This window comes from Lethenteron reissneri, chromosome 34 (assembly GCF_015708825.2).
Source record: "Lethenteron reissneri isolate LAM-NWPU_2019-01 chromosome 34, ASM1570882v1, whole genome shotgun sequence".
Lineage (NCBI taxonomy): Eukaryota > Metazoa > Chordata > Hyperoartia > Petromyzontiformes > Petromyzontidae > Lethenteron > Lethenteron reissneri.
Genome location: NC_083812.1, coordinates 10688279 through 10956776, shown reverse-complemented (window position 1 = coordinate 10956776; position 268498 = coordinate 10688279). Strand labels below are relative to the sequence as shown.

Sequence of the window (268498 nt, the reverse complement as noted above, 5' to 3'; positions counted from 1 at the left end):
CTCGCTGTCCCAGGGCACGGGATTTTTAAATCCTTTATATTAAGTTTGCTTGCTTGCGTGCTTGCGTGCTTGCTTGCTTGCTTACGACCGTGCAAATCTTTCGGTCGTTTTTTAACCCACTTCCCGTGATCCAATCGAGCTGACATTTTGCACACAGACTCGTTGTGCGTGACAATTAATTTTCGTGAAAATAAATTTCCAAAATTTTACACTGTTTAGGGAATTTTTTAAAATATTTAATTACCAATTGCTTAATGGTGGCAGACAATCATCTGACCCATAGATGGCAGCCATCTCAAGCCAGAGGACGGGAGGACTCGAGCCGCCACGCATATAAAGGATTTATAGTGAAAAACTTTGTTTTTACGGGTAAATTTTTTTTATTGAAGTTTGCCAGCTCCTGGATCAGGGGGCTGGCAGCCTTGCGGCTCTGGAACCGCCATGCCGCTTTTTAAGGACTGCAGTGCGGCTCTTGACGTTGGAAAAGAATGGCTCTTATCTTGGTTGACAATCCCTGACCATGGAAGAGTCCAGTTGCGACTAGAGCTTGCATGCACTCATTAATGACCGCTTCGTGACGTGATTTATTAAGGACCACCGTCTCGTAGTCACATTGCATTACAGCGATTGAAATATAGTTTTTTTTTATTTTCCGAATTCGAAACAATGTCTCATCTTATTGTGTTGGTTGCCGACGCCTCTTCTAGATCGACTCCCTTTCCATGTCCCCACCATGACCCAGTCGCATTGACCCTGGTGCGTGGATGCCACGGTGTGTTGGGCCTGTGCACCGCACCTCAAGGGCCCAGATTTACTCTGAGATCCCTTGCAGGTTAAGCGAAAGTTGTTGGATTATGCATTCGTTTACACCTTTTAGCATCCAGACAGGTATAGGCTACAATCTTGATTTGAAGCTTTCGTGACTGCAGGAATTTCTACTCTTTGGTTCTTTCAGTCAAGTCGAGTTTAAAACCATCATGTGAATTGTGCTCAATGCGTAGTTTTGTACGTATTTTTTTTATAATCAACTCGTGACACCTGAGAACCTAATTCAATCAGATGTGGCTGGTGCCGAGATTCTAACCCAGTTTGTCAGTGATTCAAGGTACTATGCGAGTCATTGAGCTCACCGAGGGCACCCATGCTGAACAGAGGCAGAACACACAAACTCCACACCCATGCGCCCGAGTCGGGGATCGAGCCCTAAATCTTTATTGCTGTGAGACGCGAGTGTTGCTACTGCGCCAACCGACGTCCACTGCATCCACAATGAATACAGCGTGCCAGAGGTCGCAACCGGGTACCCGATACCCGTACCCTACCCGATACCCGGCTACCCGTACCCGGCCAGGTACGGGTACCCGTTTGCGACCCTGGTGCGGCTGGGTACGGGTAGGCCGTGAGTCACTGGTGAGTCACCGTTTGTCACTCATTTCGGGTAGGGTACGGGTACGGGTAGGGAACGGGTACCCATTTGCGACCCTGGTGCGGCCGGGTACGGGTAAGGAATCAAAACCCATTTGCGACCTCTGCAGCGTGCCCCGCATACAACCCCCATGGACCCGCATGGCATGGAGGCCCTCAATTAGCAGTGGATTGACACAAAATGACCGCTCATGTACACGTGCGTAGTCCATCACGCCAACAATCTCGCAAGATTTCTTTGCACGGGTTTCCGATATTGACCGCCGATGTAATATGAGCCTCTTGAAGTGAGCGCTTGAGTCCACATCTGTCAGGTCAAGCCCGTGTTTCCCCCCCCCACTCAAGTCGACACGGCGGCGGTCGTGTCGGCAAAGCCTTTTTTTTGTTTCGACAGAGGAAGTTGTGTCGCCACGCTTGCGTCGACATAACATATAATAAACGTTTTTGGGTTTAGATCGCGTTATTTATAAATGTGTCGTAATCCTCCACCACCCGACACGGCCAATCAGTAAAAAAGTGTCACGTTGACAAAAGACAAATAGTTCACTGCTTTAGCCCACCGGTGTATTGAAGCGTGAAACCACAACATTTACAATTTGAGTACGACGTTTCGCTGGTAATTGCATCCAGCATCATCGGGCAATTCTGGCGATTCTGGCGAATTGCCCGATGATGCTGGATGCAATTACCAGAGAAACGTCGTACAACTCAAATTGTTAATGTTGTGGTTTCACGCTTACACACACCGGTGGGCTAAAGCAGTAAACTATTTGTCTTTTGTCAACGTGATACTTTTTTACTGATTGGCCGTGTCGGGTGGTGGAGGGTTACGACACATTTATAAATAACGCGATCTAAACCCAAAAACGTTTATTATGAATGATATTGGTCGCGAAAGCCTACGTGTTAAACCGACATAAAACGGTTGCGCGCGTGCAAAGCCCCCGACGACTCCACGGTTGGCCTTGTACGTTGCTGCTTGGGATGTGTGGCCAGTTTTGAGGTTTTCTCGTTGGGCGGGGGGGAAGGGTCTTGAGGGTGTCTGCCGAGACATCGTTGGGTCAATGTTTCTGCTCAAGAGCAATTGCCGCTTCCTGTGGTTTTGCGCGACATGGGTGCGTGTGCCTCTGTTTGCAATTATGATAACACAGCGTGCCTGGAGAACACCCATACTCGTGGGGTAAACCACTCAAAGCTCCATTTTCTCAGGTGGCTTTCTCTCGACCTGCTTGCTGGACTGCCACATACAGGCACTATTTTAGTGTCCCATCAGGCAGGTAGGTACATTGTGAACATGATAGTACTGGTAGGAACCACCTGGTTCCACCAGCCCACAGGGGATTATTGTGTCCGTCCGTCGTGCATCCAAAAATGGGAGGGGTGGGGGGCTGGCTGTAGAGGGGAGGGTGGGGAGGGGCTGGGTGGGGGTGGGAGGGGTGGGGCTGGGTGGGGAGGGGCTGGTCACCCCGTGGTGCCCTTATAAAACTCAACGTTTAACCTACTCACGCCGGCTTGTGCCCGCCCTCACAGTCGGGCATATTTGCGGAATACACCACGCTGCCGTTGACCCTGGCCATTGACCGAGCAACCCAACGTTCCTACCAGCTCCCTCCGCAGGAGGAATGTGTTTAAATGTGTGTGTAATCCACCTTCATCGCCGCGTTCGGATTGCAAGCGTGCATAGTTTACACCACACCCAATCGAAGCTTTAAAAAAAAACATTTTATTTTGTCAACGCCAGTTTAATATGCATATTTCTTAGCGTGATCCAGCAACCCCTGCCTCCCGTTGGCTCTGGATCACAAGCTTGCTCTGACAACAGAAACTACATTTCCTCGTGTTTATTAATTAAACTTAATCGCGTCTGTTTGACTCGAACGCTCCTCGTGGAGGGGAATGCGTGCGGAGGGTCCCGAGTTATGAAGATGGATTCAATTAAGACTCATTGTGATTTAATAACCCCTTGAACAAAGGCAACACCTGCTTACCTTCTAATTAAGAAGCATGCCGGTCATTTGCCTTCGATAAGGACGCATGCAGGGTTTTAAGTAGCAGTTGGCATCTACCAAGTGAGCACTCAGCTCGTTCTAATTCATGGGTCACGTGCTTAATTTTAAAAGCGCGTATATTCTCAACTCTGATTTCTCAGCAGTTGAACATTTTGTCTCTTTTTTTTTCTTCATATTAAGATTTGTCAAGGTAGAATTTTTTTGAAATTGTAACATTTGCGGCCGTTGATTTGTGGCGGGGGTGTGGGAGGGTAGCAGACTTGATCCCTGCTTAACTTTCCGATGTGCTGCGACATCATAATGTAAGTTGAGTCATTAACCCCCCCCCCCCCCCCCCACTTTGCGCAAGAGCGCAGAAGCATGGTCACCACATCTACGCCTCGATATAACGAACGAAACAGGAAGACTTCTCCACAAATCTGGCTGTCGCCTGATGAAGCTAGTTGTAATTACTGGCGAAACGTCGTACTCGGATTGTAAATGTTGTGGCTTGGCTCTCCAACACACCGGTGTGCTGTACCAGTATACTCCACTATACACTACACTACACACTAGTGCTGTAATAGTGACGAATTGGCCACGTTCTGTTTACGTGACAACCCTTACTAGTTGGCTGTGTCGGGTGCTGGCGGGTTTTAACGACACATATATTTACGCGATGAAACCCAAAAAACCTCTATTATGAACATCAGTCGCATGCATTTTTGGAGCGTGTTCGTCTTCTCTCCCCAGTGGTCGCGTGGATTTTTAAATCCTTTATATTAAGTTCGCTTGCTTGCTTGCGTGCTTGCTTGCTTGCTTGCGTGCTTGCTTGCGACCGTGCAAATCTTTCGGTCGTTTTTTAACCCACTTCCCGTGATCCAATCGAGCTGACATTTTCCACACAGACTCGTTGTGTGAGACAATTAATGTTCGTGAAAAAAAATTCCCCAAATTTTACACTATTTAGGGAAAACAAATTAAATATTTAATTACAAATTGCTTAATACTGGCAGACAATCATCTGACCCATAGGTGGCAGCCATCTCAAGCCAGAGGACGAGAGGACTTTAGCTGCCACGCATATAAAGGATTTATAGTGAAAAACTTTGTTTTTACGGGTTTACTTGTTCCCGGGTCCTTTATTCCCTCCACGCGTGTAGCAAACGCGCGTTCACAGTATTTGGCGCCTGTAAATGTCTCACTTCGTTGAGCTTTCAATTGTGGGCCAGGTCGCTTCTGAACGAGAGCCATACAGCTCAGCGGACCTAACCTGGTAAAATAGAACGTGTTTAGTTTATTCTTATGTGTGCTGCGTTTTTACCATTTGCTGTATTCATCTTTTGATTTAAAGCTTTCGTGACTACAGGGATTCATATTCTTGGTTCTTTCGGTTAAAGTCACGTAGAAGGGAAATAAAATAATATAAATCCACATCTGATGATGATTGCTTGTGTTGCAGTCGAAACGTCGTGAGAATTTTTATTGTTTTATATTTATATTATTTTATTATTTCCCTTCTACGTGTATTCATCTTCTCCAAAAAAGAAACAACAACGTAATTTATTTCCCTCCTCCCATGTCAACGAATGTTCGTATCACATTAACAGGTGCGTGGACGTGGCTGGGAAACAAGTATAACCCATAAAAACAAAGTTTTTCACTCTAAATCCTTTATATGCGTGGCGGCTAGAGTCCTCTCGTCCTCTGGCTTGAGATGGCTGCCACCTATGGGTCAGATGATTGTCTGCCAGTATTAAGAAATTGGTAATTAAATATTTAATTTGTTTTCCCTAAACAGTGTAAAATTTTGGAAAAAATTTTTCACGAACATTAATTGTCTTGCACAACGAGTCTGTGTGCAAAATGTCAGCTCGATTGGATCACGGGAAGTGGGTTAAAAAACGACCGAAAGATTTGCACGGTCGTAAGCAAGCAAGCACGCAAGCAAGCAAGCGAACTTAATATAAAGGATTTAAAAAGGAGCATTACTCTCGAAACCTTGCGGGGGGTGGGGGGGGGGGCAAAGCTGCCTTGGGCGCCTGCCCCACCACCACCAAATCTCCTCGTGGGGAAGAGCGTTGTGTGGGGCTGTGTGCGCCCGTGTGCTCGGAACGTTGACACGGGCCGCAAGGGTGAGACTCCCCCTCCCGTCGGCTTCATTCGGTCCCCAACGTGGCCGTGTTCACAGGGGCCGCCTTCCGCGTTGCAGTCACCCCCCCCCCCCCCCCTCGTGCGTCGATGGAAAACTTTGTTGAGAAGTTTTCCCACCCGTGACGGTGCACGAGTCGCGTACCATCGTTCGAATTAAGGGCCGTCCATAAATGACGTCACGCGATTTTGGACGATTTTTGACCCCCCCCCCCCTCGTCACACGGCGTCACAAAAAGTCAGACCCCCCCCCTCAAATATGACGTCACAAAGCTCTGCCCCCCGCCCCTCCCCCAAATAAAACATGCTTCAAATCGCTTTAAACTATTGTCATTGTAGTGCGTATTTAATGTGGCGCTGCACTGATGTCGTAGGAAAAAACATTTATTATAAAGTATATTTAATTAAGTGGAACGTGTTGTCTATATTTAAATTTGCGCATTTTGATGTGACGTCACATTTCTCAAACCCCCCTCGTCACATCGTCAAAGGTCTGACCCCCCCCCCCCAAATACGTGACGTCATTTATGGACGGCCCCTTATCGGCTCCCACTGTTGGGCCACCCGAGTTCGATCCCCAGCCGCGGCACGTGCGCCAGTGACGACTCAAAATGCGAACCGACATCAATATGCGAAGAACAAACAAATTCGGGAGAAATTAATTGGGGGGGGGGGGGGGGGGGTCACAAGACATCTGGACGAACCTGTACAGTGGTGTACTGCGATGATCTCACGTCTGCGCCTCGCGTGCACAACCCTCACTGACCAGCGTGGTGAAGTATCGTCAAGTAACCCTCGCAGGTTTTTTCGGTAAAGTCCCGTAGGTAAAAAATTAAAATTAATAAAAGTAAAATAAAATTTAAAAAATCACGACGTTTCGGAGGCAACACAAGCTTCCGTCTTCAGGTGGAACCGTCAAAGCACGATAGCTGTAAGTGACTCACTTGATACAGCTATCGTGCTGTGACGGTTCCACCTGAAGACGGAAGCTTGTGTTGCCTCCGAAACGTCGTGATTTTTAATTTTATTTTACTTTTATTAATTTTCATTTTTTACCTACGTGACTTTACCGAAAAAACCTAAGAATATGAATTCTTGCAGTCACGAAAGCTTCAAATCTAGAAATAACCCTCACAGCGCACGCGGCGTCCAGCAGTGGACTGACGCGTCCACACGATGCAGAGTGCCCGCTTCGCCAAACGTCAACAGCGGTTTCCACGCGAATGTCCTGGCTCCCGCCATAGGAATGCGGACAGTTCCACCGAATGCCTCGGCGTGGGGGCAGACCTTCATGCAGCCGCGGTTTAACTTACGAAGAAAAGAGCTGTACATCGCTAATCATTGTTACAGGAAGACGCGAAAGGCGGCGGCGCCCTGAGCACGCGCGGCACCCTGAGCACGTGCGCCGTTTAAAGCGCTTTTCGAGGCAACGTCGCCACCTGGTGGCGCGGTCGTGACAACGCGGGAGGGGGGGGGGGGTAAACCCGAGCCCGACAGGGGGGGGGGGTGTAAACCCGAGCCCACTGGGGGGGGGGTAAACCCGAGCACACTAGAGAGGGGGGGTAAACCCGAGCCCAACAGGGAGGGGGGGGGAAACCCGAGCCCGACAGAGGGGGGGTGTAAACCCGAGCCCACTGGGGGGGGGGGGGGTAAACCCGAGCCCACTAGAGAGGAGGGGGGGGTAAACCCGAGCCCAACAGGGGGGGGGGGTAAACCCGAGCCCAACAGGGGGGGGGGGGAAACCCGAGCCCACTAGAGAGGGGGGGGGGGTAAACCCGAGCCCAACAGGGGGGGGGGGTGTAAACCCGAGCCCACTGGGGGGGGGGGTAAACCCGAGCACACTAGAGAGGGGGGGTAAACCCGAGCCCAACAGGGAGGGGGGGGTAAACCCGAGCCCGACAGAGGGGGGGTGTAAACCCGAGCCCACTGGGGGGGGTAAACCCGAGCCCACTAGAGAGGAGGGGGGGGTAAACCCGAGCCCAACAGGGGGGGGGGGGGAAACCCGAGCCCAACAGGGGGGGGGGGTAAACCCGAGCCCACTAGAGAGGGGGGGGGGGGAAACCCGAGCCCAACAGGGGGGGGGGGGCAAACCCGAGCCCACTAGAGAGGGGGGGGGGGTAAACCCGAGCCCAACAGGGAGGGGAGGGGTAAACCCGAGCCCAACAGGGGGGGGGGGGGTAAACCCGAGCCCACTAGAAAGGGGGGGGGGGTAAACCCGATCCCAACAGGGGGGGGGGTAAACCCGAGCCCAACAGGGGGGGGGGGGTAAACCCGAGCCCACTAGAGAGGGGGGGGGGTAAACCCGAGCCCAACAGGGGGGGGGGGGTAAACCCGAGCCCACTAGAGAGGGGGGGGGGTAAACCCGAGCCCAACAGGGGGGGGGGGTAAACCCGAGCCCAACAGGGGGGGGGGTAAACCCGAGCCCAACAGGGAGGGGGGGGGGGTAAACCCGAGCCCAACAGGGAGGGGGGGGTAAACCCGAGCCCACTAGAGAGGGGGGGGGGGTGTAAACCCGAGCCCAACAGGGGGGGGGGGGGGTAAACCCGAGCCCAACAGGGAGGGGGGGGTAAACCCGAGCCCACTAGAGAGGGGGGGGGGGTGTAAACCCGAGCCCAACAGGGGGGGGGGGGTGGTAAACCCGAGCCCAACAGGGAGGGGGGGGTAAACCCGAGCCCAACAGGGGGGGGGGTAAACCCGAGCCCAACAGGGGGGGGGGGGGGGGAAACCCGAGCCCAACAGGGGGGGGGGTGTAAACCCGAGCCCAACAGGGGGGGGGGGTAAACCCGAGCCCACTAGAGAGGGGGGGGGGGGTAAACCCGAGCCCTACCTGATGATGGTTGCTTGTGTTGCAATCTAAACGTCGTACTATATTATTTAATTTATTTTCTTTCTACGCGACTTTACCGAAAGAACCAAAGAGTGACCCCTAATTATTTTCGTTCTTTGCAGATTTTTTTTCACACCCATTGGTATACAAACAATATTTAAAATAAGAATATGCATTTATACCGTAGGAACCTGATGAGCTATAAAGCTCTTTTTCGCAGCTGTCGAGTTATTGCGTTAAATGAGGGGGGGGGGGGGGGGTCACAAGACATCTGGACCACCTTGTATTATAATGGGGGTTGCTCCTATGCCCCCTGTTGACTACCGCATGGCACTGCTTTGTGAAGCTGGCACGCGGTGGTGGTCTGCCTCGTGGTGGCCGACAGGTGATGAGACTTCGTCTCCACCATCGGAACAAATTTACTTTCTACCAGCGACTGGCGAACCACGAGCAGGAGGTAGAAGCTACATTTAGCATTCACTGGCTTTTGATTTAAAGCTTTCGTGACTGCAGGGATTCATATTCTTGGTTCTTTCAGTAAAGCCACGTAGAAGGGAAATAAAAAAATAAAAGATAAATATATTTGATATTTTTATTCTTTTATTATTAAAATAATAAAAATATAACTTTTATATTTTATTCCATTATTAAAATAATAATAAAAAGTATTATTTTATTATTTACCTTCTACGTGACTTTACCGAAAGAACCAAGAATATTCACTGGCTTGTTCACCTTCGTAAGAGGAACCGATCTTTCATGTAGGTACAGCCTTATAGAATTCTCAGCGGACGAGACAGCCATCAGAAAACATCCAACTCACCTGCAATGCACCTCTTCAGTGCTCGTTAATGGGATTGGCAGCTGGGCACAGTGGCACATTCTGAAGGAACTTGCAGAGGTTTGGATGGTGGCTCACAGAAGACACATCGTGTGCCCAAGGCTCCCAAACCAACTGGGCTGTCAGCTGTCTTGTAGATGGCAGTCAAGCCAATTGGCTTATGAGCTATGGAGTGCAGTGTTTTTATTACGCACTTTTATTTAACTCACTCCGTCTGTTGTCTTATCCTCCAAAAATATTGTAACTCAATTTTTACACACTTCCCAATGTGCTATCGACTGCAAACTTGGTATACTTATGTCATATACTGATGACAAGACTATATTATATAATACAAAAATTAAATAATTTTTTTAACATTTTACACGCTTTTATTTAACTCTGTTGTATCCTCAAATATTGTAACTCAATTTAAACCGTCTTCCCAATGTCGTATCGACTGCAAACTTGGTATAGGTATGTCATACTGATGACAATACTATATTCTATCATTAAAAATGTTAAATATATTTTTTAAACAATCTTTTTTACGGGTATAATTGTCCACGCTCAACTGACGTTGGCTGTAAATCACCACGGTCCCTTACGTCACAGCAAGCCTCGGGGCCACTTTCTGGAGTCGTGGAGTTCTGCCATTACTCGTACGGTACATTTCATGAAAGAGTGTTTAAAAAAAAGTTTCAATATTTTTTCCCTCGTGTGTGGGATTTCTCGGGTCACACCAGTTTCTTCTCAGATTCAACAGCAATCACAAACCTGTAGACATTTCAAGCAGGCCTCGACAAAGTCTGCACTCAGAGTTATGGCATACCTGGGTAAACAGATGTTATTCTTACGAGTAAATATATGCATTAAGCCAGTTTTTCTTCATAGTACAAGTTGACACTCATTTTATGCTGTGTATATACAACATACATGTTGTTATTTGAGGCACTTTGTTATTGTTCAAATTCTGCCAAATTACTGCCACTAACTAGTGTCTGAAAAAAGTGCAACTTTTATTTTTTTTATTTTTTATAATGTAAAGCCACTATTCTGGGGTCCAATGCATGCTGGTTAAAACACAAAACAACATCTAAAAGTATGAACCTGTGCAATATATATATTTGGTTCATTACCTTATTTAGCCTTTTATATTGCAATAATATCTCCGGACATCCTTAAAAGGACTGCTTCGTGGAGTAATCACTCACGAGCAATGTGCCCTGCAGGCTGTGGCTCCACAAACACATAGTCGTTATACCAACACTCTTTCAACCAGAGCACATTATATCTTGGTAAAATGAGACACAAATCACTGTGTCCATTAAAAACACACATCGAATGCAGGTGGTGGCTCAGAAGGCAATGCCCTCTTGCAAAACTGAGCCTCTAACACCGGAAAACCTGGGTTCGAGTCCTCCGCTACGAAGATGAAACCAGATTATGAAGTACAGCAAGTTCGATATTCTCAACCCAGTGACCAAGTGGGCTATGCAAAATGACATTATACAAGTTACATTTCTACGATTGGGCTAGCGATACATTTTCGCAAGTATATTTTACAACAGATGTGAAGTGAACCGATGGTGGGCGATACAGCTGCTAAACACCAGTAGTCCTGCAGCACCGACTTACCAGCACCATCCCCCTGTGATACGGAAGACTGTCCTGATTTCTTTAGTCTTGATGTCAAGAACATAACTGGGATAGAACAGGTGAAAATAGCAGCCATGTAGCACCACAACAACAGCGAGGCTAACCACACCATTGCAGGTTACACGTTTAAATCCCGTTCCAAATGTTGGCTGAGCCCATCACCCCTCTGGGGTTGTTAAAATGAGTACCACTTTGTGGCAAGTGAACAATAGTTGTCCTATAACGCGAACAACCATACAAATGTGGTGTTTCCCCCACTGGTCCAGGACTGCCAACAGAGATTGGCATTGCCCAGTGCATAAGGGAGACACTTTGACTAAAAGAGTCACGTATGAAGAAACACGTGACAGGCATCACCAGCTTGTGTTACACCCTCCAGAACAGGATTCCACAAAATCCAGTCTTCGCGGCCTACCAGTGCACCATTCCACATCTACCAATCTTGTCCATTAAAACAGTCGTTACATATCACACACCTGATGATTGGTAAACATAACTCGCATAACATAAACGGCACCGACTCAAATTAAGACAGACGTACGTACACAAAACGCATTTGCTCGTAACTGTATCAGAGCTGAACTATATAAAAAAAAGATTTATAAAATCATGAATTCTTAGTGCAGTCTCTGGTGTTGGCACCGAGATGATTAAAACTCGCTACACTCAACGGCTCGGTCACATCACGAGGTGGGCCGACAAACAAGATGCCAACCCGAGCCAGCCACCCGCCGGCGTTGGCTCTGGCGCTCGCGACACGGCGAGTCTCCGCAGCCATCCGAGCTCAGATCTGCAGGTTGATGTACGGCAGGAGGTATCCGGCGGCGAGCAGGTCACCCAGCAGGATGACGGCGTGCTGCGGGGGCGACTCGATGTCGATGGCGACGCCGCGGCCGCGCAGGCGCGCCAGGCCGGGCTCCGTCACATTCTGACAGCCGCTCACGGACAGGGAGCGCAGCGCCGGGCAGTACTCCGCCACCGTCCTGCGCGCACAGTGATACGCCCGTGCGGTCTTTAACTATGGCTTACTGCTGATATATAAAGTATCAACTTTTTAATTATATCTAGATTTGAAGTTTTCGTCACTGCAGGGATCCATACTCTTTGGTTCTTTCGGCAAAGTCACGTAGGTATAAAATAAAATAAAATCACGACGTTTCGGGCGCAACACAAGTGTCCGTCATCAGGTGGGACAACCACAGCAAGAAACAATTGCTGAAGTGGGCAAAAGGGCTGCTGTATCAAGAGGCTTTTAGGTAAGAGAGGTGGGGAGGAGCCAGGGAGGAGAGATAGAGAGGGGGTGTGGGGTAGGAGGTAAAGCCCACTGAGCTAGAAAGATCTTTTTCAGAAGTGACCTGGCCACGAATGATAGCTCAACTGGAGTGGCTTATCATGTGGAGATTTATAGCAGATAAATACTCTTTTGTATTTAGACGTGTGTATGCTGCGCTCAAACACACAAATGCATACATACTAAGAACAAGAGCCATGGCATTCAGGCAATTTTCAATAGCAACTCATTAATTAGGCGCAACTGTGGAAGCTTTGTATGGCAGTGGCTTAAAGTGACCGAGTTGTTGAGCCAATATAAACGGGGTTTTAAATTGTTTACTGAACACCTGCTTGTTGTGTTTAGTTCGTTGTCCTTCACCCGCACCTATGATTAGCAGAGTTGGCTACATACGGTGCGAAAGAAGTTCAACTTACATACATATGACCTGTGTGATTTGACTGGGAAATTCCATTACAGTTGTCCACTGATCACATTTGATACTGGACATCTGTGAAAAAGAGCTTCATAGCTCATCGGATTCCTCCAGGATAAATACAGATTCTGATATTTGTATAGATAACAGCAACAAACTTTAATAGAAAATATTGTGACAACTATCGCTGGTGCTTATTGCTGGAAACAATAACCCTGACATTCCCCTAATGTAGCAAGGCCTCAAGATTGTTGGTTAAGAAGTATAGACTAGGGGCAAGCGCTATTAGCAAGAGCATATTAGGACTGACACATTGGTGATGTTCACATGCTCATTAAAGTGGAGTCGACATAAGAGAGGCCCAGGACAGGTGGTTGACGTTACAACCTGCTGCTGCTGTTATTCACGGGAGGTACATACACCCGAGTCACCCGGTTCGTAGTGCAGCGTGCTAATCGCTTCACTACTGTTCTCCACACTCGGACAGACACACGCGCGCGCGTGTGCGGACGGCGAGCGAGCGAGTGGCACTGACCGCACGGCAGCGTTGGTGACGCGGAAGCAACCCGAGATGTCGAGGTGCTGCAGTCGGGGGCAGCCCTTGGCCACGGCCTCCACGCCGCGGTCCGTGAGGCTGCAGTCGAGCGCCACGCCCAGCGACACGAGGCCTGGGCAGCCGGCCGCCAGGCGTGCGAGGCACTCGTCCGTCACGCTCAGGCACTCGCTCACGTCGCACGACTGCACACCGCGCACAGGCGCACATGCGCACAATGACACCGGTTTGCGATTTTCCAGCCACTCCATAGTCTCTTGTCCTTTACCCACACCTATGAGCACGGTTGGCAATGTACGGTGCGAAAGAAGTTCAACATATGTACCAACAATTCTCAATATGAAGGTGTTTTGGTAATATGTTCCAACAATGGGGAAAACCGCCAAGGTGATGTGTTTCGGTTCCGTAAAGATGTGAATCCGGTCCATAGTCTCACACTACTCAAAGAAGCGCTGAGCAATGGTGGACATCTGTGAACTACTGGACATCTGTGAACTACAAGACATCTATATTCTTGGTTCTTTCAAAGCTTATCGGATTAATCCAGGGTAAATATTCTGTTAAAATATTCATCTGCCATCTTCATTGACAGCCCTGAACTGTGATAACCGACCACAAGGGGGCACTCATTTTATTGGCACGAGAGAGATCACGACGAAACCTTAAATTTCAAGTCGCATGCCCGAGCTGCAGTACAATCCAGTTGTGGTCATTGTAAGTTTGCTAGTAAATCCCAGTTATGGGTCGACTCAGTTCATAACCCCCCTGAGGTGGACAGTGAGAAACACTCTGTGGGAAGTAAAAGCCCGGCGTTCCATTTGTCCATAAACAAAATTTTAAGAGCCTTTCAGAAGGCCTGAATTAAAAAGTTATAGAAATGGACCCCCCCCCCCCCCAGATGTGGGGGTAAAAAGTTGATCCAACAGGTTTACAAAAATTGTTGACCCCCCCCCCCCCAAGTCATTCATATCTACAGACATGGGGGTACTAGAGAAGATGATATCAGTGGCGACGACGGACGAGGCACAAAGTGCTGAGAAGCCCTCCGCTGGAGCTTGAATAAAGCCGTCGTCGGCCGCAAAAAGTTTGGAACGACTAAATTTGTCGTTGCCGAAAACAAAATAGAATTTCTACCACTGGCTCGGTAAAACGCGTTTGGCAACTGTACCACTACCGTGGTTACAGCTCTCAGGAGACTTGTGTGTTGTGATTTCGCTGCTGATTTATAGGGCGCAGTCTAAATCTTAAACCCCTGCCTCAGTGCAGGATATATTTATCCTACTCTTCACTTCATTTCACAACTCACTCGAGTCCTTATGACAAGCAGATTGCTAAGCGACAGCAGGAGAACATTTGAATGACACCCACCATATGCTACAGTTTTTTTCAGTCTTCACAAAATATTCAGAAAGTTATTATAAAAGGTCAAATCAGGAAGAGGCATTAGATCCTGTCTTGTATGGAACAGTAAACATATGTAAATGTATACTATTTACATCGTTCATAAGATATATTTCATTCATGAAAACCTGAGGCAGAAAATGCAGAAGGGATTAGAATGTTTGGCCAATTCGGTTTCGCTGGGATGCTTCGCATGTGAGAAGACACAGGAGTATCTTCAGAAAAACCAGCACGCATATCTAGTAATAACTCCCAAAAGCATCCAAACGGGACCACAAACCCGCCTGCTGTACTATCTCAGCCCAGCGGATTTGACAGGATGACAAATCTCAATACGATCCATCAACCATTGCCTCCAAAGCTCTGAATCAAAGGTGTGTATCATCATGCCCAGCTGTATTATTAGGCACCACGGTGGCGAGATGATAACTCCCTCGCCTGGTATCGATGAGGTCGTGGCTTAAATTCCGACCCTGACACCTGTATATTTGGAGTTCACATGTTCTCCCCGTGGTAGCGTGGAATTTTCTCCGGGTCCTCCGGTTTTTCCCTCCACATTTTGAGCGACGTAATGTGCCCAGGTCACTTCTAAAAAAGAGCTATATAACTCAGTGGAACTTACCTGGTAAAATAAAACGTTTATTGTGATTAACGAGTCTCAGAGCACCTAGCAGTTTCTGCCAGACACCACCAACTACCCCCATGAAAGTCAAGGCGTCACACTTCACTGCAATCGCCGCCGCCGCCGCCACTACCTCCAGCTGCGGGCAGCGCTCGGCGAGGCCGTGCAAGCACAGCGGCTCCAGCCACTTGCAGCCGCGCAGGCCGACGCGCCGCAGGCCCGGGCAACTGGAGGTGAGCGCGTGCAGGCCGGCCGGCGAGAGGTGCGAACAGCGCGCCAGCTCGGCGCGTCGCAGGCGGAGGTTGCGCCGCACGAGGGGCACGAGCTCGGCGTCGGTGAGCCAGGAGGAGCAGCCCGTGAGCACGAGCTCGCGCAGCGCGCTGCTGTGCTGGAACAGCTCGGAGAAGCACGTGCGTGGGAACGTCGACGCCACCTGCGGCTCGACGGGAACAGCACAACGCGAAGGCGGGCAGGCGATTGTGTATGCGTAATCAACAGCTTGATATCTCTCAGATGTTTCAATTCGATGGGAATCCGACTCTTTACTGTGACAGAATTTGTTCGCAATATATCAAGCATTGGCTTGATATATAGGGATGTACATTTTAGATTATTTCTAATAAGCGGTCGTGCAAGTGTATGGATGTTAAACTGCCGTCGCACCGTATGTTGGCAACCGTGCTAATCGGAGGTGCGGGGGAAGGACAACAAACTCAACACATGAAAGCGATTCTAAAGAAACGCGTTTTCAATCTCGATTTAAACGAGTTCACGTCAAGTCCATGCCACAGATTCTCCTCATTACCTCCATATATAATTGAGTTTTTTTTTCTCTCTGACAATTATGAGGTGAGTGCAGGGTTGCCATACACTTTCTGGAGGCCCGGGGAGAAATTCCAAATGAGGCCCCCTCAGGCTTTGCTGAACAAACTTTTCCACCTGCCTCCCCCCCCTTTTTCTCTGCTATAAATTTCCACACGATAATCCAAATTTGTTGTGCTATTATTTGTGGTCAGGTCGCTTCTGAAAAACAAGTTAATAGCTCAGTGGGCTTTACCTGGTAAAGCCCAAAAAATGTTTAGTTTTATTAGTTTTTCAAGTGATTTTTTGCCTCTCCAATACTTTGCACTCCCATCGTGTTTTTGCATCGTCCGCCGTTGCAACGTTCTGACCGGGCCCTGCTGGACATCTCTGAAAAAGAGCTTTTACAGCTCATCTTTCTTGGTTCTTTCGGTAAAGTCACGTAGAATGGAAATACAAAAATAATAAAAATAAATAAATAATATGCCCATACATTTTTTCCTTATTTTATTATGTTTTATTTTTATTTTTTTATTTCCATTCTACGTGACTTTACCGAAAGAACCAAGAAGATGAATCCCTGCAGTCACGAAAGCTTTAAATCGAAACTTTTACAGCTCATCGAATTCCTAAGCGGCCGTGGGCGAACGGGCCACGCCGTCCGGCTCACCTGGCTGAGGTCGAGCGAGTGGGCCGCGCTCAGATGGAGGCGCACCAGCTCGCGGAAGCGGCGGCACACGCACTGCAGCTGCAGCAGCTGCGCCAGGGGCAGGCGGGACAGCACGTGGGGGATGAGCACGTCCTCCCACGGCAGCTCCAGCAGCGAGCGCCTAGGGAGGGAGAGGGCACGGGCGGCAGGGATGGCACGTGTTGTTACAATGTGACAACGCGATTTTTTTTTATTACATTTTATTAACTTTTATTTTTCTATATTTTTTCGATCTACGTGACTTTACCGAAAGAACCAAGAATACAAAATAATAAATATTTATATTTGATTCATTTCACGACGTTGAGAATATAATAAGTATAACCCGTAAAAACAAAGTTTTTCACTATAAATCCTTTATATGCGTGGCGGCTAGAGTCCTCTCGTCCTCTGGCTTGAGATGGCTGCCACCTATGGGTCAGATGATTGTCTGCCAGTATTAAGCAATTGGTAATTAAATATTTAATTTGTTTTCCCTAAACAATGTAAAATTTTGGAATTTTTTTTCACAAACATTAATTGTCTCGCACAACGAGTCTGTGTGCAAAATGTCAGCTCGATTGGATCACGGGAAGTGAGTTAAAAAACGACCGAAATATTTGCACGGTCGTAAGCAAGCAAGCAAGCACGCAAGCACGCAAACTTAATATAAAGGATTTTAAAAAGGTTCACTTCGTGCTAAGGAATCAGAATATTTCAGAATTAGAATGCATATTTAGACTGGAAGAATCCGATGAGCTACGAAGCTCTTTTCACATTTGTCCAGGTCACAGATGTTCCAGTAGGTCGGTCATCTCAGAATGGCCAGCTGAGATGACAACGCTTCTCCCATGAGCCACTCGGCCTTCTGTGAGTGCATCTCATCAGCACAATTGGTCTCAGTACAAGCAACGCCCAGGACCGGTTTCGACATTCAGTGCCTCGTCAGCAGCCAATGCTGGTGACCTGTCCGACGTTTCGGCACAGACCTCTCTCTCTGTTCGACAACGCGGGGGGGGGGAGGGCATTCAAAAACCGAGACGCACGAATCGACCCACTAATCGAGTACAATCGCCACCGACTCGACTCCCCGTACACAGATCACACAGGAATCGAACAAAGCAAGAAATCGTCACCGACGATTCGACGCGTTTCAATTGCCGCAAGAATCGTTAAAAAACAAAACGTCCCGGCGACTCCGGAATCGATTCAGGCTCATAAATAAATGTGTGTGTGTGACAAGCTCGTGAACAACAACAACAAGAGGCACGGGGGGAGCACCTGCGGGAAACCTGCGCCTCCATGGAGCCCGGGCGGTCGCTTGTGCCTCGGGCCGCTGCAGCATGCGACGGCTGCCGATGTGAATCGCTCAGAGGGGAAAGCGGCGGTGGCGGCCCGGCTATCAACAGCCGCGAAGGGGGGAGGGCGCCCTTTGACCCCAGCCCGCGGTGACGTCACTCCCTCTCTCCCATTGGACGAGATATCGATCCAGGGGTGATTCCGAATAAGGCTGTATCGATTATCGCTCGCCTCGCGATTAATCAAGTTTCATTTTCATGTATTAGGTATAGCCCTGTGAGCCATTCAGCTCTTGAATCGGGTGCAACGGCAACAAACAAAAAACATGAACATAAAACATCTTAAAGTGAATATGTGACTAAGTGCAAACAGAAAATTCAAGAAAAGACAGCAAAAATATTGCAGAAAAAGCACCGTACACCAACGCTGTGTGCAAAAATCTCAGTGGGATGCAAGTCAAACAACAACCACAAGACAACTTAGATTAAGGCCATCAGTCTAACTCTGTACTACAACAAACAAACATGGGTAAACCAATACACTTTTCGAAATCACCAAAATAAAGCCATGAAAGCAATGAAAAAGCCATCATAGGAACTGTGACGGAATTTTCACAATAAATGGCATAAACAACATGTACTACCAAAACCCTGTCGCCCCCCCCAAAATAAAATCTCACGCGTGCGTGCGTGCGTGCGACTCGCTCGCGCGTGGCGGATTGAAGGATTTGTCGAACACGTGGACGACTTGCGGCTCTGTGTGTAGGGTGTGTCTTGTGTGTGGGGTGGGGGGAAGGAATCGATTCCGGAATCGATTAGTAAGCCTTCGAATCGTGATCGCTTGATTCGGTCTCATTTATTGCGCTTGTTGTGATGGGGGCTACGTTCAACTTCTTTCGCACCGTACGTAGCCGCCCGTGCTAAATCCCATGGCTTAAAAAAAAAATTTGTCTTTACGATCAGAGGAAACAAGAAGATCAACCCCATACGGTTTACCCGTTATTCCTGTCCAGGGAAATTGAGTTTCAATTCGGGCAATTTTTTCTAGATTTGAAGCTTTCGTGACTGCAAGGATTCATATTCTTAGGTTTTTTCGGTAAAGTCACGTAGGTAAAACATAAAAATTAATAAAAATAAAATAAAGATCACGACGTTTCGGAGGCAACACACCTGATGACGGAGACTTGTGTTGCCTCCGAAACGTCGTGATCTTTATTTTATTTTTTATTAATTTTGATGTTTTACCTACGTGACTTTACCGAAAAAACCTAAGAATATCGGGCAATTTTCTGTTGTGTATTTGTGTTTCTACCTTGTGATGAGATCTTCCAGGATGAACGTTGAGATTTATAAGGGCACGGGGCGACCAATAAGGTCTGAAATGGTCTGTAGTGAGGTAGGCACTGATAATCGGAGGTGCATGGGGAAGGACAACAAACTAAACACAACAACAATCATTTATAAAGAGTCTTCAATCTGGACGATTTAAAAAAAAGTGAAAAGCTCCCAGTGGATTCCTAATATCGGAAGAACGTTCCAGACGGCCGCAGGAGCAGCGCCATCTAAAAACGCGAGATGGGGATAGGGCTTCATTGAGGATCAAGGATTTTGTTTTTTTATTCTCAAGAGGGTCCTGCCAAATCTTTGTCGATGTTGCTGCTTCTGCTGAGTGTGATCCCAGTGGTGGTACATGTTGTTTGTCGTTTATTGTGAAAATTCGGTCACACTTCCTATGATCACTGTTACATTGCTTTGATGGCTTTATTTTGGTGATTTCGATAAAAGTTTTCTGGTTTGGCCATGTTTGTTTGTTGTAGTACGGAGTTAGACTGATGGCCTTAATCTAAGTTGTCTTGTGGTTGTTGTTGTTTTGGCTCAGTCCGGTGCTTTTTCTCAAATTTTTAGCTGTCTTTTCTTGGATTTTTTGTTTGCACATAGTCACTTTAAGATGTTTTCTTGTTCATGTTTTTGTTTGTTGCGGTTGCACCCGATTAAAGAGCCGAATGGCTCACAGGGCTATACCAAATACATGAAACTGAAAGGATGTCTGTGTGTCCCGCGTGTGACGTCACTCCACGTCGGCCAGCCCCCCTCATTAATAATCATGAGCAGGTGACCTCTTCCAAATGGACAACCCCCCCCCCCCCACTTAATATTAATTAGCAGGTGACGTCACTACACATGGGGGGGGGGGGCAAGGCGCCTCCTCCCCCCTCCTCGGCGTCAACTTACAACCCTCACTACAAAGGCAGAACCCTCGTCATGATGAACAAGGGATAATGACCTTTAAATTAAATAGGTCTGTGTCACCGCGCCCGTACAAATTGCACACGAATTGATGCAATGAATATCACGTCGCGGTCTGCTTTTCTCGAGCAAGTTTCAGATTTACTGAAATACACCCGTCCTTGGACGGGCAAAAGGCGAGTTTGCAGAGATTTCAACATTGGGATGGTTGCATACCTATCAACCCCTTGTCAGTATCTACCTTATTACAGACCAATTCAGACCTTATTGGTCACCCCGTGCCCTTATAAATAGCAACGTTCATCCTACAGAGTCCCATCACAAGGGAGAAACACACAAAGATATTTTTAAAATGTTGTTGCCTGCATTGATATGGACCTAAAAACTAAACTCCCGGTACCCCGATGAACCGTATGGGTTGACAGGTATGTGGTTGGCTCATAGCCGTTAATATTGCGTGAAAAATAACTCGCATTCATGAGTTACACTGAGACCTTTTTTTAAAAAAAGGCAACGTTTCGGGCAGTGGCCCTTCAAAAGCACACGTTACATTGTTATAGCGCCAGTATACACAACTTCCTGGAGACACACAAACGAGGCTCAGGTTCTGCAAGTGTGTTGTATTTGCCCATACATCGCCCTGTCCCTAGACTTTGCAAATCAGAATCAGTAGATTGGGGAATCCGAAGAGCTACTGAGCTCTTTGTCACACATGTCCAGTAGGGGCGGGTCAGAAAGTTACAACAACAACAATACAACATCCATGACAGGAGTGCAAAGTATAGGAAAAGTAAAGCAAGTCACTCAAATGTGGCCCGGTCATGGGTGGAAAAAACCCGATTTTTCCAGCTGCAGGCATCGGGTTTTCTTTTATTAGAACCAGTTAAACCGAATTTCTCCCAATCTCAGATGATCGGGTTTAATATGAAAGACAATTAAACCCGATTGTAAAAAAAAACCCGACTGTGCCACCCTTGGCTCGGTCCCACTCCGCATCCAACTCGCAGAAACTGGATGAACTTGTCGACAGCTTTGTGCTCGAGGCCTGTGATGTGCAATCCAGTCGTCTACCACAGGGGTCGGGAACCTTTTTGACTGGGAGAGCCGTAAAAGCCAAATATTTCTAAATATATTTAAATGAGAGCCATATAGTATTTTTTACGTATAATAAATTAAATGTCTTACTTTTAATGCGACTTCTGGTCACGGGACCCGTGACCCGAGAAATTTTATCTTTAAAACTAATTTCTGTTTACTTTAAAATGACACAGTATTATTAAGCAATATCACAAGTATTTTAAAATCAGTTCCAAACATGATTTTTTTATTTTTTTATTCTTTTTTTCAACTCAAAATTGTCTGGGAGCCATATGCCGTCACCGGAAGAGCCATATATGGCTCGCGAGCCATAGGTTCCCGACCGCTGGTCTACCGTATACACGGGATCACTGGCGCATGCGATGGAAATGTCAGCGTTATGTTTGTTTCTTATGCACTCCCCAGGTGTCAACAGCGCAAGAGGCTTCCCCCCACACACGGAGGGGCATTGAAAGTTGCGACGTTCACATCACGCGTGGTTATTTTCACAGTGTTCGTTTCAAGCCAAATCTGCCAAAACTTTTGACGTGTCCATTTGCTGCCTGTGCGTTGGTTCGCTCGTGCTTGCCCACTTAAATGCGCTTACAATGAGCCCTTTAGCGAACAAGGTGAGCCTGCTGGCTCTTAATGTAATGATAGCTCTAGCCACCCAGTGGCATCGCTCAGAATCCGCTCAATTAAAGAGTGCGCGTAGAACAAATAGAACACGTCAAGGTGCAGCCCCTGGAACGTCATGCTCTTGGCATTGCTGGCGGAACAGCCTCGAGTGAGAGAGAGCTCACGAGAGGCTCACTGGAGGGTATTTGGCCTATCCTTCCACGCTGGCCAGATGACGTCTGGAAGGGGAGTGTGTGGCCGCCGCACTAACCCTGCTGCTGATCGGCTGCGATCTGTTTCGTTCCACCGCTAAATGGAATCTTAAATCATGCCGCAAGTTTGTGTGCGTGCGGACGACCTGGCCCTGGTGACACAAGGCCACAGTTTTGGTGAGGTGGAGGCCACTCTCTCAGCATCACCGAGGCTGTGGGTGCTTTGTGTAGGAGGCCACTCTCAACTCTTGACCTCCACATCATCGTGGAGTACTTTCAAAAGTGGTGAATACAAGGAAATTATCTTCCGCGGGACACGATGGGCACCGGCAACCTTAGATAGATCGTTTATTGTCATTGTCACCAGTACAACGAAATTTACAATGCTCACCAGTCAGGGCATCATTCATAAATTTAAATTAAATAAAACCTCATCGTGTCCGCACAAACTATGGAAGGTGGGATACTTATCTACGTGACTTTACCGAAAACACCTAAGAGTATGAATCCTTGCAGTCACGAAAGCTTCAAATCTAGAGTCCATCTCTTCTCCTCCGGCCCGTGTAAACTGCTCGGGCATGCGGATTAGGCGACCCAGCCAACGCAGCCTGCCAGGAGCTCACCACCGATGGGACTGCGTCCAGATCTTTCAAGAATTTGTGAGCTCCTCGCACAAATTCTAGATTTGAAGCTTTCGTGACTGCAAGGATTCATACTCTCAGGTTTTTTCGGTAAAGTCACGTAGGTAAAATTGTTTTATCAATAAAGGTAATAATATAAATAAAATAATAAATCACGACGTTTCGGAGGCAACACAAGTCTCCGTCATCAGGTGGGACCGTCACAGCCAGATTTACTGTATCAAGTGAGGCAAAAATTCCAAGATACAAGCTCTTAAATACAAGTTGAGGGGGGGGGGGAGGGGCTTATCTGAATGTGGTAGCCAATGAATGGAACGTATTAAACCCAGGATGGATCTCGGGCATGCCAGCCTGAATGTTTCTAACCGGCGAAGATGTTCCATTAGACGGGAATGGGAGTGGAGGGGGGGGTCCACGTGTCAAAAGCATTGAGAAGGGAGGGCATGGCCGTGGCCGTGAATCTCTCGAAGCTTCGTGCGGAGCGAATGACACCAGGTTCACTTCCACACAGCCGACTAAAAACATAAACACCGCCCGGCTGACTCGGGGGAGTGAGACCTCTGCTGTCAAACCGGAGCTGGTCCATTAAAGCCATGCACGGCAATACATCGGGAGAGCCGCAACACGACCCGACCCAACAACCATCAATCCGATCACGGGTCAATGAAATGGAATCGTTACACAAATCGATTTCATAGCAGAGTGCGGAATCGAGAGAGGGAGCGGAAGGTGAATGAATGTGGGGGGGGGGCATCGAATCGTTACGATTCGATTCTCCGAGTCGATTAGCCGGATCGCGCGCGTCGTCAAGGCACGCACGACGCTTGGCCCGCGTTGATTGGCTGACGCCGAGTACAACATTCCGACTCGGGCCTCAAATACCGCCAGCCCCGCCCCGATTGGTTCGTTTCGCTTCACGTGACTGTCACCTCGAGTCGCACGCGCACTCACGCGATTGGGCGAGCCATAACACGCCCCCCCCCCCATCACCCTGGCGCGTCACGTGATGACGTTGAGGCCCAATCGCGCCTCACGGGGTGCGAGCCGCGGGTCACGTGCTGCACTGCGGGAGCCGCGCCGCCATGTTGGGTAGGGGAGAGGGGCCGCGTGACGTCACCCACCACGACGCGTCTGCACGTTGTGTACAGTGCACATTTGGTGGGCAGAGCGGCGCTAAAGCGCAACAGCAACAACCAACAAGACACACAACACGGTCGCCCATAACGCCGTGACCTTACACAGGAAGCGAGAGGTGACGTTTCGGGTAATGGGTCAGTTTAATGGGTGTTACCCCTTGATGGTGCATTGAAGGGCCATTGTCCGAAACGTCGCAAAAATATTTGTTTTTTTGTGTTCTCCCTTCATGGAAACGAAGCTATTAGTGCACATTTTCAGCTTTCCCCTCCGACACCCTCCCGCCCCCCATTGTAATGATCGGAGGCAGCTGCACCCCCACCCCTTACCAACATGGCGTCTCTGGGCTCAGCGGGCGTGGTGGGGTGGGGAGTCGTGAGGGCGGGGGGTGACGAGGGTGGGGGCGGGGGGGACGAGGGTGGGGGCGGGGGGGACGAGGGTGGGGGCGGGGGGGACGAGGGTGGGGGCGGGAGAGACGAGGGTGGGGGCGGGGGGAGCGAGGGTGGGGGCGGGGGGGGACGAGGGTGGGGGCGGGGGGGACGAGGGTGGGGGCGGGGGACGAGGGTGGGGGCGGGGGGGACGAGGGTGGGGGCGGGGGGACGAGGGTGGGGGCGGGGGACGAGGGTGGGGGCGGGGGACGAGGGTGGGGGCGGGGGGACGAGGGTGGGGGCGGGGGGGGGGTGACGTGGCCGCGCCGCCGCCATATTGCGGATGCAGCAGCGAGCGGGAGCGAGGACGCGGGCGGTGCAGCGATTTAGCATCAGAGAGCAGCGTCCTCGGCGATAGTAATTACAGCAGCAGCAGTAGCAACAACAGTAGCAGCTATTAGCGATCCGAGCGGCAACTACCCGCTTCGCTCGGCGTGAGAGTGAGAGTAGCCGCCCCCCCTGCAATCGTTGACGGCCGCGAGGAGCGCGCCATGAGGACGTCGCCCCCCCTCGCGCCGGCGCTGGCGCTGCTGCTGCTGCCGCTGCTGTGCGGCCTCGGAGAGGCGGACGAGCACGACCACGAGGCGAGATGGGGGGCCAGGGGGGCGAGAGAGGGTGGTTGATGATGAGGAGAGGGGGGGGCAGCGTGGGGCACTCTTCTGTGTGACAGGGGGGTAGTGAGAGTGGCCCCGTGTCTCTCTCGCAGACGGCAGCTTGCAGCTCGTGGGGAGTGTCTCGCCATGGCTCTCTGTGTGTCTCTCTGTGTCTCTCATCTCGGCCCTCTGTGTGTGTCTCTCATCTCGGGCCTCTGTGTGTCTCATCGTGTCTCTCTGTGTGTCTCTCATCTCGGCCCTCTGTGTGTCTCTCTGTGTCTCTGTGTGTCTCTCATCTCGGCCCTCTGTGTGTCTCATCGTGTCTCTCTGTGTGTGTCTCATCTCGGCCCTCTGTGTGTCTCTCTGTGTCTCTCATCTCGGCCCTCTGTGTGTCTCATCGTGTCTCTCTGTGTGTCTCTCATCTCGGCCCTCTGTGTGTCTCATCGTGTCTCTCTGTGTGTCTCTCATCTCGGCCCTCTGTGTGTGTCTCTCTCTCTGTGTCTCTCATCTCGGCCCTCTGTGTGTCTCATCGTGTCTCTCTGTGTCTCTCTCATCGTGTCGGCCCTCTCTGTCTTTCTCATCGTGTGTCACATTTACGACAGCACGTACGCGTCTCAATGCGAGCTCACTTTCACTGTGTCGCCAGCCCCTGGCGTCCTCTCTCGGTGTGTCGATGTCTTTCTCGTCGACCGATTCTCCTGGATCCCCCAGGATCTGAAGCAATGTGTCTCGTCGTGCTTGTCTCCGTGCGTCGCAGTGTCTCCGAAGGAACTGTCTTCACTGGCTCGTACCTTCTCGCGTTGTTCTTATAGCTGTATGCTTTTGTTTCAACTGCGTTCTATCTGTTTTAACTTGTGTCGTCTCTACCCGCCTGACTACACCCGCCTGTGTCTCGTGTCTCCCTGCGACATGTACTACTTGCCTGGTCTCTCGCCCCGAGCCGTGTCCCGTATCTTCTCCACGTGTCTCTCTGCCATTGTCCCCTCCTCTTGCTTCCTGTGTCACTCACTCACTGCCCCTGGCTCTGTGTGGTTCTCCCTGTGCGTGCCTCATTGTCCCCTTCTCACCTCTTTGCTCGTGTGGCTCTGTTTATTCCCTCTCTCATTTGGTCAACTATCCAACCGGGAGGGTGGATTAAGTGCATTAACCTTACCATGTCGATAAAGTAAATAACAGTGGCGGCACAGTCAACAGCGGATGTCCTTTGGGAAGATTAGACACCGCCATGGGAATGTGGAATGTGTGTACACCCAAGGTCTCAGGGCCACCAACGGAGAAGAGGAACATTCCCACGTTAACTTTCATTCGAGTTATTGGTGGAGGGGAGGCTTGGGGGGGGGGGACGAGTTTGCTGTGTACTCTTAGCTCGTCCGTGCACGTGTGCAGCAGGTACAGGTGTGCGATCCGCCAGAGAGAACTCCACGTTGTCACAAGCGGTTTGTGGTGTTGGTGAGGGGTTAGTCGAGGGCTGATTCAGACATCGCACTTGTATAGCTGACCGCGAATCGAATTCATAAAACTTTGTGTGCATACAGTGCTGCATGTGTGTAACGTACACGCCGGTGCAATCGTCTGCATGCAGTGCACGTGTGTTTAGAATGTATTTAAATTTCAGCAATACAGTATATACAAAATGCATATGGCACGTTTGATTAGAATTAACAGCATCGGTGAAGTCTTGTCACAGCATATGTATTGCATGTGCCATAGTTAATCGTCAGCATTTGTACATTAATACTGCTTGTGTGTGTGTGTTAGAGAGAGAGAACCTGTGTAAACCGGGCCTGGTGGTCTGTGCCTTGCCAAGCAGTCCCTGCAAACACGTCCTGTAGTAGAACGCCCGTGGCGGGTGCCGTTCGAACGACCACTCCTTTCAACTCCCGACTGAAACGTGTAACAAAGCACAGGTCATGTGGCTTGGTGTGCTTTCAGCTTGGCCCTGCCCTGCATTCATAGACGCTGGCCCACATCACTCGCCTTGGGGTTAGAGGGAGGTTCCTGTACGCACTCACGTTACTGTACAGTGTGGGCAGTGCAATAATAATGTGCAATATATAAATGCATAAATTATTTATGCGAATTGACATTTGTGTTTGGGCTGTGTTTGTGTATCGGCATGCATTGCTTAATGGGATGCAACTGCAAGTTCTGCAGGAATTACTACTCGGGTGACTACTATTATACAGATCTCCATTTTATTAATAAAATAAACATTTGGGGCTTATTTGTACGTGTGTCGTGTAAGCGTGTGTGTGCTGAGAGTGCGAATAGGTGTTTTTTTCTCGAGTATATTTGTTATAATTTATATTTACTACATTGTTATACTTGGTTTAAAATGTTATGGCGTTGGCATTTTGCTTATTTAGGTCACTTGCAATAGAGACTATCCTTATCTCCTTTTGAGTTCCCACTTGGTAAAAAAATTGGGGGTGTTTAGCAAAACTAAATTGTACTATTTTGAATGTTGCCTGTATGGCATCCGATGTATACAGCTTGTAATAAAAACATGTCGTGGTTACTGGACTGCAAATAGATCATGGCTCCTCCTTTGCAAAATGGAGTAAGGACATTGGTCTTATGAAGTCCTTTTTTCGCACTTGTAAGTAGCAATAATTTGCTCCGAGTCATTGTGTGTACATATTGGCTGGCAACGACCATTGGTTGAAGTTTGGGCTTGTCGTTGAAAACCATTGATACATGCCACACATTCTTTAAAACTATAAAAAAAACTATGCTATTTTTATTTTCCCACGTAAGGCCCATTGAGATATATATAGTTCTTTTAGAAGCGACCTAGCCATAAATGATAGCTCAATTAAAGTGGCTTATCACGTGGACATTTATAGCAGGAGCCAAATACTCTTAAACGGATAGTTCAGGCTGCCCATGTGAATATTAACACTTGTCACCAGCTCGAGTAACACTAACGATTGTGACATTGGGTGCAATTTGTACGCTTGGTCACGAGGAGTCTGGTTTCTGGCAGATCATTGCTCCATAATAGAGTTTTTTTGGGTTTGCTCTTAGTGTTTCAGTTTTTTTTGCTCAGCACACCTGTCGTAACCACGCCAAGTTTGGAGCAGTGGTGTGGGATTGTTAATGATTGAAACACAGTTGAACAAGCAAGACCAAGGTTATCTGGGCAGTTTGATGGGTGTCTGTGTGAGTAATTTGGAATGTGAAACAATCTATTCGGGTACAGAAGTAAAAGAGTCGAGCCACACATACATCCCTCGTTCAGTTTTCACTGTTTAAGACTCACTCGCCCTATAATTACTTCGTAGTGTTTATGCACACAAATCTCCTGTCATCACCACAAGGTAACAGTGCTTCTCATGGAAATGCAAGCCGACTTTTGCCAACATGGGCCAGCCATTCACATAATGGCAAGCCGGGAGCTAATGTGGGTAGGCAACGATGTCACAAATGAGACGAGCAGTGTGCACGCCAACTCGCAAATATTTAGTTTCCGATTAAGGGATCTCAGACCATTGCACAATTCCGTAAGTGGGTGTGTATGTCGAGATCTTTTTAGACGTCATTGTCTTCCTGTGCAAGTGTTGGGTAGTACTCAACTTTGTTACCAGCTGGTGGTACTAGTGGTGGAAATTCTGCATTCTCAGTCCTGTGGATTTTCCCACAAACTGGGTTCTTTTTTATGGACTGTCTCAGGTCGATTTGAATAGTTGACCACCATCAACGCTTTGATATGCAACCTTCTGATCGTTGGTCGAGTGGCACCTGCCAAACTTTACCTCCCAAACTGTTGATGTCACCGTGATAAAATATTGAGTGGATAGGTATACATACTGAAACACTGATGAATGCTTGCGTATGTTAAGCATGCCCGCGAATATATGAATTGCACTTCTTTTGTAACATGGTGAGGTGTAATCTTTCAGGCTTAGCAGGCCTCTGTAAATAGACTGTGTAATTGATCTCCGTGTGCGTTGTTTGCTTTACTTGGGGCTAGATAGAACTGCTTTGTGTTTTATATGCATCAGTGTTGCACACATGTTCGGCATAATTGTTTTAGATTTTTTAATTTTCTTACAAGAAATCACTTGCCAACTTGCATTGCAGCTCAAGGGCTCTGCTCACAATCAGAAGGCTGTAAGTTCAACTCCCAGTTGGGACCAACTCAGTCCATCGTCTGTCCCATGCTCAATATAATGAATTTCACTTCGTGCAAAGCCAAAATTGTGACCTTCCTATAAGAAATTGACCCCCCTATGAGAGATGAACCCCTACCATGGAAATTGGCATTTTTCAATGCCATAGTGGAGAATGTACGAATGCAGCACTGCCTTGGGTAGCTGCTCACAGGTGTTTGGACACAATCCTTAGTCCCGGGCGTTTTTAACATATGTACAAGCCAATGTCATTTCCCACCACTCTCCATGCTCTAACCTTTAATCCTGAAAGTGCATTTAGTGAATTGGCAACTTGGAGCCGTTCCCAAATTCCATCGGTTAAATCCTGAGTATTACATGCAGACATTTGTTCTGTCGGTGGTAGTTCAGTTTTTTTTATCTTTCCAGACACTACAATGCACTGGAACTCTGTTGGGCACATTTGACCAGAAGTTAAAGTGTCTCCCTGCATTAATGAGCATGGGGTGGTGCTCATTTCCATTGATGGTCCAGAGCTAGTTCTGAAAATTAATATTGTGCTATGGAGACACTGGTAGGAGTCGGTGTCTCGAGAGGACAAACACTTGACTTTCACCAAGTGGTGAACATTTTATTTGACCATCGATGGGATTATTGGCTTTGTCAACCCCACACCACCGGGGATTTGACCTCAAGACCTTCCAATTGTGGATTTAACGTTCTGCCACAGTGCCACATGGCGGTATATAACCACATGCAGCACGTTTCAGCTTCTGAAAATGTATTGTTTGAGGGCAAGCATATTTACCTTTCATAGCATTAAAAATATTTACAAATAAGAACATGGCACGCTTCAATGAAGGAATATGACTCCCAGAATAATTCATGTATTTTATAATGGTCATGAGCTAGAAAGGGTGGTTGCTCATAATTTGACTGAACAGACCTCTTGGGTGGTCACTGCTAATTGTAGTCATGCCAACCTGAAGATTTGTGGCAGCATTATTTTCAAAATTTTACTCAACTTATGATACCTCGACAAAGCATGAAAGGTGCCTCCCTTCCTCATGCACCTGGAATCTGAAACATTTTGTCAATTTTTAGTAATTCAGTAAAAAAATGTTGTTACTATTGAGTTATTAAAAGTGCAGATTTGCAGATATGCTGCTTTACCTTGGCAAATAAAGAATTCTGGAGCATTGCTCATGATGGATAGTAGGAATGTCACAGCGAGATAAAGTAATCGACGAAGAAGTTCAGAATAGAATATGGCAGATCTTGGCTGCATATTCATGAGATATTGGATAACCTCGTGATCAGTGCTTTAACCGTCAGTGCCAAGTGAAATAGTTTTATTGGGTCAAATCATGTGGTTACGCTCTACGGCATTGTCAATGCCCACCACCCGCTTTCAATTTGATGTTAAGATCCTGTGGCTGTATTTGCAAGAGTATGACCTACTGTGTTGTGTAAATTTTAATTTAGTCGATTTTGTTAAGATGTTGCTTAATGGAGGACGGGTCTGTTGTTGGCATACCCACAGCAACAATACGATGTTGATGACAATTGAGGGAAAAAATAAGCATGTTTTAATTTTAAAGCACTTGCAGTCATCACTCGTATATAATGCTGGTGTCTTTTGGCATGCCGTAGATATGACAAATGCTGGAGGGAGCTTTCTCTAACAAGGACCAAACGTTTCACCATTTCAGTGATGAGAACATGAATTTCAGAATTTACTGTATATGTTCAGTAAAATTTTAAGACGTAGCTCATTCGGTAATGGGACCTGCCCTGTCATGGTAATGACAAATGAGCCAGCACTGTTGAGGTCCTTGGTTTGAGTCCCAGATTCCCACCCGAGAGTAACTTTGAATTCTATTATATCCGGCCACAGCTGAATCTTAGGATTATCCAAAGTTATTCACCTTGCCTTCACTTTCATTTGAAGGTTGCATCCCAGGTGGGGTACAGTTTGGTCAATTATCCCTTAAGGATCACTTAATGGGAAGTCAGCATTTTTTGTCCTACAAAGACACTGGTTTCCACCATAGGAATGTGGAATTTCACCACTGGCTCAAGACTTGTCTCATGCTGGTTTGAGTAGAAGATGCTTTGGTTTGCATCATCTATGGCTTGAATGGTGTACTTTGTTTAGTCACTTTACTGCAAGATATGTATGCTTGTTTGACCGATTAGGCACAAAGAGAATCACTCATTTGTACAGCTGCAAAAAAGGGAGTTTGGAGGTTGTGTGTAGAATAGACTTTTGAAGGACATCAGACGAAGGCTTGTGCCATCATTACCAGGTGGCTCTGCCATGTAACATGTGGTTCTGCTGCTGAAGGGGTGTGTGATGGGGGGAATGCTTCACTGCTAGCCTGGTTGCCTGTGGCACAATGATGACAGTCATTTTTTTAAATGCAAGCAAAAAAACGAGCAGAAGAAGAAAAGTCAAGAGGGCTGGGAGTAATCTGTGTGAACCAGTTGGAATGTGGTTGGAGGTTTAATGTGACTGACAATTGGAGGTGGAATGTGGCTACCAGAGAGATTTTGTTTTAAAGCTACATGCCTTTGTGTGTCACCTCCACTATAGAGAACTTTGTATATTTGTGTATAAACCATTGAGACGTATGTCAATATTGGTCTTCAGGAGTGGGAGTAATTAACATATAAATGCACGTCTGGGGGACTTGACTCAAAGCATCAATGTAACTATACAAACTGCTTCGTGTCTACTTCTGTACATAAATGCTCTTATACAATTTTATTGTATGAGACAGAAAGCAACTTGTAAGTTCAAACTTGAACATGGTATACAGTATCTGGTGTAATCAAGAAGAGGTTATAGTAGATGGGAAACCTACAGAATGGAGCAGGTTACTGAGAGGCATTTTAGTCAACACGCAGAGTTTGGCTTCCAAGAGAAGTCTGATGGTGAGATATTGTAAGTGGACCTCGAAAGGCGTGTTCACTTTCTGCAAATAAAAAACCTGAAAACACATGGTGGGATCCTGTAAAAGTTGAACCTGGAGGGTAGGTCTCAACAGTAAAACACTTACAGAATGTATCAGGGAAGGAACCAATGGCAAGAAGCTGTCATATCAATAGCAGTGACAAGATGCTTTTGTCTCAGCCACTTTTTTCTTTGTATGCGAGCTGGTTTGGGAGCAGTTGGTTTGCCCCTAGTCTTCGCTCACATGTCCTGCCCTGTGCCGCTCACTTTGCAGTACAAGGATGGCGATGAGGTGGTGCTGTGGATGAACACCGTGGGGCCGTACCACAACCGGCAGGAGACCTACAAGTACTTCTCCCTGCCGTTCTGCGTCGGCAACAAGAAGAGCATAAGCCACTACCATGAAACACTCGGAGAGGCCCTGCAGGGCACGGAGCTCGAGTTCAGTGGTCTCGACATCAAGTTCAAAGGTGAGCTATCACCTGCCTTGGTTGTCACAAACGGGCCACCGCAATGTAGTAACAATAGCATCAATGCAACATAACCAGTCAATTCAACCCCACTTGTGTGATAAACCTCAATTTCGATACATATATAACACGTTTACCGCATTTACCATACGTGTAAGTAGATATTCCTCATACGCGATGAGTGCCTTTTCCCCCCCAAAGCACACATCCTCTGGTGCATGCCTTTCATTCAGCTCTTTGGAGGCCAGATCTGGTCATGCACACAGATGTGAATAACCCATTGGCTGCAAGGTGGCCAGGGGATGGCAGTAAAGTAAAACTGTTTGTGAATCACTCTTGGTGGAGCTTTGATTGTTTACGCGTTTTCTCCAGGTACTCTAGTTTCCTCCCATATGCTAAATACTCGATGCTGTACTTGGCCAAACATTGCAATGCAGGACCCTCCTGAAAACATCTTGAAGTGCAGTAAAGCTTTACTAGATACAAGGAATGATGAAAGTTCTTAATATTATGTTGGATTTTTTTCCCATCGTACGTAGCTAACTGTGCTTATCGGTTTGCTACATACGTTGCACATTTGCTTGAGGTACTCGGCCACGTGAACGTACAGCGAGGAGATGGAGCGATTATACCTGCTCGTGTGCAGGTGCTCAGGTGGATTACTACGCCACAGGATTGTGAGCAATATTCATGGCTTGGGGAGGCCTCAATCCAGCAGTGTATTGACCATAGCGAATGATGATGAATAAGAAAACAGTTTTAATTTTGACCCGCCTGATTACTTTATCAGAGTACCTTGAGAGAACCCATATATAAATAAATTGACTTTCTGCACGGCCCAATGCATGATGATAGATGCATGGTCCACCCACCCTGCTTGCAGAGAGCACAGTAAGATGTTAGCCATCTTTTCTAACACACTGCAAAAACGTTACACACTCTGGCCCATATTCATGTGCTTTGTTAAATGGCTTTCCTGACAACTTTGTTGGATGAACGGCCAAATCGGCAATAAAGAGTGATTTGGCAGTTTTATTTTGGGAATTATTTGTGTAAAGTAAAGTTGCTGGCAAGTATTCAAACATCACATGAAATGAGTCCAAGTTGGGAATAAAGAAAAAGCTATTTTGTTGATACAGAACCATAAAAGTAAAATATAGACTAACAAACACATCTTTCTGGCCACATTCTCAGTACTACATATATATTTTTATTGAACTCGATGAAATATGCCTCGCTTCAAGAGACATGTTTTCCTAAGCAAATTTGTAGACCATCCAAAAGTGCCTATCTATTAAAATAAGCATTGGCTTTTCCTCATCCCCTCTGATAGCCTTGAGCCTAATAGTAGAAATTAAATTTTCACCTGCATATGCGCAGGGTAGAAAGTAAATGTAAGTTGTTGTAGTAGCCTTGTAAGCAGCATGCCTGCCACTGATACACTTAATAAATCCATGGTTTGGATTGCCACAGCAGATAATTCCCACAAAGCGTTGCTACCCTGCGCGTGCCTGCTCCTGTGAAGTGGGCCGTAAAGACTTGGTGATATTCTCAAGAGCGGACTGTTGTGTGTTAATCTCGAAATAATAATTTATCTGCAGCCACTGATTTTTTTTACTCTTTGTTAGACCAAACTCATTTGGAAGGTCTGAAATTCAAATCCACTCAACCCAACATCCCTATGGGGTGAAGAAAATGAATACCTCTGGGAAATGTTAGTTGTTTACCTATGGAGAGATTGGTCTCTTGCATAACAAGGTGTGAGGGCACATTCCTGCATCTCGGATTAGCACGGTTGGCTACATATGGTGCGAAAGAAGTGAAACCTACTACTGTCTCATCTGCTGATGGAGATGAGCATGCACGATTGCTTTATGCTAATTTGAGCACAAATACTCTTGGATTTTTGATGGAACTAAAGGCATCTGGGGCTTCCTTGAAAAATAGATTATGCATCACCAAGTGTCCTGACCAAGTACAGTAAAATCAATTGTATACAAAACTCATTCGACAAGTTTGATCTAGCACGATACATTGATTGTATTGGTACATATTTTCCCAATCTCAAATTCATAAGTCATCCCCAGACTCATGAAAGTAAGCCTGGCTTTTATTCTGTTTGCATAAATTGACTACATTCAAAGTGCAGTTATCTTATATTTATATAGTGCTTTTCCAAGGATTTTTACAATGGTTATGAGTGGTACAATTAGGGTAACTAAAAGTGATATGGTGAAAATGGATGGGGTATAGGGAGGGCGGTTAGTGGGTACTGTAATTACAGAGGTGCCTTCTGAATGCAGGGAAGGGATGGGCCAGGGAAAAGAGATGTGGGTCTTGAGGGAGGAGTGGAAACTAGACGGGGGGAGCGTGCTCTCTTAATGTGGAGGGGAAGTTTGTTCCAGTGCAAGGGGGCAAGTAGGGAAAAGGAGTTGAAACGGGATTATGCACAAGGAGAGGGGGGAACAATTAGGAGTATGAGAGATTGAGAGCGGAGCTGGCGGGAGGGGACATAAAACGAGACGAGGGGAGCGAGGTAAGATGGAGCAAGGCCATGCAGAGATTTAAATACCAGTTCAAGGAGCTTGAATAGATACCGGTAGTAGATGAGGAGCCAGTGCATTTCTATAAGAAGGGCGGAGGGGCAGCAGCAGTGTGGTAGGTTGTCAATGAAACGTGCAGATGCATTTTGGTTCTGTTGTAGTGGAATTAATGCATTTGCTGGGAGACCGAGTAGGAGAGAGTTACAGTAGTCTAACCCGAGGGAAGATTAGTGAGTATTAGTACTTTGGCGGTGGACTGAGTGAGGAGAGTGTGTAATTTGCTAACACTGACAAGGTGGAAACGACATGTGCGGGTGATGGCGGAGATGTGAGAGGCGAGGGAAGAGGAGGAGAAAGAGGACACCAAGGTTGTGGGCAGAGGAGGGGACAGGGGTGAGAAGGGTGGGAAGGTTGGGGGTGGGTGGAGCGGAAAGAGCAGCGGGGAAAAAGAAAACCTGGATTTTAGAGCGGTTGATAGCAAGGAAGTGAAGTGACATCCAAGACTGGAGAGCCGTTCGGCAGGCTGAAATGCGAGAAGAGAGGTGCGGAGTGAAAGTAGAGAAAGAGAAGAATATTTGGATGTCGTCGGCGAAGAAGTGGTGGGAGACGTTAAAGGAGAAGATAAGTGTTTTTCGAGATGGGAGATGTAGAGAGAGAAGAGAAGGGGGGGGGGGCTCAGGACAGAGCCTTGGGGAACACCTGCTGTGACGGGTGAAGGAGGGGTACAGGAGTGATTGAAGGAGACCGAAGATGAGCGTGAAGAGATGTATAACTGGAGCCAGGATAAAGTGGTGCCGGAAATGCCCAGATTAGAGAGAGTAGAGAGAAGAGTGGGATCATCGACATTGTCAAAAGCCGGGGAAAGGTCGAGGAGAATGAGGACTGAGGAGAGACGTGCTTTGGGCGAGTTTGGTCAGGTGGTTCTGGATGGTCATGAGTGCAGTTTCTGTGGAGTGACATTTGAACTCCACATGGTGTCGTGTAGGTTTTTGCAATTGCGGGATTTGGGCAAGTGCTCTTTCTTATAAAGAAAATCTAGGTACACTAATTCCCAAATACATTGTCACTTTATTAACACCACGACCTGATTTGCAACGCATCAGTCCATACTTACATCGCTGACAGCGTCCATCCTTTATCGTACCCGTCACCTCCGCCTCCCCTGTAAATTGCTTTGATTTACATGGTTTCAACATTCGTCGCACATTTCAGGAATGGGCTATTACTGTACAAGTATAACCCCAGGTGAAAACGTTGTGGATTGGCTCTGCACAGTCAGCGAATCTGTCTCAGAAAGTATCTCCTTTTAGTTTGATGCAATGTTTAAAATCACCGCGTATCAGGTGAGCAATTTTAAAAGTGAATTCTCGTGTCCGAAGGTGATGATGCTTGTTTGGCAGCTGTCTTTTAATAACGGTTTGCATTGCTGAACATTTTAACATCCTAATTTTTTTTATCTTACCTTTTCCACTGAGTGGCACATGTGCATATGTGAACATGTCTTGTGCTTCACTTATTTCTGCTCTCCCTGAGATGGGTAGCTGTTGTGCAGTGGAGTGGTGTACATCAGCACAGGGGAGACAAAGCCAACTGGGTGTACATGGTTTTGTCTACCTCTTCATGTACCTTTGCCAGCCTTTATAGGTACTCGCTGATACTTTCTAGAGCAGACTACTCAGGCTGAAATGGAGCGCCTGGTGTGTGTTTGTGTTTTAACCTTATGCTGTCTTACCCCAGTTGCCACCACGTGTAATCATGGAAAGCATGGGTTAATGTTGACAAAGGTACTTTAAAACACGGCTACCATGTGAGTAGATTGCGTACTGGCGACTACTAATATGACCGATAAAAGGTCTACCCTATAGCCTGCTGGGTGGCTCAGAGCAGTGGGGGCATGTGCAAGATGCACTACCGAGTGTGGACAAAAGACAATTGAAGATGCTTCAGAAGTATTTCAGAGGCCACTCCAACGTGGTGTGATGTTGTACTGCATTCCGTAATAGCTCTGGATATAAGTTTTTCATTTGACACTGCCGATAGCACAATTGTAATGTATTTGGAAAGTGAACAGAGAAGGATGTTAAAGAATAACTCACAGGTTATCTCCATTTGTAATTCCCTGCTGCTTGCTAAGAGAAGCATGCACGCATTTAATTCATTACGGACAATATAGTATCCAATATGCATCATACCGGCAGCTCTGGTATGACCACCACTGCGTTCAGTTGTTTATGATATTGCTCTTCACTTCTGAAATATTATTGCCTTGGGATTGCATTTATCACCAGGCATTGCTCAATATGGGAAGCACATTATTGAGAGGGGTCATGATTTAGTGTTGTCCCACAGCACTGTGGCGATGGAATGATGGCAGATTCAACTCTTGGTTGGGTGTTGACCCACCCGACCATCCAAAGTCGATAAATTGAGTATCACTATGGGAATTCTAGTGGTTGTTTTGCGTATGGGACTGGCCCCTGACACATCGACCTCGGGCTGCTCTTGGAGCTGGGTGCCACCACATGTAAATTTGAGCAAGGAGTTACTTTGACTTGACATTGAGTAATTGTAATCCAGGTGTATTATCACCTCTTTTCAATGGGTGATGTAGACAATAACCACTATACAGAAAACCCTCTCGATCCGCAAGGGCTACGTTCTTGAAAACGCTCGCGAATGCAGAATTCGCGAATGCAGAAACCTTGTTTCAATGGGAAAATGTGGGTATGTTCCTGGTACGAGTGAACATAGCGGGGAAATGGTAAATATTTTAAAACAATGACTACAATAAATTAATTAAGAAGAACTACATGTTTTTTAATGACATTTTGCTGATGATGATTTGATGGTGCTGAGGAATCCAGGAGGGGATGACTCATCGGGAGATGCAGGTGTTTGATAACGCACAGTTATTTTATCACTCTGGGGAGCACTTGCAGCAACACTTTCCCTGATTGCATTCGCGGTGGTCTTTTTAATGGACCTCACAGTCGACACGTTTCTACCAAAATGTATAAATGAGTCCAACCGTATGTACGTACAGTAAACCCTTGTTAATTCGACACATATAGGATTGGCCTTGCCGAATGATCCAATATTCTGAATTATGTACAATGTTACTCCCCAGTGCCTCCTGCCCCAAATTTGGTTTCCAAAAAAAGTTCTACTTACCATCAGTAACTAGCACTGGAGGTGAAGGAGGATGTGGTAGGTTCCATGTGGTCAGTGACAGAGATTGTGGGGGGGGGGGCTTAATGCACTTTGTTTAACACGTAGGCTTTCGCGACCAATATTATTCATAATAAAGGTTTTTGGGTTAGATCGCGTTATTTATAAATGTGTTGTAACTCTCCACCACCCGACACGGCCAAAGAGTAAAAAATGTGTCCGTTTACAAAGGACAAAATAATTCACTTCTTTAGACCACCGGTGTGTTGAAGAGTGAATTATTTTAAAATGTGAGTAAGACGTTTTGCTGGTAATTACATCCAGCTTCATCAGGCAATTTTCCAGAATGGTGAGGCTCTTCTCTTGCTCCCGCTCTTAAATAGAGCAGCAGCAGGGTGACGTCATCATTTAGTATGCACTTAAACTCCAAGGCATGCTTCCTAATCTTCTGGCCATTCTTGATGTCGTGAACGGTGCTTGATTTTACGTCAAACTCTTCACACACCATATGCATTGACACACACCTGCATCAATTCTATCCAAAACTTTGGATTTGTCTCGCAGACTAAGGGATTTATACTTCAGTCCCTTTCTATTACTTGCACAGTGCATTAACAAGGTAAAGTCCAAAGCAACAGGTCTGCACTCACGCTCACCATGCGTGCCGCCACTCGACTGAGTTGTTGTTTTAGTTGTGTTCCTCGCACTTTCCGTTTATAGGTGGCGTGTGTCGCCACTTCGGAAGGGTTAAGCCAGAGATCAATCGATTTAATTTTTGGTCCACGTTTTGGGCAACTGAGAAAATGGGAGACATCTTCTGGCGTTGCTTGGCTCAAAGGGCAGCAGTTTGGGGCGTTTGGGTCGATTCGATTTTGGTAATCGGCTAGCATGGAGCAGTAACCTGAACGGAGTTGAGCGAGTTTTGTGCGAGATGCCCGGGTCAGGGATTTTTCGTTGTCTGCTATGGGTGGGGGCCAACTCCCGAGCACGACATTGGGCTTGTAGGCCTTTCAGGCAGTGCATGGTGGCAGCGGTGTGCAAATGGTTCAAAATTTATTTGGTGGTGCGATTTGGTGGAAGAGTGTTTAAAGTAGATTGCGCGTTGGCAGAGCTGAAGGAAAGCAAGGTGGATTTCATTTTCTTAGCAGGTGCAGGGGCTTTGAGTAGCTTTGTGCAAGGATGCGTTGTCGAGTGGCATGAAGCCAGATATTGATCAGTGAGAAGCTTGTAGTGTTCTTGAATCGGAAGAACTTTGGTTTCTTGGTGGAGATGGTCAATGGGCGCCATGAGGTGGTATCCTGTGGTTAGGCGAAGTTCTTGGTTTTGGGCAGTTTGGAGCTTTTGGTAACCTGTAGAGGAGAGGTTTGGACACTTAATGGGGCTGGCATAATTGATGATCGGACGTCAAATGGCTTTGTAGGTTAGGAGTAAAGTCTCCTTTTGTTGACTCCAAGATGTGCCGGCTAAAGCTCGTAAGATGTTTTTTCCTTTGTTAGCTTTTGCATGGACGTTTTTGCCATGTTGAGCGAAGCTGAACATGGTGTCAAAGGTTACACCTAGAATTTTGGGGTTTTTTTGCTAGCGGGAGGCCTTGGTTGTTTATTATGATATTGGGATGTAAGTTGGCTTGATGAGGATCAGGTGTGAAAAGGGTGACTTGATTTGGATGTTGAGAATTGAAGCGATCTATTGGCTAGGAAAGTGCTGAGCCGATTTAGATAGGAGTTGGAGTTTTCCATTTTGGGTTTATTTTGATTAGAAGTGTAAATTGTGGTGTCGTCGGCATACCTGTGTTCCTTTTGGAGGAGTTTGTAGATCGTGGAGGTAGGCGTTGAACAGCACTGGGGATATTATGGAACCTTGTGGTACTCCTGCATGAATGTTTCATGAGGATTGAATATCACGAAAGAGAGTGCGTGATTGGCGGCCCCTTCAGTAATTTGTAAGCCAGCAAACAAGACTTGATGGTAGCGTAGAACCCTGGATGATGTCGATGAGTGTGAGGTGGTTAACGGTGTCGAAAGCATTTTTAAGGTCAAGGGAAGCGACGTTAGTGCAGGATGGGGGCTTTTTCTCATTGAAACTGTTTGCAATTTGGGTGGTTAGGTTGAGAAGAGCTGTTGAGTGTGCAGGGCGAAAGCCATGTTGGTCAAATGATGGAGGTAAGTTGGTGGTGATGATTGGAAGGATGAGGGCCTCTAAAATTTTGATTGATGGGCAAAGTAGGAGAATCGGCCTGTAGGATGTTGCTTGATTTAGGTCTTTGTCGGGTTTTGGAAGTGGGATGATTGTCGATGATTTCCAGATGGCCGGAATGAGGTTACACTGGAGTGAGGCGTTAATGGTGGAGGCGAGAAACTTTATGCCAAGGGGGCCGAGGTGTTTGAGGTGGGGCATAGCTATGCCATCGGGGCCCATTGCGGAATAATTTTTGGCTTTTTTGATGGCTAGTTTCACCAGTTGAAAGGGTAAAAACCTACTACTATATTTTGCCACTGGTAAAGGAGGTCTCATAGTGTAAATGTTTACCCCGAGCTCTCAATACTCTGATAGTGCGCTGTCTTTGAGTTGTACGCCTTTTGGCGTCATCTAGTCCAACACCAATGGAGACTAGGCTCTAAGAAATGCTGTCTCGAGTGTGGACTAATCAACTTCAAGGACAGTGCATATCATTATCATCATAGTTGTTTCTTTTTGTTTGCATTTTGACTGCTTGTGTTGTGGTTATTGCAAACATGATGCCTTGTATAAAGGTGTCCGTTTTTTTACCAGTTGAAAGGGTAAAAACCTATCACTACTAGTTTCACCTCTTCATGGCTAAATTGATTTGATGGATTTTTTGACGGGTGGATTTATTGGAAGAGTGTGGGATGACTGATGAAAAAAGTTTGACGTTGTTGGCGATGTTATTGTTGTTTGACGGATTTGTTGTTGAAAGTGATTGCACAATTGGGTGGTGGTTTGGAGTGTCCGTCTAAGGCTTTGGTCTTCCAAAGTTTTGATGAGTTTTGGCGGTGGTCAAAAGATTCAGCAAACTCGTGCCAGTGTTCTATTTTAGCTTGATTGATTAGCTTTGTGATTTCAATATTGAAGGCTGGCATTTGTGTAATGAACGAAACTAATAGTGTTTTGTTGGTTTATTAGCGTTGAGGCTTCTTTAGGGAGGCAGGGAAGGTGTTGCTTGTAGCAACCCGCCGGGATGGTGTGCTTGGTGGTAGTCGCGATGTTTCTGAAAATCTTTTCACAGTTGTGCCGATATGTGGATATGGTTGATGTTGTCGGCGAATAATGCTTTTCGTGTATAAAGTGGCCAGTTGGCTTTTTAAAAGTTGTAATACAAGTGGTTTTTTAGAGTTTGTGAAGGCATGGCGCCATTGAGGGTCAACACAATAGGTAGGTGGTCAGATCCAAGGGCCGTAAAGACTTGCCAGTCGATTGATGAAAGGAGGTTTCCTGACGCTATTGAGATATCTGGTGAGGATGAAGGGCCAGATGACAACTCTGGTTTGATTATTTTCATTGAGTACCCCATAGGGGGAGCCGTTCAAGATATAGACAATGAGGTCGCCACGTGCATCTGAAAGGGAAGAGTGCAAAAGTTTGTTTTTGGCGTTGAAATCTCCAATAACAATTGAGTCGTTGTTTGGTAAAAGTCGATTTATATTAAACTGATGGTTGTGAGGGCAAGAACTGGTCGGTGGGATGTAGACGTTGATTATAGTGAGTAGTGGGCCGAGATGGGATTGGATACGGACGCTTAAGACTTATGTGGTGATATCAGAAGGAGGCATTGGGATTTTAATTTATTCAAATTGAATGTTATAGATGAGGAAAGCTAAACCGCCACCAGCTGTTGGTCGGTCTCGACGGGGGAGAGTTTAATTTTGAAAGTTCGGCGGGCGAGAAGTGGGTTTAAATTTAGTTTTCTTGAATGGCGGCTATATTAATGGAGTTTTGTTGTAAGAAGGTGCTGAGTTCAAGAGATTTGTTGTTGATGCCATTGATGTTTAGTTGAAGTATTTTAGGTCGTTTTTGTTGTGGTTGTCACGGTGGTTGCGATGGATGAAGTGGTGGTGCTAGTGTGGTTGTGCAAGGTGGAGTTGTTGGAGTGGATGATGACTAATATTTGCAGAAGCAGCTGGAATTTGAACTGGGGATGTGGGCTAAAGTAGTGCAGCGTTTGTGGTACCAAGCTTTACAACCGTTGCATTGGATAGAATTTGCATCGACGTTCTTGCCGCAGCCGCCACAAGGGAAAAACGGGCCTGGATTCGTTTCGACGTCCCCAGCAATAATGAGAAGCCAGTTCCAGTATGCCGGGAGGCCTGGGCTGGCTGGCGAAAAACAGGAAAGTGCGAGGGATGATGTTGCCATTTGCAAGTGCCTTAGTAGTACTTGGTCTCTCCACTTCGAACAAGCGGCAACACTGGAGAGTCGTCGTTTTAATCGTGGCACGCGGTGTCGAAATTGGATCAGTCGGTACGGCAATTCGGCTAATGGCGAATTACTAATACTGTATACATGCCGAAAGCGCAGCCGTGTCGAATTATCCCCAATTACGAATGCTAAAATACCAAAATATCGAGGTTTTGCTGTATAAAGTAAAAAGGCACAAGAGAGGCGGTTTCGGAGCGGGATTGCCGCGAGACCGAGGACTACGCGGGCAGCTGAGGGAGGGAGCGTGGCCTAATCTCCGCAGATAGCTTCAAATGTAAAATTCCGCACGCACCTCCCCCGTGTCGGTGGTCTGGCACTACGCACTCTCGCGCATACTGTAGTCTGGCGAATAGGGAATTGTTATACATTTAACATTTTGTAACTCGCGAATATGGAATACTCGCGAATTCAAAACTCGCGCTTAGCAAGGGTTTACTGTACATGTACTTCTTTAGGGATGGACTGCATCAGTGTAACAATGGATATTGTGGTATGCATAATAATGCAGTAATGACATCCTTTATATTGCTTGCCTGTCATCGCTTAATCTAATAGCTGGTGGAGAATTATGAAATTTTCTACTTTAAGGTTTGTATATATAAAATGTTTCATTATCTTTCCTTTGCTTCCAGAGGATGTTTTTCAAACGACCTACTGCAACATTGAACTGGACAAGGAGAAACATAAATCCTTTGTGTACGCTGTGAAGAATCACTACTGGTACCAAATGTACATCGATGATCTTCCTATCTGGGGTAAGTGGATGTATGGCGTTTGTGTAAGACATTCAACCAGTGGAATTTTCCGTTCAATTATTTGATTAATTGTACAACTTTAATCTAACTCAATGGTTTAAATGTGCACATTCATTTGTATATTTTTGTTACTTTTTAATTGCCTATAAATGAAGAAATGCAAGCACTGTTTGGCAGATATAATTGATTTTAGCACGATGCTCATGGTAGTTGTGAACCACTGTAGGATAGATACTGACACTTCCGATTAGCACGGTTGGCTATGTATGGTGCGAAAGAAGTTCAACATGCATGACAACGTTCATTACTATAAATGGATATGTACACGAAGACTTCTTGACTAAGCCTGCTGGCCTTTTCTTGCATCTATCTCACCGTTTCATTGTGTTCCCTGTAGACATATTAGAAATCAAAGACATTTTAGTAAAAAAAACTGACCAAAAGCCCGTGTTGCTGACATTTTACATTTAAAACCACCAAATGGTGAGAGTCTCCTCCGTTCGTTCCACCTATTTAACCCTTGGCCAGGAACGTGAATGGCAGAGGTCACAAACGGGTTTTGATTCCTTACCCGTACCTGGCCGCACCAGGGTCGCAAATGGGTACCCGATACCCGTACCCGGCCGGGTACAGGTAGCCGTATCCTACCCGTACCCTACCCGAAATGAGTGACAAACGGTTACTCACCAGTGACTCACGGCCTACCCGTACCCGTACCCGGCCGCACCAGGGTCGCAAACGGCTACCCGTACCCGGCCGGGTACGGGTAGCCGGGTATCGGGTAGGGTACGGGTACCCGATTGCGACCTCTGGTGAATGGGCGATTTGCGATGGCTTTGTAGGCAGCCAGGTTGCACAGGGAGTGACTGTGCCGCCCCCCCCCCCCCCCCGTCGTCTCCTGTGCGTGCAGGCATCGTCGGCGAGGCGGACGAGAACGCGGAGAGCCAGTACTTGTGGACGTACAAGAAGCTGGAAATTGGCTACAAAGACAACAAGATAGTGGATGTGAACTTGACGAGCGAGTCCAAGGTCAAGCTGGTGCCCAACACCAAGATCCCGCTATCTTACTCCGTAAGGATGCTCTCGGTCTATTGGGCTCACTCTGCGCTCACTGTTTTTATTCCTGTGTTTTGGGAAAACGGTGATGCACGTGATGTTCGGTACGTGGTGTCAGGTAACAGAGTCATTGTTGAATTCCTTCGTTTTAATCCTGAGGTTCCACACAATGCTAAACCAGATTTTCAGGTATGGCAAGTTTGGCAATATCTGACTTATCATCGCCCTTCCCCCTGGGTAACTGGAGTTCTCACGTCTATAACTCCTGTTCGATGGGGTAACTACAAATGAGCAGTTGCCAAGATAACTGTAAGAGCGATCCATGTTCCACCAACCACGGATATCTGAATCCCCAGATAACCAGACCACAGATAACTAGAGTTCTGTTATTTTTTCATTTAACATTTTATATGCTATTTGAATTACATTGGTGTGTTATACCCTTGCTAAAAGTGCATTTACCATGTGTTTATTTTCCAGGTGAAATGGAAGAAATCTGAAGTGAAATTTGAGAGTCGATTTGATAAGTACCTGGACCCTTCCTTCTTCCAACATCGGGTACGGCTTTCTAAGAACACAGGCACAGGAGGTGTCAGCTACTGAATTTACACGGCACCATGTTCAAAACCCACAAGGCTGTGCAGGCCTAGAGGATGTGTGTGTGCGCGCGCGCACAGCATCATTATTATTATTCTTGTTCACCAATCTCACAATGTTGAAAATGTGCCCTGGCTACGAAAGAAACACTGGCAACTGCATTATGGTAAATTGTTATTAGGAATCATGAGTGCAATATAGGACTGGTATACAACTACTACAGTGAGTATTTTTTTTTATTACATTGGTCATCTTCATTATGTAGCACTTGCAAAACATTTACCCAGTTTAAAACGTAGGCTTTCGCGACCAATATTATTCATAATCAACGTTTTTGGGTTTAGATCGCGTTATTTATAAATGTGTGGTAACCCTCCACCACCCGACACGGCCAATCAGTAAAAAAGTGTCACGTTGACAAAAGACAGATAGTTCACTGCTTTAGCCCACCGGTGTGTTGAAGCGTGAAACCACAATATTTATAATTTGAGTGCGACGTTTCACTGGTAATTGCATCCAGCATCATCGGGCAATTCGCCAGAACCGATGGGCTAAAGCAGTGAACTATTTGTCTTTTGTCAACGTGACACTTTTTTACCGATTGGCAGTGTCGGGTGGTGGAGGGTTACGACACATTTATAAATAACGCGATCTAAACCCAAAAACGTTGATTATGAATAATATTGGTCACGAAAGCCTACGTGTTAAATCTGAAGTTTGCTGGGAAGGAGGTGGCATTCCCATCGGACAACAAGAATTCCTATCGGCTGGAAAACATGTGCGCATATGCTGAGACGAATGCCAAGCATTACGCGATGCAAGCACTCCTTGCCTTTGCTTCCATGGTGCGGTGGTTAGAGACCGACAGGACACAGCGGTTAAATCCTCTCCATGTTTGTGAATGTCATTGACCTACTGGAGGCTCACATGTCTTTGGTAGTTTTAAGTAGTATACATTGATGACAATATATTTTGCACGCAACATAATGGAAATATGCCACAGTACTTTTGTTTAATGACCCGACCTTGGCCCATAGAGACCAAGATCCTCTTTTCATGGTTTGTGCCTTTGCTTTATAGCTTATTAGAGTGTTTTATTTCAGATTGCAAAGTGCACATTGAGTGAAGAGTTTTTAAAATATATATCCTTGGTCGATTCTCACACAAGGCTTTCACTGCATAATTTACACAGCTTGGACAATCCACATTAATCTTAACCATCATAGCTACTATAATGCTTCTTGTAGACTTTGCCTTGTTACTTGGCTTTGTGTCAACTAAGATGAGCTCTATGCAAAGCATTACAATTAGGTTTCATGCGAAGATATCTCAGGGGTAGTCTTGGCAATGGTGCACAAGCATACATCAAAACGTACCACGTTAATCCTGCCAAGTTAACAGTGCCTTATGAACATAATAACATGTATAGTAGGCTAACACTTTGAATGGCCACTATTCAGACTAGTTAGATTTATTTGTTGGAAATCCCACTGTGCTTTAAGTATCATCTTCAAAAATAAGTTAATCTCTGCACCATTTTGACTATTAGAAGGGCTGTTTCCTAAAATTATTGCTTGTGAAATGTATGTTTTTGTTATAATACAGTGTTTGTGATTTAATGTGGTAAATGCTGAACACAGTTGGGGTATGACAAGTCAAAATTCACACATCTTCAGAGTTCTGGCCATTCATTGAACTGACATTTCTGGGTTCATCGTGTAGTGTGCTACAACTGGACCACCGCACCCCTGTATATTTATGTATAATTAATATTTTCCCTTAATTAACAGATCCGGCAGTAAAATCACAGTTTTGACTCTGCAACTCTTAGCTGCCAGAGGGGAAAACTGGTGTGCCTTTTGATTTAAAGCTTTCGTGACTGCAGGGATTCATCTTCTTGGTTCTTTCGGTAAAGTCACGTAGAATGGAAATAATAAAAAAAAATAAAACATGTTTATTGGCTTTGCTTCCGTAGAGCCCTTATCACAGTGTGGATGCCCTTAGGCTTGTACATACTTGTGATAATACCTGCTGACCCCTTAATACAACTCCTGTTCTGCACTCTTGCATATTCAACACATTTGCATTGACACACGATTAATCATACAGATTTAAAAATGCTTTGCAGTACTTTATAACGGACACTTTCTAGGATGAGATGGAGCGAGCAAGTGAGCGAGCTGGAAGTCAGACCTGTCATTTAATGTATGCTGGCGTTGCCTTCCGAGAAGGTTTTAAATAATCCTCTTGAATTGTGGATGAATTAATCAAATGAGTAGTGCTGTGGTTCGAATACGTCGTCCATAATCACAAGGTTATGAGTTCACATCCTGGTCAAGTGAGTTGACTTGATAATTTATATTTGAGCCATAAAATTAGTACCATTTGGCTAGAAATCAATAGTACCGTAAGAGAGACTGTCCTCTGCCATAGACATGTGTAATTTCCACCGCTATCTCCATCACGTCTGCCGGTGAAGATGAGTGTGACCCTAATGCGCATTTGAACAGGGTAACCTTTTTATTACTTGAAATAAATAACATTTCATAAGAGTGCCCTTTCCAATTTTAATGACAAAATAATTTCATGCTAATAGTCCTTGCTATTACGTGTATAATAAATAACATTTACGCCAATTAAATCCCAGTTGCCATCAGCGTCAAGGCCGAGTGAAGTTGTCATTCATCACGGTAATCCCCTGTAGACAGTGTGGTGCATCACGTCTCATTGGGATTCAACTCGAAAGAGATGACAGACAATTGCTTACAGTATCTCATCAAAATCCATTCTCGACTTGACCACAAAATGGCACTCCGTAAGCTGTCCGTGGGGGTGATTTTTTTTGTATTATCACGTCGGCTTCAGCACCTGCATTGTAACGATGCAAATTTCCCCCAAGGCTGTATTCAGTGTTACCTGATTCGATCTATAAATACATATTTAACAGTTCCTCAGCTGGAAATAAATAAAAATAACACATCCAGTACAAAAGCAAATGTAGTTGAGATGTTGAACAAATTTTGTAATGATATTAATTCTGATGACCTGATTTCAACCATAAATATTAAGCTCTTTCACCTTAGTTGGCTCCCATTTGTTCCAGCTCAATGTTCTGAAATAAGTGTCGGCCCTAACCAGGAGGCACTTCATTATGGGCTCATGTGGACACCATCCACTGTTATTTTTTGGGAGCGGTCTATAATCATTGCCCTTAATCTCCGTTTTGAGACTTGGCTGTGAGATGCCTTTTAGGGATCAGCAGTGTTTGTATATGGCACTATCATTATTTGTAGCTCGTTATACTTTCAGAGAGGAATGCAGTATCGGTGTTTTTAATTGTTTTTTATAACAATACATATTTGATTTTCGATTTAAAGCTTTCGTGACTGCAGGGATTCATATTTTTGGATCTTTCGGTAAAGTCACGTATAAGGGAAATAAAAACATTTAAAAAATTAAACATTTTATTGTCCCTTCTATGTGACTTTACCGAAAGATCCAAGAATATGAATACATATTTGCATGGCAAAATGTTTCTTCAAGCAATGAAGATTGAAATATCCAGTTGGGTGTCTCCTTGGTTTAGAACACTCAGCTCGTCATTGCGTGGATAAAATAGGTACCACTTTGTGTGAAGTCAGCAGTGGTTCATATTCTTGGTTCTTTCGGTAAAGTCATGTAGAAGGGAAATAATTAAATAATCCGAATATTAAACAATAAAAATTCTCACGACGTTTCGACTGCAACACAAGCAATCATCACACCTGATGATGATTGATCAGACCTGATGATGATTGATGATTGCTTGTGTTGCAGTCGAAACGTCGTGATAATTTTTATTGTTTTATATTTGTATTTTATTATTTCCCTTCCAGATGACTTTACCGAAATAACCAAGAATATTAATCCCTGCAGTCACAAAAGCTTTATATCAAAATTCAGCAGTGGTTGCTCAATGGGAATACTTGTCCTCAACATAGGAACGTATCATTTCGCACCAATTGTTCAGTGCTTCCAACATACATGAGCACCATCCTGGGCCCATTTGAGCATGGATACACTTTTTGAGCTTGGTAATCGTGTCGGCTTATATCATCGTCCATCCAATGCATCATTCACGTATTAAATGTTAGAAATACTGAACACTTAAAAAATATTGCTTAATGTAGGCACTGCAGGGGTTTAGAAACCCTTAATTACAAATGGTTGAATACATTAACTTTATCCGTACGCTCTCCCAATGTTGTCAAGGAACACACAGCTATGTATTGCTGAAAGATTTGTTTTCTCTGATCATTTCCCGTTTCTCATTTTAATATCATCGGAGGTGCACTCTGTCAGTAAAAACAAACCCAAATCTAGCAGAGTACCACATTCATTAAGCATAAGGTTAATGCATATTTATACTACAAACTGACTTCACTATGGGCCGTCCTGTATACATTAACTATTGGAGCCCAATTATTACAATTATATACGGCTTCTAAAACTCTTAAGATATGTAAATAATATTCATGCAAAACGAGGATTGTTTTATGAATGCTACTTTATCAGGGCATTGCGCTTCTGTAATTGTTTTACCCTTCAGGGTTGTTTTGTTGTTTATCCTTGAGTTGGATTTGAACATTGCAACCTTATGATTGAGATTCAAGCACTCTTATCACAGTGCCAACCTGCCAGATTAAATGTTCTAATTAGCTTCAGTAGGCTAATGGACATGTTAACCTTGGATGATGGAGATGTGACAAATCATTCCATACAAAACATGAAATAGTCCTCTCTTGGGGTCACGGAAGGAGGATCCATTGAAGGGACATGGTGAAGGTAGATCTGCAGAGTCGCATGTTTACTGAATCTATTGAGGTGCATTTATGAACACTTTTTATCCTATCCTGACTCCACAGCATTGCTAATAAGATATGCATGTTTCACGTATTTGTACAGCATTTTAAAGTGCAGTCACAATTTAACGTTGTATAACTTCAAGTTCGATTGTAAATTAGACAAATCTAATAAAATCAACGTGGTCCTTTCATCACCACCGCAATCAATGCTGGAAGATGACCTCTTATCCAATCGCCATCACTTACGGTCCGACAATGGCTCAATCTACATCACTCCTGCACATGAACTGAACTCGTAGCATAATTTCACATGTATGCACGCAAACATGTACACACAAAGACAGATCCTTCCCCTCGCCATACAGACTGTTGGGGTGAGTACTGTTAGTGGGCACTTAAGAAGACCGGCATGGCACGAGAGTGGTGTGTGGCCAGAACCATGCCTGGTGGCCTTGAACTCCCCTGTGCTGATGCCTATTTAAAGCGGTCATCACTCCATCCTCATAGTGGCCATCTTGGGTGCATTATATCCTTGGGCTGCCATCCTGTCACTTCTTGTCCATCGATTCGCTTGCATTCGAACGACGCGTGTCCTGATCAAGCCCACTTGTCTTAACATTAAATATCACATTAGGTTGTATTTGCTACCTTACCCATACTATTATGTTACTAGTATAATAAAGTAATTTTATTATTTCCTTAACCATGTTCAGTTTAAGCCTGAGCGTTAAATTATCCTTCTATTTTAAACGTTTGAGCTTTTATTCCATTATTTCAGTGCCCCTATGACAATTACGCACGTTGTACAATCTTCCATATGCCAAATAAAAATTGCTTCATTTTAATTCGGACTTCATTCATGAAAACATCACAACTATGTATTTCCTTTACATATGTGCTGCTTTATATGAAAATGTTCAGAATATTGAATGCTACATCGAGGTGTAGAACCTACAGTGGTAGTGCACATGCAGATGTCGGCACCATTGTTGTTAACACTGCCTTTAATGGAACATTGAAGCGGAAAATGGCCATCGCCCTATGGTGAGTTTTAGATTTCCATGCCTAACCTTAATTTTTATTTAAATCTGAATTTGACTGCAGCTGCAGATGGTAAGGATAAATAATTATACAGATGGCCTTACTCTTCCTAGAACCAGCCTGCATGGCCTTCATTAAAAATGTTGACAGTGCAACTTGTACACTTGCGGTTTATAAAAGCCTTCAAACGACTTTTTTCAAACGGCACAAAGACCCAATTTAGTAACATGCAAAGTAGCAGATTTGTATTTATCCCCCTGAGAACTTGCACTTGAGTTTGACCTTTTTATTTTGTTGTTTGGTGGGGTTAACACAGCATGCACAGTGCAGTGGTAGATTGAGCAGCACCTCATCTAATGTGGTGTAAAACAAATGTGTGCTTTCTCCAACTGTGACAATCTTCCAATTTAATAGAGCAGGCAAGATTTAAACGTCGTAGTTCATTACCGCTCGAGCTCTGTAAGGTAACGGAGTGAGAGCCTTTTACAGACTCCCGTCGTCGTACCAGAGCTTGAGTTTTATTGCCGTCAAGATATTATCTTCTAATAATGTTATATGGATTTCTTGAATCTTCTCAATTCACCTCGGCTATAATGAGTCAAGCGAGGCAATGGATATGGTGGTTTTTAACGCTCGGCCAAACCTAACGGTGTGAAATTGTAGGCAGTGGGTCACTTCGGCTGTCGATACTTGCGACAAAACTAATAACCCTGGGAGCTAACATACATCACTCACCGATTACACAATAAAGAGACGAAACTTAAAATAGGCATGCCTGATTTATATGAATCGCCTTGGGACAATTAGAAAGCAAATCGATGCAGAGACTCGCGACGTGCACAGCATACCGCCACGTGCGCTCGTCCTGATTACTGCACTGCCCAATGCAACCATCGGTCATTAAATGTCCAATAGGTGTCTGGGGCTTGGCTGGAAAAATGTAACCAGCAGTGCCCTTCGTGCATTGAACCACTTGTGTAAGATTTTGCTTTTGTTGCTGTTGGTTAGTATTGTATATGTTGGGGTTCATATCACTTCTGCATTGGCAAGAGACACTCCAATTCAGTAAAAAAATGGTATCCATTCCTGATTGAATAACGACCCTGAATCAAAACAAGTCACTGGAGGGTGAACCATTCCACTCCGAGTATAAAGTGGATTGGTAGGCGAGTGGGTAGGGGGGTAGAATACATAGTAGGTAGTAGGTGTGTTCCTGATTTTGGATCAATCTAAAACATTCCAAAGATATCAGTTCTCGATACAAAATTCCGGACGATCTATTAAAAATATTTGTTTCGGACTGATGCTAAATTATGACGTAACAAAAAAATACGTAATTCGTCACTTTATGATTTGTGAAAGGAGTTTACCCAGAACAAGTTTAGAAAACATCGATTCCCCGGTGATGTTAACTCTGGCCAGGAATCAAACTCAGGAGGATCACATTCATATTGCAGAATACTAACCACCGTGCCCACCGCTGCACCCCCTGACTTATCATTACTGATGTATTTAGCAGTGGAGGTGAGCCATTCCGCATCGTATCCTTTGAGGATTTTAACCGTGCCAGTTTCTTCACAAGGAAGCCCGTACGTAGGTTGTAGCACTAATCTTTGGCTCGTGGCCGTGTCCGAAATCGCCTCCCATGCTCGCGCGCGGTGTGAGAGACCGTGTGCATGCAAATGCTGTGTCGCACACTTCACGTAACGCCATCTTCAGTGTGCACATCGTGAACTGTTTGCTTGAAAAACGCGTGTCCCGCAGCGAAGCGCTATTAAGCGTGTGATGATTGTAAAGGGATTTGTGCACTTTGGTTCCAAACTGTTAATTCTATTTCCATTTTGTAATGCCTTTATGAACGCTTCACGTATAATTGAATTCTATACGTTATGTAATGGGTGTAGCATTGTATTGTTATTGATTCTTGTGGTATTTCGAATGCTGCTGCATATTACTCTCCATCTGTAATTTCAGTCTTTTAAATTGTCAATTAATTTTCCCTTGCTATTGTCAGCTCTAGCAATCTTAATTGCAAAGACACTATCCCGTGCGGTCAAGGCTTGTGATTCACAGAAACCACCTTTAATGAGCTACAAGATCTTTCCAGTTTAATACGTCATCTTAACCCGTTGCTCACCCCCCCCCCCCCCCCCCTTCGCTTGTGCCCCTTGTCCTTTCACAGATTCACTGGTTTTCCATCTTCAACTCGTTCATGATGGTGATTTTCCTGGTGGGGCTGGTGTCCATGATCCTCATGCGCACGCTCAGGAAAGACTATGCTCGCTACAGCAAAGAGGAGGAGATTGACGACATGGTGAGGATCATTCCGCTCTCTGGACTGGTTAAGAAAATTATTATTGCTGGGCATTGGGTTATAAGTACTGCTTTGTCGGCAAGAGTTAACGGATCATACAGACTTAACTCTATACTCCGCACGGCTGAGGGGTGGCCAGGAGGTGGTGTTACTGGAGTGGGTTCATGCACCCACTATTGCAGACCATTGACTCATCCTCTCAGACATGTTTGTCTTTAGGTATGCAGTATCCTTTACTCCCAGTCTCAAAATACGCCTTGAAATGAGTTCACATTTTCATAAATGTTCAATGCAGACCCACCAAAAAAAGTGTTTGAGTCTCAGTGAAGCTTTCCATACAAATGGGCACACAAATTGAGTCGCTTAAAGATATAACCATGTTACTATTAATTCCATATCGGTTTAACACGTAGGCTTTCGTGACCAATATCCATAAGAGGTTTTCGGGTTATATTGTGGAAATATAAATATGTCGTTAAAACTGTCACCATCCGTCACAGCCATTTAGTAAGGTTTGTCACATAAGTAAAACATTCCAATTCCTTACTCGTTCATGATGCTAGTTCAGCACACCGGTGTGCTGAACTAGCATCATGATGCATCATGATGATGCTATTTGTAGTTACTGGCAAAACATTGTACTCAAATTGTAAATATTGTGGGTTTACTCTCCAACACACCGGTGTGCTGAACTAGTAACGAATTGGCATGTTTCGTTTACTTGACAAACCTTACTCATTGGTTGTGTCAGGTGGTGGCGGGTTTAACAACGCTCATATATATGCGATCTAACCCGATTACCTCTATGGATAATTCTAAATATATGCTGTCCTCCGTAAACGATGCCATTGTTTATACCAACTGATAGTGATGCACACAACATGCTTAACAATTTGCTCTTCTAAGACAATGATTGTACAGCATGTGTTGACATGTTGTATGTTTGCACAAGGGTGACGTTTATATATTGGTTACCAATGGTAGTGCAGCCGACCTGACTGAAACATGATACTCGGCGGGCATTAAGAACAAATCCTAATAATTGTCAAGTTGCCCTTCATCCACCCGTCTTAAATTTGTTAAAATGTAACCATGTTAACGTTCGTGCATTAGTTGGCCGAATGCATGAACATTAACTCCCAAGAATGTTAAATGTGCTTTGTAGAATTTTATAAATGGTCAATGCACTTTCACACTTGAATGAGCCCTGAGCCAGTTACAGAAACTTCACATTACTTTGAGATGTGCAAGTTAATATCCTTAAGAAAAGAACTTGCCTTCCCACAACGTGATACTCAATCAACCTTGGAGAGATGGTCTTGGTCTACCCTTCGACCAGTGTTTTAACTGGCAGCTTTCTAAATGTTACCCACTTGCTCTAAACCACAGAATCACTCGCCCGTCTACGTATTAGAAATAATAGATAAAGTACATCCATCGCTATGTCAAGCCAATTGTTGCTATATTGGTAACAAATTATCTCGCACAGTAAAGAAATTGAGCTGGGTTCCCATCGAACCGAAACGTCTGAGAGATCATGTTGATTGGCATTCATGGTAGACATCGCCATATCTTTGCAAAAAAAATTCGACTAATGGGAACACTCACAATCACATGATTCGGCCTCATTGACCATTTATTCTCGGCTCGCTCTGTTATTATTTGGTGCATGTGCTCCAAGGCTCCTGTTAGAGGTAATGGAATTAATTGTATTGCTGTGTGTACGGCGATTGTGCAGTTAGGCACACTCTTGTGTATGTATGTTGTACGTTATTGAACTTCTTTCGCACCATGCTTATAAACATACCGGAGGTATCCTTTTAGGTTTTTTTCGCTTATTAGATTGGCACTTGTGTGAACCATTGCCATTTTACATGCAAATTTTATCAATTTAGTTGTAGTTGATGAGCATTTCTTATTCCCATTGGCAGCTTTTTCTTTATCAGTCGTTTTCCACAATTATTTTTGTGAACAGCAGCGTTGCTCAAGTTCCCTCTGCGGTGGTGATGCTCCATGCTTGTTGGTTATAATGCACGCTGTGTCACGCGTATAATGCGCGTGACACAACATTGGAAAGGGATGTAATTCTTACCTGCATGCGCTTCGGCAGTGTCACCCAGGCACGTGGAAGGGCTCGTGTTTCTCCAGTGAGGCTCGAACTGCTGAGACTGCCGGTCTTATTGTGGTGTTACCTCTATGAGCAATGCCCTCTAGTGTACAGGTAACGTAACTGTTGCTGCAGTGCTTTTATCTGGCTCCCAATGTATGTGCACCTTGGCCAGGAATTGATTTTAAAGCAGCGCTAAACATGATTGTCTGTGGGATCACAGAGTTGATGGTGCAGCATTTACCCAGAGGCGTCAACGATAAATGTTGTACCTCCATTTAAAGGGTGACATTTGCCCGGCTTTTCTGATGAAACAGCATTTTAATGATGTGTGAAAAAAAGCATTTTTTAAGAATGCAGCGATGTTGCGCAAAAGCTGGTTAGACCACATTTCTGAATTTCGTTGTTTGGCCTAAAGGCAATGATTCTGGTTGACTTACTTCGTCCAATTGTGCTGTGCTCGCAACAAATGGTGTTGAATTTTAAAATAATTAATGCAGAGCCAGTGTTTCTCTCCTTGTTAGACCACAGCTGCACAAAGTACAGAACTGTGCACGGTGGATTTAAGGAGATGTGTTGCATTAACCCTCTTGGGAGCAAATGTAAATATTCTGCAAATGAAATGCGACATTAAGCTGAAACTGCATAATGTATTTGTCCGTGCAGCTGGCTTTGTGCAAAAAAAACACATAAAGAGCTCCTCGAAAGCCAATATTGATCGAATGAACTTCAATTGGCGTAACACTGTTTATCCATCGCAGAGCAAAGAATGGCATCTCCATGCCCTCTGAATTAACGAGAGGAGAGTGGTGGCCCTGAGGGGCCTTCTTTTGTAGCAACACATGCCTCTGCACCAAGCCGTTTTGAGGAACGGTTGGCAGCTCGTGTGGAGATCAGGTGCATGATAACCACCCCACACGACTATGTGGTGGTACAGCAATTAGGCTGCTTGCCTCTGCAGATGTTGCAAATAATACATTGGTATGCAAATAGTGAAATGTATTGGTGAGACATTCTGAGCATGTCCCTGCTGAGACAGAGTCTCACGACTCGGTGAAGGCTTATTTGAATAAAAGGTTGTATAATAAGTACTGTGATAATAAGTGCAAAGCAATGCTATTTCATTAGTAACCTGGCTGACACGGTAAAATAATAAAAAAAAACTCATTTGCTATGAAGAAGGGCCAATGCCCACAACATCACTCATTATATATTTTATTTTCCTTTTTGAGGCAGTGTAAATGATGAATGTGCGGAGTTTTTGCTTTAATCTCAGGTGGCTGCAGTAACTTAGAATTGTGGGGGGTCCTTCAATGATTTTTTTGTGCACGCGCTTCAAATGTTCATTTTCCCCAGCACAGATACATATATAACCTTAACAATCTTTCAGCCCATTAGGGATTTTATGAAGCATTTAGTGATTTTTTTTAAGGTCATCCAACCAATTGAATAGTCTTAAGACATTTTAGGCAGTCGTATCGGTTATAATGAGACCACATTTGAAGATATGAAGTCATTTATGTGTACGTTACTGCAGACAGCTACGCAATGCATGAAGATTTGAGCTCTCTATCGGAAGGTCGTGAGTTCAAATCTTGTTTGGGAGTTGATTTTGCCCTTAATCCCTTTTTGGGGTCATTAAAATCTAAAATTAACGTGAGAAATTCTGCAGTGGCGCTCTGGATATACTCGCCCCCTGCCGTAAATAGTACATGTGCACTGCCTCAATGGCCATTTGGGTAGGAAATCGCTTCGACTGAGAGTTTATGCTGGGAGTTAAACTTACATCACAAATTATTGCGTGTTAAACCATTATTACATTTGGGTTTTCACTGAATTTTTTAACAAAAAGATCTCTTGAGAATAAAAAATAATAATTCATAACTGGTCTGACTGCCATGCATGTGGGAGTGTGCCCCTAGTGTGGATATATTTTCTCTCGAAGTGATCTCTGAATTATCTTCGTAATAACCCATCTTGGGTCATTCTCTAATTCTGGATATTTCACTGTTCTATGATAGTTCCTATGGGATATATCTTCAACTCACGATGTGGCATCGAAACAACAATTTGAGTAACATTGTGAATTACATTATGGAGAAAAATGCTTTAAACATTAAATAAGGAGAACATTTAAAGCCTTGGGCATGAATGTCAGCAGGCCCCTTGAGGACAGCCACTCGCCTTCGAAGAAAAGTCCCACGGCACTAAACCAGACCATTGGCTGCCGCTTTCAGTGTTGCTTATTTATTGCAAACGACTGTAAAACACAGGCACACTTTTTTTAACGCGATTGTTTATAGGATGGGATGCAGTATATATTGTATTGTGATATTAAAGCTGCCGCCAGGTTTTATGAACGACTGCAGGGATCATCTATTGCCTGGGCTTTTCAATAACAGTCTCTTACCACCAGAGGGCAATTAATTAAAGCTGTCCAAGGAAAAGCAGTGGCAATGGTCTTGGGAGTTTGACTGTCGCAGGCAGCCAATGATCGTTTGATTTAACCATTGCATTGAACTCTTGAACGCAGGCAGATCAAAGCCATTTCCACTCAGTTGTTTATTTGGGACGGTGCTCATCTCCTTTGGTGCCTTTTTGCCCTCCTGGTTGAAATCCACCGTTCCCATGGCAGGGACCATTTCCCTCATTGGATGGTCACTGTTGACTTATCACAGTGTTGTACTAATGAAGGGAAGATGCAGTGATTGGATGCTTTCCCAAGATTTAAATGTGGCAACCTTCCAATTGTGAGTTGGTTAGCGTTACAAAAGTATCAACTGGCTGTCTTGAATGCATTCGATGTGAATGCAGCCATGTGTGTGCTTTGTGTTCCACTGAATGATCACACTGTGCAGCAGTGATTTGATCACATGACGGCTGAACTGCTGTTCGTTAAGAGACACTCTTGAGTGACAGTAACGGGATGGTGTGTGCAGTCGAGTTGTTGCCGTTAGTGTCACGAAGGGGAGGAATTCATGGCGTTCGACATTAATAACGAATGGTCAATGAAGCAGATTCATGCATGCTTCATTTGAGTTTTGAATTATTGACTGGTGCTCAGAGGGCAAGAACATAGCACTCCTTTTCATCATTTATCAGGTGCTGAGGTAAAGTGTCTGACTCATCCAGTCACGGGCATGCATCTGTTTGAATGCATTGATCTACAAAGCCCTCTTTTCAGTGGTTTAAAGAAAGGCAAACCCAATAAAACTAATAGAGAAAAAAACTTTGTCATCCGGCACTTTACCATCCAGAATGCTCTTAGCTGTCTTCTGCCATCGGCAGCAATACAAATCTTCCATTGCGTATCTGGAAAATTTTCACCAGCCATCCGGCATCCGGATACTGCCAAGTGGTGGCGCTGGCCGAAGTCTGTTCATACGGTACTGTACGACTGTATACCGTACTCGAAATGGCCCCACTGCTTCTCTACAATTAACTTCGATTTCTCTAACACCTACTGGTGAGTACTTCTGTAAAAGAGTACGTTTCTCATTTTAGCTCGAACATAGGCTTAGTTTATTTATTGAAAAGTTTTATGAACTTCGAAAATTTGGTGAACTATAAGTGTGTGTGTATATATCTGACTAACCGGCACTCTGCTCTCCCAATGGATGCCAGATAACAGCTTTTTGCTGTGATGGTTTTTCATTAGTGCTATGTTTTCCAAACTGCCTGACATGAGTTTGACGCTGATACTTGCGTGACCTCACTCCTGTGGTTTTTCATTTCATGTCAATGCAGTGAGATCAATGGAGATTAATTTAAAAGTCTACTTTTCTCATCAGCGATTCTTCATACTTAGACTCTCAGCCCAAGACAACTCATGTAATATCCGTCTCATACAATAGAAGAGCGGAGAATAATTCAGCTTTGAATTCGGGGAAAACTGCACAAATGTGCAGCTAGTCAGGGAATGTCACGGCCTATTATCTTAATAGCCGTCCTCAGGTGCCTGCAGGGTGTGCTTTTTTATAATACCAGTGGCACTCGGTACGCCGAGTAGGATACAACCTGCATAGGTAGTGTGCACCACAACCGTGGCAGTCGAAACTTGTTGGGAACAACTTTGAATGTTGGAGGTAGACTCCTTCTGCTTCTCTTTGTACTAGGCAGTCTTTGGTAAGTGAGCCAAAACGAAAATACGTTAGATTTGGGCATAGTAACCACGTCCAGGATTGCAGTCGTGCTGGCTGTAATGTTGCACTCGGTGCCCCTGACAGAGCCGCCTTACCACTCGATGTAACGCCCACGCTGCTGCTGTTGCTACGTTAAGTAACGTGGGGACCCGTGCGTGCGCATTTGCGTACTTGTGACCCACTGCGTGGCAGGAGCGGGACCTGGGCGACGAGTACGGATGGAAGCAGGTGCACGGAGACGTGTTCCGCCCTGCCACCAACCCCGTCATGTTCACGGCACTCATCGGCTCCGGCTCGCAAGTCTTCTTCGTCTCCCTCATAGTCATCGTCGTGGCTATCTTCGGAGACCTCTACACCGAGTGAGTGCTTGCAGATCACGGCCGAGGGCTCATTGACGATGACCAAATCACTCGCCCAGTGCACCTGATATCGTCAAGGTTTCGGGAGATTGAGCAGGCCTGAGCCTTAATGTTTGGATGGGGAGAATCACTGCAATGCATACACCTGGTGTTGTAGGCTGCTGCAGGGCTATGTTGTGGGCAGTGAATAGAATTAATCACTGTGCTCGACTATGGTTTGTTTATGCTCCTCACATCTTCACCTTCATGCATTGACCATTGGTGAAATATGGTTGAATTACTCCCACAACCCACATCGTGTAGGGAGGGCCTCTATCATCATTGGGTTGAAGCATGGGCTGTACATGTTCAGTGATTGATGTCCTTGGTGAAAGCCAACCAAAAAAGCAAAGAAAACCCTGAACTTGTAAATGTTAGCAAGGCTATGTTGGCATCTGTCCACATGCGTTTGAAGCTTTCTTATAAAAAATAATTAGTTCACATCGCTCCCCAACTTCGACCTCCCTTCGACTTGGCTTAGATTCTTACACAGTGTAGGGGCATCCTATTAGAATAAAACTTCGGGTGTAGGTGGCACGCATATAGTAGGGGTGGAGTGGGGCTGGCAGAGATGATGGGATCCAAGCAGACACAACTCAGCCTGGCTCTACTTAATTTTGGCTCAAGCCCCAGCATGCGTCTGGTGAGCATGCAACTGCTCTTGTAACCATGGGGAAAAGCAACCTTCACCTTCCCCCTACTTTCTCTCACTTGGCCATTACTTGGCCATCTGTATCCGTAGAGGCCACTATTAGTTTAGACTCGCAAGCCATCGAACGTGGGATGGTGGTCCTGTTCATTGGCAGCCCTAAGGCCAGTTGTGGAAAGTTCACAGTTTTGTCGTGGCCCATTTCTCCCATGGAACATTCATTTTGGTCTTCTCAAAAAGTGCTACGTATTTTAATAACCCTGGAGGATGTTGCACTGAGTTGACTGCCTGCTAGGATTTTAACGCACGACCTTTCAAATGTCAGGCGCTCTTAAGTGCTGCTCTGCCCAACCAGATTGCCATCTCGTTGGTGTTGCTGTTTTGCTGCACTATGAGCTTTAGGCTTGGCCTTTTGAGCATCCCAGCCACCTCCCTTTCAAAGAATCTAGCCACTGGCATAGATCCTTTGTTTCCACTGTCTCTTGCAAGACAAATTGTAATCTATTTATCTGAATGATAATTTTTTTAAACTTAACATTATAGTTCAGTCACTCACTCAACAGAGCCATTATTAACACTGCCACATCACATGTGACATAGAAATAAAAAAATGTCCATTCTTACACGTGCAATTTGATACATGCACCTTGAGCTTGCGTCACACCCATCGTGTCCATGTATAATTGCTTTAGCGCGCGGTGTGATTCGTGCTGCTGAGGGTGACTTTTTTTTTGTTCGGCAGGCGAGGCTCCATGCTCAGCACGGCCATCTTTGTTTATGCCGCCACCTCCCCCGTGAACGGATACTTTGGAGGGAGCCTCTACTCAAGGCAGGGAGGTAAACGCACTTCAATAAGCACGTGTTTAGAGTCTTTTTGGCTGCTATACATTTCCACATAAGCCACTCTTGTTGAACTCTATCATTTGTTCCCAGGTCGCTTCTGAAAAAGAGCCGTATGTTGCTCAGTGGGCCTTACCTGGTAAAATAATGTTATAGCGTGTGTTAATTCTAGATTTGAAGCTTTCGTGACTGCAAGGATTCGTACTCTTAGGTTTTTTCGGTAAAGTCACGTAGGTAAAAATAAAAGTAAATAATAAAAACGGTACAAATGATAATAGAAAATAATAAAAATGATGATAGAAAAATATTTATTTCTATTATAATTTTTATCATTTATTTTTACCTACGTGACTTTACCGACAAAACCTAAGAGTATATAGTGTGTTTTTAAGCGCAAGACATGGTGCTTTGGTGCCAAGTTGATCCAAACACATAATACTGCCCAAGCAGAAAAGTATAACGGGTGACATTTGGCAATAGCTGTTGCTCACAGCACATAGAGAAGACATTTCTCATGGCAATTACCTGTTCTATACTTTTCCTTTTGGAACAGTGACATCGGTGGATGCGTGTTTTTGGTTGTTCACAGTACATAGAGAAGACGTTTCTCATGGCATTACCTGTTCTATACTTTTCCTTTTGGAACAGTGACATCGGTGGATGCGTGTTTTTGGTTGTTTATGAATGTGCACCACTGTCAGCATAGAATCACTTTGATTTTTGTTAAACAGGCGACGTGAATATAACAGCTCAAGTAGATAAAGAATTTAATCAGGAGGGCAGCGGCACTTATGAAATAAAATGCTGTCATTGACTTGAATCTCGAATCGAGGCGACCTGAGTTTCAGTAAAATTGAGGCATGGGTACTGTGTTTCCTCTGTATGAGGCAGAGCTGAAGTTTCAGCTTTTAAATAGTTGTGTGCGCTGTGTTAAGTGCATATAGATCTGTAAATGCATAGTGATCGCAAATTCAGTCCGTGTTCTGGAGATGTATTGTTTTTTGTGACTAGATAACTTTTGTCATTGAAATTATATTAAAAAAAATCCTTATTTAAAATTAATGTGTTTAAGTGTGACGGCTTGATATATTTGTTTTACTTAAAAGGCAAATCGCATTTACAAGTGTCTTGTTACTTTTTAACTAGTCTTTGCGTAAACGGTCCATTGAAGTTGGCTCTGTGTCCCGTTGTGTAAAATGGGAAGAGCATCGCCAGCACAGCAGTAATCTTCAAGTTGAACCCCACTCAACAATCGCAGAGAACAAAAACAATCCATGATTCGGAATCTCTCAATATTGTTATCGGCCCTTACATTTGCATCCTCGCCATTCAGCAGAGCTTTAATGAAAGCTAATTTCAGTCTCTTATTTCCACTGCTACATAACCTTTCACTCCGCATTTAAAGGACAAGATGATTGTATTCCCAAGACCCCCATAATTTCCAGAACCGCTACAGAGCCCGTTGCATCTGACGCCTCGCGTGTGAGGTTCTCTAACAATGGACGTGGATCTGAGCCGGAGATAGGATTGTCCAGGGCGGAATAGGGCGTGTGGGAATTGTGCGGGCTGACGATAACAGAGTACGGATGCACTCAGGTCATTTAAAGAATATCGGGAAAAAAAAATCCAGAATTCAAATCCCAACGTCTGTATGCAAATGTTATTTAAATGTTTCCAGTGGTTAAAACATGCAATAGCATTTGTATATTGTTTATTATTGGATATTTTCTTTTATCGCTCGAGCTGATATTAAGAATGTGTATTTAAATACACCAGAAACTTATTTTTCTTGGTCAATGCATTGATGCAAAGTCCGTGGTTTATTTTTTCCTATGAATTGACTGCAAAATACAGAGGCAGTGTATTTGACCGAAACAATTCAATGCTTCAGTTTAACCACTCGATCCAGTGGTTGTACTATTTATTTTATTTGCAATTTCGTGTAATATATATTTTTAATGTTTTATGCCTGGTGTAAGCCCACCAGGGACACCTTGTGCTTGGAACACTTAACTGGCATTCGAAGGCCTGTGAGGTCATCCAGTTGATAGTCATCTCATTCCATCAACCTGCAGAGCAAATACAATTATTGGTAATACAGGTTTTTGGGTTCAATCTCATATAAGTATAAATGTATATCGCGTAAGTATAAATGTATACGTACGTGATCTAACCCAAAAACCTGTATTATGAATAACTTCGGTCGCGAAACTTTTCGTGTTAGATAAAATTAGTAACTTTCACCACTGGCTCAAGGCTGCCAATAGAGATGAGCGTTGCCACGATGTTCCCCACCTCGCACCACTGATTATCACGGTTGACTACGTACGGTGCGAAAGAAATTTAGCATTCATACGTTGAGCAGTGAGGCATGTTCTTCGATAACAATTGCACTATTTGTGTAGACACGAAGTGAAGTTTCTTCTTCTTTAATTCTCCATTAAAAAACCCAAGGATATTTTATTTTATTTTAGTGCCTTCATTAGCTGTCATTTTGTCAACACTACAATGAAGGTATGCCTTCATGCTGTGGGGTTTCTTATCACGCAATATTCATGTTTGTATTTTACACCAATTTAGGCCTCGTCTGGGTTAGGATATATTACATGTTGAAAAAACTAATTTATACCGCAGGGATTTTTGTGCAGTCATTGGTGAGTGTCTTGACAAACTTCCATACTTATAAATGTGTGACAAGTTGATTTGCTTTATTTAATTGTACCGCTTAAAATGATATACTTGCCGGTATCTACACATTCAAATGGGTGTAGGATGGTGGTTAATCTCTATTGGTGGTCCTGATTCGGTTATAATAGATTTTAAATTTTCGCAGCAGCAAGCAATATATTCATACGACCACATTATTCTAGATGGGACAACGGCTGTAAACTTCACAGCAAGCATTTGCTGTTATGGTCCTTGAGTTAACATTCCTGGAATTGCTCTGATGCCGATTTGATCTTGGCTGGAATTTAAATAATAATGTAATTGATTTAGCAAAGTCTAACTGAGCATAAACACATTTTAAGACGTTCTAAATTGGAATACCTGACCTTTTTTTAAAAAGTATTTTACACCTGGGGAAAAGTAACTGGACTGCCTGGATGAAACTGACACATAAGAGAGCAGATTGTACACAGAGATGGGTCCAGCTGGTTTGAAAGAATGGTGTATCTGCTTAACCTGAGGACCTCATTTTGGGTGCTCTCCAAGCTGAATTCTGTTGTGGACATTTAAATTAATATTCATGGGAAATGTCACTTCGCGTCGTTTCATATAGCCTTATACCAGCTTTAATCTTGGTTGTGTGCCCAGGAGTCTTATCCAGGATCTCAGCATTGCTGGCTCTATGCAGTGGTGTGAACATGGGAGGATTGTTTCCAGGCCGATGAATACATCTAACACGCTCCCATCCTTGTGATGTTGCAGGACGCAAGTGGATAAAGCAGATGTTTGTCAGCGCGTTCCTCATCCCGGCCATGGTGTGCGGAACCGCCTTCTTCATCAACTTCATTGCCATCTACTACCATGCGTCTCGAGCGATACCATTCGGCACCATGGTGAGCTTCGAGATGGCGGAGGGGCACAACGCGTAATGATTTTTGCAAGCGGGTTGACTTCAAGGCAATATCACTTTTTAAGTTGAGGAGTAGTTGCATTCTCCAATGTTGAGTTGCAAGCAACCTGATTGTGACTCTACGAGGCGTTGGCAACAAGTTGACAGGGCTTTAGCAGTGTTGAACTTTATTGTCAACTTCTTGAGCGAAATGGTAGGACTTATATCGATGCAGCCTGACAGTCAATCGGTTCACCGTTCAGGTTAACGGCGCTGGAGGTACACAGAACTGCCGTTGTACCTTATGATGTGGGCAGTGGATAAGAGTTTCCCTTCTGCCCATAACTGATGATTGGTGGGAGAAGTTTTCTTTATTGCAGCCAATGACACATTCCACAGCATCTTGAGATGCGGTCACATTTAAATGCTATATAAATCCAAATCGTGCTGTATTCCTCATGCTTGGACTCAACAGAAAAATAAGCAGCTGAATGCTCTGTAGCATTAGTGCTGTTAGCGAGCATCTATGAAGGCCTCCACAGCACACGAGGGGGTGGGTGGCCAGCACCACTCCCGGCCGCCTTTGTCTCCCTAGTGGTGATGTTTATACATCACACCAGGTATTAATTTTAGGCAGAGTCGACCAAGAGGAGACCCAGGACCGGTTCGGATAATCGTCACTGATGGTGGCCGTAGGTGGGAAGCAAACTCTGGTTCGTAGCGCAGCGCCCCAACCGCTACCGCTCCCTGCACCCAGATACACCAATCCTACACTGACACACCCCAAACTCTGACGCCTTACTTGGACCTACACGCAGCACAGATGTACACACCATACACTGACACACATCTACTGCATCATACACGCCACCATGACTCGCACACAGTGTTTTTGGCTATGCCCTTGCATATTAAACTATTGTAGTTTTCATTTTGCAGTGCAATCTATCATAATGTAACCTGCATGAACTGCTGTCAGGCTGTTACTTTGTTCGCCAGGCAATCGATGTTCAAAATCCGATTAATTGTTCTTTGTGGAGGCTTGTGGCGTGTGTGTCACTGCATTTTTTTTACCGAGCCCCCTCTGTTATTCCCACCATATTTATCCCGTAATTAAGTTAACGTGTAGACATGCTTTGAATAAAACCTATCCGCACACTTAAAGCTATTGTGTACATATTCAGTGATGTTAATTTCACGAGTTGGTCATTGGGTAATTTGTCATGGCCATATTTTCCCAACCTTCTGCCCATATTTGACTGGGCTCCTCCACTAGAGGGGGTGGAAGGCCTTCCTAGTGCACCCTGGTTATAACTTATGTTAAGAAAACCCTTTGAGACTTTCCATCCCCTATGTAAATGGGATATCCATGACTTTTGGGGGCGCCACGGTGGCGAGATATAAACTACCTCGCCTGGTATGCAGGAGGTCGTGGGTTCGATCCTGACCCTGACACCTGTATACTGTATTTGGAGTGTGCATGGTTCTCCCTATGGTCGCGTGGATTTTTCTCCAGGTCCCCCGGTTATTGCCTCCACATTGAGTATTTGGCGGCTACTAATTTCCACATAAGCCACTTCGTTGAGCTATCATTTGTGGCCAAGTCGCTTCTGAAATGGAGCTATGTAGCTCAGTGGATATAAGCTCACATGAACTTCTCCCAAGGGGGTGTACAACTATCCAACTTCAACTGCGATGCTATCTAGTGAGGTGGCATTTTCGCAGTCTGTGGTATTCGCTGCATGAATACAAACGGCATTAGTTATAGATTTTAAATGTTTGCGCAAGTGCACTCCGTCAGTGGGATGTTTGTGTGTTTACTTGTGAATGCTAGTGCCCTGCGCTCATTGCACTAGCCTTGTTGTGACAAGTATTGTTTCCCACTCGTCAGTGGGCATTTAGACTCGATCCCCTTTGCAACATAAACGTTTAGTAATTCTACATGGACACGTGGGGATTAAGGGGAGGATTGAACTTGAAGTGTGGCCCAGAGGTAAGTGTCTTTACTACAGGGATCCCAAGGCGCCCATGAACACTGATGGATTTATCGATTTGCGTGACGGGTTTGTTGATTGGTTGATTGTGAATTGACATGCTATTGTTTTCCTGGCTGGCAGGTGGCGGTGGCGTGCATATGCTTCTTTGTGATCTTGCCTCTGAACCTGGTGGGGACCATCTTGGGCAGGAACCTCTCGGGGCAGCCCAACTTCCCGTGCCGTGTGAACGCGGTGCCAAGGCCCATCCCTGAGAAGAAGTGGTAAGTTGAGAGAGTGGGTAAACAACAGTGTGAGTGAGCAGTGGTGTTGGTGAAGTGATTAACAGTGTGGTTGAATAAATATGTGAGCAAGTGAGGTAAGCCGGAGAATGTGTGTGGTGGGCGGGAAAGTGATGCCTGCGGGGTTTTGCTTACTGCACTACGATCCAATGGATCTCTACGGTGGCAAGACGTTGACTACCTCGCTTGGTATGCAGGAGGTCGTGGATTCAATCCCGACCCTGACGCCTGTATATTTGGACTTTGCATGTTCTTCCTGTGGTCATGTGGATTTTTCTCCGGGTCCTGGCGGTATTTCACTCCACATTTAGAAACATACATTTCGAGTATTTGGCTGCGAAATATTTGCACACGCTAAGCCACTTAATTGAGCTATCATTTGTGGCTACGGTGCTTCTGAAAAAGAGCTGTATCGCTCCATGGCCTTACCCAGTATAATAAGATTTGTTTAGTTTTAATAGTTTTTATCTGGGTTTGATTCTTGGACATTCATATTATCAGGTGTACGCTACCTTAAATTACCACCTGGTGCCATGTAAATATATTATCAACAGCAAAAATGAGAATTTGCTACATTGCGCTGGCCGCATCTCCCCATTTGTGTAACGTGGTGGACTTTATAGTGTTCACCAAAAGCACTTGCCCATGTAGTCTATGGCTTAATGAGGTGGGTCTTTTTTCATGTACGTCTGAGTGTGAGTGAATGACAGATGTTTAGTAGGTTGAGTGAAATGCAAGCTAAGTGATTTAGTGTCAGTGAGTGAACGTAAGTTCGAGGCTGTAAGGGTAATATTAGTGTGAGAGGATATGAATGAGTAACTGCAAATAAGCATTGATTCACGGTGTTAAAATTCCCCATGCGTGGAGAATAATATTGTGATACCACATTTATTCAGCGAATATTTCAGATACTCATTTGTAACAGTAGGTTCTCGTGTGCAGTCACAGCCCAAATCCATTATAAGGACATGACCACATTTAATTGGACAGAATACATTGCATAGTTATGATAATGTCTCATGCCTCCTTTTCAAAGACAATTTCATTGGATTCTCTTCTTGGGAAATAAAAAGAAATTGTCAATTTATCTTGGGAGGATTACTTAACTGATAGATTCATTGTGTATTCATGCCACATAGCAACAGCATTACATTTGGTTTAGGAACCTTGGCATAGGTTCTGAGTTTTGGAAACAATGTGCAATTAATTTTTTGCGAAGCCGGGCCCTCTAATCTTCCAAAACAAGCATGCGTGGAATTGCAGATTGAGCTTGTTGAGAGGGAAATGGGATAGCTCTGAACACGAAGCCAATGTCTGTTTGCTTCGCCAGTAGAGGAAGTGCACAGAAATGGGGTTTTGTTCTTTCAATCCAAGGACAGTTATTGGCAGAATTTAATTAATTAACTAACTGAGAGATTGAGTGGTGGTGCAGTGGTTGGCGCACTGCACTATGAACCTGGAAACTTTGAGTTTGATACTTGGCCACAGCTAACATGAATAGTGAACGAAATCTGAACCGCCCCTGAAACCTGTTCTTTCACCCCCCGTCACCAATCACACTGAATAGTATGGTGAGGTATGGTCAAACAAACCCATATGCCCAAAAGGCACAGGGGAGGCCTTTTTCCAGCAATGGCAAGAAAAAGCAGCCACACTGATAATTCACCTTTCACTCATTCTACCAATGCAGTTTTCTTCTGTTGCTCTGACTCGTTTTATCAAAACATATTGTTGGTGATCAGTTCAAATCATCGGCTCAATTTTGGAATGAAAGTGACCTCAGTCTCTGATGCAAAATATACATCCATACAGACAAATCAAGATGCAAGTCTGTTCGGTAGATCATGTTATAGTAAATCAAAGCTCTCCTTATTATTTGATATCTTAAAAAACCTCGGTCTAGAGATTGGACAGGCAGCTTGGTCATTACCTAAGCAACACCACACGCGCGCCACAAGCCTCCACAAAACAGTCCCTAGTGCTCATTTTTATCTCTGCTGTAGAGATGAGATGAACAAATTATTTTTTCTTGCGTTACTTATTAGTATAGTTGGTTCTAGATTTTAAGCTTTCGTGACTGCAGGAATCCATACTCTTTGGTTCTTTCGGTACCTACGTGACTTTACCGAAAGAACCAATGAGCATAGTATAGTTGGTGTTTTTTGTGTGCAATGTGTGTTAAGCACAGAAGTAAAAGAGCCTCGCATTAAAACATCTGCCCAATAGGACACTAGAAACTCATGCTTTGTGCATATTATCTTGTCTGGAATTTCCTCAATGTCTTTGCGGATAAGTTCTGATATAATTAGTGAATGAATGCAAATTGAATCACGGAGAAAACGTAGTGATATTGAGTAACAGCGTAATGAGAGCATATACTGAACTGACGGCCAGAATTTCTCACACGCTCAACTCGCTCACACGGACAGTAAAAATGCGCCCGTGTTTTGCCTCGTAAGCGATGAGGAATTCCTGCTCCGGAGTGCACAGGAAAAGGAAAGTGGCTGGAAACCAGGCAGGATGCACTCATGTGCGATCATGTGATGTGCATCAAATTTGAGGAAACTCATTTATGAAAACGGAGGTTCACGGCCCAGGTATGCGAGGACCAGTGTGAGCAGCGGTTTGTTGCGAAACATGAACTTTAGCATTGTTATTTGCCGTCTTTTTTTCTGTGTTCTTGGGGACAGAGGCATTGTTTGATGTGATTGTGGCTGAGAAAAAGTAATATTAATAGGATTCCAATACACTTTTAATTCAAATAACGTGTTGTTCATTACAATTTTAAAAGTCAATAAAATAGATTCAATATATAAAGTGTTAGGAACTTTAATAAAGAGGTTGGATTTTAGTGGGTTTTAATCAGGTTAAAAAGGTAAATTAATCTGCAAAAATAACTCGTAAAGGGCTAATTTTTTTCGTTTACATTTTTCAGTTTAGCTTTTTAATATTTCCAATCTTCCATGGGAAGAGCACAACATTTCACTCAGCCCACACTGACCATCGTGGTTACTTAATTATGTTAGTCAGCTACTTAAATGCACTGGTCCCTGTAGGTTGGTGAATGGGGGAACCAGGACTGATTGGGGTATGACTCCCTGCTTATGTTAGTCATGGCCAGGAATAAAACACATGGTTTGGAATAAAACTCCGTTTGATTCCTGGAACGCACTGAATTGGGTTCATAGTGCAGTTCACGGTGCACTCACCACTGTGCCACTGCTCCCCCATTCAGTAGCCAGAGCTTGTTATAACCAAACATGCACAAAAAAATGTAAGTGCTGGTCATTTAATACACGAGACACAGGTCTTGTACAATGCAAATAGCGCTTGTCAAATAAATGCTTGCAGAGGAGTTTAACACAAACATGGGTTTTTTTTTTCTTCTGTGAATAAGTACATTTGAAAAGGTTATTCAAACACTGGAGTGGACTTTTTGTTCACTCTCAGACAATGTTCACTTCCTCCTGCATGAAATTGAGGCCATAACATTTTTTTTTCTCAAATCTCAGCATATTTTTTGGAATGAGTAGATTTTTTTAAATACATTTTCTCTCGATGCCACAGCCAAGAATATCCACGATTCGAGCAAAAGTGCAGCGCGAGTGAGGCCCTTTCCTGAGGTCGGCCTCCTTACCCGTCCGTGCGTCCACCAGTATTGCGGGCGAAAATAAACGAACGCTTCCTCAGCGAGGCCCATTAACCGCTTCCTATTGCCGGGTTTGAATTGTGCAGCGAGCAAGTCCTTCCGCCCTTCGCGATATCACGTTTCCAGCATCCATTTTGTCCACTGTCAGTTGCTGTCAAAACGAGTTGATAAATCTGGGTCTTGTTGCATAATGAGAGCTCGGATGGATCGGGTGGAAATTCTTTAAAAGGCAACCAAAATAATTCATGTAAACCTCCATGTTTGTTGCAGCACTGGGAAGGTTACTTCCAGCACTAAAACCGGCTGAGCCCTCTCCCTGGATTCTGACATCTGATGAGGTTGGGTTCATTCGAGGTGGTGTTGCATCGACCTAGACTTTGATCAGTTAGCCAAATGGTCATTTGAACAGGGAGACACTGACTTGTTTGGCTCTAAATTATAGGAATATACAGCATTTGTAATGGCAGGAAATTAATCTTGAAGAACTTCTGAATAAATATTGTCACTGCAGGCAAGATGCAGTATTTATTTCAACGATCGTAGCATACGGCGGATTTGTAAAACTGACTCCTGCCTTTAAAAGCGCAATGCTGTCCTGTCAACAGTTCATGTCAGGGGTGCTAAGGATCAGAGACATCATGATGACTGGCAGTGACACTAGTGTAAAAAAAAACTATAGAGCACACGAAGAAGTGTAGAAGATGAATGATCAGATTGCCTTGGGGACAAGAAGAGTCACGCAGAGAGCCAACAAGATTGACATCCCATTCACTATAAAAACAAATGAATTTTGGCAGGATATTGTCATGAGAAAGCATTATAGGTGATGGATAGCGGAAGTGATTGGATCACAGCAGCTGACAGCCAAAGCGGGCAAAGAAACGAGAGATGAGGTGCATTAATTAAATCGCAACACTCACGGGAGAAGAGAGATGGATTGCAACAATGCAGTGGTGTCAACATGAAGAGGGCTGGCAGCCAGCAAATGTTTTTTAAGTGTCCTTGCTAACATTGTTAAAACCATTAATTTCTATTACCGGTAACCAAATGAGAAGAAAAAAAATCACACGGAGAATTGTCTAAAGCGATAAATATAACATGTATAATAATTGGCAACTAAGGGAGCCACTGTGATGTAATGGTTAGCACACTGGACTTACAATCCAGAGGTCACTGGTTTAATTCGTTCTCCCGGCATGGCAGATTAATTTATGGAATATGTTTTCTTAAATCCCTCCCAGCAGTATAAATGTGTAAACCTGTTAGCAGGTGACGTGTGGTGGGGTGAAGTGTGGGTATGCTGAAAATGTCTGGTCATTGTTAAAGAGTAGAAAAAATACCCACTGGAGCCCCTTCAAGTGAAGGCTCTTCTGTGAGCAGTGGTGCACGCAAGCAATTTCAATCTTTAACCTTTTTACTCAGAAATTAAGGCAAATGGACTTGGGCTGCCATGCTGTTTTTACATTCGCACTTGCCAATCGGTGCATTAATTTACTCAATTTCCACTCAGAATGGTGACAGTTTCTCACTTTCGGAACCGGAATTCGATTCTGACAATGGTTGTCGTTTAACAACCCTTCATTCAAATGTTTCTCTTCTTTAGTGGTCTCGAACAAGGGATACAACTCCTATGAGGGGGCCAGTCTCTATGAAGGCACAACAGCTGTTCACTTCCAACAAAATGGGACTTCAGAGGGATGATTAACAGTCAACCTCTCACTTGAATTTGAATTCACAATTCTAGATTTGAAGCTTTCGTGACTGCAAGGAGTCATATTCTTAGGTTTTTTTCGGTAAAGTCACGTAGGTAAAAAATTTCAAATTACTAAAAGTAAAATGATTACTTGATACAGCTATCGTGCTGTGACGGTTCCACCTGAAGACGGAGGCTTGTGTTGCCTCCGAAACGTCGTGATTTATATTTTATTTTTATTTTACTTTTATTAATTTTAATTTTTTACCTACGTGACTTTACTGAAAAAACCTAAGAATTTGAATTCACAAGCTCATCACTGTGATGCACATGCTCTAATCACATTGAAAAATCCCATCACAGCCGGTGTATTGCTTGGTCTATACTTGTGCCGTTTAGACTTTTTAGTTGAACCTGTTTGGAGCCCAGAAGCTGGACTGTGTGCGCAGCTCCATCTGAGCAGGGAATTATGACTGTTATCTGGCTGCAGCTCGAGTTCCCGCGTTAGGTGGAAAACATACTTGGCCATATTCTGTGAGAAGACGTGGTGTACTTAGCCTTTGACTCTGCGCGTCCAAGGCTCTTGCACACACTTCCTCTTGCATATTTGTGCTGGATTTGAGTGACATTTTTTGTTTCTCACGAGCTACATATGTCCGAGTTAAAGAAGTCAATATGTGAGCACTGCAGCAGATATTAATTCCACACGAGTGTGTGTTTTACAAGTGTTTTTTTTTGTACTCCATTGGTGAACGGTAATTTTTTTTTCATGTCACATTGTCAAACCTGTAATTACAGCACAATTGTAGTGCTGTTTTTGATGTTGCTCTCTTCATCTCATGCTCTGAGTGTTGATGCCCCCTATTATGGTAGCGATGTGATTATCACCAGTGCCACGATCTGATTATAAGATATTTTCAACTACACTGATTATGTCCTCTCTCTCACTGTCAGTTATTGAACCATTTTAAGCGATCGCAATGTAACCGAGTCTGAGCAAAGTATAATAAGGCCAGACAGGTGTTCAGTCTGGCTGATGATCCATAAGCAAATATTCCACCGAGCAGCACTTGCTTTGAATACGTACGCACGTACAAACAGTATCATTGCCAGCTTGCCTAGCTTTTACATGACGCAGTGCTTCCACCCCCATCGCCTCAAATGACCCCATTATTAATTTTATGTGAAGTCTAGGCGACAATTAACCCCTTAAAACCAATAATGCAAGTTTGAAATGTTCAAATTCTAACCATGTATTTGTCATTGACATGTATGTATGTTGAGCTTCTTGCGCACCGTACATAGCATACCATGCTATTCGGAGGACGTGATAGTTGCTAGGATAGTTTTTTAAGGTGAAGGAGATGGTTGTCGGCGTTTGTGCGTCTCAACGCTGGCTATCGCTTGTGCTTTTTCTGCAACGCAGGTTCATGGAGCCCTGCCGTCATCGTGTGTCTGGGAGGCATCCTTCCCTTCGGCTCGATCTTCATTGAGATGTAAGTGTTGCCACACCTGCTTTCCTATTCCCTTTATATCAGCAGCAACCTTCGCATTTCTTATTCATGTGCGCTGCATTGTTAGTCGAGTTTCTCCAGATTATCATGTGAGGCGAGTGGGTGGCCCGACGGGCTTATGTTTTTTTTACACGGATGACACCGCTGAACTGGTGAATCTGAGATTCTGGATTGAATGTGCGTGGCAATAGTGCTCAACTTTATTGGGTATGTAGGTGAGTTCAAATTATGGTCATTGCTTGTCAAAAAGTCAAAGTGATTTCCTGCTCAAATGGACATTGAGCCGGTGCTTATGTCCTGTTTACAGCCCTGACCCAGTGGTGAAAATTCCTCATTCCTATGGTGGGGGCCAGTCTATAATCATAGGACTTCCACCGCTGACTTCCTACAAAGTGGTATTCATTTTATTTTATCATCCCCAGAGGGACGATGGGTTGAATCAACCCCCAGCCCAGGATATGAACTACCAACTTTCAAATCACGAGCCGCTTGCAAACTGCCATTGATTGACACGTATTATTCCTCGGGGACTGATAAAATAAATACTACTTCGTGCAAGCACAAACGTGGTCATCCTATGGAGATAATGGTCCCTGCCCATTGGGAATTTGGAATATCTACAACTATTATTCTTGAGTTTTTTCGGTAAAGTCACGTAGGTAAAAATTTTAAATTAATAAAAGTAAAATAAAAATAAAATAAAAATCACGACGTTTCGGAGCATCAGTTCTGTGACGGTTCCACCTGAAGACGGAAGCTTGTGTTGCCTCCGAAACGTCGTGATTTTTATTTTATTTTTATTTTGCTTTTATTAATTTTTATTTTTTACCTACGTGACTTTACCGAAGAAACCTAAGAATATGAATCCTTGCGGTCACGAAAGCTTCAAATCTAGAATTAATATCTACAACTGCCTTGGGGCTGCTTGGTTTGGGGAGGTGTGCACTGCCCCAGTATCTTTTGGAGCAGGAAGATGCCTTATATCTTGATTTAAAGCTTTCGTGACTGCAGGGATTCATATTCTGGGTTCTTTCGGTAAAGTCACGTAGAAGGGAAATAATAAAGTAATATAAATGTATTTATTATACGTGACTTTATCGGGGAAATAATAAAATAATATAGATATATTTGTATTTTGTTATTTCCCTTTTACGTGGTTTTACCAAAAGAACCAATAATATGCCTTATATCCTTTAACTTAAAGGTTTAAGGTCTCGGCCTAGTAACTAATAACCTTAGTCATACCATTCTACAATGTCTTGCTCTAAGTGCGAACACAATTTTGGAACTGGCTTTTGTAAAACGCATCTTGTGCTTCGGTATTATGCGATGGGTATGGAGGGGGGGAGAGGCCATTGACCTGTACAGCCGAGAGAAGTGCCTTGTCGTGGTTTTGACAAATGTGCCCCGTTGGAGAGACCACCAGAAGCATGTGCGGGGAGATCTCTTCCACAGCCTCTTTCAACACGAGTCTGGGTTGTGATCTTCTTGGTTCTTTCGGTAAAGTCACATAGAAGGGAAGTAATAAAATAATAAAACAAAATAAAATAATTCTCACGACGTTTCGGCCACAACGCAAGCAGCCGTCCTCAGGTGAAGAATGAAACACCACCAAGCTTGGAGCGTATATTTAAGCTGGGTTGGAGGGGGGGAGGTGGGAAGAAGAGCGCCTTGACAAAATAATTTGCATATCAAGAGGAATTTAGCATATGGAAAATGCTTTGATGCTGCTAATCCTGCATAATGCACGGGCATAATATTAATTTGAAACCCCCCCCCCCCCCACCTCCTATGCATTTTCCATATGCTAAATTCCTCTTGATATGCAAATTATTTTGTCAAGGCACTCTTCTTCCCACCTCCCCCCCTCCAACCCAGCTTAAATATACGCTCCAAGCTTGGTGGTGTTTCATTCTTCACCTGAGGACGGCTGCTTGCGTTGTGGCCGAAACGTCGTGAGAATTATTTTATTTTGTTTTATTTTTATTATTTTATTACTTCCCTTCTACGTGACTTTACCGAAAGAACCAAGAAGATGAATCCTTGCAGTCATGAAAGCTTTAAATCGAAATAAAATCTGGGTTGTGAGTTAGGCATCAAACAAGTAGAGTGCGGTAACTCCATGTCAGCAGCTGTCGGGACTTTGCTCGAAGCATCCATGGAGGAGAGTGTGCCAAGCTGCTTCTTCTCGTGTTGCTCTCCCCAGTTTGTTTTTCGCAGAAGCTGCCACAAGGTGGCGACCTATTGCACTAGAGAATTGGGGAGTTTAATAGTCGATGTGTTTTTCCTCCATCGATGGCACAGAGCCAGTGGTGGATATTGCACATGGCTATGGTGGGGTCCAGTCCACTCCGTAGGACGAGTGTTCACTTTTCACAAAGTAGTCCTCTTTTAATTGACTCGTGATGATGGTGAGATCACTTGACAGATCTGTGCTCTAAATCTTCAATTTACCGAGCTCCACAGAGCTGGTTAGATCTGCGTGCATTCATATATACAAATAATGGAGATCTTTACTTAGCCTTTTCATAGAGATACACCACTTTTGAAAGGGAATCTGGATAAATTGCGAGTTTATTTGTTTTTATTCGCCAAAAATGTACAACAGCAAATGTGCAAACGTATTCGGTGCTTTAAAAAATAAGAATAGGTTTTACCCTTTCTAGCAATAAAACGGGTGTTAAGATGTCCGAACACCAAATAGAAACCTTTTGCAAGGAATCGTGTCTGCATTAACCACGCGTGCTTGTGGTGAACATGCAAACAAATATGCTCTAATAACACTGGTCAACACACTTTTTCTAGCATAAGGTATTCCAACGGTTCTAAGGTAATTTTGGGGTGCTGATTCCAAATCTGGCATCAGTTTTTGTCTATCACATCAGTTTTTTGAGTTATCAAATATTGCGTTTTCAATAAAAACGGCAGAAGAAAAATATTAAATAAATGTGGATATCTACATAAAATGATATTATAAACACACTATCCTAAAAATACAGCACCATATTTTAACACTAAAGCAGTCACTGACTCGCAACAACTTGCAATCATAAGTGTCAGAGTTAATTTCGGGTAAAATCAATGAAAATGGGGTATGCCGATAGCATGAAATGAAATGTGATAGAGCAAATCTGAGATCAGATTTGGAATCGGCACCCTGAAATTAGTCTAAAACAGCTGCAAAAGTCCAGGCCAGAATTTTTTTTTGTTGACCAGAGTAATATATGCCTTGTTTAAAACCGATTGGCTGACCTACACCAGAGGACATCCTTCTTTGAGGCCTAGTCTCACCAGTCTCGGACCAGCGAACGCCAAAAGGCAAAACGTACAAAGACAATGTACTATCAGAGCATTTCTAGCTTGGAGTGAGCAGCTACAAAACGGGACCTTTTTTCCAGTATCGTATGAAAAAATAGTAATAGGTTTTTTTACCCTTTCTGGCATGTTCACCACAAGTACGTGTGGTTAATGCAGACTTGATTTCTTTGCAAAAGGTTTCTAAAATCTATTTTTTCATACTTTGATACTGGCATAAAAGATCCCATTTTGTATTCGGTGCTTGCATGCAAAGGCCTCTTAAAGCTCTGCAAATGGAAACACATGGTCTATGCGCTTACATTATTATACGCATCTACTGTATGTAGCCTTAGCCCCCAGAGATTGCCAGTGGCCCAATTTGGTTTGAAACCAAATATTTAAAGTGGATTTCATGCACTGTCATTGGCCACCAGGCAGACACACGATCCAATTTGCCTTCTGGGACTCTTAACTCCCCCCAACCTCACCCATCACCAGGATCGGTCCTCTAAAAATCGAATTAGCCGTTCCCGGCAGCACCTAGCCATCAATTGGCAGTTGCATTACAGGGGACACTTTAATACGGAGAGCCCGGGCCGGTCTTTGACAGGGCTCATAAAAACACATTTTCGTCTCTGTCGGCACATCGTGTAATAAAGATTTGTCAAAAGGGGGGTGGTGGGGGGGGAAAAAAAGCAAACATTTTGAAAGTAAGTCGAGGAGAGCGACTCTTCCGCTCGCCCTCCTGCCGTGGCCCTAACAAAGCACAGTGTCGTTCACACGTCTGATTGTCTTTGCGCAGGAAGGCGCCAGCTTTCCACAGGCAGTGAGGACATCTAAGGGTTTGTTGATTTGTTGCCTTCTCAGGGAAAAGCCATTGATTCTCACGAGAGCACTCTGTTACGATGTGCCTGCCCCGGGCGTCATTGTTTAACGCTGTTTGCATAACGATATTATGAGCATCTCTGTAAATGTGATCTCTGTTGTTGTTGTTTGTTTGTGAATAAGTAAATACCTTCTAAATTTCATATCCATAACAATATTCTCTTTAAAGATGTCACCGCATCCAAGTGTCAACTCATTTCAGCATTGTTGATGAATGTCTTAATGGCCCAAAACTACATCTAAATCCATTAATTCCAAAATATTATATTGCATTAGCCATTCATATATTGGCATGCATTTTAAAATGTATGCACGTGTTGTGTTTTTCAATCGCGCATCGTTGGCACCGGTCTTGAGACTCGAACTTTAGAAGTTTATGACGGGCAGTTATGCTTTTGTTTTCTATGGTTTTGGCTCGGTTCTTGGACCCTCCAGGGGTTGATGAAGTGAGTACCACTTTGTGAGAGTTTAACAGTGACTGTCTTAAGAATAGTGGCTCTTGCCATGGGGGGGCCTCTATCATTGGAGGTGAAAATTGGCCTGCATTGGTTTGAGTGGTGAAAATATCAATGTCGATTTAGATTCGACAACAATGGCGGCCGTCGGTATGCGGTGACATTTGAGTGCGAAGTGTAACGGGCAAGGGGACGCCTGGCTCATTAAAGGTGCAGCCACTGAATTCTACCGACTGTTTTATGATTTTTCTCAATGGCCTGCCACTCAAGAGAGTGAGCAAGATCTGCCATCGAGTTCAACCGGCTGTTTTATTGTGTTCTCCATTGGGTCGTATCGAGTAGATTATTCATGTTAGCTAACACGTTCCGATAGCGCGTTTGTTATTAGAAGCACGCAGTCGGTGAGGAAACACTCTGGGATGTAAAGTTTGCCAGATTAAAGCCAGCAGTGGAAAAACATGAATTATTTATGGCTTGAAAGCGTGCCCGTAGATAGTGCGTCCTGGAAACTTAACGTGCACGTTGCCGGACTTGTTTGCACATCGTGGCAAATGCTCATCCTCCCGCTGACCCCTGCCCCTCTTGCAACAACGACCCACCTTCCCGTGTCACACCGCTTTCCCCACTCGCACATGAATGAAATGTTGTTGATTCTGCTCATATGTTGATTTTTTAATATATATCTCGAGCACGAGAGTGATCTACCAGAGTATGCAAATATTTTGTGGCACTGTCGATTTGTCCGCTCACTATGATCCTTCCAATCACACCGTAAACTATCTCAAAACCATGGAGCTTCAAGTGGTGCTCTTCTCGATTGATAGACCTGAGCCAGTGGTAGACATTCCACATTTTCATAGCACAGACCTCTCTCTCTATTGGACAATCACCAATTATTTCCACAGAGTAATCCTGATATGTAATTGACCATGGAGGAATGATAGGGTCGAGTCAATGCCCGACACGCATTTGAACTTGCAAATGTTTCTTTAGATTGCGTCCTCGGATAGCGTAGTCCTCGCAGAAAATTACAAATTTTTGCTTTGTGTTGTGAATAAACTTTTTTAGGGTTTGCCAACTCTTCAGCGAATGGGTGAGTAGTCACTGATATAAAACAAATTCTAAGTTTTTACAACCAAAATGTCTGGACCACCACCTACCCAAGGACATCGTTGTGAATTCAGAGTGATGGCTGTGTGTTGTGCGTTATATGTCGAAAAGCTCATGGATCTTTATTTTTGTAGCATTGCATCCGGGTGTCAGCGAGCGGTTGTGCGTGCACCCTGTGCTGCACTGGGGTCGCTCTGGCCCACACCACTTTGCGTTCTTTCCCCGTACAGGTACTTCATCTTCACGTCGTTCTGGGCGTACAAGATCTACTACGTCTACGGCTTCATGCTGCTCGTGCTCGTCATCCTGTGCATCGTCACGGTGTGCGTCACCATCGTGTGCACCTACTTCCTACTCAACGCCGAGGACTACCGCTGGTTAGGAGCGCATGACATCGGTGATCACCATTTGACTCGGTCCTACAATCCACACCTTGTACCTCCCTTTCCGCTGTACAACCGCGCCAGGGTCGTTGTGATCGGTGGCCGGCTCGACGCAATTCGGAAGCCGCCATGTTTTTTTTTTCAACTGGAAAAGCCAAGCTGTGCCTTTAATGCAATATATGCTAAAAAAAAATGTAACCCTGGCCCTGCTTGGCTCCAAGCCAGATTGAGATGTCTTTTGAGGCCAAAATTGCACGGTTTTCTTCTGGCTTATTTTGGAAAATTGCCAGTGGAAAAGCCACCCAGACCGTTAAAGGCCCCGTGCTGGTACAGCTCGGATGTGCCAGTGGAAAAGAGGTGTTAGATATTGTCATCTGTTGGTCTTCACCTCGATGGTTTTGCACTAAGTTGCTGTATGAAGAAAGGTTGAGGCATTCCGCTGCCTTCAGAGACTGGCTGATCTGCATGTATACATAGATTTTTGTTGCATTATCTCCGCTCCTACGCTGGTATGGCAAAGGGCTGCGTAATGTGTTTTGACAATGGTTAGTAGGTATTCAAATAAGTGAAATGGATCTTCAAGTTTGATATATTTGTGTTGGTCATGTCCAAAGCACTTTTCATAACCGTAATTTAAGCGAGCATGAATGAAGTATACTCTTTGGTTCTTTCGGTAAAGTCACGTAGGTAGAAAAAATATAATAGATTACGACGTTTCGATCGCAACACAAGCAACCGTCATCAGGTGTGAAACAAACACAGCAGTGGGACTGCTGACGTAAGAGAAAGAGCTGCTGCAACAAGAGTTTATATAGGATTTTGATGGGCCTAACCCAAGGGTAAGTGGGTGGAGCTAGAGAAGGAATTTGTGTGTAAATGTGAGAGATTAGCATGTCAATGTGAGACGGCTCAGCCACCGGAGGTGTGCCAACGAGAAGATTAGCGTGTCAATGTCAGAGAGCCGGGCAACAGGAACAAAACACCCTCAGAGCAAGAGGTACACATGATGAGAGGGAGACACACAGAGAGAGAGACACAGAGTCGGAAATAACAGCTGACATAGGCAGGTAGGATGGAAACATCAGTCAGTTAAGACTTTACTTGGTGAATAACGTCCTTCCAATGATTGCTCAGTTTGTACCCATCTTCTCAGTTGAAGTTGTGTCTGTGTTTATATATCTGGATGGCTTCATGAACAAATCTCTGATGATAGCCGGTGGGTTTGCAGACTACCTTTGTCTAGGAAAAATCTATTTCGTATGAGCCCACAGCGTTAAAACAATAATCAGCAACGGCAGAGGTACGAGTCCTACCGTGTTTCAGATCTGCCTTGTGTTCGCGAACACGGTCCGAGACATGTCGTTTCGTTTCCCCAATGTAACTGCTGCTGCAGCCACAACTTAGTTTGTAGACACCAGGGTATTGCATCTCAGAAATCACATCCTTTACAGATGGGATCAAATCACGGATTTTGTGTACTGTGTTGAAACGAACCTGGATCTTGTGTTTGTTAAAAATTTAGGAATTTTTTTTTGGTAACCCCTGCTAAAGGATGTGATTTGTGACATGTTTTCTACCTACGTGACTTTACCGAAAGAACCAAAGAGTGGATTCCTGCAGTCACGAAAGCTTCAAATCAAGAATGAATGGAGTATATTATGTAGTGCATGTTTTATGGGTGATTGCATGTTTATTTTAGCAGTGCGTTTAAACATTCTATTTTTTTAAAAATTAGGAAATGTTTTACATCTCTATTCACAAACGCATATGTAGTAATAAGCCTCTGTGTGGTGGGGTTGCCTATGTGTGTAAGGAGTGGTCACGCAGCGTAGTGCTCGGTGCACGCACCAATGAGCCAGCTGTGTGCGGAGTCTAAAGAGCATGGAGATTCATCTCCAACATCTATCATCTACAGCAACTTGGGCATGAAAGTCATATTTGCATTTCGCAGCCGTTGGGTGCTGTCGTTAGGGACCAAATTTGGCCAATTTTTAAGTTGCAAGGAATAATTTACCATTGTGATTCATTTATGGGAAAAAATGTGAACGTCTGGAATATGTAACCATGTCAAAATGAGATGTTTACATCTCGGTGAATTCGCCCAATGGGAATGAGTAAAATGTGTGCCATTCAGGTGAATGAAGCTGCAGGGTGACTGAATGCTGTAGCCACAATCCCCGTTTTTTTCCCTTCCAATTATCCCTCGGCAGTGCCCTCGGTGTCGAGCAGGCACAGAGGGAAGGTGTCATCCATCATGGAATCCCCTACACACACAGCCCCTCGATGGGGAAATGACCCCGCACAGCTCACGACGACTATATCTGCTGTAGCTCTATTAATCCTCCCTGACCACAGCTACAAAGCTTTGCTTATTTAGCCGAGCGAACGTGCAGTTCACTCTATAGCCGTGAACCAATGTTGTTATTAAGACATTTGGTCTGGAATAATTTAAACAGCGAATCAAATGTATTTCTGTTATTTTGTTCGTTTATCATTGCCCAGGCTGAAGCCACCAAACTCGGCACTCCTGTGAACCCACGTTTATCTCGAGGATTCGAAGCCAGTAGCTCGACAGTGCACACTCCTCGGTGCTGTAAAACTAGCGCTAGCCCCCATGAGACAGTCATGTCTTAATGTAAGCTTGTTGTGAAAGCAGAGCTAATCATTCTGTGTGGTCAGCATTCAAACTACTGGCTCTAATATTTGTACATTTGTATTATCTGAAATATGAGCACCTAAAGCTTCTATCAGCAGATTACCTTGGAGCAGACCGCTCATCTATACAGCCAAACAAACATTACCTTGTCATTGTCATATGTTGAAAAGAGACTGTGATTCTGCGGCATCCTCCAGGGTTATTCCCCAATGCAGCACCAAACAAACCCTTCTCTCTGTAGGGGTGGGGAGCTCTCCATGATTGATTAATGCTCTTCTCTGCCTTCATGCCAATGGCACATTTGGGATTTAATGGTGAGAAAATGTAACCTGTATAATTTTAAACCTGAAATCCAAGCTTACAAATAACAGTAGTTTTAAGTGCGTAGTTGATTATGGCCCAGAGATTGGTGATATTTAGGAGCCATATTCTTAGGTTTTTTCGGTGAAGTCACGTAGGTAAAACATTAAAATTAATGAAAGTAAAATAAAATAAAAATCTCGACGTTTCGGAGGCAACACAAGCTTCCGTCTTCAGGTGGAACCGTCACAGCCACGACAGCTGTATCAAGTAAATGAGAGATTGCAGGAGCTACCACTCCGTTTATATAATGGTTGGAGAGGGCGGAAGGGCCAAGTACGGCACACTTTTTATTCATATGGTAAGGTGAGGCTTAAGAGGGTGAGCCTTTGTTATGGAGAGGTACGGGTTGTGACTCAACCTGTGACAAGGAGAAAACAACTGAACATGGTAAACCTGTAATAGTTGTCTGTCAAATAAGATTGGCCAAATAAGTGTAGTTAAATCTTTTTTGCATGGTTTTCACATCACATTGTTTGAGGTTGAATGTACGGCTTGCGGAGAGAGCAGCATCCTCATAAACTCGACGTCTCAAGGGTGAACCTCCTCGGGCATTCTCAACTCGGTCCATGAAAATGAGCACACTTTGTACTGCGCCGCAAGTCTCTTTCCATCTGTGGATCGGTGATGTACTCTGAATATAGGTTGTTGTTTGTGTGGCCCTTGCTTCTACAGGCAATGGACCAGTTTCCTGGCGGCTGCTTCCACATCTGCCTATGTGTACATGTACTCCATCTACTACTTCTTCTTTAAAACAAAGTAAGTTGTTTTCTAAATCTTCAAACTATTTTACGAGGTAAGGCCCGGCCCGCCCACCGAGCCGTGTAGCTCTTTTTGAGAAGCAACCTGGCGATAATCGAAAGCTTAACGAAGTGGCTTATCACGTGGAAATGTATCGTAGCTAAATACTCTTCAAGCATGTCTCTAAATGTGGAGGGGAAAAAATTTTGAGGACTCGGAGAAAAATCCACACGACCACGGGGAGAGAACACGCACACTGCAAATATACAGGGATCGGGATCGAACCCATGAACACGTGTATACCAGGCGAGGTAGTTAACATCTCGTCACCGTGGCATCCTATTTCTGTATTTAAGATCTTGCTTTTTCATTCCTCATAGCGAGGCGCAACATGTTTTTCGCTAACTGTACGTTTGGAGCGTTCCAAGGTTACTCTTAAATGTGTGGTGCAGCTGGAATGCCTACAGCACACCTTCTGCAAGTCCACAGTCAAGCAATGTGCCAGCACTCCGTGGGCAGCCTTGAACCAGTCGGGAAAATTAGAAATGCCTCTCTCGAGCGGCAGGCTGTGGGAAACAAACCGTAGTCATACCGTGGATAAAGTGATCTTGACTTATCGACCCCTAAGATATTTGATCTCGTATCCTTGCAATAGCGAATCAAACACTGCAACCACAGCCTCACCTGGTCGGGTGTTTTGTTACATACACAGTAAATGCATATATATTGCAGTACTATTTTGAACATTTTAAATTCATTAAGTGCAGCAGCTGTGAATGTTTTGAGTGTCATTCTACACAGGTGTGTGTGCTTTGTGTACCGTATGCGTAATGCGCAGAGTATGTGTAGTTTACTTGGTGGTTGGAGAAATTAATGGCCACTGGATGCACTACAAAGTCGTACACGGTGCGCTGTTGCATTCCTGCTACTTCCCAGTAATTTATATTTGTCGTTTAAAAAAATGTTCCATCACCTGCAAAGGGAACCAAAATTATATATATATTTTTTGACGAGAACAGGTTGTTATCTGCTGGTGTTCTAACAGAAAAATTGGAACATTACCTTCAAATACATTTCCACAGTTGCATGTAATTTGAAAGTGATATTGATTTTTAAACAATGTAAAAATACTGCTTTTTTTACATGTTTGATGTGTATATAGATACGCGTGCGTTTTATACCCGTGCATTGTACAACCGGGCATCTTGTTAATATTTAATGTTGAATGTTTCTTTTCCATTTTCCAGGATGTACGGTTTTTTTCAAACCTCGTTTTACTTTGGATACATGGCTCTGTTCAGCCTCGCTTTGGGAGTGATGTGCGGTGAGTGTTTGTGGCACCGCACCTCGGCACGTCTTTATGCGCACCCTTGCATTGTGACCAACCCCCCCCCACCCCCCCAAAAAAAACTGAATGCGATAGAGAATACAACAAGCATTTCATAAGCTTGTCGGGGCTTTTTGAGAGTTCAACCTCCAGGGAAGTGGCTCCCTGATGCTGTCTCAGCTGATAGGTTGTTGTATACAAGGGAGAGAGGATCTTGGCATTTTTCCCAAGAGAGGGGAGGAAGGAAGCCCCCCCCCTCCTCTCCCGCCTTAAGCACCCACCTCCCTCCCCCACTTCACTGAACACACAGCGTTAGTGAGAGAACAATGGGCAGGGCACGGGGAGCCACGCCGCCAGGGTCAAGCCCAGTTTATCTTGGCCCGCTCTGGGGAGGCAGTGAAAGTTTACAGTCGGGAAAAGTGTGTTGATACAACGGATGCAGGTCAGTCCGTGAGAGTTCCTGCGCAGATGTCCCCGCTCTTGACGAGCGACCGCGCACGCAAGCCCTCGGTAGAGCCAAGCCTGGCCGACGCTTTTGCCAAGTCAGGGCATTTTGCGAGTGGACATTGCAGGTCGCTATCTCTCAGAGTAGAGGAAAAATATTGAAGTTCAGAAGTTACCCAGCAGCTAGCTCGAGGCGAATACCGAGTCGGAGCACTGAGCCCAGCACCACTGAGGTCATTGGTTCCATCTGTATTTCAGCCATCCTTGAGTTAACCAGGTGTTTAGCAGTATGGCTAGTTGATGATCTTATCCCGGTTCACCAATAATTACAAATATAAATCCTTAACTATTTTTTTTCATTGAGAACTAGAAATGTACTCTGATAGTGCGCTGTTTTTGAGTTGTACGCCTTTTGGCGCCATCTGGTCCAACACCAGTGGAGGCTAGGCTCTAAGAAAAGCTGTCTCGGGTGTGGACCAATCAACTTCAATGGCAGTGCATATCATTATCAGAGTTGTTTTTTTTGTTTGCATTTTGACTGCTTGTGTTGTGGTTATTGCAAACATATGATGCCTTGTATAAAGGTGTTCGTTTTATACCAGATAAAAGGTAAAAACCTATTACTAACTAGAAATGTGTTTGTCATGTCAGTAATTTTCTGCAGGACATACACAACAGGTATGCCACCTCATGTGGGTAGGGGTCCTTTTTAAGGGACCTGAGAAATGGTATTGTCATCTTCCAGGAGTATTCTATAACACACCGTGCTGCAGTGCTCGCTGCAAGGGCTCCAAATATAAAGTAATTGATTTAAATCCTTGACATTGATAGCAAAAAATATTTGAAATATGAAAGTGTCGTCTGTTCAAGTGGGCATGGGGGGCTGTGCGCATTTCTGAGTTGCACTGAGGCAGTGGTGGAAATGAGATTCTGGTGGAAGGGGGACCAGCTTGCCTGTACGCCAAACTCTCACCACTCAAATTTCGATTTAAAGCTTTCGTGACTGCAGGGATTCATCTTGTTGGTTCTTTCGGTAAAGTCACGTAGGAAGGAAATAATAAAGTAATAAAAATAAAACATAACAAAATAATATAAAATAAAATAAGAATAATTTTTATTTATTATTATGTTTTATTTTTATTATTTCCCTTCTACGTGACTTTACCGAAAGAACCAAGAAGATTTCACCACTCAATAGACTTCCTACGAAGTTATCCTCTTTTTATCTTCTCTGGTGGCATGACGACTGCATCAATTTTCATGAAGTGAAATACTTTTTTATGTTCTACAAAAGCTATGAATAATGGAATTTGATTAATATGCATTGGTCTTTTCCATAATCTGATTGATGGGGTGTGTGTGTATAGTTAATGGTAGAGGGGGGGTGGGTGTGATCTCAATGATGTGTGGTCTGTGCACTTCACCATACTGTACCAGCAATTCTGTAAATTTCCTGGCCATACATGTTACTGACAATTGGCATCTACATCAAACTTACTCAATTAGAGATTATGGCTCTACCATTCAGTAGTTGGTGGCTAGCTGCACAAGCTTCTAATCTGGAATGTCTGAATAGGATCTCGCCAATAACAATTACACATTTTTTTTACCGGGTAAGGCTTACTGAGCTATCTAGCTCTTTCTTAGAAGAGACCTGTCCTCAGATTTTATCTCAAAAAAGTGGCTTATCATGTGGAAATGTATAGCAGACAAATACTCTAAACACAAGTTTCTAAATGTGGAGGGGAAAAACCTAAAAATATCTACACGACCACGGGAAGATCATGTAAATTCCAAAGATACAAGATGCGGCGTCAGGGTCGGCATTGAACCCATGGCCTCCTGAATACAAGGCGAGGTAGTTAACATCTCGCCACCCTGGCAAATGTAACCAGGCTCTCATGTGCGTCATAGTTGTGGGGATCGGTGGCAGAATGATTAGCACATTGATTCCCGTTGACGTTGGTTCAATCCCAGGCCACGCACAGCATAATCTACAAGTCATTTTAAACAAAATTAACAAGTGATATCTGAAACTGTCCTTGAGCTCAGCTGTTTTAAATCTGTCTTAAGTAATTGGCGCACTGTTACCATCAGTACAGAGGGTAAAAAGGTGGTTGTGAATGGTACTGTCCACTCCTTTATACAACTGAGTGGGTGTTTAGTTTGTTGGCCTTCCCCCGCACCTCCATTAACACAGTTTGTTATGTACCATGGGAAAGAAGTTCTACATATATCAAGGCCCGAATAGGTGCTCGCCAACAGTAATTGCCCCTCTATAGTTTATCAAGCAAAATGGGGGAATGCTAAATGAGGGAATATTTGCTCTGTCTTGGCGGCGTATACATGTGAATTGTGATTTATATGCATCGCATTGATGATGATGTTTTGTATGTATTTTTGAATAGGAGCCGTTGGCTACATGGGAACAAGTGCCTTCGTTCGGAAGATCTACACCAATGTGAAGATAGATTAAAATGTGGGATTGCCCACTGACGCATCTAGCACCAAAAGAATTTAAAGTCTCGGCATTGTACATCGTATTGAAAATTGTTGATGGTGTGGCGCTAAAATTGACCTCATCACAAAAATCTTGTCACTTTGCTTTTGTCCTGAGGGCTGATGCAAAAATGACCGGATGGTTCACAGAGGAACATCGTCAGTCAACCAGAAGAAAACCCCCGCATCTCTTCAGTGAAGAGTGAACCGAGTCGCAGGAACTCTGTACCTAATTATTATCATCCAGGAGAGAGAGGGAGTAATCCTAGCAAGAGTAAATATCCACCATTTTATTAGTTCATCATTTGGCATGCACTGGTCTAACTGTACAAATAAAACCATCAATTTTCCATACCTATGATGTTACTGTATGTTGTAAACATGTTTCAGTGGTTGAACTTGACATTATTCTAAACAAAGTACTTTTTTGTGCAAATATGAGGTCGGGTCAAGATTTGACTTAACCATCCTTTTTCTTTTCATGTTGTGGGCAGATTTGTTTTGGTAAAGTATATAGGTTTTTGTGATGTGGCTTTTATTGATCTCCTTCTGTTGTTCGTGTGAAGCAAAAGAAAAGAGATAAGGGTTAATGATTTAACATTACATAAGGGAGTGGGGATATATTTTAAAGGGTGCATTGAGAAATATTGTCATGTTGGCTTTGCACTGAATCTGGTTTTGTTTTGTTTTTCGTTTTTTTTATTACTTGTACGAATCTGTATTCATTTTAAAATTCACAGTTACGTCATGCGACATCAGTACGTTTTGTTAGCCGCACTTCCGTAACGCCCCTGTAAGTGGCCTGCAGTGACCACGTTTCTTGACAACGTTATTCCTCTTCCGTTATAGCTTCGCGATTGGGAACACTCGGTGTGTAGATGATAACGGAAACGCAAAAGTAAAAACATGCTATCGGGCAATGAGGCTGTGCCATAAAGTGATTACGTTTCTCCATTGCTTTATGTAAATATTTACGATATTGTAGATGTTCATCGATGTTGGTGGGTTGTTGATTAAGAGTAGATTACAATACATGCAGAATGGTCCCGTTGTGGTGTGCTGTATTTATTTCACCACGTTCGTGAGTGTAACGCAAAAAAACAACAATCTGATTTCCATTTACCCTTCATGACTTAATGTTACCAACATGTTATTGGTACATTGCACTGCTCCTTAATCATGCTGCATATGGTATCACGCATATTGGAACTCAATGGAATTAAATCTCTTCGATTCCACAATAAAAAAACAATATATCATTGATTTGGAATATGTATAGCTGCTGTTAAGATAATTAGTTGTGTGGTCATGCCATGCATGCAATGAGGGTGGTTTACGGGGTGGGTAAAGTGCAGTACTGGCTGTGGCGGTAATGTACTTGCATTTCTTACAAAGCCACGTGCTGTTGAATACCCGACCAGTGCAGAGCTAACGTGCATTTGTTCTGGCCCTACATGATAGGGAGCGCCAGTGTTTTTGACTTTGGAACAATTTGGCTCACAACCACATCTATTTCATCTCTAATGGAGCATTTGATTTAGCCTTGGTTTTACGGTGTGCGTGTCAGGAAGTGGTTATTTAAATGTTACTTTTTTAATAAGAGTTATTTTTTAAGAAATTTCACATTTCTTGTTAGGCAGTTGGGGGTGGGGTGGGTTGGTGAGGTGGTTGGCGATATTAAAATTTCAAACTTGCAGAAATGGTCAAAAGAAAACATCTACCGTTTTACAACAGTGAATTGTACACTGAACACATGCACACAGTAATGCCAAAACTCGTATTGGCTGGTGCGTGTAGAATGCTACGGCCCACGTGTACATTATTGTTAGGTTCTTGTAACTTAGACACGTAGGAGTTGGCATGCAAGTTCCCTGGAACGAAGAATTGTCTGTTTCCAATGCAACTTCACATCGTGGGGACTGCAGTATTTTCATGCAGATCCCCGTTTGAAAGGCAGCGCACGTGGAGAGTAATGGAGCGCTATGGATATGTTTCGGTTTACGTGGGCAGGGTTAATCAAACGATTAGGAGTCTTCGTGTGGTCTAACTGGGTGGGGGGCACATGTTAAATGCATTTATACAACATCGCGTGAATTCCCAGGGATTGAGTCGGCTGATGTGTTCGAATAACGCTCACCTCAACTAACCATCATTGAGTCAACAAGACCGTGCGAACAACGTGGAATGAGCAACCTCCCTTCAGAGTTGAATTGACCAGTAACTGATCTGTGTGCTGTAAATTGTATTGTGTGCGCGCGCGTGTGTGTATAAAACACCTACAACGGTAGCGTGTTCACGTTGGCTGGCATCCTATAATCGTTGCGGCCGCAGTTCATTCCCTTGCCATACCCCGAGGCAATGTGTGACGAACCTGAATTCTCCAGGCTTGCATCGGATTCCGAAGCTGCAAAACAAACTAGTACTGTATAATTCTGTATATATAGTGGAGTGTGTGTTAGGATATACGTACGTATACATGTTTAGAGATGTATGCACACACACTATTTGGCACTCGTTTGTAACATGCGACGATTGAGCTTTTTATTTCCCCATGAAGAGTTTTGTCAACTCCTCTGCCAAGACATTGAAAAAAAAAAAGTGACGCATTGGGGTCCGTCTGGATCTTTGGAGCATTGGATGTGATGATGCTATTCAGTCAGATTGTACAATGGGTCAAGGTCCTTATTAATCGAATAGAGAGGTACGGGCCAGCATGTTTGGCAGAACCTCTTAACTGGGAGTCTCATTTATTGAAGAAAAAAAGATGTTTCTGCAGATGGTGGTTATTCAGCCTTGGGAGATCAGCTTTGTATAAATGAAAAATACTGTAATAATTTAAAAATATATAATAAATTCCCATTTTGGTGTTCCATGGTGATTTTTTAAAAATATTTAATTTTTTTACTTCGCCAGTAATTTGCTAACGTGTTTCCGAGTGTATATCCCTCATCAACGTCATTGCGCCTTGGTTTCACGCGTGCAACGGCAGCATTCCAGCTGTCGCCCCCGAAATGCGTGCTCTCACTTGCTCAGAGGGGAACCCGTGTGTGCCGGTAGCATGTTTAGCGGCCACCTGGACATCGGGAATCGTCTAATACGAGCTGCTCGTCCGTGCCGCACGCGCCTTGGATTTACCGGAGGCGCCCGTTGCGTTCGTCCTGTTCGTCGCACAGGGGCCAAGGTTGATGGCAGTTGCGGTAAGTCGCTTTTGTTGAAGTGGTAGGGGGGGGGAAATGGTCAAATTTCATGCAACAATGTTCATCGTAGCGTTCATATTAACGCGCCCATCGACGCAATTCAACGTTTCGTTTGGGTTAAGAGACATTGTGTGGAGACGCGAGGCAAGATGTCCCATTACGTTGCCTTAAATATTTCCTTGGATCTGTAATTCACCAACTCCCAGGCAAAACAATGGAATTGCTATATCAGTAAAGTCGCGTAGATAGAAAATTAATAGATCACGAAGTTTCGATCGCAACACAAGCGACCTGAAGACGGTCGCTTGTAATGCGATTGAAACGTGATTTATTAATTTTCTATTTACGCGACTTTACCGAAATAACCAAAGAGTATGGATTATTGCAGTCACAAAAGCCGCAAATCAAGATTGCTAAATCACTGGCTTTCTTATTGACGTTAAATTATCCATTTATCCGTGGCTAATTTGCCACGTGCCGAGGTTTTTCCTGCCGCTAGAGATTGCAATTCACTCTTCAAAACACTTGAGGGCACCAAACTAAATAGTTTCGGATGTGATCTCGACAGGGATGCGCACCGCGTGTCATTCGATGCGCAGCGGCCAAATCGCTGCAAAGTAAATGTGGCCGCTGGTTTAGCGCAACACCTCTTGCGGTGTAACCTGTATCTCTTAGGTTTTTTCGGTAAAGTCACGTAGGTAAAAGATAAAATTAAAAGTTAATAAAAGTAATAATCAGTAAAAGTTATTAACTTTTAATTTTATTTTTACCTACGTGACTTTACCGAAAAAACCTAAGAGTATGAATCCTTGTAGTCACGAAAGCTTCAAATCTGGAAGTAACCTGGAATCGTGGTGGTCCCTGCTCAAGCGGGCTGTCGGATGGTGCTGCTCTGCCTTGTGGGGGTGATGGCGCAGTGGTTTGCTGATATACAGGAGGTCGTGAGTTCGATTCCGACCCTGACGCCTGCTGAATAATTTGGAGTTTGTGCGTGTCTCCACGCGGTTCGCGTGGATTTTCCTCCGGGTTATCCATCCACATTGAGAAGCATGCGTTTAGATTATTTGGCTGCTTTACATTTGCACGTGATACACCACTTCGTTGAGATTTCATGGCTAGGTCTCTTCTGAAAACGAGCTTTTTATCTCAATGGACCTTTCTTGGTAAAAAATAAATATAGTTTTAGAAATTCCACAGTCCCGTGTCTGTATCCATTATTTCCTTTTGAAACATTTATGAACAGTAAGATGTGCATTAAGTAGTATCAGCGATACATTTATCTGGTTTCTCGGTGCTATGTACATTTTTCCATCGCTAAAGATTGTAATGGATTGGGGAAGCCTTCATCCAGCAGTAGATTTACCTTGGCTGATGGTGTCGGAAATTGCATTCTTGCCATTGACAATAGTTGAATTCCGCCCCCCTCCCCCCTCTAATATAAACTAAAACGCAGTGTCTTGCAACAAAGATTTCAAGGACGCCGTGGAATCAGCCGCAGTGGTGGCCTTTTGTGTGTCCATGAGCTCTCCGCGTCCTGGATTCGTGTCCGATTCAACCGGCTTCTCGGTCATGTTGGGCCAGTGACTGAAAAACAAATGCCAAGTTGTACAGTTTCCACTGAAACCCCACCATTAAAGTTCGTCCAGTCTCGTGGATGCACTGAGCGACGCACACGTCCACCGTTGCAGGGATAGTAGTCTCATCAAAACAAATCATCCGCGCTGAATGAAAGCCTCCCTGAAGCTATCGCCTATTCTCACGGTCCTGTGATGTAATAATCCGCCCAGCACCTGGTCGCCTCGTGCAGTGCTCCTGACCCCCCCCTACCCCACCCCCCACTTCAACGGACTGTCGTCCTGTCGAGCGGGCTCGATCTACGCGGCACACTCCCGATGAGCACGTTTGGCTCGTACGGTGCGAAAGAAGTTCCACGTACAAATTACATCGTTTGCCCAACTGCGCATGTGCGATCGAGGCAGTGGGGGGGGGGGGGGGGCGGTGAGATGGTGGGGGGGGGTGGGGGGGGGGGTGAGAGGTGGGGTGGGTGGGGGGGGGTGAGATGGTGGGGGGTGGGGGGGGGGGGCGGTGAGATGGTGGTGGGTGGGGGGGCGGTGGATGGTGGGGGGTGGGGGGGGGGCGGTGAGATGGGGGGGGTGGGGGGCGGTGAGATGGTGGGGTGGGTGGGGGGGGGCGGTGAGATGGGGGTGGGGGGGCGGTGAGATGGGGGGTGGGGGGGGTGGGGGGGGGGGTGAGATGGTGGGGTGGGGGGGGGGGCGGTGAGATGGTGGGGTGGGTGGGGGGGGGGGTGAGATGGGGGGGTGGGGGGGCGGTGAGATGGTGGGGTGGGATGGGGGGGGGTGGGTGGTGGGGTGGGGTGGGTGGGTGGGGGGGTGAGATGGTGGGGGGTGGGGGGGGGGCGGTGAGATGGTGGGGTGGGTGGGTGGGGGGGCGGTGAGATGGGGGGTGGGGGGGGGGGGGGCGGTGAGATGGTGGGGGGGGGGGGTGGGGGGGCGGTGAGTGGTGGGTGGGGTGGGTGGGGGGGCGGTGAGATGGTGGGGTGGGGGGGGGGGGCGGTGAGATGGTGGGGTGGGTGGGGGGGGCGGTGAGATGGTGGGGTGGGTGGGGGGCGGTGAGATGGTGGAGGGGGGGTGGGGGGCGGTGAGTTGGTGGGGGGGGTGGGGGGACGGTGAGTTGGTGGGGGGGGGTGGGGGGCGGTGAGTTGGTGGGGGGGGGGGGGGGGCGCTGGATCGGCCACAGAACGGCACGGGGAGTTCGTTTGTCCAAGCTTGAGAACAGTGAGGCTTGGTCTCCTGTAATTCCGATCATAGCGCGGCACGCTGGCAGCTCGGCACTGGTCGAGTGCTCCATGCGAAAGGCGCTCAAGTAGTCTAGCAAGAAGATGTCTGCGACAAAGAGATCGACGTCGTTGGCTCGTTCCATCGCGCGCGGCTGCTCTCTAGAGACCCAGACAGCACTAACCCCCCCCCCCAGCATCACTCGCAAGGGTTTTGAGATGGCGTGGGCAGCATCGGTCGTGAACATGTCTTGATCTCAATGTGACCCTGGAACACGTGGTGGTTTTGTCTTCATAACGGAGGGCGCATCAACCCGCGCGCCGACATCGAGGGTGCAATGTAATTGGTGAAATCTAAACCAAAGCACGCGCGACGGCTGTATCCGTCTAATAATAACCGGCCGTGGGTCTCCCTTTGCGCTTGTCGCAAATTAAAAGCCTGCGAAGGCGCAGGCTTTAATAATTACATCAAAGTGCCAAGGGGTGGGCTTAATATCAAATGAAACGTACTCGCGTGGGAAACGAAAAAAGTGATTCAATCGAGTGACGAAGCAATTACCTCGTTTGCAAGGCGTCTCGTGCTCGATTAAGACACGGGGCATTTATTTCCTAATTAAAACTAGGAAGAAAAATCGTGCACGCGCGTGCATTTTCTAACGATTTATCCAATCTGCTTCTGTCATCGGAAGTAGTTTATTTGGCGATAACCCCGTTTATTTATCCGAACTGCACAACGGCCACATTGACCAAACATCATGTCCACTGTAGTGCCGCAACGCTCGTGCTAAAATTGCATTCACATGGGGGCAGCACATTACGAGAGTTATCGTGACTCAACGCTGCAGACGGACGGATAGAGAGTGCTCAGCCCTATTTGGAAAGCGTCGACAAGAGGCGCGCATCGCTGCAATACCGTGAGCAGTGGCACGCGTGGACACGCGCACAGACGCGGGGTATCGTTCCCAGCGCTACAGCTGGCGTCTGTGTGTGCGCGCCATATATGAGTACAACTGTGTTGTGTATGTGGGCATGGGTCTGTGAAATAATCATTCGAGTGACTCGCAATCCCCTAATTGCACGCGATCCTCATCCTTTCCCCAGCCAGCATCCTGGACAGACGCGCCCGTGTAAGGACCGTTAACTTGGCTCTCGCTGCCGCTGTGATTACTCAGTTACGCGATGACGAATTCATAAGCCGGGGGGGGGGGGGCGGTGGGGAGCCGTGTGTCCTTGGGTCGCGTGGTGGCAGGCGGGGATGCACCGCTGCCGATCCGCTGCCGTGCGATGTGTGGCAGCGTGAGTCACCGTGGCCGAGCCCCTGGGGGTGCGCGATGGGACTGGAGTGCGGATGCTGCTCTATGGGAACCACGTAGGGGGAGGAAGAATAAAAAAACAACAACCAGTGCTTAATTTCTCACTTGCCAGTTTCCGGAGCGCTCCTTGGCAGGATTTGAGCAGGGATCATCGGCGTAAGGCACTACGACTCGACTTAAAAGTACGCCCATCCGCAGCGAACCGATATAATTATTGCCCGCCGTATTCCTTTAATCGTATGGGGACAAAATCATAGAATGGGGCCAGAATTCGGCGAGATGGAGCTGACGTGTTACCATATTTTCTGGAACAGCTTTCCGGATCCTTCCAGCTGAATGGGCACTGGGAATGAAGTGGTTGGGGGTCGGGATCGGTGGCGTGCTCTGGAATGAAACGCGCATCTCTACACACCTGCAAATCGCCTTCGACGATCTCATTACGATCAAGACATCGTGACGAACGCTGTTCATTCCATCACTACCGCCATCACTTTCCTGTTGCCAAATCCTGCAAGTGTTGCACAGTCGACACTCGAATTCCAAGGTCTGCGATTACAGCCTCACCACCGTCGTCACCACCATCAACACCACCACGTGGCTATAGGTATTTTCTTCCCCTTGGCCGCTGCAATGCTGGTCATGGTCACCTGACCGTCTCCACGCGAGTCCCACCCATCACGACCTAGTCTCCTATTCCCAACCTCCAACTTGCTTACCCCATCCTCCTCCACCCTGCACGCGAGTTCCACTCATCACAACTTCCTCTTCATCATCACCACATCTACAACGAGTTACTGCCGTGTTCTATTCCGAACTTTCAAAGTTCCTTAGCCTTTCGTGCCAGAGAGTGCATCAGCAGCAGCCAATATCAATCTTCTATTGGACTTCTTCGCATCATCGCCATTGCTTGTGGTTCCGCGATGCCACCGCCTGGCGAATGAGCTGATCTCATCACTACATCTCTGCGGTGATCATGGGCGTATTCTCTCCTTTAGCTGACATTTGCAACACCGTGTTGTCCATCTTCTATCAATGTGTCAAAGGGGTCAATGTATTTTTAGATTTAAAGCTTTCGTGACTGCAGGGATTCATCTTCTTGCTTCTTTCTGTAAAGTCACGTAGAAGGGAAGTAATAAAATAATAAAAATAAAACATAACAAAATAATTCTCACGACGTTTCGGCCACAACGCAGAATCTGCCTTCTCGACAGACCTATTTTCCACCTGAAGACGGCTGCTTGCGTTGTGGCCGAAACGTCTTGAGAATTATTTTATGTTTTATTTTTATTATTTTATTACTCCCCTTCTACGTGACTTTACCGAAAGAACCAAGAAGGGTCAATATATGCCATCAAAAACATACCTTGCCAACGCGCGGGTCGGGAGATAAGGGGGCAGCACGGTTCAACACCGTCACTGCAGAGTCGATAAAATGAATATCAAGGTGTGGAGAGTCCACAGTGGTAGCAATGCAGATGGCATGGACCTAGCCATGGGAATGTGCATCTTTGCCCTGCCGCAATGGTGCCTACCGTCCCATTGCCCTGTGAGCAGGAGAGCTGTCACTGCTTTTACCTCTGTTTTAGCCTCCATCAATCACGGCACGACGGGGGGGGGGGGGGGGGTCGCTCCTCTTCTTCTCCCACAGTCTGAAAGGTCATGATGCTTTTCGCCGCCTATCCCCTGGATCTCGTTACAAAGACGCACGTGCATGTGCAGTTGTGAAGCCTCCACGCTGAGGGTGGATTCGTGGATACCAACACTGGCACCCGTCATGGGAACGTAGAATCACCATCGCGCTCATTTGAGTCGGGACAATGACTCGCATCTTTGATTTTTTTTATAGACGCGGCACCGTGGAAATGCTCCTTATTCTCTTGACCTTTAACCTTACTGCCCTATCGCATCTGTGTAACGCCTATCCATACCTACTTTATTCTGCCTGCTAAATTACATCACCACTCATGTATGGATCACATCCACGTACATGGTGCATTTACGTCGTAGGGCGAAAGTAAATATGACAATACCCTTCAAGCCACAAAGTTAGCACTCCACAATGTATACCCACTGCCACAGAGGGCAATGTCACAAACGCAGGTTGCTTGATCCCGTGTGTGCCGTCAGCGTCACGTCTTAAGGGGCAGTGTCCATTTGCGATCTCTCCCAGGAAAGTGGATCACAGTCCACTGAAGTGGATATCACAGACCTGCTTCTGAAATCCCCGAGTCGCCTATTTTTCCACCCGCCCTGCTCGCTGCGTGACAGCCAACCCGATCTGTTTAAGTTCTAGGCGTGGCAACGTCGCTTGAATTAAGTGCGAACTCCAATTGATTTGCGTACGCCTTTGCAGTCATTGATGTCCCGTCGGATACGATGACTTCGTCACTGGGAAATCCTCAACGGTTCACTCAGCCTTCTGACGAGCTCTGCCTTCTTTGTTGTTGTTGTTGTTGCGGCTGACCTATGCAGCGTCCGTCTGAAATCTCCTTCCACCGTGACAAGTGCCCCCCCCCCTCCCCACCTGTGCAGCTCAATCCTTCACGCGATCTCCATCAAATGCCGCGGTCTCTGCAAGCACGCATCTGCATTCGAGTCGCTCGTCGGAGGTGACGTTCTCGCTGCCGCGGCAAATCGTGATACGACACCTGCCGCAGTGTGGCGGGTTATTCTTCGCAAGTGAATGGCCATCGTGTCAATAGTTCTGATGGGTCGGCGCTCGGGTCAACATTGAAACGATATGGCGGCTTATCGCTAATTAGACCAAGGCCCTCCCAAATGAGCTATTACTCACCAAAATGGGGCCATTAGTCGCCGAGTGGAGTTGAGATGAATGCGATTAAGGTTGATATGCGGTGTGCGCGTATATGCGCATCTTACATAAGTCGGGTGCGTTGTACCGGAAGTATGCAGGCCGCTATAGACAGACTCACAAAGCGGATGCTTGCTCGTCCAAATACAGATCGCAGGTCGCTGTTGGGTCGATAAAATAAGTACCACTCTGGGAACGTCTTCAGTGGTCGTCTCGAGGATAAACTGGCCCTTGGCATGCGGAATTCCGCATGATTTGGCCACACGCGTATGCACCCCATCACAAAAGAAACCCCTCTTGATATGCAAATTATTTTGTCAAGGCGCTCTTCGCCCCTCCATCCCAGCTTAAATAGTCGCTCCAAGCCTGGGGCTTGTCATTCAAACTCTGTCTCCTCGACAGACCTGTTCTCCACCTGAGGACGGCTACTTGCGTTGTGGCCGAAACGTCGTGAGAATTATTTTATTATGTTTGATTTTTATTCTTTTATTATTTCCATTCTACGTGACTTTACCGAAAGAACCAAGAAGAAAAAAAAAGAAACCCCGTTATGGGACATCACCATACAATTCCCATTGGTTGCAATAAAGTGTACGGTAGCGTCATCCGGCAGTGGATCGACAAAGAGCTGTACGTGTGGCGTGAAATCGTGCGACTAGAACTCAGTGGTGCCGTCACAGCGCCACGAACGAACGGCGCAGGTTTGATTTCTCCGCGATCCAATCTCGCCACCCACTGAGCCCCGTGGCACAGAGGTCGCTGTTCGATTCGCACCGCGGCCTCCACGGGACTCCCTTTGGGGGGGGGGGTGTTGCGACTCGTCAAACGCGCGACGCCTGCCCGTCGTGGACGGACGTGAAAGACCCCGATGACACCGATACCCGGCGCTTAATGTAGCCACAGCTCTACGACAAACCGGACTCGATTGAATAGCCGCAGCGACGGTTGCTATGGTGACCCACGTGCGAAACAGATAACAACAACAACAAAGAAGAACAACAATGCCCTTTGTTGACACCCTCCTCGCTGAGTCTCAACGCTCCCTTTCAAGAGGGTTCTGCATTGTGATGTTTGGCCAATCCTATTAATGAGTGTCTGGAGTAGCGTTCAAAGTCCCACACAGATGGATTCAATAATCCATTGCTCGATTGCCATATCCCTATCTCCTCGCAGCCCAAGCCTCCGACTTGTTTTTTCCCCCAAGCAGCTTCCCATACAATCGTTAATCAGATTTAAAAAACAAACCTGCTTAGCCTCTGATCTGATGAGACCGGGCTGAATCGCAGGCCTCGGCTCGTGGATAACGAAGCACGCGATGAGCAATGAGTCTCAGCTGTGCTCTCCCAACCGGTTACACGAAAGACGCCGCGGTGACTTTAATTGATGCGCATGGAAGATCGGTTGGGTGGATTTCACGATGTCCACAATTCACGTGCACGTTCAACGACACGGGGCCCTTGAATGGATGTCGGGGGAAGTGTTACGCACTGGGGATGCGGATCGTCGCACGGTGTTGCTTTCTCTCGCGTATGCCGATGTCTCAGGGTCTTTAACGTCGAGTGGGAATGAGCGAGTTTAACGAATGCGTGAATGAATGGGACAGTGAGCGAGCGAACGGACCGAGTCTTGAACGTGCGGGTTAAAGAAAGATTTGAACTGGTGAATTAATAAAATTTCGATTTAAAGCTTTCGTGACTGCAGGGATTCATCTTCTTGGTTCTTTCGGTAAAGTCACGTAGAAGGGAAATAATAAATACATAAATAAAAGACTACATTTTTTATTTTATTTTATTATTTCCCTTCTACGTGACTTTACCGAAAGAACCAAGAAGATGGTGAATGAATAATGAAATAAAAGGAATTGGACTGAATTCAACTGTCAATGGATGAGTGAATGCAGTCGTGGCACGAGTGACGCTTTGTCCGAGTGCGTAAATGAGCGTAGAGCGAATGCGTCGCATCTCGTGAATGAGTTCACGAGATGCGACGTGGAGCTAATTTGACGAATTACTGAATGACGAGTGGGGACGCAACTATAGCGAATGAGTGGAAATGAACGAGGGGTCGAGTGAATGAAAGTAAATTAAAGGTTACAATTTGAGAGAGTATCACACCGCTGAATGAACCACTGACTATCGTGGAAGTGAATAAGTTAGCAAATTAATCACTGAGTAAAACTCAAATGAGATAGTCGATGAATTTGCGAATTATAACTATTTGCGAAGGAACTTTCCCGCTAGAAGCACAGGCGAATCCACACGAGAATGAGTGAATGGAGGTGCGAATGAAATACTCACGGGGAGAACACGGGTGAACTCAGAAGCGAATGGGTGAATTCACGGGCGAATAATCAATTAATTAATAACACTGGTCAACAACAAAAAATTCTGGCCTGGACTTTTGCAGCTGTTCTAGACTAATTTCAGGGTGCTGATTCCAAATCTGATCTCAGATTTGCTCTATCACATCTAATTTTATGCTATCGGCATACCCCATTTTCATTGATTTTACCCGAAATTAACTCTGTCACTTATGATTGCAAGTTGTTGCGAGTCAGTGACTGCTTTAGTGTTAAAATATGGTGCTGTATTTTTAGGATAGTGTGTTTATAATATCATTTTATGTAGATATCCACATTTATTTAATATTTTTCTTCTGCAGTTTTTATTGAAAATGCAATATTTTATATCTCAAAAACCTGATGTGATAGACAAAAACTGATGCCAGATTTGGAATCAGCACCCCAACGTTACATTACAACCGTTGGAATATATTATGCCAGAAAAAAGTGTGTTGACCAGTGTTATCGGAGGAACAGTGCATATACGGGCCAATGAATATACTGGCGAATCATTGAATCGACACACCAATGCGAATAATGGGTGAATGAACCAAGTGAGCGAAATGAGCCACCGATGAAACGCCGCTAAAGTCACGCTCTCCTACCTCCGAATGAATGCAGTCGCGGGCAAACGAATTAACCGGCGGGTAGGACGCAAACTGAACCGACTGGCGAACGAAATGAGTACATTGCACAAGGCGAGCGAAATGCGCCACTGGGTGTAACGCGCGTGAAATCGCGAATGAATAAATGAATGAAATCGGCACGCCGCGAATGAATGCCCCCACCTAGTGGCACAGAAGCGAACTCGCAGCGCGCGACACGATTTGGCGAGCGCAGAGGAGGCACGCGGTGCGTGACCCGACGCGACGCGCGGAACGAACGCAGGGGATGTCCGAACGAACCGAGTGACCCCCCCCCCCCCGCCGTACGAACCGAGCGACCCGACGAACGCAACGAACGAATGAATGAATTCACGTCGAGAAGAGACGCGAGGTGGGTGGGTGGGTGGTGGTGGTGGTGGGGGTCGCCACGTGTGGAGGAGTGGCCGCCTTGTTGACGCCCCGTAGCGTCACCCTCCCGAGGGAGATTCGCTACAGGAAGCGCCGCCTCGCTCATTCAATAAATCCGCGCTTGCGGCCGGGATGCGGGGCTGATGGTCACTGCCTCCTCCTCCTGCTGCTGCTGCTCCTCCTGCTGCTGCTGCTGCCGCTGCCTCCGGACCCGAGTGCGCATCGCGTCTATGCGCGGCGAGGGAGCAGGGAGCATCGTGAAGAGAGCCTGCAAGGGAAAGTGCCTTCTTACTCCTCCTCCTCTTCGTCCTCCTCCACCTCCTCCTCCTGCTGCTGCTCGTGGTGGCTGTGGTGGTGTCGGTGAGACGCAGCGCTCGGGTCTCTGCTGCAAGCACGGTGAGTCACCTCCCACTGCTGACACGGCTGTCACACTCACACACACACACAAAGACAAAGATGTCCCGTATAGCCTTCATTGACTTTTGGGGCAAGTGTTGTTCGCGAGCACCTATGCACGCACGTACACAGGCAAAGCTGCCCCGTCTAGCATTAACAGACTGTTGGGGCAAGTGCTGTTAGCACCTCTGAAGGTGCTCGCTAACAGCACCTTCATATGTGCGCTCTCAAATGAGTACCTGGTGCGGTGTATGAATATCGCCACTCGGGAGATAAAGGCGGCCGGGTGTGGTGCTGGCCACCGACACCTACGAAGGCTGTGGCCGCCTTCATAGGTGCTCACACACACATTCACGTACAACACACACACATTCACGTACAACACACTCACACACATACACAGACTCACGGAGTGCTGCTTGTGTGTGTGTGCGTCATCTACTGAGAGTGCTGTCACATACGTGCACGCATCGACACACATGCACACACTGACGCGCACAACACAGCATGCGCGTCTGCGTCGTGTGTGCGTGTAGAGCGGTAGTGTAGCGGTGAGCACGCCGCTCTACAATCCTGGCGACCCGAGTTCGCTATCTGGGGAGACAAAGGCGGCCGGGCGTGGTGCTGGGCCACCCACCCCCTCGTGTGCCGCGCCGGCCTTCATAGAAGCTCGCTGACACAGCGCTTGCCCCAACAGTCTGTTAGCCTTTGACGGGGGGGGAGGGGGGTCTTTGTGTTTATTTTTGTGTGGACAATGTAGGAGGCAGTGAGGTGCTCAAGGCAGCTTAGGCACACAAACCCGGAGATTAATTTCAGCCGGGACTGCTCCGGGTCGCAAACCCGGACTATGTAAATGTTCGCAGTCGGCACACCACATCCAGAGTACATCTCGCCGAGGCTGCGTCGCTTTTCTATCGCTTACTTTCCACCGATATTTCAGGCTGACGGACACCTGGGAAATATTCGGCGAGTCGATTCGACTCTGTGCGTGGATAACGGGGTGTTTGACACCACAGCCTCGCAGAATGCGAACAGCGTAGTGTATGCCCCACGTATGAGTGCATACTGTTCATAGCTCGTGTCCATAAACCTACCAATGTTACTCGAGGACGCGTACACATGTACACATGTAGCGCATGTGGGACAGCGCAAAAGGGCTTTTGCGTACTCACACGTGACACGACGGATACATAACAACACAGAATTCACAAATAACACAATGCACTGTTTATGAAACTCTAAAATCAGAGTCTACGCAGCACATCGGGAGTACACTCAAACACGTGTACATTCGTTGACATACGTGAAATACATTATTATCACAGCAGACGATAGCCACTTTGAACGTGCGGTAATATTGCAAATGCGCTCTGTCCACACGCGTACGGAGCAGCGTGTGGACATCACGACATTCCGAAGAGGCGCAATGCCCGTGGGTTGAGAGTTTGAACTTAGCCGAGTGTTGCAGGCAGACCGCCTAATTATCGCGGTCGATCGCTTTCATTTCCACGCGCATGTCGAACGCAATCGCGCTCAGCTATTGTCGAGATAATAATGTTGAACGAGTCCCCCTGCAGACGCTTTGTCAAAAGTCGTCATTGGAAACTGGCCCACTCATGTTCTTGACGACAGCTGCATACACACACACACATACAAAGGACAAAGATCCCCCGTGTAGCCTTAACCGACTGTTGGGGCAAGTGCGACTCGCGAGCAACTATGAAAGCCGGCACGGGATACGAGTGGGGGGGGGGGGGGTGGTGACCAGTACCACGCCCGGCCGCCTTTGTCTCCCGAGTGGCAATGCTCACTCATCTGATGAGGTACCGAGGGGAAGAGCGGTCCACATAATCGACACCGGTGTCCGCCGTGAGCGGGAGTCGAACTCGGGTCGCCAGGTTCGCAGCGCAGTAAGCTCGCCACTGCTCACTCGCGTGTACCCACGACGCAGACTCGCTCTCACCAACAACGCAACACTCACTCCCACATTCACACGTTCACTCACACAAAGACAAAGATCCCACCCCCTTCAGTAGCCTCCACGGGCTGTTGGGGAAAGTGTTGTTAGCGGGCGCATATTCATGCCGGCACGGCACACACGAGAGGGTGATGTGGCCGAAGTCGCGCCCGGTTATGTTGCTTTAGGGAACACCACCGCGGGCACTCACTTGAGGCTGAGTCGACCCGGGAGAGACCCGGTTCACAGATTTGGCTGTGGCCGGTAATTGAACCAAGGTCAGCCGAGTTCGTAGCGCAGTGCGCTACAGTGCACAAACCATCGAGCACACACTTACACACTCAATACACACACACACTCAATACACACACACAATACACACACACACACTCAATACACACACACGCTTACTCAAAGACAAAGATCCCCCGTATAGCCTTAACAGACTGTAGGGGCAAGTGCTGTTAGCGAGCACCCTATGAAGGCCGGGACGGTACACGAGGGAATGGGTGGCCAGCACCACGCCCGACCGCCTTTGTCTCCCCAGTGGCGATGATTAGACACAGCATCCGGTACTCACTTAAGGCTGAGTCGACCTAGGGGAGGTGCAGGACCGGTTCAGATAATCGCCACTGGTGTTGGCCGTGAGCAGGAATCGAACCCGGGTCGCCGGGTGCATAGTGCAGCGTAGCGCTAACCGCTACACTACCGCTCCCCACTTACTCACACACACACACGTATTCACACACACACATGCTCAATTCACACACACGTGCGCTTACTCACACACGAATTCACACCCACAAAGATAAAGAGACAAAGATCCGTCGTGTAGCCTGAAGCATACTTTCCGGATCACTTGCTGTTTGCGAGCACCTATTAAGGTCGGCACGACCCAGACGGAGTGGTGTGGCCAGAACCACGCTGAGCCGCTTTTGTCTCCCAGTGATCATCGCACACAACGCAACAACACACAAAGTGTTCATTTAAGAATGAGTCAAATTACGCGGGATTCCCGGAACAGGTTCTGATATCAATTGCCACTTATGAATTTTTAGCCGTGGCTCGGAATCTCACTCAGTTCCCAGGGTCCCTTAGCGCAGAGCGCTAACCACCGCGCCACGAAACGCACACACACACATCTCACACACGCATCACACACGCACAAACCTCACACACACACATCTCACACACGCATCACACACGCATCACACACGCACACACATCTCACACACGCATCACACACGCACAAAACGCACACACACATCTCACACACGCATCACACACGCACAAAACGCACGCACACATCTCACACACGCATCACACACGCACAAAATACACACACGCACATCTCACACACGCATCACGCACAAAACGCACACACACACATCTCACACACGCATCACACACGCACAAAACGCACACACACACATCTCACACACGCATCACGCACAAAACGCACACTCACACACATCTCACACACGCATCACACACGCACACACACACATCTCACACACGCATCACAAACGCACAAAACGCACACACACATCACACACGCATGTGTGTGATGCGTCACCAGTGGACATCCTGTGGCGAGGTTGCTCCCATCATAGCAATGTGGAATTCCCATGACTCGTTCAGGGGTCACCGGTACATGTGAGCGCTGGAGGATGATGACCGTTCTCATGGCAACACTAGCGCGCGCGTGTGCACGGCGCAGCGGTGGCGTGCTTTAGTTTCCCTGCAGACGACTCGCGGACCGACCACTCGACCACTCGCTGGCAGTTGTGAGTGGTCAAGGTAAAGGAGCGGCCCTGCAACTGCTTTGCTCACGGCGCTACGGGCCGCGAGGCCTCCACGGAGAGCGAACTTTGGAGCGGGCTATTCGGCCTCCTCTTCCGCGATGAGCAGATGCGTCGGAAGACCAATATCATTCATAATAGAGGTTTTATTTTGGGGTTAGATCACGTAAATATATCAATGTTTCGTTAATCCCGCCACCACCCGACAAAGCCAATTAGGATTGTCACAGAAGCAGGAGGATTTCTCCACAAATCTGGCTGTCGCCTGATGAAGCCAGTTGTAATTACTGGCGAAACGTCGTACTCAGATTGTAAATGTTGTGGCTTTGCTCTCCATCACACGGGTGTGCTGTACTAGTAACGAATTGGCACGTTCTGTTTACGTGACAAATCTTACTAGTTGGCTGTGTCGGGTGGTGGCGGGTTTAAAGACACATTTATATATTTACGCGATCTAACCCAAAATAAAACCTGCGTTATGCACACCCGACTTACCCATCGTAGACTAACTTCTGGGCGGAGAGAGGCGGTGGTAGTGGTGGGAGGCATTTGAGAAACGTGCCGTGCTGTTTGATCAACGGCTGCACCGAGAGATGGAATAGAACCGGCGACCTCTGGGTTGCGAGTGCAGCGTGCGAACGAAGCATCGTAACCACCACCACCACCAACCACCACCACCACCAACTACCACCACCAACTACCACCACCAACCACCACCACCACCAACTACCACCACCAACCACCACCAACCACCACCACCAACCACCACCAACCACCACCACCAACCACCAACTACCACCAACAACCATCACCAACCACCACCAACCACCACCACCAACCACCACCACCAACCACCACCAACCACCACAAACCACCAAACAACAACCACCAACAACCACCACCAACCACCACAGCTACACCACTGCGACAACCCCCGCTGCGAGCAGCGCTGTCATTGTGCGCACAATCGCGACCCGTGGAACGGTGGGTCGGGGCAACTCCGATGGACTCTCCCGCAAGAGGTGGCGAGCGTTGTTGGGGCTGGCACGGCGCCGCGTTTGTGGCTCTCGGCGTCGTCCCAGCCGTGGAATTGCCAAGTCTCTGGCATCACGTGTCCCGTAGCTCAATGCCTGCCCAAGTGGCTGCGGCCAAAAGCGCCGCCTACCCCATTCATCAGACCACCACCCCCTCCATCCACCACCACCACCACAGCCTCTGACAAATAAATTACCCGGGTCTAAGAAGAAAATCCTCTTGTGATGTTGCAGTGAGCATTCTTCTGCTTATTATTATTTTTATGAAGATAATGCGTTGCATAATAAAGTCGAGCAGGGTGGCGCTGAGGTCAGAGCACCACACTCATGGTCATAAGGGTGCGAGGTTGAATCTCTGGTCGGGACGGTTTACTGAGCACATCGTTTCTCCGGGGAAAGGTAAATCGAGTACTGTTTTGTGGGGTCAGTGGAGGTTGTCCCATAGAGGCGGTGCTTATCAACAGCAGCGGTACCCACGTGTTCACGTGCAAATGCAGCGAAGTCACCCTGCACCGAGCACGCGTCTGGCATATATTGAACTTCTTTTATACCATGCTAATCGGATGTGCGGTGGAGGGACATTAAACTAAACACAGCAAGCGGTTCTCAAGAAATTCGTTTTCAATCTAGATTGACAAGGGCGTAGCTCCAGTGGCTTACTAATGTCGGAAGGAAGAGCGTTCCAGACGGCCGCAGCAGCGCATCTGAAAGGGCGCGATCCAGCGACCGTCTTTGTTCCATGGCTTCGCCAAAAGCCGCTGATGGCGATCGTCACCGAACGCAGGGGAGGTCCTGAGTAATGAAGTTGAGACTCCGTCATGGAGTGACTGGTCCTTGCCATGGGAATGTGGAATTTACAACAGTGGCAGAGGTGAGCTCCGCTCAATGCTCATTTCACCTTGAACACACTTTGTGATGTTGCAGGAGGGGATTTAAATTATAAGCATATTTATTTATTCATACTGGAGAAATCCGATGAGCTATAAAGCTCTTTTTCCACAACTGTCCAGTAGGCGCGGGTCAGAATGTTACTGCATTGCTTGTTACAGGCTTGCAGGGCGATGGTGCTAATGGCAAGCCTATACCTGGTGCAACATGAAATCACACGGCGATACAAAAACAGCACGGCTTTACTCATTGACACCACATTGGTATGACGTTACAACTGTATAGGCGCAGCCATGCAATGTCTAGCTCTTGGCCACTGCTGGGGGACATGGCCTCCCCTAGCACCAGACATCGTGCTGGAGCACTGGTTCACTGCTGGTCCTCACGGCCATGGCAAGTGGTCCGTGCAGAAACCGGTGAAGATCCGACCTGATTCACTGAACGGCGGTCCACGAATGTTGTTTGAAGGTTGACATTGGTCCGCGGAGCCAGAAAGGTTTGGAACCACTGCTCTCGAAGGTTTTTCGCCTACTCTTCCAAGTTGGCCAGGCGTCTTGGAAGATGTGGGAGTAATCCCACACCTTACCCCACCACACGTGACCTGTCATTCGACTGTGCTGTTCCCATTCTCATTGCCGCGTCGGAACAATCAAACCGGTGACCTCCTGGTCGCATGTCCAGCCTGCAAAACCATTGCGCCGCGGCAGCAGCGTCCCTGCTCACTCAAAGGTTTGCACAAATAGAAAGAGCGCTTCTTCTCGCAATGCATGAATCATGCACGTTACGAATTTACCACCTTGGGGTGCACGAGTGATGCCAGCGTGGACAAGAAGCACTCGCATTTATTTTATTTAACAAATCGACGGAGCAAAGCCTCTGAGCGAAATGATTTGTGGCCACCCCGTTCAATCGAACCCTGCATTTTGGGCAATCATGCGTTCCACGGTCACACCGGCACCAGGGCAAATCGCTCCCCCACAAAGCACCCCCCCCCCCCACACACACACACCCCCGCCTCTACCAGCGACCCACGACCCGCCCCCCCCACTCCGAACACGCGGCACTTGCTCGCTCGCTGCCGCTCACCACCACTGCTCTCCGCTCCAGCCCCACTCATCATCGCCTGCTCCCTGCTGCCCCGCGCACCCCCCTCACTCCGCAGACGCAGCAGCAGCACCCCAGCGGCCAGCCCGGCGCTCTCCCCGCTCCACGAAGCCGGCCCCCCCTCCCCGCACAGCCCAGCCCGTACAGCAACACGCTAGCCTAGCCAGGACAGCATGGCCGGGCCCCGGCTGCCCGTGACGGGACTGCTGCTCCTGCTGCTGCCTCGCCTCGCCCGCACGGACTTTGCCAAGTTTCCACCGAGCAGCAGTTTCAGCAACATCGTCGGCGGCGTTGCTGAGCAGGACGCGGCGGCGGAGGAGGTGGACTACAAGGACCCCTGCAAAGCAGGTACCGTGCTCGCCCACACGCGCGTGCACTCACTCATCAAACTCACTCGCTCCCTGTCATTCACCCACGCGCTCACTGGCCCACCTACTCACCCCACGCGCTCACTGACCCACCTACTCACCGCTCACTGACCCACCTACTCACCCCACGTGCTCACTGACCCACCTACTCACCCCACGCGCTCACTGACCCACCAACTCACCCACGTGCTCACTGACCCACCAACTCACCCCACGCGCTCACTGACCCACCTACTCACCCCACGCGCTCACTGACCCACCAACTCACCCACGTGCTCACTGACCCACCAACTCAACCCACGCGCTCACTGACCCACCTACTCACCCCACGCGCTCACTGACCCACCTACTCACCCCACGCGCTCACTGACCTACCAACTCACCCCACGCGCTCACTGACCCACCAACTCACCCCACGTGCTCACTGACCCCCCAACTCACCCCACGCGCTCACTGACCCACCTACTCACCCCACGTGCTCACTGACCCCCCAACTCACCCCACGCGCTCACTGACCCACCAACTCACCCCATGCGCTCACTGACCCACCAACTCACCCCACGCGCTCACTGACCCACCAACTCACCCCACGCGCTCACTGATCCACCAACTCACCCCACGCGCTCACTGACCCACCAACTCACCCCACGTGCTCACTGACCCCCCAACTCACCCCACGAGCTCACTGACCCACCAACTCACCCCACGCGCTCACTGACCCACCAACTCACCCCACGTGCTCACTGACCCACCAACTCACCCCACGCGCTCACTGACCCACCAACTCACCCCACGTGCTCACTGACCCACCTACTCACCCCACGCGCTCACTGACCCACCAACTCACCCCACGCGCTCACTGACCCACCAACTCACCCCACGTGCTCACTGACCCACCAACTCACCCCACGCGCTCACTGACCCACCAACTCACCCCACGCGCTCACTGACCCACCTACTCACCCCACGCGCTCACTGTCCCACCTACTCACCCCACGCGCTCACTGACCCACCTACTCACCCCACGCGCTCACTGACCCACCTACTCACCCCACGCGCTCACTGACCCACCAACTCACCCCACGCGCTCACTGACCCACCAACTCACCCCACGCGCTCACTGACCAACCTACTCACCCCACGCGCTCACTGACCCACCTACTCACCCCACGCGCTCACTGACCCACCAACTCACCCCACGCGCTCACTGACCCACCAACTCACCCCACGCGCTCACTGACCCACCAACTCACCCCACGTGCTCACTGACCCACCAACTCACCCCACCCGCTCACTGACCCACCAACTCACCCCACCCGCTCACTGACCCACCAACTCACCCCACGCACTCACTGACCCACCTACTCACCCCACGTGCTCACTGACCCACCTACTCACCCCACGCGCTCACTGACCCACCTACTCACCCCACGCGCTCACTGACCCACCTACTCACCCCACGTGCTCACTGACCCACCTACTCACCCCACGCGCTCACTGACCCACCAACTCACCCCACGCGCTCACTGACCCACCTACTCACCCCACGTTCTCACTGACCCACCTACTCACCCCACGTGCTCACTGACCCACCTACTCACCCCACGTGCTCACTGACCCACCTACTCACCCCACGTGCTCACTGACCCACCTACTCACCCCACGTGCTCACTGACCCACCTACTCACCCCACGCGCTCACTGACCCACCTACTCACCCCACGTGCTCACTGACCCACCTACTCACCCCACGTGCTCACTGACCCACCTACTCACCCCACGTGCTCACTGACCCACCTACTCACCCCACGCGCTCACTGACCCACCTACTCACCCCACGTGCTCACTGACCCACCTACTCACCCCACGCGCTCACTGACCCACCAACTCACCCCACGCGCTCACTAACCCACCTACTCACCCCACGTGCTCACTGACCCACCTACTCACCCCACGTGCTCACTGACCCACCTACTCACCCCACGTGCTCATTGACCCACCTACTCACCCCACGTGCTCACTGACCCACCTACTCACCCCACGTGCTCACTGACCCACCTACTCACCCCACGCGCTCACTGACCCACCTACTCACCCCACGCGCTCACTGACCCACCTACTCACCCCACACGCTCACTGACCCACCTACTCACCCCACGTGCTCACTGACCCACCTACTCACCCCACACGCTCACTGACCCACCTACTCACCCCACGCGCTCACTGACCCACCTACTCACCCCACGCGCTCACTGACCCACCTACTCACCCCACGCGCTCACTGACCCACCTACTCACCCCACGCGCTCATTGACCCACCTACTCACCCCACGCGCTCACTGACCCACCTACTCACCCCACACGCTCACTGACCCACCTACTCACCCCACGTGCTCACTGACCCACCTACTCACCCCACGCGCTCACTGACCCACCTACTCACCCCACGCGCTCACTGACCCACCTACTCACCCCACGTGCTCACTGACCCACCTACTCACCCCACGCGCTCACTGACCCACCTACTCACCCCACGCGCTCACTGACCCACCAACTCACCCCACGTGCTCACTGACCAACCTACTCACCCCACGCGCTCACTGACCCACCTACTCACCCCACGTGCTCACTGACCCACCTACTCACCCCACGCGCTCACTGACCCACCTACTCACCCCACACGCTCACTGACCCACCTACTCACCCCACGTGCTCACTGACCCACCTACTCACCCCACGCGCTCACTGACCCACCTACTCACCCCACGCGCTCACTGACCCACCAACTCACCCCACGTGCTCACTGACCAACCTACTCACCCACGTGCTCACTGACCCACCAACTCACCCCACCCACTCACTGACCCACCAACTCACCCCACGTGCTCACTGACCCACCTACTCACCCCACGTGCTCACTGACCCACCTACTCACCCCACCCACTCACTGACCCACCAACTCACCCCACGTGCTCACTGACCCACCTACTCACCCCACGTGCTCACTGACCCACCAACTCACCCCACGTGCTCACTGACCCACCTACTCACCCGACCCACTCACTGACCCACCAACTCACCCCACGCGCTCACTGACCCACCAACTCACCCCACGTGCTCACTGACCCACCAACTCACCCCACGCGCTCACTGACCCACCAACTCACCCCACCCACTCACTGACCCACCAACTCACCCCACGCGCTCACTGACCCACCAACTCACTCCACGTGCTCACTGACCCACCTACTCACCCCACGCGCTCACTGACCCACCAACTCACCCCACGCGCTCACTGACCCACCTACTCACCCCACCCACTCACTGACCCACCTACTCACCCCACCCACTCACTGACCCACCTACTCACCCCACGCGCTCACTGACCCGCCTACTCACCCCACCCGCTCACTGACCCACCTACTCACCCACACACTCACTGACCCACCTACTCACCCCACACGCTCACTGACCCACCAACTCACCCCACGTGCTCACTCACCCACCTACTCACCCCACGCGCTCACTGACCCACCTACTCACCCCACGCGCTCACTGACCCACCAACTCACCCCACGCGCTCACTGACCCACCAACTCACCCCACGCGCTCACTGACCCACCTACTCACCCCACGCGCTCACTGACCCACCAACTCACCCCACGCGCTCACTGACCCACCTACTCACCCCACGCGCTCACTGACCCACCAACTCACCCCATGCGCTCACTGACCCACCTACTCACCCACGCACTCACTGACCCACCAACTCACCCCAAGTGCTCAATGAACCACCAACTCACCGCTCACTGACCCACCTACTCACCCCACGTGCTCACTGACCCACCAATTCACCCCATGTGCTCACTGACCCACCTACTCACCCACACACTCACTGACCCACCAACTCACCGTTCACTGACCCACCTACTCACCCCACGCACTCACTGACCCACCTACTCACCCACGCGCTCACAGACGCCGGGCTTAGGAAGAGGGACGTGGGTCGGGGTGTGGGCACTACGCTGGGTGAGTGGCCCCGCTCGCTGCTGTGGCTTGGTGAGGGTTTCTCTTCACCGCACAGGTGACAGGTGAGCGGGGAGGCCATGGCGCATTCTGCTCTCTCTCTCACCAGGCTGTCTTCCTACTTTGTGAGTGTGTTTGTGTGTTTGTCTCTGCGTACTTGCCTCCTTTGTGTTGTGTTTGTCAATGCTAGTTGCTCGCGCACGGCACTTGCCCCAGCAGTCTGACCCTGCACGTGCCATGGGCTGCAACACCACATGGAAGAGCTTTATCTCCCTGTGTTAGTGTTGGGAGCAGTGGTTCTGGCAATGGACTATAGACTCGGTAAATCCGGGATTGAATCTCAGACATTGGTAACGTCAGTGGCTCGTGCTATCTGAACCTATTATGGGCGTCCCCTAGATTGACTCGGCCTTAAATATGAATACTGTGCAAGCCGTCGATGTGTGAACATCAGCACGAGGGAGCCAGTCGTAACAATTTGCCCACCGACGGCACTTGCCACTTGGCCCGACAGTCACCGACAACTAGCCGGAGATGTTCATCAACGAGTGCCACGGGCGATCCCTGGGGTCCATGGCCCCGATTCGGGCAGCGGCGAGCGGTGAGCTGCGTTCTCGCCGTCCCCGTTTGTGTGGCGCAGATCTCCTATTGCAAAAAAACAAGTTTCATCTCAACGTGTTCTCGCCGAGTGACGACGATGATTGCGAGAATCTGACGACAGTAACACGGGTGACAACTCCGTTCCACATTCGCACACAAAAGGCAAAGATGGAGAGAGATAAAAGTCCGTCAGATTGCTTCTCCGTTTCGAGTTGACGATTCATCCAGAGCCACGCAGAGCCTCTCTTCTCCAGCAGACAGACGGAGAGGTCACCGGGGGCCGTCACTGCCCGAATGGCGCTTGGCGAGACGCACGGCAGAGGAGTGCTGCTCGGGGCCGCGCCGTGCGGTACACCTTGGTCGCACGCTCCCCTGGCCCTCCGTGCAGGATAACCGTAACGAGCATCGAGCCGCGGGATATCACGCGGATCTTCCCCCTTGTTTGAGCTAATTTTTCAAGCACCCCCCCCCCTGCCCCCAGCTGATGCCGCTCGTTTAAAGGGATTGTCTCGGGGGTTGTGCATGCGGTCAATGTGTCCGTGCGGTGAAGAGTATGACGAGGGGTGAAGGGGATGGTGAGGGTGCGCGCGCACGTGCATATGGTGGCGCGGCGTGCCGTGCCGGACTTCAGCGGTGCTCGCTGACAGCGTCTAAGTGTGAACGCATTTGGGGGGGGGGGGGGGGGTTGGCGTTGTGTATCTTAGGGCACGGGAGGGATTGATTTCGAGGTGGTGTGTGGAGGGGGAGGAGGAGGTGTGCGGTACGAATCCACGGAGATGAGGCCACAGAACGGTGATGGTTGTTTAACCGTGTGAGAATTCAAGAGATAACGGATAGTCCCGTTTGCAAGAGCGACCTGGCTGACCTGCGTATGAAAAAACGTAATGGAGAAGGGAGAGAATGTCTGCTGACCACAGCTGGTACGAGCGAGGCTGCCGAGGCAGCATATTCTCGACCATGTGTGTATGTATGTTGAACTTCTTTCGCTCCGTGTGTAGCCAGTCGTGTTAACAGGAGGCACGTGGGGGGGGGGGGGGAAGGACAACAAACCATGACGTTCAGCGGCTAGAGCGAGAACGAACACAGTTTCCATTGCGCCAAGAAACCCCTCGACCGCGTGCGACAAGCATATCTATGCCGGAGATTATTTTCACCATCGGTTTATGAGCGCAGGCATCGGCCACCAGATTGAGACAGTCAAAGTCGCTCGGGCGCGACGTGCCCTCTCGTGGGCTCCAATCCTGGGCGAGTTGCCCGGGGATTTGAACCCAGGTTGTGCCCAGCACCGCCGAATTCCCTGCTTCTCCGGTCTCGTGAAGCCACCAGACGCACCGTTCGTGCGAGCAACGTGCCGCGCGCTAGTGACTCGGTCGTTGCCCGTGCGAAGCGTGGCTTCTCGAACGGGTGAAATTAGGAAGCGCAAGAGAGAAAGCGGTGGCGAAATGGCTACGGAAATAAAACGGCGAATGAAACGCGAGAAAGCTTTCGGGGAAACGTCTGCGGACGTGGATGGGTTCTTTTTTGCGCACGCAGCGCTCGCACCGTTCGGGTAAATTCCGTTTCTGCGCGGAGGTCCCGGTGAGAATGCCGCTGACGAGTCCCGCTCGGAGTCCACGCGTCCGTTCGAGCGATTGTGCTGCTCTCCTCCGACTCGGAGACCGTTTCCGAATGTTGCCTTGCTTCAGGAGAGGTTGCGTCCGTCGGCGATGTATATACACACGTGTCTACGAAGTGTCATGTTAAACAAAGATAACTTGCCCCACGGAAACCCTGGGTTCGAATTCCAGGTTCTCGCGAGGAGCGAGCTTTGATGGCCTTGTGGCAGTCACCGGTGACTGCACGTAAATTATTGTCGTGACCGTGCGGTTTCGCATTCCATTCTCTCAGGCTCGGATCACAGCACTGTCTTACTCCGCAAGGCGTGGGCTCTCTCTGCGTGGTGGAGAATGCCCGCGCAAAAAAAATATATAACCATTGCGATGATGGAAGCAGTTTATGGCGATGCAGAACGCACCCACTGTGTAAAATGTGCTCGATGTTAAAAGCTTAGCCAAATATATTCAATTGTTTGCTGTCTCTGCGATGAACCGCAACGATAGCGAATTGCGTCATCACATTTGTCACTGCAGAGAACAGTTACAGTTTGTTATTGGTATTGAAATGATTAAACATCGACATCAGCGTATTAGTCATATGTATTACGAGTTGGTTAACACCCGCTTATGAACGTTAGTCGGTAAACCAATGTTGATAAATAAATAAAAAACATACTCGTAAGTCACTTACGTTTTAAAATACAATTAGATTAACAAGCCTATCTAATGTATAGTTCAGAGGCGTCGTGCTCGCAGTTAAAATGTGTCGCACCTCCCAGACCAGCGTTGGGTTGTGCTCTTCTCCATCGTCTGTCCTGAGCCTGTGGTGACAATTCCACACTCGCATGGCGGGAACAAGTCTCCCGAATAGAACACACAACGTTGACTTCCTACAAAGTAGTACTCATTTTATCTGCCCCCTGAGGGATGATAGGCCGAGTCGACCCCCGTGAACTCACGACTGTCAGCTTGCAAATCGCACACCCTAAACCTGCAAGCTTGCACCCAACTAGACTACTTTAATGTTCAGTTCAAACGCAGCCAGGCTCTGTCAGGGGTCCGAGCCGTGAGCCTGCACCGATGATATCCCGGGCGCCGCAGTGGCGAGATGTTAACTACCTCGCCCGGTATGCAAGGAAGTCGTGGGTTCTATCCCAACCCTGACGCCTGCTGCTGTGTATTTGGAGTTTGCGGTGTCTCTCTCTCCCCGTGGTCGCGTGGATTTTTCTCCGGGTCCTCCAGTTTTTTTCCTCCGCATTTAGAAACACGCGGTTTTGAGTATTTGGCCGCTATAAATGTCCCCACACGGTGATAAGCCACTTCGTTGAGCTATCAATTGTGGCCAGGTCGCTTCTGGAAAAAAAAGGGCCTTACCTGTTAAAATAAAAAAGTTTCGTTTCGAATCTGGGTTTGAGCGGTGCGTGTGCGATGCGGTGCAGTCGCCACGAACGCACGTTCAATGAACAAGGTTGGCTCCGTACGGCGCGAAAGAAGTTCAACATACGTACAGTACTCAAAAGTGCCGGTGGGTTTTCCACCATGCGGACGCCGGGGGTTGCGTGACAGCCGGAGCCGCCCATCGATTCGAGAGTCCCGTGAAGAGCGCGCAGGGAAATTGTGCGTGACTGTCCCTGGGATTGGCTTGAAGTGCATGTACCGCCTGGCTCGCGATTGGTGGGACCTGCACGTGTTTGACGGTGGTGGGGGGGGGGTGACTCATCTCGCAATTTGTGTGCGCTATTCAAATCGAGCAAATGATTGTCTTAAGAGCTTTGAATTTGAGCAATTAGTTAGGCAGCCAGGTGGACTGCAGCGATGTTAGGGTTGCTCTGCCATTGGCTCGGGATGATGGTCAGGGGCTGTGTCGAGAAGGAAACCTCAGAGCACAGAGAAGGCTTGGAGGCACCGACAACGTACCCGCAATGGCAGGCGAGCGAGGCTGCCAGCGGCACTAGGGACCGAAGGTGAGAGCAGTGTCGACTCAACATCACACCGAGAACTGCCAAGCTTTACTCTGCTCTTAAAAGCCGACAGCTCATAGGTCGCAACCGGGTACCCGATACCCGTACCCTACCCGATACCCGGCTACCCGTACCCGGCCGGGTACGGGTACGGGTAGCCGTTTGCGACCCTGGTGCGGCCGGGTACGGGTACGGGTAGGCCGTGAGGCACTGGTGAGTCACCGTTTGTCACTCATTTCGGGTAGGGTACGGGTACGGGTAGGGAACGGCTACCCATTTGCGACCCTGGTGCGGCCGGGTACGGGTAAGGAATCAAAACCCGTTTGCGACCTCTGCGACAGCTACACCGGGAAACCTGAAGTAACTGGGACTCCCTGCGTGGATCTCAGTGGCTGTCGGGACCAGAGTGAAGACCGAAATTGAGGTCGAGGTCACGACAGGAGTGGTGGTGGTTCAGGGCCGAGCACGGGCAGCCCAGCCGTAGGCTGGTTGCCCCCAGCGCCACCCGGTGGCAGGCAAGGCGGAACCGGTGAAAAACCTGCGTGCTCGCGAACTTGCCAAGTATAGGGGAAGCTTTTTGCTGTGGACTGGCGGAGATGGGGAGCGGGGGGGACGGGTGATGAGACATGGAGGCTGTAAACGGTGGACGTTGTGAAGCGTGCTGCCGACTGCTGTTAAGTTGCCGCGGTTGTCTTCGAGTTGATGGCTAGCGAGGTGTCGTCACGGTGGTCTGAGACGAGGGAACGGGGTCATTGTTGTTCGTTTCGAGCGACGGTAGAACAGGCGGCAAGTGTCCAGGAGGGTTCGGGATAGCCGTGGTCGGAGCTGGGGGGGGGCGACCAAACGTTTGGTGGGGCGGCGGAGAGGGGGGAGGGTCGACAAAGTGTTGAGGCATCGCATTGGGAAGACAAAGGGGGTCGGCCAGGGGCGGCACGGGGGAGGACCACGGCGAGCGAGTCGCCCCTGGAGGAGGAGTGGAGGGGGGAGGGGGCCCGATTGGTCCATGCTGATTTCCAGAACCCGGGAGTAGAACTCGCCAAGGGCTGATTCTGACGGAGAGTGGGGACTTCGCCCCCATCTCACCCGCCTCCTCCCCACCACCACCAACACCGACCACCACACATCTGGAAGGCTGTCCAGCACCGCCTTGGGGGAAGACTGAGGCAGCCTTGTTTCACAGCGAGCGCGAGTTTGGGGGTAGGTAGGTAGGGGGGGGGGGGGGGTGTGCTGGGGCGTGCGCTGGGTCTGTTGCCCCCCTCCCCCCCCCCCCGATTCCATCGCTCGCGAGGTGTTGAGGTCAATCCCACGTGTCTGCTCGCCGACGACCCTTGCTGGTGGGCTTGGCTACGAGATGAAGAGGAGACGGAGCGACAAGCCTCCAACCCTGGGGCGCTCTCGCCTGGGGAGACCGTCTCGCGCCCGTGCGACTCCAGCCGCCGATCGGTTGATCAAGTGGCACGACTGATGGATATGTAGCGAGTGAGACCGGCAACGTATCCTGAAATCACGGCATCATTTCACCGGGTTCTCAAGTAAAGTAGCGAGTTTACAGTCGAGGCGTGGTCACCGATAACGTCACGCATCATTCAAAAAAGGATCGTATTTAATGTTGGTTATCATATTCTTTGGGTCTTTCGGCAAAGTCACGTAGATATGTTCAAAGAAAATTTTCTGAATCATATTATTTTATTATTTCCCTTCTACGTGACTTTGCCGAAAGACCCAAACAATGTGAATTCCTGCAGTCGCGAAAGCTTTAAGTCAATATTTATTGGTTATCACTCGATTTTATTTATTCTTCCGAGATAATAAATGACAGAAACACAAAATTAAAATGTTGGTTTCACTCGTCGGACATGCATCGCTATGGCAGGGCGTCTGGGGGAAAGTGCAGTGCCTGCTGAGTGTGGATACCACCTCGGAAGTAGTTCCCTGAGATCTGCTTCCACTTCACTTACTTAAAACGTGTCAGTGCTGCACTGCGTTGCGAGTTCTGATTGGACATTTCTTGGCTCGTGATATGAAAGCCGTTTGCACAATTAGTGTAATATTGTGGAAAAAGGCGAATGTTGAAAATTGCTCGGCACTTAGCAGACCTTGCATGAGAAGAGGCAGAACCTTTTGCCAACAACTTTTCTTTTTTAAAGGCTCCTACGCGCGTGCGTTAGCTATCGAGAAAGCCAAGTAAAATGTTGCCACATGAACGCATTGTTCTAGCTGCCGGCTTTGTACTTCATGTTTTTTTTGCGACTTCCAATGAAGTCGAAATGCTGTGTACCATCCGCCGGTCACTTGGGTTAGAACCATCACAAATTCTGCACAAGAGCTTCTCGCTGCACGATAAACGCCGGGCTCCAACACAGACTTGAGCAGGTACAGTACTGGCTCTCCGATGTTGTTTTTTCCTGGTTGTACCGCGTGTTGTTGGTGGACGGTGAAGCTCCCAGCACGCGGCGCGAAACGTCGGACATCGCGCCGCCAAACAACACGCGGTACGCCCCGAGCACCCACTGGGCAACTGTGCAATGCGACCGTGAGAGCCTTAGCCAACTCCGACGCGGTAGCGGCCCTGGTTCTGTTGATTTAGCAGCACCTCTGATTAGCACGGTTGGCTACGTACGGTGCGAAAGAAGTTCAGCGCACACACACAGCCATACCACGTTACATTTTTGTTTGCAGGATTTGGAGAGCGCATTGTTAAAATGTGGCATGCAACATTACTGTTCCTCCCCCCCACCTCCCTCCTTCCGGCTACGTTCACAGCCACCGCGGTCATCATTGTGATACTTGCGGCGCTTGGAGCGCCCGCGACTCGCACCGACTCGCCAGCACCCAAAGTGCCCGCGTGCTGTGAAGTCCGGCGAGTGAGTGGGCACAGTGGATGACGAGAGAGAGAGAGCGAGCGATCGAGCGAGAGAGAGGAGAGCTATCTTTGTTAAATCACTTGGCGAGGACATTACTGCTCCACTGAATATGACCGAGGGAGGTGGGCTATGTGGCACGGGAGGTGTTAGTGGAGGAGGGGGGGTGGGGACCGAGGGGAGGGGTCTTATGCTCATGCCCGTGACAGAGCAGGGAGAACAGCACCCCTGAGATGCTGGATGGTTCAAGCACTTGGTGCCGAGTGCTCGACTCCAATCCGATCTCTTTGTTACGATGTCGACAGGGTCTCGGGAAACACGTGCAGCCCGTTCGTCAATTCACTGCTGGACGAGGAATTCCGCAGCGCCGTACAGGCAGTGAGGCTTATTGACCATACCTCACCACGCTGGTCAGTGTGGGTTTAGTGAAGGTAGAGGAGGATTGCAGAACATGAGTGGGTTTTGCAGGCACTGCCCTCTACTGCACCACAACGCCTACTGGACCTGAGTTCGCGTTTGGCGGTCATGCAACCGAGAACGATGGGGTCTGGGAATTGCATAAATCCGGGACAAAGCAATCGTGAATCCGCGGTGCGTCAGAATGTGTCGCACGTGGCATTGTGGGACGAGAGGCTGTGGGGGGACACGAGGGGAAGGTTTGTGATGCACACGTAGACACGTGCGGCCTGTAGGGGTTCGGTGTTGAACTTCTTTTCGCACCGTACGTAGCCAACCGTGCTAATCGAAGGTGCGGGGGAAGGACAACAAACTAAACAGAACAAATCAGTTCTAAAGAAATTAGTTTTTCAATCTCGATTTCAAAGTGCATAGCTCCAGTGGCTTCCTAATATCGGAAGGAAGAGCGTTCCAGACGGCCGCAGAAGCGCACCTGAACGCGCCGGGCGATGCGGTGACCGCCGTTTTTGTTCGATGGCCAGCAGCCAAAAGCCGCTACTGCTGCTGCTGCGAGGATGACTACCCGAGTTAGCACGATGGTTGACGCTCCTTGACGAGATCAGCGAGCGAGATGTTGTGGTTCATTTGTGGCATGTACAGTAATTAGCCGAACAAATGTAATACACACATTATGAAGGGGGGGGGGGGGGGGTGGTTGGGGTTTGGGGGGGGGGTAGAAAGGGGTTAACCGCTAATGCGCTTGTTCTGGTGCCGAGCCAGCACCGGCGAGTTTTTAAATCCCTCTCATTCACCTGAGATTAAAGCGCATTCTGCAGCGTCATGAGTCGACGGTGTCGTCCCACTCGGCAAGGGGGCCACAAAGAAGAGTCGAACCCGTGCGCGTGCCCTCGCCCAATTGAAATGACTCGCCAACGAAACGCCCGGTGGTCCCGCGGTTTCAATCGTCTTGAGCCTGACGCTGGCAATGAGGCTCCAACGGGTTGGCCTTTGGATTCATATTCTTAGGTTTTTTTCGGTAAAGTCACGTAGGTAAAACATCAAAATGAATAAAAATAAAATAAAGATCACGACGTTTCGGAGGCAACACAAGTCTCCGTCATCAGGTGGGACCGTTGACTGTGCGACAGTTGGGAGGTCCGGCAGAAGGAAGGAAGCGATGGCGAGGCGTGACGGCACCTATGGCATTGCTCGGTGATGGCACGGTTGGTTACGTACGGTGCGATGGAAGTTCTACACGCGTGTGTGGTGTATCTTTGATGAAGGGATCTAACTGTTCTGTACCGCAAGCCCCGCTAGTGCGGGAAGAGTTATTTATTAGAAGAGACGCTGCATTTATTTCCATGATCTCATCTTTCGGGGGCCCATACCCTGACGTGACTGGATGCTCTGACGGACTGTAGGAATTCTAGAAGGGGATTTTGTTGGCGTTGCGCCGTCTCGCCACGAGCAATTTCAATTCGGAATGAAAAAGAAAAAAAACTACCGAGTTAAATGTTCGTATTTTGGGCGCAAACATGGGATTCAAACCCAGATCTCTTCCGGGACAACGCACCATTACAGTTCAGCCCCTCGGGTGTGTGGGGGGGGGGGTCTATGATATATATAATGGTTGGAAGTTCTATCGAGAGACGAGTCCTTGCCATAGTTGTGTGGAATTTACATTCGCTGCTTAGGGACCACCCATGGAATGAGGAATGCTCAATTGCCCATTCGAGCAGAAAAAAACGCTTTGTGTGTGTTTTTACACTGGGCTTCCAGAGCCAGTGGACGATGTCCAACTCGGCCCATGGCAAGGGCAGCTGCGGTTGGCACGACGGAGGTTCTTTGTGAGCGAGCGTGCGTATTGCGTGTGGATTTGCGCTCAGCGGGAATGGCTGTGTGCGCATGTGTGTATTTGTGTTCACGCGTGTTTATGCTGTGTGGTGGTTAGTACAGTGGATGGCACATACCTAGAAGCCCTGTTTATTGGGGTTAATTTCCCAGCTGCGAATAAAATGTGAGGCTACTCCTAGGTAATCTCGGCCTTAAATGAGTACACGGTGCAGCGTGTCAAACAATAGCAATGGGGAGACAAATTCGTCGATTGCGTTTGCGGTGACGCCGCTCCCTTGTGCGCCATTCTGGCCTTAATAGGTGCTCGCCAACAGCTGTTGCCTCGCCACATTGCGCGGCTATGGCTGTTGGTCGGCGGGTGCGCGCGTTGCGAACGTCACGGGTCGGGGAACGCCGGGGAGCGCTCGTCTCGGGAGAGACGCTCCCTACCGACGTTTCCACAGAAGGGCCTCGACAAAAATAGACAACACCGGTGTAGTTAACGCCGGGGGAGGAACATGCGCGCTCCTTCCAGGTGAGACAGTGCGAGGCCGTTATCTTGTCGCGGGCGCGTTTAGCGCAACCGAGCGGTTCGCGGAGCTCCTTGCGCGAGGTGCAACCAGCAAAGGGTCGCCGGGTTCGGGACGGAGAGCGCCGCGCGCGCGCCGCTCGGCGCCGCGATCGATCCGAGGCTGCGCTCGTAGACGCATGTCGTTTTGTTTCTAGGAGGAGCCCGGTGTGCTTGTTTGCCACAACCCTGCAAGTTGTTGAGCGATAGGCTGACCGTCCTTAAAAAAGACCCGTTTGACCACAAACCGATTTTCAACACCGATCTTACAAACCCCACTTTATAAGGGGATTGAGAATTAAAAAAACATCTGGGAGAGATGTTAACTCCCTCGCCTGGTATGCAGGAGGTCGTGCGTTTGATCCGAACCTTGTCGCCTGTGGTCGCGTGGATTTTTCTCTGGATGTCTCCGCATTTCGAATCAAAGTCGCGCGTTTAGAGTATCTGGCTGCTATATATTATCCAAATGATAAGCCACTTCGTTGAGCTATCATTTGTGGCCAGGTTGCTTCTGAAAAAGGGCTACATAGCGCAGTGGGCCTTGCCTGTAAAATAAATAAAAAGTTTTAATAGTTTAGTTTTAGTACTATATACAGTGTGTGGGGGTGTGTTATAAGCGGCGGTGTGGATATTACTACAATCCCAGTGACTCAGGTTCAGTTGTTTACACCACCTTAGTCGGTGGTGTAAAACCCACATCCCTCTGGTGGGAGAGGGGGTCTCTTGCTGCAGGACATGCACTGGTGACCTGCCACAAAGTGGTACTCATTTTATTGACCCCGGAGAGTTGAGCTGAAAAGTGATTCGTTTTAATTTCCAGAGTTTGAAATTTGACCATGAAGTGAAAGTTAATTTTCAACATTCCTTCGCAAACGAGTTGGCTGCTGTTGAAGCGGCGTGTAGTGTGTGTGAAGCACATGACGATAAATGCAATGCTGCACTTTGTATAACCTCTCAAAAGAGTTACGTTGTAAATGATAGCAGTGGTAAATGGAAACGCACTTGGAAGTCCAATTATTTATTAAACGAGGCGACGTGTGTGGGCAGGTATTTGATGTAGGAAGGGTCCGGTAAGTCTCGCGGTTGACGTGCTGCGCTACGAACCTGGAGACACGGAGTTCGGCTCACGAGCAATACCGGTCGACTCAACCCTAAATGAGTACGTAGTGCCAAGTCTAGAGATTGCCACTGCTGTTTGCCACCCACCCCCTCGTGTGCCGTGCCGGCCTTCATATGTGCTCGCTCGCAGCACATGCGAACAACAGTTTGCTCGGGCTATACGGGGATGTTTGTCTGACGGAGGATCTGTAGGTGGAGGAGTTTGGGTTCAGATCATTCGAGCAATCGTATGATTCACCAGCCGGGATTAGACGCCCAACCGAGTTGGTTAAGTAGCAGGGATCTTGAGCATAACCACACAAGTTCAAATCCTGGCCAGGGTTACCTCGGGGGCCTCTATTCCACACTACATAAATTGTGCTTCAATTTGTGAGTTTGCATGGCTCATTTGGTTCCTGCCATAGTAATGTGGCATTTTCACCACCTCTGGCACGGGACTGATGAAGTAAATTTGTACCTGTCAGGAACATTGAGGCACAAATTATCTTTAGTCTGCTCTGACCATAATTCCGATTTAAGAGTAGTCATTGTTATCGTTATTAATCATCTGTTGAAATTTAGCTGTGGATGCATTTTTGAATGTTCGTCCGTGCTTTGGCGCAGACATGCAGTGCCCTTTTCTCGCGAGTGATGTCAGAGTGTGATGGGAGCGTTTTTGGGGATTTTTGGAGTCATCGAATCTGTGCTAAGTAGGTCTTTGTCTCGAGTGTTGCTCATGGGTCGGGTCAGGCAGTGGTTCAAACGCCTGACTCATTTGGAAGGTTGCGAGTCTAAAATATTCGTCGGTTGACGTGGTCAATCATCCTCAGAGGGATTATAAACGTGGAACCGCTTTGTTGGAAGTCAATAGTGGTCCTAGTTGGAGAGCCTGGCCCCTTCCATGATAATGTGGAATTTCCTCCAATGGCTCAGGGCTATCAATGGAGACGAGTGCTCTTCTTGAAGAAGGAGACACTGAATTTTTTTTTAAAAGTGGAAACCATAAAATAGCGCCATAATTTAAACTTCCATCCCCTCGTGATAATAGAAAAGTTACATCCAACCAATGAAACCCTGCGTGTTTACAGGTGATTAATAGTTAGGACATTCAGGGTGATAAAGATATCAGGAGTTGGTTCTTAGGACCACTTACAAATAAACAATGACCTGCAATAATATTTTTTTAAGTCACGAAAGCTTCGAATCTAGTTTTAATATAAAGTTTTTAAAAACCCTTTTCTACTTTGTGAGTTTATTTCTGAATGTAATTGTAATTGGCAATCTGTAAATAAATTAGCAACAAGAGCAGATACAATTAAATATTTAATGACATGTATTCAAAGCTTTGAAAATGGTTCCTCATAATAAACTATTGCCCGTGGACGTGTGTTTTTTTTTATTAAGTCTCTTTTCAAGATGCCTTCCAACCTTTTTGTCCTCGGGGGTTATGTTTCTCTGTGCACTCCACGGACTGGGCATCGCTCCGGTTCACATTCCTGTAAATCGTTCTTCATTTACGATTTACAAGTACGATTCACGTCCTCGTGATGGAAGCCGCTCTGACACTCCGTGTGTGGCAGCGGCGTCTGTGGCGTCTCCTCGAATTCCAGTCGCAACCTCGATTTTTGCCGGTGAGCACACGGTCGCGCAGAGACACGCGGTGGGGGGGGGGGGGGTATCACCATTACCCCTTATAGACGGGCGCTTGGGTTGGGTGGCTCCAGTGGGGAAGGCACTTGGTCTTCTGCAGTGGAGCCCAAGTAGATGTCCCACAAGTGTAGCGTCCCTGCCTGCCGTTGTGCGCGGTGAAGGTCCCGTCGAGTTTTTATTGAAGCAGGTCTGCATCGCTGCGCAGTTCGCGGCCATGGACGCCGAGCCAAGTTTGGAGACCAGAGCCTTGACAATTAAATTATCACGGCTGCCCAGTAATATTTGCGGATAATAATGAGTGAATTATAAAGACCCTTGTGACATCTTTTGCGAAAGTGGGCCGTTCCCCGCTGCTGCTGTAAACCGACGGTTCCAATTGTGAACATGTTTACAGTCAAAAGACCATCAAGGCCAATTCAACCAATGCCTCCACGTCTTGTCATCACTCCTCCCGCCGTCTTCTTTCTGACAGATCTGATTATTTTTGCACTGTTAACATCTGACCGTCAAGGTCTGTTATTACAGAGGAACCCACCATCTCCCTCCATCACTGACCTCTGGTTGGCACTCCAATGCATGTCCCCGGTGACCTGTTCGGCTCTATCAAGCACGTATGTTCCACTCGTCACAACCTCCTCTTCCTGATCACAACACTCGATCATTTATTGTTATCATGATCCCTTGTCTATCCGCTGTTGCACAACCTTCATGGTCCAACGATGCCACGATCCATTCTTGCTCTTGCGGATGAGCTCCTCTCATTGATCCGTTTAATTGGTGGCTATCCACTTTGTGAGCATGTTTCTCTCCTTTAACTCCTGTTCTATCACTCGTCTCACCCATTGACCGCCCAAACCTCCCTGCATTGCTTAACAAACACGATGTCACTAATTTGTATGTCCTCCTTGGTCCATGTGCCCCTCTCCCCATCTCTTGGTGTGATTAGAAACGCCCATCTCTCCTTGTTTCTACGTGCGCTTTTTCAGCCTTTGTTCCACTTTCTTCGGCAGTGTCCATGCTTCTGTGTTCAATGTGTTTATCATTATTCTGAGTAATTTGTGCTGATTTTATAACCTTCCTCTTAAATTATTATAGGCGTAGCCCTGCTAACACTCAATCGAATTCCAGCAGAGCAAGTTTTTTTTACATACTAATTCAGCAGAGGACATTAGTAGCGCTAGGAAATCCGTTAATTAAGTCAGTTAATCGACTCGACTGTAATCGACTGCTGTCTCAATGGTTTATCACTCTGGTCCGTTTAAAAATGGCGGCCCGTCTCGTGAAGACGGGAAATCCCCTTCAAGCTCCACCCACAGTGACGTTGGTGATGATGTCATAGAGCGCCACCAGAAAAAAAAAACCTCTCGTCCCTTCGCACACGTAGGGACAGAGGTGAGCCTTGATCTTAGTCGAGATAAGCATAAGAGCAGTTCATTACTTCGATAACAGCGACGCCGTGTTGATATATTGTCACACACTTTGGTTCCACAAACCCAGTCCAACTCCTTTCTGTGGGCCTGGGTTTGCAAACAGAAAACCGTGTTCCATAACCTTTGCTCCTAAGCATGCTTATGGGTTCCCAGAGGGGATGGGTTAACGTCACTCGCACCCGAGATCGTGGCGTGTGAGTCGGCACTGTTTTGTGTATCTCGGCACCTGTGTTCCTGGAGTGATTGAGGTGGCCACCTTTTGAAGATGGTGTTTTTGAGTGTGGCTGTTCACACCGAATGCTTTGAATCGGCTGTGCCGGTGCCTCTTATGTGCGAGGTCGTTCACGGTTCACCGGTGGTTGTTTAACCTTTTGACCCCCTGAGCTCTCTGAATAGGGAATCTTGTTTATGGTGGGCTCGTCTGCCATAGGAGGCCAACCCAGGGAACGCGCAAGAAAGCTCCCAATGTCCTCTGTGTTTGGAAAAAAAATAGACACTTTTCTTCCCATTTTGGCCATTTTAATGGTGAGCAAATCATTTGCCTTTTGTGTTTGTGTGCATATGGGCAGAGTGGTGGTGTAACGGCCTATGGCACTGTGCTACAATTTTTGAGGACTCTGCGTTGATACTTACTGAATAATAGTTGCTGATTACTCGACATTGTTAATTACTTTGCATTGGTAATTACCGATTACAGTTTTCATGAATGCGGAAAGAGTACGCGTGTAGGGGGAAGGTATTAGGAGAGTGAGAGAGAGAGCAAGCGTAGGAACTGCTTGCGGGAAGATGGACGTGTGGAGGTCATTGGGCTGTGTGACCTACGGTATCGACCCCTAAGGACTCGTTACACTGGCCTGCATCGGCATCGTCGTTGACTTTTTTCTAACGCGCCTCTCGTATTGAAACAAATCTCGCACGCAGCTAAAGTATGCGGCTATTAGTGTGCAGGTGTACAAGTGTGGGGGCTTGCAGCGAAGATGGTGCAGGGGAGATGTATGTACGTGTGTTTAACTTCTTTTTGCACCGTACGCAGCCAACCGTGCTAATTGGACGGAGATGAATGCCAATATTGTGTGCCCGTGTCACAGGACCCGAGCCAGCCACCGCTCAGACCCTGGGTTCAAATCCCAGGCACCCAGCTGAGAATAAAGCTCAACACTGGCGCACGTGCGCGTGTGTGTGCGGCGAGGTGATATCGGAATTGATTGCTGAGCCTTCTCTCTGTTAACTCTGCTTTAAGTGGGTACCTGGTGCTGTGTGTAATTATCAGCACTGGGGACACAAAGGTGGCCAAGGTATTGCTTTAATTATAAATGTATCAATTTGAGAAAGGAGTCGGCCATTAGCGAAATTCACCGACTGTGCCAAGGCCAACGATGTCTTTATTCATTGTGTGAGCCATCAATTATTCAGCAATGTAGTAAATAAAGAAATACTGTAAAGAGACTGCTTAGTTTACTGCACACCCTTCCTATGACATTAACAGGCTTTTGTCTAGTTTATGAATAATTTCACTATTTTTCACGACCATCATTGCCTGTATGAATCGCTTGGTTTGTCCTTGTGCGAACCCAGAGCTTTGTGTCCTCAGCGCTAAGCCGCCAGGTTCATATATATATATTTTTTTACATGTAATTCATGCTTGACTCTAAAGCCTGAGAAACATTAAACTGTGTTCAGGTCATTAGCCATCCATGGGACATGTCGATTTGAAAAGGAGAGGCTGATAGCAGAAGGCAGCTCTGGAGGCAATCCACACAGATCCTTTTAGCCCGCCGTGGCGAGACCCAAATGGGTCGCGTTTGGCAGCGTGTGTGGGCCACAGCTAATAGAGAGATCGCCCAACCAGATTACTGCCCCATAATCTCCACGCGACCGTGGCACAATTCAGAAAGTCAAAGCACCAGATATTCTCGCGAGGTAAAATATAATGAAGTATCTGAGTTGCAATGAGAAGTCGTCTGCTGCAATGGCGTTTCAGCCATGAAATGCAACGAAGTTTAGTTTGTTGGCCATTGGGCCTTGCAGACAAATTCTTATTATTCCCAGTATCTTATTTTTTAAACAAGGCAAACATGTTCAACCAAATGCATTCGCGTTATGGCTTTGACTCTGCTTGATGAGAGCAGAAAAAAGTTGAACCTGGTCCAGAGGTTGCCACGTTGACACGGATGCTGCTGGCCAACAACATCGGGGTTGTGATTGTTGCTGCTGCTGCTTTCCACCGTGTTTTTGGGTTGCGCCACGTGTTGTTTCGCCAACATGTCTAACGTTTCGCCCCGCGTCCTGGGAGCTTCTGCAGGAGCTTAAGCGAATGTTCCGTTTCTGGAGAACAGGCTGAAAACGCATTGCGGTGGTCGACAGCACAGCCGTGGAAAGCCACACAGGAGGACTTACATGCATGTATTTATTTATTTAGAGCGTAATGTAGACGTACTTCCTCTTGATACATTCGCGATTGTATTGCTCACAATCTGCCGGGGGCTGCACAGAGTATCTTGGACATTCTCTCGCCGTAATCTTCCCCACACGGTTTATCAGCCGTGCACTACGAGTGAACCGCCATCGCCTGTGACATCGGGACACCCGGTGGCATTTGTTTAACGGGCCACACCCTGCCGATCAGATTCAGAAAAGTCAAAAGCAGTCGGCGGGTTTCCTTGTGTAAACAAATGCAACTGGCAATTGTTGGTAGGGAACACACATTGGTCAATGGACTGAAATGTTATTTTATTTTGGAATGAAGCAGATGCTTTGGCTGGGGCTCCAAGTTATTATTTATTTTCTTGTTCTCGGTCAAGTGAGGCTCGTGCTGGCGGTGGCGGCGGCAGACGCGGCTGCACGTGGCTGTGTGGTGGGAGAGTTGGTTCCGGCGAAGTCTCACCGTGAAGGTGATGGCGCAAGGGGGAGAACATCGACATGGGTGGCCTGAGCGGTCGGCGTGCTCATAAATAACCAGTCGAAGTGAACTCCGGTTGATGATGATGATGAAGTCAACCTCGGTGAGAATTTACATTTGTATCATTATTTATGATTTGGAGACCTTCTGTTTCACGAGCCGAGCTCCATCCCATGCAGCTGTTTGAAATGTATCTGAAACCACTACACATTTAATAACCCAACTGCGTTCACCCCGGGCTGACATTTCATTGTAGCTAATGAGCCTCCCTCGGCTCTTCCGCCGCTCGAATTGGACACCATTTGGGGAGTCGCGGTGGCCGTCTCTACCGCGTCTGCGTGGCTAGCCGTGTCGCCTGCCTGCCCTGGGTGGCCGTGGAGGACCGACTCAGAGCCGGGACCACCACCTCCAGTCCAAGGCTGTTGCCGTTCACGGTGACGCGTGCGGAAAACGAGCCTCGTTTAAATTAACAACGACAACGACTGAGACAATGAAATAGGCAAGCGGCCACCGGCCCCGGAGCTGGGGTGGAGTGGTGGTGCGAGTGGCGAAGCACAGCGCTTGCACAACGGCAGCGGACGTCACCGCTTGAGTACAACAACAACGGAGCCGTGACGCGGGCCGTCTGCGTCCGGTGCCGCGGTCCGGGCCGGGCGCCGGCTCCTGCCGTCCGGGCCGCTCGGCCTCCGAGCTTTTTTCCGAACGGCACGGCGTTACTCGCACGTGCCCGTGAGCGCTCGCGCGTGTGCGTACTGCTGTGTGGGGAGGGGTGGCGCGATGGTTCGCAACGCCGTGCGGACCAACCCGGTGACCGGAGTTCGAATGCCACTCTCGGCCAGCATCGGCGGCGAAATATTTGAACCGGTTCTGGACATCATCTGGGTCCATGCGGTGTGTGCACATCAGCAGAGACAGAAGCCATTGGGTGTGGTTCTGGCAGCAACCATCTCCTCCCTTGTGTGCCGTTCTGGCTTTAACAGATCCTCACTAACAGCACGTTCCCCAACAGGCTACCTGGGGGATCTTTGTCTATAAACGCAACCCAAAATGAGTACCAGGTGCGGTGTGTGGTCAAAAGTAGTCCTTGGCAGACATCGTCCGTCGTGTGTGGCGTTGGCACCGCCTTTTGTGAGTGGCGCTGTTCTTGTTTTAATGGAGGTGCTCACGAACAGCTCGCCTGCCTAAAGCAGTGATGGTCGAAGCTGTTGCAAATAATAAAATAGGCAGTAAATTGGCATTGATAAAGAAAGTATTTTTTATTTATCAATATCAAAGTGAAAGAGACTTGCCGCTTATTTGAGCTTGTGGACGTGGTTATTATGACGCTTCAATCGCGTGGGTTGCTTGACTATACTTCAACACACGCTGGGCAGGGCTGGTGAGTGTGGAAAGAGCCGAAGACTGGTTCAGATATCGCTCGCCACTGATGTCGCCCTGTGCTTGGTGTTGAACACAGGTCGTCAGGTTCACGTTAGCATTCGGCTGCTCACTGCGCCACCTCCCAATACAAAACGTAAGAGGCCTATTAAGGTGCCGTTTCGATGATGTACATGGATGTTGAATATACACTTAATGTAGGAGATTTGAAAGAAATTATATGCTGCATGCAGTAAGCTTCAAGGCTTCTGAACACAATTACGTTCATATCTAGGTATAATGTTGAGTGCTCCAATAGCAGAGCTCTTGGAAGAACACGATGAAAATGCTTTGGCGCTTTAACGCCACCGAGTGTGCTCTGAAGTAACGGCTCGTTCCTGAATTATTTAACTCGCTTTATATTCTTCCATCGGAAGGCAGAGCGCTGCTCTGCGATGGCGCTGGTGAAGTGTTTTTCAGCCTGCTTTCATCTTCGTCGAAATCACCGCCGGGTTGACGTTGCAGGCAGTGTGATCGACTTGCAGCCGGAAGGTTTGCGAGTTCAAATCCTGTCCGTGGGTGGGGGGTCGACTCAACCAATCATCCATCTGTGGTAGATACAACGTCTACCACTGTTGGAACGCAACGGTGGATGTCTTGTGGAAAAACTGTCCCTCGCCATGGGAATTCTACTGGCTCGGTGGGTGGGGGGGGCAAGAGAGGAGGGCACCTCGATGAATATTTAATCAATGAGCCAACGTTTATGGCCAGCAAGGGTTTTCACGGTTGTGTTCTGCAACTGTCCCCCACGTGGTTTTTGTCGAGCTGCCCCGCGTTTTTTTCTGAAACTGGATCGTTCAATTCCCGAAGAAGCTCCCAGCACGCGTCGCGACACGTCGGACCTCGTGCCGAACAACACGCAGTGCGACCGGGAGACGCGTCTGGAAAGCTGAAGATGCAATTCTGACTTGAATTCGACGACTCTGAATGTGCCGCGACGCGTTTGTGGCGCGACCTCTCCCGCGCTAACCCCCAATTGACCCGGCACAGCGACGCTGGGCGTTGGCGAGTGTGCAGTGATTGGCGATTCGGTTGAGCGTTTAGCCCAGCCGCTGGAGCTCGGGCGAGAGATACTCGTTTTTGCATAAACGGCCTTACGAACAACGACCGTCGCCAAACATGCACATTTATTAACACGTGCCACTCTTCTCTTTTTGTACAGCAGCTTTCTAGGAAGACAGCACAACGTGTCACCGCTGCATGCGTTGCAGCAGCAGAAAATCGGCTCAATAAATATGCGCTCACATGAACCCATTGTTGGTAGCGCGCAACTCCCATCAAATCAACTTTAATCGGGATAGAAGTTCAATTCCCGGTTGCGGGCTGGTCTCATCTCACTGTGTCCTCTCCTGGGCTGATCCAAAATAAGTGCTCTACTTCTCGGAAAGACCACAAAAGTCATCCCATAGAGAAACTGGAATAGTTATAGGAATGCACAATGTTCACCGCTGAGTCACGACCACTGAAGGAGTTTTGCTGCCCTATGCCCGTTGTGAGCAGGAAGGCAAGCTGACGTCTCGCTGTGTGTGGTTTAGTCTGGCTGCTATTCTAGGAGCCACAGGGACAAGAAAAGCTGTTCTTTCTAATGATGATGCATTGAAGCAGTGCCATTCCCTTGTTGAATTAAGGATATTCCGTGGCACCACCACAGTGCTGTGTGTAAGGTAGAACGATGGTTTCTAACATGTTTGGACCAAACGGACCGTCGCTGCCAACCGTCGTCGCATTTTACTTGCGGACCGCCATGCATTAATAACATAGCTTTTGAACCGACTTATAAATGTCGCGGTATCTGCAAGAGTTTCTGAGGACCACTTCCCTCGCGGCCTCTCAGGGCGCTGGTGATACGCGAGACCGCGTGTTGCAACCACCGCTGAATAAGGTGCTCATGTCATGCCAGAAAACATTGAATTCTAGAGAGGTTGGAAAGTTTGTAAAAAAATTGCTCTATCTAAATTGTAAATTAGCACTGTGGCCAATGCCCCTTTGATGCCAGCGCAAACTTTCCATCGCTTCCTTCCTTCTGCCGGATTCCTCGGCTGTTATACATAACCTACAAGGCCGGCACTTGCAGAGGTGAAGGCACGTGGCATGGATGATGATGGTGAATACGCTTGCAAAGTTACCAGGGGCATCTTTGAATGCTAACATACTTAATTCACACTAGATTCGAAGCTTCCGTGACTGCAGGAATTACTCTTTGGTTCTTTCGGTAAAGTCGCGTAGAAAATCAAATCAAATAGTGAAACAATACGACGTTTCAGTTGCAACACAAGCAACCATCGTCAGGTAAGAATGAATGATAAAACACGGACACAGGAACAGCATAGGCAGACACGCATGCAGAGAGAGAGACACACAAAGACGCGCCGAGTGTGACACACACCAAGGAAACACAGACACGGAAACAACATAGGCAGACACGCATGCAGAGAGAGACACACACAAAGACACGCCGAGTGTGACACACCAAGGAAACACAGACACGGAAACAACATAGGCAGACACGCATGCAGAGAGAGACACACAAAGACACACCGAGCGAGACACACACCACTGATTGTCTTGGTGTGTGTCTCACTCGGCGTGTCTTTGTGTGTGTCTCTCTCTGCATGTGTGTCTGCCTATGCTGTTCTCGTGTCTGTGTTTTATATCATTCATTATTACCTGATTATGGTTGCTTGTGTTGCAACCGAAACGTCGTATTATATTACTATTTGATTAGATTTTCTACGTGACTTTACCGAAAGAACCAAAGAATACTTTGTTCACGCTTGTGGAAAAATATTCCCGTGTTCAATTGTTTTTTCGTTGAACCTGCAAGCTGTGACGACGAGGCATTGGCCAGGGGAAGAACGAGCCATGCCCCTCTTCGCATGCACAGGCTAACTTGATTTACAACAACAAAAACGCTGAGCTAAAACAGTGGGTTGTGAAAATGTCTCTCTTTCCTGAGCTCCAAGTTGACGTAGCCGTAATTCACGATTGTTTAATTACATTTCTACTTATTTTATGAGCGTCTTCCTGACAGCGGATTATTTATGCACTCGGGTGTCTGTGTTGTGAAACAAAGACGACTCCCATAAAGAAATGAATTCTAAAGTCCATGCAATGCAACTTACAATTGTATTACTCTTTGGTTCTTTCGGTAAAGTCACGTAGTTAGAAATGAAATAAAATAAAACAAATCACGACGTTTCGATCGCAACACAAGCGGTCGTAAGCAGGCTGTTGTTTTACAATTTCACTATTTACTGATGCAGGTCTTTATTGACATTTTATTGTACGAGTGGAAATAACATTGCAAAGTTTATGACAGTTTTTAATCATTAGCAAATCCATCCCCATTTCCCACCCTACTCTTGTCCACCGGATGTATCTATCACCCCCTCTGGTAATGGCACTTGACTCAAAATCGAAGGCTCGCGAGCTGAGGCATCGACTCAGCCCGCCATCACCTTTGAGTCACCTTTAAACAAGCATTTTTATTTATGTATTATTATGAACAGAAGTCCTTTATGGTCATTCAGCAGAGAAACTGGTGCCACTCATGGGAACGTCGAATTTCCATCACGGGCTCGGGTCTAACCAGTGGGGGGTGACCGTCGCCACATATCCTCATTCGAGCAGGGTGACACACTGATGACTTGACATTCTAAATATCCCAACGGTTCTGCTCTCAGGGCCGTGTTCCTTGGTGAATAAACAATGTTATAGTTCTCCACCAGTCACGGTGGGGGGGGGGGGGGGAGGACATCGCATGAAATCGGGGAACGCGCGGCAATTGACATCAGTTTGACGACGTGCGCGGCACGCGCTCGGCTGCTGCCGGACAGCGCGGAGAAAATGAACGTGGGCACGAAATCCGGCGGCGACTCCGAAGGCCTCCTTCGCTGTCTGCGTGTGTGCAAGGCTGCGCGTGCATTTGTGTGCGTGCCTACTTCAGCCCTGACAAGATCCAAAAATACCCCGGCGGCTCATCCTTGTTAAGAGCCTTGAGAATCCGTGGATTAGTGCGGCGATTGTCTACCCATGAGTGACGGGTACCCGGGTGTCCGCTCGCTCGCGATCTCTCCCTCTCTCTCCTGCTGCCCGTTGCAAGACCTCCGCTCGGTGAACGTGACTCTCGCTCAAGCGCCACGAGTTCCGGTCCCGGATTTCGCCACGGAGTGTGGCGTTTTGCGGGGCAGCGAATTTAACACGCGCAAGAATATATTTAAATGTAGGTGGAGGAAATTGTCGGACCATTGAGAGTGGTCGTCCTGCTAAAATATTAGGTTAATTCGACCAATCATCTCCTGCAGGCGTCACAAATTTGGGGACTTACCTTGTGACTGGCTACAACACCTCTAAAAGTGGAATTTCCACCACTGTCTCAGTGCCACTAACCGAATTGAGTGTGCAACAGGGAGACGCTGTGAGTCGAAGGTACGCCTTGTATTTAAGTTAACCAGTAAAATTACCCACATTTAAAGGCTGGCACCAAACAATTGCACTCACAAGATGCAGTGCCGGATTAAGCTAGTGCGGGGCCTGTAGCATATGTTATAAAGCGGCCCTAAAAAAACACATGAATATTAAAAAACATTTTTACTTGCATCGTAAATTAATTGTATTTTTTCACTTGCTTTTCAGCCAGATAATACGACAAATCGTTAACCTGAAATACCCAGTCGTTCATAAAAGTTGAAGGCAGTATAGTACTATAGTAGTAGAGCAAGTGCAGAATCACTGAAGCGGAATTTATAGCTTGAAAGCATTTAGTGTAGTGCGGGGCCCTGGAAAGTGCTGGGGCCTGTAGCATAGGCAACTTTTGCTACTGGGATAATCCGGCACCGATAAGGCGTATGACTCCATATGCTCAAGTGAGGACGCTTCGTTCCTCAGATGGGTTGCACTGCTGCTATTTACTAAAGACACCAAATTATCCATGCAAGGTGATGATGACGATGATGCCGCCTTTGAAAAATGTTCCCTTTGGTGAAATCATAGTCAAGCTCGTGATTTTATCCAGGAAAGTGTCTCTGAAATGTTATGGACCATTTTACAAGAGGGTCCTGCATTCGGATGTTTTGTCAAATTTCATTGACCAATCCGTGAGGCACCTCTAACAACGCCGTTGAGGTCCCAAGAGATCTCATGTTAGGTGCTTTAACCTCGATCCTACACGCGTGTTCCACCCATCTCGACCTCCTTCAATCGCCACATCTACAGCATATTCCTGCCACGTTTTACTCTGAACTTCCAAATTGCTTGGCCTGTCCTTCCGTGTGGACCTGTGATTATGGGTGGCAAGATGCTGTTCGATTTGTGTTTTTTAAAAGTCTAGCTCTGAGCCAGCAGCATCGGCATTACTTCTGCTCAAACGCCTGTCTCTTAACACTGATATTGCCGTGTCAAAACCTTGACAAGTGGTTCATGTAACCCATCAAAAGCATCTCCCTCTTGTGCAGATTACTATCCAACGACACACATTGCACAAGAAAAATTACACCTAAAGCTAGAGTTGGGAGAGACCCCATTTATAGACGGTTATAACTTATAAGTTGTGTTTATTTATACAGACCCTTCACCCCCTTAAAGGATGTTATTCCCACTCAGCGCATCCAGGCAAAACTCAGTTTTGATCGCAGAGGCAAAATTATTACATTTTAATTTTTTATTTAATATTTGTGGCTAGTTCTAGATTTGAAGCTTTCGTGACTGCAATGATTCATATTTTTATGTTTTTTCGGTAAAGTCACGTAGGTAAAAATTTTAATTAATAAAAGTAAAACAAAAATAAAAATCACGACGTTTCGGAGGCAACACAAGCTTCCGTCTTCAGGTGGAACCATCACAGCACGATTGCTGTATCAAGTAAGAGAAACGTAGTGATTTTTATTTTATTTTTATTTTACTTTTATTAATTTAATTTTTTTTACCTACGTGACTTTACCGAAAAAACCTAAGAAAATTTGTGGCTAGCCCCACCATTCCACTTTCCTCTCCTGGTCGTCCTCTTTCCTTTTGTCTTCTCCTCCTCCCATCCTGCTCCCTTGCTTTATCTTCTCTCGACTCCTCTGTCCCTAGATCACTGCCGGGGAACATCGGAGCCTTCTCCGCAAAGCGTGAGTGGAAACACATACTCCGGTTCTGCTCACTGTATGGTGTGCATGTTGAACATCTTTCGTGCCGTACGTAGCCACCCGTGCTAAATTGGAGGTGCGGCGTAAGGAGGGCAAACCTCGGCACAAAAAACAGTTCAAAAGAAATGGGGTTTTCAATCGAGATTTAAAAGCGCATAGCTCCAGGGGCTTCCGAATAATAGAAGGGAGAGGGTTCCAGACGCCGCAGAAGCGCATCTGAAAGCGCGCGATGCGGTGACCGTCTGTGTTCGATGGAGTTGGCACGATGGTTCATGCTCTTTGTGTGCAATGACTGCGACCCGTCATAACGTATTCGTTTGGCAACCGGCAGCCAATGCAGCTCAGCGAGCACGACACGGACATGGTTCGGACACGGTTGTATCAAGAGCAGGAATACATTTTTTTTTCTTTTTGGTTTTTTTCGGTAAAGTCACGTAGAAGGGAAATAATAAAGTAATAAAAAGAAAACATAATAAAACAAGTGGAGTATTTTTTATCATTTTATTATTTCCCTTCTACGTGACTTTACCGAAAGAACCAAGAAGATGAAACCCACTCCCCTCACTCACCCCCACCTCTCCACACTCACTCAACCTCACCTCCACATTCGCTGTGTTTTTTTATAGCTATTCATAAACAGTGCTGGATATGTCTTCTTGGTTCTTTCGGTAAAGTCACGTAGAATGGAAATAATAAAATAATAAAAATAAACATAATAAAATAATTCTCACGACGTTTCGGCCACAACGCAAGCAGCCGTCCTCAGGTGAAGAACAGGTCTGTCGATAAGATTATTTTGTTATGTTTTATTTTTTATTATTTTATTATTTCCCTCCCACGTGACTTTACCGAAAGAACCAAGAAGATGAATCCCTGCAGTCACGAAAGCTTTAAATCGAAATTTTATTATGTTTTATATTTTATTATTTTATTATTTCCCTCCCACGTGACTTTACCGAAAGAACCAAGAAGATGAATCCCTGCAGTCACGAAAGCTTTAAATCGAAATACGCTTTTTGTTTTGCGGTGTCATCGAAGGCACGCGCAGGTCGCAGCTGGCTCGAGAGCGCGCGGTGGCCTGGCGCGACGAAGTCTGCAGTCACCTGGCGGAACGCCGCGGAATGCTGCGGCTTCGGAGGTCGGGCGCGTGCGGAGAGAGGGGAATGCGGCCCGCGGCGGTACGGCGTGCCCGAGCCGCTCGTTGCCGTCAAATCGAAAACAACCAAAAAAAAAACCGCTCCAATTGCGTAACGCGTAAAAAGTGAAAAAAACTGCCAAATCTCCTTAAAGAAAGGTAGTCGTGTTTGCCAGCGAATGCTTTCTTTCATATTGAAGAAACGTGTGACCGTATAAAGGTATAAAGCACTCTCTTTGCTGTCACAGTTGAGCAATGCTCTCGTGATAATTTTATGTTTCTGTGCTCCATTGTTTGCAAGGGGGCTATGTTAATGGCCATGGAGAGTGTAAAGAGACACCTTGGAGCATTTATTGCTGTCAAAAAGGATAATCCATGCCTATTGAGCTCCTCGTCTTCTTGCATACCTTCACCGAGTGAGCGCATACTTATCAAGGCACGCACGCAGCCAGTTTGGTCTATTTTTGAGCAGCAAAAAGCACATTGTCTTTGCCAAGGTGTTTAACGGGAATAAATATCATGAGGAATGCATTTCAGGACGTTCCGACATCGCTTCGCGCCGTCGCGTGTGAAGACCCAAATGTTGGCTACATTTTCCGAAGGTACAGTTCAACCGATGGGCATTCATTTGGTTCTGTTCATGTTCTAAGATTGTCAAAGGATGGTCAAAGAGTGAATTTTGGAAGCAGGCCACAAACCAAACAAAAAAAACTCAAATGTACGCCCACACCAAAAATGCACAAGATCCATAAAAGGTATCGTGGGGTTCCTTCGCCAGTAATGCCGCGGTGCCGCGGGCCACCTTTGTAGAGTCGGGGCGCTTTCACAGCTGCGATTGTCACTGCGGATGTGAACGAAGCAAGGTAACATTAAGTCGTGCCGTGTCCGTGGTAATCTTGTCTATGATCAAATTCGCACTCTCCATTTTCAACATGTTACATTGGCTCACCCCTGCCCACCTGTCCATTATCAGCTCACTAATCCCCTCCATGCACTCTCCTACCTCTCCCCTCTCGTCTCGCTCTACTCCCCTCCGTGCACTCTCCTACCTCTCCCCTCTCGTCTCGCTCTACTCCCCTCCGTGCACTCTCCTACCTCTCCCCTCTCGTCTCGCTCTACTCCCCTCCGTGCACTCTCCTACCTCTCCCCTCTCATCTTAATCTACTCCCCTCCACGCACTCTCCTACCTCTCCCCTCTCGTCCCACTCTACTCCCCTCCACGGACTCTCCTACCTCTCCCCTCTCATCCCACTTTACTCCCCTCCACGCACTCTCCTACCTTTCCCCTCTCGTCTCACTCTACTCCCCTCCATGCACTCTCCTACCTCTCCCCTCTCATCTCACTCTACTCCCCTCCATGCACTCTCCTACCTTTCCCCTCTCGTCTCACTCTACTCCCCTCCACGCACTCTCCTACCTCTCCCCTCTCATCTCACTCTACTCCCCTCCACGCACTCTCCTACCTCTCCCCTCTCGTCTCACTCTACTCCCCTCCACGCACTCTCCTACCTCTCCCCTCTCATCTCACTCTACTCCCCTCCACGCGCACCTCCCGCTCCAGAAGCCCAAGGCTTCCCGCTTAAGACTCGGGGTCGACCGCCTCTCAGTCGGGAGGTCTCTTATTCTCATCTGCTGGCCCCCATGGTCTCCCTTCCCCCCAACTGCCCATGCGTTTGGCTCCTTGGCTCCCTGCCCCCTGTGCAATTCCAGGCTCAAGACTTTCCACGTTTCCCTTTTGTCAACAGTGACTCCACGATCACTTTCGAGGTATTTGGTATTCATCTCTCTTAAACTCCCCAGCCAGTGATGCAAATTTCACATTCCTGTTATGGGAAACCAGTCTATCGGACACACCATTGTTGACTTCTCACAACGAATGGGCAAAGTTTGAGATGTAAAATAATTGCTTGTTGCGGATCCATTTGTTATGATTCATTCCGTTTCAGTGACACTGGGATCTTGTGAATTGAATGCACGGTTAATTTAAAAGCTTTGGAGCCCTTAATTAAACATCGCGTATCTACACGGCTCGTTAATCACCTGGTGGTACCTATTAGAGAGCCGTGCCGTGCTGACGAGAAGCAGGCGGCTTGGCAGGACGTGCGATTTGGCTTGCTTGGCTATGATGAGTGACTTCAACGAGGCTGGCCTCGCGGTCCAAGTAAGTCGAGGCAGCTCCTTGTCAACATTTTATTCTTTCTTACGACGCGTTCCAGAGACGAGCAACCGACTCTTGAAACGGCAACAAACGCGCGAAATCGACGGCCCCGGGGTTCTTTAGGCATTCAGTGGCACTGGCTGTGAGCTGATTTAATTGCTGTAAGCGCTGCTGTTCAGGGCTCTGATGGGCAGGCAGTAGGTGACCATGAAACCCTGTTAATTTTTTGCAATAATACGTCCCAAGCATGGTTCGACTGTGTTTGTTTCCTTTCACAAGTAAAGTGCGGCTTTCTTTCCACGCTGCCCTCAATGTCTGTGGTCAGAGGGACTCGCAGTCAGGAGGGTTGCGAGTTAATATTCTGGTGACAAAGATGGTTCTTCCAGCTTGTATGGAATAAGTATCCCACCTTTTTTGTGGGAAGTCAAAACGAGGTCATTTTTTCTGGAAAGACTGCCATGTGTCATGGGAATATGGAATGTTGCACGATGGGCCAAAGTCCACCAGGAGAGTTGAGCTCCACCCCACGCTGGAGTGAGCAGCGAGGCACTTTATTGATGAGCCAATCTACTGTTTATATCGACAGCCATTGTATACATGAGCTACAGTTGTCAACATTTCAAAACGGTTGTCCAATATGTTGCTATACTTCGTGTAACACACAGACCTATTGTAAATTAATGTTATTTCATTCAAAACAATAGCATGGGGGGGGGGGGAGTCCCCCAAAATTCAAACTTGCTGCCGCTTAAATTGCTTTTGAATGGAGAGCATTTGCAAACATGGAGGTCAAAGGTCAAGCCAAAGTGTCTTCTCCCAACTGCCCTGCCCCCCCCCCCCCCCACGTTCAAGCAAAGACCCAATGGCTGGCAGCACTCAACTCCATTGCCAACCATGAGTCTGTGGCAAACATTTTCGCACGTTTCCATGGCAAGCGGCCGCTCTCGCGATCGCATGACCACGCTTGATTCTGCACATGTTGGTTCCAATTTTACCGCCCGCCGAGGGCCGATTGGGCTGAGTTTAAGCCCCTGAAGCTGGTTTTAGAACTCACTGCTGAGCACGCGAGAGGAAATACGCGCCAACCGCAGGAACACCATGAAGTTGGCGTTACTTTTATTTATAAATACTGCACAGAAATAAATATAGTAGCATACATACCAGTGTGTGTACATTTTTTTTTTAAAACATGCTATGTCAGGAATGTGTTGGTTAAATATGTACATAGAAATGATCATAAGTTTTCTTGATAACACTTTGAGCCAAGGAATTTTGAAAGCGCGCTTCAGTATTGACTTGCACGTCCTCGTCGTGGGGGGTGGGGGGGAAGGGGGGGATAGGGGGGTGGGGGGGACGGGGGGTGGGGGGGGATAGGGGGGTGGGGGGATGGGAGGTGGGGGGGATAGGGGGGTGGGGGGGATGGGAGGTGGGGGGGTCCCTTGCTGCTGCCTTCTTGCGTTGTGACCCATGGTGGGATATCCGCTCCTTTAAAAGAAACGTCTGCACTCGCTCTTTCCAACCGGCACACCAGGCTCCGCGTTTGAAATTGGTTTAGACCTTCAAATCAAGCGAACGAACGTCGAAAATAACGTGGTAAATGCAATGTTGAGCAATTATCGGTTTATTTCGGCACTGAAAATCAAGTAACTTTCAATCCACCGAATTATTTTCGCGCGTAAAAATCTACATTTCCGTCACCTGTGTCAGGATTGCATTGATGAACATGTCACGTAAGTCGTGGAGTTAATGACACATTTTAGGTTAACATTGGCCTGGGAGTGGTGGCGCACACCGCTGTGAACCCGATAAACCTCATCGTAGAATCCCAGCCATGGCTAACATTGGTGACGAGCGATGTCTGAACCAGTCCTGGGTTTCCCTTCACCAGAATGGTGAAGTATGGTCAAACAACCACCGTGACCAATGTCGATTGGGAAGGCCTTCATCCAGCAGTGGATTGACAAAGGGCTGAACACGAATTCATTAAAATGGTTTATCTAATGTAAAATGTGTTTTAATGTTCAAGTTGCATATTTTTCTACGGTATAAAATCCTTGCAGATTATTATTTATGCAAGTATCACATCGTAACGGGTCTCTGTTTATTATATTTGTATTTTACATCAAGTCTGAACAAACGTTCCGATATTAAACTGACGTCGGATTTTAGAAACTTCAAACAGAGATCGCTATCGCCTATCATATTCTGGCCCTTTGAAGACCTTTTTTGCTTTAATTTTAACGAGCAATGCTTTTGCCCTGTGGACATCTGTGACGGTCTCTCCCTCCAGCCAGCCAGCCAGTTGTTTTCCATCATAGTATGAAGCTTATTTAACAAGTTAAAATATATTATAGAGTTCAGGTGTGGTCGGTGTGTATTGCTATAGATGAGCTGCGGTGTAACGGTGAGCACACGACCTCAGATCCAGAGGTCACAAGTTCGATCTCCTGGCGTGTGGCAGTTTAAACGAAGAAGCAAGTTTCGTAAATGTTCCACTCGCACCGCCTCTCTCCAGCCCCCCCCTCACCACATCGCCCTCCCTCCCCACCGCTTCTCGCCCCAGCAGTATAAATGGGTGACACAACAGCGTGCCTATGATCGGCAGGTCACGTCCGGTGGGGTGAATCGAATACTCGCACCTCTTTGTCCAAAACCGCCTGGCCATCGTGGAAGAGTAGGCCAAATACTCTATAGATGGGGGGGGGGGGGTTCTCCAAGAGCTCCCTCTCGTGGAAGCCCTTCTGCCGTTCGTGGTGGGAGCAAGCAAGCTGTTGCAAGGCTGCAGCTTTGCATTGGTGGGCAGCAGCCAAGCGAAAGAAATCTCTCGGTGCCTCATTCATCGCGGGTCCCGTTTCATCTTCATAACGTAGAGCCTTGTTAAGACCTCTGTGCAATGCAATATCATTTTGTGGGTGACCTTGGGTTGCTCTTAAGTAGGCACTGCCATTACCGTTATTTTGTAGCCAAATTGGATCATGATACGGGGGGGGGGGGGGGTTCCCAGGGTGAACAGCATCGGAAAACGATGTCACGGCAGTTGGGACGATTTGGTAGAAAAAAAAACCTTGTGCAGTCGCGGCAAATTGAAACCGGCGCACCCCGCAATCACCGACACATGCTCCCTTTTAAAACATCCTTCACACCGGCTCGCAGCGGGAATCGGTGGCTGTGACACAGCAGGTGAATGGATTGGGCAATGGCTCTTCTCCAGAAGGGCGAAGACATTGGAGGGGTGCGCTCTCTCAACTGCGTCAGTCGGACTCAGTACCCGCTCTCGGGAGAAAGTCTGGGACGTTGGCTCGCTTTACGTGAGTGCGACATCGCGTCTCTGACCATCGCGTATCCACCCCGATCAATCGACCGCGCCTATCCGACCTTCTGCACGCTTTCGCCCGTGCCACAGTCCCCAGCGAGTCGGCGGCGTGACGGTGCAACCGCGTGTGACGGTGGTACGCTCGTCCTGGTGCGTTTGTGCATACAGCTGTCGCGTTACTTTACTTTATTGTGAAACACGTTCCCTATTTGTCACTCCTGCACCCTCCGATGAGCATGGTTGGCGACTCACGGTGCGAAATAAGTTCTGCGTGCATGCATACACTTAATTGTTGACTTTTAACGTCCGTTCTTGCTTTCTGCGATAGAATGCTGCACCTGCTGTGCTGAATTTGAGATGTCCCATTGCGTCAAAACAGCCCTAAGGCAGAAAATAAATGAAGGCTTTGAGATGATATATAATAAAAACAGAGCGTGTCGTGGAGTGACTCATTCCTCCCTCCCTCCAAGGCGAGCCACGGCGAGCCTCTCGGCTTGATCTGGAGATCACAAACAGGCTCCCATCTGCTCTGTCCTGACCTCATACCCTGATTAGTTTCGCAGGTGCAATGGCCCCAAGATGTCAGAGAGAGAGAGAGAAAAACACGGCAAGTCTCTCTGCTCCCTATACCACGCTGCGCCTCCACTTGGTTCAAAGTTCTCTCTGCCTACATAATTTAATTTACTCTGGGCGTGAATGAACTGGCGTTTTTGTTATTTCTGTGCCTTTTTCCCACTAATTTATTTGGTTCATTGGGCTTAAGCAGCACACTTTACATCTAGAAGTAACGATGGCCAATGGACGAGACTGGCGATGGAATGTAATCCAAAGGAGGGAACGTGGTCACGAGGACATCCAGGGCAGAGATAAAGCGGTGAGATCCGTTCCTTGCGCAGGAGCGAGATATTGACCGTGGCTGCTGCAGTTGCTGGTGTCTGACACCGCTCGGTGGAGCCCCATTGCTCCACCCCTTGGCACTCGATTCTGCTCCGCGCCGCCCGTCTGCGAGGAATGCCGTCTCTGGCGCGGCACCCAGCAGAGTGCGTGTGATGCATCACCTGGGCAAATTCCGTAAATCACTGCTGCGGCAAAGAACAGAGGCAACCGTACCGACCTGCGACTCCCATCAGAGGGCCTCGCCAGGCACGCGCCTGGTGGGATCATTCGCATTGCCACGGTTTATGGGCGCAAGGGATGATGATGCTACTGGGCTGCTGCTACTACTGTGGTGTCGTGGTTGGCTTGCTGGATAGATCCTTGAAGGATGTGCAACGGGCAGGGAGGGTCTCTGTGACGTTCACGTCAAATGCTTTTGTAACAACACCTGTGGCTCTGCTGTTGAGGATAGGAATTAAATATTCATTGTTGCCACTTACGGATGGGATCTGTGCAGAAATAGGGATTTGTCTGTCCGTACGGGAGACGATTGTCCATCGTAGTGGGAAGCGATTAGCGTTTCAAGTTTCAAGTTTCATTCATTAGGTATAGCCCTGTGAACCATGCGGCTCTTAAGTCGGGTGCAACCGCAACAAACAAAATATGAACGGAGAACATCTTAAAGTGACGACGCATAACAGAAACATCCTGGATAAACCAGCAAATCTTCCCAAAAAAAACCGCTGTGTGCAAAAATCCCAGTGTGATGCAAGTCAAACAATAACAACCATAATACAATTTAGATTACCCATTAGCGTGGTGCTGGCCACCCACCCTTTCGTGTACAGTAACAACCTTCATAGTTGCTGCTCGCTCACAGCACTTGACCCAACGGTCTGTTGAAGGCGACATGGAGGATCTATGTTTATGTTTGTTCATTGGCTGTATGTGATGTCATTTCTTCTCAACAGAGCTGCTCAGTACCTGCAGTTGCTCTATCACACCACCCACGAACGTTGATACCACTATCTTCAAAACCATCGCGTGTTGAAATTCTGAGAGTTCTATTAAACATAACAGCAATATTTTGGTATTGACGGGAGATTCCAGGAGTGGCATTGCTCATCATAAGCAGTGCCTTACTATTGCCCAATGCCACCACTGTTGTGGTTATATCACAGCCCTGTATCAGGTTGCCTGCATTGCCTGGCAGTGATGGATAGGTAAGGTCATCACTCAAGAGCGTGAACCAATGATACCGTCGTCGTTGTGAGTGTAAACACGTTTCGGGGAATATTTGCAAAGAAATGCAGTACATGACGCTCACGTGAGAAGCCTCGTGGAATTCCTTGGAGTTGTTTGCCGATCAAGCTCGGCAGTCGAGAGACGTGTCCACCCTCAAACTAGTGGAGGACGATTCTCACCAACATCGGCTTGTGGTGGAAATTACACATCTCTCTAGCGATGGCCAGTCTATACGTTTAAAGACAAGGGGCTTCCTATGCTTTTGTTTAAAAAAAACGTTTTTTTTATTTGAAGGAATAGGAAATGGTCTAAGTTGCTGTGCAAGTGAAGCCGGGGGTCCTTGTTACAATATTTAATTGAAAGAATGTAAAAAATGTTGATGAACTGCATCCATGGAGGCTGGAACGCTGTGTGGCCTGACTCCTGCAATCAAGGTCTTTACTGTGAATGCCCCTTTGGGAGTTGCTGTCCGTTACCTTTTTGGCTCAGAGCTGGGTTTGTTTTAGGGCCCAGGGGAGTTTCAGGGATGCTACGAGCTACTTTAAGGGTTCTCTCGTTCACCCCAGTGCCCCCTTTGACATTGTGTATTGGTAAAGGTGCAGCCCTGCATTTGCTTTCACCACGGCACTGCTGAAATAAGGGCCATCGACTTTTTTAGATTTGCTGCGCATATGGAATTCTCCAGCAGAGCTTTCTGGCTGCGAGTGAGCGGTGTTTATTGAGCTCGGTTTAAGGGCACTGGTTTCTCACAATGCGTAACCATCCGTGACTTTTTAAACGAGCCAGTAAATGTGTTTTTTTTAAACATTGTTTTTATTTCATTGCGTAATTCATGCCCCAGTCACAGAGCACGCGAATTTGTACACGTTGGGATGCCTCTTCTTTTGATGGCACATTGCCTCACTGTGAAGTGGTCCAGAAGTGGAATCATAAGCTCCTAAAGCCACAGTCGCAGACCACATTAGTCTTTGCCATATTCGCCGTTGCAGTTAAAGTAAACGCCGAGACGGCGCAATGTACTCGTACTATTGTTGGGTCAACCTTTGCGTGTCCAGCATGACACTCTTCGCAACTGGACACATGTTTGAGTTCTTCTCATTTGTGCCCGGGTACCGAACGACGATTTCAAGAGTCGAGAGGAGGCCCCAATTACATTGCCGAGCTGAATGTATGCGATTTAATCTTTGGGTGCAGTCATTAGTCATCCGGGAAATTCATTCAAAGTTTCTCTACCACTTGAGAACCTTGGATAATCTTGTGTGGCTGCCGTCACTTGCACCTAGGGGTCTGAGCGATGCTGTGCTCTATCACGGACATTATAAACTTCCTTTGCCACTCGGCCACTTACTCACTGTTGCGTATTTTTTTTATTAGTCCATCGTGGTGAAAGCCTTCAGCCCCCGTCGAATGAGTCAGTCCCGATTTTCTTGTGCGTGCAAGCAGATGTTGCCTGAGCATGGGAAACGCGTGTGGTCGGTTCGTGCGTGTGCGTCACGCACACACGCACGTGTGTGTGCCCATCGTGGTGTAGGTTTGGCCGCTTTCTCTAAACTCCCCCCACCGCCTTCTCGCGATGCCGCAGGGCAGCTTTGCTCTTTGGCAGCGAGCGGGGAGGGCCACCTCCCGTCTATTGAGAAGATCAGCCGGCTGAGGACACGTGATGTAACGATGCCGTACCACCAACTATGCTGTTGCTCTTTGTAGCTAGAGCTGACCACACTGCTGGCGGTGGCATGGCCGATGCGCGCGACCGCGGCTGCGAATTGCATTGTGCGAGAGCGGTCGTCTCTCCCACAGTGGTCGCACTTGCAGCTTGGCGTTTGCAGAAATGTGGTCGCCTGTTGAGACTCTAATTATTTCCAAAGTTGACTGTATTGTGTCCGTCTGTACCGTGCCATCTATAAGTGAGTGCCAGCGTGGCCTCTTGAGAGGCCGCCTGTTCCGTTGTTGCCTGTCCCTCCACGCGGATCACTTTGGTGTTCTTCTGTGCCGATGCACCATGGATCTCCCTTGCAATCATAGTGTGACAAATACACATTGCGGTGGATTGGATGGCATCCCATTTGATCCCACTGAATCTGTGCTGAGGTTTTTTTTTTACTTGGTATGAAAGAAGTTCTACATATATACTTGAAAAATAGTAGGATAAAAGTGCGAATCCTGGTAAAGTTCCACTGAGCCCATCGTTCTACTGGGCACGATAAAATGGATACCACTTTGTTGGAAGTACACATTGCCTGTTTTACGGGGAGACAGGTTTCCGCCATGGTAATGTGGAATTTCTGCTGCTGGCTAAGTGCCGTTAACAGACGCGAATGCTCCTAACGTGCTCATTTTGGCAGATAGACACTTGCACTTGCTTTGTACAGTTCTCTTACTTTATCTACACAGCCATAAACACTCTATTATTCATTCCAACATCACAAAATAAACGTTGAGGAGGTGCGTGAATGCTTATCAGCGGTACATACGCATAGCGTTAAGATATTAATTCATTTTTATAATGCAATACAGGACACATTTCCATTCAGTTATTGTTCAATCGGATGGAGGTAGTCGGAATGAAATGAGTGCCAATTCCACACAGAGTGGGAACAGCAGAGGTCAAGGGGTAACCTCAGCTTCCCGCAGACTGATGGCAAGTGGTCAGAGATGGCAGTGTTTGGACCATGACACTGCTTTAAGGAAGTCTTTAAATATCCACTTCTCAGCACAACGCAATCATTTGTGGAGATTGCTGGGTCTTTTCTTCGTACGGCTGCTGACGTAGACGCAGAGCAACATCTGCAATCTCACATTCAGGTGGTCAAGCCAGATAATAACCACGTCAGGAAATTTCTGGGTGGCCGTGGCAATCGAACCGTCGACTCTAGGAATTTGGTGAAGATTACGTCGTGACCTCTGCGCAACGCCCCCCCCCCCATCCCGCATGGATGTGCGTGTCTCGCCCACATCAAATTAAGGTGAAATTCACGAACAGGAATTTCAAAATATTTTGAATAATCGAAAATGTGGTTCTCGCGTGTCCCCCCTCTGCTCTCGCCCGCCGCGATGTGAAAACACTTCTCGGTAAAAACAAAACTCGGGAGAGCAGGAATGTGGTGTGGAGGTGGCAATCGGAGGAGGCTTGCCAAACACATCCACACATTTGCCATATTCAAGGCAAGTCCTACATGAGAGTGACAAAATAATCGTGCACTTGTGAGCGAATTATTTGTCCGTGTTTTTAGTAATTGGGCATGGAACGCGTTTTTGTGATCCTGTGGGATGTGGGCTTGAATTGGGGAATGCAGGTGGCCAGGTGGCTCCAGGGAATGGTGGCCCTGTCAAAGGTGCCGGTGCCAGCACTGCTGAGATCGTGGGTGAAATTTTCCATGGCGAAAACCCCTCCCACGTCTTTAACAAGATAACTGCGCTTGGACGGCTTGGGACATTTCTCCCACTGCTTTAGCCTCGCCGTTGGAACCTTTGGCATTAACAAGCATGACCTGGGCAATTTTAAGTGATGCAGAAATTGCAGTTGCTGGTTGTGAATATATGTTTTGTTTTCTTGAACTTGTTCTTATTATGATGAGTCAGGTGCTCGTGCTTTAGTAAAGAAACCAAATGTGCTGGGTTTTGCTGGTTTTGTCGCGTGCTAATCACTTCCTATGGCAAATGCTCCCCTTTTTTGCAAGGAAATATGAAGATTTATTTAGTTATTGGTTTTAGTTATTCATTTATAAAAAAAAGTGCGACTGATTTGAATTTCCATGTGTCACCGATAAATGATCAGGAACTTCCGGTCGATATGATATATATATACATATGTTTCTAGTTGTAGCTGATGTGAAGGTGAAAAAGCTGCTCGGTAAATGTGAAACATTGGGCAGATGGTTACGTTGGCCCGACGTTGTATGTTTATTGGCTAGGGAGAAATATGTATTTATGTAATCTGACCATATTAAATATGTAGATTTCTGCGGGAGAAACTAATCAAAAGCAGGTTCTCACTTACAGCAAGTAAATACTCTGAGTGTGGTCGATAATGACAAAGTTAAAAGTACTAAGAGGAATTTGTATTTTCATTAGAATTTGGCCCAATTCGGAGGGGACATTGAGCCGTAGACAGATTCCCTCCGCACTCATCCACACCGCTACACTACGGCTACCTCGTCGTAGCTGCCGGCAAGACGGACTCGAGATGTTGTCGAGAGGGAGGGGGCTGTGAGCCCAATCGGACGCCTACCGCTGGTCTGTAGAGAGTTCCTGGGTAAGTGGAAATGCACCCTGATGCCAGGTAGACCGTCTGTGAGATGGTATTTCTCGTCGTGATATAACAAACAAAAAGGCCAATAAAAATGTATACTAACTATAGCTGTTTGATGTGTCGGTGTGCTGGGGCAACATGTTGAGACCACACTCTGAATCATTCTCGGCCAAAAGATCATTCTCATAGAAAATATGTGGTTGAGTTAAGTAATGGCATTTGGAGACAATTCAGGATTAAAACAGATTCATACAAATACAGATTCTGCATTTATCCTGCTAGACTATGGAAAGGTAGAGCTGTTAGCGTCTATTAAGGCTGGTATGACGCACAAGTATGATGACTAGTACCATGCCCGGCCGCATTGGTCTCCCTAGTGCTGATGTTTACACACTGCACTAGGGGAAAACTCGGTCCGGTTCAGATATTCGTTACCGATGTTCGCCATAAGTGAGAGTGAAACTTGGGTCACCGGGTTCGTAGCGCACCGCTTTATCCCCTACACTAACGCCTCCCCCCCCCCCCTACGTATAGACGCACGCCTACACGCATGCATCGGCGTGCGCAATTATGCGTGCAGGCGAACACACGGACGCACGGGCAGAAACGCACTCGCGAGCGACGTATGGATGCGGCGTCTTGCCAGAAGACCTATTTCCTGTTCGGTCACCAGTCACTTCGGCAGAGCTGGTTTTTTTTGGCACAGAGCAACGCTTCCAGCTGTTATCCTTTTTTTTTCTTTGCCATAGCAGGGCGGTGGAAAAGGGAACGCACTGAGTCCAGTGAAATTTGGCGAAGACGTGGAGTGCTGGGGGGAGTGGGGGGGGGGGGTTTGGAGGGGGGGGGGATGCCCCCGTACGCTCGTACCCCCCCTCCCACCCTGAGGGGCCGGTCCGAGTTATGGGACGCAGCAGCAGCCGGGATGAAATTGAGCGAAAAAGTGTTCCTTCGTGTGGGGGCGGGCTTTCTGATCCGCTTGCCATCGCTGTCATCCAGGAGGGTTCACGCACGACTGCTTCTCAGACGTTACTCGCCACTGATGTTAGCCGTGGCCTGGAATGGTGTTCGGTTCGCCAGATTGACTGTAGGAGCGCCAGCCACCAGGGCTACCACTTCCACTGCTATACTCACGTGTCATACGGTGGACATCAGAAACATTTGTGCAGTTTAATTTACGGTGTCATTTTGTTGGCCATGGCTGAATTTCGATGAAAGAAAAATAAAAAAAATATCCACACCCCAAGGTCATCTGCATTATAGCCAAGTCTGCATTTGAGCATGATCAATTATGAATACACTGTCATTGCTGCCTCCAATTAAGGCAAAGATCCTCCTTGTCGACTGTACTTGGACAACAAACTCAGTTTAATTGCAGGCAGTACCGCAGACTCGCTTGGACGGTTGTTGTGGTCGCAAGTACGAAGTCGATTTATGCGTCCCTGACACTTCGCTCGAAAGACGGTGGCAGAAAGGTGTCGAACGCTTGTGAGCACGATACCCTGTTAAAAACAACAACAACAACAACGCCGCGCCCGTGAAGGAGCTCGAGAGACGCTGCACTTGCACGACCAATGTGCCCGTGACGTCGTCGCACCTACGCGACAACGATAATGTCGTCTCCGTGATGACAACGGTGTCGCGTCCGTCGACTTGGTCACTGCGACACGTGGGTCGGCGTGCCCTCTGCTCGAGCATTGGAGGAGGCCGCCTTTTGTTGTCGAGGGGAAGAGGGCGCTATCGAGGGCTTCCTACTCAAAGGAGCAAATGTGGTGGCACTCATCCTTGCTAGTATAGGTTGAATTTCTTTCACACAATACGTAGCCAACTGTGCTAATCGGCTCTGAGTCAGTAGTATACATTCCACACTCCCATGGTGGGGCTTTGTCCTCTTCGTAGGACAATCAATGTTCAGGTTTCCCCGAGACTGGTACATGTTGTATTCACTCGGAGGGGATAATGGGAGTCGTTGACTCTCCTGACTTGGATTTAAACTTGCAGCATTCAAATAGAAATTTAGGTTTCTAAGCACGGTACCATCTGGCTGCAATTTTGCTGAACGTTTGTCATGTAAATGTTGTTTATTTAATTTGCAGTGGTTAACGATGATCATGGGAGTTGGTGTTTAACGTTTGAGTAAATGGCGTTTACCCTATCTTCCCTGACAGTTAACAAGTTGCACGCTTTCAGTTAGCATAATATTTTGTTCACACGTCACTTTCGTAGTTTTGAGTTGGTAATTTCTCAGATGTTGAAAGTGGTCGCAATCTAACTTGAGCGGAACAGAGCATTCTTGCTTGGCTCGATTTTGGTTTGTACTGTTTGCTTTGACGGATACAGCTCAGCAGAGATGTAGGGCTCCTCAGCCATAATCATAGGTTCATATCCTGGTCAGGGTTAACAGCCCATCGATCATGATCTTCATCATCATCATCACTCTTCATTCCGTATGAGCACCAATTCAGTGAGTTTATGCTCCTCTGGGAGGTCAAAGTGGTTCCAATGTAGTTCGATGAGTCCCCATAGCAGGAACATGGAATTTCCACTCTTGGCTAGAACTGCCAGTAGGGATGAACATTCCTCAATAGTTGTTTGAGCATGGAGGCAATTTGATGTTTTGATCATGTGATCTGTGACAATAGTTATTATTTCACCGCACCTGGTGCGGTGCTTGGTAAGTCGTGATTTTAAGCCCTCGAAGATGAAGAGCAACTTGGGTTCATGGCTTGACATGTCGATGGCTTCGGATCGACCCAATTTTTGCAACAAAATCTGAAATCTGTTCGAATCGGCGCGACCCGGGGTTTTGAACCGAATGTGACTCTCAGTGAAAACTTACCTCTTGTATGGGAGAAAGGTTGTGTATGCTGATGAAGGGTATTAATTTGCGTTTTTGAAATTATTAAATGGGCAATAAATAAAAACTGCGTGAATGTGGGCTGTGACCCTGGCACATGAATAAGACTTGAATCATCTTGCGACATCATTTCGGACGATGTCACGAGATTTTGTACTTAAGTTCACTTTCAACAGGACCGTTCGATTCTGTCACCCGTCTATAAATTACCGAGGGTTGCCGAGCGGCGTCGCGCGCGTGTGAACCTGCCCGGTTCCAGATTTGAAGCTTTCGTGACTGCAAGTATTCATACTCTTAGTTCTTTCGGTAAAGTCACGTAGGTAAAAAATGAAATAAAAATTAATAATAATAAAACAATAAAAATCACGACGTTTCGGAGGCAACACAAGCTTCCGTCTTCAGGTGAAAAACCTGCCCGGTGGCGCCCGGGGGGGGGGGGGGGGGCCCGGCGTTCCTGCAGCCCGGCCCCGACCGCCACCACCGCTTGGCTCAACCCGACCGCCGGGCCGAGCCGCTGGGCTGCAGGGACGCCGGGACCCCCCCCCGCCCGCCCCTTCGAGATTCGTGACGCGAAGGGAATTTTCCGTGCGGCTGCGGTGTGGGTGCCCGGGCCTGCGGTGATGTCCCTGGAGGGTTGGTGGGAGGGGGTGGGGTGAAGACACCAGAAACGTTGGTGAAGGTCACGTGCATCGATTGGGCTTTTGTTCGCTCGCCTGCCCCAGGAGATTGGACCCCATTTGGACTCTCTCTCTGTTATTGATCGCAGACACTTCTCCATTGCTTTACAGCGGCTATCTTTAGGTCCGAGAATACCGGAGAAGTGATGGGGGGGGGGGGCATCGATTGAGGATTAACTTTAGACGCTCTTTTGCAGATTGTCTGGTTTTATTGAAAGGGCACATCGATGCTTGTTTCCTTCACAGTTTGTTTTACTTTGAAAACTCCTACAATGAGATGGTGGTTTCGTTGCATTACGCTTTTTATGAGTAAAGAAAATACCAAAAAAGATGAAATGTAGATTTTAAAATAATACATGTTAAATCAAAAACATACGTTGATTGCAGTTGACTTGGCAAATCATATATGTAGAAGGCAATCGAAACACTTTTAGAATTGGACACCAAAAAGTCAAGCCAGCCCAATGCCAGATCCTTCTTTTATGAAGGGTTTTCCTAAGACAGAACAATTTCACAGTCACTATGATAGCAGACTGCTTACGTTTTTTTTATTGACGTGGATGAATGTTGACAAATGTGTTTTTTTTACTGAAATCAGAATGACTGTCAACACGTTAAGGGGACTATTACATTTGTTCAGCAACCATCTCAAAATAAACTGCTGAACACTCTGAGTCATGTAATTACAGCTACATTCTTATATTTTGCTTGGAAATGTAAATGCATGTGGTGCGGCCGCAACCATCGTGGGAGCACTACCGAAGATCATAATTTTGAGATGCATTTGATGTGATTTCATTCACAAAATGCATATGAAAGATGAGTCCTTGTCAAGACGGTCTGATTTTAATGCTATGAAGTCCTAGCAGCTAGCTCTTTTCCTTTTCAATCATTCAATCGCTGCCTCTTCCGGTGCTTCACCAGCAGCATCTGAATCAGAATCTTGATTGATCCTGGGGGAATCTGATGAGCTATGAAGCTCTTTTTCACAGATGTCCAGCCGGGGTGGGTCACAAACAAGTACCGAATGAATTCATAACTCACCATGAGACTGTTAATGATGATCGCGGTACGTTGTATTTTTGTATAGTGAACATGAGGTGTGCAACATTTTAGTCATTTAAATCCACACTGCTCTATAGGTGCTCATAACAAGAGCACCATGTGAATTATATTAGAAAACAAAGAAGTTGATGACATCAGTCAACATGTTAAGAAAAGGGCGGTGGGGGCTTTAGCAGGACACGCCGCTAGTCTAAGCGATGACGGCCGATGGTCAAGGGCAATGTCGGAGTGGCAGCCAGGGAATGGAGCGCGTTTCGAGAGAGAACGTCCAACGAGGAGATGGAGCGATGAATGTGTCGTGTAAAGTCGGTGCCAGGTGGTTCATTACATCGCAGGATCGTGGGAGATGTTGACAGTTTGGAGATGTATTAATCCCGCAGGTGGCTCAATCATTTGCTGATGACAACGACGACGACGATGATGATGATGATGACAAGGGGACAGTGTCGATGAAAGACTTTCCGGTGAATTGGTGCTGAATGGCGGCTACGTGCGCCACTTGTGTGAGCCTCTGATTTCATGCCAGATCCATTTTTAGCGGAGCCCGTGGCTTTGTGCCATTCCCCTTGCGTGGCGGTGGAGATCCGAGCAGTGTCAGAGCCAGGGACTCGTCACGGGAGGCCGAATAATAATTTCATGTCCACGTGAAGATGAAACATCACCGGGCATTACCTCCAGTACATGCTTGTATTCCAATTCAGTGTGATTGTTACGTTTAATCTTTTCGCATGAACGTCAATGTCATTTTGTGAAATGTAGCTTTTTTGCATTTAGTGCTGAAGTTGTCCAGATCGCTGGCCTGATGGTGATAAAATGTGTATCTGTGTCTGTGTATGTGTGATTGTATTTATCTTACTAACATTTTGTGTGTGGCCTATTCTGTTGGGCTTGCAATGTGCATTTCGTGCTCCGACTTCCCTACTCATGACCTTCTACAGCACTTTAGACAGTTTCCCCTGAATGTGTGATGAAGATAATACTGGCAATTGTTTATGCAGAAAAGCAGCAATGAGTCTCAGAATTATATTATGGGAGGGTCCTGCATTGCAATGTTTGGCCAATGCCAGCAACGAATGTTTTTGCACGTGGGAGGCCATGAGAGTTCCCAGAGAAAACCCACGTGTGCAAAGGGGGGTGACACCTAGGAATACCACATCACGGGTCCATGCCGACAACACGTAGTAAGCCGTAGTGGTCACCCATACTGTTGGTACCGACCATACTCAGCCCTGCTGCCTTGCTTCTGAATCATGGCGAGGTCAGGCACATTTAGGGGAGATGTGGTCACAGGGTACATCTGCCGTCTCTTGTGTAGACCCGTCACCTGGTTTTGGGAAGAACGTGCTCCAAGAAGAACTTGCTGCAATGAACACATTTGCACTTTCATAAACAAAACATGCCAATTCATTACGAGTACAGCACACCGGTGTGTTGGAGAGCCAAGCCACAACATTTAAAATCTGAGTACGACGTTTGTTCTGTTTACGTGACAACCCTGACTAATTGGCTGTGTCGGGTGGTCGCGGGTTTAACAACACATTTATATATTTACGCGATCGAACTGAAAACCCTGTATTATGGATGATATTGGTCGCGAAAGCCGACGTGTTAAACTGACATTTGCACTTTGTCCATTGTTAACGAGATGACAATGTGCAAACTCAAGATTCGTCTTGGACCTTAATAGGTGGAACATAGCTGCATCCCATGGCCATCGTGATCTCTAGTTGAAGCTTAAAGCCGTGTAAATGTGGCGCCGTCCATCGTGGCAACGCAGGACCGAGTGCTGCACGCAAAGTCGACGGGCTTCATATCTCGCGCAGGGGGTTTGACTCGGCTCATCGTCCCTCCTGGTGTCAATACAACGAGAGTATCACAGTGTGGGAAGTCAAGAGTGGTTGTCGTTATGCAGAGACTGGCACCGTTTTTTATGGGAACGTAGAATGTGTACCTCCTGGCACCCCCGCAATACTCGTCTGCGCAGCCTCAAGGCCCAAAGTGTCCAGCGGCCAGCCACAAATGGCACCGTTGGATGTGTAAATAGGGGAGAGTTACCTTGAACGTTTCTTGACTTTGACCTTCACTCTGGCTCGTGGCTGTCCCCTGTCCTCAGAGACGTCGAAGCGGGAATGGCGCAGCGGTTATGTTTCTAAATGAATGCCGTGCTGCTGAGATTTTTCTATAAATCTCAAGGGCAATGCACGGATTTATAGTGCACCGACGGCTGCCGCCACAAGGTTACCTGCGCGCATTAGTGCTTGGCAATCCACTTGAAAGCAATCTGCAACTTGAGCTCTGTGCAATCCCAGTGCACGGAGGAGCTGCAGTGAACACGAAGGCACTCTCGACCCGATTGTGAAAAGCGGCTAATGAGTTTTAGTGTTTTTTTTACCTTTTCTTCTTTTCTCTTTCACCCGCTGTACTGTACGTCCGCATGATGCCATTCGAGAACGCTCGCAGAGAACTCGTGTCCAGGAACCTGCTCCTGGAGGGTCATGTCACAGAAATCACTCGGTTCACTTCATGAACTCTCCGATGCCCCTTGTAATATGCCCTGCAAAGGCTGTCCATCGCATTGCTCGCACACCAAAATGTTTAATTACTGTGGGTAGAACATGCCGAATTAGGTGATAATCCAAATTATGATTTTGTGTGTGTGTATGATTTTGTGTGTGTGTATGCAGTCATTAATGACCGACGAGACCTGTCAATTTGCCGGTTCAATTGTGTGGTTTGATCGCCTGGTTTAACTACGAGCGTTTGAGAGCCGTATTCAGACGCTTTGTCTCTGCGCTGTGAGCGCGGTGCTTGGACATGCGTATTGCCCCACCCCCCCCTCCCCCGAGTCAGTTGGCCGTGTCTTCCTTGATGAGGTTCCAATGTCGGTTTCATTCAAATCTACCCCCTTGGTGTCTTCTCTGTGCAGTGGCCTTCTTGGGGGACATCGCACTCGACGAAGAAGACTTGAGCCTCTTCCAGGTGGACCGCATGGTCGACCTGACGAAGCACACAGTGGTGAGGACGAGCCATACCACAGGTGAGCAACCACCTCTGGCACCAACCCTGGGGCCTCTTTCTACCTCTTTCCCACTGCACAAGCGAGCCATGCTGGAGCCGTGCCGAGCGGGTTGGGCACGGATCGGGAGGAGATGGGTTTGACCGAGATGTGTGACGCGCGCTTTAACCGCGGCGCTTACCCAGCCAGTTGACACGTGACACGTGTGTTCGTGTTGACTTTGCACACAGGCATGTTCCCGAGGGCATTTGTGGAATTATGTGTGTATGTTGAGCTTCTTTCGCATCGTACGTAGCCAACTGTGCTCATCGGCGATGTGGGGGGAAAGACACCAGTGACTTGTGGTGAGGCTGGGGGTGCACTGGCTCGTATCGGAGCCAGATTTACACGGAGGGGGGCGTGTCCTCCCTGAGGGGGGCGTGTCTGACACGCCCCCCTCAGTGAGGCTTTTGTGATAGCTGCCTCCCCTGGTGCTTTTTCATTGCAGTTTCATGACGAGACCAGCGAGCCTAAATATGTTTATACACATACGTGAAATCAGTTACCTGGAGTATGGAAGGCGAGTACATGAAATGAAGGGGTCTACAAACATTACATTGGTGACATACTGAGATAGTAACAGGCACGCGCTTATTGCCCGCGCTCCATCCAGTTACTGAGGGGTTGTGCAATCAGAGGGGAGGCTGAGCCCGTCGCTGCCTCACCTCTCTTCTCTCCCTGTATTTCCAGCAGAGCTCCGCAAATTTGGCGATTTTGACTATAAAAAAAATCATACATGAATGGCATTTATAACAGATCAGTGGAAACATCTTCATATTTATTTCATTCTTCTTTTTTTTACTTTCAGTAACAGCTGTTTTCATTGCAGTATGACAGCTGAGCCTCTGCGTTCCCTGCCTCCCCTGACCGCACGTGACTGAAGGACACAATATGCAAATGGTGCAGATAGAATATTTGTTAAATGTCATTGTACAGGACGACTTATTTTTGCAGTACGAGTCGGGATGGAGCCACCGCAAGCGCGCAACTACAATTGTAACGCCCCGCCAGGAGGGCCATCCCATGAAGGTGCCCTCTTGGCAACCGGAGTAGCTGGGGAAACTCATGCATATGGGGAGAGAACGCCTCAACTCCAAACCAAAAGCTATTTGCTGTACTGCCTAATTAGAGACGCGTAGATTTTTTGAACAGGTGGATGGAAATTTCATCACGCTTCCTGGTTTCTGGATTACAGGCGTGTGCTACCACGCCGCTGTGACGCATAGTTAGTGAGGCTTGCATCCCGTGCGATAAAGTCATTCTAAGGGCGAATGTGAAAATCTTTTTAACCTCGCTCGTATCGCAGCACCAGTGAACCGCTCGCAGGGACATCCTGTGTGCCCCGCTGTAGAAATATAAATGGAGCTTTTGGCAACTGAAAAACACAGAAACAAACCATAAATCAAAGGAACCCTGTGAAATAGCATTACATCAGCGTGCACGGAATGCCATTAGCACCCCCCCCCACCTCAGCTAATGCGAAGCCAGTGGCCGCCGATAGAACGGGAAGAGAGGGAGAGTGTCGCGTACTTTGCACTGCCCCGTGCGAGCGGGGCTAGTTGGGCAGGAGGCGGCGCCGTGGACTGGATTGACCTTGATGCGGCAATTTGGGGACTTTGCGGCGAACGCTGTGGAGCCCCCCTCGCCATGGCCGATTGCGCACGCGCGCGAGGTTCAACGTACCCCACTAATTGGATTAATGCATGCAAATGCTGGGCCACCGAGAGCCCGCACCGGCCTTTGAATATGCGACGGGCGAACCGCATTCATAGCCATCGCCCCTGTCCGATGCAGTATCCGTGATGTGTGTGATTTTGTGGATGTATGCAAGAGGAGTGGTAGTGTACCGATTAGCGCACTGCGCTATGAACCCGGTGACCCGAGTTCGATTGCCGCTTACGGCCAACACCAGTGACGATTATCGGAGCCAGTCCTGGGTCCTCCCCTAGGTTGACTCAGCCTTAAATGAGTACCTAGTATGGTCTGTGAACATCGCCACTCGGGAAACAAAGGCGGGCGGGCGTGGTGCTGGCCACCCGCCCCTTCGTGTGCAGTTCCAGCCTTCGTAGAGGGCTCACCAAACCGCACTTGCCCCAACAGTATGTTAAGGCCAATCTTGATTTGAAGCTTGTCTGTTAAGGCAAAGTATGCATAGATTTTCTATGCATACTTTGTCTTTGTATGCATAGAAAATCTGATGCTGCCACGGTGTCACGGATAACAAGCTGGACTTGCAGTACAGAGGTCACCGATTTTTTTTTCACCAAATCCCAGCACTTGAAGTTGCAAAAAAAATTATCCCCCTCCCCCCGCCTCTGTCCACCCAGCAGTCTACTTGGGTTCACCACAGCGAGTCGATCGGCAGGTCACGGTGTGGTGAGGTCAAGTGTGGTGACTCCCACCTCTTCCAAGATGTTTCTTGGTCAGCGTGGAAGAGTCGGCCAAAATAGCCTCGACAGATACTCTCTACTACTCCCTCTATTGGAGGCCCTTACGCCTGCAAGTAATTGCAGGCTTGCGCCTTTACCTTTGTCTTTTTACGTAAAAAAATAGTAGTGAGTGTGGTTTTCATGCATTATAGTTCCCTTGAAATCACAGCTGCTAAGCAGTGGCCCCTGGGGACCTTTAACAGAAAGCAGGCAGCAAGAGAGAGAGAGAGAGAGACGGCTGCGAGAGTATTGGGTGAGAGGAGTTGACACGCTTCTCAAATTGAGCCACGTTGCATGAGCTTCAAAAGCAGCAAGGGAGGAGCGAAAGAGCAGGATAAATATTCTATCCTTGCAGTGGGGCGAGTGGACATCGTATGGGCGAGAGAAGTCGTACAAATGAGTCCCATCAGGTCATTAGTGACCGAGACTGTCGGATGTAATAGCAGCAGTGGAAGAGAGACAACAATGGGATGGATTGACCTGAATAAGCTGATGCGCAACACCAGCGGAAATTGGTATCTGAATCTGCTCTGAGCCTCGGAGGTCATAGAGTCCGCGTGAAATGAATACCTGGTGCAGGAGTCTTGTGCACTTCGGCGCTTGGTAGAGGTGGGAGACCAAGGTGGTCTGGTATGCTGCGTGCTGGCCACATCTCACCCCTGTGGCATTCGGGCATGAATATGGCCACTCTATCAGCACATGCCCAACCGTCATTGAGTCAGGTGGCGGGGGCGGTCACCCGCCCTCAAAGAGCCCTCTCTGCACGTGTGGCTCTCTGGGATTTTGCTGATGTATTTAATAATAAGACCGGCGGACGGCACAATTGACTGGGAAAAACAAGTTTTTACCGAGGTACGAAACCTGATATATCGTTTGCAAAGCAGTGTCTGAGCCAAGATCTAAAGTACGACTTAGATAATAATAATGATGACTCCCAATTCAACTCTGGAAACAAAGTATTTTACTGTCACATCATGATTCTAAATATGTTCCCACCTTGATTTAAAATAGAAACCATTGAGGGATTGACCAATTACGCGGCGCCCCTGTAATGGTTTGCCGGGTTATGGTGCAAAGTAAAAATGTCTCCCATTCTCAAATGAGCCGAGGGTTGTGGCTCATCTCTGTTGGTGACCCCTGAGCCTCCATTCGTGGGAATTCCACATTCCTATGGCGGAGGCCGTTCCCTACCAGGACAATCACTCCTGGACTTCCCACAAAGTGGTACTCATTTCAGTGATTCTGGATGGATAATTCGGTTACTTCAGGCAAGGGGTTTGAACTTTCAACCATCCGATGTGCTTTGAGTGTTCTGGTCACAATGCCACATGGCATACCACGTGACCCCATGGATAATGTGATGAAATGCCATTTTATTTTATATTTGACAGCAGTATTAATCAAGATGTATCGATATTTGACATATTGTCAAAATGTGGTTAGTAGACATTGGTCTACTTGTCACAATCAGCCACGGTCAATCCACTGCGAGATGAAGGTCCGCTTGAGTTGCTGTTATGTCTCATCCTGCTAGCTAATAATCCTATCGGGCACGTTCCATTCCTTGGCTGCCGCTCCATCATTGGTCTTGACCGTTGCCCATCGTGCCGTCGAGCGACCATGCCCTGCCCATGCCCACTTCTCTTCGTAACAGTTCAAGTGACGACATTAACCTGTGCTGAATAATAAAAACGACGTCAATTGGCCTTAAATGTCTACTGGACGTCCACAGCATTCTCTGGCAATTCCCTGCAGGGGAACTACTGAGCGGCTGCAGTAATCGAATTGCCTCTGCAGACTGGCCCAGGGGCAAGCTTAACGAGGACTAGACGATGATGGCTCTCCCTGTGAGTCACGTGCAGGATCTACGCTTGCGTTGCTTTCCTGCTCGTCCGTCAAACGTTGTAAATGTGATTTGAGTCTGAGTTATGAAACAAATGCCCGTGCAAGCTGCTATCATCCTATTCCCGCTTGTTTTTCACAATCAAAAAACGTTGTTTTGCCACAGTTTAACCTAAGCTGGATTTCGCATAATGGGAACATGTGGGCATGCGGTTTTGAAAGGAGTGTGCTGGTAATTTTGACCCAGCGATGGTCTTAAGCGGTCTCGTGTGATAGCCAGCTTGGTCCGTCTCCATCCATTTAAAATATATATTTTTTACTCTGTGGAGCTTTTTTTTGTGGATTACTCATGTCAGCGTTTCTACTTTATGAATAACGTTTCTGTCTGAGCGTCTCATTATATGTCACTCTCTCTCTCCCTATGTCACTGTCTTTCTGAGTTTTTTTCCATCCTTGTAAACATCACGGAATGTTTTTTTTTTATGTATGGCTGTCTGTGCTTTTCGCTTGGCCCTGTATTATATGTGGCTCTACATCATTCTGTCTTTTATTAATTATCCCTGCATTTCTCTTCCTCTGCCTTTCAGTCACCTCATCTCTTTGGCTTGCCATCTTTTCGTCCAGTTCATAAATATCTGTCCTCCATCTCTGTGACCTTATCTTTACGTCTATCATTGCTCTAGCTCTCCTACATAATCACATCCCTATATCTTGACCCTGTGTCTGCCACCAATGTCTCGATATCTGAGAATGTCTCTCCATGTGTCGCAATTCTTCAGAACGCTCTCTGTTTATCTCTCTGCGCTTTTCAATTTGCATCTTGCGTCATCTCTCGGACTCAGCACTGCTCCATCTCAATCTGTCGCTCTGTATTTATCTCTTCATATCGCTTCCCCACGATTCGTAATTCTCTCTCTATCCCCCTGCAAATTCGTTTTTTTTTAAATCTCATGCGTCTGTCTCCTTGACATTCTCTCGCTGCGGCCAGTGTCAGATGCGGGGGGGGGGGCGGCGGCGATGGGGGCAATCACCCCAACACTACCCCCCCCTCCCCCGAAACCACACACGTTGTCATTTGTTGATGTTTACCAGAGACAATATGTCGAATGCTGTTTTCATTCATGTAGGGGGCCCTATTTTAAAAGGCCTGCAATTCCGGGACTGCACCCCGCCACTTCCCCTTCCTTATGGGACGTCTCAAGATCCACCTCTGGCCGTGTCCGCTCTTGGCCCGCTCCGTCCCTGCGAGTGATGAGTCACCGTGGCCACATCGGTGGTGGGCCACGACGTTTTCCTGGGCCTGGCGGGGCGGTGGGGGGGGGCTACCGCCGGCTCTGCGTAAACCGTGCAGGAAGGTGGAAGTGATTAGGGGCGGCGCTCTCCCCGCCGCGAGGCCTGCAGGATCACGACGCAGCGTTCGTTTTATTCGCGAAAAAAAAAAAACCCACCCCACCACAACACAGCGGGACTTTTGTTTCGTTAAAAGCCAGCAAATCGTGGCAGTGACCGATTTTTACAGGAACCTCCGGGTTGAGCTCTCGTTTTCCCACGCCGTTGCAACCCAGACTGGGCTGACTGAAGCCGTCAGTTATTTTGCGCCCCCCCCCCCCCCTGATGCTGAAGCCACCTGCTAAGAATTACATTTAATTGCGACGTTGCCTCCAATGTCAAAATGTTACTTAAAAAGAAAATCTGATATTTGGCATCGGGTCACCTAAAAATGTTGGCATCTCATGAGTTGGCCTGGGCCCGCGCAGCCATGCAAGGTAAAACTACTTCATCATTGCGTGTGGTTATCTCACCCAGGATACCAGCGACTGCATAAACATGTCCATCATATTATTGTGTTTTTTGGCATTTGATTGACTTTTTCCCAGGCCTAAGAGCTTATGGGACATTGTTATACTTGTCCATGAACTTAAATAAATCTAGAGGTTGTGAGAAAACTGGACCCTTGAAGGATGTTAATGTTAAAGCCCGTGTCACATTCAGCTCATTCATAAATATGGATCGGCTGTTTTGTGTGGAGTTCAGTGAACGGGGCAGTACCTTTTGGGATGGAGTTAAAATCAAGTCCAGCTGCGGCGGCTCATGTGGGCACGGGGGAAGTGCTCGCCTATTGGCAGCGGAGGGACAGCAATACTCATTCCACGTTGGTATGGCAGGGGCAAGTCTCTCCAAAGAACAACCACTCATGAACTATTACTCAATAGATCGCCTCTGGAGGGTATATGGGCTGAAGCAACTCGCGACCGGAGTTTGAACTCCCAAACCTTCCCATTGCGATTTGAACACTCGATTTATAATGCGTACAGATTGCCGAATAACAATTGTTCGTATCATATACAGATTCAATATGATATCAAATGTGTGTGTATATGTCATAAAATATGACCTAAAACGCAACAACTTCGTTTGAACCTTTCACATTCGTTCACTTTGATACGTCTTGGCTTTGAAGGAGCCGCCGCTCGCGTTCTCCACCACAGTCACCACGCCGCCACTGCCTTTGATTTCCGGAGCCGCTCGCACTCACGCCACCCGGCCGTGTTAATTTTTTCTTTACTTTGAAACACGTTGCGTCCGCGTGCTCCTAATTAGTCCCCCGACGTGTACCGTTAGAGAAATTGCTTCCAGACACGGAGCCGGAACGCGCGCGCACGCACGCGCGCACGCGCGGCGAAAAGTCTGCGCCGAAACGCGATCCATTGTAAGGCATCGCGATACATTAAACAAATTGCGCGCGACCTATTTCGGTCGGTGTTGCCGGTCGCTAGGCGACCCGTTGCACGAGCGCGCCGCCTCGCCAGCTTGACCTGGCTCCGTGCGGGAGCTCTGCAGCACCGTGAGCTGGTCGGCGAAGCGCGCACGGGAAGGCCGCGTCATCGGCAAAGCCCCATTCGCTCGGCTGACAGAACCGAAGGAGGCCTTCGATCAGCGTGGCCCTGCGTTGTCAGTGGCGGCGTGGTTTCATATCCCTGGTCGGACACCGTACGAGTGTCGTATGTATGGGATCGTCGTTCACCAATTGAGCTGAATCGCCACCGTAGATGCTTATGCCGTTACTGTAATCCAGGTGTTGGGCACTGCGGGAAGAGTGTTTTGCTCACTTGGGATGTTGCGAGTTCCAATCTTTTACGATCGACTCGGCCAATCATCATAATCTTTAAGAAGTCGATAAAATAGGTGCCACTTTGTGGAATGTCAAGAATGGTTGCTTGACATTCCACAAAAAAAACATGGAATTTCTACGGGTTGCCAGCACAGATAGACTGCACTTCAAACTGGAATGCTGGATTCATCAGAAAAAAACTTTTACTTTGGTATTTTTCATTTACTCCCAAGCACCTTGCAATTCACACAATATCCAACATAATTCCCAATTTTATCTGCTGATTATTTACCACGGTGATGCGTTCACAGCAAGAGGACGCACTTCTGACAGCATGATAATTTCAATACTAGACACTAAAATTGCATTTTTCTAGGGCCAGATCCAAAACCAGACATATAATTACATGGCTGGAGTTGTTCTCTCACCCTCAACAAGAAATTCACTTTAAGCTGCCAATGACCCAGTGTTTATGCGAACCCTCGTTTGCACTCTCAAAGTTCCAAAGTCAAGCTTAAAGATCAAGTTAAATGTTTGTATGGCATCATTGACATGATACGATGTTCTTCTGCCAGTTTGTTAGCCGTGAAGGCAATATTTTAAATGTATGTGTAAAATATAGATCTGCCATTGTTGTGCCCTTCATTATGTCACATTGTACATCTCTTCTAGAATAATTAAAATAAGCTGATCGTTTGAGAGATTGTACATGGGCTGTACATGAATCTTGTTAAACTAAATCACAACCAAGAGAAGCATCCCAGCAACATTTATCAGGAGCGGAGGGTCCCCCTCCAGTTGGAGGGAAACCGAGAAATGCGTTTTGTCGACCCGAGGCCGTTTCTCAGCTGTGCGCGTTTCTGACTCGGCAGGGGAAGCGGTGGGAGAGAGCCGAGTGCCCGGGTGGAATTTCACATCATCCCAAAGTGAGTCAAGGTCACGGCGACATCGGAATGGCCGGAGAAAAGCAAGCAAAGGTAAAACTGCCCCGTTTGTTTGGACCTTGAAGGACTTTCACGTGCTCATAGTTTGCCAACGGTTGTTATTGAAATGTTCGGCGTGTGGTCATCTCATTTTGAAGCAGCACTCGATGATTTAGTACTCGTCTGGGTAGTGGCAGCTGCCCCCCCTCCCCCAACCCCCCCAAAAGACATTGGAATTCTGGGAGTGCGTAAGGAGACCCAGACGACGCGTTAGACAACCGGATCGCTAACGGGGGTTGTTAAATGTAGTAAAGTTGAATTGCCGGGCGACGAGCGTGGTCTGGCACCGGAGGCAGTGCGAAGCAAGGCTGAGATGAGTTCCTGAGCCGGGGCGGTTTGGTTCCCACATCTCTGCACGGTGCACCGAGCGTGGTCTGGCACCGGAGGCAGTGCGAAGCAAGGCTGAGATGAGTTCCTGAGCCGGGGCGGTTTGGTTCCCACATCTCTGCACGGTGCACCGAGCGTGGTGGCCCAAGTTCCATATTTTGAAGATTACTTGTATCTAGGGTGGGTTTGTAAAATTGTGCATAAGCTGTAAATGCAGTGCCAACTCAAGGTAGAACAAGGCTAACATTCAATATTTCGGGAACATTGTTACATTTGCATCCAAAAGGGCGTTACCCTGGTATGCAAACACGACAGCAATTGGAAGATTCACGGAACTATGGCCTCTATTTGTCAGAGTCAAGTCGCAGTGTCTCCCAAGTATGGGAAGTAATTCGATCGCTTCATGGATAGACCATAGACATTGTCATGGCAATGGGAAACTTTCACCACGAACACTAAACCGACAATGGAAGCGAGTACTTCTCCACGCTTGTCTAAGCCACACGACACTTGACCTTGTGTCCGTGTAAACAAAAAGTAACAAACTAACTGCATTGGCAGCGCTGCACAAGCACACAAAATTCCCAGCACACCGTAACACTGCTTTGTAGCAGAAACATAAATGGAAGGTTGCATTGTCTGGTAACGCCCTGTTTTCTGAGCAGATAGCGGTCAGTTTTTTAGTGTTGATGAATTAATTAGTGTTGATAAATTAGTTCATACACGGTGTGCTGTCGGTTCGCTTATGTAGAGTATGTGATGTATTATTAGCTCGCACGGCACTCGCTGTCCCCCTCCTTTGGTGTACGCGGCACGTGACGCGTACGACGATTTCATAACGAAGATGCCGTCTGCTCCTCTGACCTGTGTTTTTTTAATGAGGAGCAGCTTGACCGAGTGGCGACAATTTCCCTCGAGATATTAAGTGGCACTTGAACCACTTGAACCACTTGCAATTCCAATTGAACCAGTGTGTGGTGACTCGCCTGAAAGTGGAGCATCTTGTGTGCACATGAGAGAGAAAAAAAAATCCCACGCACTCCAAGTCGTCTAAGCGGGTGCAATTATTTGTTTGTTCTCGACGCAGCATTTGGGTTTAACAACAAACAGGATTTGGACCCTCGACCATCTCATTGCCAGCCACCTTACCGCTGATCCACCTGGCAAGAAAAAAAAACATTGTGGAAACGGTACATGAAGAAATACTGTCGTCTAAACTAAAATCAGATAAATCGTTTTGAGTCCCCTTTTGTGGGAAGACCACGATAGTAATGCGGAAGGTCCACCACTGCCGCACGTCTGCCAGCAGAGGAGGGTTCTGCACCTTGCTAGTTTGAGTACGGGATTGATTTGACAAATTTTTTACACCCTTGAATTTAGTAGTAGGTTTTTACCCTTTCAAACTGGTACAAAACTGACACCTTTATTCAAGGCATCATGTTTGCAATAACCACAACACAAGTAGTCAAAAAGCAAACAAAAAGAAGCAACTCTGATAATGATAATAATATGCACTGTCCTTGAAGTTGATTGGTCCACATCCGAGACGGCTTTCTTTAGAGCCTAGTCCCCATTGGTGTTGGACAAAGATGACACCAGAAGGCGTACAACTCAAACACAGTGCAATATCACAGTATTGAGAGCTCGGGGTAAGCATTTACACTATGAGATCTCTTTTACCAGTGGCAAAATATAGTAGTAGGTTTTTACCCTTTTAAACTGGTACAAAACTGACACCTTTATTCAAGGCGTCATGTTTGCAAGGACAGTGCATATTATTATCATTATCAGAGTTGCTTCTTTTTGTTTGCTTTTTGACTACTTGTGTTGTGGTTATTGCAAACATGATGCCTTGAATAAAGGTGTCAGTTTTGTACCAGTTTAAAAGGGTAAAAACCTACTACTATATTTTGCCACTGGTAAAAGAGATCTCATAGTATAAACCCTTGAATTGTTTTACATGATTTGAATTAATATGAATTATAGCCCTGTTGCACGGTTCATAATGAAATGTGGGGCGTGAATGTTCCACTTAAATAACCGCGCGTTAAACGCAGGTGAAACTTCACACACTCGCTCCAAACAGCAGCCGGCGTGTGGTTCCCATTGCCGACTCATGGGTAAGTGGCACCCTCGCCATCGGCCAACTGGAAATGGCATTTGCACCCCTAAACTTACAATGAAACTAGTTTCAACCCCCCCCCCCCCTGAAATATAATCGTTCATCGGCATGTGCACGTGCCAGTAATGCAGTAATGTCTACATTGAATGAAGGAGTTTATATGTTATTGCGTAACTCGTCAAGGTGCCTTAAGACAGACTGACAGACGAGCAAAGGGTGACCCCAATTAAAGAGGTGGCCGTAAAGGCCCTCACTTGAGCATGGAGAGGTGGCTGCTGCTCAGAGCCACACTGCAGATAATTGGCAGTCGAGTGTCGCTGACAATGGAAGGACGTAAGGTTGGCAGTGTCAGTTGGGTAAAAATGTAAAACAGTAATTTGTTCTCCTGTGTGCACGGACGATTTCTGCTGCAGAGAAGCGAATTGTCGTGATCAGCAACGTAGCAACGATCACCCTCCTTTTAAGGCTACGCTGACAAATACCAGCGGTCATAGAAGGCGTTTTGCACTCTGGCTGGCATTTTCAGATGCCGATTTTGGAGCACTGGTTCTGTGACAGCTGTCTGGTAGTCCCATTTTGAGAGGAGGCTTTTTTCCGTCTAAATAGAGAGCCTATGAGAACGTGGTTATGCAACCAAGAGGCATAAACTGTGTCCGTGTCAAACCAGTCCATCAAACCAGCAGCGACAGCTTTTTTCAGTTCAGTGACAGAGCCTGTTTGTGTGTTTATGTGACATATGTGCCGAGCTGTGTGTTTGTACGAGTGCCGTGTGAGAACCTGGAGTTACAGAAATGTCAAAACATTACAGGCAGACAGGAGGGGGTCGTTTGAGCAGCAAAACAATATTGGTACTTGGGGATCCCGAACAGCTGGTGATGATGAGACATCAAACTGAGCAGCGCCCTTGGATCGTGTCCACTTGAGTTGCCCATAAATGTTCTTTCTGCGCTGTCAACAGACTATGGTTTGCAAGCTTTAAAGCTTCTTCAAAACAAAAAAAAACGGTTACGTACAGCATACAATGGCCATCCTAAAGCAAACTAATAATCGTTATCTTTTCTAGCCTCTTTCTGCGTTTAGAATGCTCCGCTCACAATTTGAAAGTTGCAAAGTACCACCTTGTGGGTTGCCCCATGGAGGGACTGGCCCCTGCCAAAGAAATGTATCATTGCCACGACTGGCTCAGAGTCACCAATAGATACTAGTCTTGTCTCGTGGCGGTGACGGTGGTGGTGGTTCTGGCATTACGTGGTGGTTTTGGTGGAGATGGTGGAGATGGTGGAGATGGTGGTTCTGATGGTTTTGATGGTTTTGATGGTTCCGGTGTTTCTGATGATTTCGGTGGCCCTGATGGTTTTGGTGGCTTTGGTTCTGGTGATTTTGTTTTGGTGTTTCTGATGGTTTTGGTGGAGATGGTGGTTCTGGTGGTTCTGGTGGTTCTGGTGGAGATGGTGGTCCTGGTGGTTTTGGTGGCTTTGGTTCTGGTGATTTTATTTTGGTGGTTCTGGTGGTTCTGGTGGAGATGGTGGTTCTGGTGGTTCTGGTGGTTCTGGTGGAGATGGTGGAGATGATGGTTCTGGTGTTTCTGGTGGTTCTGGTGGAGATGGTGGTTCTGGTGGTTCTGGTGGAGATGGTGGAGATGGTGGTTCTGGTGGTTCTGGTGGAGATGGTGTTTCTGGTGGTTCTGGTGGAGATGGTGGTTCTGGTGGTTCTGGTGGAGATGGTGTTTCTGGTGGTTCTGGTGGAGATGGTTGTTCTGGTGGTTCTGGTGGAGATGGTGTTTCTGGTGGTTCTGGTGGAGATGGTGGTTCTGGTGGTTCTGGTGGAGATGGTGGAGATGGTGGTTCTGGTGGTTCTGGTGGAGATGGTGTTTCTGGTGGTTCTGGTGGAGATGGTGGTTCTGGTGGTTCTGGTGGTTCTGGTGGTTCTGGTGGAGATGGTGGTTCTGGTGGTTCTGGTGGAGATGGGAGAGGAATCTCCTTGAGCAAGGAGACTGAGGCATCTGTTGCGCAATCAGCGGGGCAGTTCCACCACAAAGAGATGAGGGGCCCTCCCCTCGTGTGCGGTTTAATCATCAGTCCATATAAGTGCGCTAGCATCACAGCAGGACTCTCGGGCTCTATTAACACAACAATGGTCACACTATCGGGTCCCAGTTTTGTTTAAGCAACTTTCATTGTTTCTCGTCTTTCTCCAAGCAACGCAATGCCCAGCGTCAGAGGAGACCGTTACCTCGGCTTTAAAGCCTGTCTCGACTATTGGTACAAGATCTGTTTGTGAGCCTCTATTATGGCTGATTAGTATTTTTATGTTGTTTTTGGACCAGTACTATGCAAGCTAGGCCAACGTTGTCTCACCATTGCTGTGGTGTGGACATTCTCTACCTATTAGGCATTTTAGTCTGAGCTGACCTAGGATATGTCCCGGCTATGCTAAGACACCATTTGCCACTGATGGGAATCAAAACCAGGGTTGTTGTGGTGAATGCACAATGCATGAAACACTCTGGCACCCCCCTTTCGCTGGTCATCTCTCAGGCTGACTCTGTGTTCAAATGTTCTCAATAATCACGATTGGCCCCCGCTCGATCCACCGCTGGATGAAGGCCCTCTCCAAGCCGTGGCCATCTCTCACGGTCCGCGTCGCTGTGCGCGTGATCCGACCTTATCGCTCCGTCCCCTGCGATGGTCGCCCTCTCAGCTGGGTTCCTTGCTTCGGCTGCCACTGTCTCGTTTGTCTTAACCATCGGCCTTGGTCGCTTCCACCGATGTCTCCTGCCTACCCGAGCCTTCAACACGACGTGTCTAACTTGCTACCTGATCTCTGGTCCACGTGTTCGTCTTTCTGTTTCTGAATCATATTATTTTATTATTTCCCTTCTACGTGACTTTACCGAAAGAACCAAGGATATGAATTCCTACAGTCACGAAAGCTTTAAATCGAAAAATGTTTCTGAATCGCTTTTTTTTTTCAACCTGTAACTTCTTTGTACTTTTTTGTGCACTTTACATTTTGCACCCCCCCCCCCCCTTCATTTTTGTTTGGCAGTGTCCATGTTTCCATTTCGTCAGTCACTGCGGGTGATATGCGTCGATCGGGATCGTCTCCCCTTGAGTAAAATTGGTAAATTAGTCGATAGTTTTTCACCGGTATACCTTTCGTGGTCAAATTACTAAATAATTTTCAACAACTTCGGTTTCAAAAAATAAAATGCAATTACAATGAATAAAACGCAGGTGGGTACATTCATTGTGTAATTGAGAGTGGTTTATGAAAAGTGGCACATGTGCTGTTTCGGAATTAGCTGGTAAGCGAGCGATGGGAGAAACTGACCCTGCACCAGCTTTTGTGACTGCCTCCATTTATTTAAGAGCACCGGCGCAGAGCTCTGTGTAAGTGCTTTTCGTGTGGACTATGGGGATGCCTGCGAGCGGTGCGTGAGTCAACACTCATTCCCCTGATGGGAGGCCCACAGCGGCAACGTTGGCCTCCTCCAAACGACTTTTCAGAATCTCGTTTTTTATTTGTTGGGTGAGCCTTCTTCAGATCCAATTATATTCACTAGTTTAAAGGTAAAATTCCCACTACAGCCGCCTGGCAAAATCTGCAGGAGAACATTATAAAAATGCCTGGCAAAAAATATTTAAATGCCATGTGAAATCGATCACAAAAAGTGAAATCATCGTGTATACATGTCTTAATTTCAAGATTTCCTGTTACAACGTTGCCATTGTTGCATCGTGATATCCGACCATTTGGTACCTGGGGTACGACTCGCAGTCGGAGGTTTTTTTCAGTTCCTGGCCCTAGTGTGGCTCAGCCCGTCGTGTCTCTGAGGGTCAATAGAATGGGTGTCATGTTCTGCAGAGTTAACAGCAGTCGTCCTATGGAGAGGATGGTTGCTGGCTCAAGGATGTGAACTTTTAATTGTTTGGGTCATGGCCACCAACAGAGGTGAACACTGCCCCATGCTCATTTGAGACACTTTAACTTTTTTGTCTGTACAGCGGTACTTTAAAGGATACCTTGCAGGGGAGAACGACATTTTCAGAGTGCTGTCAGATGGTTAAAGGGAAAATAAATAGAAATTATTTGAGGTAATCAAGAGCATCCCTTCCGAGGAACACAACAGTTTAAAATGCCATGAAAGCATGCTGGTTGTGTCGTCTGATGCTCATGCCTGGGGACGGAAAATTCCATCACGAGATTTATTCTTAAACTGAACAAATCGTAAAGTCATTTAATCCAAAACCATGTGTTCCAGCAGAACAATGTGTTTTGATTGCAGAAGTAATTAAATATTAACAAGATACATACGTAAACTATGATCGTGACTACTCTGGGGCCAAAGGCAAAGATGTATTTGTAATTTTAACTCTAAAAATAAATCAGCATAGAGGACATACTGAAAAAATATGGACATGAAATCATATTCGCATTGCTGATTTTTTTTATCAATATATAAATTACAGCGTGGCTGCATGGCAGCAATTGACCAGCCATACCCACATTGTAATGCAAATCAGTACGGCTAAATTATAAAAGCACATTGTTTTGATGATGGCTTCGGCCCAGTATTGTGCGATCAATATTAATTCATTTGATTTACATGTCGACCACAGGAAACTGGGCCTGCCAAGCGATGCCGCCAGCAATGCCATTGAGCCTCTCGCAGCAATGCCTTAAATCCATGCGCCCGGCCAATATACAAAAGCGCTCGCGAGGTTGCATTGCCAGAAAAACAACGAAACTCGTCCCCAAGTTGTTGCCCCGAGGCGCCGTTGCGTAATGGCCTTGTGCGGTTGTCATTTTATTTTGAGCCCGAGGGTGGAGGAGGAAGCCGGCGTTGTGTACTTGCCCGCGGGCTGCATGCGGTGCTTTGTCAATGGCCTTTTGTGCGGGTCCGTGCAGCAGGTGGGGGAACCAGGGGCTGACCTGGTTAGCACACAGACGGGCAGGAAGGCACATGGCAGGGTGCCACGACAGAGGGCCCCTTTAAAACGTCTTGTAATGAATAAACTTTGTGGTGACCGCCACTCTGAAGGCGCATTCCAAATAGGTGCCTCGTTTGGAGAGGAAGTGGAAAAGTGTCTATTGCGTCGCTATTCTGCGGTGTAAGTGCAGAAGAGGTATTTTTGGATACGTTTTTTTTTCTCGAGCGAGGAAATGCAACGTAAAAAAAACTCACAATTGTAAGGTTGGGAGGGGTCCACTCGGCCCATCACTCTTCCGCACTCGATGAACCTCGCAGCATTGTATAGGATCCCAACGCCGGTTACCCCATGAAAAGACCCTCATCATAACCCTAGCAGTGATTTTCAACCCTGCTATAGCTAGTGAGGAATGTAAATCTTGTTCAGGACAACTTTAAAAAAGTTTTAAATGATGACCAAAAATGAGAAATTTACGATGGAAAAATCTCAACATTGAAATAGCACTCCACAAGACACGCACAAAAGGGAATCTTTGGTAAGCTCCACGCTGCTCATGGATTAAGGAGCACCATACATTGGCCTGGTAGGCCTTTGCTACTGCAATGAACGGACCAAAACAGCTGGAATCTGCGTTATGTCGGCAGATCTTGAGTGCTAAGCAAGAGTGAGCACGGAAAGTGCTTCAGTTGGTGGCCACCATGCACAGATAGTTTGTCCAGAGTGTTCGCGGGCCTACGTGATGGGCAGTACAGGGCAGTGCAGTGCAGAAAAAAAACTATTATTGTAATGTGCTTCTATGTTGCCACGTGTATGCTCCTCATCTTCACCAATGTGCACTGACCAGAGTGGTAAAGTGTGGTCAATTGAATCCCAAATTTTTATCCCAGAATCGGACGACGCCCTTCTCAAATGCATTCCGTGTAAATTGGAACCCCAAACTGTGTTGTACAGACCAGGCTGTTTAATTCTGTGACAATTTCTACATTGATTTGAAGCTTTCGTGACTGCAACACAGAGACACACAGAGAGAGACACACAACATAGACACACAGAGAGAGACACACAACATAGACACACAGAGACACACAGAGAGAGACACACAACATAGACACAGAGACTGTGTCTCTGAGACTGTGTTTCTGTGTTGTCTCTCTCTGCTTGTGTGTCTGTCTGTGTGTCTCCGTGTCTGTGTTTTGTCTCTCTCTCAAATTTAGTTCTACCTGATGACGGCTGCTTGTGTTGCAATCGAAACGTCGTATTCTATTATTTCCTTTATTTTCTTTCTACATGACTTTACCGAATGAACCAAAGAGTGATTTCTACATTAGTTTTTTTTCCTTTACAAGGGCTTAGGAGTATGCCTTTAGATCATTTGGCTGCTGCTATAAACTAGCACGTGTGGTGATGATATCAGCCACTTCGATGGCCTATCATCACCGGGTCGCCTCTTAAAAAGAGCAACGAAATCGGTGGGCTTTATTCCGGTAAACTAAAACGGTGTAAGTTTGTTTAGACATGGTCTTACCAATCATTAACCAATCATAACCATGGACTGTCAAGACCAGGGGACAAAATTATACGTAATTGTTAAAAATGTAGACGGAAAAAAGACCACAGATTGTACCACAGGCTTCCTTAGTCTGTTGAGCTCACATAATGATGACTAACTTTACATAGGTCTGAGAACAAGAGAGCATTCTGCTATGCAGACCTCCTTGCAGTCTAGCGGTCAGCGCATTCACCGCTGAGCCAATATGAGTGGGGTCGACAGAATGAATCCTGTAACCATTATTTACAGAGGTCCTTTTTACGCTGAATCGTTGATGTAAAATGCTCTCAAAGTGACTGGGCAGTCTAGCGGTCCGTCTGCTTGGGGTAGACGGAATGATTCCCACAAGCGCTTAGTCACATCCTTGGGGGAATTACCAAGGGTTTTTTTTTGTCTGCTGTAAGTTGGAGCTTAAAGATCATATGACATAATTCATGAGGATAGATCGTTGTGTGATTAACTGCAAAGTACAAAAATGGTTGAAGTAAAATAATGTAATTCTTAATTCTATCTCACATCTCCGGGTCTCCCTTGCAGATGCCACGATCGATCTTATCTGCTATAATAAATGAGACTCACCCAGGTATGGGATTGTTAGGAGCGCCTTCATCGTATTATTTTCGTATTTTCTTCATTGTATTATTTACATATCCTATTATTTATGTACCTGTGCGTAAACGTACCTTTGTGTGGACAGAAGTCATCTTTTTTTGAAAATAAGATGTTAATGGAATGCGAAGACTCTTACATGCTAATCTATGTTACATTTTATTTAACCCTTACAATTGATCATCGTTCACCTCGGTGTTAGTTAAACATTGGGGAGTTATAATGGTTCTCAATTTGATGTATCTGATATCAAAGTCAGTATCAAAGCATCTAGATGCTCAGTTATTGAATGAGTTCGCATAGTCATTGATGGTTTTCTGAGCCAACAGTGAATATCTACATTCACATGCTGGTGCCAGTCTATTCATAATAATAAGACTACTTCACTTCCCACAATATATAACTTATTTTGTAGATCCTGGAAAGATTATGGGTTGAGTCATTCACTGACCTAGATTCGAACTTACGACCTTGTGATTGCGGGATTGTATTTCAAGTGCTCGTTGAATGTTACAGAATTAATGTTACTGATAAAACTAATACAGCTGTTAAGGAATTTCAGCCCATGAGATAATGTTTTCCCCTTTTTTCTGGCAATAAAACAGGTGTTAAGATGTTAAAACACCAAACTGAAACCTTTTACAAGGAATCATGTCTGCATTAACCACAATGCTTGTGGTCAGAATGCAAACAAAAAACATACTCTGATAATATATGCATTGTCCTTGAAACTGGTTGGTTCACACCAGAGACAGCTTTCCTTTGAGCCTTGTCTCAAACGGTGTTAGACCAGAGGATGCCAAAAGGCCCATAAGTTAAGGTAATTTAATGTAAATAGGTAAAATTTGATTTCTTTTTATGGGTGGATTATTTTAGGGCACAGGAATGACCTGTGTCTTAACCTTGTTCTACATTATATAATACAATCTTTAACATCCACTTGAAACTCACGGCACTCTGTTAAATCACGTGTGCACATTACCAGACAGTAATGGGAATCGCGCTGTGAAATTCTCGTCACCTGGCCCAGAGGCTTGGCCGTGTTGCCTTTGCCATTTAAAGTCCGCAAACTCAAAGATCAGCTTGGCCGTGAAAGGAAAGCGCTGCAACGTTACAAATAATTCTCAAATTATTCTGGCTGCTGCTGCCGCTGTTGGCAGAGGTCTTACTCAAAATATAAAACTTGCAGGTTCATACCTTGGTCAGGGATTGACTCATACTCCCTCTGAGGTCCATAAAATAGGTACCAATTTGTGGGATATCAATATTGCTCATTCCATTGAGCGACTAATCCTCCTCCATGAAAATGATTTAACATCAAAGTGTCTCCCACACTCGCTTTTTACGTGTCCTAAATTTTTTGACAAACATGCATCCAATGTTTGCTTGTTTTTTTAGCAGGCAATATTCTGTTATTGAAATGCACACATATAGCCCAATTTGTTCATTCACGGCTGGATGAGGACCTCCCCCACTCAGTACAGGCATGGAGGGTTATTTGACCACACTTCAGCACGCTGTTCAGTGCAGTTTGGTGGACGTTGGGAGTGGAGAACAACTGCACTGCCCTCTGCTGCCTACTACTCCTACTGCACCTGTTTTTGTCGTGGTGGTGGTTACCAGATACTAGCGCTATCAAGGCTCAACTCCCGGCATCGCCTCCAATGTCGGATGGGATCGAGTCCCTTCCGGGCAGTGTGGTCCTAAGCGCACTGGTGTTAAAAATGCTTTATTAATTGTCAGTCTTGTGTTGCTGCTACTGCTGCTGTTGTTGTTGCAGCCGCCAAGCGGAGGTTTCGGAGCAGAGCCCCGCGAGCGGCCACGGCGAGGTCGGAGCGGATCTGGCCCGGAGGAGTCATCCCGTACATCGTCGGGGGAAACTTCACGGGTGAGAGGAGCCACGCTCGCGGCGACACTCAGCGAAGCGCTACGGACGTCCTGGTACCAGGAGAATCGCCCCTTTCCATGCAGCGGCCGGGCCACACGCCGCGTGAACCAGAAGTAGCTTTTAAACCTGAAGGGGATGGGACCTGTCCTGGTTTTGCCAGGTCGTCGTCGAGGGAAATCTGTTCAGGTTTCCTGGGACATTCATAGTCCTAGTGTTGGGACTTTTAATGTAATTCCTCTTCAATCATATTGGACATCCCATTGTCCGTGAAAAACTGAGCTTCGGGCAAAATTGAATCGATTTAAATCAATGAATAAAGGAGCGCAATGATAGTTTCTTTGTCAGACAGGTTTTAGGCAACGCATCGCTCTGTGGATGTTTTTGGTTCTTGCCGTTGTTGGGAGCCACTGGTATGGCTACCAGTGTGGGGTTTGTCAGGAGTGAAAGCGCAAGGCTCACGTCGCAGAGATACGGGTTCAAATGCCGGTCAAGGGCCGACCCAGCGCTCTATCCCTCCTGTGGTCAATAACACGGAAAACTCTTTGTGGGAAGGCAGCAGTGGCTGTCCTGTGGTTGAACCTGACTTTTTTAGTGGCAATGTCAAGGAGGTTTCTACCACTGGTTTCAGGGCTGTGAACAGGAGATGAATGCTGCCCCATGCTCGATTGAGTGGGAAACCATTTGATATTTTAATTGTCTTGATGTTGAATTTAAAAGTGTTTTGACTCGGTGAATAACAATGGGCTATTATGTGCCACAGTCGATCTAATTTGTGGGAATCCAACCGTGGTTATAGAGGGGGTATATTATATAGGGTTATATTGCCTTTTCAATGTGGGATTCCCACCACTTGCTCAAGGTTGCCATTGGAGATGAACACTGCCCCACCATTATATTGGGATCGAGAGACTTTTGAATATTACACTCGAATAACAGTGGCAATCATACCTCGTGGGGGAACGGCGCTGAAGCAGTTTGCGCATCGTGCGAGGAACTCTATGACCCGAGTTCAATTCTCAGCCACAGCTAACACCATGCAGGTGGCAATATCATCAACGCAACGAACACAGCGTGGGCCAGGACTCATCCAGCCGTGGATTGACAAAGGACTGAAAATTATTATGAACATGGCTGTGGTTACCAATGTCTCTCTTGTTAATGATATAAAGGATCCCACTCACCCCAGAAAAGTAATTAATTGTCATTATTTGGTGGCACAATTCGTTTGAAGAATGTATTAATGTTGTCAATGTGTTCGTCACATTCTATGAGCCTAAGAGTAACACGAGCTTATCATTCACATGTAATTCACACGCGATAAATAATTGATACATTTTTCCACATGCGCTTCGTCAAATGAGTCTTGACCGTAACAATATGTTTTAATTGGTTAATAGATCCTTCAGAAAAATCGGTGCATCATAAAAATGTTGCCGAACCGATGCCACGATTAAAGTAATGCTACCCTGTGTGTTTCGCAAATGGAAAGTAAAGAGTCAACATTCGTTTGCTTATTTTTGTTTTCCTCCTAACCCTGGCAATGCCAGTCCTTGCTTATAGCCGGTGGCTTTGGCTAGTCAGGCCAGGCAACTGGAGGCAGGGACAGCTGTTGTCAGCAGATGAAGTGCAGAATGTGTATGGCGTGATTTTTTTTCCGCAGCCGATATCAATTCCCTGCATTAAAATAGCCTTTGCGAGTTAAACATGTCTCTCCTCCATGCCACGGCATATTTGTGTCAGTTACTCACTTCTTTGCAGAGATGTCTTTAAGCACCCGCTCGACCGCTTGTCCGCACGCCCTCTCGGACTGGACGTACGTGTTTGTTTGTAGAACCAGTAATCTTTCCCATGTGGTTTGTATCTACAAGACGGACTGAAAACTGCCACAAAAAAAAAAACGATTTCCATTGTAAATGTTGACAACGGCCTGGCAATAATTAGCATGACCAGTCCTGGGAATATCCCCTCGAGTGGTCACATTTGTCCGTAATGAAGTATAATGAGGACTTCTCTCGTTGAACGTACGCACACACAGATTGCTCCGCCACATCTACAGAGCAGAGGTCAGCCGGCCTGCAGTGGTGCTAATGAAAAGCAAGCAGATTTTCCCATGATTTTGTTTACCTCTGGGGCTTTAAAACATTCACCAATTATAATGGGTTTCACTCTCTTTAGTGATGTGTTGCAGTGTCAATTGTGTTACAAGGACCACTCGCAGTTCTGTCTGAGACTGCTGACGTTTGCATGATAACCGCAACAATACAATACCCCTGTTTTTTTACATTGCTGTAAAAATACTCATGACCGCAGTTTCCAAAATCAAGGGGCAGACATTGCCTCCTCGGGCAGAGGGCTCGAGTGAGATCCTTCTCCATTGCCGCGAACGGGAGGGGAGGGGGCCACGTTGCGTGGGGGGGCCACCTGCCGGACTTGTGTTTTGTGTCGCGGCAAGTGTGAACTTCAACACCAATGTCACGGCGAGACAGCGTGGGCAGCGGGTAGGGGGACAAATGAAACCGGGTCTTGACTCGCCCGCGCCACCAAAACACAGATCTCCTCAAATTCTACCGAATATTTATTTTGCTCACAGCCTAAAACGCGGTATGAACCGCTTCAGGTAACTTTGCTTGTTTGTTAAAGGGAATTGATTTTTCGATTTAAAGCTTTCGTGACTGCAGGGATTCATCTTCTTGGTTCTTTCGGTAAAGTCACGTAAAAGGGAAATAATAATATAATGAAAATAAAACATAATAAAATAATTCTCACGACGTTTCGGCCACGGCTGCTTGCGTTGTGGCCGAAACGTCGTGAGAATTATTTTATTATGTTTTATTTGTATTATTTTATTATTTCCCTTCTACGTGACTATACCGAAAGAACCAAGAAGAGGGAATTGATTGTTGCTGATTGGCTGAGATGAGGTCATGTGGTTTTGTTGATGCTGTAAAGCAGGGGTCCCCAACCCTTACCGGTCCGCGGCCTGTTAGGTACCGGTCCGCGGCCCGGGCCGCACAGCAGGAGGTGAGCGGTGAGTCCGCGCGTGGCCCGCCCATTATTTTATTTTTATCAGTTCCGTCCGTGCCTCTTTCCCGCACTGCGCACTTGTCACAGTTTTGGTACGCCCACAAGCTAACCCCTAGCCAAAATGATTAAAAAACAAACGTCGCTGGAGAGCTTATTTGAAAGGGGGAAAGACTCAATGATGAACCTCCCCCCCCCGGTCCATGATGACCCCCCCCCCAGTCTGTGAAAAATTTGTCTTCCACGAAACCGGTCCCTGGTGCCAAAAAGGTTGGGGACCGCTGCTGTAAAGGGCATTGCAACTGCTGTGATGGAAGTGGGTGCACACGTATTATCAAGGACAACATTTGAGCAGTGTCAATGTAAACGCAGTACTGCATGTTCCATAACTTTGCATACTTTTGTCTAATTTCACATTTTTCAGCAATGTAAAAATGTAAACTATGTAAGTTTCAATCTGTCACCTTAGCTCTGTATAGTGTTTGTTTAGGGAATAAATGTCAGCCGGATACTCGCTCACTTAATCCTTTTTTTTTTACAAAATGTCCACATTTGTCTCTGCCATTTATTCAGGGATACTTTGTCAAATGCACCAAATTGATTGTGACTTGGCAACCGTGTGGTCTCGTGGAATTAATCACTGCGAACGGCGAGCATTATGAGAGCGCAGCCCAGGGTACGTCGCCGCTCCGCCTCCACCGCTGATTGATTGTCAAGCCTCGTGGTTAATGTAAAAGGTCTCGGAGAGAAGGCAGATCGCTCGCCCCGAGACGTGCACTTTGCCTCGATGTTGAACTTTTGCACGTGCCTGCTCCCCTCCTCCCACAGGCAGCCAGAAGGCCATGTTCCGGCAAGCCATGCGTCACTGGGAGAAGCACACGTGCGTGACGTTCATTGAGAGGACTGACGAGGAGAGTTACATCGTCTTCACGTACCGGCCGTGCGGGTGAGGCTGCGCTCCACATCGGGCACTTTCCACCCATCCTTGGTGGTATTAAGATGCGCCCTTCAGGTTGTATCCTCGTGTTTGTGTGTGTGTGTGTGTATGTTGACACTTCACGTGGCCTCAACGTGCACATAGCCTGGCACAAGTGACGTGGTGACATCACCGCCACTTAGTGGCGAATGGCGGTGGTTGTTGTTGTTGTTGTATACTCTTTGGTTCTTTCGGTAAAGTTACGTAGGTAGAAAAAATAATAGACCACGACGTTTAGATCGCAACACAAGCATCCGTCTTCAGGTGAGAGAATCAGACTGCTGTGGACGAGGCAGTCTGATTATCTCACCTGAAGACGGTTGCTTGTTGTTGCGATCGAAACGTCGTGATCAATTCTATTTTTTCTACCTACGTGACTTTACCGAAAGAACCAAAAAGTATGGATTCCTGCGGTCACAAAAGCTTCAAATCAAGATTGTTGTTGTATGTTGAACAACTTTTGCACCGTACGTAGCCAATCGTGTTAATGTTGTCAGCCAGCATTAAGTGATGCAGTGAAGCTGTGATCTTTTTTATTTTATTTTTGTCGTCCACCACCCCCGACCCCCCCACAATCATGTTGTATTCCAATTGTGCAATCCGCATCGTGTTACTCAAGACGTTCGATATTCGGATCTCTAGCAGTGCAGTGCAACCCTTCATGTCACGTAATAGCATGTGTAAGAAGGTGTTATAGAGACAATATAATCACGTTGAGTTTTACGTAGCGTCGTGAATGCAAATCGCATCTCACAATCGCTCCGCGGTCCTCTATATATTCAGATGTTTAAAAAAAAAACGAATTAGTGAGGTGTGTCCATTCATGTGGGAGGAAAAGGGAGCGCCCGGAGAAAACCAACGTGTGTGCGAGGGAGAAACATAGGGCAGGGAGCGATGGAAATGAGTCCACACTTAGACGTCCTGCTTTCTCCTGGCGCCTCAAACGCCCACGGGTAAGGAGATGTCTCAACATTTGCGTGATGCCCCCAAACCTTGCCCTCCGCAAGTGCCGGATGACAGGTGTTGCACCATCATTGCTACGTCTGAGATCCTCTCCAGTGACCTCTAGTCCAGACAGTGTTGGGAAAACATTTCCCACCTGTTCCGCATATGAGAGTAATGTTCATCACGTGACAGTCAAATGGATATTTTAGTTCTCACAGCTGGAATTTAGCCAAATATTGGTGCAGAATACATTTTTTACGCGATGGCTTTTTGCGTGCAGCTGGTGACCAGATGAGAGACAGTCAACGCGCTAGCCTTGCGAACCCGGTTTAATCACAAGCGGCTGCCTGGATTCGAACTCGGGCTCTCTCAGTGGTGCCGGCTCAGTGCTGTGACCTCCTGAGATGCCCGGGCAGCTCCGTGCAGGCACGATCTCGAAATATATCAGTCCTGTGTCATGCTGGGGAACGTAGTCGTTTATTTACCCAAGGAAAAAAAATCTACGCATTCTGAATATTTCGGTTTTTTTTTTCCCAGAGGGTCCTGCTTGTAGATGTTTAGCCACTTTGATGTCCGATTTTATTTTGTGTTTGTAGCAGGAAACAGAGTTTCCTTGGAAACTCTGTGTCCTGGAATCTCAGGGAAAAATCCACATTCACATGGGGAACGCACTCACAATGTATACAGATAGGTCGGCAATCCACTTGCTGTACTAATAGCTGTACAGCGGGTTTACCAAGCACATATTTTTTGGAATAGGTGTCAGGTTTTCTCCAAACATTTATTTTATTCTGCCCCCCCCCCCCACCGTCTCGGAGAAGCAGGTGTGACGCTGTGATCACAGAGAAGGGGGGAACAACATTTACAAACCTTTTATATAGGATGAGGTCTATTTTCAACCGCTGGAACTAAAAAACAGCTGTTGGATCCAAATAAAGAATACACGCGGGACCGGGGGTAGCCGCTGAGTGTGCGCGAACACCAGGGCGACGGGGGGGTTTTCAGGAATTTTTGTTCCACGCTGCACAGATGCTGAGACAGGTACAGAACCACAGGCAGAATAGCGCCCCGGCGATTAGCGCAGCATTCTGCTGCCGCCTTTTAAATATTCTCATGCCTGCCGTAGCTCACAGATGATAATTAAATGCAATTTTACACCGGAGTATTCGCATTACCTCTGATCCCCCCCCCCCTTCCGCACGCAGTGTGATGAATGTTAACTGCGCGCGGCAGATAAACAGTCGGCTATTAAAGGTCGCTCACTACCATGGCGATGGGCGGAATGGAAGCCTTAATGTTACAAAACAACCAACACCAGATATGAACACTGCCATTGCCCTCTCTCTGGTGCTGGGGGACGTTGTTTTGTTTCTAGGGAGAGGTGCGATTCCGCTTGAAGTCATTGCTGATTTATGTGGCCATGCCAAAAGTACAGCGCCGCATAAACAACTTGAAAACTTAATATTATTTCACGCGACATTTATTGTGATAAAGTGTGATGAGTGCCCTGGTACGACTGAATGCCAACGTGGCGAGTGAAACACATCCACATCATCTGGAACGCATTTCCCGCTCGTAAGATTTCACAACGCAGTAGGTTCCGCTTATTACATATTACGTGGGAGACGGAGTTAAATTTAGTTCATTTCAAGCTTAAACATCTATTCTGGGAGAAGGAATGCAGAACACGCGGGGGAGTGTACACTCTCAGACACATATTTGTCAAATAAACGACTCGCGGCACGTCACTCATTCACGGCGGAATTGTGTCTTGATATTTGCATTTTTTCAGCGCGCTACTTGGATGTTCTTATCTGTGACCTTTCAGAAACACGGTAAATGAGAGGGCATCAAAGTTGCATGTGAAGTTTCTGCCTTGAAGTGCGATCAAAGACGGGGGGGGGGGGGCATGCGTCGGCTGGCACTAGGAAGTGGCTCGGCCCCATTAACATTCTTGGCAGCCTCTCAGGGTTGCCTCTGTGTATCGTTGCCAAGCCTGGCATCTGACGTTCGGCCTGCCTTTTCCCTCAAAGTTACGAGCCGTTACAAGAAGCATGTCAGCGGGAATTCTCCCATTGTGGGGCACAGCGCAAAAGAAATGCACAGATATATAAAAAAAACATTTTGCTCACATTCATGGCCACCTCAGCTCATAGTTGTCTTTGATATACAACCGGAAGCAGGCAGGCCTCCGAGCCAACAGTTACATAATAGTCTCGTCCCAGTATTTGTCAGCCAAGCCGAGGCCTCGTCATCGTCCAGGATTGGCTAATTCATTGACAATGGCCTGGTTGCGTTAGTTTTCCCATTTCTCTATGTACCGAGCGAATGGCCATGTCTGATTACCAGCCTTGGCCCTTGCCATTCCCTTGATTCTCTCTGGAGCATCTAGCATAGATTAAAGACAGGTTTGTAGAAACATCGATACTGAAAACCACTTCTGTCATCATCATCATCATCAGCCGCATCTAATCCACGAATGGATAGAGGCTTCTCCAAGCCACCCCCGCATCTCATGATCCTGCAATGTGACTATCCACCCGGCACCTGCACACGGGCTGATTCATTGCTCCATCTCCTCGGTGGACGACCTCTCTCAGGTGCCCTCCATTTATTTGGTTGCCAATGTTGGACATCTGTGAAAAAGAGCTTTATGGCTCATCGGATTCCTTCAGCATAAATAAATATTCAGATTCTGATTATACGTTGGCTGGGGTTCAGTCAGTCTTGAAAATTACACATTCCCATGGCAGGGGCATAGTAATAAAGCGTAAGGGTGCAGCCCTGCATTATGTGGAGTGGTGCTAGAGAGCCCCTCGAGAGCTTGTTTGGTCTCCTCTTTGCCGGATATCGTGGGAGAGGTACCCACACTTTTCACCCAATCACGCGCGAGCTGCGGTGGGCACAGGCGGGGCAACGAAGAAATGTGCCAATTATTTAAAATATTGCACCGGGAGGTAAAATCGAGCCGATGACTTCTGGATTGCGAGTCTCAGTGTGCTGACCATTTACAACATGACAGCATACCGAGATTTAGTGCGAATAAAGTAGATGCTAGTCTCTCTATTTAATAACCACTCTCCCAGCAGAATAACACTCCACGGATATTGTATGGGATTATTTTAGTCCTTGGACCGTAGTTTTGAATTGCAATATCTCGATTTTTGAGTAATTCGCCGTAACGCAGTATTCTTCAGTAGTGCAACTACCGCGTTATAGTAGAACAGACTCTATAGGCAAAAAAAAACATCGGTCACACCACACGGCCGTGTCACGTAACACGAGGCCCATGTGGCGCCACACTACTTTGTCTCCGTCCATGTTAAATGCCCTCGTCCTGGAGCAGTAAACCCCGCTGGAGCACCTGGCTAACTGTGCACCCCCCACGGTCGGTTTGCCAAACGCGCCGAAGTCTCTGCAGCGCCTACGAGCCCTCCGCGCGTTCCGGCGCGGTCCGGTTGACCCCGTGCAGCGTGTCGTGCGCGCTGCACCCATAATTGCGGTAATCTCTCCCTCTCGTTGCCAAGTCAGCTGATGTCGATTTTGGAAAGTGCCCGGTTCACTGGCTGTTACGGGTAATGTTTTAAGCACGTTCGCATGATTGCCTGCTTTCATACAACAATGCGTTGCCAGTGTGAGCGTTTTAAAATAATCTTGCCAAAGAAACCAGCAAATCAACTTTTTGGGGGGCTTTGAGTATAGGTGCATGTTGAGAATGCTATGGACTCCATAGCAAGACAGGAGGAAGCAACTTGCAAGTTTATAACTGAGCCTGATAGGGGAGTGTCACATAGACCCATGCAAGAGGTTGCAACTGGCGATTGAATCACTACCTATGAGATCTTCACTCAAAACTGCCCTAGAGGAGTTGTACACCTCTAGCTGCCACTGAAATTTATTGGCCTATAATACAATGTTTCGCTCCGGATGATTGCTGCAAAGTATGCAAAGTATGCATGGTATGATCTGTGTTTTGATTTGGTGTGCTGATCTTAACGGTGCATTGAAAATTGTTGATACTCCGACTGATGCTTCTACTGTTGTGGAGTGACTCATGCAGCCAGCTATGGCTGCAGAGTTTGGTAATACATGTTGTTTATGTCGTTTATTTGAAAATTCGGTCACAGTTTATGGCTTTATTTTGGTGATTTTCGAAAAGTTTTTGGCTTGGCCATGTTTGTTTGTTGTAGTACAGAGTTAGACTGATGGCCTTAATCTAAGTTGTCTTATGGTTGTTGTTGTTGTTGTTTGACTTGCATCCCACTGGGATTTTTGCACAGGGTTGGTGTACGGTGATTTTTTTGCAATATTTTGCTGTCTTTTCTTGGATTTTCTGTTTGCACATAGTCACTTTAAGATGTTTTCTTGTTCATGTTTTTTTGTTAGTTGCGGTTGCACCCGATTCAAGAGCCGAATGGCTCACAGGGCTATACCTAATAAATGAACTTTGAACTTTGATTTGATGCTGCTCCATGGCCTTTTTCTGATTGCAGCTGCTGCTCGTACGTGGGGAGACGAGGCGGCGGTCCCCAGGCCATCTCCATTGGCAAGAACTGCGACAAGTTCGGCATCGTGGTGCACGAGCTGGGCCACGTGATCGGGTTCTGGCACGAGCACACGCGGCCCGACCGGGACGACCACGTCACCATCATCAAGGCGAACATTCAGCCAGGTGGGCGCCGCCGAGCCCCGCACACAGCGCTTAGTTGAGAACGGTGTTCGTGTCATTTTTTTTTGTTATATTATCAGGTGTTTTTATTTGTATGTGGCAACATTCATGCACAAATGCATCTCGAAACGCTGTGCGATTTGTTGGAACGGCTTTTTGCACGGAGGCACGGGGAAACCACAGCCAAGAGGGGATTGCAGCCACAACCGGTGCCAACAATTGTCCAACCAAGCTCTGTGGTCCTATATTTTGGATGTTTGGCCAACTCCATGAATGAGTGTCTGTTTATACATGGTCTTAGTCGAGTCGACTGTCAACCTGTGCAGCTATCATCAAGTCCTAGCCAGGTGGATTTCATGGAGTCGTTCACATTAGTCTGGTCGATTAAAGCAGTCAAACATTTATCTGAACTGTAACTGTTTGTTTTGAGTCGCAGCCTAAATCCCAAATTGCAATGTAAAGACGAGTTGAGGTTTGGGATGATGCTGGGCTGCTCATGGTTTTTGAAGCTGTTTGCAGGGCAGTGGCCTAGCAGCTCGCAGTGTGCCACGCATGTGCCACGCATGTGCCACGCATGTGCCACGCATGTGCCACGCTTGTGCCACGCATGTGCCACGCATGTGCCACGCATGTGCCACGCATGTGTCACGCATGTGCCACGCATGTGCCACGCATGTGCGGCGAACGCCTAACAAAAACCCTCTCACGTGAGCGCGTGGAGGCCCAGCCCTGTCACCTGTGATTGCAGGGGGAAACTACAAATGGACGCTTAGTTTTGCATTACTATGTAACGTTAAATCTTGACTTAAAGCTTTCGTGACTTTACCGAAAGACCCAAAGAGTGTATGTAACGTTACGTAAGATAATATGGGAGCTTAATGCTGAGTGGTTAAACAGAGGAAATTAGCTACTCGATGTTAAATTCAAATGCCGGAGATGTGTAACGTGAATAAAAATGTGTGATACGGCGTTGGCCGTGGTGTACGAGCACAATAACAAAAACTCTATGCATGTCAACAACACTGACCTAAAGAAGGAGTTTCATCGGCAAAGTGTCGAGTTTATGCAATGTGTAATGTAAATGGGGGCCCAAATGTTTAGCACTGTCCTGTAAAATCCACTGCTGGTCCATAAAGGCAGCTTTGAGTGTCGTGCCAAAGGCAAGTCTGAGACATGTGGCCTGTAAAATGAAGTGACTTCTAAGACGTGGGGCATCTTCAAGGCAGTGGGATGATCACCGCTCGGTGGTTTCGTTAACGAGCCCTGTAACACTGGTGGGGAGGACCGTGCATCTGGAGTCGTGTGTCCTGTGGGCTCATTAACTATCCGCTGGCATTTACTACTCAACTGGAGAATCCGGCCAGTTTCAGGATCTGAAGCAGTGGAGTAAAATTGCTTGCATATGTTTTGTCCGTTTGATTTCTAAATATTCTTTTTCGTAATGCAAATACGTCCATAATTTATGCTTGAATATATGAGCTGTAATTAAAAAAATCATTCAGGTAAAAATGAATCTTAATAAGGACTAAGCATTTTTTTCATTTAATGAGCCACGCGGCTCAATGAGAATGGGCAAGTTGAAAACTGATTACAGGAATGTGTGAGCAGGTGATGCTTAATAACAAATAGGGTTTGTTATAATTAAACATGGATTATAATGCACAATGTGGCCTTGTGCCACAAGATACTTGTATTGGAGTAAACGATTAGAATTCACCATCCCCCCAGAGCCATGGGCATGCTTTGCATGGTGTGGGGTCGCACGCGTAAACAAATGAGTTCGCTGTGACTCTACTCGGTAATGTGTAAGGCACGGAGTCAACGCTGCTGGGATCTTGTGTACAGATGTGGGCAACCATCCTGGTTTAATTCCGGTACGCAGGTTGAGGGAGGTTTATAACCTCTGCATGGCCACTTAATGTGCAAAACAGTTTGTACTTTGTGAGTACATTTTAACAAGATGCTGTCTTATCTTAAAACCCAAGGGTCATGTTTTATGTAAACATTTTCTCCCTTTCCAAAGATGCAATATCTCATTGAGCTGTTATTGGGTTTGACGTACCTTATTATTCTACCCGTCTAATTTCCTGCCTGCCTGTGTACTCATTTCAGTTCATACTCCGATATCCAAAGCACGTACATTTCAAGACTGGTATGTGTAATATTATGACAACGTAACTACAGCGATATAACTAGGCATCCCTTGTAAAACAGTTGACGGCTTAGCGATGGACATTGAATTGAAAAGTGAACTGGGGGCTTGTGAATATTGGAACTCATTGCATGCTGGTCCACACAGGGCAGGAGTATAACTTTCTGAAGATGGAGCCAGGGGAGGTTGACTCTTTGGGGGAGTCGTACGACTTTGACAGCATCATGCACTACGCACGCAACACCTTCTCACGGTGAGTGCTGACACACTCACCCTCCCACTCACTCTCTCACGCACCCTCCCACTCACTCTCCCACTCACACACACCCTCCTACTCGCCCTCCCACTCACGATCACCCTTCCATGTATGCTCACCCTCTTAATTTCCCTCCCACTCACGCTCACCCTCCCACTTACGCTTCCACTCACACTCACATTCACCCTCCCAACTCGCATTCACCCTCCCAACTCATGCTCACCCTCATGCTCGCCCTCACACTCACGCTCCCACTCACCCTCACACTCCCACTCACCCTCCCACTCACCCTCCCATTCACCTTCCTACTCACATTCACGCTCGACCACACACTTGCACTCAATCCGTGTTGAGGAGGAGGATCATGCAGAAGATATGCCACCCAGAACCCCCCTCACTCGCTTGCTCGGTCCAGGGGCAGGAATCAAAAGGTTCCGTGAAATGTCAGAAAATAAATGGAAATAAAGTCGCATGTCACTTTTCTCACTTGTATGCCATGACGCAGTCACGTTTCCGTGGCACACAATATGGAAATTCCCTGAAAATGAGCCGCAGTTATCTGTCTCTGTGGCTAAAAACATCCGTGGTTTCAGCTCTGAAGCCAGTTAAATAAATTTACAAATTGACAATTTGTGTTACTGTGTTAATTCCTTGGGAAATTGCTCAACTTATTTCAGCCATGTAAGATGATTCTAATCACTTTTTCAGTTATTATTAAACGACTGTATATGTATTAGCGATTTGGTATTTATAGCAGTCCATTACTGCTGCAATAACATGTCACTTGAATTAAAGTACTATATATATGTGTTTTCGTCCTTCATGAAAACAGAAAGAATGAGAAAGTTAGTTGAATGTGTTTTAGGACTCGGATCCATCTTGAAAAAAACCGTCACGTGCTTTCTTTTTCGTGTTTTTTCAAAAGTCATTTTCATGACAATCTATGTCTTCGAATGCAACTTACACGAACGTGTTCCAGTTGCCAAAACTTCCAAGTTTCTTCATCTCTGCAAGTATTTATAAAGTGGACTAAATGTTATTGAAGACAATTCGTAAAATCAGAATGATGAATGATGAAATCAAATGCATCTTGTGCCACGGAGATGTCGAGCAGCTAAAAAAAAATGGGATTGAAAATCCACCAGCGTGCGTGCGGAGCGTGTGTCCGGATGCGTGTGTGTGCGCGTGTGTGCGCGTATGTGTCCATGTGGACCCCATAGTGTGTATTGTCAATAGATCCAATTGTGCTGCCTGTTTAAAAGGTCGAGGAAGCCTGGTGTTTAGCTCTCAGTGGGCAGAATGGAAAATGACAGCTATTGCACAACGCGACAAAAGGCTTAATCTGCAATGGAATCTTTGGAGGATGTTATTTAAACAGCACTGATGCTCCTGAGAAATCCTTGTAAATGCAGTGATGGCCCTTCAAGGAGCATCACATCCCTGAGGGTTACATATCCTCCCCATCACTCACAGCGGTTATAAATGAGCTGTATTGTAATGCAGCCAGCAGGCATCGTTTCCAAGCGGTGTGAAAACCAAACCCCCTGCCATGTAATTGCCGTGCAATAAAAGACAATTCGCTTGTTGGGTTTTTTTCTTATTCTTCTATGTATCGTCGAGTAAAATAACATGTTTTCGTACAGAAGCTAAAACGTGATCATTCTTATTTGAACAAAACTCATCATAGAAACGGTGTACCGATAGCTTTGTTATAACCGAAACGCTACACAGTTTACGTGACGTGCAAAGTGCAGCGTGCAGAGTTTATCCCAGTAATCTGCAATAACAGTTTAATAACAAATATTTCCCTTCTACGTGACTTTACGGAAAGAACCAAAAATATGAATCCCTGCAGTCAAGAAAGCTTTAAATCAATGCAACAAGGTGGACATTCTGTGAATTGTACTGTGCAATTTAAAACGTTAAAAGCCAGTGAAAGTGCAGACCTATATAATTGCACGTGCTTTTGCTTTGTTCACACTTTGAACAATTACATTTTGTCAAACAATTAGGACATTTCCCTCTAGCGTTACTTGTGTTATTTACACGATAACAATGCCCTTTGTCAAGGATGGCCTTCGCTGAGGATTATACTTTTTCACGAGGGTGCTGTCGTGGGACCCTCGATCAATTCCACAAAAGCGGGCGTCTTGCACGCGGGAGGAAGCTGGTGTACACCCGAGAGAAAATCCAAGCACAGGGAGGAGAGCAGTCCATATAGATAATCCCAAGAACCCACTTGCTGTACTGCCATCTCCTGGCCACGTCTCAGCACAGCCTTGTTTGGGCATTTCAAGTGAATCACTAGTGAATCATAATTATTAATTCGTTCCATGCGTATATCACGAGCGTAATAATGCGGACAGTTTTTTTGATTGTAAGAATTTTGTTGTCGTTTGTCAAGAACACAGAATACGGCGGGGACATCAAAACGAGGGCGGAACAACACGTGACGTATAAACAGGCCAGGCGTGATGCACCCTCAAAATTAGGGACCGGACGAGGGCATCTGGGCTCACCGCTCTACCATGGTCGGGGGAACGATGGGGGGCAGCGTTTTGGGGGGAGGGAGGAAAATGGGGAGCAAAGGGAAGGGAGGGAGGGGGGGCGAGGGGGAGGGGGAGAAATTGTCACCAAACAGAACCCAAAATAAATAACACAAACGTCATGTTCAAGTTTGTCAGTTTTGCTCTCTCCCCGCAGAAACAATGCACGGTTAGCCAGTGAGTCGGTGCATCACGCCGTGCCTCACATTTGCGCAGATCGCTACTATTTGTGGCTGTCGCATGCCCAGGGAGCTTCGTTCTCCGGCCATCAGGAGGACGCGTGCGAGCTTCGTGGGGGGGGGGGGGGTGGTACCCTCCTGAATCCAAACACGGTTTTTTTTTTTGGGAAATCACGGTTACTGAGCACAGGCCGAAAACTCCAAGCGGCCAGCAGGATTGAAGGTGTTCGTTTCTTGAAGTGAGCAAGATGATTAGAACTTGGGAAAAGATTATTGGAGAGATTTTCAAAGTCGGGCAAAGAAGCAGAGAGAGGAAAAGGTGTTTGGACCTGCGGTGGGGTGGTTGCACTGAGTGGATGAGGCGAAACTGTTGGTCTGGGCGTCTGTGCTCCGTGTGTGTGTGTCTGTGTGTGTGTGTCTTTGTCTTTGTGTGTCTGTGTGTGTGTGTGGGGAGCGGTAGTGGAGTGGTTAGTGCACTGCGCTATGAACCCGGCGACCCGGGTTCGATTCCCGCTCACGGTCAACATCAGTGACGATTATCTAAACCGGTCCTGGGCCTCCTCTAGGTCGACTCAGCCTCAAATGAGTACCTGGTGCGGTGTGTAAACATCGCCACTGGGGAGACAAAGGCAGTCGGACGTGGTGCTGGCCACCCACCCACCCCCTCGTGTACCGTTCCGGCCTTCATAGGTGCTCGCTAACAGCACTTGCCCCTACAGCCTTTGTCTTTGCTTGCTACGCACCCTCATCTTCGCGGTGCCGTTTCCACAGGGGAATATTCCTGGACACCATTCTTCCCCGGCCGGACGACAGCGGAGTGAGGCCGGCGATCGGCCAGAGGACACGTCTGAGCCAGGGGGACATCGCCCAAGCCAGAAAGCTGTACCGCTGCCCAGGTGAGTGCTCACGCGAGCGAGCTCGTCCCAACGTGCTGCTACTGCTGCTGTTGTTGTTGTTGTTGTTGTTTACACGCCGAATCCCGCTGTGGTTATGGTGCTTAACCTCACTTGGAAGGTTGCAAAGTTCAAATTCCCACGAGCGCTTTGACTTAGCTGATGGTGTCTCTCCAAACTTGACGTAATCCATTACTGGTCCTTGGATGTTTTTTTTTTCGGGTTCGAACTGTGCGTCCATTGGCATGGTGTTTTCTAGTAATAGGTTTTTACCTTTTTATCTGGCACCAAAACTGACACCTTTATACAAAGGATCATGTTTGCAATAACCACAACACAAGCAGTCAAAATGCAAACAAAAAGAAACAACTCTGATAATGATAATGATATGCACTGTCCTTGAAATTGATTGGTCCACACACGAGAGACGGCTTTTCTTAGAGCCTAGTCTCCACTGGTGTTGGACCAGATGACGCCAAAAGGCGTACAACTCAAAAACAGCGCACTATCAGAGTATTGAGAGCTCGGGGTAAGCATTTACACTATGAGACTTCCTTTGCCAGTATCAAGATATAGTAATAGGTTTTACCCTTTTATCTGGCACCAAAACTGACACCTTTATACAAGGGATCATGTTTGCAATAACCGCATTTTGACTGCTTGTGTTGTGGTTATTGCAAACATGATCAATTGTATAAAGGTGTCTTGCTACTGGCAAGGAGGTCTCAATGGTGTTTTCTGTTGCTCTGCACACGTGCTGGAAGCTTCCTCTTCGGTTCCTTCAGCTACTGCGAAAGCTCCCAGCACGTGAAGTTGAATGTCGGACATCACGCCGAACGACAACGCCGTACAACCTGACGACGATGGGAGAGCTATGCAGCACAGCAGCCTGGAGCATGTGCTGCAGCATAATGAGTACCACTTTGTGGAGAGTCAACAGTGGACATCTTTTGAATATAGTGACCCCCCTGCCATTAGAATGCAGAGTTTAGCCCAGTGGCCCTGGGTCACGAGCAGAACCAGAGAGCCCGAGAGCTTCTTTGACTTTACTGTCTATTTAAATAGCAGAGGTTAGTGAAGTGCATCACAGAGGCTTTCGTTTTCAGAGGAAGCAGGGAACGGTCGAAACAGCAAATAAGTATAACCAGTAAAAACAAAGTTTTTCACTATAAATCCTTTATATGCGTGGCGGCTCGAGTCCTCTCGTCCTCTGGCTTGAGATGGCTGCCACCTATGGGTCAGATGATTGCATGCCATCATTAAGCAATTGGTAATTAAATATAATATTTTTGTCCTATAAAGTGTAAAATTTTGGAACAAAAATTTTCACGAACATTGTCACGCACAACGAGTCTGTGTGGAAAATGTCAGCTCGATTGGATCACGGTGAAGTGAGTTAAATAACGACAGAAAGATTTGCACGGTCGTAAGCAAGCAAGCGAACTTAATATGAAGGATTTAAAAAGCAACTTGATTCAACTGCAGAAAATGTCCCACAGCAATTATCTTGAATTGCCAACCTGTCTGTTACTCGAGTTGTTTGTAAATATGAAATTGTTACTTGGCAGTTAGCACGGTGCTGGAAAGTATGGTCCGTGCTTTGGGACCTAGAAAAGTGATTTAGTAATGTAGCACGTGTTGCTTTCACTCGCCGTGGACATGGGGAGGATGTGGATGAATTAAGATGGATCAACTAAGAATACCCAGAGTATTTTTTTTCTTTTTCACGTAAAATAGTATATTAATTCTCCCATGAAACTATGTTACATTTGTTGATGACAAACAATGTCATTTCTTTAACGTGCCATCTACAATTATTGGAAAGAGTTTTGAAAGATACGGAGACAAATGTTTGAAGGTTGTTAATGTCTATAATTGGTTATGATTCTACTGATGGGTCATTTCAGGTTTAACTTCAAATGCTTCTGCTTGAATGGAGCATGATGTGATTTAACTGTGATTGTGATCACCTCTAATTAATTTACAATGCAGATTTATTGTCCGTGAATTGTTACATACAATGACTAATAGCAGTTTACAGCCTTTTGTAAGTCCTCTGCTGAATGAAGGTCTATCCCCATGTTCGATCAAGGCGGGCTGTTTGAATATGCTTCACCACGCTGGTTGGTGAGAGTTAGTGAAGGGGAGAGACCCAGGATTGGATCAGATTGCATTCACCACTGCTGTTAGCCATGGCCAGAAATCAAAAACTCAGGTCACTCACTGGGTTAACAGCGCATGTATCGTTTGCCTTTGAAATCTTGTATGCCCTTTATTGCAGAGATTTTAAATGTCTGCGACCTATGTTGGTGTTAATATGTTTGAGCAATTATTGATACGATACGTTTGGGTTGTATGCATTCACCTGGATTGAACGTATCTCTGTGATTGCACATCACAAGACTTTTGATGAAAAAGGAGTGGGTCAGTTATGAATAAATTATTTCATGACAGCAATAAAGGCATGCATCGCAAATCATGCATTGCAGCCTTCTCTAAAGCATCACACAGTACCAGCAAATTAATGTGGGGGACCATCTGATAATCCACAAATGACATTATTTATGGAAACCTACACACACAAAAAACTACAATTAATTTATATTCGGAGTGTAAGACTGACTCTTGAACAGTATCTTATGAAGGCCTGTGCCAATTCATGCTTGTATTTTAAATACTACCACACCAAACCAAATTGTAAGCTGTTAAAATTGCGTTTGTAATCGCATGAGATTTCCAAGAAAACACCGTGCACTATTGAAAGTCTTGCCCAGCGAGGCTTTTGTGCCATTTGCAACAGTGAATTTGAGTAATGTTTCAATGCGTGTTCCGCCCTTCCTCCGGGAGACACGTGGCTCCTGTCGTGTGCCGGGGTCCCTGATTGCACGTGGCACGTGGTGTGTTTGTGTGACGGCTGTTGCAAAGGCAGCCCTTGGATCCACTTCACTGGCTTCATTGATGCCATCCCAAGGGCTCATACACACCGATGTTGTCACATTGTGTTTTTCACACCTGTGCGTGCCACTGATTTCACGGGAGCGATGCCGAGTCTCTTTGTAACTGGGGGGAATGTTTTTGTAAATTAAAACCACGGCAGAGGTACTTATTTCACTCCTAATCATGTTCGTAAAATTAATCATGTGCAACTCGACTCTTATAAAACCAATAGAGTGTAATTGTGTTCATCACTAGGCATGAAATGAATCCCCTAGCGTGGGTCGTTACAGGAGAAGAATCAATTCTGTATTGTCTCGTTTTTACTCTCTGTGTGTACTTGATAATGTTTCGGTCTTTGTTTGTACATTTCTGTTCCTTCCATTTGCCTGAAATGTGCATGTGATATATGATGATCTGCATGAGTGCATTATGCACATGAATTGTAAATGTCCGATTCTTACGGGCACAGTTTTGACTTGTGTGGTATTGGGAGGATAATAGTGAATTGTAGTGAATTAATCGATGTCTATTTCGCACAAACGTTACATGCAGCTTGCATTGCATTGCACGCACATATCCGGAACGATTGCGCTTGTGCACATTCACACGAGGCCAAATTAAGACAATGCTGTAACAATGATCAATTTATATATATGTTTTCATAATCGTCGCACACAGTGCCAAATTCTAATTAAATTGCTAATTATATATCGCCAATGACGTCGCAGTAGTGTGAAATAAAATAACAATGCTCATCACAATTATAGTCACTCACCAAAATGTGCCAGCCACTGTGATTAACCAAGCACGTAAGGCTTGCTTTTGCTTTTAATAAGCAATATACAGAGGGTTGAAGAGGCAACCAATACTCCGGTTAACTGAAATACAGAGGCAGAAAAATTAGGATCCCAATTACCACGTCACATTATATGAACAAATAAGCAGGTAAACTTGCTCCAATCCACAAATGGGGGAGGGAACCCATTGAGCGAGAAGTATCCGGGTATTTATCGATTTGTTTTTCCACTCGCGGATGGCAGGCTGTGGTTGACAAAAATGACGAATCCCAACAGGGATAGAGGCAATGCCCCTCGCACTACGAATGTTCTCATATTAACCGGCTTTTAAAAGAGTTTAAACTTATGGTGGAATTGAGAAAACCCGCACCCTTTTTGCTTCGTGACTTCTTTTTTTAAATTCCTTATATTAAGTTCACTTGCTTGCTTGCGCGCTTACGACCGTGCAAATCTTTCGGTCGTTTTTTAACCCACTTCCCGTGATCCAATCGAGCTGACATTTTGCACACAGACTCGTTGTGCGTGATAATTTATTTTCGTGAAATTTTTTTCCAAAATTTTACACTTTTTAGGAAAAAATAATGGTATGACTGTGTGTATGTGGGGGGGGGGGGGCTGTTTGTATGTATGTGCGTGCAAGTCTTCATCCTGGTTCTGGTTGTATGTGCTCGCTCACGTGTGTGAGTGCGTGAGACGAGGTGGCCGAGTGGTTAAGGCGATGGACTGCTAATCCATTGTGCTCTGCACGCGTGGGTTCGAATCCCACCTTCGTCGCGATTTTTAAAAAATCCTTTATATTAAGTTCCCTTGCTTGCTTGCTTTGCGCGCTTACGACCGTGCAAATCTTTCGGTCGTTTTTTAACCCACTTCCCGTGATCCAATCGAGCTGACATTTTTCACACAGACTCGTTGTGCGTGACAATTTATTTTCGTGAAAAATGTTTTCCAAAATTTTACACTCTTTAGGAAAAAATAAATTATATTTAATTACCAATTGCTTAATGGTGGCAGGCAATCATCTGACCCATAGGTGGCAGCTATCTCAAGCCAGAGGACGAGAGGACTCTAGCCGCCACGCATATAAAGGATTTATAGTGAAAAACTTTGTTTTTACGGGTAAAATTGTTTTATTCCTGAAAGACGCAAGTCCAATCTGAGTCGTGCCCTCCACCATCGTAATGTGCCTGTGTACAGGTGACACTTTAGCCAACAGATTACGTTCAACCATTGGCCAGCTGGCCTAACCAATCACAGAGTTACATCACTTTGACACCAACACGACAACAACATCCTTAATTACACACTAAAACTCATCTTCGCTTCATGATACACATTAACGTCCACTGCTATATAAACACTACGACATGCAGACCGTAGCTACTTAAGTTGTACGGCTGTCGCACACTGCTTGTTTTACAAACTCCAGAAATAGATATCCCTGAGAATTAATTGCAGTGTCATCAACCTTAGATTTCTTGTATATCTCTATGAAAATAACATTTTAATTAAGCAATTAGCCAGTTACAAAGAAATGTTAATTTCTTACATTTCTCCACAAATTTCCCCCCCACCGTCCCAGAAAAACGTGTTTTGACACTCAACTGAATAAGCGCGGCATGAAGTCACGGGAGGGCCTGTGGGAGGGGGACACAGCTCGATTAAACCTCAGGGACGTTATTTAGTGCGAGATGTGTATTGGTGAGGACGACTCCATTACACGCCAAATCCCAGGCAAAGTGCACCCTTCATGTACATCTCGTAACGCTGTGCCAACATTGCTTGGCAGCAAACGCAGATCACTGAGAATGTTTTGGGCCATGGATACATCATAGAAACTAGAAAATTACTCGGAAATTGCATAAGCCTTCCCTGGAAAATGTTAAACCCTCCTGTAACAGGCGTGTGCTTTTCTCTTGCTGCTGTCTAAATGAAACTGGTTTATTTGTTGTGGATGATGCTAAGCACATGTTGAGGGATTCCTATTGGAGTTAATTGTTCACTAATTCATGGCTGAAATTGTGTCGGTCCTTGCTCCCCTAAGTACTGGTGGTGTAAGGCGAGATTTTGTGCATTGTAGCGCAAATGGACAGTGTGTGTCTTTTACAGATTTTTTTCAGTGTGACTCACAACTCGCATTGCATAAAGTCTTCCTTTTGCAGTCCATACACATATAATGGAGAGACAGAGGCATTCATTGTGTAAAATAAAATATACCAGGTAACGCATTGAGACTAGTTTGGCAGCATTGCCTAAGCTAAGAATAGTCATAGGTCAAATTTCATAAATAACTTAAGACAATGAATCCACGTAAAGTTAAGAGAGAATGTAGGGGTGGTCAGGACCACTCGTAGAACAATTGTTAAAGTAAAGGTCAACTGACAATAATTTACCATTATGATTTAATTAATTAATATAACATTATGAATAATGTAAGTAACATGACGAATGCATAAAATAAACATGACGAACATAAACACCACAGACTGGCCAAAGAGCCCAAAGCGATGATGTCATGCTGGCCGCGTTGCATTTGTGACTTTATGGTGGCCATGTTGCATGGGTTGTCTTCCTGGCAGCTGATTGGCTGGTGCAATGGGAGTGATTACGCAATCCCTAGCAACCACTGCCATGTCCGCATTTGTGATCTCACGAGGAAACACATATTTTCTTTGGATTTTTAAAAAGGTTTTCTCTAATGGCATTTCAGATCTTATGGAAATAGCTGCCTCCATGATTTTACGAGCCTGTGAATGCGACCGTGGTTACATGCTCGTAAAGTAAAGTCGGGTTTTGTCCATGAAGACAGATTTCAGGCACAGAACGTCATGCCAGCACAAATAAACGACTCGAGTGATTTTTCACTTTATTCAACAGCCCAAATTGTGAGGGGTAAAAAGGTAACGGAAAACTATACATTCATCTGCTCAAGAAAACGAGAGCACTTTAGTCATACCTACCAGAAATTGACCCTTAGGTCGGTGGATTGCAGATCTGAGCCTTAATCAGATGAAATATAATAATGCTAAGAAGCACCCACTTATCTAGCAAGAGAATACAGTTGCTACTGAATTGTATAATGGAAGGCTAAAAACAACATTGCTTTTGTTACTTATCTTATAATGCTAACTCAAACCGTGTTTTATTTTGCTGAATCTGCTGAAAAATTAACTGAGCCAAACTCTTTTGTTAAATCTAACACTTCGGGCTTTGGTTCCCTTTCACGAACTGTGGTGAGGCTATCACATTTTCTTATATTTACGCGATTTAACCCAAAAAAACCTCTAATATGATTGATATTGATCGCGAAAGCCTACATGTTCTCTTCTCCCGTGCACTACTTCGCAAGGCTGTGCGTTGCATCCTTAATTTAAGTGAATAAAGTTAATAGAGCGGTAGACGTGTCATTGAGGTGTGGCCACCTCTGATTAACACGGCTGGCTATGTATGGTGCTCAAGAAGTCCATACACTGTGGTTTCAGTCGTGCTTAAGAAACAAAAATAGTTGGGGTCGAAGACTAACTGTATATACACTGCTGAGAACGGCAAGGAAAAGAGTAAAGGATATGGAAACAATTAGGAAAATAGATCTGCAGTTTTTCTGTCTCATTAAAGCTGCAGCTATTATATGACAGCATTTTTCAGTCGCAATTTGGGGATCATTATCAAGGCCAATAAAGAAATGTTGGCAGAAACAGTCAATGTTTTTGATATGCGGTGTTTTCGAAGACTTGAGAGAGTGATACCGATTGAGAGAAGTAATAAGTAAATAATGATGTTTAGCACATTGTCAATCTACTGCTGGATGAAGGCCTGCCCCATACCATGTTGCTCGCGGGGCAGAATATGCAGACAATATCCTTAGCAGTCTGATAACATGATGATGATTAAATGTGGATGGCTTTTACATCAGTGGCCCCAGTTGAAGCCTGCCCATCATGGTACCATATTTAAGCCCATGGGCTATACAGAGTGTAAAGTATACTGTGGACCATATGTTCCTATGTGCTACGCAAAAGATGAATATTCCTAGAAGCCACACGCAACTTACCATGTGGTTGACGCCCTAGTTACGTAAGAACGGAATCACACTTCAAATTGTAAGTGACCAGATAGGACATCACAGGCCTTTACCATCGGTGACCTTCCAAAAGTCCAACTTCAAGCTCTAGAATGGGCTCTTGAGATGTGTCCATTTGTAAGTGGTTATGGCTTTAACTACCAAAAATTCCATAATATTTGAGAGACTAAATTAGAGAAAAATACACTATTTTTTTTAAAGCTGCCAGTGTTCGGATGCTACTGCATTTTTTATTTGTAACATTCGAACCATTTCACGAAATACACACACTCGCATAAGCACACACGCACAGGCGCACGCACACACAATGAGCGTTTCTTAGAGCATAATAGGGCATTTATTTACAAATGACATTTACTCACGATCGCGTTCTTTTAAAAAGAGAAAATGTGACGGGTGGTTCTGTGGCGCACCTGACCCTTAACTCGTCGCTTAGCTACCGAAGAGTCAGGGCAACTGGGCAGGAGAATAGTGGCAGATGTGCTTCGGAGGACTCCCATGACACCGGGACCCACACTGCAGCAATGTGCCGGCAGTAGCAATGGGGATTACTTGGAATCACTGCGCAGCATTACTCACTGCGATCTGCCATCTGCGCACTGGCTAACCGGCCGGTGACTTACACAAGGCAGCTGCTTCTGCATTTTTCAAACGTTGCCATTTGTTTCATTATTATTACTACACAGCTGTCTTTTATCAGCCGCACAGTTATTTGTGCGTAATGCATCACAGTAGTTATACGTCTGTAGGTGCACGAGTGGAAATCATGTTGGGTTTCAATGATGATGAATTACTTAGAGCGGAGGGGCACACACCTGCTGCTACCCCCCCCCCCCCCCCGCGATAACAAATATATGCTGATTACATAGTCATAACAACCAATGGACATTAATTACAGGAAATTATTCTCGCTATATTTGCTTGCTTACCCAGGAAAGGTTGTTGCAGTTGGGGGGGGGGGGGGGGGGATTGTGGCCACGTACAGTTCTTATTGAGTCATTTGAGGGCAGCTTTTCAAATTCGGATCCATAATGCTCAAGCGAAATGGCCTAATCGTGTGAATGAGGTCACTCGGATCTTTAACATCCACTGTGAAGCAGACGGCACGTAGTATTATGACGCTGAATACGCCACAGTATTAAATGGGGGCGGCCAGCCGGGTTCCCGGATTCTAACCGTGAATCCCCTGCGGCAAGCGGCGGATGCGCTCCCGCTGGGCCGCGTCCCCGCTAGATGATTTTAGAAACGAAATAAAGGTTGCAAAGTTGGGCTTCACGTAAATATGAGCGGAACGCAAACCGTAATTTATCTCTCAGAGAGAGATTAGAGCATGGAATTACTTAATGGAATGTGGACTGTGGTCAAAAATATGAAATGGAGGCAGGCAACTGCAGATTGAAGTTATTGTGGATAACTGAAGTTGATAGTTTAAAGCAACAAATCAATATACCACAAGAGAGAGTGGGTGTTTAACCAGTGCCCATGACTGCTGTGGCATACATGAACGGGAAACATGGCCATTGACAAATACATATTAGGAAACTCTAAAAAGTGCTGCATGCTTGAAATTACACAGAGACAGAAAAAATTAACTATGGATCGAAGAACTAACACAAGTTGGAGACATCGCATATACTGTCAACAAAAGTTAATAGGATTTGTATTCTCTAAGCTCAATGTTTTTGTGTGAATGCTGGTATTGAGATATTTTTCTTTCAGGTTTTTTGAACAGGTGAAAGGCGAGTCTTGCATCAGTGTGCTCTCTCGATATTTAGCAGCCGTGCATATGTTGTCTGTGGGTGGAGCGTGTCAACTGGGGTTTATGGATGGATGACTCATTGGAACCGTGGTAGGCAGCAACAACAGAGGCTGTGATTGGTCATTATTTCCTTTTCTTCATCCAACTCAATTCACCCGTGGCCAAAAAATGGGTCATGCATGCCCCAATTTATGCTTTTAAGCAGGTTACTGCTAATGCTGGACAATTCCTGAAGGAATAAGATTTCATTCCTACGATTTCATTTTGCATTGATTCCTGCAGTAATTCTAACAGGGATTCTGTCACGGAAGGAAGATCTTTATATCCCATGGCTTAGGTAAAATACCATACCCTGCCAGACTCCCTTCTTGCATGAATGTGACATTGGGATTTGAGTGGAACTGAGCCAAGCCAAAGCACTGGGCATTAGTGGTGAGTGCAATGGCCATATGTTCCAACCGTGATTCTGGTCGATACCAACTGGCTGGAATCGGCGTCTCCTATTGCAGCCACCCAGTGTTGCTTGTAAAATAATGAGCCTCGTGTGTGCATTGGCTGAAACTCACTTCTGCCAACGTTCAGCAGAAAAAAGGGCAAATTGGCAGAAACGATTGGTGATTTGGCTGGTTTCTTTCAAATATTTGGCCGGAAAGCGCATGAATTAGGCCCTGTTTATCACAATGAGCTTTCACATAGCTTAAAATACTGTACACTGAATTAGCCTCTTAAATCATCCTTGTGCCTGAAATGCTTCGAAAAAGAAGGCAATGCCCATTATTTATTGAACTGTGGATATAAGCACGAGCCAAAATGAGCATGGCCATCATGAGCGAATGAAAAATGTACTGTTTAATAAATCTCCACACATGACGACAAGATGCATGTCGTGTTGCTAACAGGTGTGGAGGGATGTTTCCCGCCCTCTCTCCCCTGACAATTTTGATGAATTGTCATGATTGAATTTAAGAATGTATTTCCTCGTTTTTAATGTCTCGTTTACATTTCAATTGGTACGTAATTTTCACACATTTTAAACAGTTGATTTCTCAATTTAATTATTGAATGCGTGTGTAATGAGCACGAGGATAGAGTTGAATCGTGAATTGTTACGCGCATAATTATCAGCATGTAGGTGTGTGTACGTATGCATGCATGGAGGCAATTTTGAAGAGCCCGTCAAGCAAGGAGACGGAGCGATGAGATCGGTGCTGGCTGGATTGTTACAGCGCAGGCTCCCCGAGGGGCGGCAGTAGCTTGGGAATTGGACCGTGGCTATTGATGAAAGGCACTTTTTGTTTTCAGGTTCCAACGTGGTCAAGTTTGACATTGATTTTGGTATTTATTATTTATATGTCACGTCCTTAAATAAAGTTAGTGGATAACCAGTGACAAAATCAATGTTGGTCTTTGGTCACAGCTGTTCATGGCGCAGGGAAATGGCAATGTTTTCATTGCAAACGGTTCCGATTACTCTCTGCCTGTCCATCTCCCGGAACCATCACTCGCTACCTGGATTGGACGCGCTTCCTGTGGATTTAACTCAGGATAAGCTCAGTTCACTGTTGATGGATTGGCTTGGTACTCTCGTCTTTATATATTCACCCTTCTGTAAAACAGATCTTGGAGTTTTAAAATGTGGTGCAAAAACCATGTTAGTGTTTCCTAAATTGTCTCTTGAGGTGCTCCAAAAGGTTTTGTTAAATTGCTATTGAAGTATTTTATCAAATAGTTTTTTTTCATATTATTAAACCAACATTGTCGTAGAAAAGAACAATAATTCATTTGTTTAATTTTCAAGAAAAATATCTATGACTGTGTTGGCAGCATTGTCGCAGCACATGGTGAAAACGCTGCCCTGGCATAGTAAACAAAAAGGGCCTTATTCACTTGAAGTTACGTAATCGTCTATGGTTTGAGATCATGCTTCTTATACATGGGCAGAGGAGGGCAAAGCAAAGGCAAGGAGGTATGGATTTCTAATGGGAGATTGTGAAACAATAGTTGCAATAATGAAACAATAGTCACTTTGACAAAAGGTTTGTGTTTAAATATTTTGCCAAAGTGAAAATAAACTTCATTATTCAAAGAAAATGTATTGCTTTGCAGATATTAGGCAGCACATGAACCATGAATTGGCCGTATAAATATAGTAATCTGAGTTAATATATCAAAACGCCGTAATTAAATTAATGTGAAGGTAAAGATACAGCTCTGCAATTCTTGGCTTGTGTCACTGCAGGTGGAGGTTGCTCAACAAGAGGGAGCCCTAGAGAGGCCCTCTAGAGGTACATTTTACCAACTCGTCCGTGCTGGTCAGACGTCTTTGAAAAGCTATCTGTCTTCTACCCATTCATAGTGCTGGGTGGACAGCTTGACGGGTGCAGGGGGGGGGGGGGTTAAGAATCCTGCCCATTGTTTCAAATGCCAAACCAGGAGATCTCGAGGCGACCTCTGGATTGCAAGTACGGTGTGCTAACCATTAAGCCACAGTAGCATCCAAACTAATGTAATATTGACGAGTTTTAAATGTTCTGGAAATGCATTCTGGGAACCAGTTCTTGCGTGTCAATGCAGGCGGTTCTCCTCGTGCAGCTAAGCCTGTTCCCTACGGAGAGCTGCGTTACATTTTCCAAATTGTATTGCGCATATATTTTTGATGTTTAAATGCACAAGTGCCTCAAGAGGCCATGGGGTGGTTAGTGTGTACAGTATATTCAGCTGGAAAGTGCTGTGGGGCGGAGCAAATTACAGTTAGAAGGTTGAAAGTTCAACCCCGAGTTAGAGGTCGAACCGACCCATATTATTCTCGGACCAGATAAGTTGAAAGGTTGCGCAATCAGTCGGATGTTGGTTTGATACCTGCGGGGGTGGGGGAGGGTCGTTTTGACTGAGCCTGTCCCATCCCTGGTGTTGATAAACATTTGTAACAATTTGTGGGATGTTTCCATGTGTTCTTTTAAGGGGAGACTTACCTCTGCCATGCGGCGGTGGGCTTTCCACCGGTGGCCAAAAAGTAATCAGTGAATGCGTGGTATAATTTTAATATATACACATACTTACAATCCTTAAAATCATGAATGTACATCATATATTTGACCATTATAACAAGGCACTTCAATGGCTATAACCACTGGATTATTAGCAAAATCAATGCCAAAATGGCATGACTGAACAATCACAGTTATAATCAGGAAGTTGCTGGAAAAACAACTCGTAAATCACGGCACACGACACGAGTAGTGACCGCTAGAGAGAAACAATTCCGTAATGGAACATGGCACAAGTAACTCCACAGTGGTGGAAATGTAATATTCCCTTGGCGGAGACCAGTCCCCAGAGGGATGACTACTGCTGAATAACCACAGAGTGGTCTGAATTTTATTAACACTGGAGAGATGATAAACTGAGTTGACCCCATCCAGGATTTGAACTTGTAGACTTTTCCTATTGAGGGTCAAGTACTCTGGACACAGAGGCACATTTCTAACGTAATTGTTAATGTACAAATCATCATCCCGCTGACAATATGAGCATCACAAATTTCAGTTATATTTCACGAGGATATTCACGTACATATATGGAACTCGGTTTGCCAGTTTAAAATGTTTAAATGTTTAAACATACTTCAAAGCGAGGCCAGAAAAAGCAGAAGGAAGATGTTTTGCTGTGGAATATAAACTTCTGCTGTTGTACTTTATTGGGCCTTAAAGGCTCAATAATCAACTGTTTAGCTAGATGTGTGCTCATCAGCAGCTGTTTTGCACGTCTCATTAACTTTATGTATTCAGCGAAGACATTTATTTTTGTCACTTTTCACTTCACGTTAAACGTCGCATTCTTCTGACGCTGTGCACTGTTCATGTTTTACCCAATGATTTGGTGCTTCCAAGAAACACAAAGTTGGGAGTTTTAGTAGGACGTGTATTCTCATTACCATTTAAAACATTATAAGTAAAAATGAAACCAGTTGGCAGCGGGGCCAGAGTAAAATAACTGATGAATGTTGTAATACAGCTGTATTTTCGCTGGTACGGTTGAATATGTTTTTATGTGGGGCCAGTTCCCACAGGAGCAGCCGCAGCATTCCATGTGGCCCTGCGCTTAAGCGTTTGCTAAATGGAGAAGCAAATTGTCTTGCTTGTCATATCCACAAACATTTAGCGTCGCTAGTTTCCACGACGCCCACGCTGCGTTTTTTCCCAGGGTGCGGCCTCCGTGCAGGAGGGTTTTAATTGATGTTGTAATTGAAAAGTACAAATTTTTGTGGTCAGTGTGGTGGTCCACCGGGGCCTCGAGCCGTTGTCATATTTGACCAACCATAAACATTCGGGGGCATCGTTGGGGTCGTGAATACGCAATGTCCGGGGTGTGGTGGACGTGCACGCCTGTAAACTGGCGCAGGTGATGGTGCGTGAAACATTAGAACCGTGACATGCGTGAGAAACCCACGGGCATGAACAAGGGATGTGTTTAGAAAGCGGGACAGCAAGTAGATTTGGGTGCCCTCTTCAAACAGGGGTTTGAGGTTTTTCCCTTCTGTATTGCGGGGTTTCTCCTGGCACCGACTTTCTCAACACGTATAAATACTCAAAAATAAATTGGCCAAACATATTGTGTGTTTTTAATAATACAATTATTATCCACGGCTTTACTGTAATTATTTACAACGCTGGTGGAATAACAAAGTATATTTACTGGAAACCCACAGCTGAACAATAATATTATTAATTCAGATGTATTATTATTCATAATTATTATTAGGCTGTGGGTTTCCAGTAAATATACGTTGTTATTATTAGACGAGGCTCACTAATTGGCCATGTTTGTTATTACCACGAAAACGTAACTTAGCAGTACACTTCTTCTTGCAATGGGTTCCACAAGTGTTGTAAATAATTACAGTACAGACATGGGTAACTGCGACTTAAAAATACTGTAGGACTGTAATACAGCGACAATAAACAAAGCACTTTAATTGTGTAACTCACGAGATGAACGGTAAGAAAAAAAGAGTCAATGTCACTAAATTCAAATTTCGTTTTGGGGCGCTGCACATTTTATTTTCATAGCTTTGAGCCAGTGGTGGAAATTCCACATTCCAATGGTTAGGGGCCGGTCTCTCCAAAGGTCCAAGTGTAATTTACGTCCCACGGAGTGGCCCTTGAACTATCGAGCCCAGTGGGATGAAGGGGGCTGAGTCGATTCCAAATCGGGCTTTCGAGCTGTGTGTCCGAACCATTGCACCACCCGACCAGATTTGGGAAACGTGAAACGATTACAGCGTCATCAGGAAGCGGTTAACGGCTTAAGTCACCCAGGATGTGCGTCCGTTGAACAAGGATGTGTGCGGTAGGATGTTATATTCATATTATTAGACTTGCTCACACCCACAAGCAAACACACTTCGTTTAAAATAAGCAGAGATTAAAGATATGCGCAACCTGCCAGACTTTGTTTGATTTAATTCCGTGCACAATCACTCGTTATGAGTAAGAAAGGAAATGAATCGATGGTAAGTATTTGTTAGAGGCTACACATTGGGCAGTTAGTGACACTAACCAAGTAGTCATTCACTGGCTAAAGATGCAATTAATGAATAAGCATAAGCATGACAAATGTCTCATCGTCTGGACTTCCCTCTCTGCCGTCTAACATTCCATTTTCTTCCCCTGTTCAAGTCCAGGCTCAAGACTTGCCTCTTTTCCTCTGCCTGCGACCGAGCGTCTCTCTCTACATTGCGTCTTCATCCCTCACCTTGACTCCATAACGTCGCCTATCCCCGCCTCCCCCTGGCCTGGAGTCCCAAAGGGATATTTTCATTTTTAAATCCTTTATATTAAGTTCGCTTGCTTGCTTGCTTGCGTGCTTGCGTGCTTGCGTGCTTGCTTGCTTGCTTGCTTACGACCGTGCAAATCTTTCGGTCGTTTTTTTAACCCACTTGCCGTGATCCAATCGAGCTGATATTATGCACACAGACTCGTTGTGCGAGACAATGTTCGTGAATTTTTTTTCTCCAAAATTTTACACTGTTTAGGGAAAACAAATTAAATATTTAATTACCAATTGCTTAATACTGGCAGACAATCATCTGACCCATAGGTGGCAGCAGCCATCTCAAGCCAGAGGACGAGAGGACTCTAGCCGCCACGCATATAAAGGATTTATAGTGAAAAACGTTGTTTTTACGGGTTATACTTGTTACAATATCTTACTTCACATTATCTTTTGAATCGTGTCTTGAGATGTGGTTCTACTTTATTTGTATTGTTACATTCTGTTGAATTGTACGTTTTTTATATATATATTCAGCTGTGGTGTGCACCTTGTCGGACTGTAAATGTTCCACGTTCACTCGCTGCTTGTAGATTCTGCATTGATTCTGTCTGGTGCCAGGATGTAGAGTGGAGTTTGTCTGGTGCCAGGATGTAGAGTGGAGTTTGTCTGGTGCCAGGATGTAGAGTGGAGTTTGTCTGGTGCCAGGATGTAGAGTGGAGTTTGTCTGGTGCCAGGATGTAGAGTGGAGTTTGTCTGGTGCCAGGATGTAGAGTGGAGTTTGTCTGGTGCCAGGATGTAGAGTGGAGTTTGTCTGGTGCCAGGATGTAGAGTGGAGTTTGTCTGGTGCCAGGATGTTGAGTGGAGTTTGTCTGGTGCCAGGATGTAGAGTGGAGTTTGTGTGGTTTATAGCAATACAGTATATAATTTAATGTTGGGTTTGTCTATGGCAGTATATAGTACGGTGTAGACGTGTGTGATGTAAGAGAATAAAGTTTAGATGGAAGCATATTATATTTTTTACGACGTAGAATTGTAATGTATTACTTACTGTTAGCAACTCAGCTTATTGTAGAGTATATTTAGTATAGATGATACTATGTAGTTTATACTTTAGTTGTTTACGTGGTGGTTTTAGTTAATGCAGCTACATACTATTAACACTCCCTCCCTTTATTAATGCTACCCCTATCCCCTCCTTTTGATGCTGCTAATCCTGCATAATGCACGGGCATAAGTAGTACTAATCACATACCTGCATTTCCCATATCCCCTCCCTTTGATGCTGCTAATCCTGCATAATGCACGGGCATAAGTAGTACTAATCACATACCTGCATTTCCCATATCCCCTCCCTTTGATGCTGCTAATCCTGCATAATGCACGGGCATAAGTAGTACTAATCACATACCTGCATTTCCCATAAATATGCTAAATTCCTCTTGATATGCAAATTATTTTGTCAAGGCGCCCTATCCCCCCCTTCCAACCCAGATTAAATATACGCTCCAAGCATGGTGCTGTTTCATTCAGACGCTGTCTCCCCGACAGACCTGGTCTTCACCTGAGGACGGCTGCTTGCGTTGTGGACGAAACGTCGTGAGAATTATTTTATAATGTTTAATTTTAATTATTTTATTATTTACATTCTACGTGACTTTACCGAAAGAACCAATAAGATGAATCCCTGCAGTCACGAAAGCTTTACATCGAAAAATGAATAAAGCGCTCTAACTAGCATGTATCGTTAAACAACATTCTATGTTTTTTACCCCAGTAATTACCCTGTAATCGCGAAATTTGTATGGGATAAGGGTAAAAGGTAAGGTAAAGGTAGGCTCGTTCTTTTTTTACCGTTTAACTTTTACCTTACCTTGCCGAGACCTAATTGCACATGTACTGCATGGAGAACAACATTTAATGTATACAGTTTATCATTTGTATTCACCTGGAACATAATGGCCTTCATTCTGCTTTCAGCGATAAGCATGTGATTTTTAAAAATAATTCCTGTCATTAAATCAGTGTGTTTCTAACATTCTCAGAATGTTAAGACTGCTGCTCGTATGGATATATTAATTAACACAAACAAACACATAGTCATATTCATAGCGTATGAGTGTACCGGTATATTACAGCATTCCACCACATTTGATGAATCCCAGTCTAACTTTCCAAGTTCTTTCCCAGATGGCTGCTTGCGAGTGCGTGAGTGCGTGTGCACGCGTGTGCGTGCGTGCGTGCGTTGGACATAAAGGCTAATGTTTAAGAAAGAAATCACAGCGCACATCGTGCTGAGCACTCGGCGTAACTCGAGTCCGCCTCTGCCATGCTCACCGCTCTGCGGTGGGCAAGAGAACAACGCACCAGGACACATTTGCTGCTGGCAGTCGTCCTGACGCTGCTTTGACGAGACGTGACGGGAGAACTCCCCCCTCCACCCCTCGTAAGCGATCCCTTTTGCACAATGTCGACGTCGAGTTAATTTCCAGAGACCGCGTCTCTTTGAGATCAGCGTGCTCGGCCTCGCTGTTCTCTTCAATCCAGCGGGTATCGCATTGGTGGAAACGAAATGTGTTTCACCGGTAAACGCGGGGGAGGATAAGGCAAAAGAATAATAATTTCAAACAAATTAACGCTCGTGCAGAATAATTGTGGTATGTCATCTGAGAGGCGACAGAAAAGCTCTTAATTATTTCATGTTTTTATCGCCATCCCACGAACTAAATCCTTTGTTTCGTATCCAACAAGTGAATTTTCTCATGATAGCTCTTGCCAGCATAAAATGCAGTATTTCTTTACATTTTCATTTCCAAATGCATTTCTGCAGCACGTTTTTTGTTAGCAAGGACATTCTGTTGTAGACAACACTTCTTCCTTAGGGCATGCTTATTATCATCATCCTGACCACTTTCTGTTGCATTTTACTTTCCACGTGTCAAACGAGTCCCAGAGGTACAACACAAGACACAAAAGAGACCGTAAATGTGATGAAAAAAAATCCTAATTTCTAATTAACTTGCAACTCTGCCAATTAAAACACATTTTAAACATAGTACATGTATTTAAAACACTTAATAAAAAAAGTGGCCGAAATTGAATTATTTTTTAATAAATTTAATTATGAGGAAAGATTGGCTTGGTAGCTACCATCACTAACTACAAATACATTGTGGAAGATAATTTGTAAAATTACATCCAGTATTCCGCACATTGTGTTGTTCATCATTAAATATAATCGTACAGTTCTGTACAATACTCTTAAAGTTTTTTCGGTAAAGTCACGTAGGTACAGGTTCTGTACAATACTTTATTATTTTGCTGTATAAACAAGTTTGAGCAATGGATTTCGCATGGCAGTGAAACACCCAGACATTCACTGATGAATGCTTCCTAGTGATTATAGCAACAAGATGCTGCACTCGGTGTGTGCGTGAGTGCGTGTGGGCGTACGTGTGGATATGTGTGTGTGTGCTTCAGGGAGCAGTGGCACAGTGGTTCACACACTGCTAACACCCCAGTGACTTTGGTACGATTTTCGAGCATACACAGCACTGGCGGCGAGCCATATCTGGACATGACCCTGCTCCAGGATGACACAGCCTTAAACAAACACTCTGTGTGTGAACATTAGCAGTGGAGGGACAAAGGTGGGTGGCCACTCTTGGCGCTGGCCACGTGTGCCTTGCCAGGATTAACAAATGCTCATTAACAGTGCCCTTCCATGACGTACGTCTATAAGGCTGAATGGGGGGTTTTGCCATTTGTGTCTTTCTGCATGAGGGTGTGCGTTGATTATGTACCTGATATATTGAAACTAAGTTTAGATACCACTTGCTACTGGTGCCGTGTATGTGGTGTGGTGGTTGGAGCAATGCTAAGTAATCACATACAGTATATCAACGTTTGACTCCTGGCTCTGCATGTGAGTGGTAACGAACCACCGAACCTGGCAGCCTTGGGCTAATTTGTCTACTTGGAAACTAAATCCAGGCCAGTGTAGTGCTTGGCCCACCACTCATTCATGCATTGTGCTGGTCTAAGCACGTTCGTGTTTGCGGCAATGTGTAGAGCTGCGAAATACTGTCAACAGATCTCTTACACCACGATATCGTGAAACGACACCGAAGGTACTGGCTTTCACCACAGAAGATTGCACAGATAAAACACATTTCTGCGGAGGGAGCTGGTAGGAACGTTGGGTTGCTTGGTCAATGGCCAGGGTCAACAGCGGCGTGGTGTATTCCGCAAATATGCCCGACTATGAGGTTAAATGTTGAGTTTTATAAGGGCACCACGGGGTGACCAGCCCCTCCCCACCCAGCCCCACCCCTCCCACCCCCCACCCAGCCCCTCCCCACCCTCCCCACCCAGACCCTCCCCACCCTCCCCTCTCCACCCAGCCCCACCCCTCCCATTTTTGGATGCACGACGGACGGACGGACACAATAATCCCCTGTGGGCTGGTGTAACCAGGAGGTTCCTACCAGTATTACGGTTTTGCAGGTGATTTCTGACCGTACACGCCATTGTTACTATTCATTGGAAGGTTCGTTACGCAAGTTTGCCGTGGCTGGCAATGGGATCTTCCAAAGCGTTGCACGTGTTTTAACGTTTTTTTGTTGTTGAGAATCTGGGGGACCTCTGTGGGTGAGGTACATTGACAAATTGGAAGTGAAGTAAATGGGCTGCCGTCTTCCGCAGTTCACTTTGTAGCTTAACTGCATTTCCTTACCTTGTTTGTTCAAACGCGGCATTGTTATCAAAACAAAAAAGAGCAGCCACATGTGTTTTACATGTGGCGTCACTTTCAGGAATTTCTCACAACTTTGATTCGGTGGAAAAGGACACGTGTTAGAATGTTGAACAACTGATGAACTCAGTGGAGGTCTTAAACTCGAGAGATATTTACAACCATTTTTTTGGGTCAATTTTAGTTTATTTAACACCGAAAATATAAGGAACTAGCGATATGTGAAATGTTTCGAGAAATTTAGTGAAATGGATCGGCGTTAGCACAACGCACAGTGCACGAGGTCTGCTGTTGTCAAGGACACTGGTGTCTGCCGTCAAATGATGTATTTTTAAAAATATAAATCATTATAAAATATTTCATCATTAAAGTATTTGCATTTTCCGTTTGTAGTATGAATAGTGTCAGGTAGGGCCATAATTCCTAACCCAGATGTCTTTCTTGATGTGATTGAGCTGTTTGGATTAGGGGCAACCGTCCGCTGGAATTACCTTGCATATTGGGTTTATATAGTGTTAAATACATCTATAGGATAAGCAGGAGGATACACATATTCGCCTATTCACGGTGGTATTAGAAAACCGCTCCCCAGCACTCGACTACACGCACGTTGCGGTGAGCAATCCACCGAGGTTAAGACAAATGTGCAATGTCTAACCCTGACTGGCTGTGTCCAACACCCGAGTGAGGACAACCTCCAGGGAAAACAAAGGGGCGCCGTTATCGCCGCGTCGTTTATTCGCGCGCTGAGCTTAGTTGCGCGCAACGAAAGCGAAGCTGTTCAGCGTTGGCCTATATAGGCCATGCTGTGGCCCTTCCACTGCGATGCCGTGTTCTCTCTGCGCCAAGCGGCGGAAAAAACGAGCATCGCGCAGCACCTGCGCACGTGGCGGCGCGGGGTAGATCAAATAAAGGGGGCCTCTTTGTAGAAAGTTTGCCGATGGAAAGCAGATGTTGTTTAACAAAACACTTGCGCTGTTTGACCCGACGCAATGTTGCAGTCTGTCTCTGGCAACCTAGTGGGTAATGACCCTGGGCCCTTGGCGCTTTGATGCTGCGGACTTTGAGGACTCTAAGTGAGGAACTTTTCTTTAAATTTGCGAAATGTAGAAAACTCCTGTGATATTTAAAAGCCATGTAGAATTAAGCTATTGCGCTAGCATATATGGTCTGCTAATTGTTTTTATAAGAGTTTCGGGTTGACACTGATTTCAGCAGTATACGAATGTGCTTGTGTTTAAAAACCCCTTTTTCAACTTGAACTCTGGTTGGATGTTGACACAGCTCAATAAATCAAATGATTTAATTTATTTTCTTTCTCCCGTGACTTTACCGAAAGAACCAAAAAGTTATTCCTGCAGTCACGAAAGCTCCAAATCAAGTTTATTCCCTTTCAGTTTATCAAACGCATTGATTCACCATTGGAAAGTGTGAGTTAAGTGTAAAATAATTCTAGATTTGAAGCTTTCGTGATTGCAAGGATTCATACTCTTAGGTTTTTTCGGTAAAGTCACGTAGGTAAAAATAAAATTAAAATTAATAAAAGTAAAATAAAAAATCACGACGTTTCGGAGGCAACACAAGCTTCCGTCTTCAGGTGGAACCGTCACAGCACGATTGCTGTATCAAGTGATACAGCAATAATAAACATTTTAATTAAAATAAAAAATTAAATTAAAATTAATTAAAGTAAAATAATTTTATTTTTTACCTACGTGACTTTACCGAAAAAAACTAATAGTAAGTGTAAAACAAATGTTCACTTCATAGTTGTTTTGGTGCAGTCACTTGTGACTGCGCAGAGAACACCAACACAGTATATGTGTGAGAACCCAGTTAAACCGCAGGTGGCTGAGACCCACATTTGAACCGGGAGGTTCTTAGCGATACGAGCACAGAGCTCTGAATTCCTTTTTAGCCTCCAGAGCCAACCAGCCCACCTCTTCGGAGGGTGTAATTTCACCGGCTCTGGAACCGCGTGCCGTGCGGCCATGTTCGATCCGTGCTGGTGTTTTCTTTTTTTTAAATCCTTTATATTAAGTTCGCTTGCTTGCTTGCGTGCTTGCTTGCTTGCTTACGACCGTGTAAATCTTTCGGTCGTTTTTTAACCCACTTCCCATGATCCAATCGAGTTGACATTTTCCACACAGACTCGTTGTGCGTGACAATTAATGTTCGTGAAATTTTTTTTCCAAAAATTTACACTTTATATGACAAAAATATTATATTTAATTACCAATTGTTTAATACTGCAGACAATCATCTGACCCATAGGTGGCAGCCATCTCAAGCCAGAGGACGAGAGGACTCAAGCCGCCACGCATATAAAGGATTTAGAGTGAAAAACTTTGTTTTTACGGGTTTACTTATTTGTCGACGTGTTTCTGGCAGCCGCACGCAGCACGGTGGGAGAGTAACGCCGAGGTGTCAGCGTTGTTTCATCTCCCACCGGAGCGTGTAATTAGACAAGGCAAGGGCTTCACGGAGCCATTGTGCCGGCCGCAGCGGTTTCCCAGAAATGTGCAGCGTACACTCTCTAACAAGACAACGCGTTAATCAAGCTGCTCGGGTCAGTGACGTGGATACGGCATGTTCATCCCTGTACTCATCACAATAGATCGGTGAGGATTGTATATATATATATAACTTCATTCAGTTGGGGTACTGGTATTCTTCCTAGAGAGTTTAACCTATAATGTACACGTACACCCTCGCACAATTACAAATTCACACACAGTTTCTAAAATGCACCTTAACCCTTAAATATGGCAACCATAATATGTTTGGCGTTACACAAGAGATGGCGAATCAATCTTGACTTTCCTTATTCTAACTTTCATCTTTCCTCACCTTCTTTCACTAACTTCTGTATTAATGGTCATGTATGATCGACCTTGTTCCTTGGTTATATCTTAGTGCCAAGACTTATACCTGACCCCATCAGCCTGCTGCCAAACCCGCAGTGTCCTGATTATCTGAATGTCATCGTTCCAAAGCCACAAAGATCTCGCCTCCCGTCTGCAGGGAATTACTTTTTCCACCTGAACAAACCTTTAAAAAATCATCCAGAAGCACTTGTATCATATTGATGGATATCACTCAGTTTTGATTAGTATATCGCTGCCAACTGTGTTTTTTGTGGCATTATCCAATACAGCTTTCAGAGCTTGAATGTTTTGTTTGAAACCATGTGGCCCCTGGCAATGATCAAACCCACGTTGATGTCATGTCAGCCCATCAATCAGCTGAGGGATAGCCGGATGAACAGGCAGATGGACGAACAACTTACAATTGTAACAGTGTTACAGCATAGGAAGACTAAGACCAAATCACCCGCAACGTGTCTGGTCTTGGAAGACAGTGCTTCAGTGGGTGGCTCGTGTCCACTAAAGACGGAGCTGTAAACGTCGTTGTGGGCAGCAGAGGCCAAGGGCATCAACATCCGTGGTCTTGCTGCACTCCCACCACATTCACCAATCCAAACCGACCGGCGTGGTGAAGTATGGCCAAGTATCCCCGACATCCCACGAGGATTTGTGAGGCCCTCAGCCACCAGTGAATTGACCAAACGGGCTGTCACATGTACATGCGTTGACTTGCTCCATTGTGGCCTCCATGACAGAGAGAGAATGAAGACATCCTTGGGAAATCTGCCACGGTCATACTGTGGAGTGACTGACCCCTGCCAAGGGAGTGTGGAGTTTCCATCACTGGCTCAGAGCCACTCATGGAGATGAATTCCATGCCATTGAATGTTTCAACAGGGATGGTGCTTGGGCATTTGCTTACACTGTGGATTAACTGTCTCATTCATAAGTGAGACCCGGTTAACCGCGCTTATGTGGCTACAGCTGGTAACTCTGCAGGGGTTGCTGGGTAGTTCCACTGGTCCGTGCATTTGCCACGGAGTTAATTTTGCATGCTGTCAATAATTTCCGCCAAAGCCCTGCAGTGTATGCAGGGAATCACCAGTGTTGCCATCTGCTGTGAAGTGCATGTGCAGCAAAAAAAACAACAACCCTGTAGCTTTGTACACGTGGCTTTAAGAGTCTGCTTTATAAAATTGAAGCGCAAGCCTTAATTTTCCTCTTAACGCATTCTGCATTGCCATTGAGCATCATGGGTAAAAGCAAATATACGCAAAAAACTCCGTTCTGTCTTCAGATCTGTACACAATTCTATTTTTGTCCATCAGCCTCGTGGCTTTTCAAAACAAAATAACGAGCAACATTTGTTTAAAGTAAACAAACTCTCGTTCCTATGTATGTGCAGTGTATGCGGAGACCCAGAAAGTAATTTTGCTTATATATGCTTAATTTACTCTTGGGTGGTTAAACAAAGAACGCATGCATCTTAGCCTGTGACCTTCAAGCTGTGCTGCACAATGCAAAAGTGTCCATGCTGGCGATGGTGGGGGACACGGATTGTTTACGTTTGTCGATCAGCGCTCTGCCAGGATTGAGAGTGTTGCTTGCCCCCGTGTTGGCTCTCCCTGTCAGCGCCACGAACGTCTCGCTTACAGCAAGCGTGCATTGGAGCCCAGCCTCCAAACACTTGCTTATCTTTGGCCTGGAAATCCGATAATCAAAAGACTTTGCTTTCTTCGGCGTGCGTCCAATACATTGGGGAGCGGTAGGAAAGCGGGTAGCATGCTGCACTACGATCCCGGTGATCCGGGTTGGATTCCCGCTCACGGTCAACACTAGGTCGACTCAGCCTCAAATGAGTAACTGATTCGGTATGTAAAATTTGCCACTAGGCAGACAAAGGCGGCCGGGTGGCGTGCTGTGGCCACCCACCCTCTCGTGTGCCATATCGGTCTTCATAGGTGCTCGCTAACAGCACTTTAAGGCTATTGGGGGGATTTGTCTTTGGTCAATAAACCATTACTTTATATTGTATGTGAATTGTGCAGGTATTTGTATGCAGTGTTATGATGGAATTCAAATGATGCATTAATGGTAAAAATGCCAGCATCCCAATATATGAACCTCATGAAAAAATCTACTAAATCAATTATGCTTTCCTCGGTATTCCTCAGTCTATCTGTGTAGAGCTTTGAATTTGATCCCCCACGTATGTATCTCCAAACATTTAACAAAGCACATTGTGTTAAAAAAAACCCCACAATACAATAGATCTAAATTCAGCAAACAATGAAAGTAAACGTTGCGCTATGTTTTGAGATGGCATGACTTGGAGGTTTACCGTGGATTATACGAACGGTGATCACTTCAGATATGGGTTTAGCGCGGTCACGAATACTTAGACCCGGCTGTACTTTTTGACGTGGTGGGAACGAGATGTTGAGAAGCGCGGTAATTACTGTGTGTGCGGTGTGGTGGCTCAGCGGGTTTTGAAGGGAGCTTAGTTTGTGGTTCGTGTATAGATTCCTAGAAAGCTTAGCTTTTATGTTTCTGTTAATTAGAGCTGTGGCCTTTACTGTGTCACGGTGAATGAGTGTGGCTTATGAAATTTGAAATGTGGGTTAGGAAAATGCAACTGGAGTAAAATGTGAACGAGCTTTGCAGTTAAGATCTTTGCTTTTGTACATAAGGGAATTTGCATTGCTTACGTTGATTTATGGAAGCTTTTAAAGATTGAAAGGGCTTCCTGAATGTACCGTGAAAATTCCAATTTGCCAGTGCTAGATTTGCTAACAACGAAAATACTTTCAGTTAAAAATTCATTGGTAAACATATGTTTAAGAAAACATTTTAACTTTGTATTTCTTATGATGATTCTGCATTGCAAGATATGCTTTCTATTCCAAGTATAAAGTTAGTGTCTTTGCTTTAACCATGAGGTGGTGCTTTCTTTGTTGGTGGCGTAGAGCCGGTGGTAGAATTTCTCGTAAACATTAATTGATGCTCTCATTTGCTAAGCAGTGGAGAAAGATGATATTTTTGACAAAATTGAAATATTCCAGTCAGGTTGTTTTGCTTCAAAATGTAATCCTCAATGTTATATTTGCATCCATTTACTCCTTGCAGAAGCAGCATTATCATATCAATGCACTCTCCCATTAATTTGACAAATTAATGATTGACTTTGCAAAACACATTCAAAACCAGATTATGGGCTTTAATAAGTTTAACTCGACCTTGCTCTGTTTCAATACGCAGTAACATCTGTGCTTGAGATGTATTTCATTGCCCCGTACAATTAGTTGCCTTTTAAACGTGGTAATTGTTTTAGTTGGTTTTCTCTTTAATAGATCGGGCCAAAGTTAACAATTGAGGGTGGTTTGTTTGTTTAGGCACCCACGTTGTTTGTGCTGGTCAAGGGAGCTAGCTGCATGGTCTTGGACTTGAATCCCAGGCTTTTGCGATGGTTGTACCACTTCCAGCGTGTGTTATTTTATAATTCAAACAACAACAGTGGAGTGGAGCACTTGTGGACTCGAGCCAGGGATTGTCCAGCACTTAAATACATTTAAGAAGGAAAGATAACATGCCGGACAGCTAACATGCACTGAAGCAGGACCCCCCCCCCGCCCCCCGTGAAACTGACCTCGCATTGGGCCATGGAAATTTGTGGGGCAAGTGCCTAGAGACGTCAGACTTCATGCGTGATGGGTCCAGCATGGCTGAATGGCTCAGAGGGTTAATGCTCTGTTTTTTTGCACCCAGCCAGCACCGCTAGGATCCTGAGTTTCATCCCCAGACGACCACTTAGGATGAAAACAACTTTTCATGCACAGAAAAAGAATGGTGTTCCCGATTTCCAGAAAATAAATCGAGCTGTTGGTAGTCATTTAGCTTGTTCTTCATGTATAACAATCATACTATTAAAACAAACTTTGTCAACTTCTTGGTTCTTTCGGTAAAGTCACGTAGAAGTGAAGTAATAAAAACATAAAAATAAAACATAATAAAATATAATAATTCTCACTTGTGAGAATTCTCACTTGTGAGAATTATTTTATTTTATTATGTTTTATTTTTATGTTTTTATTACTTCCCTTCTACGTGACTTTACCGAAAGAACCAAGAAGATGAATCCCTGCAGTCACGAAAGCTTTAAATCGAAATTTAAACTTTGTCAATCCACTGATAGATTAAGGTATTTCCAAATCGTGTTAGTCATGGTGGTTGATTAGTCATACTTCACCACACTGGTCAGAGTGGGCTGGTAAAGTTGAGACTCCATATCAGTTTAGATATCCCTCACCACTGATGTTATTTGTGGCTGCCAATCAAATCCAGAGTGGCTGGGTGGTTTGAGCGCTGTGCTAACCAGCGTGCCACAATGCCACTGCATAAAGAACAATAATGCCCTTTAATTATCCATGAAGGCATAATTGAGTCTTAAGCCTTTCCTTTTCGGGCATTCCTGCATCGATACGTTTGCCAATACCATTGGCGCGTGTTTGGTGTGTGGGAGGAGACTAGAGTATGCAGATAAATCCACGCATATCATGGGGTGACATTCAACACTGATGTATTCTGCCCACCTTGTGGCCCCTGGAAAGCCCTGGTGGCCACCCATCCAAGTACTCACCTGGCTCAACTCTTGCTTTGCTTTCAATATCTGATGAGATTGGATGCATTTAGGGTGGATTTGGTTTTAGGCAAGGGCCTAGCCCAGTAGATGTAGCGTCCGATTCAGAACGTCCCGTTCAGTTTGATATTTGGCAAACAATTTCCAATGTCTTTATTACCTGCAGAGTGCAAATCACCAACGCAATGCATTTCTGGTGTTTTATCCAGATGAGAGTCCAAGGAGAGATTGTAGTTTTATGTAGACAAAGCGGTTATGTAGATAAGTCTAGTCAAGGGGCACTCACACATGTTCTTTGCAAAGAGCCGTTGGATTGCTTTAACCTGTCTGGGGTTTGTTCACCCCTTCAGTAACACGAACGACTATGTAGCTGGGCACGACGTTATGGCTTTTTAGTGCGAGCTGCCAGCCTTGCTGATGATTCTGCCAAAGAAACACAAGACGATTGCACGGAAAAACAACTGACTTAAAGCTTTCGTGACTGCAGGAATTCATACTTTTTGGGTCTTTCGGTAAAGTCACGTAGATAAAAAAATAAAAAAAAATCACGACGTTTCGATCGCAAAACCATCAATCGTCTTCAGGTGAAAAAATACAGCCGGTGGACTGCTGAGGCAGGAAGAAATGTAGCTATATTCTTTCACCTGAAGACGATTGCTTGTGTTGCGATCGAAACGTCGTGATTTTTAAAATTATTTTTCTTCTATCTACGTGACTTTACTGAAAGATAATTCTAGATTTGAAGCTTTCGTGACTGCAAGGATTCATACTCTTAGGTTCTTTCGGTAAAGTCACGTAGGTAACAAATAAAATTAAAAGTTAATAAAAGTAATAATGTAAAAATACTGAAAGACCCAAAGAGTAGAAAAACAACTCTTGAAATGGTGATTTTTCAGCTTTCGATCTGCGAGGCCAATATTTTTTGAAACACTGATTCATAATGAATGTTGCGTGGGGAATGTTCTCCATTGCTTCCTGTGCAGCACAACTTGAAACTTGAAGTGCTGAAATTACGATTTTTGTTTTTATTTCAGTCTTATTTATGCTGGATGGGGCCTCTGATATTTTGCATCTCATTCAGAGGGTTGTCCAGCCCTTTCAGGGGAAGGGATTTTGTTTCCAAGTTAAATGTCGTCATTCTGAATTTTGAGATTTTAGCCACAACACTAGTTACTTGCGCTGGCTGAATTATGTGAATTATATCACTGGGTAATAAATACCTGCTTTATAGCAGACTTGCTTTAATGATGTCCCTAGTCATTTGCTGTGGGAACTGTTCAGTAGAATTTGTACTAACCGGTTCATTGGTGAACAAACTTAAAAAAACACGACAGTATTTTTTATTTTACCAGGCAAGGCCCACTGAGCTATATAGCTCCTTTTCAGAAGCCACCTGGCCACAAGTGATAACTCAACGAAATGACTTATCATGTGGAAATTTAAAGCAGCCACAATACTCTAAACGCATGTTTCTAATGTGGGTGGAAAAACTTGAGGACCCGGAGAAAAATCCATGCAACAACTAACCACTGGCTTGCCCAGTGACTTAGTATCATGTGTATTGGTCATCGGTCTACATAAATCTTCTATTTGAATCCAATGATTTGCAGACTTGGGGCTGAGAACAGTTAGTCAGGTTATGGCCATTTGGTTCACCAGGTTTATGGTCATTTTTGATTGTCTAGCTCTGTGAGTGGGAGGTTTTTTTGTACGTGGAGATGACATTCTTTCTCGAAGGGGAAGGCAATTTGGCAGAGTGCGCATTGTTGGCTGTGTTCGCTAAATGGACTTTGAAGTGCGGGATATTTTGTGCTGGAAGCGGGGTGAGTGGCTTTGTCAGCACAGCGCCAATGAAAGCAAAAGTCTGAACAATGGCAGCCTATAAACCCACGCTCCTGGGGCCACTGCCTTCATAATTGCAGCTTGGTCAGGGAGTCAAGTGTCAGCAGACAAAAGGGTGGGGGAAGCTCTTGGATGGGGAATGGGATAGGGGTTGAGAGGTGGAGGTAAGCTGTGGATGGGCAAGATGAATCTTGCACCTCTTGACCACCGGGAGCTTTCAAAAGGGTCCCTCTTGGCTGAATGTCACTGGCAGCAGTGTGCTGCTAGAATCCATTTCGTTTGGCCCTCAAGAGCAAACGAAACGCACAGCCACGCCATCATGCCCCAGGCTGAGATGCGGTCTAAGAAACTGTGTCATTTTGAATTGGCCCTCTAAATTTACAATACCACACTTTTGTGTATTTTGTGTAATGTGTGTATAACTTCACAAACCAGCACCGTGATTTATGCTCAAATGACACCCACGACTGACACAGCGTAAAGAGACCACCCCCAAGAGTTGATTAATAAAGGGCTGCAATTATGATGTTTCGTTTATATGGATGTCCTCTATGTGTGTGCCAAAAGTAAAAATATCAGCCTAGTCAAACGAGCATGGGGACATTGTATTTCAAACCTGAAGTGATGATGGGCTAAATTGATCCTCAACTCGGCATTGTACTCGCAAACATCCAATTGTACTCGCACTTGTCACGGTGCCGTACATGTGCAGCTGTCTGCATCGAAGTCAGCAGGGGTGCGGTGGTGGTTTAGCGCGAGTTGCTCAAAAATTCCAACAATCTGAGTTTCATTCCTTGACACCAGTGGCCGATTAATTCTGAACTTCGTATGAGCCTGAGAATAGGTTTTCCCCTTTTTTTCTGGCAACAAAACAGGCGTTAAGATCTTGATTTGAAGCTTTCATTACTGCAGGAATCCATACTCTTTTTTTCTTTCAGTAAAGTCATGTAGGTAGAAAAATATTTTTATTTTTTATTTTTCTACCTACGTGACTTTACCGAAATAACCAAAGAGTATAGGTGTTACAATGTTAAAACACCAAACGGAAACCTTTTACAAGGAATCATGTCTGCATTAACCACACTACTTTTTGACCACAAGCATTGTGGTTAATGCAGACACGATTCCTTGTAAAAGGTTTCAGTTTGGTGTTTTAACATCTTAACACCTGTTTTTTTGCCAGAAAAAAAGGGGAAAACCTATTCTCATATTTTCGTACTGGCAAAGGAGGTCCCATGATGTAGTTCGTGTGAGCCTCTCCAATGTGGGTTCAGGTCACTCTTGCAAAATTAGACTATCCTGGGCTCTCAATAATAAGGTTTCATTTTACATGCTCATAGCGTCCCACAACACTGCGCATTAATTATATATACACAGATCAAATCCCATATACATCCACTACCAAGCAAATGAAAACCCTACAAGCAAGCAACAAAAAATTAATCAACGAATTAATAAATGGCACCAACACACAAAGCGCAAACAACTAACAAGTGACGACTTCTCACCTGGTTAAACAAATCAACTTGACTTGGTGTGTGCACCGAAGTGGTGGTGACAAAGGTGGACACGTGTGTGTGTGTCGTGCTTGCTGTCCCGAGATCTCCTATCAGTGAGCCTTCGACACTTCACGCGGCCTCAAAGTGCACCTGGCCTGGCACAGGCGCCGTGGTGAGGTCACCGTCTCTTAGTGGCGATTGGCTGGTATTGGAGTTGGTGGTGCTTGCTACCAGTGGCGGCTCCTGCAAAATCTCTCAGGGGGGGCAAATGTCTGGATGATTGATAAGGATAAGGTCCACCCATGCAATGGATAAATTAACAGCTTAAGCATGTAAAGGCAACTTCCCTTCTTTAATATTAATGAAAAATAAAGTGACTCTTACAATACATATTGTTTGTTTCTATACTCACTATTATTACAATCCACTCAGTTTCTTTTATTAAAGATTCCACGAGGTAGCGACAAATAATATTGTTGACTGAAACGTGCTTACGTATGATGACGTAAGCACGTTAGTGCAAGCCCTCCCGGAAGCTATAGAGAATGCATTGCAGCGCCCGCCGTTTGAAAAAAAACATCTTTGAATGTAAGTCTATGGGAACACTCTGGGCGATTCTCAGCCAGAGTGAAATCGCCCAAAAAGAGGCGGTACTCCACAGAACGTGACATGACGCTGATTGGACTATATCCAGAGGCACAGTAACGGCTGAGATTGGTGGTGCGTCGCCCAATCGCCCTAATGAAGAAACCGCCCCTGCTTGCTACACCCCTGTGTTCCAAAGCATCCTCAATAGTTTTGAGTGTTGGGTTTATTTGATTTTGTTACGAGGATGGGTCCCATTTAGCCAGTTCGCTGGCTATTTTTACACGGGAGACCCATGGTGCCGTGAGCACAGCAGCAGCTGCAGTTATGAAACAAAAACATCAATGTTGATGAGAACGAGTACAGGGTGCTTCAGGAATATTGCACGAAAGATGTTTATTAACAAAAATAATTTCCATCTAAATATTCGGAGCAAGGTGCACTAGAAACAAGTAAGGTGCAGGTGCAAGTCAGCTCTATATTTTATTTTTAATAAGAACATAAACACACGCAAATAAAAAAAAATACGGTGGAATCATTGCTTACTATAACAATACTTTACCCCAACATTCAGAGTGGGATATTTTTTTCCTCTGTTATCTGCTTACATATGCTTTTAAATACTCCCTTGTTAGCATAAAAAATAATGAGGTTCTATGAATGTGTATTCTCTATGGAATAAATGTGTTATTTATGATAATAATTTTACGTTTTAAGCTAAAGTGGATCATAAAATGAAGTACGCTTTTGGCCACAAATATATTGATAAAATATGTCAACCAAGAAGTTATTTGGCAATGAAAATAACATTAAAAAAGTTTTCATTAAATTACTGTTCACATATTTTTTTAACTTAAAAGCTGGCATGGAGTCATAGTTCCATATGTGTTTCACAAAACCTAAACGTGCAAATTACTTTTTCGATATTAATTACTTATATTTTCATATAATATGTAAAATACAATCACACTGGAGCCAAGACAGTCACTTACCCACAGATTTGAACATCTTTGCTGATGATCAGCTATTCATTATGTATTTAAACATCCCGCTGTTGTAAATTTACATTGGTTAAATATCTGTGAGGAGTTAGCCCTGTGTATATTGCGTGGCATTGGAAGCAAATGATCTCTCCACAGCTAAACGTTGATCTTCATTTACCTTTCAGCAATATTCCCATTTTATTTTGGATGTGCTTACTCATCTTTCAGCGGCTGTGACCGAGAATTGAACCTGTAACTTCTTCTATCATAACAAAATGTTAGCATGGTTGATTGATTGATGGACTGCCATTCCCGGGGAAACGTGGCAAAAACTATGAAAAAATGTATGGCTGAGTTGTACCACGTGATCAATATGGAGCACAAGGTTGACCAGTTATGTTGCGAGAGTGGCCGTGCAACATGTCCAGTGATTTGCTTTGAATACATATGCAGATTAAATCCTTCCATTAGAAGGTGTTTAGCTGGAGAGGGAAACCTTGACTGTTATATTCTTAGGTTTTTTCCGGTAAAGTCACGTAGGTAAAACATCAAAATTAAAAAAAAATAAAAGTTTTCATTAAATTACTGTTCACATATTTTATTTTATTTTTATTAATTTTGATGTTTTACCTACGTGACTTTACCGAAAAAACCTAAGAATATGAATCCTTGCAGTCACGAAAGCTTCAAATCTTGACTGTTATCTTTTTATGAAAGACTCGAGAGGGGGTATTAAACCTGGTACGACTGTTCCTGCCTTCTACTAATTTGTATGAAAGCTATATTTCTCAATGAAGTCAACATGACGAAAAAAAATATTAAACAAAAAAACGGTTACCACTTTCCTAAATTCTAATGCCCTGTTCACCTCAGAAAAGATGCAATACTTGCACCAGCCACTTCACAGGGCTCCATCGGCAGCATCCGTGAATCGCAGTCGATGCTTGCTGAGATGGTGCGCAAAAGAATGGCTTCTTAATGAACCTTTGGCGGTGCTTATTGTTCTTATTCTTGTTGTTGTCGCAGCCTGTGGAGAAACGCTGCAGGAATCGGTGGGGAACTTCTCGTCACCCGGCTTCCCCAACGGCTACCCCTCGTACTCGCACTGCGTATGGAAGATCTCTGTCACTCCCGGCGAGAAGGTGCGAGCTCCCATTTCATAACACAACAAAGTTCACGCCACAAATGAACCAGAATACCTTGCTGATATCGTCAAGGAGCATAAACCATCACGCGAACTCCGGTCATCCTCACAGCGGCTTTTGGCTCGCCATCAAACAGAATAGATTACCGCTTTCAGATGTGCTTCTGCGGCCGTCTGGAATGCTCTTCCTTCCGATATTAGGAGGTAACTGGAGCTATGCACTTTTAAATAATCTGCATTGAAAACGAATTTCTTTAGAATAGCTTTTTGTGTTTAGTTTGTTGTTCTTCCCCGCACCACCAATTAGCACGGTTGGCTACGTACTGTGCGGAAAAAGTTCTACATACATCTCCACGCACGTTGGATCAACCTTCACGTGCATTGCACTGCACCCTGCATTACAGCTGGGTAGAGGGACAGAGCTAATGCTTTAAAAATTCTAGTTGGCAAGTGACAATTGGCGTCTGGTTGATTTTAATGCGTGTGAAGAGGCAGTGGGAGTGGTGGACAAGAAGCCCTTCCACTGTGGCCAGCTCTCTGGCCAAAGCAAACCTGCGGCTATGCATGGCCACTTACCATAAAACGACCATTAATTTCCATGGGTTGCTGGCAATTTCAGGCACTTAGCCCCACTCTCAGCTGCATTGCACTCCAGCGTTTATAGCAACCCCGTATATATTTTGGAAAATCACCTCATCTGTGGATATAAGACATAACACTTAAAATATATTCTTTGGGTCTTTCGGTAAAGCCACGTAGATAGAAGACGGTTGCTTGTGTTGCGATCGAAACGTCGTGATTTTAGTTATTTTCTTTTTATCTACGTGGCTTTACCGAAAGATCCAAAGAATATGAATTCCTGCAGTCATGAAAGCTTTAAGTCAAGACTTAAAATATATATATACTTTCAAATTAATAACATTTTATACATTTCTCATGTTATTTTTGTGTGGGTATAGTAATGAGGGGCTGTGTCACAGTGAATCTATTCACAAGAAATCGGATGGGCCACATTAATTATATACGGAGCCTCGCATATGGTTATACATTAAATTTTTACCACGATACATGCTTTATTTCATTAATATTTAAATTTTGGCCACTAACGATGTTGCAACGAGTTAGAATGAAGAAGGTAATGTTCTGAAAAGTGTTTTGCAGATTTTGTCAGTAGTCTTTAAAAGCGTTGGTACACTATAACGATCTATTTTCAAAAGGGCCAATTGAAAACGTTATTTTCACGAGGCCTCGGTTGATTAAGACAAGAGCACGCAAGACCTTAGTCACGTATTTATTGAAACCACTTTCCACATCAATTTTGATTTGATAAAAATATGGAGAAAATCTTTGCCAATGTGACAATTAGTTTCAGCAAATATATTTGGGAATTGCATTACCTGACTTTATATGAATTATACTCTTTGGTTCGTTCGGTAAAGTCACGTAGGAGTTTATTTTGTTTTCTACCTACGTGACTTTACCGAAAGAACCAAAGAGTATGGATTCCTGCAGTCACGAAAGCTTCAAATTAAGATTTATATGAATTATGCCGATTTGCTTAAATACAGTAAAACAGACGACATCTGGATTTCAAAGTTTAAATCACAAGCCTACGTGTTAAACTCACATTTTGAGAGCTAAGCAAGTGATGCTTGGATTTTACAGGGAACTTTACGGAAGTCCCTTCAATGCAGGTAGGTTCACACTGTTTACAAATGGCTTAAATGGGCCATGCTGATGAAAATTGTGACACATCACCATTTAAAACCACTCGCTGTTTGCCTCATTTGAAGAGTTCATTCCAGTGCTTCTAATGTGTAGGGTAATCTTATTTGGGTTAACCATCCCCCGCAGAGCAAGCCCGCTGTGCGGCGGCTTGTTTATTAAATGATGTGTGTCCGGCTCGTGAATTCACGGAAGCCCCCCCCCCTTCCCAAGATGGTTATTTCCCCGGACTGCTGCAGTAATAGAGCCACCTCTCGATTGGCCCCTGTAACCAGGCTTTGCACCGCCAGCTACATATTTACTTTCCTCCTCTCTGGGATCTTTGTTGGCAGCCCAGTGACCCTTATCAATGTCTACCGTGGGGTCGACCTTTGGTCCCATAGGGGATTAAGTATGAGGCCCCTCGGATTAGATTCCTATGGAACACTGCACGATGCAGCACCAGTGTGCATATATATTTATTTAGGCGGCTCTATAGCCTTGGGATTATTAGTGCAATAGGATAATGAACAAGACGCGCTACAGACATGAAAACACAATGGAGAGCTAAACAATGCCATGCATCTAAATGTAATATTGTACATCTACAAAAGGGTTTTAAACAGGAAAATGCAGCTGGCATTTTCTCCAAGCAGATGTTGAACCCCATTTAATGATGGTTTGTTTAAATTCGCGTATTACGATCCAAAAAACTAAAGTAATATTTTGAGTCGCCAAATGCTATAAAAAAAGCCGCCCAATGTCAGCGGCACAACGCGTTTGGTGCTGGGTGTGCTATTGAAAGATGTGCGCTGACGTTTACGATCGACGGCAGGTGTTTGCACGCTGATAATCGCGCGGGGACAATGTATTCTTTTGAGTCGTCAGGATTAATCCTGCTCAGAGTCATCGCTGGATTTGCATCGGAAACAACACCATAAATAGTTCTCAACCTTTCAAATATATCTAAAAAGAAATGCGTAATCTGAAACACGGGGCAGTGATTACAAATACTGAAGAAAAAGACAGCGGATTATGTTTTGTTGAATCAATTTGCTTGATGGTTTCGCATTAAATAACATTTGTATAGTAAATAGCATTTGTATATTAAATAGCTGTCGCATATGGTAAAAAGTTGCAAATGCAAAAATGCACAGATGTACTGGGTAAGTTTTAAACAATACCAGTGGAACTGTGAGATGAAACAAAATTTGTATCATAATTCATGTAAAAAAAATTTCATAATACTGTTAAAACATTACAATATTCCCTTAACACTGATTGATAAAAGTGGATTACAGGCTATAATCGATTTGTTTTTTATTAGCATGCTATTGAAATGAATGTTTCTGTACCAACACGGAACTCCTTTGTAAGTATCCAGGGAATTAGATAAACGTGATCAACGAATAAAATGAAGTTAAACCTACAGACTGACACGTACTCTTGTTTGCTATCAGCCAATAATAATGATAATAATGCTGCCATGCATTTAACCAGGAAAAATATCCTCATTGAGTCTTTAAAAAGTATTGTGCCACACATCTATACGCAGGATCTTCCTATTCTAGATTCCTCGGCAGCCAAAATGACAAGAAGAGGCATTCTTTTTAAAAAATCTGTTAACCCCCCCCCCCCTCATTTCAAGAGCCGCAGTGCAATGTGAATACGGTGGTAGTTCTTAATAAATAACTTCACAAAGCAGCAGTCCTCAAAGAGCCGCATGCAGCTCCGGAGCTGCAGGTTTGCCTACCCCTGCCCATAAAGATTGCGTGTGTTGTAGTCGGAGCTCAATACGTACTATAACTACGAGGCCCATCACACCAAGCTATGGCTGGCAATCAAAGTCAGGTTGATGGGTTCTGAAGATGCAGGAAAAACCAGGACCAGTGGCAACTCTAGCCTCAACACCGGCTTGCGGAATTTTACATGGCAATATAAACACTTGCATTCAATTGTCTTTTCTTACAGATCACCCTTAACTTCACTTCGCTGGACGTGTTCAAGAGCCGCCTCTGCTGGTACGACTACATCGAAGTGAGGGACGGCTTCTGGAGAAAGGCCCCGTTGCTGGGTAAGATACAGCACTTGTGCTGCACTTACAGATGAACCCTGTTCGAGCTCAGGGTCTGGCCACTGAGGGTCATGTTTGGGAGATGATTTGCCGTGTGGGGAGCGGTGGCGCAGTGGTTGGGTCAAGTGCTGTTAGCGAGCACCTGCGCTACGAACCCGGCGACAGGAGTTCGATTCCCGCTCACGGCCAACACCAGTAGCGATTATATTATCTGAACTGGTCATGGGCCTGCCCTAGGTCGACTCAGCCTCAATTGAGTACCTAGTGCGAGGCGTAAAAACATTGCCACTCGGGAGACAAAGGCGTTCAGGCATGATGCTGTCCAGCCACCCCCTCGTGTGCCATTCCAGTCTTCATAGATGCTCGCCTAAATGACTTTCCCCAACAGTCTGTTAAGGCTATACTGGGAGGTCTTTGTGGTGTGCGAAAATGCATATACGATATCGCATTACACTTTCATGAGCCACATGCTCCATATGTATCCCCCTGTTACATTGTAAGCCAGGTCTGGTGTAATAGCGGTCATTTCACTTCATGACGAGTCCTGAAAAGGTTTTGGGAATTTCAAAATTAAACCTAAAATAATTAGATTTTAACTATTTTGAAGGATTATATCTAGAACTGGTCGATTTGTACTATTCCAGGAATTGCAATTCCATTCTTAGCTGGGCATGGTGTTCAATGCAAGGAAGCAGGGCCCGTGGGGCCTGTTCGGCCTCGTGCAATCGCCATGAAGACGCATTGCCGATGCCAAGTGTGTGAAAAACTTGGCCGGATTCCAATGTTGATTCCAGCAGAGTGTTCACGGAGGGAGGGCATAGTTTACCTGTCGCAATGCACGGCCAGTGCGTGGAGCAGCGATGACCCTAGGCAGCCAGGTGTAGGCTCTGCATTGAGCAAGCAAGTGTATAGCCCAGCACATACACAGGACCGTTGCCTGTATATGTGTGGCCTTGACTATACCCTAAGCTGGCTCCTCTTAATTCAAGTTTGTATTTTTAATCGTAATCAATTCCATTCGTATTACTTTTCTATAAAGGCACTGAAACCAATTGAATTGCAGGCCTTTGCACACTCGCATTTTTTTGTAAGTAAGCAAAGCTCTATTTTGTGTTTGGTACATTGTTAGAATCAGTTTAAGTGCTAAATATAATCTTAAACACATTCAAGACCAGAACGCTGACCTGGCTCCAATGTCCAGCTCACCACTCATTCGGTCCACACACTCATTTAAAGAGTCTGGATCAGATCATGCACATGAAAGGAGAGAGAGAGAGAGGCAAACAAGTGCCTCGCCATTCCCACTCAAATGAGCTCTTGAGCACTCGAAGGAAGACACGGAATGAAAACTCGTAATGAAGATCCGTAAGGCGAATGCATTGACAGAATCCGTGGAAATGGACTTCACATTAACGCAACCAGGTCTCGCCACCTAAACTCTGCCTCTGCATGTTTGTGGAGCCGTGATGATGAGTGTTCGTACACGCCATTCCGTCAGCCTAGCAGACAGACCCCACTGGCTTCTAACATTAGGTTTTCTGTAAAGCGTTAGTCTCACTGGCTGTGACGTGCCGCCCTGTAGACGTTATTAACGTGCTGATTTGCAGGGTCCTGATGTGTGGAATTGCGTCCATTGTTTTGGCGGAGCAGGGGTCACACATGCAACCAATACGCAAAGTATCAAAATTACACCACGGATCACATGCAGCGCATGGCAACGCGAGTAGCTCTAAGCCTGTTTGGTTACCGGCATTACGGTTATTGGAAAAAGCTGCTGATTGATGCTCACACTGAGCTTCATTTGTTGAGCGGTGTGTGCGACACGCTTAACAAATGTTGGCGTCGGTGTATTTAGTGGTGTCACAATGTGTGAGCAAATTTAAGGTGAGGCAGGCAGACACCCAGTGTGTGCGCACGTGTGTGTGCGTGGTAGTTTAGCGGTTAGCACGCTGCGCTATGAACCTGGCGACCCGGGTTCGATTCCCGCTCACAGCCAACACCAGTGACGATTATCTGAACTCGTCCTGGGCCTCCCCTAGGTCGACTCAGCCTCAAATTAGTACCTGATGCGGTGTGTAAACATCGTTACTGGGGAGACAAAGGCGGCCGGGCGTGGTGTTGGCCACCCACCCCCTCGTGTGCCGTGCCGGCCTTCATAGGTGCTCGCTAACAGCACTTGCCCCAACAGTCTGTTAAGGCTATGCGGGGGATCTTTGTCTTTGTGCGTGTGTGCACGTGTGCGTACGCGTGTTTGCAAGTGGGGATAGGTGGAGGCGGTGGGTAGCACCGTAGTGCTGTGATTCAAATCACCTGGGTTGAATTCCCGGCCATGTGCAACATCAATGTTGAGTGTCATTTCAGCCTTTATTTTTATTAGGCCTGCCATAGGTAATGTCCTCTCTTATCCCTGGCCACCCTTGCAAAATGATACGTTCCATCTCAATGGATTTCCCCCCCCCCCCCCCCCCCCCCCACCATATTAAGTATTTTAAGAAATTTCGATTTAAAGCTTTCGTGACTGCAGGGATCCATCTTCTTGGTTCTTTCGGTAAAGTCACGTAGAAGGGAAGTAATAAAAAAAATAAAAAATAAAACATAATAAAATAAAATAATTCTCACGACGTTTCGGCTACAACGAAAGCAGCCGTCTTCACCTGAAGACGGCTGCTTGCGTTTTATTTTTTATTTTTTTATTATTTTAAGAAACTCAACCTTATATCGGTACCTGTTGAATGTACGTAAACATTAGCCTTGGGTTGACAAAGAGGCAGCCTTAAGAGGTGACGGCCACACCACCAAGTCGTGTTCAATGCCGGCGTTAAACTCAGCTCACCAACGCTACCTTTCTTGACGGTCGATAAGCCAGGATCAGGAATCTTTGTCTCGGAGTTATTTGTTTAGTGTCTTTTAATCTCACGAATGGAGTAGATACGCCAATCTTTAGTTGAGCTGCTTATGTAGATTTAGCAACATTCATTGATAGGAAACTGGCCAAGTATCCGAACGAAGAAGACGCATTTTTGAGGCCAATAGAAGCGTTCCTTCACAAATGAGGGCCAATATAAATATTTAGCTTTTAATATGGAATTAATGTTTCTATATAAGAATAAGTTTTACCCTTTCTGGCAATACAACAGGTGTTAAGATATTAAAACACCATACTGCAACCTTTTGCAAGGAATCGTGTCTGCATTTACCACATATACTTGTGGTGAACATGCAAACCAAAAAAAACATGCTCTGATATTATATGCATTGTAAACTTGATTTGAAGCTTTCGTGACTGCAGGAATTACTCTGGTTATTTCGGTAAAGTCACGTAGAAAGAAAAAAAATTGAATATAACAATAGGTAAAACCTATTGTTATATTTTGATCCTGGAAAGGGGGGTCCCATGATGAATGTTTCTGTGTTACATGCATGGGTTGTTTATATATATATTTTTTTATCACGGCAATTTTTTTTTTATATTGATAATATTCACATTTTCACCCACTGGGACACTGTGAGAGTGTTGGGCTCTATTCTACAAAGGCAAACGTATCAGGGGAGGCATCGAATATTCATGAATTCTATACTCTTTTTTCAAATTTGGTGACAACCAATTGGGACACGTTATCACTTTTACGAATAAAATTATGGAAAACTTAGATGCGCACAGTTTATGCATTCACTGTGTTGTTTAAACACATAAATGGCCATATGTCCCCAAACTGAAATCTACATCAAGTGGAACTTATCTTGAGCCTGATGCAAATTCCACATTCCTATGTAAGGGACCAGTCTCTCCAGATAACTACAGACATTGCTTTGCACAAAGTAGTACTAATTCCATTGCCCTAAGAGAGACTATTGGCTGAAATGATGGCCGATGAAGGATTTGAAGTTGCAACATTTCTCTCACCATGCCACTTCACTAGATTGTGAAATGTTTAGTCGTGGGTAATTTTAACATCAAGCTTGGTGGAGATTTCTTTGCGGGAGAGAAACATGAACTTGTAAATTCAGAAGAGAGCATGACAAGAAAACTTGACGGATGTGATCAGCATCGATTGTGCAGCCCACGGATAACCTAACTGCAGAGATACGATGCTGTGTTTTGGTTGCAAACTGAATTGTGGTGCCTTTTTGAAAGAGGGACAATATTAGACACAGGCTCGCATGCAGGAGACCAGCAGCTAAAACGGTGTGGGTCCTCCTATCAGCTCATCCGTGACCCCCCCCCCACCTCATCTCGCAGAGTAAATCAATCACCTGAGAGTTGCGCCTGAGAAAACGTCGGCAGGCTGGTACTTTGGATGGGTCGCATTCCGTTTGGCTGGGATGTGCGTACGTGGAATGGAGGAGCTAGGCAAGTCAGTGCTTGGTGCCGAGGATAAGATTTTGTTGCGGCTCGTGTATGAGACGAACTGGGACTTAGCGCTTATGGTTGCCAGGCTGCTGGCAGGGCGTTCCCAATAATTTCCAGCTGAGAGACATATCTGCATGTGTCTTCCCATTAGTTGTAGGATCTTGTATTGTGTATATTAGGACAACCATCCTTCTGCTCACGTGATCCACGTCTCAATGTCAGTACATATGACAAGGATTATTTATTGACTACAGTGCGGTCACGTGCTGCCTGGAATGTATAGCTGCATAGGCACAGTTATTGCAGGAACATTTTTGTTGCAGGCAAAAATCAAAACTGTGACCAAGGGGACGGCCCGAAGCCAGATGGTGGGAGACTGTATAAGCAGACCTTTAGAGGTTGGGTGTTGGCGTACAACAGCTGTGCGATCGAGCAGAAGGAACCGATGGTAAAGTGTCGTGGCGCCAAAGGAGGTTGCCTGCAACAGCCTCTATATCTTATCGTTTTACAAACAAAATGAAAACACTCCTAACAAACTTAATCGTTACACACACACGCTGCCCTGGAACACGCGGAAATATGTTCGCCTGGCACATTATTGTTTATTATGTCAGCATTAGTGAAAACATTGGTGCAGTTTTTTCGTGTAAGCTGCTGTCAATGCAGTCCATGAATTTTCACCATACTTACAGTTGGTTGCAGGTAAGTGGATGGGCATGCTGTAGCTGTAGCTCTTTGTTGAGATTATTTGGTGGCTGTAGGATTAAAATCGTTGGCCCCATGTCGAGTGGTTCAGTAATAAACACACTGAATGGTAACATTGTGGATGTTACGTGTTAAGTGGGCACTATTTACAACGAGTCATTTTGCCTTCAGACCATGTAGATGGAATGTCATAGCCTTTGATGTGGTTTTGATAATCTCTCAGTCGAGGAAGATCCACGTGCAGACACTCACTGTCTTTAATAATAGCAACAAGTGAGCAATTATGCTTGTACACGCTCCAAATCAGTGGAAATTTTTTAATCCTAGCGAATAAAATAAATGAAGAACGAATCCAAATAATTTAACGGTGCGAATTTAATTCAACGGCGCTTTCCAATACAATTCAATTGCACTCTAATATTATATGCCGTACTGGTCCGATACGTTTAAGTGCCAAAAACTTTGAAAGCAAACATTTAGGTTACCGGGGATGCATTGGGGAGCATATTTCAAGCAAAATAAAAAAAACACTCTACGTTTAAACGGTTGTGGAAGAAAATTCTTGGCAGTCGGGAATTTCACATGGCCGTGATCTTATAACCAAACATTCCGTCGGTGTGTTTGGTTTAAATTTTAGCCAACGAGTCACCTGGACGTGTGTTCCGGCTAGGGCAGCGGTCGGGAACCTATGGCTCGCGAGCCATATATGGCTCTTCCGGTGACGGCATATGGCTCCCAGACAATTTTGAGTTGAAAAAATGAAAATAAAAAAATTAAATAAAATCAGTTTGGAACTGATTTTAAAATACTTGTGATATTTCTTAATAATACTGTGTCATTTTAAAGTAAACAGAAATTAGTTTTGAAGATAAATTTCACGGGTCACGGGTCCCGTGACCAGAAGTCGCATTAAAAGTAAGACATATATAATTTATTATACGTTAAAAATACTATATGGCTCTCAATGAAAGATATTTAGAAATATTTGGCTTTTATGGCTCTCCCAGTCAAAAAGGTTCCCGACCCCTGGGCTAGGGCATCGTTTAGATTTTTTTTCATGAAACGCGTCCATACGTTTTTTGAGCAGGGTCTCGCTATAGTTACAATAATTATTGTTGCAAGAATCAACGGTAATCAAGTGAAAATGGTACAATTCATTGTTTTTTAAATTATATTTTACAGCAAAATTCCTTTACTCGGGAGGGTCCTGGGTGGTATGTGTGGCCAATTCCTCGTTGAGTATTTTCACATCTGGAAAGAAATGTGAGTGCCCAGTGAAACCTACACGTAGTTTACAAGGGAAGAATCTCCACACAGGAATATTATGAACCTATCTTCTTGGTTCTTTCGGTAAAGTCACGTAGAAGGGACTTTACCGAAAGAACCAAGAAGATGAATCCCTGCAGTCACGAAAGCTTTAAATAGAAAATTATGAACCTACTTGCTGTGCCGCCCTCTATAGGAACTTTGGTATCAAGGCCGTTGCCCAGCAGGTGGATTTGTTACGCACGTCACAGCTGTTGCTAGCACAGGCAATCCATGGTTTTCATTCTTGCGTGAGTCACCAATCAAGCTACCATGTCTTAGAAATGAGGCATGCACCACCACACACGGGCAAAACAAAGTTGCTGGCTGTGTGGATTGTGCACTCCATGAAGCGAAGGGCGCACATTATTAGCAAGAGCCAAGACATGGGTATCAAAGCGTAGATTACATTGTTATACTTTTATTTCATTTACCTTGTGCCAGGACAATTTCAGAGTTGCCACCCAAGTTGCCAGTTCTTCAACAAAGCTTGGCATGGGCTGAGCAGTTCCTGAATGTATCGTAACAACTAAGCAGACATGTGGGTGGAATTTTTTTTTTGTAAAAGTAATGACCTCTGCTGAACCGTACTGCTCACGAGCACCTGCGCAATGCAAACTCAAATATGACTCTTGGTATTTAATCTAGACTCCTTTAACCTGGTGAAAATCCAGTTACATGCATAGCTCCGCCTGCAAGCGTTCCCACATCGCTACAGAGAGATACAATTTGCACTTTTTTTTGCGGATAATTTTCAAATTTTGTGGGGAGTGGTGATGTAGCGGTTTGCACAATACTCTGCCAAAACTGGTAACATAACCTTGATTCCCAGGCATGGCTAAACACCAGTAGTGAGTGATATCTGAACCGGTGAAGTATGACCAATGACGGACAGTGGATTGTCATGAGTCTATCGCCTTTAAACACAGATTCCCCTACCCTCTGCTCCAAGTCATCACAAGCCCCCCCCCCCCCCTCTTTTGACACGTACACCCTACGGGGCTGATGCCTTTCCTTAGTTTCTCTCTAAAGTGTGCAAAAAAACCCTACAAAAACAATGTCTGTGCGTCCTACCAACACATAAAACGCCTCGGGAGGTTGATTCCTGAATTGAAGTGAGGCATGCAAAGAGATGGGCGTAAATAACAGGGCCATTGCTGGTAGGCGATCAGCCACCCAGTTAACACGGCCAGTGCTCTCCTAACGTTCCGAACATCGGCCAGTGAGCGCGACAAAGGTTTACGGCCGGCTTGAGAAACGACCTCGGCATTAGCAGGACGGCAGTGTTACCCGCCCTACTTATTGCGATGCCACGGTCCCACCGGGAAGCTGCGGGCGGCTTTGCTGGGTCACTTCGCAATCACGGTCTCCATGGGTTCTCTTTCGACCGGAATGTTGCCTGTCGTGGGTCGGTCCACATTCGGCGTTAAAACCCAAACACGGGAGTGTGCGGGAAGCCTCTCGAAGGAGCACCGCCTCATGGCGGGTTGGGAGATCCCTGTGCGGGAGCTTCGCCGGTGGCACAGCTGTGATTGCACTTTTTTTATCGGTGGTGCAGTCATCTGCACCACCTCGGGACCACCCCTCCCCTATCTCAATACCAGCATACGAATACACACCGCAGAGACGGAGCTCTCCCATTGGGCCTTGGAGAGTGCAGGGGCAAGTGCTGTTCAGAGTGAGCACAGCCACCTGTGCGGTGCTGACGGTTCACCCACCATGCCAGGTCATCGTTTGAGGGCCCAGGCAACCGAGGTGAGGGGGCCAGGATTCGTTCAGATTCCACTTGCCATGGATGTGCACGGCCAGGAATAGAACGCAACAACACGCACTGCCGGTGTGCGCTTGGGGCCATCTCCTTTTTACAGCCCTGAGCCAGTGTTGGGAATTCCACGGGACTATGGTGGGTGCGAGTCAATTCCAGCCTGAAAACTCATCTCTTCATAACCGCTTTTTGTGTTTAGTTTGTGGTCTTTCCCTCCCACACTTCATATTAGCGCGGTTGGCTCTGTACGGTGCGAACGAAGTTCAACATACTTGCATGCATTCAATTTAGAGGATGACCATTAAAATGAATACCAACAATTAACGATCCCAGGGGTAAGATTGGCTGAAATGCACTCGTTAAAACATGTCCACCACCACCACAGTTGAGTTGAATATGGATATATGGACGTGGCGATTTTCTCGCTCCCGGACCCTTTCCCTGCTATGTGTTATGCATTGAGTTTAGGCAAAGGCCTCGGCCAATGCCAGGGTTAGCTTTGAAGAGAACGGATCTGGGTCAACGTGCCCGGCATTCAAATGCACTGGTTAACGTTTTGGCCTCGTGCACGTATCTCAGGTCACGGTACAACCTGGTGTTGTTCAGGCTGTGGCGTAGTGGGGGGAAGGGTGGGGGGGCATCTGGGTTACTTCAGGTCCAGTACGGGAAGCAAGCGAACCAGATCTTGAATCTCCTGCACTGCAGCCTCTGCAGGTCGCATGGTCTCCACCGTGGGGGGAAATGTCAGTGCTATAAATCTTAAACAAATGGCGATGCTTTAGATCTTCGATACACCACATTAAAAAGTCTGTCTCCTAAATCTAAATCCTATGCTGCGCAGCCCCAAGAAGGGGAGCATGCGGGATAAAGGTCGAAATATTAAAGGGTGAAAACAATACAGTGCCATAATTATTTACAGCGGTGTTTACCATGTGCCAGTTCTCAATGTTGAAGTTTCACATTAATTTTGTTCGACAAACACCAACATATAACCCACCAGTTGATGCTCATTTGAACATGGAAAGCTTCCGTTGAATTCGTCTCAGCTCCGACTTGTTTCTCGCTGGTCAGAAACAAGGGATCTTCAGAGATGATGGCCTGACGGTTTCTTCGTTCACACGTGGGCCGGCCTGCCTGTCCTCTTATGCCTCCTTCCTCCCCTCCCTATTACCCCTCCCCTACCCCCGTGTCTCCCGTCACCCCCGTGTGCCGGTGCGCGCAGGCCGCGTGTGCGGGGACAAGCTCCCCGAGCCGCTCATCTCCACCAGCTCGTGGATGTGGATTGAGTTCCGCAGCAGCAGCAACTGGGTGGGACGCGGCTTCTCGGCCGCGTACGAAGGTGGGACGGGCGGCCCCGCGGCAGTCGAGTCTAAGCCCTCCGCCGTGCCGCACGAGCGCTACCAGTATGACAGATAGCGATGCCCGCGCGCATCTCCGCGGAAGCCCCGTGCGGTGCACGGTCGGCGGTGAAGCCAGTAAAATAGCCTGCGTGTGGCGTATACGTAGAGCGCAACTTTATAACGTGAAAGCAATACGTGTATGAGTTTGGCGGGGGTAGAGTTGGTGATTTGTGCAGCGTGCTAAGATCCCGGTGGAATGTGTTCATTTCCTGGCTGTGATTCACATCACTAGTGGCAAATAAATTAAACTAAGTGATATCTGAAGCTGGCCTAGGTCCGTTTTAACTCGAATCGTCCTTAAGTGAGTATCTAGTGCAGGGTGTTAGCATCGGCACTCGGCTACTGGCAACACACCACCCCTTTGTGTACCAAACCAGCTTTGGCGTAGTGCTTGCCAACAGCACCTGCTCCTAGAGTCTGCAACGAATAACGTAGGATCTTTGTCCACGGACATAAGTATACCCACAAGATGTGCGTTTTGCCTAAAATAATAAAATCACGCCAGGCATATAAATGCAAAGTTTGTAAAATAAAGTACATAATTGGTGCTGTAAATATCATACCTGTCTGCTGTCAGGTTTGATTGGATGTACGTGTGTTTGCCAATCAAATCAAATGCAATTCTCTGTTTCCACAAACATTGCAGTTGTCCAGCAAAATCTGCCAATGCCTGATGATGGGCGCTTTCGAAAATATGTAAACTGTATTAATGTAAAATATAAAACTAGGAAAAAATAACACAAAGATGCAGGTGCGTATGGCCACTCGTCAGATACCTGTCGCCTATTAACCACGACGTTTAGCTGCCTCGTAGAGTCAGCTTGTTTCTTCCGGGTGATGCTTGCACTGAATCCGGTTGTGATGCTGTACGGCTGTGTTGGCAGGATCAATGCAAGCGAGAGATTCTGTGTAAATTTCGAGTTTCGATTTTATAGTATTTTAATCACAATTTTTTACAAACCGTACGGTTTGTATTTGCATCTCCATGTGTGCCGTCCGATGGTACGCTCTTTAGAATAAGCGGGGGTAGTTTTATGCAGCGAATGTATTTTACGTGAATTCGGAGCCAAGGAGTAAGGGAAGGGCGCACATTTTAATGAAGGAATTGGAGATGACCCATGCTTGGTTTGGATCGTGCCTGCGTTTAATATCAAGTGGCTCTGTAAAAAACGGCACGACCATATTTTTATTGCATTGTAAAAAAACATTTAAATGGCATCAATATAATTATTGCCGACTCTTAAAAGGAATTTAAAACTGTAATGCTAGCCTTTTTAAAATCGCGTGGCATGTATTCTGTTAACTTAGAATAATTAGTTCTAAAAATATCGACAGTGAATGTTTTTGAGTTGCACCAGGCGCACGCAGGTGGTGCATCTTTTAAAAGTGCACCGCTCGCATTCGATGTAAGGCGTAATTAAATAAGCACACGCGTTACTTCCTCTAGGATGTCCACAAATGGCTGGACATTAACGCAATGGGGAACCGAGATGAGATGTATACTCAATTTGAGTGTGATGGGTGTTTTTCTTAGTCACATCGATTAAACGAAGATTATTTAATTGATTTAAAATCAAGAAATGTCCACCTGTAAGGCATGCTTACAGAGTGTGTTTTCAATTTCAGATAATTATTTACATGAAGTATGAGTAGATGAAGAGTTTGCTTTGTAGACCTAATGCATTGACCTATACCAATTAACATTTCCCAGGAAAATGTTGCTTCAACCATGCAACCCTGGATTGGATTCAGTCCTAAAGACTCTCATCAGTGATGTGTGACCTCATAATTTAACATCGCCTGGCTATCCTGATGTTACAGACATAATCTCCCCATGATGTTGGGCCCAAAATGTTTTAGTTTTGCATTGCCTTAACAGGAATGTAACGATTTTATTATGAATAAAGAGAAGGCTAAATGCCAGGGATGCACGTTGTGTGTGTAACTCTGTCATTTAGCCTGGACATCCTTGCAAGTGAGATGTTCCATCTCAATAGATTTTCGAGGTAAAACGGTTAAATAAACAAAGTATCAGGGCATATGATGCTGAAGAGACTCAATGAAGTCAAAACTACTTAAAGTTTTCCATATTTAAATAAATACAGCTGGGAAATGTTAAACTGGAAAAAAATCAGGCTGATGGACTAAATGCTATTTTATTTTAACAATTAAACAATCCTGTTCAACATGTTATTATAGTTTGTTCAGTCTATTTAACGACATGGTGATGTGAAGGAAAATGTGCTTTACTTTGGCTGCACATGCACTCCACAAAGTGTATTTTAAATCTGAACTTTGTGGTGTAATTTTTTTTTAGTACTACGTAGCATATTTTGATAGCTGCTAATGAGCAGTAGAGAGCAGGCATTTCCCACACCTTTTGTTCACAATTCTGTGGGCAGACCAGCCATCCCTTGAAATCATATGCGCAAGTACTGTACTGCTAACTACCTGCGAACACTCCAACGGATATCGTCGCATGCACGCTTTATCGCCAAAACACACATTTGTAAAAATATGACCAAGATCTCGAGCAGTGTTTTCTTCACATTCTGGAGATGGCCTTTTGCTTCGGCTACTGGAAATGTTTTTGTAACACCTCGTGGCAGTCTTCTTCTTGGTTTTTTTCGGTAAAGTCACGTAGAAGGGAAGTAATAAAATAATGTTTTTATTACTTCCCTTCTACGTGACTTTACCGAAAAAAACCAAGAAGATGAATCCCTGCAGTCACGAAAGCTTTAAATCGAAATTTAACCTCGTGGCAGCTTAACCTGCAGGTGTCATTCGTCATAACTCTTCCACATATATTGTACTTTCATCTGCCAACGCAGCTTCACGGGTATTTATACCATGATCAAAACAGACAAAAGTTAATTTTATTTTCTGGCTGGCCTTCCATATGCAGAATAAAATAATTTCCTCAACCACCAGCCATCCACTCGATGAAGACGGACAGCCGGCTGAAAGCTTAAGTTATTGTCTTCCCCTTGCAGCAGAAACAACCAAAGCACCACGCACAACGAGCAGTGTCCCTCCTCGTGGTTCAATCAGCATTGCCAGAGCCAGATTTTAGGTCATTCAAATCAGCATGGGGATGCGTTCACTGCACAAAATATTCGCCACGCTCTATGGATAATTTAGCTTTGCTAGATAGAGGTTTGTTACAATTTGTTGTATCATGTGTTGAATGTATTTTATGTGTATGCAACAATGATTTGTTTTTTTTTTAACATATAGTTGGGTAGAAAAATATGAAGGCGTTAAAAAGTGCTGATGGCAGCCCTGTATTAAAGACCTGTTCCACATGGTCTAAGTTGTGTTCTTTTTTATGGACTGTTACAGTTTTCTTTGTCAACAATCGGCCTCTTTTATATATAAAAAAAGTGAATTATTAAGGAACCAGCTACAAAACAAATGAGCAATTTAATGGCATCGCTGCAGTAGACTCCGTTTAATCCGACATAATTGCTACTCTGGAGTTCCTTGTGCATCATTGATTGTTTTTCTAATTAGCTATGGTCCTTTGGAAACCAATGATCAGCACATGTCACTCGTTGTGCATATGCCGTGTACGGTGCCACACAGGAATGTTTGAAATTCACTTGGCCATGTTCATTATAATTGAGGCCTTGTGAGGCGAAGTCTATCACGTGAAAAAATATAATTTCGTTGAAAGGAAATAATAATAATACATATGTTCAGCCTCTTGCATATTAAGAGGTGCTTTTGCATCAAACATTTTCAGGGAAGTATACTGTGTATTACATCAAAACAAATGAACAACTTTCCTGTTGCAGGGCTTGACAATGTAATGAGTGAGTTTACTTGCATTTGTGGTGTATACATAGTAATTAATACCATCCCCTGCTACCTGCAGCCATTTGTGGTGGAGAGGTTAATAGAGAAAATGGACAGATCCAGTCTCCAAACTACCCTGACGACTACAGGCCTTCCAAGGAGTGTGTGTGGAAGATCAGTGTCACAGAGGGCTTCATAGTCGGACTCACTTTCCAAGCTTTTGAGGTACGTTCGTGGTCCCCAGCCAGTGGCGTGAGTCACCAATCACCCTCTCAGTTTCTATGAATAAATACAAACTGGGAGGTGAACAAACGGTTCCATGAACTTTTAAATTTTTGATTTGTCGTGTGGAAATCATGCATTAATATTATATTCATGAGGATGGATCAAAATGTTTTGAAAATGTAATGCTTAACAGCTACCAGACAAATTATGTTCGTCTGACTTTTGGTTGCTTTTACTGTATTACCGATTATATCTAAATGGTGATAGTTGAGTCCATTGTAAAGCAAAAAAAGAATTAATGTTATTATTCTGTTCATCGGTTATTTTTGTATACCTACATTGTGCTACTGAAGTCAGGTCACATGATAGACTTTGTCCATTTTGGAGCTTTAACTGAGAGGTGGGACCTGAAGTTTGCCATGTGACCATTATCTTATGAGGCCAAATGAGGTGCAACAGATTTTGTGTGCAACCCTTACTGGAAGTTTGTTTTGCATTCAAACCCATGATCTCACGGGTGTCGGTTCATGTGTCTGGCTGAGAAATTGGTTTTCTAAGGTGCCTGACCATGTTCCGTTCGTCAAAGACTTTACGTACCGATCAGAAAATAAGCGCATTGTTCATTCAGGGTTGCTATATATTTCAATAAATGGTGCTCTAGTTTATAATTTCTTTTAACATCTCAATATGTTATATATGTTGAGCAGCCTTTACGTTTTGACCATCCTCTTTAATTATATTGTTTATGCAGATTTTAACACCACGTTTTTATTTGAAAGCACTTTTGAATTTAATGAGTCCATTAACAATAAAACCCTCTAAATTCCTTATAAATAACTCACGCAAGCCATGATGTTATGAAGCTTGCTATATACATGTATCAGTGTTCTGACATGCCTCCTGTTTTATTTACCTTAGAATCCTCCGTTTGTGCAATACACAATATAGTGCATGCTACCTATCACAGTAGTTAAGCATGCTTAGTAGCAACGGCATCGAGGGAGACATGGTAAACAGTGCGTATCTATCCAAACTCCAAACCCTATTCCTCAAAAGCTTCATTAAAAACCTTGAAATTGGGAGAGAAGAAAGACAATCTAAGAAACAAATAATGATTTTTTGTTTCCATATATATAAAACAAAAAACCCCATTACGTATATCCAGACTGTAATTTGCTGCCCTGATGAGTTGCACCATACTAATGTCAACCCTGGCAGTCCATAACTGCGGCACCCTGCCCCACGTCAGTGTTAGGGCATTCACCAAGGGGGCTTTGAGACACGGCTCGGTGAAACGTGACCACTGGATCAATTGACGACACCACTTTTCCACACATGGGGTCTTTGGAGAAAGACGTTGGCTTCGTTGCGCTCCCAGAGCGTCTCCAGAAACTTCCCGACGATGCCTTGCTCCCGAGCATGCTTCACAGCCCTCTGCATGTTGTGCGCATGACAACGTAAGGCGGCGATGCTCCAGAGAGGCAGGATGCTGCCCTCATACTGCATGGTCTGCTGTGCACGGTAATGCATGTTTGGCAATACACACCGATGGCTGACTCTGTGTTTGACAGGAACACTTTTAACAGCCTGTGTAGAGGTTGAGCGATTCGTACAGCTGAAGGCCACGATACACGAGTGCAGTCGTCGCTTGCGACGCGTTTATTATGAGTAACTTCAGTAAGTTGCTATGGCAATGGAGGGATGGAGTTGTGTCTTGCCAATTTAGACGCAAAAACATAGTTTGGAAAATGTTTGATAACAAATATTAGTTTACAGAAAGCTGCCATCCCACATTTGTCCCAGGTTTGAGCAACTTTTGCAATCGAAAATAGCGTAACAACAATTGCTGTTGACAACGTCTGCCAACTCTTGTCCAAAAACTGCACTTTGTGTATGATGGCCTTTAGGCTCCTGCCAGAGTGAGGCCGGCACGTCTGGCATTGTACGTTCAAGCTTTGCATCAAAACTCGGTTCGAAATGTCCCCTTGTACAGTTACCTTGATCATTGCAACCTGGTCATGAAACCCAACTGAATGTGTGTGAGTGGAAACATATGACCCACCTACATCATAACAAAAACACACGACGCGTCTCAAGGATGCCTGCCAGAAGAACAGGACTTTCTCAACGAGTCGATTTGAAGAGACAAAACAATTGATTCCAAAGTTGTCACGTGTTGGGTCAAATTGCTACTTTGTACGGGAATTCGCTTTGATGGAATAAGAATAATGAGGGGTGTCGTTAATTGGCAAATAATTGTTGAGGGAACAACGTATTTTATGGTTGTGGACTCATAGAGGAATTTCCCTTAAATATTTAATATGGATCAGTCACATAGAACACATACAACGTTGCCTGTTGTCAGGATGTGTAGGTGATTCGGGTGGAACATTGAATGCATCGCTGCAATGTGTGTATTCACTACTTTATTGTAGATGTGTCTGCACATAGCCATACTGAAGACATACCCTTTATCACGTAATGTTTGAGGTTGGCAATTAATGTTTTCATTATCCCAGTAACATCTGGAATGTTGGCGTTGTGGCTACAGTCCTGGTCTCACAGTTGGGAGGTTGTGAGTTCATATCCCAGTTCAGCCGTGATACAAATGAATGCCACGGTGTGGGAATTGATCAGTTGTTCTTTAGATTGACTCGTCCCCAGAAATTAAATCTATAAACAGGAGATGAGCACGATTGGGAAAACACTCAGTGCCAATATTGGACAAAAGAGTAAAAAAAACAGCGCAGTGTTATGCCATGTTTTGACTTTAATATAAAAAAAAATCCATGCATTAAACTTTAGTCTCATTGAAAACCGACGCAATTGCACAACGTATGGATTTGAAACCGCATGTACTGACCATTGTGACCTTGCTGCGATTGACGTGGGATCCATGACATGGCCCACACTCAATTTTCTGCACCCGTACTTCCGTGAAGGACGTTGCGCTCGCTCGGCACTTACAAAATTAGTGGAAATTTGCATTTTCACCCCACATAGTCGGCCACATGTCACGCTTCTGCTAGCATGTTGGTGTCCAACGTTCATCATTAAATCTGAGGAATCCACGCTCTTCGTGCAGTCTGTGCTCGAGTGAAAATCAGTTTCACTGGTAAAGCTAGCAATAAGGCAATGCTGGCATATTCTTTGGTGGTCCAGAGCTGATGGTGGGATTTGCCCCAATGTATTCCAACACTGCTATTGGTGTCGTGCCATGAGGTGAAGAGTCCATTAGGATATCACTCAGTGGCACTCGCCGTGTATCCGAAAATGGCCACAAGAGTACATTTTCACAGGACTTTCGAAAAATGCCTTCAGGGGGTGCACTTTTCCGCAAGCTATGATAACCTGTCGCATGACAAACCCAAATTTTTGTTCATCTTGGTGCTGAAATGTTAAATAAATGAAGTGCAATACCAAAATTAATGTGATTGTATTTTGTGCAGCCTTTGGTGACCAGGTTGCAACCATCAACTCGCTATTCTGAGAACCTGCAGGTTTTTTCAATGACGGGCAGCTGTCCAGATTCAAACTCACGATCTCGGCATTGCCAATTCTGAGCCACTTGGCCACCTCAAAGCGGCAACCCATTTCATCGACCACACGGGAACGATGGCTTGAGTCAATTCTTGAATTCACAACCTGTCATATAAACCATTCATACGATAAAGAAGAGCCATCGCCCTATTATACGTTTTTTCCTTTTAATGCATTGCTATTGACAAATGTTGTTACGTTATTTGTGTATACTATGCAGTGGTCAGAGTGATTCACTGAACATATAAACTCTCATCACCACAGATCGAGAAGCACGATAACTGTGCCTACGATTACCTGGAGATTCGCGATGGTGACAACGATAGCAGCCAGCTGATTGGCCGCTACTGCGGATACGAGAAACCAGATGACATCAAGTCCAGCAGCAACAAGCTTTGGATGAAGTTCGTTTCCGACAGCTCGGTCAACAAGGCTGGCTTTGCGGCAAACTTCTTCAAGGGTGAGACGAACAACATTCCTGGCCGCTGCTGCTGCTTCAAACGTCATTGCAGCATAACCGTGCATGAGCTAAACGCCACTCTCAATGGCTGTGTCTGCATATTTAAGTTCCGTGTAATGGACGTTGCTGTCTGTGTTGTTTGACTAGGCTGAGTTACTTTACATTTCATATTTGAACATGATTTTTTGTTTTAAATTGGCAAAACATGCAAAAAGTTTATCTTTGCACACGGAGTCGATACAATCTACATATAGTACGAGGCACAACCAGAAACGTCAATTTAATAGATTCTATATTTTTTGGTCTTATTGCCAGTGTTTGTGAATCGTGACATTTGAAAAGCGTGCTTGCAGTATTTGGGAAGCCAAAACTTAGTGTTGTGTTGCTCAAACAAGCAATGGATCGTGCTTATCAACACGGAGTCAAGTGCTCGTCATGTAAATTCCACGTTTCTGTGATGGGGGCTAGTTTATCCATATGGTGACTACAATTGACTTCAAACAAAGGAGTGCAGGCTTATCTGCGAGCAACCAAATTTTTTTACCAACCCCAGAGAAATGACGATCACAGGACAGAGTCGCCCATGGCTGGGATACGACCTCACATGCTTACGAACAAGAGCCTACTGGACAGAGACACGCATGTCCTGGGTGTAACACTCTGTCATCATCATGATCACCACCCTGGCCTCCCTGGTGTTGGCACAATGCACACTACCGAGTGATGCTCACGCTTGCTGTGGCAGCAGTCGTTGTTTTGAAGGAGATATTGATCCCTACCTTAGGGTTGTGGTTTTTTTTTATCAATGGTTCATAATTGCCAACATAAATCATTTCCACTCGATGCTCATTTTAATACGGGGACACTCGACTTTGGGTGCCAGTATTGGTGACATCAACTTGTGTTCATTAACACGCAATCTAAAAATAACATAAAGCCGTTTTGGGACTGATGTCCATGACAAACCTAAACAGACACACCATGACATCACATCAGTCAAGGACATACATCCCAATCTGCTCTGATAGTATCCCTCGGAGAAGTCATAATGCATGGGCAGTTAATCAGTTACGTTTAAACCGTTCGCCCTAGAGGGTGGTCATAGATGTCCACCCAGTGGCTTGCATTTGTTTCAGATTGCCAAGCCCCAAATCACGGAGCCTCCTTGCGCTCATCGTCCGTCGACACATGAACCCAAAAAGCCCAATTTTGTGTACCGTGGCATTTACAATCCTTCTGAGCCAAGTGGAAAACTGACCCAATCGCTAGTGGTTCCAAGCCACCTCCGTTCCTCCTAACCTCAAGCTACGGATGAAAGTAAACGACCTTTGGGAGATCACAGCGACGGAAAACGGCACAATTAGAACGTGCTGCGCGGTGACCTTCCGTAGAGGTTCTCGTCCCCGCGCCGTTGATTGAATCCCTCCTGAGTCGATGCTGCTCCTCACTCGACTGCCCCCTGAACCGTTCTGGGCAACGACGCATGCGTCATGAGCTCAGCTAAGTTATTACGTGGCGATGCGCGAGTGCTGGATATTTGGTTTCCCTCGGTAAAAACCAAGAAGCACGTGCCCCCCCCCCCCCCCATTTAGTTCTGTAGCTGCTCCTTATTTGTGGCCCCCACTGGGCAGAGTTTCCAAGAGGATGTTAGGCTCTATTAAGTGACGGCTCGTAGAAGCCTGTAATAGAGGGTTGGGAGGCAGGGGGCCGGTGGATCATGTAGAAATCGAGCCATTGTGTGTGTCTGTTTGAGATATCCGTTTGCCATGCAATGCGGTGCCGATGGAAGACAGTACATCAAGTAGGCTCCTAACAGCTGTGCGGAGTTTGCGTGTTATGGTGTGTTTAGGTTTTCTCCAGGTACATTGGGGTTTTCTTTGCCCGCATGCAGATTTGAAAGAACAAAACTCGTGGCCAAACAGCCCAAGCAGAACCGTCCAAAAACACAGTGTCCAGATTCAGTGAGGCTTTCCTGGGTAAACAATGGACTATTATCATATTGGGTGGCGGGTTGGATGAGGAAGTTGAAGGCTGATGTCCGTGTCAAAGCACTGAGCCAGCTCCGTTGGGATTCTCCATTTTAATACCGGGCTCGAGACGGAGGCAGATGCTCCGTGTAGCGTGTCCGTGGTCTTGGCTTGGTCATCAGTGACTGCACCGTGTACACAGTTTGATTTGGCACTTAATTTATTGTGTATCCTGGCTCATTCTGCAAATGTATTCTATGCAAGTTAAATGACTCACCTGCACAGTGCAGAGGAATGTCACTGAGTGGTTGTGCCAAGAGATGCATATTTAAGGTACAACAGAATTGTTTTAAATGTGTCATGTTGCTCATAATGCTGTGAAGTTAATATGGGGTGTAATTGCTGATAATTGCAGGTCGTATTTTAAACGTATGTGCGTATATAAACCAAGCATACATGTACAATTTGGGTACATTTTGGTTGATTTTAGTCCTCTTACTTGATCAATATTCAATATTAATTAGAACGATAATACTTGTAATGGGCATTTGCCATAGAAACGCACAACTTAGGCTTCAAGGCTCTTTTTTCCATAGAGTCCAACTTTGGGTGTTTGGCAGTCTCAACATCTGTTCAATGCTCTTGTCTCCCAGTGATGTCATGGGTGATGTTTTAACATTTTTGCTGTTCAAGCTTATTGGACACACATTGATGATGTGATATAAATTAATAACGGAGACCCGTCTTACTCGGTCTATTTTAAAAAAGTCTTTAAATATGGTATAGCATTGGCAAAATATATATTTAAAATTTATTGTTGATGTTGATGTGTATTTAGTTGATTAGGGAGTCAATTGGTCTTTGAGTAGGTAGGATGTTTTTTTTTCTTTGAATGTGCGAAGGACATTAAAATCAAATGACATCAAAGTGTACCCTTTCCAAAATAATACTTGGCCATGAGCCAACAGTGGAATTCCATGTTCCTATGAGAAAGGGAAATCCCAAAATAAGATAACTTTTGTTCATTACTCACGAAGTGGTGCTAATTTTAGACAATATAGGCCGATTCTCCCCCAAACCAGGATTTGAACTCTAAACTCTTTGATTGTGATTTGTGTGCTCTTGCCACAGTATCACCTGGTCAGATTAATTGAAGCTTCTCATAAAACATGTAATATTATTCAAGTGAATGTTGCTCTACAAATCGAAACACGAGCCGGGAGTCATAGTTCACCATAAACAAAGTCTGTTATGAAAACACACTATTTTCTGTTCATACCAAAGCAAAGCTTCTGTTTTGTTTAAACCATCCAGAGGGGCCACACATTCTAAACCTGGTTTTATTCTATTCTGTTGTCAGAGGGCTGGAGGTTAGAATAATCTGAGACTTAGTGGATTTCCAGAGGCAGCATAATAAACAGTACCACATTTTGTTGTTTATATCACTCTCTCGCTCCCCAAAAGAAAGCTCCCAAAGACATTGGCCAGCATAATACCACCAACTGCAGTTCAGAGAGACGTGTGTTGGAATATATTGAAACTCGCTTGTTTTGGCTCGGCGTTCATGGGGGAAAATATCCGCGCATCATGGCACACTGGAATGTTTTATACAGTATTGAACATTTCCTGAGAATTTCGTTGAAATTCACAACAATTTTAATCATCAAAGTGGCCACGTGGCCCCAGTGACAATTTTTATCACCTCCGAGCCAGTTGGCAGAACCTGTTTGTCTTTAGAAAAAATATATTTGCAAAAAAAACAACACGCCAATGAATCGAATCCATGTGTGAGGAGATGTAGCGATGACATCCATGAATGTGCAGGTGCTGGGTGAATTACAGGACTGCGGGGGTGCCAGTGGCTTGGGGAGGCCTTCTTCCGGCAGTGGATCAACCAATGCTCAAGATGTTGATTCATATATACATAACCACGTTTAGTCTTTATTGAATAACAGGTAATGCATTTAAAGATGTCATCACCTGAAAAACGGACATAATATGTAAATACTCTGTGATGATCTACTTTGCAATGCTTTCCCATTTTTACTATTTTTTTTTTTAGAGCAGAAACTTCGTTTTCTGAATCGACGAGGTAGAGTGCGGTGTTTAAAGAATATTGGTGGAAAAATAATCTCATGATGAGTGTCATTCAGGTGATGGATACAAATGCTCTTCGTGGCCATTGCCAGGGCGCTGCTCTAGCAGATAGCAGTACCCTGCTTGAATCAGGTTCTCAAGCATAGTAATGGGATGGTCCCTACTCAGTCACCGATGATAGCATTTGAACAATTTAGGTATAATTCATTGGGACTTGACACAGTCATAACGCACCTCCAATTAGCACGGTTGGATATGTACGCTGCAAAAGAAATTCAACATATTTACAAAGTGTGTATCTGGGGCTCCGCACAGCACGCGTGTGGACACCCAGAGCCGGCCCAGCCACTAAGCGACCCTTGCAATTGCAAAGGGCCCCGTGGCCAGCAGAGGGCCCCCTAGAGTCACTGCTAGCGAGTGGGTGAAAAAAAGCATACATCAAAGGGGCCTCCAACCAAATTTTGCTTAGGGCCCCCGAAGGTCTAGGGCCGGTTCTGTGGACACCTCTCCCTGGGCATAGCCAGGTAGAGCCAAGTGGCATGAGGAGGGGGGGCGTAGAAGACGAGCATGGCGACGTGGGGCCGACACCGAGGGACCGGTGTTCACTCGCTGCGTGCAGGGCCCGTGGTGAAGGGCGACGCCGAATTAAGATTTAATTCCTGTTGAAGTCGTCACATGCCATTGCATTGCCTTTCCTGGCATCAATCGACAAAAATATCGTTTGCTGTGCTCACAACTATTATTTGATTATTAACTTGCTCTGCATTCATTTTTTTTGGTGTCAAATCACCTTCATAGAAACCTATTTTTTCAATAATCACCTTGCTAATATTACAATCATAATGTTTGCGTGCGGACAAATTATATTTCTGTTCCTTGCTTCTTCCACTAAACTCATGTACATAGAAAGTGTGTGTAAGTCGATGTGTGTGCCTGTCTTTTTCGCCCGGGCAACGCCGGGTACTTACCGCTAGTATTAAATATATGTGTGGCAACCTGACCAGCAGACCCTTCCTCGTCAGTCCCGACGTGCTACGCGTTTCACGCCACGTTTGATGGCATCCGTAACCGGGCTGTCTCGCCTTGTCTCTCCGCAGAAATTGACGAGTGTGCACGGCCGGACAACGGTGGTTGTGAGCAGAACTGCGTGAACACGCTGGGCAGCTACCGCTGTGCCTGTGACCCTGGGTATGAGCTGGCACCCGACAAGAGGAGCTGTGAAGGTATGTGCACCCCAGCAGGAGTCTGTGTATGTGCGTACCTGTATACGTGGGCGCGTGCTCTGCACCATTAATCTAGTCCCCTGAGTTCGAATCTCAGCTCCAGCTAACCCGTCCCGGGCTTCCCCTTGGTTAACTCAGCCTTTGTATGAGTGCCTGGTGCAGTGCTAGAACATCAGCTTTCGGGAGACAAAATCAGCCAAACCTAGAGCTAGCCACACCACCATTCCATTCTTAACAGGTGCTCACTAGCAGCATTTGTCCTAGAAGTCTAAAAGGAGGTATGAGGGATTTATGTTTGTGAAGGTAGCATTGGGTTGACTTCGTCGAGTTACTTGATGAGCCTTCCTGTCAGACAGCCGTCACCAATGGAAGTGGCAAAGCTGTCCACAAAGCTTGGAGGAGTAACATCACCGTCATTTAGTGGTGAATTTTTCAATTCATGGGCTAGAGACATAAGCTGATGTGGCAAAGAAGGGGCTAAAGCCACCCGGACATTGTCACTGGCTGGTGTCAGCCGTATTGATATTGACTTCTGTAAAGGAAACTCATAAGCCATGCCATGGGGCAGCTGACGGGAGCTGACTTTCAGCCACAACAGGAGGTAGAGGTGCCACGCTGTCAATGGTAAGCCGAGCTTCGGGTACGAGTGGTTGATTTGGTGATATCAGTCCATCTAGCTTCCAAAACAAAACACCTAATTCTGCCTAGTAGCTTTGAATCTTTGCCGCACTATGTGGCATAGTTTATTTCAAGTTCAAGTTCATTTATTAGGTATAGCCCTGTGAGCCACGCGGCTCTTAAGTCGGGTGCAACCGCATAAGAACCTAGCCCCTGGCACAGGCACCATACATGGTGACACTTGCGCTGCGTTGTGGTGAATAACATCGCTCGCTGTCATGCGACATGCACGTGGGTGTGCGTGCGGATATGCGTTCGTGTCGGTATGAAGCATGAGCATTTGGGACATGGCGTTCTTTTGAAGGTGGGGTTCTGCACCTGGACTTCATTGTGGATTGTGAACTCTTTATGGGAACCGAGTGACAGCCCCCCCCCCCCTGTGTGAAGACACTTTAAGCAGTCTTTTCTGATGCGTGTTATTTTATATGAAAGTGTGTGCTTGTGCTTAGCCGGTAGTATGTGTTTTTTAACTGGGGTTGTTGTTAATACATATTTGAATGCTTGCAGGTTTGGCTGACAAGTAGCTGGAGCTATAGTGCTGGACCGTAATGACGAATATTCTTCGCGTAAGACGCATCATAGCACGTGGGGAAATGGTGGTGTGGGTCGCTGGTTTATGCACCTGGTGACCCGAATTTAATTTTGACCACCGCTAACATCGGAGAGTACTTCGCAATCTAGCACAGACCAGAGCAGTGAAATATGGTCACACAACCCCCACAACCAACTCGCAATGGGGAGCCCTTAAACCAGCAATGCATTTTACTTCAAAATGACTTGTACATTTTGTTGAAACTTGGACGTTTGTTTTCATTCGAATGTATTCGTTCTCTTGCGTACTTCTGTTGAAATCCTCCAAAAAGAGACCAAACAAACCATAAACGTACAAGACGTATCGTGGACCGTCCCCATTGCGTCATACTACCCCGGGTTTGAACCCTTGGAGTGGAACACGCTTTGTGCTACCTGACTGCATTGCATTGGGAGGATAATTGAAGCGACAGAGCATGACTAATTAACACTGGGGCGTTTAAACCAAAGTAGTCTGCTGCTGTTTAATGAAATTCAGAATCTTGGAAACTAAACCACATTTATAAAATATTGTTGTATCTTCCTCTGATGTGCTTTGATCATTTGAAAATTACCACGATTGCAATATAATGTCTTGCCGCGTGGCTCTGGTTTTAGAGAGCCTGAGACGGAATCATTAGACTGCCAAGTTCAAAACCCCGTTTGGGAGCGGACTCAGCCTCTTTATCCCAACGGGGTTGATGAAATGTGGGAAGGAAACTGTGACTCGGCGCATTCGTGTTGAGATCTTTCTGCGATGAAGGAGAGCTTTCGGTAGATGTCACCTTATAGATACGTTTTCCTCCATAGGTCACTATTATTGACGAATGTGGAGGTGTTGTTTGTGCTTGTGCATCACTGCCAATGCATTGTCAATTTTATATGTAGACACGAACAGTTTGTAGTGCTATGGATAGCTTGGACTGACATACGGACCAGCAATATGGCTCATTTTAACAAGGAGACAATCTTCCTTCATTTGAATCGTAATACGCAGCCATGGTCGAGATCCAGAGCACAATTTAGTAATAATGTTTAGAGTAAGAACATTATTGAAACTGTTGAAATTTAAAAAAGTAAGTGAAGCAAGGAACATAATTAAGGAGTACTGTGAAACCTCCCCCCCACTAATTTCATAAAATGGAGACTTATTAAAGATTTTATATCTGAGTTAAATAATACACAATTGGGGCAATATCTCCTGAAAGGAACTTAATATTTTATATAACACAGAAAGCCGGAGAGAGATGCGATGTCCAAGAGGCTGTGGATTGGCACGCTGCACGATCAAGCTTCGGAGTTCGATTCCCTGCCATGGCAATAATTATTGCCATAATCAATAGCTCGTGACATCTAACCAGTTTCTGACCAACCTGTACTGATCAACGTGATGAGACAAAACGACCCTCATGACTGATGCGGCTTGGGGAGGATGTCATCCAGCAGTAGATTGAACAAGGACTGTCGATAATTGATACTGTGTTGTATATCAGTTTGACTGACTAACCGGCAACAGGCTTTGCCTACTTTTAATCAGCTGCCGTGTTACGCTCTTTAAAAGGTTGAGTTGTTGAAAGTCTGAGTTGACATTTTGATTTCGTGCGCTTAAAAACATCCGGATGTACACGTTCGAGGACCTAGGTAAAAAAAAGATACAAAAGTGATAAAAGAAAAGTTACTTGTGCAGACACGGAAGACGTATTAATGTTGCCCCCTCGTGGTACGTCCTAGAATAATATGAAAATGTACACGGGCAGCTAAATCATTCGCTTCGGTTAAATTTTTTCTCAGAATGCGATACTATAATTTACGCGTTCTGCAGCATTGATATGGGTCGCATTGACCTTATCGGGTTAATTAGCACTGTGTGAAGTTTTGCTCGTATAACAACAGCTTTTACCCTTTTTCACTGCTTATTTCTTATCATTTATAACAGGTTTGAGATTTCTATTTTGTACGTAGTGTCACATTCTCTAGATTTGATCAAATGATTAAAGAACAGTGGCTCTGCAGCATTAAGTACAGCTGTTGGCATGCATCATATTTGGCCAAAGGTTTTATCCTCAAAGTCGTGGTAGTGTCAAGTCCACTGCAGCCTAACTTGGCCGAGTCACTTACTTCTGTGTCGAGGTCCATGAATGAATGCATCTGTTACCAAATATGCCGACAGAACAACGATGTATCTGCCCAAAGAGCGTTTGTGAGATTATTGTCATGGGCAATCCATAATAAAGATAACTTGCATACATTTTACAAGTTTTATGCCACGACATTTAAACAGTAGAATTAGGCTGGTGGTGGGGAGCTCATGCCACCCCCGTTGTCGGGATCACCAGCAACTCTGGACGTCTCTTTCTTTCTCCTCCCACGATGCCACGGTGGTCTTGCGGCTGCGAATCTCGTTTGCCTTGCCGCGTTAGCGCGATTGCTTCTGCGTGCGCGCTACCCTCCGCCCGCCCGCCCGCCTCGCCGTGATCTCTGCGCGATGTTGCTTCTCCAGCGGCCTGCGGGGGCTTCCTCAACAAGCTCAACGGCACCATGACGAGCCCCGGCTGGCCCAAGGAGTACCCTCCCAACAAGCACTGCGTGTGGCAGGTGGTGGCCCCAGCGCAGTACCGCATCTCTCTGCAGTTCGAGTTCTTCGAGCTGGAAGGAAACGACGTGAGCACAACATCCGCGCGGCAGATCTCCTTGGCTGTGTGCATGTGCTGTGCGTTGAACCTGTTTCGCGCCGTACGTAGCCGACCCTTGCTAATCGGGGGTGCGGGTGGAGTGTGCTTGGGAGCAGGGGTGCAGCCACACTTCCAAATTCTTGCATAGATGGTTCACTGTGAACGAAGATGGACCACTGCGTCGCGCGCTTTCAGATACGCTTCTGTGGCCGTATGCAGCGCTCTTCCTTCTGATATCAGGAAGCCACTGGAACTGTGCACTGCAACATCTAGATTGAGAAACTCATCTCCTTTAGAACTGCTTTTTGTGTTTAGTTTGTTGTCCTTCCCCCGTACCTACGATTAGCACGGTTGGCTGTGTATGGTGCGAAAAAAGTTCAACAGACATTATTGGAATCTTGTGACTAGACTCAGCTGACGGGAGGTGGAGCTTGGAGCGTAGAGGCAGCCTGACTGAGCCTGCCCCCTCCCTCCCGCACAGGTGTGCAAGTACGACTATGTGGAAATCCGGAGCGGCCTCTCTTCGGAATCCAAGCTGCACGGCAAGTTCTGTGGCACAGAACTCCCGGACGTGATCACATCGCAGAACAACAACCTACGCCTCGAGTTCAAGTCGGACAACACCGTCTCCAAGAAGGGCTTCAAAGTCCACTTCTTCTCGGGTGAGGCTAAGGATTTTGTACGGATTTATCGTGGCCCTTTAACTCGGTCAAGAAATGTATTTATTCTTCGTTATTTATGGCAGGGTGCTACCTGGGATAGTAGGCTGGTTACTTAGTATTAGTGGAGATCACCATAATCCTGCTGTCATGAAGTTTGTATGAGATTCGTGAGCCAGTTTATCACAACCATTAATGGTGTAACTAGTAATAGCGTTCGCTTTAAAAGATAGCCATTTTGACTTGTTCATGAGCACATAATCACTCTGCTCTATTCTTGCATCTGGAAATTATGTTAACAAAACAATTCCCACGCATTTCCCAGACTCCCAAGACTCGCGTCTTCCATGACTCAGTCGCAACCTTGAAACGTGGTCACACGCGGATGCCTTTATAAACGCGCCATTGTATTGCACCTTTACTGTACCTTTAATCACGAGGACACTCTCCCCATGTCTGTGCTCCAGACAAGGACGAGTGCTCGCAGGACAACGGCGGCTGCCAGCACGACTGCATCAACACGCTCGGGAGCTACAGCTGCCAGTGCCGCAACGGGTTCATGCTTCATGAGAATGGCCACGACTGCAAAGAAGGTACCCTGGGGCTCAATGGGGGAGGGAATCCTGACAGCTGGTGCTGTTTGCTTCAATCTTTGAGATAATTTGGTGTAATTCATCGGTGAGTACAGCGGTTCTTAGCCTGGGGTGCACGCACCCTCTGGGGGTGCGAGATGCCCTTTCTGGGGGTGTGAGACATGCCAGATTTTTTTTAAGGTAAATCATAAAAGAACACATTTAGCACGGCCACGTAAGTACAAATACTTTGTTTCATCAAACCTCTGCATATATTAACATTATAATTTTTGTTTTACGATTGAGAACCAAAGGGGTGCAGGCTGCAGTAGAGGTTAAGAACAACCGGGTTAGTAGATGAGCAGCTATCTCCTTTTTTGCAGAAATATATCGGAGCTTTCACGACTTTTCTGGATCCACCAAGTGCTGGACCACATGCCCACCATGTAGATCGATGTATTATGGGAGTCGCTAGACAATAGGCTGCCGGATTGTCCTCTCTTCGCTAACACCACCACCACCACCACCCGTGCACTGAATGCTTAGCCAAGCGCCTGTATTTCTGTTGGTCTCCACAGCGGGCTGTGAACACAAGATCAGCAGTGCCGAGGGAGTCATCTCAAGCCCCAACTGGCCAGACAAATACCCCAACCGCAGGGAGTGCACCTGGGAGATCTCGGCAACGCCCGGCCATCGCGTCAAGCTCGTACGTGACACGCTGCGATGTGCATACACGCGCGTATACGTACACCCTGTGTATGTTGACCTTCTTTCTCGTTCGTTAATTTTAAAGTCGCATGTGATTATAATCGGAGGTGTGGGGGAAGGACAACAAACTTAAGCACAAAAATCTATTCTAAAGAAATGAGTTTTCAATCAAAATTTAAAACTGGAGAGCTCTAGTTGCTTCCTAATATCGGAAGGAAGAGCATTCCAGACGGCCGCAGAAGTGCATCTGAGAGCACGATGCAGCGGCCGTCTTTGTTCGATGGCTAGCCAAGAGCCGCTGCGAGGATGACCGGAGCACTCACGATGTTTTATGCTCCTTGACAAGATCAGTAAGGTATTGCGGTTTCATTTGTGGCAAGCGCTTTATGTGCGCGATGAGTGTTGTGTGTGCTCGCCAACAGTACTTGCTCCCCAAACGGTCTGTCGAAGGCTATATATGTGCGTGTTCTCTCGACAGACGTTCAGTGAGTTCGAGGTGGAGCAGCACCAGGAGTGCGCCTACGACCACCTGGAGGTGTACGATGGCAGCAGCGAGAAGGCTCCCATCCTCGGCCGCTTCTGCGGCAGCAAGAAGCCCGAGGCGGTTCTCTCGATGCTCAACAAGATGTACCTCAGGTTCATGTCGGATGCCTCCGTACAAAAGCGGGGCTTCCAGGCCATCCACTCCACAGGTTGGCCCCCACATTTGTTGGCAATTTGCTTAAGCGTTGCTCATGTGTCGATAGGGAATTGGGTGTTTTTTTTATCTGTCAAGTCGAATTTTATTTAGCTAACGAAGGTGTTCTTGGTTCTTTCGGTAAAGTCACGTAGAAGGGAAATAATAAAATAATAAAATTTAAACATAATAAAAATTCTCACGACGTTTCGATGGCAACACACGCAATCATTATCAGGTGTGAAAACTACAGCAAGACAATTTTTGATTTAAATCGAAATCTAACGAAGGTGGTTGCAGGTGCAGTCCTGTAATTGCTTTCTTGCTCATGCCACTGCTAATAATACAAAGAATTCGTTTTATGTAGCACCTTTCATTGAAAGATCACACAGTGCTGTACATGTCATAAATAAACACGTTTTTATCCTGCTGGAAGAAGGACCTCCCACAGACCAAACCCTTGAGGGTATTTGATATTCTCTTTTACGTAAAACCAGATGTGTTGGAAGAGGCCAGTGTAACCACACTTTACCTCGCCACACACGACTTGCAATATTAACGAACTTTGGTGCACCCATTTATACTGCTGGGTGGACAGAGGAAGTTGGGGGGGGGGGGGGGTGATAAAACAAACAAACCTGCACCATTGTTTCACCTGCCACGCTGGGAAAATGAACCACGACTTCTGAATTCCGAGTCGCTGCGTTATGTTGAACTTATTTCCCACCGTACGGACACAACTCCGCTAATTGGAGGTGCGCTGACCATCACCGCCAAAACAGCGTCAACAGACGACAACAAAAACTGGTGGCTAAAGAGTGAAAATATAAACAACAGAGAGCGAACCGTGACCCTTGCTCGCCCCGCGTGCCCCCCCACCCCGTGTTGTGCAGTGTGCGGCGGTAAGCTGAGGGCGGACGTGGCTCCCAGGGAGCTGTACTCGCACGCCCAGTTCGGCGACAACAACTACCCCGGGCAGCTGGACTGCGACTGGGTGATCACGGCCGAGGACGGCTATGGCGTGGAGCTCACCTTCCTCACCTTCGAGATCGAGGAGGAGGCCGACTGCGGCTACGACTACATGGAGCTGTACGACGGTTACAGCGCGGACGCCCTTCGCCTCGGGCGGTTCTGCGGCTCTGGGGTGAGGAGGCCCCCCCGACCCCCCGCCGACCCCCCGCCCCACCGCCTCACTCCCAGCACTCGCCGTGGTTGACAGCAGCGGCGGTCGATGGGCAGTGCCGACCGCTGGTCGCCGGGACTTGTGGTTCGAGCCCCGGCGGCCGCCCCGGTTCATGAACGCTGCGGGGTGTGTTGGCCCTGCACACTACGAGCTGTCTGCATCACAGCGGACGTTAGAGATCCCGTGACGTTGTTTAAAAAAAGAGTAGGCCATGTGCGCTATCGTTGTGGTCGAAATTTGTAATCTGTGATAAATTACTCGCTCATCATTTATTTGGGGAAAACCACTTTGCAACATCGCATGCCTATAGGAAGACTAATATATCCATTTGCTGGCCGGCGCTGTGTTCACTGTGTGTCGCCAGGGACAGCTGCCACTGTTGGGGTTGGGGGGGGGTCCCTTGGCTAGACTGCAGCAGGGCATTGGGGAAACTAAGCGACATGTCTCAGACCGTGTTCGTGAACATAAGGCAGATCTGAAACACGGTAGGACCAATACCTCGACCGTGGCTGATCATTGTTTTAATGCGGTGGGCTCACACCAAATTGATTCCTCTAAGACGAAGGTGCTTTGCAAACCCACTGGCTATCACAGAGATTCGTTCATGAAGCCATCCATATATACAGACACAGACACAATTTCAACTGAGAAGATATACACTTAGCAATCATTGGAAGGACATTATCAACCAGTTTAAGTTATAACTGGCTGTGATGTTCCCATCCTGCCACCTTCTGATGATAGTTGTTATTTTCAGCTCTCTGATTTTATATTAACAGGTTAAATTTCTCACACCAACACAGCCACCTCCGCGCTCCGACCTCGACGTGGCGGCAGCTCTCCAATCTCCCATTAACATGCTAATTTTTACCTGGCAGCCCTTTAGTTTGTGAAAACCCACCGCCAATCGCGGTCGCTGCTCATCACTTACATTAACATTAGCTGCCCCGCCCATGCTGCTGACACTTGGGCTACGCCCATTTTATACCTTTATAAACAGTTTGCCTTTGGAGGCTATAACCCCCTTTTCCTGATGACGACCGCTTGTGTTGTGATCGAAACGTCGTAATTTTTGTTATTTTCTTTGAACCTATCTACGTGACTTTACCGAAAGACCCAAAGAATAGGCATTGGGATGCTTGATTTTGGAGTGACTGCAGTGTTTAATTTCATAAATGATGATTAAGCATGCTCGTCTGTGTCACTGCAGCCACCGGAGGAGGTGTACTCATCGGGAGACAGCATCATGATTCGCTTCCACTCGGATGACACGATTGGGAAGAAAGGCTTTCACGCACGCTACACAAGCACCAAGTTCCAGGACGCTCTGCACGCCAAAAAATGATGATCCACGCGCATGGCGAAGCCTTTATATACCTAGCCAAGCCTGTATGTAAAGGACATGATTCTGCGTCCTGTGTAAAAAAATTAAAAGAATGAAACGACGAGAAAAAAGAAAAAACAAAGAAACAAAGAAATTGTGTGGTAAATATGCATTATGTTTTATAGCAAACAAATACCAATTAAACGCAAATGGAAAGTATTTGTACAACGGAGGAGCATCAACACTTCAGGGAAGATGTAATGAAGTGGTTTAAAGTGCACTTGTGGTGCATTGAGCACATCAAGAATACTATACATCTGAGCCACACAACATGCCACTAGACTGCTTAGCAATCATTGTTCAGAAACATTTCGTCCCAAGTGTTCGGAACGTTGTTTTGACAAAGACTGTTCAAGGAGACTTGAAACTGTGGGTTTCTTATGTCGTTATTTTGCGCTTATTACACGTCGTTTGTGCCCACAAGTTCACATTATCGGACTGTCAGACTCTGACTGATTTTTGTTTTTGTGCGAAAATCTACGCAGGCTAAATATATATTTGCCTTTGATGAAGGCAAAACTGTATTTTAAAAACGAAACAAATGGTGAATTTTTGCCATCATTTTTATTTGTTGTTTTAATTGTTTACTTTTCAGTTTTTATTTTTTATTTTCCAGGCCAATACGACGTTAAAAAATTAAAAAAAAAATGAACTCCACAAATGGTAAATAAAACCACATTTTTGTGTAAACTTCAGTATTTATACATTTTGTCGTTTTTTATTTTTCAGTTGCATATTTGACTTAACAAGGGCATTTATTGTTTTTGTTATTGGACATGGTAACTGTCATTAAACCCCAGTAAAAAGACCATATTCTAACATTCTCTGGTGCCGTTTTGTCGTGTTTCCAGTAAAGGAATGCCAGTGAGTGTATTTTGAAATAATGTTTTTTCTATGTACAAGCCTACTTTGGCACAGCTAACAATTTGTTGTCGTATGTCTACAACTGTTTGTAAGGGGTTTACAACTTTTCATTTTACATCCGTCCTGAATGTAGCCTTCATGTTCAAATTGAATGTCAACATATATAATGCTGGGTGTGTTTGAGTTTTAAAATCAGAATTCAAATTACATTTGAGGAAGTTTATATATATTGTTTTATATTTCATTTTATTTCATGGCATATTCGAAGCCCTAACCTTTTTTGTGCAAATATATGATGTCCTTGTGCAAAAAACAACATTTTTGTAAGCACTGTAAATAAATACTTTATTTACAATATTACTCTTAAGAGTATGCAACTGAGTATACTGTTTAAGATGCGATTTCATTGAAATTAAGTAAAAAATATTTTTCAATTAGATTATAAATACTTAACTCAACCCACACCCACAAAAGAATATACATGTAAATCAGCTGAAGCAAAACTAGTACTTCATATAATTATTCAACTAGTAAAGTACGTATACCTGCATAAACAGCAGGTCATAGATTTCTGAGAACATCTGCAGTTGCCATGGTCTTGGGTGCCAATATCTGGTTGTGTGGTTTCACTTATTCCACAAAGTGATGTTGTTGACCCAGTTCTTTTTACGGATTTGTTGTACCACACTATCCCTTGGAACTTTATTTTGGCAAACCTGTTGACCGGTCAACATGACCAGGCGTCTGAAGATTTCATGATTGCCGGGCAAGCTTTTCATGGACTCATATTTTTTACGTTTTATCTCAGTTCTGTGAAATCTGCTTCCATGGGCTGCTAACATAAAGTGATTTGCCCCTTTGTGAAAGTTCCAAGGAGAGTATTTGTCTCATGACACGATGCCAATAGTAGAGTTGGAATAAAGTCAAGAATACGCAATTATTTACATTTAAAGAAGATTTGCAATTTCAGTCCTGGTTGGGTAGACATCAACCTTTTATCTTTCTAGGGGACTGTGGTGGAGAGATGTTCACAGGAGGTCGTAGGTTCGATCTCGACCCTGACGCCTGTAAATGAGAAGTTTGCATTTTCTCCCCGTGGTCCCTTGGATTTGTCTTTGTCCTTCGCTTTTTCCCTCCACATTTAAAAACATGCGTTTAGAGTATTTGGCTGCTATCAATTTCTACTTGATAATCCACTTCATTGGGCTATCGTTTGTGGCCAGTTCGCTTATGAAAAAGAGCTCTCGAGCTCAATGGCCCTCCCTGTTAAAATGAAACGTTGATAGTTTTAGTTTAGTTTATAGGGTTTAACACGTGGTCTTTCATCCATAAGCGAGGTTTTTTGGGTTAGATCGCGTAAATACATAAATGTGTCTTATTCTTAGGTTTTTTCGGTAAAGTCACGTAGGTAAAAAATAAAAATTTAAATTAATAAAAGTAAAATAAAAATAAAATAAAAATCATAATTGCTTGATACAGCAATCGTGCTGTGACGGTTCCACCTGAAGACGGAAGCTTGTGTTGCCTCCGAAACGTGATTTTAATTTTATTTTTATTTTACTTTTATTAATTTTAAATTTTTATTTTTACCTACGTGACTTTACCGAAAAAACCTTAGAATATGATTCCTTGCAGTCACGAAAGCTTCAAATCTAGAATATAAATGTGTCGTTAAAACCCGCCACCAACCGACACAGCCAACTAGTAAGGGTTGTCACGTAAACAGAACCATGCCAATTCGTCACGAGTACAGCACACCGGTGTGTTGGAGAGCCAAGCCACAACATTTACAAACTGAGTACGACATTTCGCCAGCAATTACAACTAGCTTCAATTAATTACAACTAGCTTAGTTTATAGGGTTTACAATTTTGGTAACATTGCCAGAACACATAAATGACTGTGTATATAGACTGGCATGTGGAATAAGGGGCGGTTTCTTCATTAGGGCGATTGGGCGACGCACCACCAATGTCATTCAACCACAGAGTCACGCTAGCCGTCACTGTGCCTCTGGATATAGTCCAATCAGCGTCATGTCACGTTCTGTGGAGTACCGCCTCTTTTTGGGCGATTTCACTCCGGCTGAGAATCGCCCCGAGTGGCCCCATAGACTTACATTCAAAGATGTTTTTTTTCGACCGGGGGGCGCTCCAATGCATTCTCTATGGCTTCCGGGAGGGCGAGCCCTAACGTGCTTACGTCAACATACGTAAGCACGTTTCATCCAACAATATAATTTGTCGCCACCTAGTGGAATCTTTAATAAAAGAAACTTGAGTGGATTGTATTAATAGTGAGTATAGAAACAAACAAGATGTATTGTAAGAGTCACTTTATTTTTCATTAATATTAAAGAAGTGAAGTTGCCTTTACATGCTTAAGCTGTTAATTTATCCATTGCATGGGTAGACCTTATCCTTATCAATCATCCAGACATTTGCCCCCCCCTGAGAGATTTTGCAGGAGCCGCCACTGTGTGGAATGTTCACGCTTGCCTCAGGGTCATAAACAATGGCAAGGCCTCCCACTCATTTGAGCCGGAAGACACATTGGCTTTTGGAAACCCTGGTAAATCAAGTGGTTTTACTATGAACTCGATGGCCTCCACCATGGGAATGTGGACTTTACAGCAGGGACGATATGGCTATAAACGGATGTACTACACCCGGCTCACTTGACTAGACAATGGCTTGACTGAAACACATTGACTGCCAGGTGTGCGGGAGATCATTGCGGTGAAGATATCCATTGACATGTCTTCACTTCCGCTGATGGTAAGTAAACAAGGCAGAAGTTAAAAAAGAAGTGAGCACAAAGATAGAACGGTTTCTAATAATAATTTATTCATACAGGAATGTCTGGCGAGCCCTACGATTTTCATAAGAAGGCCTTGCAATGGATATTTGGCAAATTCATCAAGGCGGTCAGCAGATGGCAGTGCAATAGCAATGAATCCGTAGAGCTTCAAGTGTTATTCCCTCCATGTGTGGATGTTCTCTCGAGGTATTCTGGTTTCCACAAACAAAACATGAATGGAAGTGGTCAAACATCCCAATGCAGGAGCCCTCCTCAAAATCTTGAGACTGTGAGGCTTTTATGGAAAAGTAAAGATTATATGTATTACGGTATACAAATTGGAGTAAAGGAGTTTACCCCACGCACCCTTAACATCGACATGTGTATTCCCTTCTGGCACCCTGCGGCCGAAAGCACATGCTGGTCATTGCGTAATCCACCAACCCCATCTTCAACACGCTGGTTTTACAGGATTCTTCACCATTTATATGGCTGGTCGCACAATATAGATGACATTGAATACTGTATTGCCTTCGGTTTGTTTTTAGTTGAAACGAATACACCTCTATGGTCAAACTCACGAAAGGTAATTAAAACGGCCAATTAAATGGACTCCGTGGTCTATCGTCGTGGTCTGAATGAGCACCCCTTCCTCCCCTAACCCAGCTTAAATATACGCTGCCAAGCGTGGTGGTGCTCATTTAGACGCTGTCTTTCCGACAGACCTGTTCTTCACCTGAAGACGGCTGCTTGCGTTGTGGCCGAAACGTCGTGAGAATTATTTTATTATGTTTTATTTTTATTATTTTATTATTTCCCTTCTACGTGACTTTACTGAAAGAACCAAGAAGATGAATCCCTGCAGTCACGAAAGCTTTAAATCGAAATTTAGGAAACCTTTAAATACCGGTTCTGTGGAGAACGTGGCCTCGACCCTGAAGGCCTCATGTTCTGGCGCTGGTCACACTCGGAGTGAAACCAACCGATCAGGTTTTTGACGACGCGATCTTTATTTATTGAATGAAGCCAGCGCGGTTGTTTCCACAGCTCTCTGAAACATTGACGAGCATGCTATCTTGTGCATGTACTACTGTATTAGAACTGGAGATATATTATCTTTCGTTTCGTTTAACATTTTATTTAAAAAATTCACGCGAGAATACATCGGTTGCATCGCCTGCTCCAAAGGGTATTTGAAGTTAAAATATCTTTAATTGATGTTTCAATTCATGGGAATGGAGGAATATATATTTTTTATTATATTATATTATTTTATTATGTTTTATTTTTATTATTTTATTACTTCCTTTCTACGTGACTTTACCGAAAGAACCAAGAAGAGGAATATATGTTTTATGCAGGTGAAGTCTGGCCACGAGAAGCTGGACGAGTCACGTGAACAGATTACGTGCATGTACGAAAACAAATCAGTTCTTACACATCGAAATCTAGCCATATATTGAGCAGAAGAATCGATAATAATCGATTAATAATTGCATCGTTACGATGAGGTCATACTAATTGCATCATTGAAGTTTCCTTGGGACAGTCGATGAACTTTTCAGGAAAGAAACCGGAAAAGAGTTCGGATAATGTTTTGTTCCGTGTCGTGTGTGGGAGGCAGGTGACATCAACACTGAACAACATATAACAGCCTCCCGCCATCAGCGGTTCCATGAACTGCGATCGCCATGAGATGTATGAATGAAATGTATTTCTCGCTGTGGTGCGTGCAACACCTCCTAGCGGCTACAGGGTTTCATGTGA

At 46.1% G+C, this 268498-nt stretch overlaps 3 protein-coding genes, 1 long non-coding RNA gene and 1 other non-coding gene across 5 annotated transcripts; 4 read left to right on the top strand and 1 right to left on the bottom strand.

Annotated features, from left to right (window-relative positions):
- Positions 1 to 2476: 2476 nt before the first annotated feature.
- LOC133350662 (uncharacterized) lies at positions 2477 to 13177 on the top strand. Its single transcript, XR_009756097.1, has 3 exons — positions 2477 to 2540; positions 2635 to 2702; positions 13064 to 13177. It is a non-coding gene; the product is annotated as an uncharacterized LOC133350662 (long non-coding RNA).
- On the bottom strand, positions 9899 to 18536 carry FBXL15 (F-box and leucine rich repeat protein 15). The gene is made up of 5 exons (XM_061565263.1): positions 17923 to 18536; positions 16624 to 16783; positions 15286 to 15585; positions 13112 to 13314; positions 9899 to 11853 (listed from the first exon to the last, which is right to left on the bottom strand). Exons 1-5 carry the CDS (start codon positions 17943 to 17945, stop codon positions 11655 to 11657), a joined length of 885 nt encoding a protein of 294 aa, XP_061421247.1. The 5' UTR covers positions 17946 to 18536; the 3' UTR covers positions 9899 to 11654.
- Positions 18537 to 24554: 6018 nt separating this feature from the next.
- On the top strand, positions 24555 to 91032 carry TM9SF3 (transmembrane 9 superfamily member 3). The gene is given in 15 exon segments (XM_061565262.1): positions 24555 to 24880; positions 32232 to 32427; positions 43208 to 43330; positions 44241 to 44401; positions 44867 to 44944; positions 53051 to 53182; positions 59624 to 59790; positions 61221 to 61315; positions 64748 to 64878; positions 66992 to 67148; positions 73918 to 73987; positions 79983 to 80129; positions 83827 to 83910; positions 85140 to 85216; positions 88072 to 91032. Coding segments are annotated over 15 exon segments (1779 nt in total). The 5' UTR covers positions 24555 to 24787; the 3' UTR covers positions 88140 to 91032.
- Positions 91033 to 101331: 10299 nt separating this feature from the next.
- Positions 101332 to 263889, top strand: LOC133350659 (bone morphogenetic protein 1-like). The gene is made up of 22 exons (XM_061565261.1): positions 101332 to 102028; positions 108872 to 109161; positions 158140 to 158250; positions 166524 to 166628; positions 177956 to 178063; positions 181913 to 182030; positions 187499 to 187677; positions 189974 to 190079; positions 193579 to 193703; positions 227235 to 227350; positions 231028 to 231130; positions 240479 to 240595; positions 244534 to 244679; positions 248484 to 248679; positions 253841 to 253966; positions 257715 to 257875; positions 258368 to 258548; positions 259013 to 259138; positions 259696 to 259823; positions 260304 to 260517; positions 261395 to 261645; positions 262895 to 263889. Exons 2-22 carry the CDS (start codon positions 108987 to 108989, stop codon positions 263027 to 263029), a joined length of 3027 nt encoding a protein of 1008 aa, XP_061421245.1. The 5' UTR covers positions 101332 to 102028; positions 108872 to 108986; the 3' UTR covers positions 263030 to 263889.
- On the top strand, positions 198127 to 198208 carry TRNAS-GCU (transfer RNA serine (anticodon GCU)). Its single transcript has one exon. It is a non-coding gene; the product is annotated as a tRNA-Ser (tRNA).
- Positions 263890 to 268498: the final 4609 nt, after the last annotated feature.

What these genes read in the sequence shown, in the direction of transcription:
- LOC133350659 (XM_061565261.1), top strand. Translation starts at nt 108,987, where the DNA reads ATGGCCGGGCCCCGGCTGCCCGTGACGGGACTGCTGCTCCTGCTGCTG. An exon ending in TTCACGTACCGGCCGTGCGG is followed by an intron (nt 182,031 to 187,498) that starts GTGAGGCTGCGC and finishes TTCTGATTGCAG; the next exon opens with CTGCTGCTCGTACGTGGGGA. An exon ending in GAGAAAGGCCCCGTTGCTGG is followed by an intron (nt 231,131 to 240,478) that starts GTAAGATACAGC and finishes CGGTGCGCGCAG; the next exon opens with GCCGCGTGTGCGGGGACAAG.
- FBXL15 (XM_061565263.1), bottom strand. Translation starts at nt 17,945, where the DNA reads ATGGAGGCGCAGGTTTCCCGCAG. An exon ending in GAGGCGCAGGTTTCCCGCAG is followed by an intron (nt 16,784 to 17,922) that starts GTGCTCCCCCCG and finishes CTCCCTCCCTAG; the next exon opens with GCGCTCGCTGCTGGAGCTGC. An exon ending in GTCACCAACGCTGCCGTGCG is followed by an intron (nt 11,854 to 13,111) that starts GTCAGTGCCACT and finishes CTGTGCGCGCAG; the next exon opens with GACGGTGGCGGAGTACTGCC.